This window comes from Protopterus annectens, chromosome 13.part0 (genome assembly GCF_019279795.1).
Source record: "Protopterus annectens isolate FY-2018-M chromosome 13.part0, PAN1.0, whole genome shotgun sequence".
In the NCBI taxonomy this organism is placed as follows: Eukaryota; Metazoa; Chordata; order Ceratodontiformes; family Protopteridae; genus Protopterus; species Protopterus annectens.
This window is the reverse complement of record NC_056747.1, coordinates 359,562,021-359,850,378: the sequence shown is the minus strand read 5'-3', so window position 1 is coordinate 359,850,378 and position 288,358 is coordinate 359,562,021.

Here is a 288,358-nt window from a genome sequence, read left to right as displayed (position 1 = left end):
CCTTTCTCTTTCTACCATTGTCCTTCTTCTACAGAATGAACTGTTCACATCTCCCAGACATGATCTTGTGCACCAAGATTATGCCTCCCCTGCATTTTCTGATCTCAACTGAGAATGGATAAGGATTCCCTGCTCTCTGATCATATTCCTTCCCCTGCATCACAGGGATCTTTCTAGTGCATGTCTTCTGAATTTCTTCTAGCTGTCAGATGTCCTTTTACTTAATATGGCTTACCAAATAGCCCATTGTAGCCAAAGTGTAATGTTATGGGGGGACCATGCACTAGCAAAATTTCATGCTTGGTTATTTTGTCTGTCCCCCTGATAAAAATTCACAGCATTTTTTCCAGTACCAGTGCCCTCTCAATGTGGTTTCAGAGGTCCAGGTGAGATACAAGATCCTCCCCCCAATGCACTGTTACCAGTTTCATTCATCTAAACTGATACTTTACCCCATTGGTATTGTAGCCTAACAGTAGTAATCTGTTCTTGGTTGTAAAATGCACTGAACAACATATCACACTTCTTAGGCCCTTTTAGATCAGTTGGTAGGCTGTTTGTACCATATTTCCATTCTGTTTTAATGCTTATGTCATTAGCAAAGCAGTTCATGTGGTTTCTATTCCATGGGGTATGTCAGATACAAACACATTCAGGGCTGTTGGACCCAGGATAGACACCAGAGGTACAACAATAATCACTTTGCTATTTACTTGCTTTTCCCTCTCATCACAACCTTCTTTGTTGTACTTGTGAACATACATATTAACATATCTGGTTAAAAGGAAGCTAATTTTGTGCAGAACCACATTATGGTTACTGTAATGCACATGGTTGTTGTCCCACCCAAATTGCACCAGCCATCCCATGATGATTCTCTTCAGAATTTCCCCTTCCAGTAGTCTCAAGGTAATATGCCTGTATTTCAGTTCATTTTGGGCTTCATTCTTGTGCAATGGTGACACTATTGTTTTCTTCCAGTCTTGTGTCACTTATGCAGCTCACAGTGTTCTGCCAAAGATGTGTGACATAGGGTCTATCAACATATAGGGCAAATTTTTGAGGAGTCCCAGAGACTTCCCATACTGTGGAACAGACTACCTATCTTTAAAAAGAGCTCCTCATTAGCACTCCAAGAAAAATCTTGATGATTGGATGGGTAATAGGAAATTCACCCTGGGGATTACTTCTATGGTTCTGCACGACAAGGGCACAAGAAAATAATTTTCTTGGGTGGCGAAAGCCAGAGTACCTTTTTGGCTAGGCTTGTATAGGCCCTAGGGCCAATAGCCTAGTACCTACCTATGAACCTATGTTGAAGGCCAGTTCATGTGCTTTATCTGCTTTCAGGGCAGGTGCTACCCCAAGAAACTCCTCCTTCTCTATCCTGCTGCATGTGCACTGTGCACCATCAGTCTGTCCTCCCCACAGTTCAAATCACCCCTCCCTTTGTTTGCTTTCTGAAGACTGAAGCTAAGCAGTCATTCAGTATATTGGCTTTTTACCACAGTCTTTTAAGTAAATGTAAATGTATCTTTTGTTCTATCTGGCCTCTGTTTGCCCTCCATTTGTTCTTTTGCTATTGTAACAAAAAAAAAAAATTCCCATCTTAATCCATTTAGCTGACTTCTTTTCAACTTTATCCTTCCCTACCATGCCATCTCTGCTTCTCTTCTCCTTACAACACACCATCCCAAAATATTACACTTGTTGTAAGCCATATTTTATGCTAGCACTGGTAACCTCACTTTGGGAATTTCAGTCATGTAATGCACTTCTGGTAGAATCTCACCAACTATGTTTATTACTGCTCCTCCCCCCTGCAATTTACCAGCCACACTTCTTTATTCTATCCATGCCGTGGTGGTACGGCAGTAGCGTTGTTACCTCACAGCAAGTGGTTCTCCCATTCGATTCTCGGCTTGGCTTGGGAGTGCCTTCTATGTGGAGTCTGCATGTCCTCCCCGCGATTGGGTAGCATTCGAAAGACATGCGTACGTAAATGGGCATGCCTTCGTTGAAGGTTGGGCGTCAAGCTGGCACCTCGGTGTTTTGTAAAAATCTACTGCCAATCATTAGCGGACCGGAGTTCTGCTGTGGCGACCCCTTACCGGGAAAAGCCGAAAGACAAACAACAACATCTTTATTCTATCCAGCAATCACCATCATCTTCTGCTACCTGTAGTGTACCACATTCTAATTCTTATGACTAAAAGAACCTCACTGTGAGTAATCAGTCACTACTTGATTTCCAGTTATAACATCAGCATGCCCACAGCCCATTAATGACTATCACTAATGGGAAGAAATACGCACATACTTACACAGTTTAGTAAAAACACTGACTCCTTTCAGACTTCTAGATGCTTTTTTATCCCTGGTGTCAGCACTGACTGACACTAAGCTATTATACAAAGGAAAAATGCTGTGTTTTAGGTGTTGTATGGATGGCAGGGTATGCCTCTCTTGGATGCTGTGAGACTTCATGTACCACAGGCTTTCATCACCCATGAAGTGTATTTTTCTTTGCACACATTCTTGGTGTCAATATTCAGCTATGCAGCTGTACTGATTAATACATGTGATCTCATTTTACAAACACTGTACCTACACATGAAAACTACCAAGAGTAGCATTATACAGGCAGATAACTTTTTTGCATAATTTTCAGTTCTTTATCCATATATGTATACACATGAGAGTAGTCATAGACAAACAGCACAGTATATTAAGCAAAATAGCATGACGAGTAGAGACCCACAGGGAGGGGGACAATTTACAGACATGTGTGGCATGACCTTACTAGCTGAAAAAATATGGTATGCACTGCATGCAAGTGACCATATAATGACATCCAGATGAGTATCTACATGCTAATGAAAGCCATTGTATTGACAAAATCAGATATGTCAGAATAGTTCAGACATGCATAAATAAAGCACACCAAGAAGCAGTGATCAGCTATTTTGATCACCATCATTTTTCAGTGTATAGTGGTACCACTCATGCCAAAATGCTAGGAGTAGCATCTGCAGTAGTTGGACAACATATCTTATTGCTGCATTGGAAACCAGTGTCTGCAATTTTGCATGCTGTTGTCCTCCACATTGTAAAAGAGTCCACCAGTGGCTAACATATCACGTCCACAGCCCGGTCTGCTTCTGTTGTGTGGACAGAGATAGTACTAGAAATGTGCTGTTTTCATATGGAAGCAAAGCCTACCCCACTAGATACAAAGGTTTGTGTAGCATTCACCATCTTTTGCTACAGGGATCTTTCAGTATCTGACAGGGGATATGGTATAGTTACATACATTGGCTTTGCAAACATTACACCAGTTCCCTGGCATGATGTTGCAGTATGTAGGGGAGCACATTTGGTTTCTATAGTCAGTAAATAAAAGACCACTGCTCTGCGGGCATTCCAGTTATTGTTCATAGGATGATACTAGGCTATTGGCCTGGAGGCCCTTATAAGCCTAGCCAAGAATTTCACCCATGTTCCCACAAAGTCAGCACCTGTTTCCCCTGTCCAGCAGGGACACAGGTGGGATCTCAGGGGTGTATTTTCTGTTTCCCATCCAGTTGTCCAGGTTCCTCCTAAAGAGGGTTAGTGAGGTACTCTGTTTGTCATGGAGAGGGAGTCTATTCAACAGATGGGGGAGTTTTTGGGACACAAATTTATCCTGCCAACAAGTTCTATTAATGCCACTGACCAGGTTAAGGCCTTGAGTGTGGGTTGCAGGAGTGGAGTTTGCCTTACAGATATGCAGTAACTCCATCAAGGCTGGGTCTGAGATGGCCTTGTATGCCAGATACAGGTCACCTCTGAGCAGTCTGTATAAGACTGAATAGAGGGACAGGGCTTTTAGCCTATCTGTATAGGATAGGTGTTTTTGACCCTGGATTTTCCTGGTCAGGAACCTCTGTGGTCTCTCCAGCTGCTGCATGTGCTTGGCAAGGTGCATGCTAAAGGGGGCACTGTACTCAATAATGGGTCTGATAAAAGAGGAGTACATGGATGTTATTACCCCCTTGTTCCCAGATGAAATACCCTTACTTATGAGATGGGCCATGTAGAAAGCCATCCGTACAATGGAGGCAACGTTGTGGTCAAAAGTCAGGTTGCTATCAACCTGGGTGCCCAAATCCCTCACAACTGACTGCATGCTTAGTACATTGTTATTAATGTGATAATTAGTGGGGACACCATTTTCCCCAAAGGGGATAATGATGCATTTATTGGCATTCAGTTTGAGACCATGCTACTGGCACCAGTCATTAGTTTGGGTAAGGCCCTCTTGGAGGATGTTCACATCACTAGGGGAATTTGAGACAGTGCCCAGCTTGCAGTCATCTGCAAACTTGTTCAGCCACAGACTACTGGTTTTGACTTGCACCTCAGAAAAGAATATCCCAAACAGTAGAGGCCCCAAGTCTGATCCTTGGGGTACACCGCTAATTATGGGTGTACTACTAAAGGTGGCTTTCTCTATTTTCACTGAGTTGGTTCTGTGAGCCAATTAGCTACCCATCTGATAACATAGGGGTTGATGCCTAGCTGGGAGAGTTTACCTATTATGCCTAAATGGGGAATAATGTCAAAGGCTTTGGCTAGGTCAAGGTAGGCAGTGTGCACCGTCTTCCTCTCGTAAATAACTTTGGTGACTGTTTTGAAGAAGTCGACCAAGTTTAACAGGCGTGATCTCCCTTTGAGAAAACCAAACTGTGTGGGGTCAAGCATTTGGAGGTTGCCAATGTCCTTGTTTATAAGGTCCATGAAAATGCATTCCATGGCCTTGCAGATCAGGCTAATTTGGCTATTGAGCCAGGTCTATATCATAATATTGAAGTATTAAAAGTTCGAATCACTAAAGTTCGAACTTTAATGATCAAACTTTTAATACTTCGAATGTCAAAAAAAAAACATTTTAAGCCCAAAACAAAAAAAAAAAAGCTCTATGCAGGGGAGCAAGCCCCCCTGTGCCCCCACACCCCGCTACTTAAGTATATCAACTCTGAGATCGCACTACAGTGCAGTAAACAGAAATCTTCCCTTCCCGCACTCTACGGCAATCTCCGTTATATGATTCAAGGTTTTAAAACTTCCATCATTAAAGGTCGACCTTTACTGATTCAATGTTTTAAACCTTCGAACATATGATAGGAACCCGGTGAGGCTATAATTGCCTGGGTCAGTGGACACTCCACCTTTGTGTACAGGGATGACAGTGGCAGTCCTCCATTTGACTGGGATGAAGCTGGTGCTCAGGTTTTGGTTTAATATGGTGCCTAATGGAGGTATGAGCTCATGCCTGAGTCCATGTAGGACACAGCCAGGGATTTTGTCAGGTCCCATGGAGACTGTATTTTTTGCCTTTGAGAGGGCATTAAAGATCTGCTCACTGGTGATGAGAGGAGGGGGGCAGGTACTGGGGATGTCCTGGTTTACTGATGGGGGGTGAAGTTTTCACTGAACCTATCCACCAGCAAGTTGGCTATATCTACAGCTTTTGTGTATGTGGTGTTCTTGGCAACCAGTTCAGAGCAGATTTGGGTGTCACATTTGAGACTGTGGATGTATGTGAAGAAGGCCTTGTGATTATCCTTAGTGGATGTGGGCAATTTGGACTTGAACTTAGCCTTAGAGGATTTCATGAGTGAGCTTATTTGCTTGTTCAGACAAAGGAGAGACTGCTTCCAACTTGGCATCTGCTCCTTCTTGGTCATGGACAGCAATTTTCCCTTTTATTATAGAGTTTTATTGCTACTGTCTACCAGACAGGTTTACTCTTTCTTGAAGAAGATGATTTGGTCCTGCCAGGTATTGGTGAGTCCATACAGCTATGTACATGCTCATATAGTTTTTTGGTGTAGGCTTGGACATTAGTGCTAGTTCCAACTGGGGGGATGGTGGCTGCGAAGCTGTTTATACCTGCTCTCAGGAGACTGTAGTCAGCTTTGGAAAAGTTTTTTTGTTTGATCCTGGCAAGGGGGGGGGGGGGGTCAGGAGAGATGGTGATTTCAGGAGTGATCACTTTATGGTCAGATCTTGCCAAGGAGGATGACACTGTAGAGGTGCTACAGTGGCTACTCATGTTGGTTAGCACCAGGTCCAGGATATTTTCACCTCTTGTGGGGGTGTCGCCCAGCTGATCCAATGCATTGGCATTGACGAAGTGGAGGAATCTCTGGGCATTCATGTTTGGGCTACAATAGGTCTTCCACTCTGTGGTTGGGTAGTTAAAGTCACCCAGGATCACGGTAGAGGGTTGAATCTTGATGGATTAAAGTAAGTCTGGATAGGTGGTGTGGGGGTCCTGAGTCATGGTTGGGGGTCTGTCACTAGTTATGATTTTAACAGGTGTTTTGTCAACAGTTAGCTGCACTTGGAGTGTCTCCTGTGCATCATACTGTCTGACCAGCCCAGAGGTGTGTATGTCTTTGATAAATATTGAAACTCCACCTCCTTTGGCTTTGTAGCCCTCTTTTTGTGGTCTTAAAGTATGGTAGGATGAGTAACTTGGCAAGTCTGGGGTGCTCTCCACATCTTTGAGCCAGGTTTCATTGACTGCACAAATATCAGCATCCTTTTGAGTGAGGAATGATTGCAATGACTGCAGTTTCATGCCAAGACTCCTAGGATTTAGCAGCATGACCTTTAAATTTCATTTAGAAGAATTTTTCACATTGGTAATTTTATGCTCAAGACTTTGCCTAAAAAGGCACTATGGGGGAGGCAAGAGCCTTTGCCAGAAGCCTGAAGCCCAAGGGAGACAGATGAAGGCAATCTCTGGCAAATCATTGTGGTCTGTCAATCATGTCCCCACAGACTGTCAGGTACTGGGATCCCCTTGGAATGACAGCAGAAACTCATACAATTGTTAAGTCAATAATTGTCTGTTTGTATTGAGGCATCATTCTGGATGATGGTAGGATGCTGCTTAAGGCTTGGGACATACCTGCCTGGGACACATATTCAGGGAGCTCAATCATGTTTCTCTTCATATAGTCCAGAGAGGTGCATCTCAAGTCATTCACATCAACATAAACTATGACAGAGTCATAACAGTACCTGTTGTTAAGAGACTTGAGTGAGTGCATGATATGGTGGATTCTAGCACCAGACAAGCAACTTACCATGACTTTCTCTTTGTCTAGCCTAGTGAGGGGCACATTTCACAATAGAGTCTCCTATGACTAGTATGTTGGGTTTGTGGCTGGGTCTTAGAGGCTGTGAGACACAGGAGTGTGTATGATGTGTGGTGCTTGGTCTGTGGGTTGTGATCTGTGTGTGTGTTTTTGCTTCGGAGGTCTCTTTTGTTTAGGTGTGTTTTTGTTGAGACCTTTGCATATGTAGGAGTGTGTTCTACAGGTGTGGGTGGTGTTAGAGGTGTGGTGTTTGCAGTGTTTGAACAGACAACCTTCTCACTACCAGATGTACTAGTTTGTGACTAATACAGTAAGGATCCTAGGTTCTTAATGTAATTGCATCTCTCACATATTGTGTTCCTAGGTGTTATTAGTAGAGGGTTGCAGTTGCTACACTGTCTTAGGATGCCCATATCAACTAGACTAGCAGGAAAAACCATAGAAAATTGTTATCCATGGTTGTCAGAATCTGTGGAAGAGAGGTCAGGGATAGTAGATTGGGTACTATCTGAGGAGAGTACCTATTGGTGTGAGTATGGCTGGACAAAATCAATACAGTAGCTGCAAGGGAGGGCCTCCCTTACACAGGAGTGCTGGTAAGGGAAAAATGCAGTTGATATACCTCACAAAGAGTTAAAACAATGCAGTGGTGGTGCATGACCTGCAAACAAGCACAAACCCATGCAAACATGAGGTTTAAGTACCACAAAAATGAAAGTAAAATAGAAACACTGGAACTGACCAATCAACCCTTGTCCCTGAGCTCTTAGCTAAACACGCTATGCCAGACCAGTTCCAACCAGTTCACTTAATCCCACTAAGTGCAGGTAGGCCCCAGCCAACTCAAGATGGTGTAGCAGGAAACACAGAAATCACACAAACAGATCCGGATACAGCAAAAACAAACTATGCTAAAGATATTTAAATTCTGTTTAGCTCGATTTAACTTAGGAGAACAGATACCCGCTTAAATATAACAGTAGCAAACAAGAGCAAACTGATGTAAACAAATTAACCAATTAACGAATAAAAAAGCTCAAAACTGAGCCAGCAACCTTCAGTCAGATGAGTTCTAACTGCACTCTCCTGGCACTAGGGTGCAGGGGAACCCTCTCCAACAAAAGATGGCCTGGTTTAGTGCTCAAGTTATACAAACAGAGCTAGATTCAGATCTGAATCTAGTCTATACTACAGCAAACAAGGTGCACCAATTTCAGAAAGAAACAGTTCAAATAAGTGGCACAATAAGCATTCAACCAGTAATTCCCAGCTCAGAAGGGCAGAATCTACTCTCTCATCCCACAAGAGTGTAGGTCACAAACTTTCTTAATGTAAAATAACTGGCCTGAAGCCCAAATGCTTAAACCAAATGGCTTAGAACAGTTACAATTTAATCAGGCTACTAAAAAGCAGTAATACATGCAGCAGAATAAATGCAATTGAATACTTTTAAGAACAAGTAGCAAAAGCAAAATAAAGTAATAAAGTAGGAAGACACACTAATACAGTAAAAGCAGATGAATAAAGTGCAATTTTTTTTCCTTTTTTTAAGGTTAAGTGGGAAGAGAGGAAATAAGATAATTCAAGGTTGAGAAACTAAGGGGGTGGGCCTTCCCAAATGATCTCTTTGTACTCAGCAGAATGAGCTGATGAGATGGAGTTGGGAGGTGTCCAAATCAGATGTATAGTAGGAGTAGGTAACTCAAAAGCCCCCAAAATTAAAAACACAACAAGAACATGGTGAGTGGCAGGGAAAAATGCAGCCAGAGATCAGCAATATTCAAAGCAAGCAGGACAATGAGCAGGCCAAACAAACACTTCAGCTAAATAGAGATATTTTTAAATAAAGGACCAATGCTATTTCTCAGCTCCCCCCCCCCCCACTAATTAACTGGTGTTATTCACAGTCTGCAAAGGAATTCTTTAGTAACTTTTTTAACTGACAATAACCAAGAACTCTTAAAACTCAAACAGAACAGAAAAACTAAAACAAAACAAAGGTAATACCAGAGTAAGGTGCAAGCCAGAAGTGATCAAACCTTAAATGAGGAGCTTCAATTCAAAATAAAATGCAGCCAGATATCAGTAATATTCAGAGCAAGCAGGCCAAACAAACACTTCAGCTAAATAGATATATTTCTAAATAAAAGAGCAATTATGTTTCTCAGCTGTCCCATTAATTAACTGGTGTTATTCACAATTTGCAAAAAAATCTTTAGTAACTTTTTTAAATGACCCTGGCCAAGAACTCTTAAAAATTCCAACAGAACAGAACTAAAATAAAACAAAGGCAGTACTAGAATAAGATGCAAAATAGAAGTGATCAAACTTTAAATGAAGATCTTTGATTCAAATTAAGATGCAGCCAGAGATCAACAATATTCAGAGCAAGAAGGCCAGCAATCAAACCAACAAGCAGGCCAAGGAAATGCTGTTTCTCAACTTCCCCCACTAATTAACTGGTGTTATTTGCAGTTTGCAAAGGAATTCTTTCGTAACTTTTTTAACAGATCCTAGCCAAGGACTCTTAAAACTCCAACATAATGGAATAACTAAAACAAAAGAAAGGTAATGCTAGAATAAGGTACTAAATATAAGTGATCAAAACTTAAATGAAGAGCTTCCATCAATTCAAAATAAAATGCAGCCAGAGATCAGCAATATTATCAGCAAGCAAGCCAACAAGCAGGCCAAGCAAACACTTCAGCTAAATAGAGATAATTCTAAATAAAACACCAATGCTGTTTCTCAGCCCCCCACCCCACCCCACTAATTAACTGGTGTTATTCACGGTTTGCAAAGAAATTCTTTGGTAACGTTTTTTAACTGACCCTAGCCAATAACTCTTAAAACTCCAGTAGAAGAGAAAACTTTAAACAAATGTAATACTAGAATAAGATACAAAATAGAAGTGATCAAACCTTAAATGAAGAGCTTCAATTCAAAATAAAATGCAGCCAGAAATCAACAATATTCAGAGCAAGCAGGCCAACAAGCAGGCCAAACAAACACATAAGCTAAGTAGAGCTATTTCTAAATAAAAGAGCAATGCTGTTTCCCAGCTACCCCCACTAATTTACTGTTGTCATGCACAGTTTGCAAACAAATTCTTTGGTAACTTTTTTTTTAATGACCCTAGCCAAGAACTCATAAAATTCCAACAGAACAGGAAACTTAAAACAAAAGAAATGCAATACTAGAATAAGATGCAAAATAGAAGTGATCGAACCTTAAATGAAGAGCTTCTATTCAAAATAAAATGCAGCCAGAGATCAGCAATATTCAGAGCAAGCAAGCCAAACAAATACATCAGTTAAATAGAGATATTACTAAAGAAAAGAGCAAATCTGTTTCTGAACTCCCCCCAATAATTAACTGGTGTTATTCACAATTTGCAAACAAATTCTTTGGTAAGTTTTTTAACTGCCCCTAGCCAAGAACTCCTAAACCTCCAACAGAACAGAAAACTGAAAACAAAACAAACATAATACTAGAATAAGATACAAAATAGAATGATCAAACCTTAAATGAAAAGCTTCAATTCAAAATAAAATGTAGCCAGAGATCAGCAGTATTCAGAGCAAGCAGGCCAGCAATCAGGCCAACAAGCAGCCCAAACACTTCAGCTAAATAGAGATATTTCTAAATAAAAGAAAAAAAGAGTAATGCTGTTTCTCAACTCCCCCACTAATTAACTGGTGTTATTCACAGTTTGCCACAGAATTCTTTGGTAACTTTTTTTAAATGACCCTAGCCAAGAACTCTTAAAACTCCAACAGAACAAAAAAAAACTAAAAGAAAACAAAGGTAATACTAGAATAAGATACAAAATAGAAGTGATCAAACCTTAAATGAAGAGCTTCAATTCAAAAGAAAATGCAGCCAGAGATCAGCAATATTCAGAGCAAGCAGGCCAGTAAGCAGGCCAAACAAACAGTTCAGCTAAACAGATACATTTCTAAATAAAAGAGCAATGCTGTTTCTCATCTCCCCCTACTAATTTACTGATGTTATTCACAGTTTGCAAATATTGCTTATGAATATTAACATCATCATTATTTTCTTTTACTGTCCTCCTTTCTGTTCCCATATTTACATTTAGTATAATCAGTAACTTTTTCTGGTCAGATGCTTTGAGTTTTGGGGTACTAGAGGTGGGAAAATATAATTTATTTTATTTTTATATATCAATAGCCCCTGAGACGCCAGTGCACTGGCTCAGTAATCAAGGAGCCTCAATCCTCACCACTAGCACCAGTGAGGGGCGTGCACATTGGGGGGATAACAAGTACATTCACAGTAAAGTACAATTTCCCTTAAGAGCACAAAGAGATTACAGTCAGTTTGGGGCTAGTTTCTCCCTTTCTGTCCACATCCCCAGACTCTAAGGGTTCAGATCTCAGCCGAGTAGTCAAGCCAAAACCTCCAGTACCCTCTCTGTCCCACCAGTGCTTCGTGTCCCTGCCCAAGTAGCTGACACACACACACTCTTTGCGATTTGGTTTATATACAAACACGCAGACAGACACTCCTGAGGAAGGCTGGCACAGGTTCTCCAGCTATGCCCCCTCCTGCCAGGCTATAAGGTATTAATCACTGCCACCAACTACCTTATAGCCTGTAGACAGGAGGGGGCATAGCTAGAGAACCTGCAGCTATGCCCCCTCCTGCCAGGCTATAAGGTAGTAATCACTGCCACCAACTACTCTTATCAGCTACTAATAAGGCCCTTCCCAAAGGTTGACCAGTTTCACTGTGTAATATTACTGTTATCCAAATAGTAAGTGTGACTGAGCAGCAAGACTATTGGAGTGGCTTGGACAGTAGCACCAAATACATGCAAGTACTCTCTAAGAGCTCAAATTATCTCTACACAAAGCAGCCACAGTTGAAAGGTTTAACAATATTGAATAATAAATAATAAAAACACAAGACAAATCTCATCAATTCAACACAGTGCTATTTAAGAGTTCAAAAATCACAGGAACTTTAAAACAATATTGTAGGATAGTCTGACATAAATATAGAAAACATATAGACTAATCTGGCTAAATTCCTATCTAACTCTAAGAGAAATCACGGTTCTAAATATTACTTACATACAGAGCAAGCAGGTGCTGGTGAGTGTCGTCAGCTTCAGACAAAATCCAAAATGCTCAATCTTTCTATCTGAGAAATTCTTAAATTGATAATACCCATTACTGCTGAGTCATTTCACATTACATCATTTTTATCACTTCTCCTTTAGTTCCCAGGCTAACAGAAACTGAAAATTTACATTTCTTTGTAAGCTGCACCTGGCCAGGAAGCTACAGCAATAAAAGACACCTTTACATGTAAATTCTAGTAATTATCTCCATCTTAATAACAACAGAAAGAATTTGCTAGCCCAGACATCCCGTCTCCAAACTTGAGATCAAACACAGTTGTAATTCTGACTGTGTGTAACTGCATTAATACATGGTACTGCCTCATCAAAATCCTTCCCTATCAGGACATCTGCAGGATGTTAGTTTGGTACCTCTGTTGTCTCAAGACAACCTACTATTGGCATTTTGTCTTTCCCACTTACTGGCTCTCCCACCTTTTGTTCCTCACCTTGCCTCCATGGACATCTATATGCCACATGGCCCAACTGATTGCATTCAAAACATTTAACCCTAGGGTCCTAGATGTGTTCCTGGACTAGTGGCTTCCCCTGCTACTGGCAGATTTTGTTGGGGCATTCTGGGCTGCCCACCATGGGTTCCTTTAGAGCCATGATCAGCACTGGGTGTCCCTTTCCTGTGCAGTGATGCCCTGCTTGCTAGGTATAGATCTCCCTTCTTCCCCAAATCATCTGAAGTAGCACATTGTCTATCAGATAACCAGATCCTCATGTCCTCAGCTAAAGTGCTAAGGGCTTGTTCCCTCACCAAAAGGTCTGCCAGCCTTTCAAAAGTGGCGACCTGACATCCACTCACCCACCTATGAAAATAAGTGCTTAGTTCAGCAACATATTCACACACACTTTCATCTGCCTTGCGTCTATGCTCATGAAACTTTTTCCTATAAGCTTGAGGTGTTAGCTTAAAAAATTCTAGCAATTCTTAACAGCAGTATAATCAAAAAAATCATGATTAGATAATTTAGATGGCACAGTTACAGCTTTACCGTGGAGTAAGGGGGGTTATGAACTGTACCCAGAGCCTTTGGCCAACATAATAATGTTTACATACCCTCTCAAACATGTGAATGAAACTATGAAAACTATCCCCCTTTGTAAACTGCAGAAGAAATTTACTGACCTTTTGTGCTTCTGAGGTCCAGTTACTCCCTTCCCCATTACCTCCATGACTCTGGCCAAGAGTCAGCATCTCCTTTTTGTGCTGCCTCTGCCTTGCCTTCTCCTCAGCTTCCAGGTGTAGCAGTTTCTCATTCTTCTCAGCCTGTGGATATCTCAGTCTCTCTTCTGCTTCTGTTTCCAAATGCATGGCCTCCAACTCAAGTCTCTTTAGCTCCAGATGGAGTTTTAAGTCCTCTGCAGAAAGGTTGAGCTGTCCATTCTCTGAGTGTTGTACATCTCCACGGCCAGTCTGACCATCCTCCTGGTTGCTATTCTCTGATGCAGCTGTGACCAAAGCTGCAATCATGTCTGCTTTAGTCAGGTTTCCATGCACCAGTCCTTTACCCTGGTACATCTCAGCCAACTGGTTCCTTGTCAGCTTACCATACTCCTCTGCTGACATGCTTGCCTGCTCTCCCTGACTAACTAAGCTAACAAAAGCAATAAAACAATTGTGATCTGAACTCTGAATATTCACTGTGTCACTGATTTAGAGTACAAAAACACCTTCAGTGATCACTGTACACAAGCTACAGGAATTCACTATCTACACCACTACAAGCCAATTAGTATGTGATGTGGCTAACTCATCACTATCAAACAATTAATATTTGATGTGGATATCCCACCACTGCCAAACAATTAATAAGTGATGCCCGTGCACTGGCACAGTAATCAAGGAGCCTCAATCTTCACCACTAGCACCAGTGAGGGGCATGCACATTGGGAGGATAACAAGTATACACACAGTAAAGTACAATTTCCCTTAAGAGCACACAGAGCACAGTCAGTCTGGAGCTGGTTTCTCCCTTTCTCTCCAGAACCCAATAAGACTCCCCACTGACACAGCTATAGGGTTCAGATCTCAGCTGAGTAGTCAAGCCAAAAACTCCAGTTCCCTCTCTGTCCCACCAGTGCTTCATGTCCCTGCCAAAGTAGCTGACACACACACACTTCACACAGACACTCCTGGGAAGGCTGGCACAGGTTCTCCAGCTATGCCCCTCCTGCCAGACTATAAGGTAGTAATCACTGCCACCAACTACCCTTATCAGCTACTAATAAGGCCCTTCCCAAAGGGTGACCAATTCCACTGTGTAATATTACTGTTATCCAAATAGTAAGTGTGACTGAGCAGCAAGACTATCAGAGTGGCTTGGACAGTATCACCAAATGCATGCAAGTACTCTCTAAGAGCTCAACTTATCTCTACACAAAACAGCCACGATTGAAAAGTTTAAAAATGTTTAATAATAAATAATAAAAACACATGACAAATCTCATCAATTCAACATAGTGGTAATCAATATTTCAGAAATCACAGGAAATTTAAAACAATATTACAATATTGATTTGACATCTGATTTGTTAATTGTTAACTATGGTTAGCTAGGATTGGTTTGTGAATTTTTAAATGTATATAAAAGTGTAAAATGGATATGTAACCAGTGTTTAATCTGATGAAGTCTACATACAGACGAAAACGCGGATTTATCAATAAAGCGTTCATTTGGTGGAATATATTTTATTTTCTCCTCATTACTTCTTGTTTTGAGTTTTATTAATATTACAATATTACAATAAAACAGTATTGTCTGACATAAATACAGAAAACAGCTAGACTAATCTGGCTAAATTCCTAACTATAACAGAAATCGCTGTTCTAAATACTACTTACATACAGAGCAAGCAATTGCTGGTGAGTATTGTCAGCTTCACACAAAATCCAAAATATACAGTCTTTCTCTCCAAGAAAGTCTTAAATTGATGATACCCAGTACTGCTGAGTCATTTCACATTACATCATTTTTATCACTTCTCCTGTAGTTCCCAGGCTAACAGAAACTCAAAATTTACATTTCTTTGTAAGCTGCATCTGGCCAGGAAGCCACAGCAATAAAAGACACTTTTACATGTAAAATCTAGTAATTATCTCCATCTTAATAACAACAGAAATAATTTTCTAGCCAATAAATCCTGTCTCCGAGCTTGAGATCAAACACAGTTGTAATTCTTTACTTAGTTTTCTTCCAACAGGGTGCACTGTGGTTACACTTTTGAAGTTCATCATATAACACAGTTTTCTTACATTTAGTTTTCTTTAGATTTGTAAAACAAGACTGTGGATTATATTAATATTTACAATGACATATAATTATTTACAAAATTCAAGCTAGCTAGCTAGGCTGGCAGCCTTCACAGCCCCTTATTTGTCTTTTATGTGTGTACTTACTGGGTTAGTCTAATTATGCATAAAAGAAAACATATGCTTTCTTTATAAAGCCTGCATTGTACTAGAAGGGCTTAAATTGTTTCTTTACATCCTTATTTTTAATTGTTTTCTTCCTTTGTGTTGAGCTCATTTAGCTATAACTACTATTTCTTTGGTTATAACTGTATAAAGCAGGCTACTTGCATATAATTTTATTGTACCCCATCAACAGTTTTGAGAATTGACTAAGTGATAGTACATTATTTATGTATGTTTTTAATGGTTTGTGATATTTTATGTGATATTTTAATTCTTGATTAGTTTGGAGAGACGTGCTTAATAACTGATGTAGGAAAACATTATAGTTTTCTCCTCTTTACTTTTCTTAAACCTTCTCAGCAGCTATTCCCAGGATTTATTTTAGATATAGGACAAAGGGAATTGGCTAGGAGGGCTGAGGTTCATAATTTCCCTGCATATTCTGTCTTTTATTGCTCATTTTTAAGTATTGGTGAAAAGATTTATATGTTCTTTCTTTGGATATCAATATTAACTTTATAAAGATGGCCAACTATACGAACAAGCAAAAAGTGGATATCTGCTGTCGATATGAGTTTCATTTAAAGTTTTCATTTTTAGACTAGAAAAAGAAGAAACAAAATCCATGTTTTTTATTCTAACATCAAATAAGGAAAAACAAACAAACTGGCTCCTGTGCTAGATATAAATAATAACATTCATGTAATAATCATTATAAAGACTTGGAGGGAACAAATATAATTATTAATTTTCAGCGAAGATCAAAATATTATGCCTTAAGTTCAATATATGCTCCAGTCATGTTTTAATCATATTTTCTGGACAATATACAGAAAGGTATTGAATTCTATTTATATGTAATACAATACTGACTGGGGATTTTAATATTATAATGTACCTTGCAAGGTCCAGAAAAAGCAGGTGTGTAGCATCTTACTCACTTTTTTCAGCAAAGTTACCCTCTTTTATTAGTACATTTACTAGGCATACATTTGCCGGTTCCAAAACTCAGATAACAAAAAGTATACTGGTGATGTTAAAATCAAAGCCTATTCCAGGACTGATGTCTTCCTTTTTTATTAACAGACATTATGCTTCATCAGCTAAACAACTGTGAAATAGGCTATAGCCTAATCATGATGAATTAAGATGGTTATGGTACCTGTAGTAGCTATTAAATTTTTTTATATTCAAAATAAGTGTGTGTGTGTGTGTGTGTGTGTGAATGTATGTGTATATATATATATATATATATATATATATATATATATATATATATATTTATATTTATATATATATATATATATATATATATATATATATATATATATATATATATACACATTAACAGATTTTCTTTTTTGGAGAAGAGAAATATACAGCCTGTGTCTTTTCTGATACGTATTATGAACAATCTTCAAGGCCTCCATTGCTTCAAAAATGTGCAGTTATATTTTAAAAGCATTAAGGTAATAAAGCAGATTAAACTTCAAATGTACAATTCTGTCTTGCAGGTTAACATTCAGAAGTATTAGACCAAATACTTCAATGTAACAAAAACATGTACCGTTCATTTAAGATTGTTAGAATAATTCTACCACAAAGCTTAGTATCACAACGAGAATTCCTCAGATATGTTTATAAAGCAAATTAATTATAAGATTAGTTCTAAAATTAATTAGATAAATAGGCAAACAGCCACTGGGCTCTAAAGCAGAATACATTTCTAATATTTATGTATTTCAGTCAACTGTTAATTATCAAAACTTTTGCCTCAGATTAAACCTTCTCTACAATAATTGATGCCATAGGTCTAAAGAAGGCACAGTTGGCTTCCATATATGTTTCTAGAATCAGTCACTCACTCTCTCTAACTAATGTGAAGGAAGAAATAATTGTCTGAGACTGATGTGAGCTATTTAGAAATTCTCTCATTTCCCCAGTGTTGTATAACCCTGAATATGACATACAAGTTCAAGGGTGTGGGGGCTCTCCCCACCCTAGAGTTTGCAGGAGAGATTGCCCTTGACAAATATGTTTCAAACACCATTACTTTGCACTTAGCAGGCAGGCTTCTAAACTGTTGGATAGAGGATGTCCAAATCAACTAATTAGGAGACAAGATTTCATAATAGAAACAGTACTCCTGAACTCACATCTATTCTTCATCAAGCCACAATGCTAATGATAAATTAAAAATCTAAAAATGTACCTAGTCCATGTATGCATGCTATAGAGTTTTATTAATGCTTCAAAATATAAATGGACACCTCTAATTCCTAAAGCATAGGAGTTGTGAAGTATCATAAGATGGCCTCCAGTGACTTAGCATACATGATTAAGACCATTTTTCTTCAAGCACCTTTACTGAATTGTCACTTGTGACATATGCAAATTTACATTCATACAAAAGTAATCAGACTATATTAACATAAAACATTATACTTCACATATATTGCTATATATCATATAACCTAAGCAGTATTACATAAATTATTAAATTTCTGCCTTTTTTAAACAAGAAACATCTTTATTAAATCATCACTTACTACACAGGCAATCATACATTTATATAAATGAAAACAAACCACACAGACACAATCCTGGTTGCAAGCTTTTTACATCACAAACCATACTGACACACTCCCAGTTGCAAACATTATACATCACTTATAATCTACCCAATTTTTCCTCACTCAAACATTACATAACTCATTTAAGTCCTGCTTCCTTTTAAACCTCATTCCTGCCTTGTATATATTGTTCCTACAATTCCCATTTCTTCCTATATAGTTTGCTCCTACCCCTTTCTAAAGATCTCGGTTCCAGTTGTTTTATCTCTATTATATTCACTACTCCCAGTAGAGCTGGTTTAGATTTTGATTTCCATGTTCTAGTAACTGCTTTTTTTGACAGCCACCATTATTAGACACAGCAAGACCTTACCATGTCTAGGCAATTCCAATTCTGTATCATAGCTCAAAAAAATTGCCTGCTTCATCAGACCAATCTGCCCATCCAGCATCTCCAACAGTGCATCCCGCAGGGAATCCTTAAAAGTCTGCCAGCTCACTGCACTCCCAGAAAATATGTTCCAATTACGCCTTTCTCCCCCTTCACACCTCCAACACTTACTGTCTGGCTGAAGAAAGATTGTCTGGAGTCTACTTGGAGTATTAAAATATCTATGCAAATATTTCCAGGCAAAAATATGAAATCTTTTAGATTTTGTTGCATTTTTGGGAGACATGCATATATGAGCCCATTGTTTTTTGTGAATTTTTTGCAATCTCTAACCTACAGTCCAAGTAAATTCTTAGTGTCTTCCCATTCAATCATTTTATTTGCTCCCAATACCTTGGTTTCTTTTACAATTTTTTTGCAATAAATTCCGGCCCCCTATTGTCTGTATCCCTAATTGCAGTCATCACTATATGCAGAATCTCCTTTCTCCATTCCTGTGTTGGTTTAGTTCTTAGAATACTTTCTGCTACTTTATGGATATAATATTCTGCATGATTATTGTTATTCTCCTTAAAGGCTTTATTTTTTATTTATTTATTTATTTTACAGTTGTTGACCGGGAAATTCCAACTGGATACATGTCAATTTTCAGCAGAGGCCCGGGTAGAAAAGTTCCAACTCACATATGAATAATATTGTACAGTATATCTTAGTATAATATGCTTCATTGATACATACAGAATATTGTAATAAAAGCTCCAATCATACAGATAATAAACAGAGTAGACATAACTTCATATATTAACAAATAGTCAACTATTAATAACAATTCATATGTTGGTATTAGACTATCGGCCCTAGGGCCTATACAAGCCTAGCCATAACAATTCCCTGGCTATTTCTTCCCATAAAATTTACTTCCCTGAACCCCTATCTAGCAGGGTGATTGACGTGATCTCTGGGGTGAATTTCCTATCTCCCATCCAATCATCAAGGTTCCTTTTGAAGAGGGCCAAAGAGGCACTGTGATGGATCCACACAGTCTACCAGTTTTTGTTATGCCTCAAGCCACATATCACTGTGTATGTTTAATTAATGCTAGATTGATTATTGCTAGATATGACATGCCACTACCTCACTATATGCTGCTAATATTGTAACAATACAATATGCTTAAGAGCAGGCCTTGCTCACTGATTACTGGTATTACTGAATGAGAAGTTATGTACCTACCATAACGTTCCATGTTAGTTGTCTTCTTCTCGCCTTCTTTCTTGTTGGATGGGTTCAGAGCCAATCCTCGGCTCCGACTCGGCTTATACTAAAGCTCGAGAGCTAATTTTACTGGCTCGAGGCAACCCTATATCCCATGATGCTAGGCACTAACTACCCAGATCTCATTTGGTAGCTGAGAACATAGCAATTTTAGCCTCCCAACCCAAGGGAGAGAAGAAAAGGGGGAAAAACTCCCATGTGCCACTACCTGAAGGTATACTTACCCAAGGATAACCTGTTTAGACTTCAAATTATGAAGGGTGAAGACCCTGATAAAAAAGGGAAATCCTTTCGGTCTATCCAGGCTAGGGGGATGGTGGGTGGGACGCAAGAAAGAAGGCGAGAAGAAGACAACTAACATGGAACGTTATGGTAGGTACATAACTTCTCAATGTTAAGTTGTCAATCTCGCCTTCATTCTTGCTGGATGGGACCGCGTCCCTAGCACCTTCATCCCGGGTGGCTCATTGGAACAGGCTCTTGAGAACAGTGGAACCAAAATTTGCCCTGTTTCTGGAGGCCATGTCTAATTTGTAGTGTGTAATAAAGGTATGAGGAGAAGCCCATGTGGCTGCTGAACAAATAGTATCCATTGGCAATCTAGCTTGAAAGGTTGTTGATGTAGCTAAAGCTCTGGTTGAATGGGCTCTTGGCTTAGAAGGTAATTCTTTATCTCTGAGTTGATAGATATAGGTAATCACAGAAGACAGCCATCTAGACAAGGTTACTTTGGAAACCGGAAGGCCCTTTTTACCTTCCACATAGGACAGAAAAAGCTGTTCAGATTTCCTAGTTTGTTTAGTTCTGTCCAGATAATAACGGAGCTGACGATGAACGTCGAGATAATGCAGTTTTTGCTCTGCCCTGTTAGAATAATTGGGAAAGAAAACTGGAAGATCGATAGATTGATTTAAATTTGCCTGAGAAGCCACCTTGGGCAAAAAAGACGGATTAGTTCTGAGAGAAAACCTGTCTTTGTGGAAAACTAGATAAGGAGGACGAATGCAAAGGGCATGGAGTTCTGATACTCTCCTAGCAGAAGTTATGGCAACTAGGAAGACAGTTTTCCAAGAGAGCAACTTTAAAGAACAGGAAGACGCAGGTTCAAAGGGAGGAAGAATCAAGGATGTTAAAATCAAATTTAAATCCCACTGTGGTGGGGGGGTCTTTGATTGGGGGTTTGAGCAAAAAGATACCCTTAAGGAAGGCTTTACAAAGCTTGTGGGACATGATGCTAGAATCCAATAGGCCTATGTGAAAATTTGAAATGGCCGCTAACTGAACCTTTACAGTAGAGGATGAAGAGCCTGAATGAAAAATTTCCACTAGGAAATCTAGGACTGACTGTATAGGAGCAGTGAAGGGATCTATATTCCTAGCCTTTGCCCAGAAGGAAAAACGCTTCCATTTACTAGCATAAATCCTTCTGGTAGAGAACTTAAGGGTAGCTACAATAATATCATGGACAGAATTGGAAATCAGGGGAAGCCTGGCTAAGGATGGAAGTGGAGCAACCAATCTGTGAGGTTGAGAGATTGGAGGGATTGGTGCAGCTGCCCTGACTGGTTGGCCAAAAGATCTGGCACTGGGTCCAGATGCCAAGGCTGTTCCAAAAGGTAACGATGCAGGAACGGGAACCATATCTGTTGAGGCCAATAAGGGGTAATGAGGATCATTCTGGCTCTCAAGGCGGTAGTTTTCTGAATCAACTGAGTGATTAATGGAAAGGGGGGAAAAGCGTATAGAAGTCCCCGAGGCCAATCGTGGACTAGAGCATCTCTGGGGGGATGGCCTGGAAGGGGAAAGAGGGTGAAGAAGTTGAGGCACTTGCTGTTTTGAGGTGTTGCAAAAAGATCGCAGCAAGGAGGACCCCACTTCTGAAAAATCAAAAAATTGAGAGACCACTCGTGTGGCTTGAGAATAGCTCTGCTCAACCTGTCCGCTATGATGTTGGACTTCCCGGGGATATGCGTTGCTATCAGAAACCGCTGAGAAGAGATCGCCCATTGCCAAAGTCTGAGTGCCTCTCGACACAGGGGATAGGACTTGGTTCCGCCTTGCTTGTTGATATACCACACTACGGACATATTGTTCATCTGAATTGCAATAGTCCCTAAAGGAAGAGAGTCTTGGAGGGCCTGCAAGGCCAAAAGCACTGCTCTCATCTCCAGGACATTTATGTGCAGGTGGCATTCGAAAGGTTGCCATGTGCCCTGGACTGTCCTGCCCTGAAAATGCCCCCCCACCCGATCAGGGAGGCATCCATTGTGACAGTGGTGACCGGAGGGGAAGGAACGAATGGTCTGCCCTGAAGAACTTGAGGGGAGACCATCCACCAAGACAGATGTTTCTTGCAAGATAGTGTTATTATGATTTTGTGTGTCAAAGGAAGCTGTTGGAAGGACCACTGGGAGAAGAGCATCCACTGAAGGAGCCACATGTGAAAACGAGCAAGGGAATGTAGCGTGATGGCTGCCGCCATGAGACCTAACACTTTTAGGACAAACCTGGCCTGGATTCTTTTGCTCTGAAGTAGGATATGAACATGATTTTGAATATCTAAAACTCTTTGCTCGGTTAAGTTTGCTGAAAGCTGTATGGTGTCTAAGGTGGTGCCTATGAAGGTAATAGACTGACAAGGCGACAAGGTAGACTTTTCGAAATTTATGGAAATACCTAGCCCTTTGCAAGTTTGAATGGTGTAATCTCTGGCAAGAAGAAGCTAATGCCTGGTGGTGGCAGTAAGGAGCCAGTCGTCTAAATACGGAAACACTTGGAATCCTTGACGTCTCAGATGAGCCGTGACCACTGCCATGCATTTGGTGAACACTCGGGGGGCTGTAGTGAGACCAAAGGGCAGGGCCTTGAACTGGTAGTGACTGGCCCCCAGCCAGAAGTGGAGAAACCTTCTGGAGGGCCTGTGCATCTTGATGTGATAGTACGCATCCTGAAGGTCCACTGAGCACATCCAATTGTCCTGACCCAGAAAGGGTAGAATGGACTGTAGCATGACCATCCGGAACTTTGTTCTTTTTACAGACTTGTTTAGTCTGCTGAGATCCAATATTGGCCTCCAGTCCCCTGTCTTTTTTGGTACCAAAAAGAACTTGGAGTAGATTCCGGATCCTAGTTGGTCTGCTGGGACTGGCTGGATGGCTCTTTTTGTTAGCAGTTTTGAAACCTAGTACTGCTTGTTCCCTTAGACTGGGTGGAACATCTGTTAGGGGCCCTTTTGACTGAGTTGGGGTGGGGATAAAGGGAATTTTTAACCCTTGGATATAATCGACTGTAGTCATTTGTCATGTGAGAGAAGGCCAGGCTTCTGGGTACAGCGATAACCTTCCCTCGACTGCCTCCGAAGGTGGACAGTCAGGCAGCTTCTCAGGAATGCTGGAAGGTTTTATCAGAGAGAGACTCTCTGTTACCCTGATTCTGCGGACCTCCTCTGCCTCTAGGGTGGGGTCTGTTGTTGCCCCTCCCCCTGCCTCTCGGGGGAAACTGCATCAGGTGTGACTCCCTGAGATTTGCGGAACCATATTTTCCCACCCTTTTGACCCTTACGATAGGGTCTGGACGGGGTAGAAAGACAGACCCCTACGGCAGAAAGAGTATTGCCATCTTGTTCGCATCTGGTCAACGTATCCTTCACTTGAGGTCCAAACAACGCCAAACCATCAAAGGGGGAGTTAGTGAAGGATGCCTTGAAGGGGTCTGCAAAGTTGCAAAGCCGCATCCAGGCATGACGCCTTAAAGCCACGCCTGTGCCTGCGGCTCTACTCGCTCCATTGGCTGCATAGGAAATAAGCCGCATGCAGGAGTTGACAATGGAATTTAGGGTTTCTAGCTGGGAGTTAATTTTGTCCTGAGACCCCACAGCTGTTGGATCCTGTAGAGTATCACCCATTTCTTTGAGAATGTCTCTTTGAAGGCGGGTGAAATGGCACAAGTAATTCAGTGACCGCATGGCGAAGATCGCTGAAGAGAACATCCGCTTGCCGTACCTATCCATAGTACTAGATTCCTTATTAGGAGGATGGATAGGCACTGAAGGATCGGTCAGTTCCTTCTTAGTGGCTGCAGCCACCACCATGGCATCAACTGGGACACCCTTAGTTTAGAATTGTTTATCTGATGGGGCTGTGATAAATCTGGAGGGCCTCCGTGGGGTGGGTTCCATTGTATCAGGGGCCGTCCATGCCTTCTGTGCCACCACTTCCATGAGGGGGTCAAAAGGTGGAGACACCCAGGAGGTGGAAGGGCGAGAACCAAACGCCTCCAGGTAAACCGACTCGTCCTCGGAAGGATTGAGGGTAGACCAGTTCCCCCTCTACTTAAGGATTTCAAGGATGTCAGAAAAGGAGACATCCTCAGAGGGGGACCATGGGGACCCTTCCAACTCATCCAAGTCGGTATCAGATGTGATGGACTGAGGGGAGTCCACCTGCTTCCTCTTACATGTCCTCTTTCGAGGGGGTTCACCTGACGGAGCAGGGGAAACCTGAGGTGTTGGGTCTCTACGGTCGGGAATGAGAGAGTGGGTAGAGACCACAGCAGGCACTACAGTGGGAGGAGCTGATGGAGCTGACCGTGGGGCAGGAACAGGGGCCAGAACGCTCCTCATGACCTCAAAGGCGCCCCTATCCGGCAGGACAGAAGGCTCCCGTTCCAAAGAAATAGGAACCCCAGCCGGCACCGAGAGGGACAGCTCCGAAGCCGATGTTGGGGCCGAACTCATCAGCGCTGAAGCTCCGAGAGGGAGAATGGGGTCGGACAAGGGTCCGAATCCACTCACCCCCTTGGAGCCGACGAGGGAGTCCAAGCACCCGGATCCCTCCATGGATGGGACCATGGAAGAGATTGGAGCAGATGACAGAGCCAAAGGGGGAAGTATAGGCTCCGATGTCACGACAGTCACGGCTCCAAGGAGCTCCGGCTCCGAACTCAGGGGCAGAGTCGGAGGAGGAATCGTAGATGGTATGGGTAAAGCCACTGTCTGTTGAGACGGGCTGTGAAGCATTTGGGCCAGTGCCTGAGACTTTAGGAGTCTACTAACCACCCTCTCAAGATCATGGTCAGAAAGCCTGCTCCAATGGCTCCACTCCGAGAGCAAAGGCGATCTCAGAGCCGAGTGAATGGACTCCAGGGATGGAGACCTAAATCTTTTGTGGGTGGAAGATGGCACCGAGACTAGTGGTGCCAATGGAGCCAAAGACACGTCGGCTCCAACCGGAGCCGACTTAGGAGACAGAGTCTTTAAGGCATCGGCTCCGGCCGGAGCCGATGCAGAAGACTGCGACATAACCATATCGGCTCCAGCCAGAGCCGATCGTGACGCAGTAGGTGAGCCACCAGCCGAAGGCTTGGAACACGGAGCCGACGGTTTGGATGGCTTCGAAGGTTTACCCGGCAAGGACTTAACCGGGGAACCCTTGGGCTTTAATAAGCCCCTCAAAATTAACTTATTCCTGTGCTCCTGCAGGACTCTTGGACTTAACGCATGACAAACAGAACAAGAGTCCTGCAGGTGCAGGGGTCCCAGGCAATAAACGCAAGAAGTGTGACCGTCTGTCAGCAACATTTTCTGACAGCACGAGTCACACTTCTTGAAGCCTGAGACTTTAATGTCTTTAGACATTAAGGCTGTTAAAGAAGAGAAAAACTTCCTTAGAAGCTAAAACACACACACACACACACACACACACACACACACAAGGTAAAAATAAAGGTTAATAAAACCACGCACACCTAACTGTCCCAATACAAGGGAACAGGAAAAAAACGGAAGGGCCTAAGGCCTAACCTTAACAGGGGAGGGATAAAACTTTGGGATTTAGGGATAAGACCAAAAAAGGGACTCAACGGGGTAGGTATAAGTACTATACTATCTGATTACAAAATAAAGGGGAAAAAAAATCCCTAAGAGAAGAGAAGAAAAATATTAATTTTTTACTGACCTGTGGAGCCGGTAAAAAAAGCACCTCGCTAGCGAAAGTGGCAAACGAGATCTGGGTAGTTAGCGCCTGGCATCATGGGATATAGGGTTGCCTCGAGCCTGTAAAATGAGCTCTCGAGCTTTAGTATAGGCCGAGTCGGAGCCGAGGATCGGCTCCGAACCCATCCAGCAAGAAAGAAGGCAAGAAGAAGACAACTAACATGGAACGTTATGGTAGGTACATAACTTCTCATTCAGTAATACCAGTAATCAGTGAGCAAGGCCTGCTCTTAAGCATATTGTATTGTTACAATATTAGCAGCATATAGTGAGGTAGTGGCATGTCATATCTAGCAATAATCAATCTAGCAATAATTAAACATACACAGTGATATGTGGCTCGAGGCATAACAAAAACTGGTAGACTGTGTGGATCCGTCACAGTGCCTCTTTGGCCCTCTTTAAAAGGAACCTTGATGATTGGATGGGAGATAGGAAATTCACCCCAGAGATCACGTCAATCGCCCTGCTAGACAGGGGTTCAGGGAAGTAAATTTTGTGGGAAGAAATAGCCAGGGAATTGTTATGGCTAGGCTTGTATAGGCCCTAGGGCCGATAGCCTAATACCAACATATGAATTGTTATTAATAGTTGACTATTTGTTAATATATGAAGTTATGTCTACTCTGTTTATTATCTGTATGACCCATCCAGCAAGAATGAAGGCGAGATTGACAACTTAACATCTTTTGTTAACCTATAAGTTGTTTATCAGCTTAAAATATGTTTATCAGAATATGGGGATTTCAAGGAGGAACTATATCACAAGTGTGTGTGCTAACTGTTCTTTGAAAAAGGTAAGTAAGGCACAAGTCCAGACATTATGAGACTTGTTTACAACTTAGGAAATGATCTGTAATTTTCTAAAATATTCCATCAACTCATGATGATCTTGTAATGTCATATTTTCTACAATATTCCATCAACTCATGATGAGCTTGTGATCAATATGTCATTAGTTGAACCTGTTGTTTGTTCAAGACTATAAAAAGCTCAAAGGCTAAAATGGAAATCATCATCATCCAGATTTGATCACAGCACTAGCCTGAACTGAGCTTAGAGCCATTTTGCCAGTGTCGGCCTTGCCTTGACTGAACAGATAGCTGCACTGGATAGGATCAAAGTCTCCCTATCAGTGGCAAAGATGATTTTGTTTATGCATATGCTTGTAAGTACATGATCTATTAGTTTTTCTGTTTATTTAGTATTAGTTTTACTGTTTATTTAGTAAGTTTTTGTTTAATAAATTGTTAAGTTTGAGCCTTTGTGTCTTGTGTCATTTCTAATCCTGTATTAACCTCAGACTTTAAAGTAACGGACTAGTCCAGGCACACTGCTTGACATGTATGGGCAGTCTATTCCAGAGTCTGGGGAGTCTTTGGGTCAGGAACCTATCCCTCCAGCATGTTTTGTTCATTAAGATGACAAGGTTTAGATCCCTGAAGCGTGTGACTCTGAGGGATTGGGATTTCTTTAAGTGTAGCATGTCCAACAGCTGTGGGTTTGACATGGCCTTGTATGTTAAGCAGAGATCACCTCTGAGTAGACGATATGCGACAGAGTATAGCTGGAGTTCTTTTAGACAGTCAGCATACGGCATCTGCTTTAGGCCTGTGATTCTTTTAGTGAGGTATTTCTGTGGCCTTTCCAGTTGTTGCAGATGTCTTGAGAGGTACATACCAAATGGGGCATTGTATTCTATAATGGGTCTAATGAGGGATGAGTACAGTGGGACAATGACATCCTTTTTTCTGGATGAAAAGCCCTTAGTGATGAGGTGTGCCACATAGAAGGATTTTCTGACTGTTGTGGTGATGTGGTTATCGAAGGTGAGACCACTGTCCACCTGTGTCCCTAAGTCTCTTTATCACACTTTCAGTGTTTAGTGTACTGCCACCTATGTAGTAATTCAAGTGTACATATTTTTTCCCAAAGGGGATAACTATACATTTCTTGGCACTGAGCTTGAGCCCATGGCTCTAGCACCAAGCATCTGTTTCTGTAAGGCCCTTTTGTAGAATATCCACATAATTTGGGGATTCAGTAATGGCTCCCAGTTTGCAGTCGTCTGCAAACTTTGTTAGCCAGAGTCCCTTAGTGTTGGCCTGTGATTCCAGAGTGGGGGATGGTGTCGAAGGCCTTGACAAGGTCTAGATAGATAGGCTGTGTGGACCACCTTACCCTCGTCCACAGCTCCGGAGACTGATTTGAAGAAGTCAATCAGGTTCAGGAGACAAGATCGGCCCTTCATGAACCCAAACTGGGTGGGGTCTAGTGTTTGAAGGTTGCCAATGTCTTTGTGTACAACTTCCATGATAATACGTTCTATAGCCTTGCAGAGCAGGCTTGTCAGACTGATGGGGCGGTAGTTCCCAGGATCCAAGTTGGACCCTCCCCCCTTGTGGAGTTGGATAACTGTAGCTGTGTGCCACTCAGTGGGCATGAAGCCTGAGGTGAGGCTATGATTAAACATGACACTTAGATGAGGTGCCAGTTCATGTAGTACACAGCCTGGGATATCGTCTGGTCCCATGGATGCTGTATTCTTAGCTTTGGAGAGTTCAAATAGGCATTAATAGACTTGGAGGTTATAAGGCATTAGGAAAAGTTCTAGTTAGTCCAGTAAAGAGGAAAAGGTATGGAAAACCGAGAATTAGTATAGGATATCTCCTGATTAAATTTGAATTAGTGTAGGAAATCCCCTGATTAAATTTGAATTAGCAATAGTTGTATGGCAGTGCGAAAGTATAGAAAAGGAATAAGAAATATATGAGCAAGGAGGTTGAGTGGGAGGTGAAGATATAAAGCATGACAAGGTGAAAAGTCATGAGTTACATATGTTTCTGTTAGAGAGAGGTTCTTGACTGGGTAGCTAAGAGTTATTCTGGATTGGTACTTGGACATAGCCAGTGTGCCATAAGATGCTGTTTGAGGCTTTTTTTGAATAGAGTGTGTGAGGTCAGCTGGAAGTGAGTTCCAGACTTTACCTACATAATTAGAAAATAGGGAGTCACCGACTGAGTTATTAGGTTTGTTTGAACAAGCAGTTTGTTTGATGAACAAAGTGGCCTGGGTGTACAATAGGTGTGGATCAGATTTTTAAGACCAGGAGTGTTTTCTGGGTGGTAGATAACATTATTTGTAACTATAAGTTGATTATAATGAAGTAAATTGGGAAGTTCTAGCCACCCTAGGAGTTTGTGGTTTTGGCAATGATGTGTCCATGGTTTCGACCCTGTGGCAAACCTGGCAATATGGTTATAACAGTTTGAGAGTTTACCAAGTACTGACTTATTCATGTTAATAAGGACAGGTGAGGCACACAGGAGGGTAGAGAGTAGGTGTGTGGGGACGATTTCAGACCTAACTAATGGGGTAAGGAAAAGTTTATTTCTATAAAGAGAACCTATTTTTTTTTATTTTGATAGTATGATTGGCATGGATATCAAATTTGAGGATATTATCAACAATTACCCTTAAGAGTTTTGTGTGTGTATCTGGTGAAATATTGGTACCATTGTTGGAAGTTATTGTGAAGGTGTAAGGAGTGGACATATAGGTGAGGGAGAAAAGCAATAGTTTGGTTTTATTAGGGTTCAGAATCAGACAGTTATTATAGAGCCAGTTTTCTACTATGTTGAACATTTGTTGAGTTAATGACAGAAGATTTGCTGGAGAGGAGGCAGAGGAGATCAGTGTACATTCATCAGCATATTGAATACAAGTAGCGTCTGGGATGGCAGTAGGAAGGTTATTGATAAAGATAGAAAATAAAAGGGGTCCAAGAATAGAGCCTTGTGGGACTCCTAGAGAGAGAGGAAGTAGAGTAGATAGTTTATCCTGCCATAGGACTGCTTGTTGTCTACCGCTCAGGCTGGACTTGAACCACTGAATAGCATTGCTATCCTGGGATAAAGTGGTCAAAGTTGGTGGTTAACCATATCAAAGGCTTTGGAGAGGTCAAGAAAAAAGGCTGAGGTAAGTAAGTTGTTATTTCTGTTAAGGTTGATGGTATTGGTAAAAGAAAGGAGGGCAGAGGTAGTTCTGTGATGTGGTCTAAAGCCATGTTGCGTGTCAGCCAAGAGATTGTTCTGAATGAGGAAGTGCAGCAGTTGTTTATGAATGCACTTTTCCATAATTTTAGCCAGGTGGGATAGGATGGCAATAGGTCTATAATTTGACATTTCTGTGGAACTACCACCTTTGTGAAGTGGAATGACATGGGATGTTTACCAGATTGTGGGAACAGTTTTTCAGTAATGGTTCTGTTAATTAAGATGCAAACCGGGTAGGCTATAACATCTGCAGCTTTTTCTAGGTATTCTGCAGGGAGGAGGTCTGCAGATAGGGTGGCTGGCTTTAGCTTGTTAATAAGGGACCTAATAAGTGAGGTTGGGACTGGTTGGAAGCTAAAGGGTAGTTGTGTAGTAGACATATTAATGAGGCTGTTAGAACCCTTCGGTGATTGTTGTCTAACAAGGGATTGAATAGTTTAGGTAAAAAAGTTATTAAAAATGTTAGCAATTTCGTCTAGGGATTTTTCTGTGGCTGTGGAGGGAGTTGGAGTGGTAGTTTTCCCTGGGTAGAGAAGTTGATTTATACCTGCCCAGAATTTTGGGGGGTTATTTTGATGTTTTTGTTGAAGATTATGGTAATAGTTTTTTTTTTTTGTCTAACAGAATAGATTTTTTTGTGTCATTTCTAAGTTGACAATATCTGATCTGGTCTGGTCTGAAGGGGCTTTTGTTGTTCTGCAGGTGGTCCAGGCTTTATTTATGGTTTTAAATTTTAATTCGTTATCCTTAGTGAGCCATGGGGCAATTCTTGTTTTAGTTCAAATAGTGCAAGTAGGGGCATGGGATTCAAAGATGCTAAGGAATTTAGTATTAAAGTATTTGACAGCTTCCTCTAGTGGCAAGTGTTTGAAGTTTGACCAGTTACATGTTTTCAGTTCATTTTGGAAGCTGATAGGGTTGAATTTTTTGTTGTTCCCAATTGTCCTAAAAGTGGACTGGCAGGAGTTACTGGTATTGTTTTTGATAATACAGCTTGGTAGCTGGTCATCTGGGAGAGTGCCTGTTTTATATGTGTTAGGGTGACGGTTAATAAAAATCCAATCTAGTATGCTTTCTTTATTGGAGGATTTACTGATCCTGGTGGGAGAGGACCTGGTTTGTGTAAACCCATATAGATTAATATGGGAAGTGGAGGAGCAGGTGTACCAGTCTATATTGAAGTCGCCAAGGACAATGGTTTCTTGAGGGTTTGTATTAGCTAGCCAGTAAAGAAAATCTTCTAAGGTGTTTGTGTTTTTACTTGGGGGAATATAGACACATAATGGCATCCAAAATTCCCCATGTTTCATCATCATCCCTTTCCACTTTGAATTATAGTTTTCTGCTTGTGCTATGTAAGTCTTCACTGTGTAGCACTGAAATACCCCTTCAAATTGAGTAATCCCAATCTGCCCTGTTCTACTGGAAGAATCATCTTATCCCACTTGACTCTTGCAATCTTCCCCTACCAGATAAAGTCCTTCAGCTCCTTATTAATTGCTATCCACAACTTTTCCTCTGGTTAATAAAAATATGCCTGACCTGTGTATAAGACTAAAGGGACTAAAAACATGTTAACTGCTTGTATCTTACTATCCATATCCATACAACAAAGTTTCCATTTTTCTCAGTTTTTGTATCATCTGTTGTTTAGTCTCTTCCCACATATCCATAGCTGCCACACTAGAATAATTTTTAATCCATACGCCAAAATATTTCATTTGATCATGTCCCCATAAATATGGGTATTCCTGAATCAGTTCATGCGTGGGTACATAATTTACTGTTATTGCCTTTGTTTTAGCTTCATTAATTTTATATCCCGAAAAAAATTTGAAACTGTCTCAAAATGTTCCACAACACAGTAATGTCTTTTTCTGGTTTTGTCAGGTACAAAATATTATCACCTGCAAATAAAGCCAGCTTTTCTTGACTAACATACCAATTATATCCTTAAATTTCTGATTCTCTTATTTTCTTTGCCAACGGTTCCAAATATAATGCAAATAATAAAGGGGAAAGCAGATACCTCTGGTTCCTCTGCTGAAGCAGAAATTATCAGAGGACCTCACCCAATTCTCCTAATCAGAGTTATATTTTTTTCAGCAAATGCTTCCATTGCCTTGCTCATAAACTCCAAGCATACTCTGTCAAATGCTTTCTCATCAAGAGCCACCAACAACAATAGTATGTTCTTACATTCTGCTTCCCTCTGGAGCATCAATGTTCTGTTAATGTCAAATGTTTGCCTCCCCTCTACAAAATCACATTGATCCATATCTATCAGTTGTTGCATTACTTTTGGCATTATAGACATGTGAACACTTTATAATCATGGTTTAGTATTGAAATGGGCCTTTATGAAGCTGGAGCTGATGGATCCTTACCCTCTTTAGGTATTACAGCTACCACTGCTTTCTTGTAGGACAATAGTACTTTTCCTCCTAAGATACTGTTAAAACCTTGCAGATCTTAATCAGTTTTTTCTTCCTAGCTTCCAAACTGCCACAGGAATACCACCTATTCCTGGGGACTTTCCTGTATATTGGTTACACATCACAATTTAATGTTTGCTTTGTGTCTTGTCTGGAAATCTGCATGTCACACACTGACTGTGTTTATGTCTATATCTGCAATACTACAACTTAACTCTGTATCTTGAATTACATGTACTGTACCATTTGCAATGATTTCTGAATACTGTAAACAAGAATTTGTGTTATTTATGTCTGAAACCATACTGATAGAAGCTGACTGATTCAAAGAATCTAATGCAGTCTGCATCTGAGATTTAATCCTTTTGCATCTAGAAAGATTTAACATTCCTGATCTAATAATCTTGACATTTGTATTTACATTTCTGGAACACAGTTTTTTAGACTGCTTTACCCAATTTTTAACTTTAAGGCTTTAAACCACACATTTACTGGTGCCCTTACTGTAGAAGTACTGTTTGACACATTTATATAATCTACATTTACTGATGTTTCTAAACCTTTGTGAAATTTACTGTCTGACTTACCTAGAAAATGCATTGTAACAAAAATGAATGCTTACATATGGAAAGTTGAAGTTGTTTTAAAAGGTGGCCTGGTGTTTCACAGCTTTTTTTCTCCATTTTTTTAAACTTTTTCTAGTAAGATTTTTTTATTGGATGTGTGATATCACCCTGGAAACATGAACGCCTGTCGTCTGGCTTTTGAGATGGGAAGTTTTCTGATACGTTGCTGTTAACTGGATAATGTCTTTTAAACTGGTATCTTGGAGAATCTGAAGTTCTTTGAGACTTTAGAGTTTCTGAAGTACTGCTGCTCTGTTGAAGTTCTTTGAGACTTTACTGTAAAATTTCTGAAGTAATGTTCTGAATGAACACTGCTGCTCTGTGGGATGCATATAGTTTGACCACTGATAAGGTTGCTATGGGGTTTTAGGACTTACTTTAACTACTGTCTCCCCATCAATGGTGGCTTGCCATTGTAAGGACTGATATTACTGCATGATATTGGTATGAGCTGGATTTAACTGGAAGAAACTAGAAAGAGACAAGAATGATTGTCTTTATCTGTTAATTACCCAAACTATACTGAACAGGTGCCAGTCTCTCCTTTATGTGCCAAGTCTTCTTGTACCGTTCACAATAAAGTCTGCAAACACTATAGTTTGGTTAAGAATGCTTTATTGCTTACAGTGGAGATAGATGTCAACAATATCCAAATACTGTCTCCATCAATAGTGCTGATAAACTGAAATAGTCTGTATATTCTTCATTTTCCTTTCCTCCTAAATAATATAATTAATATTCTGGGATGCTAGATATTTGACCTGACTTCTGTACTCATACTTGAGTGTCTGTACAGCAATGACTTTCTGCATATCAGTCCAAATGAAGCTAACTTAACCGTGTCTGAAGTATTTCATAGTAATACCAAAATTGTGCAAATCTCTACACTCCTCTTTATCCATGGATCCCAAGCCTTGTACCATACAAACAAAACATGTTTATACTCAATGTACAGCTACCTCTTTTATCAGTATTCTTGACTGAAGGTTATTTTCATTGATTGAAAGTGCATTAATTAAAAAAGTGTGCACGCTATGAAATTCTAGTTTAATATGGTTACAGTTCTAGATGTATGCAAGTGAAATACTGTATTTTTGTACATTTGAATGATACCTGATCATACAGTTATTTTATGAGAAACAAACTGTCTCTATTAGGTGCTACAAAAGACTTGCATGCAAATGCCACTCCTTGTACCAAAATGCTCTGCTTAACAGTTATCATTTTTTTAATTGTCATAATCACTACTGTCATATACAATATATTGCTATAAATTTGCTTCCATGGCAATAATAAGCAGCATATGAGAATGTTTATGTATATATGCATGTTTCAGTAATCTGTGCAGCTTAGAAATCTAATTATGATCATCTACATAGTTTTCCTAGATTTCTACCTCCAATACACAAAGAACTGCTTGAGCCTCTACCCAGATGTTATGATTTGCTGTTACCATGATTCTTCAAACAGGAGATGGTATAGATGTTTTTAACCATATTTACCATAACAGTAGGTCTACTTGTAATTCCTGGCCATTCTTTTCAGTAGAGGAGAGAATTTCTAGCTTCCTCTGTTTCTGCATTTAGGGAAGCTTATCTGATAGTTCTTTCATTTCACTGCTTTGATGAAAAAGTTACTTTACTTCTGTTATGGTGCTTAACATATAATTATTGCATTTCTGCCATATAACACTGTTTTTTTGTGGCCAAAGGATCAGAATGTTGGAAAATGTTTAAACTGTAATACTGCCTGTCTAGCATAGGCACTTTATTATTATGGGTTTGCTATAGAAAGGATTAGTTGCTTATTGTTTTGAATATTTTCACAATACAATTATGCCTATGTGTGTATATATATATATATATATATATATATATATATATATGGCATTTCTAGAAATGCCTCAGAATAGATTGCTAGTATTGCACTTCTATTTCAGCCTAATAGTCAACTCATGAATTATTCAAAGATTTGGATTGTACCTAGCATATCTATTGGCTGGGTAATAATATAAGTATACCATTGGAATGCTGGTAGCAATTTTTGCTTTTTTCCTCTCACTGAAGAAGGCGATAGCCGAAACTAGTCTGAGAGATTTGATTTAAGTAAATTTTGGACATTATTATGTCCTAGTTTAATAATTCTTCCTAATAAAACTACGTGGAACTTATTATGCTGGCCTCTATTGTTTGATTTGGAGTGGTTTGGCCGAGCATGCTGTACGTGTGAGGCGTGCTGTTTTTGTATCTGTTACTTCACCTCGCTGTTGGCGTCTAGCTCCACGTGTCGGTAGGAGAGGACTCCTTCCCTGCTGTTAAGTTTTGTTTACCCAGTGGTGCGATACCTGGACTGTACCAGCACAACATTTTATTCTGTTTTGGAATATCTACTTTTCGTTGATTATTTAGGCATATGGGCGAAATTTGTGAAATACAACAACATCCAATTATGTGGCCATGGGATATGTTCGTGTAGGAATTAATCGCGATACCAGGATTGTACCAGCATATTTGGATTTTTATCTTATTTTGGAACATTTAAAAGATTTTTTCCATGAATGTTTTGGGCTTATGGGCAGATTCACATCTATAAAACAATATCTCGTTGTTTGATCAACGGAGAGTGTTTCGCGCAGTAACCCAGGTACTTTATTAATAACATTATACCATCTTTTTCTCTGTTTTTGGTGCTTTTGGGACAATTAGAAAGTATTTGAACACATCTACGATTGGTTTATGGATTACGAACGAGCATATACGTAATTTTTTTCTTTGGATAACCTATGGTGGATTTATTTGGACTATTTGGGCCTGTGGGTAAACTTATATACAAGCGCGAATATTTTTCTATACGATTGCAGGCTAACATTCATGAAAGAATTCAAGTACTGAATACTTTATATAAATACACCTTTTTGGACATTTGAGTTGGTCTACACATTAGACTTGCAATACCTTTGTGGGGCTGTGAATTACTGAATATTAGCATTGGAACTATATTATTTTTTGTATGTACGCCACGTATTCCTATGAGGAACAATGTTTGATCTATCCTGATTTTCAAACTTGAGCTACAAATAACTCATGGACATTTACGTTTTATGGACAATGACATGTGTTGAAATTGTTGGATCATGCTTTACAGTGTATATTGTTTATGAAAGCTATCTGATGTAAATGTCACGAAATATGGTAGTCTTTTCACAATTTTGAAGAAATTTACTGTTGTAGTTATCACTTTAGGAATACTAGTATATACATAAGGGATATATATTTTTGTTAATAGTCCCCCCCCCTTTTTTGTGATTATTAATAGGTGGTGATATTCCAATATTGTGATAGATATATTAATATATTTGAAAGCAGCCTCTATCAACACCACAACATTATATGATGAAGTTCACATGAATATATAATATTGATCTCCATTATATATATTGGACATCACAGTTTTCCATTAAAACAAGGGGTGAATTACACATACTAAAAATATTTTTGACCCTTGGATCATTTAGGTAACAGCACAGACACATCTTATTGCCAATACAGGTTTCTTAGGGAAAGTTATATAGGTGTATATTAATATCTTACTTTATGTTTTGGAACATTTGTAATATACAGCTTGCATCGCTATAGGGTTGAATTATCATCATAAATGGTTCATTTATTTTGTTATACTTAGTTCTATTTACCCAAACTTTGCTTTCTATTTTTGTATAGTAATTTAGAACTCTTTACGGATTCTACCTCTGGTCGCTCTATCTATATAAATTCGGAACCATTAGATATTGAGTTCTTTGACACCTATATTATTATTTAATATGAATTTGGACAAAATGTTAGATGGGTTGTGTACTGACAGGGAAGATATTGGTGTTTTTGGACTGGACCAAATCCCAAGCAACAACCCAAATCAACCCAATTCTAACACTATTGATGGTTGTGAATTGGCCTTTCGTAATTTGGAAAGAGGTTTGAAAGGATTAAGGGCTAATATATGGCATTTGAGACTCTTTAGAGCCTATCTACACAAAAATATGGCCCCTGGAGGCCTACGTATAAAATTACGGCCATTAGTCACCAGATCTGAACAGAGGCTGACGGAGGAATGTGAAAGGCATTACAGGATGGCTCTATGGTATTTGTCAGAATATTAGCCTCATACTATGAAAGGACCATTGATACATGTGTTTCTAAGGTTAAAGACTTGAGCACTGAATGTAAAAAATTTCAATCCAGTGCCAATTATCATGAGTTACTTGATAGGTTGTCGAAAGAACTCACCATATATGACAAAACGATTAAGGACAGGAAAATTAAGAAATTTAAAAGGGATGTCATAGATTATGACAAGGGACACCCTTTTCAAACTCAGAGGACTGTCAGATTTCAAGATACAGTCCCAGGAACGACCGGGGGTAGGACCAAAAAGAGACCCAGATCCATTCTTAAACATAGGGACTCATCCTATACTAGTACATCGGGGAGGAGTCTTCATATACCGACAGTGAGGGTGGAAGATTAGTTGGTTCACCATTAAAGAAAAAAATCAATACTAATTTCCCTTTAGGGGACGTAAGAAACCCAGAGGAGGTAGGAAACATACCAACAGGAATAGGAACAGATTCAATGACAGGATTGATACAATCCCTACTGGAACAATGATTAAGAATTTTGATAATGTTCTCAATCTATCGGATTATGTACTGACGGATGAACAATATACAATATTGAACAAAGGATTGGGTTTTGTTCCAAGTTTCTTTTCTGATCAATACCAAATTGCATTGGATGTTATAGATTACTATCGTAAACTTAACCTAAAAATATTTTTTTCAGAACAAGACACATCCCATACTCAAAGATCTTCTGATTTCACTTTTCATAAATCTACTTTTCAACCACCCATGAATAAGAATGTGGCTATCTTCCAACAGGCTGTACTCAAAGATCTACATTTTCCACATTTGGAATGTCACATTTTACCAGATAATATGACCTCTGCAGAGAAAGAAGCACTCTCCGAACTCAGATCTAATCATAACATTGCTATACTCCAAGCTGATAAAGGAGGTGCGGTGGTGATCCTAAATATGGATTATTATGTTCAGGAGGGTCTCAGACAATTATCTGATTCCAAATGTTATATGCACATGGGCACTGACCCCACATATCACTTTAAGCAAGAGATTGATACATTTCTTGAATCAGCTTTGGAAGAAGGCATCATAACTATGAAAACAGTACAACATCTAAAGGTTAAGGATCCTTCCAAACAAATCCTATACCTCCTCCCTAAAATACATAAATCAATAACCCATCCTCCAGGCAGGCCCATTGTATCAGGCATAGGTTCACTCACAGAACCCTTATCAGCATTCCTAACCCAACATCTCAAACCACTCTTGACACATGTCAGGGCTAGAATCCAGGATACTATGGAATTTTTGAAAATAATTGAAGACACACAATTAGAACCTGAATGGATTATGTGCACACTTGATGTCAAGTCCTTATATACGAGTATACCACACTGGGCAGGGTTACAGGCTCTACAATATTGGTTAAACAGGGTTGAATTGTATCCACCGGGATTCAACACTTTGCTCATCTGTATGTCAGAGCATGTGCTTAATAAAAATGTATTCTATTTCCAAGGGGAGTGTTACTGGCAACTGCAAGGCACGGCAATGGGGGCTTCTTTTGCCCCCATATATGCCGATTTGTTTATGGCCTATCTGGAAGAATGCCTTATTTACAACCCCCTACATAATATTTATCAGGTGGAAATAGACATCTGGTGGAGATACTTAGATGATTGTTGGATGGTGTGGCGTGCAGATTCTACCTACCTTATTGAATTTGTGGAATATCTTAACAGCAACTTGTGGGGTATTGAGTTTTCTATTACATCTCACAAAAATCAAATTGATTTCTTGGATGTTACAGTATATCGAAATGAAGATAATACACTCAATACCAAGATTTATCGCAAATATTCACAATTCAGTTCTTTATTACATGCATCTAATATGCATCCACGCCACACCATCCGCAATATCCCCAAATCTCAGTACCTTAGATTCAAACATATTAATTCTTCTATTTTGGACTATGAAAATGCCAAAATAGATTTGAACAACAGATTTCAGGATAGGGGATACTCTATCTTCGATATTACATCCGCCAGGGCATATACAGATAAACAAGACAGGAAAACCCTGCTACAATATAAGGACCGTACCAACAACTCAAAGGATGACACTATCAGGTTTATCACTACCTTTGGTAAGAATCATCAGGTAGTCAGGAGTGTTCTAAATAACAATTGGAACATTTTGTTAGCCAATGACTATTTGCGCAGTATCCTGGGTAATCAGTGTCCCTTTTCATACAGGAGAGGAAAAACTTTGGGTTCATTATTTTCACATTACAAACAGAGAGAGAGTGGTGGAGCTAAGTTTAAACAACTGACCATAACAGGGGATGAACTCTTAGGAACTTTTCCCTGTGCTCACTGCACCTCTTGTAGTCAAGTTAACAAGATCAAACAATTCTCTAGTTCCAACACAAGTAAGATTTATGATGTCAGGATTTTTGGTAATTGTTCTACTAGTTGGGTGATATACCTGGCTACCTGTCACTGTTCTGCATTTTACATAGGTAAAACTTCAAGATCATTGAGAATAAGAATAGGGGAACACCGCAGTGACATTCGTACCAAAAAGCTGACAAATGCTTTATACCAACACACTATCAAACACCCCACGGCCAAATTCATGTTCACCATCGACAAAATCACTGGCAATAGGCATAATCAGTTAGGGTGGCAAAGCATACTCAGTCATAAAGAAAAATATTGGATTATCCATCTTGGGGCATTATTCCCACCGGGTCTTAATGACCATTTATAAGATTTATAATTATATGGAGTATCTCATATTTCCCATGAATAACATTATTAAAATATGATTATCTTATATAAGAAATTCTCTATGCCACATAAGGTACTATTGCTGCATGATAATTCTGATTTTTATTTCCATTTATATTCTATGTCAATGGTGGTTTACAAATTCAAGTATTAGTTGCTTATTGTTTTGAATATTTTCACAATACAATTATGCCTATGTGTGCGTGTGTATGTATGTATGTATGTATATATATATATATATATATATATATATATATATATATATGGCATTTCTAGATATGCCTCAGAATAGATTGCTAGTATTGCACTTCTATTTCAGCCTAATAGTCAACTCATGAATTATTCAAAGATATGGATTGTACCTAGCATATCTATTGGCTGGGTAATAATATAAGTATACCATTGGAATGCTGGTAGCAATTTTTGCTTTTTTCCTCTCACTGAAGAAGGCGATAGCCGAAACTAGTCTGAGAGATTTGATTTAAATAAATTTTGGACATTATTATGTCCTAGTTTAATAATTCTTCCTAATAAAACTATGTGGAACTTATTATGCTGGCCTCTATTGTTTGATTTGGAGTGGTTTGGCCGAGCATGCTGTACGAACAAGGCGTGCTGTTTTTGTATTTGCTATAGAAAGGTCTGTTTATTTTTTATTGATATATGTATGCAGTACTGTTTTATTCCTGTTGTGATGTTAAAATGGTTATGAACTGCCTTTGGACATTGTGGTCTTTATTGCTGTAGAGTAATTAAAACCAGTCCTAATTGGAACTGCAAAGTAATTTGTTAGTTTCTAGGTTTGCTTATTTTGACATGATTACTCTATCCTGTCACTTAGGATTACACTTTATTTCATGATGTTGTTACTATTCTGTGAGGATAGTAGCATTGTTTTGGGTATGTTGATACCATTTTAGGACATTTATATGTCCAGTCTAGTGGGTAGGTTTTTTCAAAGTTTTACTGTCTTTAGTATTGCTAAGTAGATTTTTCTCTGTTTTAAATAATGTTGCCATTTTGTGTATGTGTGTGAGAATAATTCTTTGCTAAGCTTTTGGCAACTGTAGTAATCTTTGAAGACATCTGTGATAAAACTGGTTTGATGTTTGTGTTAATGATTCTATTTTTTACTAGAACATTAATTATTTGTTGTATTTTGATGTGACAGCTCACGTAAACACTTATTTTAATTATGTTGGATATGATTACATATACCTTGGCCTAGCCTACCCAGGGTTGTTTGCCTACAACAGCCATACACTCCTGTGGAGAATATGGAATGCAGTGCAATGTGAGATATAAGGAAGCCTCACACCACTGTTCCTCCACAGGGAAGGTACTACATCTTTTTGAGCTTCTGGCTGAAGAGGGGACTTTAATAAAGTGAGTAAACACAAGTGTTATGATTTACTGTTGCAATGATGGCAACTCATATTTACTGTTGGTGTACATATACTTAAATGTGTATTTTGGTTTTTATTATTGTTTTATTTTTGACAAAAAAATGCTTGAAAATGTGCAGTCCAACTTGCAATGCATTATTTTGTATTTTTTACTGAATATTAAATTAGATGGTGCACCAAATATTTAAAGTAACATTTAAAACAACAGACCTCCCCACAAGGTTAGGAATTATTCCCAGTAATCACCAATGTGTTCATTTGTCACTGTATCCATAAAAGAGTGCCACCACTCCCTTTCAGGAAAGTAACTTAATGGCTGATTTTAGTAAGATAAAATTAACCTCCTTGTAGTCATACATTTGTATTGTAAGATCTCCTCCAGTAGGGTGATGAGAACTCCAAGAAGGAGAAAATAAAGTAATATTAACTATTTTGCATGTTTATATATGTTGAGATTTTAGCCTCCAGAGTTTGATAGCAGAGCAACCTCACCACAGCTTTAGCCAAGTTCAAGTCTCCCCACCTCTGAGATTGTATAAAGTACTAGTTGAGGGATTCCTCTTAAAGTATAGAGAATTAAATTATGCCTACAAAAAGTTAATTTGAGTAGCCTGACATTTAGTCAATGCTACATTTTAAAAGTGGCAGTACAGGAAAAAGTTTAGATCCCATGCAAGAAAGGGTGCAGCATAAATATGTGTCATTACAGCCACATGTTCAAATCTCATGTTGAAGAAACTTCACATACTTGTATAAAGGATAGACAAAGTTCCATAATCAGATCAGTTCAAATATAGTAATAAATGTGTATATATAAACAGTTCAAGATTTTATATATTTTATGCAAAAATTACAGTTTACCAAGCACACCAGAGGCATGGACTTATGCAACTGAGTTATCAGATTACAGGCCAGCTCAGCGAGCTGAATTAAAAATATGACTGTATGCCATAAAACAGTATGGTAAAGATCAGTTTAATACTATTAATGAAAGTTTTGTGCAGTAAAATTTCTTGATATTTATCCAAGAAATTTGTTCACAGTCATGATAAATCCTTGCAGCATTCAGTAATACTAAAAAAGTTACATGACATTAGCAAAGGAAAGAGCAGCATGTAAAGCAGTGGGCAGTGACTTGCATACTGAAAAAATTCTTTTGTAAACTATAACCTGAAGGTCACAGAGTAAACATAGAAAATTCAGCAGTTAATATTAATTTTATAAAGGTACAGAAATGCAAAAAATGTGAACATATTAATGCAGTGTCAGACTAATTTCATTTGAAGTCCTGAAAGGGAAAAACAATGCCAACGAGGCTTCTGTTTGATTTAATAATGAAGTTACAGCCTTTCCATTTCACTGTAGTACATTATCAGTTCAGTTACAGACTTGCAAGAATGTATTTATTAGTAACACTGGTCTAGTTCACTATAGCACATTATCAGCTTGCTTACAGACTTACAAGAGTTATTAGCAGCATATGTTTATTTCATGCAGAAAAATGTATATAAAGTCAGGCAGCAAGCAATGCTATCAGTTTATAATTGTTAAAGCTGCAAATGTTATTTTAAGGACCTACTACGGCTTTTTTGCTCTTTGCGGATGTTGCTCCAAAAAACATGCTGTCAGTTTGGATATTTAAATAATTTCCAGGTTGATTTTCCATAATGCAAGTAAATACAGTCTGGATATTTAAATAATTTCCAGGTTGATTTTTCATAATGCAAGTAAATACAGTCAAGAAAAATATTACATCAGCCACCCAGCCTTGCACAGGAGATGGGAAAGAGGAGGTTTGAAAGGCCTAACTCTACAAGAGAAAGGACACTAGGACTCTAGGGAGGCCTTTCCAATACCTCAGCAGTGACTAGGACAATGCAGAGTAAGGCCTAAACTCGGCAACAGCTGTGGTGCACAACTCAATTATCTACAGAAAGACAAGATTAAATGTTTCAATTATCTAAATGAAAGTATTCTTTAAAGTTAAAATGTGTATATAACAGATGTGCATTTATTAATAACAGTTAAAGTATGCAAATGTTTTGTTTTCAAACAACTGCAGAACAGTACTAATTAAATACATATGTTGCAGTTATCTAAACAAAAGTATTCTTGTTCAAAAGTTTTTATTAATTTTTTCAAGTGTAACAAACATGTTATTAATGTTATATAATGATATAATGAAATAAGCAAAATAACATTATTTACAATATTTACATAGGTCTGAAAAAAATTATAGAATGAACCAGTCTGATCCAATTTGAAAGACATTTATACAATTTTTTCAACTGCTTTCCCCTTTAAGTAAGGGCTGGAACTGTTCTAAATGTCTCAATAAGTGATAGTGCCTTCTTCCATGGGTTGTTGGACCATGTTTTTTGGAGTGATTCTCCGTTGTTGCAGTTTCTTTCGCTAACTTTAAGAATTCTTCCAAAGTAGGTTCAGAAGTTGAGCTTTTGACTTTCTAGTGATACATTTCCTTGCAACTGCTAATATGGTCCATAATAAATATAGGTCTTTTTTGTTCAATTCAGATCTTTCATTAATTTTCAAAAAAAAAATAAAGATTTTGCTAATAAAAAAATCACCAACATCATTCCAGTACTTTTTAAGTTTAATACAATCATGAAATATGTGTATCCAATCTGCATTGCATATTAATTGACATCTCCAACATATAACATTATTTGAAGAGTCAAATTTGGCTAATTTATTGGGGGTATAGAATGATCTATGTAGAAATTTCCACGTGAAAATTCTCCAATATTGTATGTTAGATGTTAATTTGACAGAATATAATAAGTTTGTTTTGTTTTCCAAAGATAAATTTAATAAATGACATTTGGTGATAAAGTCCCAACATTTTTGTTTAACTTCAGTTTTATAATTATTAATTTATATAATTTTGAAGTTATATTTTTCCAATTATTTTTGTTATATATAATATCTAGAAATTGTATAAATTTAGGTCTATTTTTAAAAGGGGAATTGTTTATTATTCTATATAAATCTTGTGTAGGAGTCAAACACTTTGGAGAATTAGCCAATCTGCTGATTAGATTTCATAAGTAGTAGTTATTTGTTGGCTATCTGCTATTTTTTGATTAATAATACATTGTTGCCAGCAAGTAAAGTTGTTATATTCCCACGTATTAAAGATATATTTATGCATCTTATTATGAAAGTTTTTGTGGAACTGAAATGGATTATTGAATCTATCCATGTTCTTATTTCTGTGTTGGCGTTAATGAATTTCCTGAATGTATTAAAATGTAATTTATGAAGTTTAGTAGGCTTTGTTAAATTATATTGAATTCCTATACATAAGATATGCCATGGTTTATTAGTATGATTTCCTATCTTATGGTTTTTTGTTATAGAATTTTCATTTAAATAGATAATGGTATGTAAAGTTTTCCAGATGGAGGAATAATTTGGGTCTGTCCAATTTATGATTACTTTAAATATAGAAGCTTTTATATAAGTCTCTAAGTCTGGAAAGTTAATCCCCCCTCTGTCCCATGGTCTGACATGTTGAGTGAGAGCTACTCTATTTTTGTTAGGGTACCAAAGACATTTTAATAATATTGAATTTATTTCTTTTAGAATAAGTGTTTCTGGAATCACAGGAATGGATTGAGCTATGTATAGAATTTTTGGTAGTAATATTTGTGTTATTTGTAATCTATCTTCAAAAGTTAAATATATTTTATTCCAACTGACTATATGGCTTTTTATACTTTTTTAAGATATTATTATAGTTTGTAATAAGAGTTTCTTCTATATTTTTACATAAAACAATGCCTAAATAATTAAGGGTTGACACTTGCTTACCTATTATTTGGTTCCCTTCTAATATACACTTATTATACCTGTTCAGTATTAGAAATTGTGACTTTGCTTTATTGAAATAAAGTCCAGACACTGAAGAGAAATTTTATACTATTTCTTCTAATTCCTTTATACTTTCTTTTGAGTTGGATAATGTGAGAATAATGTCATCTGCAAATAACATAATTTTGGACTCATACTGGCCATATACATCAATATCCTTTACTTTCTTATTGGAGCGTATTGTAGAGGCAAATAATTCAGTCACTAGTGCAAATAGGATGGGTGACATTGGGTAGCCCTGTTTAGTTCCTTTTGTTAGAGTTATAGAATCAGAAGTAAATGGACCTAGTTTAACATATGCTAAGTTATTTTTATATATGTTTTCCATTAATGAAATAAAGGGACGCAGAAAATCATAATATGCTAATATCTTAAATAAATATTCCCATTTTAGCGAATCAAAAGCTTTTTCTATATCCACTGTTATTAGAGTTTCCAATATGTCTATAAGAGTTACTACTCTTTGAATGTTATCATATGTGTGTCTATTGTAAATAAAACCTGTTTGGTCCTCATTTATAATGCAGGTCAAATATTTTTTAATTCTGTTAACTAAGATGGACATAAAAAAATTATAATCAATGTCGAGTAGAAATATTGGTCTGTAAGATTTGCATTGTGCGGGATTACCTTCTTTCATAATGGGTGTAATCTGAGAATATTTCCATGAGGGTGTTATAATACTTTGTGATTGGATTTCTAATAAAGTTTTCTGAAATACTGAGATTGTGGATGTTGGAAAAACTTTATATAGATTAATTATAATACCATCTAATCCTGGTGCTTTGTTGCATTTGCTTTCCCTTATAACATCTGTAATTTCTTTGTGTGTAATTTGTTTTTAGATATCTAATTTTAGTTTTTCTGGGATTTTTTTGACTGTGTGAACGTTAATTTCTGTATTTGGAGAAATGGTTTGAGATTTATTACTCCCAAAATGTTCCGTATAATGATATTTGAAAGCCTCCAGAATTTCACTTATATCTGAAACTAATTTATTTCCTCTTCCTTCATGAATAATATTAGTAATATTATTTTGTTTTTATTGTCTCTTAATTCTAGCTGCTAAATTATGCATGTGTCTTGGTGATGTAGCACAAGAGTTTAGTTTCAGTTTTTCCAATGATATGTTTGTTTTATGGGTTAAAATTTCATTATATTTTTTGTTTAATTCATCTATTTCTTTCTTATTAGCTGAGATATTTGATGAGGATTTATTGTTGATTTTGTATATTGCTTAATTCAGACTCCCATTCTTTTGTTTTGTTTTCGAACCATGTATGACTTCTTCCATATATATATATATATATGCTTTCAAAGTATCCCACATCATTACTATATTTATCTCTTCAGAGTAGTTAGTTTCCATATAATATTGCAGTTCCACGTTTAATCAGGGCTTGAATTATTTTAATTTTGTAATAAAAGCTGGTATTCTAGTTACAAAATTTAATCTTTTAAAGTCTATTTGAATATGAATACTAAGAGAATTATGATCTGATAAGGGACAGGGGTTTATTAGAAATTTGTTTATTTTTGTGTTTAGATCTTGTGATATATATATATATATATATTATCTATTCTTGTGTGGGTATTAAATCTAAAGTCTTGATAGGAAAATAGTAACAAATTATTTTCTTTAAATTTGAATGTATCAATTAGTTTCTGACTTCCAATCCAGTTTGTAAGTAGTTTAGCTATGGGTTTAAGATGTAATTTTCTTTTGTTGGTAGTCTCTGAATTATCTAAGATGCAATTAAAATCACCTCTTATTATTACATTACCTTTATACGTTCTATTAATTAAATCTAGTTATTTTTTAACAGTTTATTTGCCTATGCCAGGGAACTACTATAGATTTAGCAGTGTCCAAAGCCTATTATTAAACTTTAGGATAAGTGTTAGAAAACCATCTTTATCTTCATATTTGCAAATGATCTGGGGATTGACAGTTTCCTTTTTCCATAAAATTATTACTCCTCTTTTTGTTTTATATGTGGAATGAGCTAATGTTAGGTATTCTTGTGGATTCCATGTGTGCTTATTTTTTTTTTTTTAATGTGATTTTTGTAAGAAGACTATCTGAGCTTTATTTAATTTTAGATATCTTAATAGAGTTGATCTCTTCTTAGGATTGTTTAAACCATTGACATTTAGAGAAAGCATAGTTAGATCCATAAGCTTTTCTTGTGTTATATTTTAAATAATACTTCTAATTTGGTCAAACCTATACATTTTTTTTGATATTTTACTAGTTTGAGTTTCTTGCCACTATTAATTTTTATTATCAAATTGAATTCTACTAACAAAGGATATGTTGTAAATTTAGTTCAGACCTGCAAAAATAAAAACAAATGATATAGTAACAACAATTAAACATGAAAAAATAATCCAACAATTTAAAATGTCCCTCTTTATACATGGAATAATATACATTCCCAATCCAATAGATAAAAAAATAATCTATCAAATTATCCGCCATACCTTATCATTAAAAGAACCTTTTGAGCTCCTTAATTAGTTATTGGAGATCAACTGAATTATTAATAAAATAGATTCTAATTTATGTACAAGTTATTTATAATTAACTTATGACTTTTATCAAAGAGAAACAAACTGATGGAACACTAGCTTAACTCAAATAATGGCTAATTATAAGATACATGTGTTTCAATTATTTCTTGTTAAAAGAAGATTAGGTAAGAAATTAAATTCTAAGTACATTTTCAATGTATTTCTATGAACACAATCTAGTCCTCAATTTCAAATCAGATTACTCTTTCCAGAGTTTGTTTTTTACTAGATAATTGAGAGAAGAGAGACCAGTAGTTCACAAACAGAGTGCAAGACTCTGTATTTTCCAGAATGTCCATATCTACACATCACCTTTTTATTTGATGTAATATTCTGTCAGAGTAAGTAATATTTGAAACCCATCACCATTTGTTACTCCATTGGAGAAATCTTTATCCATACTCTATATTCTTTAGTATAGAGATATGTAATCTTATCTCCTATGTTTACCTTATAGAAGTTTGTCTATTCCTGTAAATCTACATATCTTATTTAAATAACATTTAAAATCAAAATCATTAGAAGATGGATAATAAAGGTTTATGTGAATTGTATATTAAATGTAGAGATGTGTTCTTAAAGATTATTAGCCTAAATGTTTATAGATTACATGTTGAATTCTTTTGTTAAAGATTTCTACATTCACTGTTTCACTGTTTTAAATCATACATACTTCAAAATAAAGGCATGTTATCATTCAGTGTATTTCAAAGCTGCCTGATATGTGAGTGGGTTGATTACTACAGAGAGTGTACTGTTATTTATCTCCCAATAAAACTTGATCATTGTTATTATTTTCCCTTTTCCCCCTTTTTTCGTCCTTTCTTCTCACCCTTCCTCTCATTTCCCTTTCACTTCTTTTTCTTTCTTTTCCTCTTCCTATTCTCCCCATCACATCTGTTAAAAAAGGTCACTCTTGTCTACTAAGTTCTTTCTTTATATCTTAAATTAAAATCAGCAGTGGTGTATACCTTTGTTAGACTCTCTCTAGTATTATTAGAATTCTAATAATTCTGAATATGTTGTCTTATGTCTGCTTCTCTCCATAACCCCACACTGTTCTGCATAAATGACATGTTATCAGTTTAGCTTCTCTTTAGGCTGACGATATTATAAATATTTCCTGAGTTCTCTTTGATTAACACTATGCTGACTAATTCCTTTCATAATAATAAAATAGTCCTTTCTAATCAAACTTTTTTGTCAACTAGTGTTCTGTCCTAATTTATTACCCCTTTCTCTATTTCCAAAGTTTCAGAGTGCTCAAGTGATCCTATTATATCAAGGTCATTTGAATGCTCATTTAATAGTTTATATTTGTTCTCCATAATTAGTGTTGTAACAACTTTAGTTTATATAGGAGATATTTTATTGATAGGACGTTTAATGGGAATGGAGCTGATACCACAGTATCAACCATGTAAATGAAAGTGCATGTGTTTATATATCAAAAACAACATATGTTGGGTAATGCTATGAAGTTGATGTAATATAAGTGAATCCTTAATTATTTTTTCTTAATATCACATTTTAACATGTTTAATGTAGGCTTAGTATTTGCATTAGAGTAGTGATATAGCAAATAGTCGCATCATATCTGTGTTCAATTTAAATGATGCCTATTTCTTTAAGAGAGTAAGGAAGTGTTTGAGTATGTGCAAATGGGCTTATATATATCTCCTCTGTTTCTTTGCTTGCAATCTCCAACTCTCAGTAGCAAAACAATGATAAAATAGAAAAAAAAATTATTAAGCAAGAAAATCTCTACGAGCTCTATTCCTTCAGTACCCTACTCATACAACACCAGAGTACATCAGCGTTGACTGTCACAAGTGAGCAGCTCTGCCATAGACTTGTGTCATTCAACTATATGATTTTATTTCAGAAATTCCACTTTTTTCCTTCCTCTCTTTATCTTAGACAAAGCCAAAAAAATTGAATATAGCCTGTGTTTGACAGGCTCTCAGCTAGAACACAATCTTGAATGTCTGCAATGTATTTTGGTACTCAAAGAAGCTCAATCTGTACTCGTAGAGGCTTTTAGTTAACAAACAGCTTCTCTGAATGCCGTACATTTAAAAAGCAAATTTGCAACTGTTTATCTATGTCAATTATTGCAATGATATACATTTGCAAACACCAATCCTGTTAACCATACTGTTTTATTACATAATGTTTTATTGCATGACCCTTCGCTGTTTCAAGCATATTACTCGAAATCAATACAGCCAGATCAAACAGCTTACACCAAAGATGGACCTACATCATACTAACAAGACAATGTAAATTTCCCTTCTGCTTGTTTATTTAATCTAATGATTAAACTGAGAAGTTTATTTTGATGTATGTGCCTACGATTCTCCAGAATATGTTATTCAGTTCTTTACATATATTTCAAGTGTATTGCTTTCTTTCCACTGTTTGTACTAAATAAAGATAGTATCTGAATATATCTAGTGTGTGACATCCACTCAGAGTGTTTGCGATGTACCTTGATGTCCTGAGAAGCTCGAGCTTACTTGAGTTTGTGATTAACAGACAGCTTCTCAGAATACCATTTTTTTCAAAAAGCAACGTGTTCAATGGAATCTGTCTATGCCAAATATTATGTGATTACATACAAATATGAACATTAATTCAGTTACATTGAGTGTTGTATTGCACAATGTTTTAAATGACCTTTCTACATTTTAAACATTTCACACGTTAATTCTAGCAGAGAGATGAAGCAGCTTATATCAGAAATGAGACTGCATTACAGTGAAAGCATCAAGGCTCACCACAAGCCCACAACAGATTTCTCCCCTCTATTTGTTAATCTAAACCAGTGAAAAAACTAAAGAAATCATATATAAAATGCAGAATATGAAGTAAACTCTGTTCAGACTGTTTACATGACTATCACCTTCGTAGCTGTTTATTATAGTAAGCTATTCTGGTGAGTTAAGTCTCTGTAAAACGAATAAATAAATAAAAGAGAGGCGAGCTATATAATGCAATAAACACATTGTAACAGATAAGTTAAAAAATAAAAAGATGAATATACATACTTTTGTTTAGGATAATTCAGTTCTTAGTAGATTCTTTGAGAGTATTTATGAATGCTGTGTTTTAGAGTCAGTCCTTTGTTTCTTTTTTTTTTTTTTTACATCAGTCCAGGCATTTTTTTTCCAGAGACCTTTTCAGTGTTAAGGATGAAGATCAGTCCATTTCTCCTGGAATAGATATGATTTTATTGTTCTTGATGAAAGTGAAGGTTTCCTCTGGATCATTAAAATTTCTCATTTCATTTGAGTAGAAAAATCTTGTTTTTGCAGGATATATCAGTTGTGTTTTTATTTTATTTTGCTTCAGTAGTTTCACAAGTAGCCATGCTTTTTTTTTCTCATTTCTAAAACTCTAGTGAAATAATCATTGTCAAACCTAATTTGACTTTCTTTGTATTTCAATGGACTTTTTCTCCATGCTGTTTTGAGTACTAGTTCTTTGTCAGTATAGGACAAAAATGTTACTACTATAGATCTCGGTGCTTTCGAAGGTGAGGAAGAAATAGGTTTTCCTATAGCTCTATGTGCCCTCTCTATGCCATATGATAAACCTTCTTTCAAGTCTAGAATTTTAGGTATCCAAGAATTAAAAAAACAAGATAATATGCTCACCTTCAGACTTCTCTGGTAATACAAAAATCCTTATATTTGTTTTCCTCTCTTTGTTCTCTGTGTCATCCACCTTACTGATAAGCCAGTTGTTATGCTGTAATAAAGTTTCAGTTTGATTTTCTTCTACTTTGAGTCTCCCTTCTATGTCATTCAGTGAAGTTTCAATATCTGTTATTTTTGATTGCTGCTGTTGTAGTAGTTCTCTTAAGACATCAGTTTGTTTTTGACAGCTTTCCTTAAGGTTTTCTAGGTTGTCTTTAAATCCATTCATTTTTAGAGACAGTTCATGTAGAGTGGAAGACATCAGTTGGATTTCTTTCTTCAGAGTGCTTTCTGAGTGAGTGTTCTTTGAGTTGCTCATTTTCTTAAAGTGAGATTTGTCTCCAGTAAGTTTGACAGGAAAATTTCTATAGAAATACTTCAAATTTGCTGACAAGTTGGTTCAGAAGTTACTCTGCAATATTTAGTAGTTCTTGCATGAAAAAAAAATTATATTTTCCTGGTTTTTTTTAGACTGATTTATGGAGCTCTAAAAAGTGCTGCTTTCAGATGGCCATCTAGGCTCCGCCACAAAAGTATTCTTTAGAGTTACAATGTGTATAGAACAGATGTGCATTTATGCAGATTAGAGTTAAAGCAAGTATGTAAATATGTTTAAGTTTTCAGACAATTGTGTAACAGTACTAATGTTCAGTTTATGCTTTTATCTGTATTCAAATAATACCAATAGAAAAAAAAGTATTCTTCTAGTAATAGTTTAATTTCCAGAACAGAATATTTACTAGATTTCAGTTTATGTTTTTATCTGTGTTCAGGCAATACAGATAGAAATAAAGATATTCCTCTACTAATAGTTTAGTTTCCAGAATATAACATTTATCACATTTCACTTTATCTGTGTTCAGGTAATACTGGCAGAAAAGATATTCCATTAGTATTAGTTAGTTTCCAGAATATAACATTTATACACAATTTTAGATGTTCTGTATAAATATGTATTCCTTTAGTGTAGATTTCAATCAAGTTTCAGAATATGACACTCATACTCAGTTATGACTTCAGTATAGTACATTTCAGTCAGATTTCAGATCATAACATTCATACTCAGTTAATCCTTTCGAACAGCATTACTAGACAGTTTACATCACACTTCACATTATTCAGTCATTAGTTTTAAGGATAAAGTGACAATTATTTGTAACAGGATTATTAAGATAAGTTATCTAATGAATAAGGCATTTGTAACAGGATTATTAAGATAAGTTATCTAATGAATAAGTAGTAATAGTTATTTAATATACTCAAAGCATAACAGGTCAGGCTTAATTTGTTAATTTACAGAATACAGCATACCTTGCATATTTATTTATTTTACATTAGACAAAGTTAAAAAGCCAACGACAGAGTATGCAAATGTATAGATTTGAAATGCAGGAAGCATTGGTTTTAGTAAAAGGTCTTCTACTATTACAGCATATAAATATTTACAGGATATTTAAGACACAAATTTAAAAGGAAAATACCCATTACAGCATACAGAAATTAAAAAGATATATAGACAGAATTATTAGTAATAAATCAGGCTGAAGATTTACAGACACGTTAATACAGTAAATTATTATGTTTCAATAAATGTATATTATGGGTGTGAAAAGAGTTTACCAGTTATAACACATTAAAGAATTGCTCAGTTATAATTAAATCATAAAGTTAAGAGACTTCAATCGAAACAGGCCTTAAATACTCAAGTGACACCTAGCTGTCAAAATTAAAATTGCAAGTGTATTTACTGGATAAAGAAAACTTATATTAGTTCTAGTGATCATTATAGTATTCTTTGCAGACCATACTAATAGATTCATAAAGTAATTACAGAAGTAAATCCCATTTCAGTAATTTCAGAGCCAACTATTACAGAATAAATCCTACATAAATACAATTAGTAAAATAGACCTTGCAAAGGCCTGAAAACGTAAAGTTAGGCCTGTGTCTTCATTTTATATTTCGTATTTTAAGGTAACTACAGAAATAGATACCCTTGTGTGTTCAAGTATTTCAGGAGGAGTTGTAAGATCAGGTATCATTTAAATATACAGAAATACAGTATCCTCTTGCATAAGTCTAGAAATGCAGCCATATTAAAGCATGATTTCACAGTGTGCACAAAATTTCAGTGAATGCACTTTCAATCAGTGAAAATAACCTTTAGCCAAAAATACTGATAAGAATAGAATGTGCAGTACATGGAGTACAAATACCTTTTGATTGTATGGTGCAAGGTTCGGGAACAAAGGCTAAAGAGGTGTGCATAGATTTGCCAGGCTTTGGTATTATTAGGAAATACTTCAGACCCGATTAAGTTAGTTTCATTTGGACTGATATGCAGAAAGTCACTGCTGTACAGACACTTAAGTACAAGTACAGAAGTCAGGTCAAATATCCAGTATTCCAGATTAATTACACTATTCAGGAGAAAAGGCATATGCAGACTATTTCAGCTTATCAGCACTGTTGATGGAGACAGTATTCGGATATTGTTGACATCTACCTCCACTGTATATAATAAAGAATTCTTAAGCAAACTACAGTGTTTGCAGACTTTATTGTGAAAGGTACAAGATGACTTGACACATAAAGGAGAGACTGACATGTTCAGGACAATTTGAGTAATTTACAGATAAAGACGATCATTCCAGTTTCTTCCAGTTAATTCCAGCTCATAACAGCATCCCAGTTCTTACAACTATATAAATTACAGTAGTGATTTCATGATGAAATGGCTCACAAGTGAGCCAAAATAATTATTCAGTTAAAAGAAGAGGCATGCAGTGAAAACTCTGTAGGATGAACCAAATATGTCTGCAGTTGAGGACAAGGAGGAACATACCCTTCTAACACACTCTTCCTCTTTCAAAAATGATCTCTCTCATGGTGGGAAGACAGTGCATTGCAGAAGGAACCAAGACAAAGATTGCAGAAAACTGGTCCTGCAGACCAGAGTCTCAGGCAGCAAACAGTTCTTTAGAGGTGAGAAACATAACTGTGAGAAGCAAAACTGCAAAGGAGATTTAAACTATATCAGACCTAGCCTTCTGGAAAAAGTAAGTCTAACAGACTACAGAGCTTTGTGATTTAAACAATTTTGTTTGCTACTAAAAAAATCAGCTTGTGGTCAAAACTGCGTTTTTTTCTGTTATGAATATTTTAACACACAGCTGTACAATAATTAATTCTTTGCTGCAATTGTCATTAATAAAAACTTCAGTAAGTCACAGATATCTCTACTTTAAGAACTAAGCGTGTTGAAACTTTTATGTCCATATTTGTAAACACATTGGAATTGATGAATGCTGATAATTTGGAACATATGGTGAAAAGCACAGAAGGTGATACCCATGTGGATTCTGAGATAATTACACTCTAACAAAGTAAAAAAATTCCACTACATATTTACAAAAAATATATCAATGTAGGGCTTTGTGCATGCGCAATGCAAATGTGAATGCTTAAGAACTTATGTAAAAACTTTCATTCAAAAGAACAAAACAATATACTTAGCATCTAATACAAACTATACACAGTTATATTTTATGACTCTTGTAAAGGTTAATATCTTGCTTTAAGCATATTAATAAATGGAGGTGGTGAATGTCTCAAAAAAGAAGTTTTGTCTTACCATAACGTTCCATCTGTATTGTTGATCCTCGTTCAGTCATTACATGTGGGTATCGGTTCCGACCTTGGAACTGAGCTGGCCATCTTCCAAGCTCGCGTCAGCTACAAACCCTCGAGCTAAAACTGTTACCCAGAATTCCCCTCTCCCTGTTACTTCAGATTGAGTTTGCAAGTCAAAAGAAGGTAGAGGCTACCTCTGGTCAAATGACCTAATAGAACCAGATGGTGAGATCCACTAGAAGCCACAGGAGGAGGAAGGAGGGAGGGAGGGTCGTAATGACTGAACAAGGATCAACAATTCAGATGAAACGTTATGGTAACACAACTTCTTTTTTGAGACATTCACCACCTCCATTTATTAATATGTTTAAAGCAAGATATTAACATTTACAAGAGTCATAAAATATAATTCTGTATAGTTTGTATTAGATGCTAAGTATATTGTTTTGTTCTTTTGAATGAAAGTTTTTACATAAGTTCTTAAGCATTCACATTTGCATTGCACATGCACAAAGCCCTACTTTGATATATTTTTTGTAAATATGTAGTGGAATTTTTTGACTTTGTTAGAGTGTAATTATCTCAGAATCCACATGGGTATCACCTTCTGTGCTCTCCACCATATGTTCCAAATTTCTTTATCTGATATTGTTAATCCTCGTTCATTCCTTACGTGTGGGACAGAGTCCCCAGCTACCTTTATTCCTGGGAGGCTCTCATGGAAGGACATTCCTGAGCACCAGAGAACCAAAAGATGCTCTTCCCCTGGAGACCAAATCCAATTTTTAATGATTGATGAAGGTATGAGGGGTAGCCCAAATTGCTGCTGCACAAATGTCATGTAAAGAAGCTCTAGCATGGAAGGCAGCAGAAGTTGCCACCGACCTTGTAGAATGAGCCTTTATGGTAGTAGGTAATGGAATATTATGTTGTCTACAAATGAAGGTCATACAGTCTTTCAACCATTTAGCCAATGTGACCTTAGCAACAGCACATCTTAATCTAGGTCCAGAATAGGCCAAAAATAACTGGTCTGATTTACGAGAGGCCTTACTCCTGTTCAAGTAGAAGCGAATTTGCCTGTGAATATCTAGGGTAGTAGGCAATACTCTCCTTTGTTTGAATAGTTGGGGAAGAAAACTGGTAATTCAATAGTTTGATTAATGGACATTTCAGAGATCACTTTTGGCCAAAAGGAAGGATTAGTTCTCAATGACACTCTATTTCTATGAAAAATCAAATATGGACTATTGATGCATAAGGCTTGAAGCTAAGAAATACATCTGGCAGAAGTAATGGCGACCAAAAACAAGGTTTTCCATGACAAGTATTTGAGGTCACACTTGTAGAACTAATGACAGGTCCCATGGTTGAGTAGGTTCTCTAAAATGGGGGTTTTAGATGATTCACACCTTTTATGAAAGTCTTGCATAATTTGTGTGACATGAGAGGAGTCTTGGACACCATCATGGAAATTAGATATTGCAGCCAAATGAACTCTAATGGTAGAGGCAGATGGACCAGATTGAAAAAGGGTGGCTAGATACTCCAGTACTATCGGCACTGGTGCTGAAAAGGATCTATCTGTTTTTTTTTTCAGCCAAAAAGTAAATCTTTTCCACTTGCTTAGATAAGTAATTCTGTTGGAAGACTTACGAGATGCAATAAGAATGTCATGTACTGGCAAAGAAAGATCATTCTGCCTGGCAATCAAGGGAATTGGAGGAGCCAAGCTGTGAGCTTCAGGCTGTCCAAGTTGGGGTGAATCAGATTCTGTGGATGGGAGATCAACCCCGGGGTTGGATGGAGAATCCACGGTTGATCTAGCAGGTGAGGCCAAAGGAAGAGGAACCAAATCTGACGAGGCCAATATGGTGCTATGAGGATCACTTTGTTCTTCAACTGATGGGCTTTCTTCAGAAACTGGGGAATGAGGGGGAGAGGTGGAAATGCATAAAGTAGACCAGAGGGCCAATCATGGACTACAGTATCCCTGGGTGACTGTCCCGGAGGGAAAATCAGAGCGAAATAGTTGCTGCATTTGTAGTTGGTCGGGGATGCAAAGAGGTTGCAGCAAGGAAGACCCCAGCAGTTAAAAATCTCCGCTGCTATCAAGGGATTCAGGGACCACTTGTGAGGTTGTAGAATACACCTGCTGAGTCTGTCTGCTATCACGTTGGAACTCCCGGGAGTGTGCGTTGCTAGAAGAAAATGGTTGGTAGCCATCGCCCATTGCCATATCCTCATGGCCTCTCAACAGAGTGGGTAAGATTTGGTTCCACCCTGTTTATTGATGTAGAAGACCACCGCCATGTTGTCTGATTGTATCTCAATAGGCCCAGATGGCAGCAGGGGATGGAATGCTTGCAACGCCAGAAGCACCGCCCTCAGCTCTAGAACATTTATATGCAGATGGGCCTCCATTTCGGACCAAGTACCTTGGACTGTCTGTCCCTGACATAGCCCCCCACCCCATCAGGGAGGTGTCCGTGGTCACTGTAGCCTTGGGCTATTGGGGGAAGAAGGGGTGAGACCACTGTGACGGGTTGTGGGTCATCCACCAATTTAAATCCTGTTTGCACCTGTGAATTACCCGAATCTTGGCTGAAAGAGGGTACTGAAAGGGATACCATTGGGTGAGCAGTATCCATTGTAGAAGCCTCATGTGAAACCTGGCCAGGGGGACAATGGTGATGGAGGCTGCCATGGAACCCAACAACTGTTGAACAGAGTGAGATGTGGATTTCTCCCTTGAAAGGACTGTGATCAGTTGTTGCTTTATCCTTAGAATTCTGTGCTCTGGAATGGATGCTCTGCAATTCTTTGTATTCAAGATGACCCCTATGAATTCTGTGGACTGAGATTGGATTTTTGCCAGTTTATGGTTATGCCTAGCCTTTCTGCAGAGAGGAGAGAGTATGCCAGGGCTTCTTCCAATAGATGTCTGGTGGGGGCAGAGATGAGACAGTCGTCTAGGTATGGAAACACCTGGAATCCTTGTAGTCACAAGTGAGCTGTGATGACTGCCATGCACTTTGTGAATACTCTGGGGGCTGTAGAGAGTCTGAAGGGCAGTACTCTGAACTGGTAGTGACTAGCTCCTGCATGGAAGTGAAGGAATCGTCTTGATGACCTGTCCACTTTTATGCGGTAGTACGCATCTTGAAGATCAATCGAGCACATCCAATTGGGTAAGTTTGTTGGGGGAGCGGGACAAAGATCGAAGGGAATATGATAACCTCTGGTTATTCTCCTTTGTACCCAAGAATCGGTGGTGATGGTTAGCCAGGCAGAAGGGTACAAAGAGAAATGACCCCCAACCACTTCCAGAGGAAAGCAGTTGGGCCGCTCTTCAGGAGCACTGGTAGGAGTGGCCAGGGAAAGAGTCCCTGGAACCCTGGTTACGTGGACCCCCCCTGCCCCGAAAAGGGCATCTTCCCTGTGAGTTCCCCCCCCCCCTGCCTCCAGGGGAGAACTCTGTCAGTGTGCCATGGAAAGGACCCTGAGACTTTTTGTACCATATCTTCCCACTCTTCTGGTTTCTGGAGAAAACCCTTGAGGGGAAGAATAACGGATACCCATGGCAGAAAGCGTCTTACCGTCCTGTTCACATCTGGCCAGTGTGCTTTTAACCTTGTGTCCAAACAATGAAGAGGCTTTGATGGGAGCATTGAGAAAGGAAGCCTTGAAGGGTTCTGCGAAATTACACAAGCGCATCCAGCCGTGTCGTCTCAGAATAATGCCTGAGCTCTCCACTCTAGCTGCTCCTTCGGATGCATGAGATATCAGGTGCATGGATGAGTTAGAAATCGATTCAATGGTGGCTAGCTGAGAGGCCACCTTGTCACGGACCTCATCAGACACAGTACCAGCCAAAGTTTCAGAGAGCTCAGAAATTAAATCTCTTTGAAGCCTGGTAAAGTGTACCATATAGTTCAGGGACCCGATTGCAAAGGTCGCTGATGCAAAAGTTGTTGTTTGTCTTTCGGCTTTCTCCCAGTAAGGGGTCACCACAGCGGAACTCCGGTCTGCTAATGATTGACAGTAGATCTTTACGAAACGCCAAGGTGCCAGCTCGATGCCCAACCTTCAACGAAGGCACGCCCATTTACGCACGCATGTCTTTCGAATGCTACCCAACCGCTGGGATGCAAAAGTATGCTTCCCTATTCTGTCCAGAGCCTGGGACTCTTTGTTGGGTGGATGGACAGTCTGGCTTTCTTCTTCCACCAGGTCCTTTTTAGTTGTGGCCGCCACCACCAAAGCATCTACAGGAAGACCTTTGGACCAATGGAGGTCAGTAGCAGGAGGGGACAAAATTTTATCTGGCCTCCGGGGAATGGCCTCAACAGTGTCAGGAGCCTTCCACACATGCTGCACGATGAGCCGGACCAGTTCATCAGCAGGAGGAGTAACCCAGGAGTTAGGGGGCCGGGCGCGAAAGGCCTGCAGGAACACAGACTCTTCAGAAGTCAGGTTCGAGGGTTGCCAGTCACCTCTCTGTTTAAGAATTTCAAGAATATCACCAAAGGATACCTCAGAGGGTGAGCGAGGGGACCCTTCCCCATCATCAAAGTCTGTGTCTTCAGTATGGGACTCCTCTGTGGAGAACATGTACTTCCTCTTGCATGAGCTTTTTTGATGAACTTCCTCAGAGGGAGAAGTTGGGGAAGACAGCGCAAAAGGAGTTTCCTTTGGGAGTATATCCTGAGGCCCTTGCGCCCAGTGTCTGCCAGGAGCGACTTGTGTACATAGCAGTCCAGAGGAGGGCGGGGAAAGTGATAGCACAGGATCACCAGTCAACACCAGAGCCTTCTCCATTAGCTGGAAGGCTGGTCCACCTGAAGAGGGGTGAGTGTCCAGGACAGGGGTCACCCCTCTCCTAAGTGTCTCAGCCTGCTGACTCAGAGCCCCTGGATGGCTGTGAAACACCAAATTACGTATGCCACAGTGGACATCCTGGGTTGTAGCAAAAGTCTCCTGCCATGAAGGCAACTGCGGCTATTTAGTGAGGTCCATAAAGGGAACCATAGAGTGGGGAAGTCTGTGCTATATCAAGGGGCTTCAAAGGCAATGAAGGAGGAGAATAAGTAAGGGTCTTTGGCAAAGGGTGATCACCTCCCAAGGAAGGATAGGTCCTGGGGGGTGAGATACCTCTGGCCAAAAGCACTTGATCCACAAGACACAACACGTCGTGTTCAGAGAGACTTCTAGTGGATTTCAAGGACACGGCTGAGGGGGAGTCAGGTCTATCCAAAGATGGAGCAAGCTTGGTGCCCACCTTGCAGGTCTGCACTGAAAACAATGGGGCTGTAAAGGACTGAACTACAAGTGTCTGCACTGAGGAAATCATCGGTGCCGAAGTCATGGTCTGCACCGATAAGGTCAGTACCGAAGTGGTTGTCGGCGTAAGGAGATAACTGAACTGTCAGTGCTGAGACAGTAGTTGGTGGCGGGAAAGTTGTCGGAGCTGAAAGGGCAACATGGCAGAAAAATTAATCGACGTCGTAACAGTCAGCATCGACTGGACAGTTGGCGCTGGTAAAGAAGTCTGAACCAAGGATCCCCTCAGTACCGATACAGTAAAGGGCACGCTAGTCAGTGCTGAAGTCACAGATGACACCGAAGGTCTAGGCACCGAAAGTGCTGGAGCCAAAGAAGTCAAATCCAAAGTGGAAAGCTTAGCTTTCTTAGGTCTTGGTTCGTGGGAGTCCCCAGCAGGGGACCAAGAAAGAGACTTGGCCTTTAAATGTTCATCACTCTTTTTCTTATGGGATCTTGGAGGGGTTGAAGCCTCCGACCCAGAAATAGCCTCTGAAAAAAGGAGATTTAAGTAGCCCCTTCAATATCAATTTATTTTTTCTCTCAATCATCATCCTGTTAGAGAAATTCTTACAAATCCCGCAGGACGGGTCAACTGTTAAATGAGGCACACCCAAGCAACAGACACACAGGGAATGTGCATCTGAAGTAGGTAATTTATGGCCACAATCTGAACATCTTTTAAATCCTGGACTACCTTTTTTATCTGCCATGTTAGAAAGAAAGAAGGAAAAAACAGAAAAAAATACCAGCAATGGTACAAGAATTACCCGAAGGTAAGAAAGAAAGGGGGTTTACCAACAATGATAAAAAAAGAAATTACCTCGCAGTATAGAGGAGGAAAGGTATTGAAAAGATTCAAGAAAGGATAGTTGCTAAATGTGATAAGGTAACAGAAAACTATCTAAACTTTTCTGAGAGAAAAGGTTGTTTTAGAATTTAGTATGACGAAAAATATTGTACTTAGCTCAAGAGAAGTAGCTTGACATGACCAAATGGTGATGCGGCAAATGAAATCTGGGGTAAGAGGGAGATGGGAATTCTGGGTAAGAGTTTTAGCTCGAGAGTTTGTAGCTGACATGAGCTTGGAAGATGGCAGGCTCGGTTCCGAGGTCGGAACCAATACCCACACGTAAGGAATGAATGAGGATTAACAATATCAGATCTATAGTTTCCCCCAAACACAAGTAACAGCACCGTATATTATAAACAAAAACATGCTTTCCTGCAAACAGAACAGAACATGAATTGAGGATTTCCAAAATGCTGTTTGGTTGAGAAGCACATCAACTAGAGCTTTTCTCAGTAAGAAAACTGAGATAATCTTAAAAATCTGTTTAAAGTTAGAAATTTAGGAGAAATTCAGCTATTGACTAGCAGATACTGTCTGAATATCTACAAAGGAAAAATCTGGGGGAAAGTCAACTGGAAAAAAAGAGAAAAAAAAGTTGTGGTTGAGAACCACCTCAAGGCTGATCAGAAGGAAAACGTTTTATGTACAGCATCAAAGCACTGGGCAACTTCTAATAAACTTTAAGAAAAATAGATCAAATGCACTCAGAATTGTTTAGAATACGGAAGACTCGGACTATGCAACAAATGAAAAAGGTCTTGAGAAGATAGTATTAAATAGTCTATCTGATAAACTTTTAAGTTTGACTAGGGTAGAAACAGAAATGACAAGAATGACACAGACTTGGTCATTAAATGACAATTTTTCAAATAAAAGGTAGATCTAGAGGATTAAATAAAGAGAGAAATGAGGGAGTGGACTGTATTAACTTTATGAAGGTATGAAAGTCACTGGATTGGTGTTCCACAGGACAATCTGTAAAGTGAGAGGGTACATTGCATATATTCTCCTAATATAACCCCCAGAAAGAACCAAAGATCCATACTGGTTAAAATGCAGACATAGCAGCAAATGTTTCTTTCAAAACAGTAGCAAAAGGGGAAATGACTGAACAATTGGTGATGCCAGGGTACTTGAGGAAAACGACTATTGACTTTACACTAGACAGAAAAGGAGTAAGATTATTCCAGTCATTTGTCATGAAGCTGGGATGAGATTCAAACTGCTATACCCAGCAGTATTTACAGTATTTTTTCCAAGTAGGTCAAAAACATACAGAGACTATGGGGGGGGGGGAGATAAAGTACAGAAAACAGATCTCCATCCAGCAAGGTGAAGAGGACTATTTCTGGATTCTACACATGTAAGAGGATCCAAGCGAGAGACTGCCAGTAAAACATTGTTTTGATTGTTTCAAAAGGAAATGCTTGAGTGAAAGAGAGGCTCAGAAGCAGACCCAAAGACTTAAGAGTAACTTAGATTTAAATTGGTTGCCAGTACTGCAAGAAGGAGAGAAATGGGAAGAAGACAAAAATTAAAACAAACATCTGGATCAGTTGCAAAAATAGAAAACATTATTTTGATTGTGATTTGTATGAACAAATAGAAAAGACTGAAGAACAAATTTTTTTTTTGCATCAGTCAAAACAAGCTAGGATTTGAACTAGAGGCTGATATGATGAGAGGGTGAGGATTATGCAGAGAAGTAATAACAAACAGAACATAGTAAATAGTGGAGGAAAAATGTCACTATGCAAAATAGAAGGGAAGAAACAAAAAAGTAAAGCAGGTTTTCACTTACATATTTTGACTTGAATCTTTAATCACTGTTACAAAAGGCAATGTATATTTTATGTTGAATGTATCTGCATTATTGTGATATGCACTACTGTAATAGTGTGTTTTTAAATGCAAGTAGGCCCGAGTACAGTGATGCATGTCATACATGGGGCAAATAACTGTTTTCTTGAGTGCAGCTGACTATATCAACAGTAAGCCAATTTAAAATGTGACTTATTTCCTGCACTGCAGCATGACAGAAAAAAAATGAAACTGGAAGAGTATAGTCAAATATTGTTTATAGGCATTTTTTATGTTACAAAAATAGCCTAAGGGTAACATTTCTCATCAGTTCTGAAAAATACACATTTTCTTGTCAAATACTCACAGTAAATTGAAGACTGTGATGACTTTCCATAACCAGATGTCTTGGCAGACTGTAGGTGTACTGCTTGTTTAAATGACAATTGACAAGAGCTGATCTGATGCACTCAAGATAAGAACAACATTAATTAAGAGACATTCGGGACTTCCAAGATGGCTACACACTACATAACAGCTTAATTTCAGCTATCCCAGTGTAAAAACAGAAATTCAGTGAATTTATTTTTGGGGTAAATTCCAATTGCTGGATAATAAGTGCACTGCCTGAATGCCAAAGAAGAAATTTAGAGAATTTGAAAGAAATTCAATCACAAAGGGTAAGTATAATACACTGGCTGGGAAGAATCCTACTGATATTCAGCAATAAGCAGTTCAAACACCAGCTTTGGTGCAAGACATGACTTCCAGTAATCTAGAAGAAAAAAATAACTGAAATATGTTCAGAGCTAATTAAAGTAAATGAAACTTTGTAAGAGTATATCAACTCAAACAAAAGGCTGGAGAAAAATGAATAAGCTTTAAACAGATAATTCAGATGAGGTGATAAAACTGAAAAAAAAAAAACAACAGAGGTCAACATGAAGAAAAGGCTGGCTGAGATTGCTCATAAAAAGATATTTCAAAAATGGTAGAATTACAGGGCAGAGTATGTAGGGGAAACCTGACATTTTGCGCCATACCAGAGAAACTGAAAGGAACAGATTGTATTAATTTTATGAAAGCACAAATAAGCAACTGGACTGGTACTGAAAGGGTATATGCTACAAACCTGGTCATGAGAAAGCAGCAAAGAACTCTAATACTAAAGCTACAATCCCACCATCAGAAAGCATTTATTCTGACAAAACTGTGGCAGAAGGACAAAGTACTAAAAGTTGGAGACAATAGAGTGTTTGTGGAAAATGATTGCTTGCTGTACACCAGGCAGAGAAGAGTAAATGTACTCTAGCAATCAGGGAATGTTGATAACCAGTTGTGAGATTCAAGCTGCTATAACCAGTTGTGAGATTCAAGCTGCTATATCCAGCTACAGCTACCCTCAGAATATTCTTCATGGAGGGCCAAAGTAATTTTTTTGATGGAGAATATGCTAAGGAGGAAATACAAAAGTTTAATCAACAAAAACGTGAGCTATCAAACAGAATGGGATTCTGCTTCTTATTCCTCAAGTTCAGACGGAGATTATGGTAATGAAACCTTTTTCCAGGGTTCCAAAGGAAAATGCTTGGGGGGGGGGGCACAGGAGGTGACTAGAAGAACCAGGAGTATGTTGGAAATGTATCAGAGACCAGATTTGGGAGATGAAGATCATTACAAAGAAAACCAGCAACTCAGAAATTAATTAATAAAAATGTGGGATTACAATGGCTCAATCACATTTGTGAAACATAGTGGAATGAGAAAACCTGGAAATATTGAACTTTTTTGACATTGTTGAACTTTTAGGGGACTAAAACATATTCCTTACTTCATGTCATTAATGTTTGGAAGAACATTAAGGAGATGGGGAAGAAGGAGGAAAGAGGTAATTAAGTAAAACAGTGTTTTTGTTCTTAACAGTATTTTTACAAAACATGATATATACTGCAAGTTCTAAAGTAAAGCTTTACAGTTATTTTTGTGTGTAATAGGGGTATTAAAGTAAACCGGTGCCCTTTTTTCCTTTATTTCTTGTTCACTTTTAAGAAATGCAGGCACTGCAATATAAAAAGAGAAGAAAGCCTGAAAAAAACACATTATATAAATAAAATTAATATGTTTTTTCTTAACTTTTGCATAGGTGAATGACTGGATTAAGGCCCTTGACTTGATATAGTAAGTTTTATGGGGAAGCAAGTAAATAAAAGAAAACTGAACATAATGTAATGAAAAGTGTTCCACTAACAAATAAATGTTCACAGTGCAACATGAGAAGCTTGTAGCTGAAGGCAACTGTGTATTTGGTTTTCATGCTTCTATGGAGACAAGCTGATAAGGGTTTTAAAAACAGAATACTCTTTTCTGTCCATGGCTGGAAGATAATGTTTTCTGAAATCATTTAAGTTGTTTTCTACATATGGGAGAGGAATAAAGATAAGATAAAAACAGAGAACACTCACTGAAAGTAGAAGCACAGACTGTACCATGCATCTTAGCATGGATAACCTTCATTATTGGTCAATTCAAACTTATGAGTGTAGCTGTCAGCTTGGGAAATTGTTTATACTAAGAGGGTTAAACTTCATTATTTGAAGATGTACATAGATTTGTGTGTTTGCATTAAGTTAATAGGTTATCAGGGTGTTCTGTGGTGCGTTTTTTTTTTGTCTGAGGGTTTTAATTAAAACAAAAAGTCTTGTGAAATGTGACATAGGTTCAAATGGATATGACAAGAAATACATGTATAAAAACAACCTGTAAATGTTGGTGTATGCATGTAACACAAAAGATGAAATTAGACATTAAAAAAGCTGTTCTACGTAATAGGTGGGAATAATAACTTCTTATCACAGTGACAACACTATCCATATTATCTTTAAACTTTGAGTGCTCTCACCTGTAAATATGCAAAAAAAGAAAGAGTAGTGAACTATATTAAAAAATGCAGAGTCCGAATAGCTATGCTACATGAGATGCATTTTGAAAGAACTGAGCTTGTGAATTTGATAAAGGATGCCAGGATGGTTATTCAGCAGAATATCTAGGACAAAGGAAAAGGGGAGTACTTACATTAATTGCTTCAGAAGCACCAATAGTGATAGAAGAGGGACAAAGGATAATACTGGTAGATTTGTAGTAGTAAGGGGGGTACTGGCAAGTATTTATATTCCACCTCAAACTGCTACAATGGAGCTTAAGAAAATTCTAATAGTCAGGATGAATCTGGAGTGCCTAGATGGGAAAATATAACAAAAGGGGTAGACTTTTTAAGAAATTTATGAAAATATTTGGTAAGGATGTGAATTCAGTAGTAGTAACTTAGAGAGAATTTACATATTATTTCCAAGATACAAAAACTGGGCTAGGCAAGACAGAAATTATATTTCAGAGGAACATGTACATTTAATTGAAAGTTTTCATACACATCCAATAACTATTTAAAATCATGTACCAATTCTCTCTCTTTCGGCTTTTCCCAGTTAGGGGTCGCCACAGCAGATCACCTTCTCCACTCATGATTGGCAGTGGAGCTTTTACGGTGTCGAGTTGCCAGCCCAGCGCCCAACCTTCCATGGAAGGCACACACACGCACGCACTCACACCTAGGGCCAATTTTAGGGTGTCCAATTCATTTGCAGCATGTCTTTGGGGATGTGGGAGGAAACTGGAGAACCCGGAGAAAACCCACACAACCACAGGGAGGACATGCAGACTCTACACAGAAGACACCCCAGCTGAAGATAGAACCGGAGAGCCTCTTGCTGTGAGGCTACAAAGCTAACTGCTGCACCACCGCAGCCATCCCCAAATCATGTACCAATAATACCTAAAATAAAATGCAAGGTGATGAAATAAAAATGAGATGCTGGTGCTTCTGTTAAACAGAAAGGAATTTAAGGAATGGATAGTGGAAATTTTGGGGGGAGTTATTTGGGAAGACAGAAATTTCTTCATCAAATATAGCTATGGAGTGGGATAAAATGAAACTGGAGCTTAAGAATGGGAAATAAATAAAAGAAAAAGGGTATGGTTAAAGAAGTAAAAATAATTATTTAGAGGGACTGATAAAGGTAAACGTATTGCAGAACAGGGGGAATCTCACAGGACAAAAAGGTGCAACTGCATAGTGCTAAAAAGAAAATACAGGAGTACCATGATGATATATATGAGTTTAGAAAGATTGCTGGTCCTCTCTGAAAAGTTTTGTTTGAGCAAAGGAATGAGGCAGGGGTGTCCTCTTTCCCCTTTATTTGTGTTATATTTAGAACCACTGGCAAATAAAATAAAGGAACAGAAATTTGAGGAAATAATTGCTATGATAATCAAGAAAAGTTGGCTTTATTTGCTGATATTTTCTAACTGATAAAACCAGAAAATTACATCTCAGTGTTGTAGAACATTCCGAGACAGTTTCAAGTCTTTTCAGGATACAGAATTAATAAAGATAAAACAAAGGCAATAGCTGTAAACTATCTACCCACGCACAAATTGGTTCAGCAATACCCATATTTATGGGGACATGACTAAATGAAGTACTTAGGAGTATGAATTAAAAATGATGCTGTTATGGCAGTTAAGAATATGTGGGATGTGACTAAAAAGATAATACAAAACATGAGAAACTGGAAGCTCTGTTTTATGGATATGGATAGTAAGATGCACAGGTCAGGCATATTTTTATCAACCAGAGGATAAATTGTGAATAGCAATTAATAAAGAGTTGAAGGATTTTATCTAGGAGTGGAAGGGGGCCAGAGTCCTATGGGATAAGTTGATCCTTCTAATAGAACAAGGTGATTTGGGATTAATCAATCTGAAGCTGTATTCCAGAGCTACACAGTTAAAGCTCCTATACAGAGAACAAGCAGAAACTTATAATTCAAAGTGCAAAGGGATGATGATGAAATGAGGAAGGTAAAAAAATAAGGAGAGGCTGGGATTTTGGATGCAGATCCTAAATAAGAATAACAATAACCAAACTGAATATTACATTCATAAAGTAGCAGAAAATATTTTAAGAACTAACCCAACAAGTAAATAGAGAAAGGAGATTCTGTAGCTAGGGATGACTGCAATTAGGAGTACAGACAACGGACAAGAGGGAGCTGGAATTTACTGGAGAAAACTGGCAAAGAAACCAAGGTATTTGGGAACAAATAATTAGAGAGGAACATATGACAGAAGGGGAAGAGGCCAAGAATTCATTTGGACTGCAGGCTAGATATTGCTTTCCCTGTCAAGAATTGCTATCAGAGTATAAGCAAAGAGAAAAAATAGGGGGATCATGAGTGAAATACCAGCACTGGTTGGGGTTTTAGTAGAACCTTGGACAGAAGCTGCTGTTAAAGGGATAATTAGTAGGGCATATAAAGCATTGAATGGTAACTATAGGAATTAATCAAGGAGGTTAGAAAGGATTGGGAAGGTGAGAAAAGAGATTGGATAACCATTTCAGAAAGAAGCAATGGGATGAGAGGAGATATTTATATATGGCTCCCAAACATGCAACAAAGTCTAGATGATTTAGGGTCTTTGCTTGGAAGTGTTAACAAAGGTACTTTTATACCCTAAGCAGACTTTTTCTTCAAATAGATTGCAAATGTTGGACATGTGATGGGGAAGAAAGAGATAATTGAGAACATATGTTTTGGCAGTGAAAGGAGTTGGCAGACTTTAAAAAATCCATGCAGACTACTCTGTCAGAAATACTAGTGAGCAAATTGGTGTAACTAAGGAAATCATTATTTATTAGCTGTGATACAGAATCCGAATTGCCTAGACACAGTAAGTCCTTACAAAACTGAATTCTGGTGGCTGCCAAAAAAATTAAAAATTAAAAAAAAAAAAAGGTTCAGATTGCATATAAAAAATGGAAATTGTGGAACAATAATGTTTTGGATGAGAAATTAGGTTTATGAGAATACAAGAATTGAAAAATGCATGCAATGTTGGACTGAATTACTATATAGAAGATTATTTCATATATAATGTTTTCAAATGAAAATGTCAATATGGTTTGCTTTCATTTATATTAATGTATTATTACCCATGCCATACGTGTTAATTCAATAAAGATGTATCTTGTTTAGAAAACAATTGTGAGATATTGCACTGTGACCACATTGGTGGATTTGTTTAAAGGATACTGAATGTCAGTAATAATAACTTTTGAGTGAACTGTTGTTCAAAAATATAAATTATGGGGAAGATGAAGGCAAGAAAAGGTGGGTCTTGAAAATGAATATCTCACCAGTAGCTATGGGATATAATAAGTACAGTATTAGGGCTATTTTTCTTTAACAAGGTTGGACAGAGATTTTGTTTTTAAAGACCCAAGTTGAAAATAAATTCTTTTCTACAAATTAGAGGGGAAAACACATAACTTTTGAAGAAATTGTGTTGTGTTTGTTTGCTAGACCTGTCAGAGTGCATCGCAACACAAATATAGTTATTTTTAGGGTGGATCACAATGCAGTCTGTGCCTACCATAGAGAAACTGTGGTTTCTGCTTTTTCCATTGTGTGCATATGTTATACACACACACATATATATATATATATATATATATATATATATATATATATATATATATATATATATATATATATATATGTGTGTGTGTGTGTGTGTATGCATATAGGATTTGGAGAAGAGTATAGTGAACTGAACTGTTCAGAAAGAGGTGACATGAGCTCAAACAAGTGCCTGAAATTCCAAGTAAAACTCATCAAAGTGTCACAAAACATACATAATATGTTACTAGAAACAACATATATCAGAAGTGAATCTTCTTCTTCTTTCGGCTTTTCCCAGTTAGGGGTCAGCACAGCGGAACCTCGGTCCGTTAATGATTGGCAGTCAATTTTTATGGTGCCGAGGTGCCTGCCCGACACCCAACCTTCAACGAAGGCATGCCCATTCACGCATGTCTTTCGAACACCACTCAACCACGGGGAGGACATGCAGACTCAACACAGAAGGTGCTCAGGCTGAGAATCCAACGGGAGAACCTTTTGCTATGAGGCAAAAACACTACCGCTGCACCACCGTAGCTTATATATCAGAAGTGATTACAGCTTTAGAAAGGAATGGCTGTTTTTTTAATATTAACATGGAATGTAAATGGACTTATGGGCATAACAAAGGGCAGAGTGGTGAACTACATTAAGAATTGCAGGGTGCAAACCGTTATGTTGCAGGAGCTGAATTTGGATATAAATGAATGTTATGGTTGCAATAAAAATGGATTTCAGTGTGAACATTCAACAGAATACAAGTATCAAAGGAAAGAGGGAATGATTATACCAAAAGGAAGAGGTGCTCCAATTGTGGTAGGGGGGCAACAATGGAAGGTTTGTGGCAGTCAGGATAAACTGACAAGGAAAGAATGCCACTACATTACCTCTAAAAGTGCAGTTAAGGAGCAAAAGAGATTATCAAAGAAATAACCAGTCTCCATTAAATAATTTTATTTCTAGATGGGGACTGGAATTTAATCTATAGAAGGGAAACTAGAGACTGTATCTTTTTAAAATCCTATATGAAAGTATTCAGCATAGAAGTTGATATTTCAGGAGCAGTGGTGCATAATGAATTTATTCCCCAAGATACAATAACTGGGCTAGGCCAGACAGGAATTATATATCACAGCAGCATGTACATCTGGTTGAAACTATGGAGACCCACCCATTAATATCTGGCCATGTATCTATAAAATAGTTAATATAAAGATGCAAGAAAATAAAATAAAAAAGGCATTGTCTCCCCCCCCCCCCCACACACACACACACATTTATTAAAAAAGGGCGTTTTTAAGGAATGGTTAATAAATAAAATTCAAGAGTTAAGACAAACAGAAAACAATTCCAGAGAGAATGACTAGGGCTCACTATAAAATGAAGATGGATTTTAAAAGTATGACATAATTAAGGCAGATAGATGTGGGGGAAATTATTTTGAAGGTTTGTCAAAAGTTAAGATATTGCAGAGGAAGGGGAAGACAAACAACTTTTTCTCCTCTTGGTCTGTAGACTACTAATAGCAAAATAAGGGAACTATTTGGGCAATATGCATGAATTCAGGAATACTATAGTTAAACATTGTTTTTCCACCAATCCTAGAGCATAGAAATATTTAACACAAAAAGTTCAGCAACAGAAATCGGAAAGACCTGTAGCAAAATTAATAAACCCTATCTCAAGGTTAGCTAGGAATCCTGAAGAGATACCTCAGTAATTTTATGACAATCTATATAGAGCAGAGAAGTAAGGAAAATCAAGAAGAGACATTTGAAAGCTTTTCTGGAAACATTAAGCACAAATCTTAAAGTAGAAGCTCAAAACAGTAGCAAAAAATAAATGACAAATTAAAAAAAGGTATAATCAAGCAACATGGAAATCACTAACAATGGAGATAATCCTCAGAGAAATTTGGAAACTAGAAGGAAGGAGGCTTTTCAAGATTTGTAAGGCACATTTATTTTTTTTTAATTGAGTCTATATGCATCATGGAATAAGGCAGTAGCGATAGTATTACTACAAGAGGGCAAGGATCCTGAATACCCTGCCTTATAAAGACCAGTTTTGATCTTAAACCATAATTTCAAAGTGTTTATATTCATGTTAGTTCAGAGAATTCCAAAACTGTTATCAAATTGAATTATATGGATCAGTGTGGTTTTGTGGGAGAGACAGAGACAAATATTTGATAATATTCACAGAACAATAAAGAAGATTCTGAGGGACTCAAAATTTAAAACAAAAACTCTTACTGTTGATTAGTTATGAAGCAGAGAATGTGTTTGATAGGGTTTGCTGGGAATTCTTGAGTAGAGTAATGTTTGCTTGAGCATTCTCAAACAGATAACCTGACTATGAATAGAGTGGACTAGGTAAGTATGCTCCCCTTTTACTCTCTTATTTGCTAAGTACTTGGAACCTTTAACTAAAAGGATAAGGGACTCACAAATTCATGAATTAACTGGTGTGGCAGTCAAGAAAAACTAGTTTTGTTTGCAGAGAATATCTTGTACTTCATAGTACTGAATTCGAGATTAGGATGTTGGTTTGTCTGTGTGACCTTTTTACCCTTTGGTCTGGACATTATTTGGGATATTTTGCAGGCACCGTAATGTTTCTTAAACATAGGTAAACAATCCACTTATGCTGCACCGATAAAGGCAAAAAATAGAAACATGCATGTTTACAGACAGTGGGGTTTGGATTTATTGAACTGAATGTACCCATAAAGACTTAAAAAGTCAAGGATATTCAGAAACCATATAGATGAAACACAGTCAAGTCCTTAAAGGGGTCATTTGTATATAAGCGAACACAGTTCCACGAAAGTACGGAAAGGTGCAATGACCAAACTACCAACTAAACCAAACAAAAGACAGCCAGCACCATTCTTCAGCTTTCCAACAGTAATTTAATACATTAAATCCTCACATAAAAACACATCCTGCATACCAGTTTCAGCTATAAGCCTTCATCAGTGCATAATTAACACTCATTACATCATATTTAAATATCCAAATCCCAACCCCCATTGTTTATTACAACTGCACATTAAGCCCTGGTACAAAGCACCTAATTTAATAATCCACATTTGTTCTTTGTAATTCAAACTTTGATGCCCTCCAATTTTGTTTGTATGAAAATATACTCTATCAATAACAGTAAACATAAATCTGGCTGAAGCATGTTTTAAAGTGCGTTTATACAAGGCACTAGTTGACTTAGCACAACGAATGTCACTCAAATGTTCCGACATCCTTAATTTTAAAGGAAGCAATGTTTGCCCCACATAAAATGCAGAGAACAAACAGGTAGTCAAATATACTACCCAATCTGTGCTGCAATTACCATAAACTAAAATGTCAAAAACTGTAGAACTATTTCCTAGAAGAAAAACATTTATCCTTATTAACAAATTTACAAAAGTTACAATATCCACAAGGGAAACAGGCCACTAGTCTCCATCCATCTAATCCTAACTGATGCGTCTCCCTAACGTCCTTATAACTTTTTTTTATAATGGTTAAATCATCCAGTCATTGTTTTCCCTTTTCTATTAGAAAAAAGACATCTAGAGGGTATAATTTCCCTTAATCTATCTTCCATACCCAAAATAGCCCAATGTTTAGATATAACTTCTTTAATTAAAGCAGTGTTTTCATCAAAACTCGTAATGAATCTAACAGGTTGTATATTCTCCTTCGACCTAATTTTATAGGCTAACGAGGCGGGTCTAAACACCTGACTAGCTGCATCCTGTACTTGACTAATAACATCCAAAGAATATCCCCTTGTATGAAATCAATGAACCAAGTCTTATTCATGACTACTAAGATCTGAGAAAGAAGAACATATCCTCCTAAGGTTTGGTCATTTGTATACCACTCATGGGCCTCCACTGTAGGATATTAAGCTATTACACAGTGAAGATCCTAGTTAGCTGGAACTTTCTTGCAAGTTTTACTGAATGGTTTGTCTGTGACCATTTAACTCTGGTTTGGACATTAGGATGCTGTGGGATATTTTAAGGTAGTTTCGTGTATTTTCATGGTATATAATAAATAAAGGTAAAACAAAGGCTATAGCAGTAAATTATTTGGCAAAACACATGCATTAGTTAAATTAAGTACTTAGGTGGATGAAGTAAAAGGATAATGTTGTGGCAGCTAAGGCTATATGGGAAGAGACAAACCAGCAAATTTCAAAAAATAGACATTAATGGTCATGGACAGTATGATACAGGCTGTGATTTATTTATTTATTTGTGTGTGTGTGTGTGTGTGTGTGTCTTTGGTCATGTATATAGGTCACATATACTTATCAAACAGAAAAGTTGTAGACAATAATAAAGAGCTGAAAGAATTTATTTGGAAGGGGAAAAGGGCAAGAGTAAAGTGGGATAAGTTGATTCCTATCGAACAGCATGGTTTAGGACTACCTTATCTGAATAGATATTTTTACAACTAGATAATTGAGACTTTTGTATATAGCATATGCAGATGGCTGTCAATCTAAGGGGAAAAAGATATCAACAGAGCAAGGTGGAAGTAAGAGGGCTCAAACAGAGAGAGAGAGAGGTGTTTTGTAAGCAAGCCCTTAAGGAGAATAGGAATAATTATATAGAATATCAAGTGGTAGGAAAAAAAAGCCAGTGAGTGGAGAGAAAAAAAGAGTTTGCCACTTACAATAAGTACAACTAAGGGTCCATGAACTATAAAGAAACTTCACAAACATATCAAATCCTCCACTTATGTAAACTTCTACAGAACTATAAACGTGAACTTTATGCTATAACAACATATGTGAACAAGCAGATACATCAGGAAGTAACTAGATGAAACTAAAGCAGGTATTACAGTACTGGGATAAGAAAGGATATAGTGGGAAGAAGCCAAGAAGACATTTGAATTTGAGGACAAAAACTGCCTTCCATATCAGGAATTGCTTTTCTTTTTTTTTTTTTTTTTTAACACCGTTATTTAATTATCACTTGTGACATAAGCAGATTTACATTTATATAAAAGTAATCAAAACTGTATTAAGTTAAAATTAAAATTATTCAATTCCTGCCCCTTTTTGTTAAACAAGAAACATCTTTATTAACCGTCACTTATGACATAAGCAATCATACATTTATATAAATAAAAATAAACCACACCACCACAATCCTAGTTGCAAACATTTTACATCATAAACCATACTGACACATTCCCATTTGCAAACATTATACATCACTCAATCTACACAATCATTTTCAGTCAAACATTATATGACTCATTTAAGTCCTGCCTTCGTTTAAACCTCATTCCTCCCCTGTATGTATTGGTCCCACAACTCTCATTTTTTTACTATGTAGTTTGCTCCTACATTTTTCTAAAGATCTCAGTTCCATTTGTTTCATCTCTGTTACTATATTCGCTGGTTCTAATATAGTTGGTTTAGATTTTGATTTCCATTTTCTAGTAAATGCTTTTCTAGCAGCCACCATAATTAGAAACAACAAGGCCCTAACCATGTCTAGGCAATTCTGATTCTGTATCACAGCTCAGAAAAATCATCTCACTCATCAGACCAATCTGCTCACCCACATCTTCAACAGTGCATCCCGCAGGGCATCGTTAAAGTCTGCCAACTCACTCCACTCCAGAAAATATGTTCACAATTACCTCTTAGTTTCCCCATCACATCTCCAACATTTGCTACCCACCTGAGGAAAAATTCTCTGGAGTATACTTGGGATATAAAAATATCTATGTAAACATTTCCAAGCAAAAATTCAAACTCTTCTACATTTTGTTGCATATTTGGGAGACATACATATATGCTCCCATTGTTTCTTTTGTAAATTGCTTATCCAATCTCTCTTCCCTGTCCTTTCTAACCTCCTCTGATTGATTCTTAAAGTTATCATGCAATATTTTATACGCTCTACTAATTCTTCTTTTTTAATGTTAGAGTCTCTTCTAGATTTTACTAAAAACTCTACCAGTGATGGTCTTTCATTTAAGACCCCCCCCCCACTTCTCTCTCTTTGCCTATACTATATCAATCCTTGATAGGGATGGCAATCTCTAACCTGCAGTCCAAATAAATTCTTGGCATCTTCCCATTCTATCATCTTTACCTCTCTAGTTATTTGCTCCCAATACCTTGGTTCCTTTGCCAGTTTTCTCCAATAAATTTCAGCCCCCTTCTGCCTATTGTCTATATCCCTAATTGCAGTCATCCCTATTGGCAGAATCTCTTTTCTCCATTCCTGTATTGGCTTAGTTCTCTAAATACTTTCTGCTATTTTATGAACATAATATTCTGCGTGATTATTCTCATTCTCCTTAAAGGCCTGCATCCAAAATCCCAGTCTCTCCTTGTTTCTTGACCTTTCCCCCATTTCAGCATCATCATTTCCATTTTGAAATATAGTTTTCTGCTTATGCTATGTATAGGAGCCTTAACTGTGTAGCTCTATACACAGTTGAAATAACCCTTAAAATTGGGTAATCTCAATCCTCCCTATTCTACTAGAAGAATCAGCTTATCTCATTTGACTCTTGACATCTTCACCTCTCAGATAAAGTCCTTCATCTCTTTATTAATTACTATCCACAACTTTGCCTCTGGTTAATAAAAATACGCCTGACCTGTGTTTAAAAACATTTTGACTGCTTGTATCGTACTATCCATATCCATATAACAAAGTCTCCATTTTGCTCAGTTTTTGTATTATCTTTTTAGTCTCTTCCCACATATCCTTAGCTGCCACACCAGAATCATTTTTAATCCATACTCCAGAATGTTTCATTTTATCATGTCCTCATAAAGATATTGCTAAACCAATTAGTGTGTGGGTACATAATTTACCTGTATTGCCTTTGCTTTAGCTTTATTAATTTTGTATCCTGAAAAGATCTGAAACTGTCTCAAAATGTTCCAAAATACTGTAATGTCTCATTCTGGTTTAGTCAGGTATAAAATAATTTTATCTGCAAATAGAGTCAGCTTTTCTTGACTACCATACCAATTATATTCTTGAATTTCTGAGTCCCTTATTTTCTTTGCTAATGGTAATAAATTTAATCCAAATAACAAAGGGGAAAGAGGACACAGGTTGAAGGTGAAAATTAAAGTGGGTGGGGTCCTTTCTGATAATTTCTGCTTGAGCAGAGGAACCTGGCATTACTTTTTTCATCCTTTTAGCCATTATAGACATGAACACTTTATAATCATGGTTTAGTATCGACATGGGCCTGTATAAAGCTGGGTCTGATAGATCTCTACCCTCTTTAGGTATTACAGCTACCACAGCTTTTTTTCCAGGATGTTGGCACTTCTCTTCCTCTTAAAATACTGTTAAACAAAACCTTTCAGATCTTTATCATATTTTTCCCTCCTAACTTCCAAACTTCCACAGGAATACCATGCATTCCTGGGGACTTCCCTGTACAATGGTTATATATCACAATTTTTATTTCATCTCCTTATATGCTAACCATTAGTAATTGAGCCTCATCTGCCTCCAACCCTGGCATATTTAATTCTATAAACATTTCCATTTATATATTTTCTTGATTTCCATATGTCTCTGCTTTATACAGACTTTATAGAATTCCTGAAATATTTCTAACACTTCTACAAGATCTCATTACCTTCCTTGTTATAGGCTCCCTAAGTTTCAAGAATGCCCCTTCTACTTTCTGATACCTGAATTGTTGGGCTAAAGGTTTTTCTGCTCTAGTGTTGTTATAAAAAAGTTGCTTAACAAGAATCTTTCTAAACTTGTGCATATCATCAAGGTAATCTTTTATTTTATGCTTAGCATTCTGCACTTGATCATTTTCTTGTTCTGCGACATTTCCACCATTGTGCAATACCTTAAACACTTGTCAGTCCCTCTAAATAATTCTTTTTACTTCTTAAGCATAGCTCCCTTTCTTTTATTTCCACCATATTTTTAAACTCCACCTTAAGTTTATCCCACTCCATAGCTATAGTTTCAGAAGAAATGTATATCCCCTTCATAGCTACTGAATAATCTCCACTACCCATTCCTTAAATTCTCTTTTCCACAGATACATGGGAAATTGCCAGTGTCTCATTTTTATTTCATTATCCTGTGTTTTATTTTAGTTATTGGCATATGATATGAAATAGTTATTGGGTGAGTATCAAGACCTTCAATTAAATGCACATGTTCTTGTGAAATGAGAATTTTATCTAGCCTTGCCCAGTTTTTATATCTTGGGGTGTAATATGTAAATTCACTTCAAACTCCTATTACTGAATTCATATCTTTCATGCCAAGTATTTTCATAAATTTCTTCAAAAATCTACCCTCCTTTGTTATATTTTTCCTTCTGGGCCCTCCACACATCTTCACTGCTGCAAATCACATTCCAATCCCCAAGTATAAGTAATATTCTTTGCTGAAAACCGATTTCATAAAAGCTGTCTCGTTGATAGGGGCTACCCTTTAACCCTAGTGAATGATTTAACTTTGACTGCACTAGAGACCCCCTCTTATAGGAAAAAAGGAGGCTTTAATCACTACTCTAGAAGGAATAAGATGGTATTACGTTTTGGTATTAAATATACGAATGATGTAGATCACATCATGAATATTATACAAAACAACTGGAAGATCTTGCTTCTTGACTCGAACTTGTCACAAATAGTGGGGAGAAAACCAGTATTTAGGTTTAGTAATAGCTTAAACCTTAAGAGACTACTTTGTAATGAAAAAATGAAATCTCAGCAATTGGACATTAGAGCAAGATATAAGAAGGGTACATACCCTTGTACAAAATGTAATATATGTAAATATATATCCAAGACTCAAATATTTGAGGTCCCGGGTATAAATATAGTTTTTAAGCCGACACTCTATGCTACATGCGATACAAATAATGTCATATACTTAGCCACATGTGACTCATGTGAAGCATACTATGTGGGCATGACTTCACGAAGGCTTAAAGATCGTGTATACAATCATGTATATGACATTAGGAAGGGAAATACTACCAATGCACTGGCTAAACATTGCCAGCAGTTCCCCCAACATGTTTTTAAATTTAGAGTGATCCAAATGGTACATAAGAATAAAAGAGAGGGTGATTTAATGGGTACTCTTGAACTATATGAGTTAAGATGGATATTAAGCTTTAGATCCCATATAGAACCTGGCCTAAATTCAGCACTCAGTATTCGACCGGCTCTACTAGGGAATGGATGAAAAAAATTTTACCTAGCTCCATCTTGTTCTTTACCATGCTTAAAGCTTACATACATAGTGGTCCTGTTTGATACACTGATTCACTTTGTTCTGGTCATCGATTTTATTTTGTTTAATATTTTATTTTATCAATGGATATGAAGTATATAGTACTATATAAGTATTTGATTTAATTTAAATTATTTATTCAACAGCGATGGATTGATATTTGATTAATTTTCTTATATATTGTTTAATCAATGGTTATTTAGTTAGGTGTTATGTAGTGCATCAATATTCCAAATCAGATTAGTGTTTAGACTAACTAAACTAGTGCTTTAGGGTTTGTGTTATGCTATTTATCATGTACATATCTTGTGTATTCAGTACATAATTCCTCATATATTTACTAGTGTTTTGTACCCAGATACACTAAGGTATGGTAATATGTAAGAATTGATGTTTTTATACACGATGCATGATTTATTGTTATTACTCAAACCAAGCACTGTAGGTTTGAATATGAGATTTGTCTAAGTCTTTATATATATATAAAGGTAGGACATGGAATTACAGATGATGTTTAAACCAAATATTACAGGTTTTAATAATAGATTTGTTTATGGTTTTAAATTGATTTTTCATTCTCTGCTTATAGTTTAAATACACTATAATAAGTTACGCATATTTTAGAGACTATATATGCTCAAGAAGTTGCAGCTATATTGAGATGCTGTTTCCCTTTTAAAACAATTCAATTGATTGTCTTAATTGACGCTCTTAATTAAATGATTGGGGAATTACTCTGTATATAAGGGCAGAAGTTTTAAATTTGAATGTAACCTGATGAAGCGCGCCATGGTGGTGCATGAAAGCGCTTGTTCTTTCTGTTAAAATAAATTATCGTTTTTACATCGTGGTGGTTCCTTGCAGTTTTTCTACTTACTCCCTCTAAATAATTCTTTTTACTTCTTAAGCATAGCTCCCTTTCTTTTATTTCCACCATATTTTTAAACTCCACCTTAAGTTTATCCCACTCCATAGCTATAGTTTCAGAAGAAATGTATATCCCCCTTCATAGCTACTGAATAATCTCCACTACCCATTCCTTAAATTCTCTTTTCCACAGATATATGGGAAACTGTCAGTGTCTCATTTTTATTTCATTATCCTATGTTTTATTTTAGTTATTGGCATATGATATGAAATAGTTATTGGGTGAGTATCAAGACCTTCAATTAAATGCACATGTTCTTGTGAAATGAGAATTTTATCTAGCCTTGCCCAGTTTTTATATCTTGGGTGTAATATGTAAATTCACTTCAAACTCCTATTACTGAATTCATATCTTTCATGCCAAGTATTTTCATAAATTTCATCAAAAATCTACCCTCCTTTGTTATATTTTTCCTTCTGGGCCCTCCACACATCTTCACTGCTGCAAATCACATTCCAATCCCCAAGTATAAGTAATATTCCTTGCTGAAAACCGATTTCTCCCAGAATTTTCTTAAGCTTTATTATAGCACTTTTAGGTGGAATATAAATACATACTAGTGTCATCGGGTCTGTTAAATGTTCGAACATCCAAAATGTCAAACATTACATGTTCGAACATAAAAAAAAAAAAAAAAAAAAACACTAAGTGTAGGCAGGGGCAAGCCCCCCTGCACCCCTCACACCCCCCTACTTAAATATACCAACTCCGAGACCGCACTTCAGTACAGAAAACGGAAATTCCCCCTATCTGCACTGTACTGTGACATTGAAAGTCTATCTTCGAGCACTCAAAATTTCGAACATTTGGTATCGAACATGTAACATTCGAAATTTTGAGCGTTCGAAGATTTGACAGGTACCCGTGTAATCCTCTCCCTTGCCAGTAGCCCCTTAGCACTACAAATCTGCCATTATCTTTTATCCTCTTCTATCACTATTGGAACTCCTCTTGTAATTAATCTAAGTACTCCTCTTTTCCTTTGTCCCGGGTATTGTGCTTAAGAACCATCCTGAAAATCTTTCTTTATCAAATTCAAATGTTCAGTTGTAAGTTCATAGGTTCATAGGTTTATACTAGGCTATCTGTCCTAAGGCATTTATAAGCCTAGCCCAAATTTTTGTGGCTTACGCCACCCCTTATATGAAAAAATACTGTGCCCATTAGTTTGTTGTGCCTCTGTCCAGCAGTGACACAGAGATGATTCCCGGGATAAACCTACGATCTCCCATTCACAGGTCAAGATTTCTCTTGAACAGAGCCAGCGAGGTGCTCTGCCTCACATGGATCGGGATTTTATTCCACAGCATAGGGAGTCTCTGAGTGATAAATCTATCCCTCCAGCACGTCCTATTTATATCCGTGCTAAGGTTTAAGTCACTTGCTCTAGTGGTTTTGGTGGATTTGGATTTTTTGAGGTGGAGCATGTCCATTAATTCCGGGTTGGACATGGCCTTGTATGTCAGGCACATGTCACCTCTGAGCAGACGGTATGCAACTGAAGAGAGCTGGAGTTTCTTCAATCTGGCAGCATATGACAGATTTTGGAGTCCCTTTATCCTTTTGGTGAGGAACTTTTGGGGTCTCTCCAATTGCTGCAGATGTTGGGTGAGATACATCCTGAATGGGGCATTGTACTCGATCATTGGTCTGATAAGTGAAGAGTACAGGGGAACAATGACCTCACTAGATGTGGATGTGAATCCCTTCATGATCAGGTGGGCAATGTAGAAGGTCTTTCTAACCACTTTAGCAACGTGAGTGTCAAAAGAAAGGCCACTGTCAACCTGGGTCCCCAGGTCCCTGTTAACCTCTTCTGTGCTTAGTGGATTGCCACCTATATGGTAGCTTGGGGTTACCTTGTTTTTCCCGAAGGGTATGACTATACATTTTTTGGCGTTTAACTTCAGGCCATGGCTCTGGCACCAGCTATCTGTTTCCGTGAGTCCCTTCTGAAGGATATCCGTGTCCGATGCACTTTCCACTATGGCGCCCAGTTTGCAGTCGTCTGCAGACTTTGTCAGCCAAATTCCTCCTATGTTGGCCTGTACTTTTGAGAAGTAGATGCCGAACAATAGGGGGCCAAGGACCGAGCCCTGTGGGACACCACTTGTGACCGGCTTGGAGTCTGACATAGCGCCAGCAACTCCTTCTGTCCTTAAGCCAGTTTGCAACCCATCTTGTGACATATGGGTTTACATTTAAGCTGGTAAGTTTTTCTACAATACCCGAGTAGGGTATTGTGTCGAAGGCCTTTGCAAGGTCAAGGTAGGCTGTATGGACTGCCTTTCCCTCATCAATGGCCTTGGTGACTGCTTCGAAGAAGTCAACCAAGTTCGAAAGGCATGATCTGCCCTTGACGAAGCCAAACTGGGTCGGGTCCAATGTCTGCAAGTCCCCTATATCTTTGTTTATGAGTTCCATTATGATCCTCTCCATAGCTTTGCAGACTAGACTTGTTAAGCTTATGGGGCGGTAATTACCAGGGTCCGTAGAGGCACCGCCTTTGTGGAGTGGGACCACATTTGCCGTACGCCACTCCTTGGGCACGTATCCTATGGTAAGGCTGAGATTAAACAGCTGTCTTATGTGCGGGTTTAATTCCTCATTTAGCTCGTGTAGCACACAGCCGGGGACACCATCCGGTCCCATTGATGCTGTGTTTTTAGCTTTAGAGAGAGCAGCTTTCACCTGCGCATTTGAGATGTCTGGGAGGCTACACTCTGCTGGGATAGTTATCTCTCCTTTGGGGGGGGAGAGGGGGGTGAAGTTTGCACTGAACCTGTCTGCCAGTATGTTGGCAATGTCTGTGGGTTCAGTGATTTTTGCATCATTATGAACTAATTCTGAGCATATCTGGGAGTTTCCACCCAAGTTCCTAACATAGCTGAAAAAGGCCTTATGATTGTCCTTTGAATCCATGGCAATGTTTCTCTCAAAATCGGCCTTAGTTGATTTTATGAGTGCTCGTATTTTTTTACTAATAATGATCAGGGGTGACTTCCCTTTTATGGATTTTGTTCTATCATGTAATAGCTTTCTCCTCTTATTGTAAAGTTTGTTAATGGCTGGGGTCCACCAGACTGGAAGTTTGCCCTTTGTGGAAAGTGTCTCATAACATGGCTAGTTGCACTCTACATTTTTTAATATAGTTTACTCTTTTTTTGTATTTATCTATCTGTGAGACCTTTGACATTAAAGACATTACAGAAAGCATCATTGCATTATAAAGCTATTATTCCCACCTTTTATGTATAACACCTTTTTTTTTGTTAAATGTCTAGTTCCAACTTTTGTATTACATGCATACACTGTTCAGCAGGTTAAACTTTCATACAGCTGTTTCTTGTCATATCCATTTGAGCCTACTTCACATCTTACAAACCTTTTTGTCGTATTGAAAGCCCTCAGAATAAAAAACACATCCCAATACCCTCCTAAAACATATTAACTTAATACTAACAGACAAAACTATGTACATTGTCAAATACTGAAATTGTACCCTCCTAATAGGTACAAAAGTCCCAAACTGACAGTCACACACATAGACTTGAGTTAACCTAAAAGAAAGGTTATGCTTGCTAAAACGCATGGTGCAGCCTGTCCTACTAAGTGTTAATTGGTTTTGTCTTAGCTTTATAGCTCTCCCAGCTGGGAAAATCCCTGAATGCTTTAAGAGAACATTATGCCCTAGCCAATTTCTCTTTTATTTTTTTCCATCAGCCACTCCCTCTCCACTAAACTGTAGCTAGTTTCTCTTTATCAGATTGTCTCCACTGAGGCATGAAAACCAGACAGCTGGTTTCTCTAACAGACTACCATGCAAACATAGAGATCAGCTGCAGAAATGCTACTAAGCAAACATGTATTTGCTAGAAAAAAAGTCTCATAATATTCAATATTCATTTTCATTTACTTGATCTCTCTCACACCATGTTACCAAATCAATCTAAGGTCCTTAAATCCAGTCATTCCCCTATGCAAGAATGAGAGAAAGCTTATTCATTTTCTCTTGTCATGCCTTTTTAACCAGCCTTTTTCTTTTACACTGCAGTGCCTACATTTAATAAAACTGAATAAGGGAGAAAGAAAAGGGGAAAAAAACAGCAGCACTTGTTTACCATCCCCATTACACATGAAAATAACTGAGAAAAGTTTACTTTATAGCATGTAAAGCACACATCACAAAAATAGTACTATAACAAACAAATCTTAACTTACACTAAACTTTCTCAATCCTCTTCCCTCCCCAAAGCAGTTTTCTGAATATTAATGACATGAAGTAGGGCAGACGCTTTAGAGTCCCCCACAAGTCGAACAAATTCTGAAGTCCAATATTTTCAGATTTTCTTCCAGCATATTTCACAAATATAAATTATTGCCCTGTAAACCCACATTAAGTTACTGATTTTATTCCTGTTCATCTCCATCTCCCAAATTTTGTCTCTGCTTCATTTCCAACATACTCTTGATTCTTCTAGCTGATTCTCTTGCTCCCTTCCTTCTCTCCAACATTTTCCATTGAAACATTGGATAAGGTTTCACAGGCATAGTCTTCTCTCTGTTTTTTATCACCAGAAGAACAAGCAGCAGAATCTCCCTCTGTTTTACAGCTTACTTTTTGTTGGCAAACTTTTATATTTCCTCCTTAGTATATACTTCATCAAAAACTGATTTTGTCCCTCTAAGGAAGAATACATTAAAGACAGCTGGGTACAGCAGTTTGAATCTCGTGCATCTCGACATTCCCTGAAAAGTGGAATACATTTGTTCCTCTTCTGCCTGGTGTACAATGAGTAATCATTTTCTACAAACACTCGGTTGCCTCCCACTTTTAGTACTTTGTCCTTCTGCCACAGTTTTGTCAGAATCAACTCCTTCTGCTGGTAGGATTGCATCTTTACTATTAAAGGTCTAAATTGCTTTCTCATAGCCAGGTTTAGAGCATACACACAATGTGCCCTTTCAACTAACAACTCCTGCTGTGGAATACTACCCCACTTGCTTGTTTATGGTTTCATAAAATTAATGCAGTTTGTTCCTTCCAGCTACTCTGGTATAGCTGAAAATTTCAAGTTTTCCCTAAGTGCTCTGTCCTCTAATTCTATTTCTGAAACATCTCTTCCTGAGCAGTGTCATATTCAGCCATCCTCTTCTTCATTTCAACCTCTGAGTTTTACAGCTTTATCACCTCATCTGAATATCTGTTTAAAGCTTCTTCCTTTTTTCCAACCTTTTTTAGTGTTGATATATTCCATCAGTGTTTCATTTATTTTAACCAGATGCGTGTGCAGTTGTCTTGTATCTTCCTGGGGATTAATGGAATAAATGTTTGGAAACTGCATTGCTTTTTTGTTGAATAGCTACAGAACTTTCCCCAGTCAGTGTCTCTTCCTCACTTTTTGTAGGAGGTTTTTTCCAGGTCCTCTATTTCTTTTTTCATGGCATCTAGGCAGTACATTTACTAGCCAGTTACCAAAATTTACCCATAAACATAAGTATACTGGCCTTCTCTGCTGAGTTTGTTTTCATACTGGGAGAGCTAGAATTAAGCTGTTATCTAATGTGCAGCCATCTTGGAAGTCCTCTCCATATCATGGATTGTTGGCAGAACATTGAGAAAAAGAGAGATGGGGGAGTATCAAGTGAACTACCAGCTCTGGTAGGATGTTTAGTAGAACCAACAACAGAAGAGTCTAAGAAAGTCACAATTAGTAAGGCATATACAATGTTAACATAGCAATAATTACACACACACACACACACACACACATATATATGTATATATATATATATATATATATATATATATATATATATATATATATATATGGATTCACTTCAGAAGCTCAAAACACTGAAATATCGAATGTCAGTATTTCGAGCCCAGAAAGCCGAATCCACAAAACCACGAAAACTCAAAACCACGAAATTCAAAATCTTGCACACCAGAGATTTTGAATTTTGTGGTACTACTGCACACACACACACACACACACACACACACACACACACACACACACACACACACACACAACCTCTCTACTGCATGAAAGCAGGGAGGCAAGTGCCCGTGTGCCCCCCCCCCACACCCCCTACTTAAAAATTATCACTCCGAGGTCGCACTACATACAAACACACACAAAACACCATCACACAAGCTACATTCTTCCTCGCACACACATATCACATAAACAAAACTCACTGACACAGCACAGCCCCTACCCAAATCCCTTAACACACACACACACTTACCTGAATACATAACCACAGAGAAAGTTCAGAAACGCAAAATTCAAAACCACCGGTATTCGAGGTTTTGAATTTCACGCTTCTGAACTTTCACTGTTCTTAGGATTTGGCTTTCTGGGCTCGAAATACTGAAATTCGATATTTCTGTATTTCGAGATATATATATATATATATATATATATATATATATATATATATATAAAGTGGACTAAAGCAGACTGGGAGGGAAAATTAGAATGACAAATTACAAGAAAGCAATTGGAGAAAATTTGTAGAATCTCAAGACATCTACAAACTCATAAAGACCTAGGATATTTACACGGAAATGCTAAATTTGGTACATTTGCACCCTGAATAGACCTGTGAATTTTCTAAGTAGAAACTTATTTTCTGGGAATGTGTAGTCATCAGAGTTGAGGGACAACTTAGAGAATGTCCTGACACAATTGTTGGTGGAGCATATTATATTAAAAGGAGACAATGTTGTTGAGTTGGTCCCCAAGTTTGGAAATGTACAGACATAGTAAAAACTTAAGTTTAATGGTAGTACAGGCCAAAAAAAGTAATTAATCAAAGATTATACCAGCTGTAAATGTACTGAAAATGTAAAGGAAATAAATCTAGAGATAGGAACATTAAAAGATGGAAGATCACAATTTTCATAAGAATAAATAGGGGTTTGATAATTATATACAAGATAATGCTTAAATAGAAGACTAAAATAAGTTTTTTTAATTAATTAGAAATGAAAGTATTTAATAGGAGATTTGATGGAAGTATGCATCTCATCTGAGAAAGTCTGATTGCAGACGAAAATGCTGTTTTGTTAACTTTAAGAAGCGTTAATGTTTTATACTTGCCTGTAGTGGTTGGATTTTAGTGTGTGGAGTGTTTAATAAATCTTGAAGTATACACGGAGGAGTTTTGTGGGTTTTTTCCAAGTGCTCTGACTGTATTTTATGGTAGGTTTTGGTTTTGGGCACTATAGTCCATTTTTTGTGGTTAAGTATAATAGCCTTAACTATGCAGCTCTAAAATATTCCTGCAAATCAGGTAATCCTAAACCTCCTCGTTCTGTTGGGGGGAATCAACTTATCCCACGTGATTCTTACCCTCTTCCTTTTCCAAATAAAATCTTTCAACTCTTTATTAATTACTGTCCACAACTTCTCTGGTTGATAAAAATATTGTGTATAAAATGAAAGGGACTAAAACAATTTTATTGCTTGTATCTTTCCATCCATAGCCAGAGGCAAGAACTTACAGTTTCTCAGTTCTTGTATCATCTTTTGCTTAGAGTCTTCCCACATACCCTTACCTGCCTTAACCAAATCCTTCTTTAATCCAAACTCCTAAATACTTAATTTTATCACAACCTCATAAATATGGGTATTGGTGGACCAATTCATATGTAGTTACATAGTTTATAGCTATTGCCCTTGTTTGTCATATTTAATGAGTAATCTCAAAAAGGAACAAAATATCTGCAAATAAAGCCAACTTTTCTTGAATACCATACCAATTTTATCACTGAATTTCTGAATCCCTTATTTTCTTTATTTGCATTATATGAAGAACCACTGACAAAGAGGAAACCCCTATCTTGTTCCTCTGTTCAGACAACGGGAACCCTCCCACTTTGACTTTTGCCTCTGATCGCTCATATATCCTTCTAAATAACCCTGCTGTTGTAGCAGGACGTGCAAAAGCTTCCACTGCCCTATTAAAAATCCCAGCTTTCGCTGTTGAATGCTCTCTAAATCAAGGCCCAGCAATAACAACAGTATTTTCTTAAATGTTTCCTTCTAGTTCATCATTGTACTATTAATATTGTCAAATGCTTGCCCCCCCCCCCTCCAAAAATCACACTGGTCTATAACTATCAATTTTAGCATCATCTTTGGCTTTTTTGGCCATTATAAGGAAAAAACTGCACAAAGTCACAAAATAGGTAAAGGTTAGCACTTTTGTTTACTAAAAATCAGCAAACTTCATCAGACAATATAATCAGTACACCACCAGGTTTAAATAGACAAATTATATGACATCAACCACACAGTCGATTCAAAAAACGCCCCCATTTAAAGAGCCTTATTATTATTTATTCAGTTATAAAAATATATTATCATACACATGTATAAACATTTCTATAAAACATATATATATATATATATATATATATATATATATATATATATATATACACATATATATATACACATATATATATACACATACATATATATATATATATATATATATACACATATATATATATATATATATATATACACATACACACATATATATATATATATATATATATATATATATATATATATATATATATAAAACATAATACAATCTATCTATTAACGGCCCTGATTCTAAGAATACTTTTAATAGAAACACTATCGTTAAGACCCGTTGAGCACTTGGGCATTCAGTCTCAATTGCCAAATCAATTCTTTTTCATCCAGCCTCAAGGATGGTGGTCCCCCCCCTAACATTGTCATCAATTTTATCAATGACAAGAAAGGAAAAATCATGTGTAGGGTTATCCTTTACATGCCTAGCTAGGGCATTATTTAAATTAAGCTAACCAATGTGGTATAAATGTTCATAAATCCTGTTTTTAAGTGGTCTTTCTGTTCTCCCAATGTAAAAGGCAGAACAAACAGAACAGGAACTTAAATAAACTCCTCCTCTTGAATTACAATTAAATCTGCCCCTAATATAATATTTCCGATTATGTATAACAAAAACATTTTTAGTATTAATATATTTGCACCAACGACATGCTCCACATTTGAGCATGCCGCAGTGCGGTAAATAGTAATAAGGCATCCCATTTTCAAGAATAGCTTTCAAACTTTTCCCTTTTCTAAATACAATTTTAGGAAAGTCCCCCACACTATTCCTAACCATACTATCCTCCAATAGGAAACACCAATTCTTAAAAAGAATAAACTTTACCAAAGGCGCATCCAAAGAAAAGGTAGTAATAAAACTTATATTCTCAGGACTTTTATTAAAGGAAAGATTTGAATTGTTAACCGTACCAAATAAATTAATACTATCCATGGTTGGTTCACTCAGGTCCATTCCTGATGAACTAATCAACTAGGTATTTTCATCTATTCCAGTTCCCATGCCATCCAACAATTCGCTCTTACACAATAAAGGTTTAAAAGTCCCCCTCAATCTCTTATGACGGACTTCATGAACTGTCATTCAAGTCGGTTGATAAACATTTCTTTCAAAAGGTTACACTCAACTAGGAAATCAACCTTCAAAGACACCAACCTTGCTGCCCAAACCAATTGGCCTTTGACCACCGCCCTCTTCTGATAATATGGGTGGGAACTTGAAAAATGAAGGAAGGCATTCGAATAGGTTGGTTTTCTAAATATCCTAGAAATAAACCTATTTATTTTGTCTTTAATGAGCTCAACATCCCAGTATGAAATCTTATCCCAAAATTCCCAAGTAAATTTCAAAAAACATGTAAATTGCGTTATATGCTCAATAAAGGAATTAGCTGAAGCCTGATCACCCTTCCAAATAATAAAAATGTCATCCAAATAATGGGTGTACCATGCTACCCTCTGCCGGAAAATATCATCCTTAAAAAGAAATTTCTTCTCCCAGTAGGCCATCACAGTGTTAGCAAAGGTGGCCCCACAGGGAGAACCCATGGCAACACCCGTTTTCTGTAAATAAAATTCCCTATTAAAAATAAAATAATTATTACTGAGGATCAAATCTAAAAGATACATGATGAAATCAATGACAGACCCTTCAACATGTTTGTCAAGCAAAAATTCCCTAATCCAATCACAGCCAGTGTCCTGAGGTATGACTGTATACAAATCACGGACATCAACTGTAAGAAAGTTGAAGTCCTCAGAAAAGGGCAGATTATTTATAGCCTCAAGGAATGCCCAAGAGTCCTTACAAATCTGGGACTCATCCAAACGGACATCTTTCAGTTTGGTGTCTATAAATTTGGCGCAATCATACATAATGGATTGCCTGCCATCCACAATGGGACGAAACGGAGGATTGAGTAAGTCCTTGTGGATTTTCGGCAATCCAAACATAATAGGTGTAAAGGGGTGAGCAATGTTGAGATGATTGTATAAATTAACATCAATAATCCCATCAATAAACAAGTCATTAATAAACCCCCTAAACCGTTGGTAAGCACCATTCATTTCATTCCTGGAAACTTTCACATATGCTTCCCCGGTTAAGAGAATTTTCATTCTCTTAATATAATCATCCTTGTTCATGAAAATCAGCCCTCCCCCTTATCGGGTTTGATAACATGTATGTCAGCAAATTTTAAATCAATGAGGGCATCTCTCTCTGGGGGGGGGGGCAAATTATACAATTGGGAACCATGCAATACTTTGTTATTCAAAAGAGACCTTATTTATTTATTTTATTTTACATTTGTTGAGCGGGCTAGTCTAGCTGGATACATGTCCTTTTTCAGTAGAGGCCCGGGGAGATAAGCTCCAATACAGATAAATGAAAAACTTAGTAATCAATATACAAAATAAGACTAAATAAAAATATTCATATTAAACAAGCAGATTTCAGGTACATCAAGAGAAAAATAAAAGAAAAAAATGACTAAATAGCAGCATTAGTTGTAAACAATGAATATTACAGTTTACAACATAAAATACTGTGAGGACAAAAAAAAAACTTGTAGTGCAAGAATGCTTATACTACACAATATGCAGGTCTAAAATATAGATAAACAGAAAGACTAAGGTCAAAAGAGGAGACAGGTTGATTATATACAAGTATAATGTAAAAGAAAAAGAATATTCTTCAGTAGGAAGTATATATAGTGACTGGGCACAGTGTAGTTTAGGAGGAAATCTATATTTATAGGTAAAATAATATGTATTTGTTTATGAGTAGTGAGGGACAGGCAGAGCTAAGTTTAATCAGGTGGATAGAAGCCATCAGGTTTAGTACAGGGGCACAACCAGTGTGTTCTAAGGTAGAGTTTTAGTCTGTTTTTGAAGAGTGATAGAGAGGGAAGAGAGGAAAGGACGCTGGGGAGAAGATTCCAGATTTTTCCAACAGCATTAGAGAAGAGAGATTCACCAGCCTTGTTGTTAGGTTTAGAGGTATATAGAAGATTTTTGTGTGAGGAACGTAGTGATTTCAGATTTGTGTATGGAGTGATGAGGGTAAATAGAACAGGAGTACAGGAAGGTTTATAAAGAGTTTTATGGGCAATGGTTAGTTGATGGAATTTAATCACGTTTTGTAGTTCAAGCCATCCAAGCTGCTTTATATTTATGCAGTGGTGGGTTCTGTAAGGGTTTCCTGTTGCAAATCTAGCGATGTTATAGGTTCATAGGTTCATACTAGGCTATCTGCCCTAGGGCATTTATAAGCCTAGCCAGAGTGTGTTTGGCTTTCGCCACCCATTTTAAATTAATTTTGCTATGCCCTTTTTCGAGGTTAGTATACTGTGCATCTGTCTAACAGTGACACAGAAGTGATACCCGGGGTAAACCTATGATCTCCCATCCACTCATCAAGATTCCTCTTGAAGAGAGTCAATGAGAGACTCTGCCTAACCTGGACTGGGATTTTATTCCAGAGTGAAGGGAGCCTCTGGGTTATGAATCTGTCCCTCCAGCATGTCCTATTTACTTCAGTGCTGAGGTTCAAGTCTCTCGAGGGCGTAGCTCGACGAGATTTGGATTTTCTGAGGTGCAGCATGTCCATTAATTCCGGGTTGGACATGGCTTTATATGTCAGGCACAGATTGCCTCTGAGCAGGCGGTATGCCACTGAGTAGAGCTGGAGTTTCTTTAACCGGGCAGCATATGGCATCTGTTTGAGCCCTTTGATCCTCTTGGTGAGGTACTTTTGGGGTCTTTCCAGTTGCTGCAGGTGTCTGGTAAGGTACATCCCAAAAGGGGCATTATACTCAATTATGGGCCTGATGAGAGATGAGTAAAGAGGCACGATGACCTCCCCTGATCTAGATGTGAATCCCTTCATGATTAGGTGGGCTATATAAAATGTTTTTCTAACCACTTTGGCCACGTGGTTGTCAAATGAGAGATTGCTATCAACTTGGGTCCCCAGGTCCCTAATTACTTCTTCTGTACTTAATGGATTACCAGCTATGTGGTAATTTGTGAGCACTTTGTTTTTGCCAAAGGGGATGACTATACACTTTTTGGTGTTTAGCTTGAGGCCATGGCTCTGGCACCAGTTGTCTGTTTCTATGAGGCCCTTTTGGAGGATGCTTGTGTTGGCTGGAGAGTCGATTATGGCGCCCAGTTTGCAGTCATCTGCGAACTTGGTCAGCCACAGTCCTTCCGTATTGGCCTGTACCTCCGAGAAATATATACTGAACAAGAGAGGTCCCAGGACTGAGCCTTGTGGGACGCCACTTGTAACTGGTTTGGAGTCTGACATGGCTCCAGCAATTCTAACCATGTGGGTTCTGTCCTTTAGCCAGTTTGCAACCCATCTAGTGACATAGGGGTTTATATTTAAGCTGGTGAGCTTATCTATACTACGAGTGGGGTATTGTATCGAAGGCTTTTGCGAGGTCCAGGTAGGCTGTGTGGACCACCTTCCCCTCGTTAATGGCCTTGGTGACTGTTTCAAAGAAATCGACCAGGTTTAAGAGGCAGGATCTGCCCTTAACAAAGCCGAACTGGGTAGGATCCAGTGTCTGTAGGTCCCCAATATCTTTATTTATGAGGTCCATGATGATTCTTTCCATAGCTTTGCAGACCAAGCTAGTCAGGCTTAGGGGGCGATAGTTTCCAGGATCCATTGAGGCACCACCTTTGTAGAGAGGGACCACTGTTGCTGTACGCTACTCTTTGGGTACATATCCTGTAGTAAGGCTGAGAATGAACAGTAGTTTTATGTTTGGGTTTAGCTCTTCTTGGAGTTCATGTAGGACGCAGCCCGGGACACCGTCTGGTCCCATTGATGCTGTGTTTTTTTGCTTTGGAGAGGGCGGCTCTTACCTGAGTATCTGAGATGTCAGGGGGGGGGCAGCACTCTGCTGGGATAGATATTTGCCCTTTTGCTGTGGGGGGGAGAAGTTTGCACTGAACCTGTCAGCTAGGATGTTGGCAATGTCTGTGGGTTCGATGTACTTTTTGTCATTTTGGACTAATTCTGAGCATATCTGGGAATTCCCACCCAGGTTCCTAACATAACTAAAGAAAGCCTTGTGATTATCCTTCGTGTCCTGTGCAATTTGTCTCTCAAAGCTGGCCTTAGATTATTTTATGAGTGCCCGTAGTTTTTTGCTAATACTGATCAGAGATGCCTTCCCTTTTTGGGATTTTGCTCTATCATGTAAGTAGCTTCCTCCTTCTATTGTATAGTTTGTTTATGGCTGGGGTCCACCAGACAGGACGTCTGCCTTTGGAGGATTGGGTGTTGGTTTTATTTGGAATTGCATGATCCATGCATTCCTGAAGGTGTTCACAGAATGCGTTTATAAAGGATTCTGCGGTCTGGGCCGTATTTTCCACAAGCCCGGGGGCTTTGAAGGATTCCACCTCAGTTTTGAGAAGTGTGAAATTTGCTTTAGAGAAGTTTTTCACTGTGGTTTTCTGGGCAGGGGGTGGGGTCGGGATGTGAATATCCAGTAAGATTAGTTTATGGTCTGATCTTACCAGTGAGGGATACACTTCTAGTCTGGAGCATAGAGTCCCCCATGTTGGTGATGATCAGGTCCAGTATGTTTTCCCCTCTTGTGGGAGTGGTAACAAGTTGTTCCATAGCATTTGAGTTTATAAATTCTAGGAACCTTTGGGCTAGGGTGTTGGAGCTAGAGTAATGCTCCCAGTCTATGTTTGGGTAGTTGAAGTCGCCCAATATAATGGTGTTTGGAGAGACCTTCATATTTTCCAGTGTTCTCAGGAAGGTCGAGTGGGGTTCCTGGATTTGGGAGGGTGGTCTGTAGCAGGCTATAAACTGGAAGGCAGTTTTACCCACTGTTAGTTGCACATGGATAGTCTCTGATGCTTTGTGCTGTGCCACCAACCTGGAGGTGTGGGTATCTTTGACGAATATTGATACTCCCCCTCCTTTTGTGATTCAGTCCAAGTTTTGGGGCCGAAAAGCATGGTATGAGGTATAACCTGGTAGTGCTGGGGTGCTCTCGGAAGCCTTGAACCAGGTTTCTGTTACTGCACAGATATCGATGTTCTCCATACTAAGGAGAGTTTCGAGTGCATGCATCTTGAGGTTTAGATTTCTGGCGTTGAGTAGCATTACTCTTAGTTTCTTATCCCTTGTGATACCTATGGAGGTGGGTTTGTCTTTTGAGCCTTGCCTAAAAAAGTTACTATGGGGGAAGCAAGAGCCTTTGCCAATATCCGAAAGCCCAGGGGTGACAGGTGTAAGCCGTCCCTAGCGAAGCATCGTGGCTTGTCAAGCATGTCATCCCAGGCTGACAGGCATTGGATCCCCTTTGAATGACACCAATACTTAAGCCAATTGTTGAAATTGATCATCTTGTCTTCATATTGTGGCATCATTCTTGGTGAGGGTAAGATACTACTCAAGGTCAGGGTCATACCGGCCTGGGCTACATGCTCAGAGAGCTCCTCTATGTCTCTTTTCATGTAGTCCAGGGAGGTACATCTCAGGTCATTCACACCAGCATGGACAATGACAGAGTCATATTTGTACTTGCCTTGGAGTGACCTGAGTGCTTGTGTTATGTGGCGGATCCTAGCACCCGACGGGCAGCTCACCGTGACCTTCTCCTTGTTCAGCCTGGTGAGCAGGGCGTCAGTGTGCCTGACGATAGAGTCACCTATTACAAGTGTATCAGGTGTGTTGTTTAGCCTTAAGGGCTGTGACTGTTCGGCACACTGGCTTTGTGAGCTATGTGTTGCATGTGTTTTGTTTTGGGGTAGCAGTTGCTTGGGTGTCTGCTTTGGAGGTCTCTGCTGCTTAGGCAGATTTTTATTTAGAGCCTCCAAGTATGTTTTCGTGTGTTTATGTGTTTGGTTTGCTGTCGTGGTAGGTCTATGTGAGACTGGAATTGTAGTGAGTGTGGTTTCCTTCTCCTCCTGACTGGTTACGCCAGTACTAAGTTGAGAGAGCTTAGCCTCCAGTTTGGCTATATGGTTGCATCTCTCACATGTGTTGGAATTTGTTGGGAGGAGGAGAGGGTTGTCTGTGTACATGAGGCAGTTGTAACATTGCCTCAAGATTCCCAGATTCACCAGCTGGACCGGAGAGGAGATTGACAACTGACCTTTGGACATGCTGGAATAGTATTGGGAATTCCTATATAATTGAAAAAAAGGGTCAATGGGGAACAAGGTACTCAAGGGGAGTATGTGAGGGTGTAGTGCTTTTAATTTTTTTAGTGCTGACTTATATAATTGCTTTACTGAGCAAGTGCCAGTTAACTTAAATGCAATGTGTTACAGGTAACTTAAATGCAAAAACAACAAACAGTAACTTTCTTTCAAGTGAAACAAAGAAGTAAGTAAAGTAAGCAATGCAGATATCACTAGGGATCCACAGAAGCACTGAAAAGCCGGGTTTTAGGTGGAATTAGCATTTCAGGGAAACAACAAGCATACAAACAAAGCTAGATTCAGCAGGCCTGAATCTAGTCTATGCTACAGCAAACAAGGTGTACCAATTTCAGTAAGAAACAGTTCAAATATGCAGGCACTATAAGCCTTTAACCAGAAATTCCCAGCTCAGAAGGGCAGAGTCCAGCCTCTCCTCCCACAAGAGTGCAGACCATGAACCTTCTTAATGTAAAATAACTGGCCTGAAGCCCAAGTGCTTAAACCAGAACTAATACACTTTTAGAATAACAGACACTGAGCCCTCAATCAGCAGTTCCCAACTTAGAAGGATGTAAGCTTCCTGTCCTGCCACCACAGTGCAGGCCACAAACCTTCCTAATGTAAAACAACTGGTCTGAAGCCCAAGTGTTTAATCCGAAAGACTTAGAATGATAGCTACACTTTAATCAAGTTACTACCAGGCAGTAATAAATACAATTGAATACTTTAAAGAATGCCTGGATTAGTGCTCAAGTTATACAAACAAAGCTAGATTCAGCAGGCCTGGATCTAGTCTATGCTACAGCAAACAAGTTGTACCAATTTCAGTAAGAAGCAGTTCAAATATGCAGGCACTATAAGCCTTTAGCCAGAAATTCCCAGCTCAGAAGGGCAGAGTCCAGCATCTCCTCCCACAAGAGTGCAGACCACGAACCCTCTTAATGTAAAATAACTGGCCTGAAACCCAAGTGCTTAAACCAGAATTAATACACTTTTAGAATAACAGACACTGAGCCCTCAATCAGCAGTTCCCAACTTAGAAGGATGTAAGCTACCTGTTCTTTGTAGGAAGTTTCCAGTTTGCTGAGGTTATTTTTAGAAAGGTTAGTAAAAATAGCTGAGGCATAGAGGAGGGTAGAGATTAGAGGAGTATGAGCTATGGTTGTTCTAGCTGTGGGAGAAAGGTAAAATTTAATTCTATAGAGGGAGCCAAGTTTTTTGTTGATGTTTTTTATTGTATTGTTGATATTGATGTCAAAGTTCAAATTGTTATCAATGGTGATACCCAATAGTTTGGTGGTTGTGTTGGGGGATATAATTGAGAAATCAAGTGGAGAGGACTTGTGAGTTGGATTAAAGAGGAGGAGTTTAGTTTTTTTAGGGTTCAAAAGAAGGCAACGCTGTGTAAACCATTGTTCAAGTGTGTTAAATGCCTTATGGGTAAGAGAGAAGTTCAGTTGTGGATTTGGCTGGGCATATAAGTGTGGAGACATCAGCATATTGTATGCATGTGGCTTGGGGGATGGCTAAATGAAGGTCATTAATAAATACTGAGAAGAGGAGAGGTCCTAGTATGGACCCTTGAGGGACACTTAGGGTAACTGGTTGGAGGGTAGAAATAGTCTTATGCCAAATTACTGCCTGTTGTCTTTTATCTAGGTAGGACTGGAACCATTTTATAGAAGGTGCATCTAATGCAAGGGAATCTAGTATGTTGATGAGAATCTGATGATTGACCATGTCAAATGCTTTGGACAGGTCAATGAATAGTGCTGAAGAAAGGTTATTAAGGTTAAGTTTGTTGTTTATGCAATCTGTAAAGGAAAGGAGGGCAGCTGGAAAGTAAGTTATTTTGGGTTAAGTGGTCAAGTAATTGCCTATGGATACATTTCTCCATGACCTAAAGTCATTTTCACAATTTTTTTCAAAAAGAAAAATTGTGGTATGCAAAACAGGATTAAAAACACTAGCAATCCTAAACTCATTAGTTAAGCTCGTATTACAGCCTAGGAGAACATTAAGATTCAATTTTCTAGTATAACATTTAAGGTCAATTAATGTCTTGGCTAAATCACTTCTAACAGTAGGCACAAAGGTAAGTCCTTTTGCTAAAGTCTCAATTAAATCGGGTGAAGGTACAAATGTAGAATAATTAAAAATCTTAAAATCATTAGTACTATTAACCAAACCTTCAACCGAAATAAAATGTTCAACAGGACAATCCGAACTAATAACATTAACAGGAGAATTTTCTATCTCCTTCACCTGTTCTGTGATTTCCTTTTCCAATGTTGTTGTTGTGTTCGGGTCTGTTGGGCGCCAGTGTTCCCATTCCTGGCCTCCTGAAAATCCTGAGAGGAACAGGAATTGTTATTATTATTATTGTTATTAGTGTTATTCTGTTTATTAGAAATTCTCTCACTCATCCTAATAGGAGAACCCCCCGAAGCAACAGCATCCCCCAAATCACTAGATGTTCCCATAATGTTATTGGGACCGGAGACACAGTTGCTATTCAAAGAACCTCCACTTTCTGAGGAATTGCTCATAGAATTTGGTGGGGGTGGGGGGTAGGCAAACCCCTTTTCATAAACATTTTTGTCCCTATTCAACTTCTTAACCTTATTGTATCTGAACTTACTCAAAGCACTCTCAATATTAGAAAAAATATGCATAAAATCATACTTGTATCGTAAAAAATCATTGTCCAAACGAATACTAGAGTCAAGGGTAGATAACTCTGTTTTGAGTAAGTCAGTTTGTAAGCAATATTCCTTGACAAGCAGGCTCATAAATTCACAGCCTTGCCAGTCAAAAAGTTTCAACAAATCATTATGAAAAGTAGAATATTAGAAGTCCCATCGGATAACGCCATTGTCTCAGTCCTTTCGGAATCTGTTGCCAATTAATGCATTCAGTAAGATATTGTACTTCAATTTGCAATTTCTTGAAGCAAAACAATTTTAAATCAAAAAGCTTCAAGTTATTAACAATAGTGTTAATTTCTGATATGCCCGCTTGATTGTCCAATGATAGAATTTCAGATGTAAATAAAGCAGGCTCTTTAAACCATTCATTCAAACAAGGAATGGTAGAAGTACTTCTTACAGGCCCTACTTGGGTCCCATCAACCTGCTGCAGTCCATTATGAATGCTACCACTCAAGAGTGATGTCTTCAAGTCTGAACATGGCAATCCAGCCGATGAAACAGAAGCATATGATGGATTTCCTCGATCCGGAGGTACCAGCATGTAAAGTCCTTTGTTCATTCGTACCAGGTGGATAACCCAAAATAGAAGTCCTGAATGACCGAGGCCAAGTCATTGCTACTTGGCTGGCCAAGGTATCCATGCATTGCGTCAAGATTTCAATTAATGCAGTCAATCTCCCAACCGCATCAAAGCCAGATGGTAACACTATGCTCTCATTGGGAAATGAAACTTGTGACTCCTGAGCAATAATTTCCTCCATGAACGAACCACAAACCCAAAAACAAAATAAAAATAAACTACATAACTCCAAATCAAAAGGAAAAAACTGCACAAAGTCAGAAAAATCAAACGATCTAGCAGGTACAAAAGTCAATATAGAAACTGATGTAGCTAATCTATTAGCAAAAGGGATGACTTTTGTACCTGCTAGATTGTTTGATTTTACAAACACAATAATAAATTTAAAGTTATACCTTAGAAAGTTAAAATTTTCTCTTATAAATCATAGCAAAATATACGACTCTCATCAAAATTTATGGAGTATTAGTTCAACTTATAACCCACCCCTCCATCCTACATTAGTCATATGAAAAAATTATGTGAACTTGAATTAAAAAACTTACAGAAGAACAAGAACAAGTTTCACAATTTTAATTTGACAGAGACTGAAATAGCAGCCATGGAGCACTTGCAAGGTAACATTAGAATAATGAAACCAGACAAGGGGGTGGGGTAGTTATTATGTATATAGACAGTTACAATGAAAGGTTACAACTTTTATTAGAAACTGACACATATAATGAAGTGTCTCTAAATGACTTAAATGGGGCATACAGAAAGATTCATGCACAGTTAACCGATATATTCTTAGAGAGAAGAATTGACATTGACCTGTATAACTATCTGAGCATCATTACCCCACGAATGCCAGTATTTTTTGGGATTCCAAAAATACATAAGAGTATTCAAAATCCCCCTATGAGACCTCTAGTTGATGGAAGAGGTTCCATTACTGCTTCATGTGCCCAGTTCTTGGACCATGAGTTAAAGAAAATAATAGTGAAAAACTCATATATGTAAAGACTCGTGGAGCTTTTTAGAACAGATAAATAAAACATCTTATCACGTTAATGCCATTTTCATCACCAGAGATGTAACTGACCTTTATACAGTTATCGCACAACAAACTGGGATAGAATGGGTAAATGAAATGCTTGTAGAATACAAGGTGCCAGACAGTACATTAACCCCTTATTCTAGAATTGATAGAGCTTGTTTTAACTAATAATTATGTCTCTTTTAACCGTAAGTATTATTTGCAAGAGAAAGGAATAGCCATGTGCTCACCATGTGGTAGAGCCTATGCAAACCTAGTTATGGCATACTGGGAAAGACAGTTTGTCTTCCAGTCAAGGTTTAATAACTACATTAAACTATATCAAAGGTTTCAAGATGACATTTGTATTATTTGGAAAGGAACGCAGGCTGAGTTATGTGAATTTTTGTCATATATTAATAAAACTACTAGTTTCTTAAAGTTTACATGGCAATATGATTCAGTCAGCATAGATTATTTACATGTAAATTTGATGAAAGATGATGAAGGTAGCATATATGTGTCCAAAATTCATAGAAAAGCCACATACACTTTCTGCGTTATACAAGTTCACACCCATTTCATCAAAAAAGTCTGTTATGAAAAAGGCCAATTGGTCAGGGCTGCTTGTATGGTTATAACACATGAAGAGTTTCTGAAAGAATGTCAGTTTATATGTGGTATGTTCATGAAAAGAGGTTACCCGGTAAAATTAGTGGAAGAACTAAGTATGGAAGTCATTACCAAGAGACTAAATGGTTATTTTCAACCTGTTTTAGGCACCATTCCACTTACATCAGTTAATGACAAATGTCAGGGAACTTTAAGTACTATAGAATGTAGTACCATGGTAGATCTATGCAATGACACTACACAAAAACCTCCAGACTTTCAAAATGCCTTTTAACTATAACTTTTAGCCAGGGCTCTAAGTTTTTAACTTCTATTTTTGAAGAAAACTGGCCAATTCTGTTAGAGGATGCCAACATCAGGAAGTACTTAGGGGTTAAACCAGCTATTGTATACAGAAGAGGTAATAATTTTAAGGATTTTTTTAATAACAGGCAAGTTCCCTTTCATGTAAATAAACAAGGAACTTTTAGATGTGGAGCTTGCTCATGGTGTCATATGGTAAAAGTAACTGATAATGTAACTATTAGAAAAATTAGACATCAGATAAAAGGGCAATATTCGTGTAATTCCAGAGCAGTGGTTTATATGGCCATGTGCGATTCATGCTCTGGTTTCTACATAGGAAAGACTGAGTGTAAGCGAAGTCAAACAATCTATGAGCATGACTATGCTATTAGGAAAAACAATCTGAATAATGCATTGGCCAAACATATTTCTGACAATGTGAACCACAAATTTTCCTTTGTAGTAATTGACCAAGTCACTATTGATGAAAAGAAGCCTCGAGGTCTACAGTTAGAAAAAAAATTAGCTAAAATGGCAAATCTGCTTTCAAGCAGACAGTTGGCCTGGTATCAATGATCGCACTTCTATCTCGGCCATATTGAAACTAAAAGCACTTGAAAGAAAAAAGGTTTAAATTAACAAAAATAAGGTTGACAACTGGCAACAACATACAGTTTTAGACATTAATTTATGCATTCTTACACATTTAAATATAAATACTTATATACTCTTTTTGAATATTAGTTGTATTAAATTGTTTTTAATGTAGTGTTGACAGTTTTTGGTTTATATGAGGCAACAGCTTTATGTTTAGCTGTTCATCATGATGACTGACACTGTTTTTAACCAACAGAAGTAAATGTTAGGGTATTTAAGGTGAATGCATGTAGAATAGTTTGTCTGATGAAGTTTGAAACTTGTTCAAACGAAAGCACCAACCGTTTCTTTGTTACTGGAATCATTAAATACTTGGTGTTTTTATATTTTTCAACTTGTGATTCCATTTATTTCAACATTTGAACATTGTTCCAGTGGTGCTTGGACTTCAGCATTGTGTGGTTCTCATATTAGTTTGGTGACTTTACATTTTTATTATATTCAGTCTTCTCATATGTACTAGTTTTACATGTAAAATGTGTTCTTAGATTAAGTCAAGGGTCAGTCCATTCACCTCTGCAAAAGTAAGCAAAGACATTTCATCTCTACATATATTATGATCTGTTCACTTTTACACCCCATCTCCCATATAAACAATACAAGATTAGAATCTGTTAACTTAAACCATCTTCCCTAGCTTTTCTTCTCTTTTTGCATCGTAATGCCTACATTTCGTAATACCAGAAAAAGAGGAAGAAAAATGCATCCATTTACTTTAATAATGTTATCACATACAAGAACTAAAATCAGTTTACTGTAAACATGGAATTTAGATTGTGAAAAGTTTCATAAAAGTATTAAGAACATAAATTGTTTTACTTACTTTTTCCTTCCTCCTCAGAGTCCTTCCAAACATTAGTGACATTGAGACAAAAGCCTTTCAGTTCCTCACAACTTTAAGTCAACAAAAAGCCACTCTTTCACTTACTCTTATGCAGCCCTGTTTCACAAATGTGGTTAGTGAATAAATGAGATTGCAAAGCATCAATTTCCATTTGTTCTTGCTTTCTCCCGGTTCACCTCCATCCTCTGACTCCAGGTTCCAGTTCAATTCCACAATGCTCTTGATTCTTCTGGTCAACTCCTCTGCTTTTCTCAGTCTCTCAAGCATTTTCCTTTGGAACAGTGGAAAAGCCTTCACTGGCAATGTCTCTCTGTGTACTTCAATATGAGATGAATGAGAAGCATAGCCCCCTTTTCTTCTTGATGGGTCATTTTTTTTACAAACTTTGCATTTCTTCCTTAGCCTGTTCTGCATAAAAATAACTTTCATCCTTGAGGAAAAAATTCTGAGGACAACGAGATACAGCAACTTGAATCTTACAACTGCCTCTCAACATTCCCTGATGACTGGAATAAGTTTGTTTCCCTTCTACCTGGTATGGAGTGAATGATCATTTTCCACAAACAATCTGCTGTCTCAGACTTTTAATAATTTTTGCTTTTGCTACAGTTTTGTCAAGATTAGCTCTTCTATAGACTTGCATCTTCACTAACAAAGGTCTTGGCTGCTTTCTCATTGCCATATTTGGAGCATACACATGACATGCCCTTTCAATTAACAGTTCCTGCTGTGGAATACCAGTCCAGTTGCTTACTTGTGCCTTCATAAAATAATCAGATCTGTTCCTTCTAGTTTCTCTGGTACAGCAGAAATCTCAGATTTTCCATGTGTGCTCTGTCCTCTACTTTTACCATTTTTTGAAACTTCTCTTCTTGAGCAGTCTCATACTCAGCCAGACTTTTCTGCATTTTGACCTCTGCCATTTTCAGTTTTATCAGCTCATCTGAATATCTCTTTAAAGCTTCTTCCATTTTTTTCCAGCCTTTTATTTGAGATGATATGTTCCTACACGGTTTCATTTATTTTAATCAGCTCTGAGCACATTTGACTTATTTGTGCACTAGATTACTGGAGGCCCTGTCTTGCACCAGAGCTGGAGCTTGAACTGCTTTTTGCTGAACAGCTACAGGATTCTTCCCACTCAGTGTTTTCTCTTCAGCTTTTCTAGTTTATTTTCTTTCAGGCTCCCCATTGTTCTTTGCAGGCATTTATACAGTGTATTTACAAGCCAGTAACTGAATTTTACTCAAACTGACAATATATCTGTCAGCAGTTTTTCACTTTCTGTTTTCAAATTAAGAAAGCTGAAGTTAAGCTGTTGATCATTGTGCGGACATCTTGGAAGTCCTAGTATATCTAAATGTCAAATAATGCCATAATAATGATGTTTATAGTTACCATTTTTGCCATCATTGGTGTAATCTATGTATATGGGATACAAAGGGAGGAAAGTAGGCTACTGGACAGGTTTTAACCTTCTTTGAAGGTATTTTTAGATAGCTTTCTACGGAAAGTAAAAATGCTGGAAGATATTCCTACTTCTGATGCTCTTTACTCTCATTTCTCCTGGAAAGACTTTTAAAGGTCTGAAGTTTAGCCACCAAACAAAAAATTATCTTTAACAGGAACAGCTAGAATTTGGGCCTTAATACTTAAGCAAACATTTTGACAATCATTACAACATTAACAGAATGGTTTGAAGGGGCGGGTACATCTCACAGAGGATACTGATGCTATGGAGCAGACTCCCCATCCACATAAAATATAGTTCATCCCTGCCCATATTCAAGTGCAACTTGCATCTATGGATAGTAAATTAGCCCAGGACTGCCCCCCATACTACTAATGGACAGAGTCAGCTTCTAAATGCTTTAACCCATGCACGTGTCCCCTCAAATTATCTATGGCATTATCCCAATTATTCTTCCTAGGGATAACATGCAACTGACCATGGGATAGGTAGGGTCAATCTCTAACCAAATGAGATAGGTTAATTCAAGCACATAAAGTGAAATTGGCTAGGTTTAAAATGGCCCTCAAGGGCAGATAGCTTAGCACCTACCTATGACTCAAGCATGTCCATATAAAAAAGCCTGTCATAGCTGCCCTAGTAATAGCATCCAACTCACAGGCTCATTGTTTCAGCATTTATGATCACTGTGATTAAATCTCTTTTGGAAGAATATGACATAAATCCAAGATAAAACCAAACAGTATTAGCAAAATGCTGCAAGTACAAATTTTGACATACATAACCTCCCCTCTATTAACTCATTCACTCCAATGGAGGTCAGGAAGTTTGCACTATAAATTCCAATGGGCAGAGTCTAAGCCTTCTGACAGAATCAAATTATGTTCTCACATTTCAAACAAATGTTCATATCTCTGGGATTATAGGGGTTACTAAAGAATTGTAAATGTCAAACTCTTCAGCACAAACTCTTTTTACAGTGGTAGTATTCTTTAGGTTCTAAGTCTTAAACTGAATTTTATAAGTCACAGTAGACATAGTAACCTTTACATTTGTAATATTTTGTAAACTTACAATATCTCAGCAACCACGTAAGTTACACACATACTGCCAGCAGCATTTTATTCATTGAGCTGAGAGCTTTCATATGAGGCTAAGAAGTTCTCTCTGTGTTACTTGGTTGTTGACATATTTAGAAAAATTTGAAAATTGTATCTATATAGGTTCATAGGTTCATACTAGGCTATCTGCCCGAGGGCATTTACAAGCCTAGCCCATAGTTTTGTGGCTTACGCCACCCCTTTAGTATGGGGAACTATACCCATTATTTTGCTGTGCCTCTGTCGAGCAGTGACACTGAGGTAATCCCTGGGGTATATCTGCGATCTCCCATCCATTGGTCAAGATTTCTCTTGAACAAGGCCAGCGAGGTGCTCTGCCTCACATATACCGGGATTTTGTTCCACAGCATAGGGAGTCTTTGGGTGATGAATCTATCCCTCCAGCACGTCCTATTAATAGCCGTGTCGAGGTTTAAGTCTCCCGCCCTTGTGGCTCTGACGGATCTAGATTTTTGAGGTGAAGCATATTCATCAAATCTGGGTTTGACATGGCCTTGTATGTTAGGCAAAGGTCACCTCTGAGCAAGCGGTAGGCGACTGAATAGAGCTGGAGTTCTTTCAGTCGGGCAGCATAGGACAGATGTTTGAGACCCTTTATCCTTTTGGTGAGGAACTTTTGTGGCCTCTCCAGCTGCTGCAGGTGTCGGGTCAGATACATTCCGAATGGGGCATTGTACTCAATCATTGGTCTGATGAGTGATGAGTATAGGGAGACTATGGCCTCCCTTGATCTAGATGAGAATCCCTTCATGATAAGGTGGGCAATGTAGAAGGTCTTCCTAACTACTTTAGCTACATGGGTGTCGAATGACAGACTACTATGAACCTGGGTCCCCAGGTCCCTGATAACTTCTTCTGTACTCAGTGGATTGCCACCTATTTGGTAGCTAGGGGTAACCTTGTTTTTCCCGAAGGGTATGACTATGCATTTTTTGGCATTTAACTTTAGGCCATGGCTCTGGCACCAGTTATCCGTTTCTGTGAGACCCTTCTGAAGGATATCTCTGTCAGATGTGTTTTCTACTATGGCGCCCAGTTTGCAGTCATCTGCAAACTTTGTCAGCCATAACCCTCCTGTGTTTGCTTGCACTTCGGAAAAGTAGATGCCAAACAAGAGTGGGCCCAGGACTGAGCCCTGTGGGACACCACTTGTGACAGGCTTTGAGTCTGACATGGCGCCAGCAACTCTGACACTGTGGGTTCTGTCACTCAGCCAGTTTGCAACCCATCTTGTGATGTAAGGGTTAACATTTAAGCTGATGAGTTTTTCAATGATACCCGAGTGGGGTATTGTATCGAAGGCCTTTGCCAGATCGAGGTAGGCTGTATGGACTGCCTTTCCCACATCAATGGCTTTGGTGACTGTTTCGAAAAACTCAACCAAGTTTAGAAGGCATGATCTGCCTTTGACAAAGCCAAACTGGGATGGATCTAAAGTCTGCAAATTCCCTATGTCTTTATTTATGAGGTCCATTATGATCCTCTCCATGGCTTTGCAGATAAGGCTTGTCAAGCTAATGGGCCGGTAATTTCCAGGGTCGGTGGAGGCACCGCCTTTGTGAAGTGGGACCACAGTTGCAGTGCACCACTCCCTGGGTACGTATCCAGAGGTAAGACTATGATTAAACAGCTGTCCTAGATGTGGGTTTAATTCCTCGTTGAGTTCGTGGAGCACACAGCCGGGGACACCATCAGGTCCCATGGATGCTGTGTTTTTTGCTTTGGAGAGAGCAGTTCTCACTTGGGCGTTGGAGATGTTTGGGGGGCTGCAGTCGCTTGGTATAGATATCTCTCCTTTTGGGGGGGAGGGGAGAAGTTTGCACTGAACCTGTCAGCCAGTATGTTGGCAATGTCTGTAGGATCAATAATCTTCACATCATTTTGAACTAGTTCTGAGCATATCTGGGAGTTTCCTCCCAGGTTTCTAACATAGCTAAAGAAGGCTTTATGATTGTCTTTTGAGTCTTTAGCTATTTTTCTCTCAAAATTTGCTTTGGTTGATTTTATGAGAGCTCTTAGTTTTTTACTTGTAGTGATCAAGGGTGTCTTACCTTTTAAGGATTTTGCTCTATCTTGTAGTAGCTTCCTCCTTTTGTTGTAGAGTTTGTTTATGGCTGGGGTCCACCAGACTGGACGCTTGCCTTTGGTACAAAGAGTCTTTGTTTTGCTTGGGATTGCCTTATCCATGCAGTCCTGCAGGTGCTGGTAGAAGGCATTTGTAAGTGATTCAGCGGCTTGAGTACTGTTTTCCGCCGCTCGGGGCCTTAAAGGAGACCACACTAGTCTTTAGAAGTGTGAAGTCGGCTTCGAGAAGTTCTTTACTGTGGTCTTTTTATTTCAGGTGGGGGTGGGATGAGGACCTCCAGCGAGATTAGTTTGTGATCTGATCTCACCAGTGAGGGGTATACTTCCAGTGTTGAACATTGTGCTCCCATGTTCGTGATGATGAGATCAAGTATGTTTTCTCCTCTTGTGGGGATGGTGACTAGTTGTTCCATGGCATTTGAGTTTATGAATTCCAGGAACTTTTGGGCTAGGGTGTTTGGGCTTGAGTAGTGTTCCCAGTCTATATTAGGGTAATTGAAGTCACCTAGTAAGATGGTGTTTGGTGATACATTTATCCCCTCTAGTGTTTTCAGGAAGGCCATGTGAGGTTCCTGAGTTTGTGAGGGTGGCCTGTAACATGCTACAATTTGCAGAGCAGTCTTGCCTATGGTTAATTGCACCTGGATGGTCTCCGATGCATCGTGCATTGCCACCAGTCTTGAGGTGTGGGTGTCCTTGATGAATATGGATACCCCTCCTCCTTTCTTGGTATTGTCCGGATTTTGGGGCCGGAACGCATGATATGAGGTAAAACCTGATAGTGCTGGGGTGCTCTCAGGAGCCTTGAACCAGGTTTCTGTCACAGCACAGACATTGATGTTCTCCATACTGAGAAGGGCCTCGAGTGCGTGCATTTTGAGATTTAGACTTCTGGCATTGAGCAGCATTACCCTTAGTTTTTTCCTTTTTTGTGTTCTAGGGTGGTAGGTTTAGAATTTGAGCCTTGCCTAAAAAAGGCACTATGGGGGTGGCAAGAGCCTTTGCCAATATCCAGAATCCCAGGGGTGACAGGTGCAAGCCGTCCCTTGCGAAGCAGCGTGGCTTGTCCAGCATGTCATCCCAGGCAGACAGACATTGGATCCCCTTTGAATGACACCAGAGTTTAAGCCAATTGTTAAAGCTGATCATCTTATCTCTGTATTGTGGCATCATTCTTGGTGAAGGTAGGATACTGCTCAAGGTCAGGGTCATACCTGCCTGGGCTACATAATCAGAGAGCTCCTCAATGTTTCTTTTCATGTAGTCCAAGGAGGTATGCCTCAGGTCGTTTACACCAGCGTGGACAATGACTGAGTCGTATTTGTACCTGCTGTTGAGAGACCTGAGTGCTTGTGTTATGTGGCGGATTCTAGCGCCCGACAGGCAGCTTACTGTGACCTTCTCCTTACTCAGTCTGGTGAGCGGGACGTCAGTGTGTCTGACTATGGAGTCACCAATGACTAGTGTGTCTGGCATTGTGTTTGGCCTTAAGGGCTGTGACTGTTTGACACTCTGACTGTGAGGTCTATGTGTTGCAAGTGTTGTGTTCTGAGGTGGTGGTTGTTTGGGTGTCTGCTTTGGTGGCCTCTGCTGTTTTGGTAGATTTTTGATCAGAGCCTCCGAGTATGTCTTTGTGTGTTTATGTGTATGATTTGAGGTTGTGATGGTACAATGTCAGACTGGGTCTATAGTGTGTGTGGTAACCTTCTCCTCCTGACTGGTCTTGCCAGTACTATGTTGAGAGAGCTCAGCCTCCAGTTTGGCCGTATAGTTGCATCTCTCGCATGTATTTGTGTTTTGTGTGAGGAGGAGAGGGTTGTCTGTGTACATGAGGCAATTGTAACATTGCCTCAATATTCCCAGGTTCACCAGCTGAGCAGGAGAGGACACTAGCAACTGATCCCTCGACATGCTAGAAGGACTAGACAATAAAACTTTAAAAGAGATTCCGGGGGACGTGGGTGACTGAGAAATGGGGGTTTGCCTTTTTGGGGTGCTATCTATAAGAGTGCCATATCAAGGTAATAAGTACTGTAGGAGCAAGTGCTAGGTTTAACAGTTAGAGAATAGTCTACTTGGAGTCAAGCAGAGATGATCTTTTTAGTTATAGGATATGCTGATTAGATCAGTAGTATAGTTCGAGGAAGGTAGTTTTAAGGGAAAATTTGAAGAGTGGACTTTAGGTAGCCCGAATAGTTTAAACCTGCTTAACCGGCGCTGCCCTAGTGTGCAACAGTGGCAACTCCGCGCTAAAGCGTGCTTTATAGCAGGGGGTTGGAAAAGACAGGAAATGACCCAAAATGGCCAATAAACTACAAGTTACTGCCTTAAACCACTCCTCTGAAGACAAACAGGCAGCTCAGTACTCCCTACTCCCACTAGTGAGTAAAGAAACTACCCCTTGACCAAACAAGGAAAATGGAGAAACACAGGAACCAAGACAAAGCCCAGGGATCAGCAAATCTGATCACTGGAACAAACTATTAGGAAAGTATGGAAAACAAGAGTATTTTTTTTGTTTTTTTCAAGTTTTTTTCAGATAGGCAGAAAATACAATAAATGCTGTGTTTTTTGACTAATTGCTATCAAAAGCTAGTACACTTGAGTGTATTAGCCTGTTGTTTAACTTTTAAGCAAAACTTAAACAAGCAAGTGCAACAAACAATTCAAGCTATTAAAACAGTAAAAACAGGTAATAACAGAATAAAACAGGCAGAAATAGCAATCGAAAGGCTTAAAAAGTCGAAAATGCAGAAAAAATACTTAGAATCTGGAAAGTTTGTCTTTTCTGGTCTCTGCTGCTCTAGGAACTCTGCTGGACACCACGAGGAGCTGTGCTGAGTTCTCTATAGCCAGAAAAGCCAGCCAAAGCGTGCTTTATAGCAGGGGGCTGGAAAAGACAGGAAATGACCCAAAATGGCCAATAAACTACAAGTTACTGCCTTAAACCACTCCTCTGAGGACAAACAGGCAGCTCAGTACTCCCTACTCCCACTAGTGAGTAAAGAAACTACCCCTTGACCAAACAAGGAAAATGGAGAAACACAGGAACCAAGACAAAGCCCAGGGATCAGCAAATCTGATCACTGGAACAAACTATTAGGAAAGTATGGAAAACAAGAGTATTTTTTTTTGTTTTTTTTCAAGTTTTTTTCAGATAGGCAGAAAATACAATAAATGCTGTGTTTTTCGACTAATTGCTATCAAAAGCTAGTGCACTTGAGTGTATTAGCCTGTTGTTTAACTTTTAAGCAAAACTTAAACAAGCAAGTGCAACAAACAATTCAAGCTATTAAAAACAGTAAAAACAGGTAATAACAGAATAAAACAGGCAGAAATAGCAATCGAAAGGCTTAAAAAGTCGAAAATGCAGAAAAAATACTTAGAATCTGGAAAGTTTGTCTTTTCTGGTCTCTGCTGCTCTAGGAACTCTGCTGGACACCACGAGGAGCTGTGCTGAGTTCTCTATAGCCAGAAAAGCCCGCCAAAGCGTGCTTTATAGCAGGGGGCTGGAAAAGACAGGAAATGACCCAAAATGGCCAATAAACTACAAGTTACTGCCTTAAACCACTCCTCTGAGGACAAACAGGCAGCTCAGTACTCCCTACTCCCACTAGTGAGTAAAGAAACTACCCCTTGACCAAACAAGGAATTAACAAACAATATAAATTAATATCTATTTGCCTGCACTCCACATATGTCAAATATTAATGCAGTTGAGTTTGCTATTGTGTAAGCTTTAAGATGAAACCTTTTAAAACCTTGTACATAGCATGGTTTTGAAATTACTGGTGCAGATATGAACAAGCAATATTTGATGCCTAGAGGCGTCAGTAGGTGTTAACTGCAGATGCACCTGGAGGTGTCACTTGGATGTAATGCGTTAAGTGTAAGAGTTCTTAGAGGTACAGATGAAGTACTGGAAAATCAACAGAAAGAGAAATAACCAAACTGGCAGGAACAGAATTTTGACTGAAGCAAAGATAAATTCACCTTTTAAAATATACATATCAGTAAACAGATGGGGCTATAAAATGTTGCAATATATTCATTTCATAAGCTCTTATAATGCTTTAAAGAAATAAAACTATCCCCCTATAGTCTGGTACATTAAACAGACATCAGTCTCCCTTTCAGATATGACCTATCTTGCATAAAACAGTTATATAAACAACTACAATCCCCCATCTGGTATTACAGGTTTAAATGGAAAAACATATCTTGAGGTGAAAATCAAAGACTGAAAAAGCATCTTTATGGTCTAAGAAGACACACAAAACAGACGACATGTACAGGTTTGCAATTATGAGACTGAATACATATACTCTAATCTCATCAGATCCAAACATAGTGAAAGCTTTAAAGTATGAAGAAAAATCTAAGATGATTCCTTGCTTAGTTTAGCAGGATCAATTAGGAAGAGTGGGAATGGAAACTAAACCAAAGTAGACATGAATTAGAATGTGGTGTTGTCTTTTGGCTTTTCCCGGTTAGGGGTCACCACAGTGGAACTCCGGTCCGCTAATGATTGGCAGTAGATTTTGATGAACGCCGAGGTGCCAGCTCGACATTCAACCTTCAATGAAGGCATGCCCATTTACGTATGTCTTTCAAACGCCCACCCAACTGCGGAGAGGACATGCAGACTCCACACAGAAGGCACTCCCCGCACTCCAGCTGAGGATCGAACGGGAGAACCTCTTGCTGTGAGGCAACAATGTTACCGCTGCACTACCACGGATGTCAGACATGAATTAAAATGAAAGTATCAAAAAACAAAGAATATAAAATAAAAATGAAAAAAAAAACTCGAAAGTCCACAAATACATTAGTACATATAGGAAACTGCTATAACAAATGTTGCTATGTCATGTGACACATGCAGTCAATATACAGCTCTGTAGAGTGTGTAGTATGATAGGGAAGGGTTTGAATCTGGTAATGTCTTGTCTGCCACATAACTGTATTACGCATGAGTGGCTTGGGCAAAGGAAGTATTTATTCACCCTTTGGTACGCACCTAACCTGGTATATCCAATAGGAACATCCACAGAGGTTCCTTACTAAAAGAATACAAGGCATAAGTAACATGTCCTATGCAAACCACCTCAAGGCTCTATCCCTGTATTGTCTTCTACAGGCTGTTGAGGTGAGACGCATCTCCTGCATATCTGCAAAACAAACAGCACCAGAATTACGCATTCTAAAGACTTAAACTTTGCCTGTAATATAAATAGTACCTGCTGGACAGACCGGTATTTATCCCAGAGACTACCCTTCTCTGGAGCAGGCTCCCCATCCATGTGAAGCAGAATTCCTCACTAACCCAATTCAAGTGCAACTTGGACAGTTGGGTGGGGAACATGAAAGTCACCCCATGGTTTGGCACTTACATCTCTAATGGACACAGGCAGACTGCAAATGGTTCATCTTCCAGTTCCCTACTTGTAAGCGTTTCACCTCCAAAGCTCCTGCTTACACTTATCAAGGGTACCAGAACTTCTCAGAGATTTGGTACGCATGGCTAGGCTTAAAAATGCCTTTGTGGTTATTAGCTTAGTAAACACCTATGATCCTATTGACCAAGATTTGATGCAGGAATAGCTAAGAGGAGATGCATTTAATCCAAAAGGTGAAAGGCTAAGAACAGCCAGAGAGAGTAGGTTAATTACACATTGTTATACAAAGTCTAAAGTGGAAGAAGCAGAGAAATGCAGGTACTGTTAAACACAACTGTAAACAGTTGCACATCTCGTTGCTGGGTGTGATATGCTTGTGGCTAACAGACTATATAAAGGCAGGCAAAATAATGTGGCTAAGGGACTATATAAAGGAAGGCAAAACAATGTGGCTAACAGACTACATAAAGGAAGGCAAAATTATGTGGCAAAACTGCTGCATTAAGGATTGCACAAACACTACAAGACAAAAGCAGCTAAGAAGCACTGGAAGCATGAACCATAAAGCATTAGACAATGATGAAGCTCTAATCACATGGGATCATGCATCACCAGCAGTCCAAAATATAGATGTGCAAAAAAGCATAGCAGTCCAAGAAAGAAAGAAAAAAAAAAGATCATTGAAATTGCTACACCCACCAATTATGATGCCATATGTACAGAGAAAGAAAGCCATAAAATACCATTATTTCCAAGCAAAAATTACAGCATGTGGAAGAAAGATAGCCGGGTATGACCAATAGTAGTAGGAGCAACACGATAAACGATTTACAAAACTAGGTATTTGGAAAAATTAAACCAACATACTACAGAAATGAATGCCGATACAGTAAATCATTGTTTACTAAAATCATTGAACAACTTTTACACCCTTTTCTTATCTAGGGTTTTCATTTTTGCTGAAATAGGTGTGGACATTTCCACTTCAAATTCTGACATATGTCAGTCTTAGAAATAGGCTCAACGTATAGTGCTTGATCCCCATACATACTTTTGCAAAACCTTTCACCACTAATTTCTTATAAGCTAAAGCAGGTAGAATAAAAGGAAGGAAACTGTTTTCTAGCGCGTGAAAAAATAAGAGCCCTTGACACTGGAGTTGCAGCATTTTTTGTGCATCACAGAGACCAAGCTAACATGCTTTAACTTTTGAAACATACAGGTATTGATCCAGTATTGGTAGAAACAAAAATATGTCTAGTTTATATTTCACTGTGAATAACACTAACAGCCTCCAAAGGCAGAGTATTAAGTGGATTCAAAACAATTTGGGAGCATGTTGAAAAAAGGACATGACTATGAAAAAGGGCAGATAATCTTTGTTCATACCACAAGATAATGTTTTCATGCTAAAATGCATGCTGCTTATACTGGAATTTTTTTCTCTATTATACTGCCACTGTCTAGGCTGCTTTCAGAATAAGGGTTAAAACTCAAAGGAATATTTTCTGACATGCTTTTTTGAAATTGGGAATTTACTTCTCTCACAGTCCTGACCCTAATACCACAACTTTGTTCAGTTATTCTTTGAGGAACAAGCAAAGGGTTGTACAGAGGGGCATCAGGTAAGTGAGCTCCAACACTCTGAGAAAGGTTGAGACTTAATAGACTGGCTCAAGGATACCACTTAAGGCATAAGAGAAGGATTTAGTTCGCAAAGAAACCGTAACTTTGTGGAAAAAAGGTAGGCTTTACAGACCATAGGCACCTTTAACTTGGACACTCACCTAACATAAGGCAGTACAATGAGTAAAACAGTCTTCCATGTTAAAAACCACAAATTCACCAGAGACTGGTTCAAATGGAATAAAAAAAGGAGCTTTTCAAGAACAAAGTCAAGATCCCAAGGAAGAGCCAACCATTTTCTAAGTGGAAGAATGTGCAAAACCCCTTTTAAAAACTTCTTAAACATATGAAATAGGAAGGATCAAACAGGAGACGAGCAGAAAGTGTCAACATATGAACTTTGATTGAGAAATAAGGCCAGAGTTGAGTAACTCACAAATAATCAAGAACCCAAAGCAGAGAGGCCTGAAGAGGGTCCTGCTTCTTGGGAGCAGCATTAACTAGAAAATCTTTACCGCTTACACAAACCACGATTTCATACTAGCATTTTTAGCCTTCCTGCTGCATGTCTTCTGTTAAAAAAAAAAAGGATACCCAAAAGGTATCACAAGTCTATCATTCAGGCAATCAATTGAAGAGTTTTCAGGTTGGAGGTATATCAAAGCACCTCTGTCTTGTGTGACAGAGTCCAGTTTGGAGGGATGCTTGCAATAACTGTTCTTGTCTAGACTGGAGAGAGAGAACCACTACTGCCTGGGCTAAATTTTTATTTTTTATTTATTTTATTTTTATTTATTTTACATTTGTTAACCGGGTTAGTCTGGCTGAGCTTTTGGCTCATTTTCAGCAGAGACCAGGGAGAAAAAGCTCCTCAGGACTAGAAAACAGTTTATTAAATTTTAGTAACATAGTAGTAACAATCAGCTACAGGATCTTACAAGCAGAGATCTGGAGAGAAAAAAAGCTCCTCAGGCAATTCAATTATACAGAGTATTAACAATTGGCAGACAAGTATGTGAGTTGTTACAAACAAGGTTTTAAACAATTAGCAGAAGAAAATGTGACTAGTTATGATATTATTTAAGCTGCTTAGAGCAAAATTAATTAATAGTTAGGCAGGTGCTTATTTAAAGTGGGTAGGCTCTAGTTGTATAGGAGTTTGGAAACAAGAAAGGAAAGTAAGAATGGCTAGTAGAAGATGTAGGGGAGGTAGAGTATGGGAGACAGACTAGACAGGTAGGTTGCTTTGAGACTGTAAGAATTAAGAGTGGTTGGAGATAGAGGTAGAAGAGGCAGGGGAATAGTGTTAGAGATACATTAAGAGTGAGGTGGTGAAATAGGTGAAAGGATGGTGGTTTTAGGGTGGTAGGCTACAGTGGCAAGACCACTTTGTTTTTAGGTATTTCCTTGTGGCTAATTTGAAACTGTTGCTATGCTGGAGGGATTTTATTTCCAAGGGGAGTTGGTTCCAGGATGTAGCTGGATTATAGTTATAGAGAAGGCAGCCTATTTTGGCTTTGTGTTTGTAGATGTCTAATAATTCTTGATTTAAGCTGCGTAGCGTCCTAGCAGGGGAATATTTGGATATGATAGTGGAGAGGCTGGGGCAGGAGGAGGATAGATAAAGGATAGAGTGGATGATTTGTACTTTTGGTATAGTTGGAGCAGCTGAGAGAATTCTAGCCAGTCTAGTTGCTGTAGTACTAAGCAGTGGTGTGACTTGCAGGTTTGGTTAGCTGCAAATCTGACGATCTTATTATAGGTAGTTTCAAGCTTGGAAATAAGTGTAGAATTTAGATTTGTGAGTATGTGTCAGCTGTACAGGAGTGTTGGGAGTAATAAAGCCTGGGAGAGAGTTATTCAGGTAGTGTTAGTTAAGTATTTCTTGCTACGGAAAAGGTGTCCAAGTTTCTGATGAGTTCTTTTTACCAAGTTAGTAATATGGAGATCAAACTTAAGCTGACCATCTATTGCAACACCTAGCAATTTAGTACTAGATTCAGCTGAGACGAAAGTGTTGCTGCAGGATAAGATGGGTAAATGTACTTTTGAGTGTGGTGATGTTTTTAGGGAGGAAGAGTAGGAGCTTAGTTTTTTTTGGATTAAGTATTAGTTTATTACTAAGCCAATTCTCAATGGTGTGGAAGGATGCCTGGGCAGTTGAGTGGAGGTCAGTTGGGTTGTCAGCAATGGTTATAACAGTTGAGTCATCAGCATATTGCACAAGAAATGACCGGGGACAAGAGGAGTACAACAAGTTGGTGAAAATATTAAAGAGTAGTGGTCCGAGTATGGACCCTTGGGGGACTCCCATTTGTACAGTGAGAGGGGAGGATAGTGCAGAGAGCCATTTAACTGATTGCTGGCGGGTAGAGAGAGAGCTGGAGAACCAGGAGAGCGTAGGGGAAGAGAAATGTAAGTTAGTGAATTTATCTAGAAGGAGTAGGTGAGAGACAGTGTCAAAAGCTTTAGAAAGATTAAAAGGAGTCAACACCATACTTTGGAGAGTCCTGCTAGATATCTCAACCTCTTAGTGCAAAAAATCTGGACAAAGCCTGACAAAAATGTGTGTGTGAGGGGGGGACAAAGGCCCAAAAATAGGAGCATTTTAAATATTGCTCTTAAAAACGTAAGAGTTGCTAGAGTAACAGAGTTTGTTTTAACATATATTTTCTGAAGTATATGAAGTCTGAAACTCAAATGCATGTCATTATTTAGTGATTTAAATCCTCATATCATCACAGTGTGTGTGTCTTTCGGCTTTTCCCGGTTAGGGGTCGCCACAGCGGAACTCCGGTCCGCTAATGATTGGCAGTAGAGTTTTACATGCTGGCTTGCCGGGCCTAACGCACAACCTTCAACGAAGGAACGCCCATTCACGCATGTCGTCACACAGTAGACGCTTTAACTGAGAATCGAACGGGCAACGTCTAACTGTGAGGCGACAACGCTACCGCAGCACCACCACCGCAGTCTCATATCATCACAGTGATTTGCCAAAAAAAAAACACAAACTGTATGAGGAATAGACCAAAAATATAAGCCAAAAATCTGGACAATTGAGAGATTATGATCTTAACCACCATGGACATCAGTGGGAAGTATGAAAGCATAAAGGAATATGCCTATCCACTAGCATGAGAAGGCATCTGCATTCCAGGCTTTTTGCAAGGACTCCTGGAGTAGAATTTCTTTATAGTTGTATGTTCAGAGGAGACAAGCAGGTCTTCTTTATGTGCTCCCCATAGCTGGATCAGTTCTAGAAGGAACCAAGGGTAAGGTTTCCATTCATGAGGGTCTGCTCTGGTCTTGCTTAGCTTGTCTGCCATCGGCTACAGTTTGCTCTGACAAAATATATGAAGCCTGAGATGCACTACCACCTCTCAGGTTATCAACAGCAAGTCTGCAAAGCAAATGAGATGCGGTACATAAAAGGGGGGGGGGGTACAGATTACTGTAGCATTGTCTGAAAACTTGTGAAGGTCCAGGTGATCAGAGATGATTTAGGGCTCACAAAGCATTTATCATTACCATCATCTCTCTGATGTTTATATGCTTGTCTGTTGTGATGTTTCCACAGACTTTTTATAACTTTGGAAACTGCTCCCCACATCACGTCTAATACATCTGTTGTGATAGACTAGTTAAAAGGAAAAAGGAAGATCTGGTCTACCCCACAATACACTTACCCTCCTTACAAACACCAAAACAAGGACTGAAAAGATAAAAAGTGAAGACAGAGCCCAGACTGACCTGAGATATAAATGGATTTTTCTTCTCTTGTGACGTGTGGCCAGGTGAAGCAAGTGAATCATTGATGCCATATATCCCAGAACCTTGAGATATTCCCAAGGAGAAATACTTGATTGGGAAAAAAAATCAGACTTTTAGAACACCTCTACCTTGTCTTCAGGAAAAAAATATCTTCCCACAACAAAATCTAAAAAATAAATCAATTTTTGCCTGTAAAAGCACAATTGAAATTTCTCCAATATCTAGTTGCACACAGAACATCTAGTTTGCAGTGACAAGCACTGTCCACATACAGTGAATATAAAAAGTGTACACACCCCTGTAAAAATGTCAGGTTTTGCGATATAAAAAATGGGACCACAATAAATAACTTCAAAACTTTTCCCACCTTTAATGTGACCTATAACTTGTACAATTCAATTGAAAAATAAATCTGTTACAGGAAACATATACAAAATAAAAAAAAAACATACAATATGCTGGTTGCATAAGTGTGCACACCCTTAAACTAATACTTTGTTGAAGCACCTTTTGATTTAATTACAACATTCAGTCTTTTTGGGTAGGAGTCTATCAGCATGGCACATCCTGATTTGGCAATATTTGCCCATTCTTCCTTGTAAAAGGGCTCCAAATCTGTCAGATTGTGAGGGCATCTCTTGTGCACAGCCCTCTTCAGGTCACCCCACAGATTTTCTATTGGATTTAGGTCTGGGCTCTGGCTGGGCCATTCCAAAACTTTAATTTTCTTCCGGTGAAGCCATTCTTTTGTTGATATGGATGTATGCTGGGGGTCATTGTCGTGCTGAAAGGTGAAATTCCTCTTCATCTAACAGATGCCTGAAGGTTTTGAATCAAAAATGACTGGTATTTGGAACTGTTCATAATTCAATCTACTTTGACTAACGCCCCATTTCCAGCTGAAGAAAAGCTATGAAACTATATATAAGGGGACCTTCATTGTGTCACTACTAGACACAGTATTCTTAATTTATTCTGTACATTTTTGTACCATTTCATGGGGTGGCAAATGCCACATCACTATGGCTAGGCTTACAAATGCCCCAGGGCAGATGGCCTAGTACTATACTATGAAACTATGAAATCCCCAAAGCATGATACTGCCACCACCATGCTTTACTGTGGGGATGGTGTTCTTTTGGTGATGCGAAGCATTGTTTTTCTGGGCCAAATATACCTTTTGGAATTGTGGCCAAAAAGTTCAACCTTGGTGTCATCAGACCATAACATTTTCCCACATGCTTCTGGGAGACTTGAAATTTTAGCTGGGCCTTGATGTTTTTCTGTATAAGAAAAATCTTCCATCTTGCAACCCTACCCCATACTCCAGACATATGAAGAATATGGGAGATTGTTGTCACCTGTAGTACACAACCAATACTTGCCAGAAATTCCTGCAGCTCCTTCAGTGTTGTTATAGGTCTCTTGGCAGCCTCCCTGACCAGTTTTTGTCTCATCTTTTCATCAATTTTGGAGGGATGTCCAGTTCTTTACAATGTCACTGTTGTTCCATATTTTCTCCACTTTTTGATGACTGTAATCACTGTGTTTCATGGTATATCCAATGCTGTGGACATTTTTTTGTACCCTTCTCCTGACTAATACCTTTCAACAATGAGATCTCTTTGATGCTTTGTAAGCTCTCTGCGAACCATGGCTTTTGCTGTAGTAGGCAACTGATGAAATGTCTGGAAAATCCTACTAGGACAGCTGAACATTATTTGGGGTTAATCAGAGTCTCTAATTGATGGTAGGTGTGTACCCAAGAAAACTGAATGCTGTAATTAAATGAATTGTACAAGTTATAGGTCAAATTAAAGGTGGGAAAAGTTTTGAAATGATTTATTGTCGTCTCATTTTTTTATATCACAAAAACCTGGCATTTTAACAGGGGTGTGTAAACTTGTTATATCCACTGTAGTTGCAAACCGACATAGCTGCAAACCAAATACTCCTGACAGTGACTGATATTCTCACTCCAACAGTATAATCAATAAAGAAGGTTCTTTTGCCATGGATATGAACTTTCCTACTGTCTCCATTACTGGCTTGGTGGATATGGTCATCCTGACACAATGTAGAAATTGCCTCATGTTTACTGACAACTAAATTCTCTAACTGATACGGTATTGTGAGAGATGTATTTACATAATGTCAATTGAGGCAAAGCTCTCACACAAAAGTACTCCTAATGTCAATAAGGTTGTCAGTAGTATACATGCTGCACCCAGCACGCACAATTCAAACCAGACATATAGACCCACATATACTGAGGCACTTGCATGTAACTTTCCTAAACCACAAAGACCTCCTTAGACAAAAGAACACACAATAAATACTCTCAGCAGCCCCAAACACACTCTTTCAAAGCAACAGCCACCATCAACACATAGAGCTACATCTCATGGAGCCTCTCCCTCTAAGTCCATAAGGCAAGTCATCATACAATCCAACATTCTAATCATTGGAGACTCCATTGTGAAGCACACTGAAGTCATCTCACCAGGCTGAGTAAGGAGAAAGTTACAGTCAAGTTGGTTATCAGGGGCTAGGATCCACCACATTACACATGCACTCAGGTCACTGGATCACAATTACCAATACAACTCCGTCATAGTCCATGTGGGAGTAAATGACCTGAGACATACCTCCCTAGACTATATGAAGAGAGACATCATAGAGCTCTCAGAATACATGTCCCAGGCTGGTATGAGCCTAGCATTGAGCAGCATTTTGCCTTATCCTTGGATAATGCCACAATACGAACAAAAGATGACTGACTTTAATAATTGGTGCCATTCTAAGGAGGTGCAATATTTGCCAGCATGGAAGGAAACGGTCAGACCATGCTGCTTTGCAAGGGATGGTCTCTGCACCTCTCCCCTCTAGGCTTTTGAATATTAGCTAAAACAATGTCTTCTCCCATAGTGCCTTTTTTAGGCAATGCCAAACTGAAAGTACTTCCAACATAGCAAATCAAAACAAAGAAAATCTAAAGGTATTTCTGCTCAATGCTAGGAGCCTAAATAAAAAACTTCACTCCCTGGAAGCTCTCTCTACCCTAGAGAATGCTGATGTCTGTGTGGTCTCTGACGCATGGTTTAAAGATGTGGACAGTACACCAACAATGCAAGGTTATAATGCCTTCCACACATTTAGACCAGCTATATCACAGGCAGGGACTTAAGGTGAAGGTGTCTCTATTTACATCAAAAATAAATTTACTTCAAGAATGGTCAAACAGGACAATGCACTTGAGCTGCTCCATGATCAAATCACCATAGGCAAAATCCAATACTACTTCCTTGCAAGCTATAGGTCCCCCTCTATGAACCAGGGAACCCATACCATATATTTAAACTCATTAACCATCCAACCCAATACGATAGTCATGGGTGACTTTAATTACCCCATTATTAACTGGGAATCCTATATAACATCAAATGTACATGCACAGAGATCCCTGGATTTTGTAAATGCAAACTCCCTGGACCAGATAGTCAATACACCAACCAGGGGTGCAACCACAATGGATCTGGTCCTTAATAATATGGAAGAGTGCTGCACACCCCCTACTGTAATGCCTTCCCTGGTAAGGTCAGACAACAAAATGGTCTCCTTTGAAGTAAAAAGGAAACCTGGACCCTCAGCTAAACCTGGAATATTCAGGAACTATTCTAAGGCTAACCTCCTGCTATTAAGTGAGAACCTGGCAAAATTTCAAGCCCCTATAAACCCTAAGAACACTTCTGCCTATGCAGTACTGTTAATAGAAACCCTGTACAAGGATGTTAATAGCTGCATAGAGGCAGCTGTACCCACCAGAAAGAAGTACAGAACTAACTCAAAAAACAAGTCACCCTGGTGGAATCACAAAATCAATTAGGTCTGGCTACCTGCAGAAACAGTCCTAAAAAGTCTGAAACATTAACTATCTCACTCAAATGTATTGTAATACTGAATGATATGCTAACTTACTCAGCCTTGTACCACTAAAACTGTTTATGTTCTAACAAGAAAATTAACATTGTAAAGTTAAGTACACATGTATTACAATAATTCTAACTTGTATCTATATGTAGCTGTATAAAAAAAAACCCTGCTACGGTTAACTCTTCCTCTATCCACATGTGGAGCTTTCCTCTCTGGGCCTCCGCTGAAAATTGACCTGTATCCAGTCGGACTATCCCGGTTAACAAATGTAAAATAAAATAAATAAATGTATAACAGGAAGAAGAAAATCATGGCAAACATTAGGAGATGCAGCACCCAACAGGATAAAAGCACTCATTAAATTAAACAACTCAGAGGTCAAGTAAAGTCCACCAAAGCCAAATTTGATGCAAGTTTGGCCTCCCAGGCCAAGGACAACCACAAAGCATTCTTTAGCTATGTCCACAACCTCAAAGGCAATACACAATTGTGTGGAGAGCTCATTGTAAATGGAGACACCTATACTGAGCCGGAAGATATAGCAAATCACCTGGCTGATACATTCAGCTCCAACTTTACTCCTCTCTCACCCTCAACCATCCCTCAGGAAATACCATTAAATATAACTCCCCCTGCTATCACTAGGGAACAGGCCCTTAATGCTCACTCCAAGACCAAAAACATTGCATCAATGGGCCCAGACAATATCCCAGGATATCTTCTAAATAGCATGAAACATGACCTACCACGGCCTCTGGAATTACTACTAACTGTAGCCGCCAAACAGGCTTCGTGCCTCATAAATGGAGAAAGGCAACAGTCATCCCTCTGCACAAAGGTGGGCCATCTACAGACCCTAGAAACTACAGACCCATAAGTCTCACCAGTCTTATATGGAAAGCCATGGAGATGATCAATAGAGATATAGTAAACCTCCAGACACTGGACCCAACCCAGTTTGGTTTCATCAAAGGCAGATCATGCTTATTCAACTTGGTGGACTTCTTTGAGAAGGTCACCAAAGCAATGGATGAGGGCAAAATCGTTCACAATGCCTACCTTGACCTGGCCAAGGCATTTGACAATACCCCACTTGGGCACTGTGGACAAACTCAAGAGGTTAGGTAGAAACCCGTATGTCACCCGGTGGATAGCCAACTGGTTCACAGACAGGACTTGAGAAGTTAGAATTGGGGAGTCCTCCTCTACAAAGAGACCAGTCACAAGTAGAGTCCCTCAGGGATCAGTCCTTGGACCACTCCTTTTTGGCATTAACTTCTCAGAAGTCAAGGCCAATGTCAGTCGTCTTTGGCTGACTAAAGCTGCAGATGATTGCAAATTAGGAGCTGTCATTGAATCTCACATTGACACAAATGTTTCTCCAGGAGGGGCTGACACAGACAAACTGGTGTCAGAGTCATGGACTAAAACTAAATGCCAAGAAAAGCATAATAGTATCCTTTGGGAAGTCATCCATCCCTGGTAACTATCATATTGACAACACACCCGTTAGAGTTGACCCAGCAGTCAGGGACTTAGGGACACACACAGTAATCTAGCATTTGATCATTACGTGTCTACAGTGGTGAGGAAATTATTCTATGTTGCGCAACGTATAAACAAAGGTATGTCATCTAAGTCCAAGGAAGTCATTATTCCACTGTATTCGGAGTTTGGTGCCCCCCTTTGGTATGTACCTAACCAGACATATCCACCAACTGGAACATCCACAGAGGTTTTTCACTAAAAGAATACAGAGTGCAAGTAATATGTCCTATGCAGACTGCCTCAAGGCCCTATCCCTCTATTGTCTTCTACAGGCTTTGAGGGGAGATCTATACCTGGCATACAGGGCATTGTCAGACTCCACTCTGATGGACCTACTGCATATCCACAAAACAAACAACACCAGAATTACCCATTCTAAATACTTAAACCTTGCCTGTGATATAAACAGGACCTGCTGAAGAGATAGATATGTATCCTAGAGACTACCTAGTCTATGGAACAGGCTCCCCATCCATGTGAAGCAGAGTTCCTCCCTAATCCAATTCAAGTGCAACTTGGACAATTTGATGGGAAACCTGAAATTCATCCCTGGTTTGGCACCTATGTCTCTGATGCAAACAGGTAACCTGTAAATGGTTCATCTCCCAAGCCCATGCTTACATTTATCAAGGGTATCAGAACTTGTCAAAGATTTGGGATGCATGACTAGGCTTAATAAGGCCCTTGTGGTCATTAGCCTAGTAAACATCTATGAACCTAAACCAGGGAAACTATTCGGAGAGAATGGATGAGGCGATTTCTATAAGTCTACTTGGAAAACCAGAATGAGCAGATTACTCTGAAGAGTTGCTGGAGACTCTTTTGACAACTGGGGAAGACTCCAAAGATAAGTCATCCCAATACAGTCTGCAATAAGCAATTACTGGAGCCAGACACTTTGTAAACACAGTTCAGGTAGTAGAAAGCCCAGAAGGTAACAGACAATGTTCAATGTAAGACCGCTGCAGAAAATCTTACATACCTGAAACATTTGCCAATTGGAAATATAGTAGGCATATTAAGCATCTTTTTCATTAAGGTTAGCAGAAGGAAACACACTGAACTTTGGGACCTTGACAAAAAGATTTTGAAAGGGGAGGGGCCCTGCTACACCTTCAAGATCCTTCTCTATTTGGACGCAGAAAAATTCTTGAATAAAAACTCTTAGCCCATCTTGCAGGCTGACACTGGTCCCATTACATCTACGAGAACATATGATGCAGAACTGGAAGAAACAGGGAGACTGTTTACTGATCAAGGAGGAATCCCCTGAAAAAGGTGGGAGGGATTCCAAGGTCAACCTTGCTGAATTACTTTTAAATCCAATTTTATTTGGAATGATCTGATGCCACAAAGGAACATGAAGATGTGAAGAGGGAAATATTATGAGGGAAGGAGACTGAAGAAATAGTCATCCTGACAGTGAACTTGTCCCCGATTTTGACAGGCTTTCCCTTCCTTTTTGGTGCCACCTTGCCTTTGCCTTTTCAAAGTTCAGTTTGGAGGCTCCTTGCAACTTGAATTGTTTTTGAAAATGGTAAAAGGCATTTTTTAATTTTAAAAAAAGAGGGATGAAAATTTGAGTAACCCCCTGAATCAGCTTTACCCTCTCACACTTGAGCACCTCAATTGCAGACAAAACAGAACCTGTATCCAAGTGACAATTTAAAATTTCAGTTTTTTTAACATCTTTAGGAAGATTTTTGAGAACACTGTCAAGCCAGTCTTATGACTGTCCCAGAAGCAGTAGCAGCTCTGCAAGTAGTATCAGCAGCATCATAACACTTTCAAACGTGTAACTGCATGATAAGCAGATATTAAAAGACTTTTTCACCTCAGAAGAGGAAAGGTTACCCATCAACTTTCACATACTCCCACAAGACAAAATATAAACTTTTTAACACGCAAGCTTAATAGTTTAAAATTCTGACCGTTAAAGCAGCAAATATACTTCTGTCCCGAATCTGTCAAAGCTTTCCCCATCCTTGTCATGAGAAATGGAATTAGCAGAAGCATTTTTAGATAAGGAAACTACTCCAAGGCCAGCTTTTATAAGTCAGATGTACCCTGTACAACCCTGTCAGCATTCCTAGGGCCAGGAGGCTGGCTGTCAGGCAAACCTATAACCAGTGAAAAAAATGCTAAGCAGGCAAAACAGACAGAAGAACTGCAGATGTGGGTATACCAAACTGTAATAAAGCATAAAACATTTGCTGAGATGGAACATTTTTTGTCATGGACCCCACCTTTTCATCTTAAGATAAAGCATCAGAAAGTAGTGAATCTTCAGGAAGGACATCTGAAGTAACACATTCCTCAGAATCTTCAGGTTGAGAAGATATTCACAAGCTTCAACCACCTTCCTCCAATCCCTGATTTTCTGACTGAAAATAGGAGTCAGGGAGAGGGAATTTCTTGCCCTGCTTGAGAAAGCAGATAAGGAAAAGGCAGCAATAAGCTATTTGACAATTCAACAAATCTTCCTTATCCATAGAAACAAAAGGCAATTTTTTTCCTTTATGTTCACTTTTCGTAGGAAACTCCTTGGGAGGGGAGGCATTTAGTAGGCAAACCTATCCCAGCATCCACCTCACTTCCCAACCCAATGAAGGACCTTCAACTGCCCCTTCCTCTCAGCCTGTCAAAAGTGCTTCTTCCCTTGCCTGCACTGGACACGTCTATCCTCCCAGCCCTGTCCTTAAAGCCTGTTCCTGGTGATGAAATAGGAGCTGACCTGACACCCAAAAATTCCCTAATAACTTTGTTCTTGCAGACAAAGGAAGGAACCAAAGGTGATCCACAAGTTGAGCCAAGAATGAAGCTTCAAAGACAAAGTCTGAACAAGTCAGTAAAAGGGTAAAGCAGAAAGCAAGTGGTTCCAAGGTAGGTACACCACAGTCCCCCATGAAATTCAAATATCAGTGACCAAGCTGTCGTGACAGACAAATTCTCCTTATTCAGAGCAGACAGGCTCTCAGTGGCAAAACTAAAGGTGTAGGAGTCTGTATATACATCAATAGCTGGTGTGAAAACAATGTTACTAGCCATTGCTCGGCTGACACTAAATACATTACAATTAAATGTCATCCATTCTACTTGCACAGTGAGTTTTCAGCTATCTTTATAACTGCAGTTTACATACCTCCAGCTGCAAAAACTAATGAAGCACTCACCAGTCTGTACCAGTTAGCCTGTGATCTGAAAAACAAGAACCCAAAATGTGTCAAAATTTTTGCTGGGGATTTCAAATCAGGCCAAACTGAGAACTGTGCTACCAAACTACCAGCAGTATGTAAACATTGCTACAAGTGGTGATAATACACTTGCTCAAGTGTACTCAGATATCAAACGGGCATTAAAAGGAGACCCCCACCCCCATCTTGGTAGCTCAGATCACATTCTCACCCTGCTTATCCCTACCTACAAACCAGTGATATTAAGGGAAAAACCTTTCCAAGCAGCATATAAGGATCTGGCCTGAAAGGGCTGTTTCAGCTCTGCAAGACTGCTTTGAATGTACTGGCTGGAATCTATTTATAAAGGCTGCCACCACAAATCAATGTATCACTTTGGATGAGTACACTGAAACAGTTGTGGGATACTTCACAAAATGTATTGAAGAAGTCACCACCCTGAAGGATACAACCATAAGAGCCAACAAAAAAACCTGGCTCATCAGTGGGGTATATAAATTACTGAGAGTGTGTAATGCTGCCTTTAAGGCTGGAGACAGATGCTTTGAAATAGGCCAGGGACAACTTGAACAAAAGTGAGAGAGTAGCAAAACATGAGAAGAGACTTTATGCACCACCAAGCTGAAACGCTGTATTGTAATAGTCTCCACAAATAACAGCGTGTTAGGCCTATGTACATATTTCTTGAAACAAATTATAAATTCCAAGATCTTTCAAAAATACAGTGAAACAGCAAGTCTGTTTAGCAATTAAGACGGCACTTACTTCATAGAGTTCTCATCAGCTGTGCTAACTTACTTTCACTCATAAGTTGTAGTCTTGGTTAGTAGTTCCCTTAAAAACTTCAGGATTGATGCCAAGTTAGCAAATGTTTTCAAAGTGTAAACTGAAGCCCTTTTTCATTAGTCCAAGTCTCATTAAAACCACAAAAAAGTTTTATTTCACAGTTTAAAACAATACTTCCACAGGGCTCTCTTCAGCTATGCTGACGCGCTCTCAGTTCACAATAATAAGTTCTGAATAATAGTTTTCTTTAAAAGCTTTAAAATAAATCCCAAACTTAAAAGCTCGCTCTGGTGAGCTTATTTAGTAAAACACACACGAAAAGTGCTTTCGGCTGTTAGCCTTCTTCAGTTTGATGAAATTTCAGTTTCTTAGTTTCAAAATATAAAATAACTACTAGCCATTCAGATACTTCCATCTACACACACCTTTTTGTGAACTAATCATGTTCCTTGTATTGAGTACTTTGGTTTAGCTGAGACACGCCTGTTTCTTAGGATTGGTTTTAAAGAGACTACAGCATTTATCCCAGGTGCCTTGTGTGCCTTTAAGCTCAATATCCATTTAATTTCTTTATTCTCCGTCAAATTTTTAATATCACCTCCCCTGTTGGTTACTGATATTAATTTAATAACCTGAAAAACAAAATTATGTGTGGGATGGGCTATGACATGATTTGTTAAACTATTTTGTTCATCCCGATGAATAATATCCCTTTGGTGCCTTAGAATACATTCCTTAAATCGTTGGTTCGTTTTTCCAATATAAAACACTGTACAGTCCTTACAGGTTGCAATGTAGACTAGATGTTGTGAGGTGCATGTGGCTGACACTTTAAAATTAAAATGTTGGCCTGATACAGGATGGATGAAATTATGTTCAGTGTTAATATATTTACAAGCTTTGCATCGTCCACATTTCTTAGTGTCCATGGCATGCGGAGGTATAGTACACCATAAAGGTGGGTCCATCACATCTTTGTGCACCTTTGGTAGACCACTAATATATGGTATTATGGGATGATCAACCATTAGAAAGTTAAATAACTCTTCATTAATTCTTCTCTCCATTAATAGTCCATACAATTCATCATTTATCTTTGCCACCATCTGTTCCTGAATTGTTCATTCAGGAACAGATGGTAGCAAAGATAAATGATGAATTACTGAATTACATCGGAAAGAGATATGGAGGAACCATTACTTACATCGTAATAGTATGCACCCCGGGCATATATATAAGAATATTATGAACAATTAAGTAACATGTATATCAAGACTATGTACAGAGGAACCTACTTATAGAAAAGAATGTGCCTCACTAGCAAGACATTTACAACAATGGGGCTATAAAAGAAAAGATCTTTGTAATAATGAAGATACTGCTAGCATAAGAGATAATAAGGGATGCCCCTATTATCGGAATACTACAACTGGAACTACTTTACCATATAACAGGAAAGGAACTATAACAAATGAGCTTAGGTGTACTCTGACATATAGTACAGACAATGCCCAGATATGTGAAGTGGTGAAGAAATATTGGCCGGTCCTTATGGAAGACACTAAAATACTGAACATAGTGGGAGATCAACCAAAATTTACATTCAAAAATAGGAAGAATTTAAAACATTTATTATGTAATAAAGGAGGACCGACTACTACTATACCTCCCCATGCAATGGGCACTAAGAAATGTGGATGATGCAAGGCTTGTAAATATATTAACACTGAACCTAATTTCATCCATCCTGTATCAGGCCAACATTTTAATTTTAAAGTCTCAGCCATATGCACCTCACAACAGCTGGTCTACATTGCAACCTGTAAGGACTGTACAGCATTTTATATTGGAAAAACGAACCAATGATTTAAAGAACGTATTCTAAGGCACCAAAGGTATATTATTCATCGGGATCAGCAAAACAGTTTAGTAAATCATGTCATAGCCCATCCCCCACACAATTTTGTTTTTCAGGTTATTGAATTAATATTAGTAACCAACAGGGGAGGTGATATTAAAAAGTTGACGGAGAATAAAGAAATTAAATGGATATTGAACTTAAAGGCACACAAGGCACCTGGGATAAATGCTGTAGTCTCTTTAAAACCAATCCTAAGAAACAGGCGTGTCTCAGCTAAACCAAAGTAAAGTACTCAATAAAAGGAACATGATTAGTTCATAAAAAGGTGTGTGTAGATGGAAGTATCTGAATGGCTAGTAGTTATTTTATATTTTGAAACTAAGAAACTGAAATTTCATGAAACTGAAGAAGGCTAACAGCCAAAAGCGCTTTTCGTGTGTGTTTTACTAAATAAGTTCACCAGAGCAAGCTTTTTAGTTTGGGATTTATTTTAAAGCTTTTAAAGAAAACTATTATTCAGAACTTATTATTGTGAACTGAGAGTGCTTCAGCATAGCTGATGAGAGCCCTGTGGAAGTATTGTTTTAAACTGCGAAATAAAATTTTTTTTGAGGTTTTAATAAGACTTGGACTAATGAAAAAGGGCTTCAGTTTACAGTCTGAAAGCATTTGCTAACTTGGCATCAATCCTGAAGTTTTAAGGGAACTACTAACCAAGACTACAACTTAAGAGTGAAAGTAAGTTAGCACAGCTGATGAGAACTCTATGAAGTAAGTGCTGTCTTAATTGCTAAACAGACTTGCTGTTTCACTATATTTTTTAAATATCTTGGAATTTATAATTTGTTTCAAAAAATATGTACATACGCCTAACATGCTATTTGTGGAGACTATTACAATACAGTGTTTCAGCTTGGTGGTGCATAAATTCTCTTCTCATTCTTTGTTCTTGTTTGATGCACCTTTAGTACTTGGGATTTTTTAATTAGAAGAGAGTAGCAAAACAGGTCTATAGTCTAAAAACAGACACCTTAGTGACCAGAATGATCCCAGGCAGCTGCGGACAGGCAGCCAAAACATCACAAACTATAAGCCATCATCCACACGTGATAACCCAGGCTTTTTAAACAAACTAAACATCTACTTCAGTGATTCGAGGAATCAAACAGGACCTCACCAAAGAGACTATCCACCAATGCAGATGCCATATCACTATGCCTCAACTTGGATGAGGTACACAGGAACCTACAAAGGGTTTTACCCGGGCAAACCAGCTGGTGCAGATATTATCCCATGGAGGCTCCATAAAAACTGTGCTGATCGGGTGGCACCAGTCTTTAAAATTTTCAATAGCTCTCAGCGAAGAAAAAGTGCCCAAATCCTTCAAGGCCACAGACATCTACCCAAGAAACCATCCCCAGCATCATTAAATGATTGCCGGCCAACTGCACTTAACTCAGTACTGAAGTGTTTAGAAAAAATAGTCAAGGATCAACTAACATCCCGCCTACCTGCTACATTTGACACTTTACAATTCGCATACAGGCCAAGTCGCACTACTGCGGATGCCATAGCCTTAACACTTCATCACATCTTGGACCACCTGGAAAATAAGGACGGTTACATATGCATGCTGTTTATAGACTTCAGCTCTGCCTTCAATATGATAATTCCACAACAACTGCTATCTAAACTGAGTAATTCAGGCATAGAAAACAAAATATGCAACTGGATCCTCAACTTCCTGACTGAAAGGCCACAAACAGTTCGAGAAGGAAAACATCACTTAACTCATTCACTCTGCAGCAGCTCAGCAAATGCTGCCTGCTTACTTCCACCATAAGAACAACAGTGCAGTCTGAGCTTATTTTCAGATAATCCATTTGTAATACCATACAGAAGTCAAATGTTCATCTCTTTAACCATAGGAACTAGACAAAAAACGTAAACACAAAAGTTGTTCAGCAGACACTGACTTTTCCAGCAGTGTAAATGTTGATAGTGTGTAAGTCATTATTGAATATCTGCCAATGAATGCTGATATCATGCATATTTTTTACCTTTTTGGTAAAAACAAATCACAATATCTTGGTAAATGTACCATGTAGACCCATACAATTTGTAATCAGTTTGTTTGTATGAATTTCTGCTTTAAAATGATACCTTAACCATTATTGTGTGATGCTCCGTTATGGAAATATTCCCAGAAATATGATTATTATATTTCTCGTAACTGATAAATAATACATATCAGTATACAGGTTGTGTGGCTCAATGTCAGCTTCAAAATGATGCATCATTTGTGTCATCACCATGCTCCCTTGCAAAGATATGGGCATAATAATGAGAAATATTGCAAATGTATAATTGTCATAATCCTACAATACTAAAACTGTGATATTTGTACATGTGTACAACATACAGACAGTTATTTTACCATGTTGTAAGGAGTAATACTGTCTTCAAAATGAGGTATTACTTGGGACATTGACATGCTCCCCTGCAAAGTTATTTACCAAGATATGAAAAAAAACAAACAATTTCCATAATCTAAGTTCTAAAACTTTGATATCTGCACATGTGTACATCATGCAGACACAGTTCTTTTACCATGTTGTAACTATTAATACTGTTTTCAAAATGAGGTATTACTTAGCACATTAACTTTGCAAGGGAGCATGTCAATGTGCTAAGTAATACCTCATTTTGAAGACAGTATTAATAGTTATAACATGGTAAAAGAACTGTGTCTGCATGCTGTACACATGTACAGATATCAAAGTTTGTTTAGAACTTAGATTATGGAAATTATGATTTTTTTTCATATTTTGGTAAATAACTTTGCCAGGGAGCATTGCATGTCATTTACCAAAATAAGAAAAAAATTATAATTGTCATAACCTTAGTCCTAAACAAACTATCTGTACATGTGTACAGCATGCAGACACTGTTCTTTTACCATTTTATACATACTGATACATTCTTCGAAATAAGGGATTACTTAACACACTGACATACTCCCTAACAAAGTTATTTACCAAAAATAGGGAAAGATATAATAATTTTCATAACCTAAGTCCTAAACAAACTGTGATATCTGTACATGTGTACAGCACACAAACAGTTATTTTACCATGTTGTAAGTACTAATACAGTCTTCAAAATGAGTGATTACTTTGCTAGGGAACATGTCAATGTGCCAAGTTATTTACCAGAAATGAAAGAGAGAAACTTGGGGGTGGGGGTTATGCATGACTCCACATAGACAGAAACCAAAATCTGGCATGTACATTCTTCAATGTGATAACGACTTTTAATAATGTGAATAACATGGGCAGCTGCTGAGAGGTTTACCTGACAAGTGATAATGACTCATTGTTATACTCTGCACATATTGTAAATTAATAATGTGATAATTACTTACAATCCATTACTGCAATGTTCTGCATGCTCAGATAAAGGTGATAACTGCTGCACATAACCTGTTGAGTAGACATTCATTACATTCCTGGTTCAGGTGTAATGTAAGACTGAGTCATTGCCATATTTTAGGAAAAAACTGAGTAATTCAATAAAAGTAGCATAACAGTTATATATTATTGAACCCTTTCTCTAACCTGAATTCTACACACAAACACAAGTCAGAAATATTGCCTTATATACTGAGCTGATCAGTGCCAGAACTAGTATAAAATCAGTAATAACATTTATATCACTGAGCCCTTCCTGCCACCTAAACTGTACACACCAATGACAGAGCCTGAAGTATTGCCAGTTTGGTTGATCCATGTCAGAATTACTTCGCTCACAGAGAATGTTACCATGATAAATGCTTACACTCTCTAAGACAGCAGCTAATCTTTCAGTGATAGCATCCCTCTTTTTAGTTTTCATTTTTTTCACTTCATTCATCTCTATAGTTACCACTGAATACAATTGTGTCTTATATAGCCATCATACATTCTACATTCAGTAAACATTTCACACAGACACAGTTTCCTAGAACATATTACTCCAACTTATTTCCCTTGTCTTAGCATGCATTTTTCTGAAGGATATGAAGCCTGAAACAAATGTACCTCTTTATTTTATGACTTCAGTCCTCAGATCATCACAGTAATTTGCGAGAAAGTATCTAATTTATCTTTAAAGTATCTAATAACTTCCCATTGTGTATCCAGTACTTTCACTCATACTGTAAAACTGTCAGTTTGCTTTTTTTCTTTAATCTTGTCCCATGTTAATCCTGAAAATGATTCACGTAGGGTAGCTTTCTTCCCTGCTTATTGAAGAATTAAATAAACTGGTAACATAACTACCCAAATAAACTGAGACATTATGCTGGTTTTTGCCTTTAACAGCCTCCAACAGGTAATGAAAAGTACTGCATCCTAATCTTTTTAGAAAGGGCAGGCTACATTTAGCATTTGGCCTTATTTCCCCATTATCTGTGGGAGCTAGTTTCTAATTGCCTTCTGCATGTTTTGCCCTTGTATTTTTAATCTGCATGACAACTGTATTGCGACTGCAAATCCAGCTTTGCTACTCTAAATGCATGTGCAAGTATTAGCTTCAAAAGAATTGTGCATGTTTAGAAAATGTTCTTGCCTTAGCTGCAAAATAATTGCACCTGTTTAAAAAATGTTCTTGCCTTTCTTGCATTCTCAGCTGGGCTTACTAGATTTGCAACATGCAATAAATGAATTAATATTTAAACTAATTGTTATAGTGACAATCATCTCAAACCAAGGTTTACACTGCTAGGTGGCTAGCCCTGCCATGGTAGCCATGGTAGTTCATCTATACCACTCACATACACACTCACACCTCTATGGCCAATTTAGAGTGTCCAGTCCACCTACTGCGTGTCTTTGGAATGTGATAGGCTCACAGCCCATGCATTTAATAATGAAATAACTGAAGTTGGTAGCTGTACTGCAGTTTCATTTTTTCAACATGTATTCTTTCTGAGATGATGTCCTGCTGCCACCCCCTGCCCCCAAAATAATCTGGCTAGGTTGAAGATTTGGGACCTCATTTCCTTCTGTTTTTCCACTGCTTACACTCCCCCCCTTATCTGTCTTTTTGAGACCGGCAGATGAAACAACATGACAGGTTCTTTTAGAAAAACTGGCTGAGCATGCCATTGTTAAGAGGTTTCTTATGTCCATCATGAAAGACGTTTGAGGAAAAACATTTTCAGAATAGATTGGCAGCAAATCTAAACTAACAACATGGAAGAAATAGAGACATTGAGTACATGGAAGAAAGGTATTCTGGAAAAATCCTTCTGAACGTAATCCACATTCTTGATTAACAGTAGAAATATGCAAGTATTATTCAGAGTCTGCTGATACCGCTACATCTTTGCATATTCTAACATACTCTACACTTTTTCATGACTTCATCCATGCAGCTCACAGACAAAGCTGTATCCATGATAAAAAATGTAGCAAAGACAAGGTCAAACTAGAATATTCCTTTGTTTTATTGGCAATGTCTGAAATCATGCTACTAAAATCCATTTTTACAGTTCTATTTTTGACATTTCAATATTATATCCAACACAATTACCTAGTTAAAGCTAAAAATACATAACTTGTTCTTTCTAGGTTTTGATCCCTGATTTAAGCAGAAAATTATTCAAGTTCCAGCCTCTAGCATTGTGACCTAGTCCATCATAACTTGAAATTAGTTTAACCACACTACAACCTGACATGGTTGTGGTACACACTAGGTTGTCCAAGCCACAATGGGTAAAGTAGTAGTACAAACAACTGGCCACTTCTTTCATAACCTCCACTCACAAAGAATCTCTAACTGATGAGTTTGTGGAACTCCAAATGTCAATAAATCCAATATAATTTGTTAATCCAGCCAAAAGCCTCACGGATGTAGGTGGCCCGGTTTTCTCATAGGTAAATGAGTCAAGTGCAATATTAAAATCCCTTCCTATGATTAATACTGAGTTATATCCTCTCACCTTATTGATTGTTAAAACATGCAGTATTGTCTTTGGTAGGACCATAACATTTCCCAGTATGCTTCCCATTGCTGGAATACATCTTTAAGATTAACCACCTATCCTATCAGTCCTTAGCAGTTTTATAAAAAGTCCCCACTAGCTGTTGGTGAATCAGAGTAAAAACTTTTCTTTTAGCTATTCTAGAGGTACTAACATTTCCCCATCCTTCCCAGTACTAAAGGATTACCTCTGTTTTGCCATCTTTCAAGTTGATTTCCTGAAGAAAAACTACTAATGCTTGCACATGTCTTAATTTGTTCATAACCATGGATATCTTCTGAGGTACATCTAATCCCTTTACATTCCATGTTAGTGTTCTTATCAGACATTATAAGTTAATTATCTAGCACAGCAGTGTTCCTGGTTTGATTTTCAAACATTACAAAGCAACAAACAGTCACTCATAAATGCGAACAGGAAAAACAAAACAGAAAAACTAAGTAATTGAGTTAGGTAAATACTAACTACAAAAGATGTACATTATTGCATAAAATAACTTAGGATTTAAATACTTTTAAATTCCATAAACTCTAATAATACTTGATATGACGACTCCAAGAGGCAAATTACATACACCCGAAGCAGATAGGTATGTTAACTCACATATGTAGAAAAATCCTACAGAAAGCCTATCACTATTACCATGAATGCCAACTTTATTTAAAACAAAAAATTCCAAAAGCTATGGCTATACCACGCTGTACACTCAAGTCTCTGTGCCTTACCAAAACATGAGCCACCCTCGGAGCATGAGCTTTTCTGTCCTTTGTATGAAAGGACATAATAAATGTATTGCCATAAGTAAGTGCATAAAGGATTATGGGGCACGACTGTGACTGAAATGCAGTAGCAGTTAAATGCCAGTATTCTACTTGAGGTTGTTATGAAACTGGTTAGTGCCTAATGGAAACTGTACAAATCTGATTCCTACAAATGCAACAAGCAGAATTCTAAAGGTTTAGAAAAAATAATGCAAGTGTCAGAGGGTTAGGATCACAACACACATCACTTTCACTCTCTTTCAATCTCTAACACAGTCTCTCCTGCTTACATAAATTCATTCACTCACACACACAATTCACTCACACACACAGACAGAAAGATAGACACGCATGCGCATTTTTTTCTCTTACTTTTTTACACTGAAATTTGATAGAATAACAGGTTTAGTATTAGCATGAATTTTCTGAAAGGAATGAAGACTGAAACTGTCTGTCAGTACGATTAATTACTGTAGAGAAAACCATAATTTTATGAAAAATGGACATAAAGGGGAAATAACCTGCAAAAATCTTTACAATTAAGTATGCTGGTGCCCCAGGGTGGCGACTGCCCCATGTCAGTTTTGAAGTGAGGGACAAAAGTTTGAAGAGTGAAGTCCTAGAACAGAGAACAAGTATCATTCAGCTGAGCAGGTCAGTAGGGTAAAAGCTACCCTAAAAATAAAAAAATAATACACGTGCTTACCTAAATTTCCCTTCCTCTGACCTTAGTTCTGTCCGGATGATGAGTCCTTGAGCTGCATGATGCTTCGGTAGGATGTTACTCTAGAGATACGGCTCAATGAATGGTTTACTGTGAAGAGGAATCCTGTAGAAGTCTGTAAAGAAAAAGGGAACAATGCCACTACAGGAACCCCTATTTATTTACTCCAAACAAAAAATTGTGAGGTGAGTAGGCGGAGATGTTACACAAGATGTGACCATGACTACATGAATCTGATTGGCTGCCACTACTTACATGACTTGTGGGACCAGTGAAACAATATGGTCTAAAGTTTTTTTTATTTATTATAAAAGTAACTAAAATTAAGGATTTATAAGATTTTTTATATTTTTTGGGGTGGGAATTAATGCAGCCAAAGGAAGAAATACAGTGATCCTTCATCACTTCGACAGGTATGCCAAATTAAATTACAGTGCAGAGAAAATTGGATAGTTGTGAGTGATAACCACAGAAAGCCGATTTTTCTTTAAAAAATCTTATCTAAACTATAGTTAACTCCACTGCGAAAATAAAGTTGAGAAGGCAGTACCTTTTCAATTTAGTTTTCATCAGTGGAGTTCAACTGTGCTTGTAATCTATGAATAAACAGTCACGTTGCCAGATGACACTCAAGTGTAATGTACAAGAATAGCTGTTGTCTCAGGGAGCACTCGGATGTAACTATAGCTGCGTCCTGTGACAGAACTCAGGAATAATGAGTTAAACAGCATCACCCTAAACACCAGGGAACCACAAGGTTGCATACTTAAGTCCACTTCTTTTCACAATTCTAACGCATGACTGCACAGCTATGCATCAAATAGAAACATCAAATTTGCAGATGACACCACAGTAATTTGGCCTCATCAAGAAGGAAGACGAGGGGGCTTACAGGGAGGAGGTGAACCAACTCGTTCATTAGTGCACTGACAACTTAGGACTAAATGTTGGGAAAACCAAGGAAATCATCATCGATTTTAGGAAGGAGAATAAGCCACACATCCCTATCATCATACATTATACAGCAGTGGAGACAGTAAACAGCACCAAATTCCTAGGGGTACATATCTTGCAAGACCCAAGTTGGACCACAAACACTTCCTACCTTAGAGAGAGCCCAACACTGTCTCCACTTCCTTAGAAGACTTCGTAGAGCTAACCTCCCCCCACAGATCCTACTTACCTTCTACAATTGACAGCGTACTGACAAACATTGAAATTGCTCTCAAGCTGATCAGAAGGCACTGGATAGGATCATTAAACAGGCCAAAAAAATCATTGGCTTCAACCTTCAATTCCTACAGGACATGTATTCAGATACTACAATAGAGTCTGAAAACTATTGAGGGATATACACCATCCGGCTTATGGACTATTCAAACTCCTGCCAACAAGGAAGCGCTACAGAAGCATTAGATGCAGGACATCCACATTCCATAACAGCTTCCTCCCACACACCATCAGACTGCTGAACAAACCCATAGCCTAACGCACTAAATAGGTAAAACATTATGTGCAATATGTCACTGTTATTTACTTAACTCTTTACATAGCTAACTTTGTATGTCTATCTGCACTATGAAAACTGTAAGTTTAAGGCATACATTGGACATTTTTTTTTAACGTGTGCCTCTATTTATTCATAGCATGGTTTGTTATACCATCCTTGTATTGCTAATGAATCTGTTCCTGTTGTATTTGTTTCTGCTGTAAAACGCTTTAAATTTTTTGTATCTTTTTGATTTCTATTTTTAGTATTTTAAATTACTTACTTTAATCTATCTTCCCTCTGTAAATTGTCATTCTTATGGTATGAGCCCGAGTACAGAAATTTCATGCAGTGATGCACACTTTTTGCTCTCTCTTGATCTGTATGACAAAGTTTACTTTGACTAAGTACAAAATCTTGTACCAAACAAAAATTTGCAAAACATACATGAAAGATCTCATCATGACAAAACAGTTTACATAAGCATTTATACAAAAAATATATTCTTTTAAAGGCAATGACAGTTCAAAACACTTAGCTTAATAGTAAACACCAAATTCTAGTTTTCCTCAGAAAAACAAAATTAGTTGAAGGCTTTCCTCAGAGAAATTATTTGCCTAGCCTTGAAAAATCAATTGCCAACGGACAGTTCCATGCGGCCCGCAAGCAGAGTGTACTTCAGCAGCAAGAAAGCTCTGAACTTGTGTTCTTTGTATAGAATTTAACTTCAGCTCCTGATAGAACATGTGGAAGGCACTTTTTAGGTTTAAAACCTGGCTGGTTGCAGTAGAGTAGGACCCAAATAGCTTGTGCTACTGCAACAGTGGCCTACTGATTAACATCTCCAAATGTAAGACTTTTGCAGTATTAGCCAACTTTCAAAACCAAAACTGCTAAGAAACTACACATCCAATGCCCATTTTCCTCCAATATAACTTTCAGGTTGTCTGATCTCATCAGCTCCTTCTAGAGCTCTGGATACAAGGCTCTGACTCCACCCCTACCAAAGTTACCTCCGTACTCATTTGCTGCCTGTATTATCTAGATGTGCTGTCCAAAAGCAGTTAAACTTTCACTTATTGTGATCAGATTGTATTTTTACTGCTAGACTCCTCCCTTTAATATTTCTGTAGTGTTAGTACCAGGTTTAAGCATTTATTCCTCTGTATAGTGTGAATTTTCCATACAGGCTAATACAGTATTTGCCCCCCCCCCCCCACACACACACACACCAATTCCTTGTGTTTGCATTGTTTAGGTGCTGCTCATCTACAGGCATCCTGATATTTGTGCTGCCTTTGCTCTAGAGCTACACAGAGTAGGAGGGGAAAATTAAAGGACCGATTCCCCCACATACACGGTCTTCTACTTCCATAATGTCTTCTGAGTAAAGACCTCCTTCTGCTGCTCCCAGCACTGTGAGGGGAACAGAGAAAGAAAGGAATAAGACTAAAGAAAAATAGAAATCTTTACAGAAAAGGGTTGAAAATTAGAGAGGATTGATAAGTTCAGAAAAGGTCCCTGGTTCCATCCAGGTCTAACAGGTCCAATACAAAAACTTCAACTGGAGCCACTCGTCAGTCTGAACTTCCTCCCCTCAAGCTACTTCACTTCAGATAAGCCCTCTACTTCATTCACCAATCTGCCAAGATAAAACTACCTTCTAGGCCCTTGTCAGTAGCTTCATGGTCGAGGTCGGTCCAATCTACCTGAAGCCCTATGGAGACAGACGTCAACCAATACGAACATTTTTTTGAGGACATAGAACCAACTGGATGCCCTTCTGGTACCATCCTTGATGGGAGATCTGGGAACAGGCCCATCTACCCCGTCACACTTTTCCCATAACTGGTTCAATATTTGGAACGGTCTTCCACAGGTCCTAACCCTTCCAGTGCATCTCTGTTAGATCAAACTGACCAAAAACGTCTGTGTCGACACAGTAAGGGATGAAGTCCAAGCTGATAATATTAGATTGGGAAGAGACCCAGAACCAAAGTATCAGTGTTGGGGTACTGGTGGTGGAGTTGACCCAGAACCTTTCACAGCCATTCCTTCCCCTTGGTGTATTGGCATTCATCAGCTTGGGTCCAAGGTCCTCCTTGTAGCCAACCTCCAACTGAACAGGAAGGCTTCGCGAGTCAGTTGACAGAGGAAGAGCTTCCTCAGCACCAACTGCAGCATCAGATTTTGAGGCTGTAGAAAGGGCCTAGGCTGGACCAAGAAGGCAGGCGCATCCATTGAGTTTGGATCAGTTCCGACAACCAGTGGCACCTGTTCTTTAAGCCTCTCATTTGGATCGATAGGGACAGCAAAAACCCATAGGCTTCAAGAACACCCAACACTAAAATTACCTAATTTTGACCAGAGACATATTCTAAGGAAAAAGATGTGCAAATGGAAGCACAGATGCCTCTCGTAAGTGGGTCACTGAAGACTCAGATTTGAATATTATGGTCTCACTGCAGTTAGTTTGCTACAAGTGTAGCAAACTGGTTTCATTTGGGGTTACTGTTTCACATCTTTGATATTTGATGTTTAACTCTTAGCCTAGAGGGTTTCTCTGTGCTTATAAATGTTAGCCATATATCTGTGTATTTATTTCTGCTCAAGATCTGAGCAGTTTGGCTGGCTGCTATCTACCTGCAATCAACTGTATTACAAGCTGAGTTAAATATACTTTGTTCTGCACACTCAGTGTTACAGATAGCACTGTATTTTATGAGTGGTTTGGCTGGCTGCTATCTATCTGCAAACAACTGTATTACAAGCTGAGTTAAATATACTTTGTTCTGCACACTCAGTGTTACAGATAGCACTGCATTTTATCTGTTTCCTTGAATATTGTGGCTCTCTGAAGTTAGTTTCCCACCCTCCCTCCTCCCTGTTCTTGCTGTGATAGTAATCTTATTGGCTTTGTAATTGCCTGCCCCTCCTGTAAATTTCTGTTTGAACACTCCTCCTGAGCCCATCTCATTTGCTCACTAAACCGAGTACAGTGAGATCATATTTTGATTTCAAACACTTGTACCAGTTCCATCTCTTCAGCTACTGTGTGTGAGAGAGCATTTGGGAAGAACAACCCCTGTAGTCTCTTAATTGTGCTCTATTCCATCCCTCTCAACTAACAAAACAAAAATGTATACTTTATTCAGTTGCTCTTAGTGTAACTGTCTTCTACCTTCTTTATTACCTTAGTTTGCTGTTCTGTGTGCTCTTAAGTGTTCAAGTGCTCTTACTCTGCACTTATTACTGCTTGTTAGTAGCCTGATTAAATTTGTCTGTAATTCTAAGTGTTTTGGTTTTAGCACTTGTGCTTCAAGCCAGTTATTTTACATTTAGGGTTTTTGTGGACAAACCCTCATCAAACCATGCTCTTCCTAAGTCCACCAAGTATTCAGAGCACTATGGACAATTCCCAAGTTTCCCCTGCCATTCTGGTCGACATGGGCATACTGAGACAGTGTATCAACTGCCTCATGTTCACGGACAGTCCCTTTCTCCTAGCACATAATTCTACTTGCGAGAGATTCATCTACATCAGTAAGTTGGAATCCATGCTCTTTCACACCACAGTCAGTACTCCAAACAATAGAGGAGACTGCCAGTACACCACCCACATCAAAGCCATACACACCTACCAATGCAGGGGTCCTCAACAAAAACTTACCTAAACAGAGACCCCCCACAGCACACTCACAAACATTCCACACACAATGCCAATCACATTGCACAAAGTAGTCAACACACCAGTGACTCACAAACACAGCTCAGTAGGCATAACAATAAACCAAACATACTAGCCACTGGCGACTCAATATAGACATAATGATGTCCCCCTCACCAGGCCAAACAAGGAGAAGGTCAGGTGCTAGAATCCACATCATCACGCACACACTTAAGTCTCTCCACAACAGGTACAAATATGACACTGTCATTGTGCATGTTGATGTGAATGACTTGAGACGTACCTCCCAGGACTATATGGAGAGAGACATGATTGAGCTCTCAGAATCCTACCTTCACCAAGAATGATGCCACAATAACAACAAAAAATAGTTGACTTCAACTGGCTTGGTTTCTGGTGTCTTTCCAAAAGGATCCAGTATCTAACTGGGAAGACATGGTTGACAGGCCTCACTGCTTTGCCAGAGATGTCCTCCACCTACCACCCTGGGGTTCCGGATCTTGGCCAAGGCTCTTGCCTCCCCCATTGTGCCTTTTTTTTAGGATACGGCCCAAAACCAAGTCTTCCAACATTTAAGATCTGTCAAAAAGCAAATTGAAGGTCATGCTGCTCAATGCTTGGAGCCTTAATCTGAAAATGCACTCATTGGAAGCTCTCCTCACACTGGAAGATGCAGACGTCTGTGCAATCATGGAAACTTGGTTCAGGGCTGCAGACATCACCCCTGCCTTACCAGGCAATACCTCATTCAACACTTTCTGACCCCAAAATGAGGTTGGAAAGACTAAGGGTGGTGAAGTCTCTATCTTCATTAAAGACAGGGCACACCTGCAGACTGGTTTACCAGCATGATGCACTGGAATTACTCCAGGTGCAACTGACAGTTGGCAAGACACCCACCCAAGTTATAGCCAGATATAGACCCCCCTCCATGTCTCAGCACACCCACTCCTCCTACTAGGACCTACTTGACTCCATCAAGGTACCCCCATAACACCCTGATCCTTGGTGACTTCAACCACCCCACCATATACTGGATGAACTATTCCTGCACTAATGCACTCACCCAATGATTCCTTGGCTTCATCAACTCTAACGCACTAGACCAGCTGGTCTCACCCCCCACAAGGGGAGATAACATACCGAGTTTGGTTCTCACCAACATGGGTGACCACTGCACCACTCCCATAGTATGTTCTTCCCTGGTGAGATCAGATCATCAGTCGGTCTCCTTCAAAATTTCTATCCCACCCAACCCTCCCCAGCCATAACTAGGCTAAAAAGCTGACTACACCCTCCTAAGGGAGGGTATCATCAGCTTCAAACCACCGCCCCCACTCAGAGGTTGCAGACAACTATGCTGAACAGTACACTAATGCAGTATACAAGCACCTGTACACAACTGCATGGACTCAGCTATACCCAACAGAACTAAAACCTGCTCTTCAAGGAAACACAAACCTGTCTGGTGGACATCCTCTATCAACAGGCTTTACAACAAAATGAAGAAACTGTTGTCCAGGGTAAAAAGGAACAAATTCCAAATCAGAAAATCTCCCTCCCCTGCCTCAACAAGCAAATTAGATCACTAGTGAAAAACTTCAAATCCAATTATGAATTGAAACTAGCCTCTGTAACAAGGGGAAACCAAAAGGCCGCCTTCAGTTACGTTAGGAACATCCATGGCAAAGCCAAAGTTTGTTCATAGGTTGGTATTGGGCTATCTGCCAGAAGGCATATATTAGCCCAGCCATGTTGTGCGGTATTCACTGCCCCTTTAGTAGTTCCCTAGACCCTTGTACTAGCATCTAGTACCCTTGGCCCCTATCTAGTTGTGCTGTTGGTGTGATCCCCAGTGTGAACTTTCTGTTACCCATCCACTCATTAAGGTAACTCTTGAAGAGTGATAGTGAGGGGCTCTGTCTTATGTAGATCGGGACCCTGTTCCATAGTAAGGGAAGTCTCTGCGAAGGGAATCTATCCCTCCAGCATGTTCTATTCATTGTTGTGTTGAGGTTTATATCCCTAGAGCGCGTAGCTCGAGTAGATTTGGTTTTGCTAAGATGGAGCATGTTCAACAATTCTGGGTTGGACATGGCTCTGTACGTTAGACAGAGATCGCCTTTGAGAAAGCGGTATGCAACAGAGAACAGTCTTAGCTTATTCAATCGTGCTGCATAAGGCAACTGTTTGAGGTCAGTAATCCTCTTGGTTAGGTACCTCTGTGGTCTCTCCAGCTGCTGGAGATGTCTAGCCAGGTACATTCCAATTGGTGCATTGTACTCAACAATGGGTCTGATGAGGGAAGAGTAGAGGGGCACCATTACATCCTTAGATCTTGATGCAAACCCTTTCGTGATCAGATGGGTCACACAGAAGGATTTTCTAATCACTTAAGCAACATGGTTATCAAAGGAAAGCTGACTATCTACTTGGGTCCCTAGATCCCTTATTTCTTCTTCAGATTTCAGGGGATTACCTCCTATGTTGTAGTTTGCGGGTACTCTGTTTTTTCCAAAGGGGATTACTACGCATATTTTTGCATTTAGCTTGAGACCATGGCTTTGACACCATGCATTAGTTTCATTTAGACCCTTCTGGAGGATCTCCATGTCAGCCGGAGACACTATTATAGCACCCAGTTTGCAGTCGTCCGCAAACTTAGTCAGCCACAGCCCTTCCGTGCTTGCCTGTACTTCTGAGAAGTATATGCCAAACAGGAATTAGTACTTAATGGTACCACTTACACTGACCCTGCCGACTTAGCCAACCTACTAGCTGATAGGTTCAGCACAAGCTTCACCCCCCTACCACCCCCCAAAGACCCAGTCAACATCCCAGATACTTGTCCCACAGCTCAGATCTCCATAGATCAAGTGTTAAAGGCCCTATTCAAGGCAAAGAACACAGCTTCCATAAGACCTGATAATATTCCAGGTTGTATTCTGCACCATCTCCAGCAAGAAAGTACAGTTGTGTACACTTACCGTACATGTAGATGTTCGAGTGTATTCACTGTTGCAGTCATCACACTTGGGGTTATCTGCCTGAAGGTAGCCCCCAGTCAGCCCGAATACCAGAGTCTTAGTATTTCTGCGTCAGATGCTGTCGCTTCTTCCATAACATCAGGTCGTCAGGGGTATAAAAACAGGCAGCTGATGCCATTACATCAGTTTTTCTTGCCCCAAATGTCAGGAGCCCCCAAATAGGGAGCTAGTATATGGTGTGGAAACCATCAGTAAAAAAGTAAATACCAATACCATTAGGAATAGCCATAGAGAGGAGAGATAGAAAGATAAGAGAAAAATGGGGCTGGAGGGAGGGAAACCAGGACTGCAACACTGAATACACTCAAACATCTACATTTATGCTAAGTGTACACAACTGTACTATGTTCTTCATGTTTCACTGTTGCAGTCATCACACTTGGGTTGATTCCCAAAGCTGAGGAAGGGTGGAGGCAGTCAAGAAGAGTTAGGGCTGGCTAGTAGGCCCTACAAGACTGCTGTAGGAAATCCTGCCCTGGATTTGGAAAAAAGATAGGCAAGTGGTAATGCTTGGTGAAGGTGTGTACAGAACTCCAGGTTGCAGCTTCCAGAATGTCCCTGGTAGGGACTCCCCTGAGAAATGCTGCAGAGGTAGAAGTAGCCCTACTGGAATGTGCTCTGACCCCCAGAGGGGTTGGTTTTCCATGGTGCTTGTAGCAGAAATGGATGCAGTGTGCTACCCATTTGGAAATGGTTTAGAAATCGCCTTGCCCTCTGCCCCTGTGGCAAAGCTGACTAGCAGCTGGTCAGATTTTCTGAAAGGCTTAGTCCTATCAAGGTAGAACCTGAGCTGTCTGTGCACATCCAAAGAGTGCAGGATCCTTTCCCCTTTATTCTGAAGGTTAGGGAAGAAGGTTGGCAAATGGATGGATTGGTTTAGGGCCACACTGGACACCAGCTTAGGCATAAAGGACAGGTTAGTCCTGAAGGAAACCCTGTCAGCGTGGAAGATGATAAAGGGTTCCACAGCCATCAGTGCCTGTAGCTCAGACACTCTTCTAGCTGAAGTGATGGCTAGAGGCAAGGCTGTTTTCCAAGAGAAGAATTTTAACTCTGCTAAAGCAGCAGGTTCAAAAGGAGGAAGCGTGAGCTTTTCCAGTACAAAGCTAAGGTCCCGAGCAGGGATGGGTGCTCTACTTGGGGGCCTTAAGTTGTTAGCCCCTCTCAGGAACTGTTTGATGAGAGGGTGAGAAAATAGAGGTGGCTCAGTGTTGTAATGAGCCGAAATGGCAGAGGCATGAATCTTAATGGAGGAGAAGGCTAGGCCTCTGTGGAGTAGCTCTGCTAGGTAATCCAGGATTAGAGGTAAGGAGGGCACAGCTGTGTTCTTTCCTTTAGACTGAATCCAAGAACAATATATTTTCCACATAGGATTTCCTAGTACTAGGTCTTTTGGTTTCAAGAAAGACATCCAGCACCCGTTTACTTGGGAAGTATTAAATAAATAAGCCAGGCTGCAAGATTTAGGGTTTGTAATTGTGGATACAAAATCTGTTCCTCCTGCTGTGACAGTAGGGCAGGGGTCTGGTGTAGGTGCAAGGGTGGCACCGTTGTTGGGCTGCGCAGGAGTTGGTACTAATGCTGGCGTGGCCAGTCCAAGGCAATCAGAACTGTCCTTGGCCTGTCTTCTTTTATCTTGAGTAGTACTCTTGAGAGAAAGGGCTGAGGGGGAAAGGCATAGATTGAGAGGTCTTCCCATTGAAAGTATAGGGCATCCACTTTCCAGACCCTGCTGTGAGAGTTCTTGGTGCAGAATTTGCTTAACTGGTGGTTGTGGGGGGAGGCAAAGAGATCCACCTCTGGATCAGGAGGTTGAAGGTGCTGGGCTCCAATTTCCACTCGTGTGGGTCTAGGAGATTTCTGCTCAAGTTGTCTGTCAGTAAATTTTGTTTGCCTACCAGGAAATGAGCTTGCAGATAGACTTGGTTGTCCAAAGCTGTGCTCCAGAGTCATGGCTAACCTGTAGAGTGGGTAAGAATGGGTTCCCCCCTGCTTGTTTATGTATCACATAACTGTGGTGTTGTCTGTTTTTATCAGCAGTTGTCCTGGAAGGATTAGGTATCTGAAAGCTGTCAGAGCATTCTGTACAGCTAGCATCTTCTTTTTTTGATGTGCAGGAGAATTTGGCTTGGGCTCCAGTGGCCCTGAATGCATTTGCCAGCCATGTGGGCTCCCCGTGCATACTCTGATGAGTCTGTGGTCAGGGTTTGGGCAGCATGGGATAGAGTAAAATGCAGTCCCTTGTTGTGGTTGCATGCTTCTGCCCACCAAAGAACTCTGCCCTCAAACAAGGTATGATAGGAAATAGAAGTTATGTCTTACCATAACGTTCCATCTGTATTGTTGATCCTCGTTCAGTCATTACATGTGGGGTATCGGTTCCGACCTCGGAACTGAGCCAGCCATCTTCCAAGCGTGCGTCAGCTACAAACTCTCAAGCTAAATCTCTTACCCAGAATTCCCCTCTCCCTGTTACCTCAGATTGAGTTTGCAAATCAAAAGAAGGTAGAGGCTACCTCTGGTCAAATGACCTAATAGAACTGGATGGTGAGATCCACTAGAAGCCACAGGAGGGGGAAGGAGGGAGAGTCGTAATGACTGAATGTGGATCAACAATACACATGGAATGTTATGGTGAGTCATAACTTCTTTTTCTGATATTGTTAATCCTCGTTCATTCCTTATGTGTTGGACAGAGTCCCCAGCTACCTTTATTCCTGGTAGGCTCTCATGGAAGGACATTCCTGAGCACCATAGAACCAAAAGATGCTCTTCCCCTGAAGGCCAAATCCAATTTGTAATGATTGATGAAGGTATAAGGAGTAGCCCAAGTTGCAGCTGCACAAATGTCATGTAAAGAAGCTCTGGCATGGAAGGCAGCAGAAGGTGCCACCGACATTGTAGAATGAGCCTTTATGGTAGTAGGTAATGGAATATTACGTTGTCTATAAATGAAGGTCACACAGTCTTTTCAACCATTCAGCCAATGTGACCTTAGCAATAGCACATCATAATCTAGGTCCAGAATAGGCCAAAAATAACTGGTCTGATTTAAGAGAGGCCTTAATCCTGTTCAAGCAGAAGTAGATTTGCCTGTGAATATCTAGGGTATGTAGGCAATACTCTCCTTTGTTTGAATACTTGGGGAAGAAAACTGGCAATTCAATGGTTTGATTAATGGACATTTCAGAGATCACTTTTGGCAGAAAGGAAGGATTAGTTCTCAATGACACTATCTCTATGAAAAATCAAATATGGACTCTTGATGCATAAGGCTTGAAGCTCAGAAATACATCAGGCAGAAGTAATGGCGACCAAAAACGAGGTTTTCTATGACAAGTATTTGAGGTTGCAAGAAAAAGCTGGTTCAAAAGGTGGCATTGTTAAAGCTTGTACAACTAATGACAGGTCCCCATGGTTGAGTAGGTTCTCTAAAAGGGGGGTTTTAGATGATTCACACCTTTTATGAAAGTATTGCATAATTTGTGTGACATAAGAGAGGAGTCTTGGACACCATCATGGAAATGAGATATTGCAGCCAAATGAACTCTAATGGTAGAGGCCGATGGACAGGATTGAAAAAGGGTGGCTAGATACTCCAGTATTATCAACACTGGTGCTGAAAAAGGATCTACCTGATTTTCTTTCAGCCAAAAAGTAAATCTTTTCCACTTGATTAGATAAATAATTCTGGTGGAAGACTTATGACATGCAATAAGAATGTCACGTACTGGCAAAGAAAGATCATTCTACATGGCAATCAAGGGAATTGGAGGAGCCAAGCTGTGAGCTTCAGGCTGTCCAAGTTGGGGTGAATCAGATTCTGTGGATGGGAGCCGGGGTTGGATGGAGAATCCAAGGTTGATCTAGCAGGTGAGGCCAAAGGAAGGGGAAACCAAATCTGACAAGGCCAATATGGTGCTATGAAGATCACTTTTCTCTTCAACCGGCGGGCTTTCTTCAGAAACTGGGGAATGAGGGGGAGAGGTGGAAATGCATAAAGTAGACCTGAGGGCCAATCGTGGACTAGAGCATCCCTGGGTGACAGTCTCGGAGAGGAAATCAGGGAGAAATAGTTGCTGCATCTGTAGTTGGTCAGAGACGCAGAGAGGTCGCAGCAAGGAAGACTCCAGTGGTTGAAAATCTCCGCCGCTATCAAGGGATTCAGGGACCACTCGTTAGGTTGTAGAATACACCTGCTGAGTCTGTCTGCTATCACGTTGGAACTCCCAGGAATGTGCGTTGCTAGAAGAAAACAGTTGGTAGCCATTGCCAATTGCCATATCCTCATGGCCTCTCAACAGAGGGGGTAAGATTTGGTTCTGCCCTGTTTGTTGATGCATCAGACCACTGCCATGTTGTCTGACTGTATCGCAATAGTCCCAGATGGCAGCAGGGGATGGAATGCTTGCAACGACAGAAGCACCGCCCTCAGCTCTAGAACATTTATATGCAGATGGCCTCCATTTTGGGCCAAGTACCTTGGACTGTCTGTCCCTGACATAGCCCCCCACCCTGTCAGGGAGGTGTCTGTGGTCACTGTAGCCTTGGGCTGTTGGGAGGGAGAAGGGGTGAGACCATTGTGACTGGTTGTGAGTCATCCACCAATTTAAATCCTGTTTGCACCTGTGAGTTACCCGAATCTTGGCTGAAAGAGGGTACTTAACGGGATACCATTGGGTGAGCAGTAGCCATTGTAGAAGCCTCATGCAAAACCTGGCCAGGGGGATAATGGTAATGGAGGCTGCCATAGAACTCAACAACTGTAGAACAGAGTGAGTTGTGGATTTCTCCCTTGAAAGGATTGGGATCAGTTGTTGCTTTATCCTTAGAATGCTGTGCTCTGGAATGGATGCTCTGCAATTGTTTGTATTCAAGATGACCCCTATGAATTCTGTGGACTGAGATGGGGTGAGATTGGATTTTTGCCAGTTTATGGTTATGCCTAGCCTTTCTGCAGAGAGGAGAGAGTATGCCAAGGCTTCTTCCAATAGATGTCTGGTGGGGGCAGAGATGAGCCAGTCTAGATGTGGAAACACCAGGAATCCTTGTAGTTGCAAGTGAGCTGTGACGACTGCCATGCACTTTGTGAACACTCTGGGGGCTGTAGAGAGTCCGAAGGGCAGTACTCTGAACTGGTAGTGACTGGCTCCCGCACGGAAGCGAAGGAATCTTCTTGATGGCCTGTCCACTTTTATGTGGTAGCATGCATCTTGAAGATCTATTGAGCACATCCAATCTTTTTCCAAAAGCGGAAGGATAGACTGTATTGTGACCATCCGGAAGGTTTGTACTCTTACAAACTTGTTCAATACGCTGAGATCCAAAATTGGTCTCCAGTCCCCGGTTTTCTTTGGCACCAAAAATAGTCTCGAGTAGAATCCGGATCCTATCTGGTCTGGAGGGACTATTTGGATGAGACTTCTTCTTAGCAGCTTTGATATCTCTAATGCTGCTTCTTCCCTTTGACTGGGTGGAACGTCGGGTAAGTTTGTTGGGGGAGCGGGACAGAGATCGAAGGGAATATGATAACCTCTGGTTATTATCCTTTGTACTCAAGAATCGGTGGTGATGGTTAGTCAGTCAGAAGGGTACAAAGAGAAGCAACCCCCAACCACTTCCAGAAGAAAACAGTTGGGCCGCTCTTCAGGAGCACTGGTGGGACTGGCCAGGGAAAGAGTCCCTTGAACCCTGTTACGCGGACCCCATCTGCCCCGAAAGGGGCGTCTTCCCTGCGAGTTTCCCCCCTCAACCTCTAGGGGAGAACTCGGTCTGTGTGTCACGGAAAGGACCCCCGAGACTTTTTGTACCATATCTTCCCACTCTTCTGATTTCTGGAGAAAGCCTGTTGAGGGGAAGAATAACGGACACCCACGGCAGAAAGGGTCTTACCGTCCTGTTCATATCTGGCCAGTGTGCTTTTAACCTTGGGTCCAAACAATGAAGAGGCTTTGATGGGAGCGTTGAGAAAGGAAGCCTTGAAGGGTTCTGCGAAATAACACAAGCGCATCCAGACATGTCATCTCAGAACAATGCCTGAACTCGCCGCTCTAGCTGCTCCTTCTGATGCATGAGATATCAGGCGCATGGAGGAGTTAGAAATCAATACAGTGGTCGCTAGCTGAGAGGCCACTTTGTCACGGACCTCATCAGACACAGCACCAGCCAAAGTTTCAGAGTACAGAAATGAAATCTCTTTGAAGCCTGGTAAACTGTGCCATACAGTTCAGGGACCTGATTGCAAAGGTCGCTGATACAAAAGTACGCTTCCCTATTCTGTCCAGAGCCCGGGACTCTTTGTCGGGCGGATGGACAGTCTGGCTTTCTTCTTCCGCCAGGTCCTTTTTAGTTGCAGCCGCCACCACCAAAGCATCTACAGGAAGACCTTTGGACCAATGGGGGTCAGTACCAGGAGGGGACAAAATTTTATCTGGCCACTGGGGAATGGCCTCAATGGTGTCAGGAGCCTTCCACACATGCTGCACGATGAGCCAGACCAGTTCGTCGGCAGGTGGAGTAATCCAGGAGGTAGGGGGCCGGGCGGAAAAGGCCTGCAGGAACACAGACTCTTCAGAGGTCGGGTTTGAGGATTGCCAGTCACCTCTCTGTTTAAGAATTTCAAGAATATCACCAAAGGATACCTCAGAGGGTGAGTAAGGGGACCCTTCATCATCAAAGTCTGTTTTTTCAGTAAGGGACTCCTCTGTGGAGTCCATATGCTTCCTCTTGCACGAGTGTTTTTGATGAACTTCCTCAGTGGGAGAAGCTGGGGAAGACAGCGCAAAAGGGGTTTCCTGTGGGAGTATATCCTGAGGCCCTTGCGCCCGGTGTCCACCAGGAGCAACTTGTGTACATAGCGGTCCAGAGGAGGGCAGGGAGAGTGATAGCACAGGATTGCCAGTCGACACTAGAGCCTTCTCCATTAGCTGGAAGGTCGGTCCACCTGAAGAGGGGTGAGTGTCCAGGACAGGGGTCATCCCTCTCCTAAGTGGCTCAGCCTGCCGACTCAGAGTCCCTGGATGGCTGTGAAACACCAAATTACCTATGCCACAACTGACATCCTGGGTCATAGCAAAACTCTCCTGCCACGAAGGCAACTGCGGCTCCTTAGTGAGGTCCACAAAGGGAACCATAGAGGGGGAAGACTGTGCTATATCAAGGGGCTTCAAGGCAATGAAGGAGGAGAATAAGTAGGGGTCTTTGGCAAAGGGTGATCACCTCCCCAGGAAGGATAGGTCCGGGGGGGTGGGATACCTCTGGCCAAAAGCACTTGATCCACAAGATGCAACACGTCGTGTTTAGAGACGCTTCTAGTGGCTTTCAAGGACACGGCTGAGGGGGAGTCAGGTCTATCCAAAGATGGAGCAGGATTGGTGCCCACCTCGGTCTGCACTGAAAACAACAGGGCTGTAAAGAACTGAACTACAGGTGTCTGAAACAAGGAAATCATCAGTGCCGAAGTCATGGTCTGCAATGACGATAAGGTTGATACTGAAGTGGTTGTCGGCATAAGTCTGGAACCGAAAATATCGGTGCCAATAACTGAGCTGTCCGCGCTGAGAGGGTAGTCAGTGCCGGGTAAGTTGTCGGTGCCGAAAGGGCAATGGGCGTTGAAAAATCCAACGTCATAACAGTCTGCATCGACTGGACAGTCGGTGCTGGTAAAGAAGTCTGAACCGAGGAGCCCCTCGGTACCAATACGATAAAGGGCGCGCTACTCAGTACCGAAGTCACAGACGGCACCAATGGCCTCGGTGCCAAAGGTCTAGGCACCGAAAGCACTGGAGCCAAAGAAGTCAAATCCGAAGTGGAAAGCTTAGCTTTCTTGGGTCTTGGTCCATGGGAGTTCCCAGCAGGTAACGAAGGAAGAGACTTGGCCTTTAAATGTTCATCACTCTTTTTCTTATGGGATCTTGGAGGGGTTGAAGCCTTCGACCCAGAAATAGTCTCTGAAAATGGAGATTTAAGTAGCCCCTTCAATATCAATTTATTTTCTCTCTCAATCAACGTCCTGTTAGAGAAATTCTTACAAATCCCGCAGGGTGGGTCAACTGTTAAATGAGGCACACCCAAGCAATAGACACACAGGGAATGTGCATCTGAAGTAGGTAATATAAACAATCTGAACATCTTTTAAATCCTGGACTACCTTTTGTTATCTCTCATGTTAGAAAGAAAGAAGGAAAAACCAGAAAAAATACCAGCAATGGTACAAGAATTACCCGAAGGTAAGAAGTAAAGGGGTTTTTTACCAACAATGGTAAAAAAAGAAATTACCTCACGGTAAAGAGGAGGAAAGGAATTGAAAAGATTCAAGAAAGGATAGTCGCTAAATGTGATAAAGTAAGAGAAAACTATCCAATAACTTTTCTGTGAGAAAAGGTTGTTTTAGAATTTAGTATGACGAAAAATATTGCACTTAGCTCAAGAGAAGTAGCTTGACATGACCAAATGGCGATGCGGCAAACAAAATCTGAGGTAACAGGGAAAGGGGAATTCTGGGTAAGAGTTTTAGCTCAAGAGTTTGTAGCTGATGCGAGCTTGGAAGATGGCCGGCTCAGTTCCGAGGTCGGAACTGATACCCCACACGTAAGGAATGAACGAGGATTAACAATATCAGATTGCCTGTTTCCAGGTCCTGAGAATGTTGGCACCAAAGACTTTTTAAATACCACTGAAGTTTCCTCATATGCAGTCTTGCATATGGAATTAGCAGAATACATGAGGCCATGAACCCTAGGGCTTGCAGTATTTTTCTTGCAGTTAGCTGGGTACTGGTGGCCATTTGCTTGAAGTCTGTCAGACAGACTTGTTTTTCTGAAGTGAGAAATACCATCTGGGAAGTTGTGTCCAAGCTTGCTCCCAGGAATACAATCTTGTGACTGGGCACCAGTTGTGATTTCTTTTCGTTGATGGTGTTCCCCAAAGAAGTGAGAAGGCTTTTTAAAAATGCAAGGTGCTGAAGCAGCAAATTCCTTGCTGTCCACCTGAATTAGGCAGTCGTCCCAGTACAGGTACATATGGATATTTCTCTGCCTGCAGTATGCAATGGCTGGAGCCAGGCATTTTGTGAATACCCTGGGCACAGTCGATAAGCCAAATGGAAGTACATATAACTGATAATGCATAGATCCTACCCTGAAACTTAGATATTTCCTGCATGATTCCCTGATGGGGATGTGCAGATAAGCTTCTTTTTAGTCTAGGGTGATTAACCAGGCAACCTTGGCTAGCATAGGGAGAATCTGTTGCAGGGTAACCATCTTGAATTTTGGGATCACCAGGGAGGTGTTGAAAATTGAAAGATCCAGGATTGGGTGCCAACAGCCCTCTTTGCTGGGTACCAGGAATAGTCTGGAGTAGAAACTCTGACCCCTTTTGTTCTATTGGAACTGGCTGAATAGCTCTGATGTTGAGCAAGGAAAAAACTTGGTTTTGTGCCTCTGCCCACTGGTTTGGAGGAAGGTCTGGAAACCTGCTTGGAGTTGGCAGGGAATGGAAATGAAATTTGTACCCCTGGGATATAATGTTGAGAACCCATCAGTCCTGAGTGATGGACATCCAGCTTTTTGCATGAAGGGCAAGTTTTCCTCCTAGGGCCACAAGCAATTGGGCAGGGCTGGGAGGTAGAGTTGAGAAGTCATTGTGAACTTTTTCCAAAGGGAGGTGGATTACCACTCCATTTTAGGGGTGAGAGCACTCCATTGCTTAGATCTCTGCATAACCTGAGACTGTAGTCTGGGTGGTGTTTCCCCTGGGTCTTGTTTGGGAAGCCCTGGAGGGGGCTGGAAAGGACCAGTGTTTTAAAGAGCAATGCCTACTGAATCAAGGTGATTGCACTTGTAGGAATTATTTTAACAGTTTGCATAGATTTCACTTTTTCTTCCATCTTAAGAACTTACTCTGCTTTGATGCCAAACAAAACAACCTTATTTAAAGGAGTGTCTAGTAATTTAGATTTGACGTGATCTGGAAAGGTCTGCTCCTTCAGCCAAGCATGTCTTCTCAGTACACAGCCAGTGACTGCAGCCCTGCAAGATGCTTCTAGGGCATCAAAACCACACTGCAAAGTATGCTTACTAACTTGGTTTGCAGAATGCATAAGTTTTGGCGAATTTTTATTTTCTGCACAATCGGGAAATATGACCTTTTTTTGTTTAATGAGATCCATAAGATGTCGCTGGTACTTTAGCATGTGAAACTGGCAATTCAATGCCTTGATAGCAAGAGTTGCAGAGGTATATACCTTCTTACCCCATCTGTCTAAATCCCTGGAATCCCTGTCTGAAGGGGTAGCATTTTTGGCTGTAGTAGCCTTAATACCTTTAGGTCCCTGGGAAATGATCTCTGTATCAGCAGTAGGATTCTTGAAAAGAAACTTGTGGGAATCAGGTACTCAGTAGTACCTTTCCGGTTTCCTAGGGGCCTGAGGTAAGGTGTCTGGAAGTAAGACTGGATTCCATGAAAACATCATCCACATCTAGGACTGGGGGAATAGCTAAAGGCCTGTGCTGAGGTAGCTCTAAAAATTCTGAGTCTCTTTTTGGACTGAGGATAGTCTTGGCATTCCCAATGGAAATGCTATCTTAAAGTATGCAAGGTTTCACCAAAAGAGAAATCCTCTGAAGGGGAAGCAGAGGGAATGGATTCCTCTGCATCTGAATCCTCATAAGCTGACAAGGGAATGTCCTGATAATCAAAGGTCAGAGTCATCGGACTCCTGGTCTGTAGAATCTGAAGGCAACTGAATTCTTTCTCCCTTAGCAGGGGAAGGCTGTCTTCCTCTAATTAGCATTATAAGGTCTTTAGCCATTCTAAGCATTTATTTTTGTGGCATGAGGGCCTGAGCATGCGCTCTGGTAGTCTGTTTTCTAGGCGTAGTGCGTACTCTGGGCCTAAGAAATTCGGTAGTTTTGGCTAAAAAAGAAGTCTGATTTGAACATCGGTAGGTCGGAAAACACCCTCAGAAGCCGGTGCCTGCACAGTGGCTCTGGACTCATCTAAGGTAGAGACATCTGCTGGTTCCATAATCGAAGCATTTCGCGGCATACCGGACTCTGAATGGGTCTCAACAGAGGCCTGCAAATCCATAGAAATGGGCATCAGGGGCTGCAAAGGTGCCTCACTGAGTACTGGCGACTAGTTTAACTGAAGTGTCGTCAGCAGTTTTGGACCTATGCTGTTTGTCTTTATCCTTACCTTTTTTCAGATCAGTAATCGGATGGCTTACCGAAGCCATTTCGGAATACGGAGATAGAGAGCAAAAGAATTTAGCAACAAAAATAGCCAGATGACGAATGGTTCGGGCATTAAACAAGGCTCAAAACAGACAGCGAGGGACGTTGTGGTCTGTGCCTAAACTGGTGACGCAGTAAGAATGAAAATCTCTGAGTTGTTTGCTTTCCACAGGCAAGACAATTGTTAACTTTTTCTGACAACGGTTAAAGCAAGAAAAAAGGATCCCCAATGGGGTACTTAGCTTTAGAAGGCTTCAGGATTATCGAAAAACAAAAATTTCAGGTAGCGGCCAACTGGCTCTTGCAAACTGCTTCTGGTTCAGGCTCCTCCTCGGCAAGAAAGACTGATGTAATGCCATCGGCTGCATGTTTTTATATCCCTGACGACCTGACGTCATGGAAGAGGAGACAGCATCCAACGTAGAAATACTAAGACTCTGGTATACTGGCCAACTGAGGGCTACCTGCAGGCAGATAACCCCAAGTGTGATAACTGCAACAGTGATACGAAGAACATCTAGCTTTGCCACTGATCACCCTATTCAACCACAGCCTAATTATAGGTTTCATTCCGGCAGATTGGAGAACAGCCATTGTCATCCCCTTGCAGAAAAGTGGTCCCACTACTGACCCGGGAAACTATCGACCCATTAGCTTGACAAGTCTAATCAGTAAAACCATGGAGTACATTATTATGCATCTTATAAACGACATAGGCAATCTCCAAACACTCAACCCCACCCAATTCGGCTTAGTCGGGGGCAGATTTGCCTACTGAACCTAGATGACAACTTTGAGACTGTCATTAAGGCCCTAGATGAGGGAAAGTCAGTACATACAGCTTGCCTTGACCTGGCCAAGGCCTTTGACACAATTTCCCATTTGGGCATCATTGAAAAGCTAACTCAACTTAGTGTTAATCCCTATCTCATCAGATGGGTGACCAACTGGCTCATAGGACCCCACAAGGTTAAAATAGACAGCATCATCTTGGACTGTAGACCTGTCACTAGCAGTTTTCCCCAAGGATCTGTCCTGGGACCCCTATTGTTTGGCATCTACTTCTCGGAGGTCCAGGCAAAGACCAAGCCTGTGGCTGACCAAGTTTGCGGATGCCTAAGTTGGGTGCAGTCACTGACTCCCCAAATGACATTAACATACTACAACAGGATCTCATAGCTACAAATAACTGGCACCAAAGTTATGGCCTTAAGTTAAAGGCAAAAAAGTATTATACCATTCAGCAAAAACATGGTCATACTGATTAGATCAACAGCAACCCCCTAAGCACACAACCCGTGGTGAGAGACTTGTGTACTCAGGTTGACCATCTCACATTCGACCATCATGTGGCAGCAGTGGTCAGAAAAGCCTTTTACTTGGCTCATCTCATAAGTAAAGGGATTGCATCCAGACAAAATGAGTTTATTACCTCTCTGTACTCCTTCCTCATTAGACCTACAATTGAGTATAATGCCCAGTTTGGTATGCACCTCTCCAAACACCTCCACCAACTGGAAAGGCACATACCTCACAAAGAGAATCCATAGCTTCCAAAACCTGTGTTATGTGGACAGGCTTAAATCACCATTACTTTACTCTGTATCATACAGATTGCTCAGAGGTGATCTGTCTCTTGCCTACAAGGCAAGATCAGACCCTGAACTACTAGAGATGCTCCATATCCATAAGTCTAACTCCTCACGCATTACCCGCTGGATAGGCCTAAATCTAATATGAGACATCAACAAAACCTGCTGGAGAGACAGGTTTGTCTCCCAGAAGCTGCCCAGTCTCTGGAATAGACTTCCCATACCTGTCAACAGAGTACCTCACTGACCCTCTTCAAGTGCAACCTTGATAACCGGATGGGAAACCACAAATTTTTCCCAGGGGTTCCACCATTGTCCCTCATTGACAGGGGTGACAGGTGCTGATTAAGGTTTCTTTTTTTGGGATAAACTTTTAGCTAGGCTTGTAAGGGCCCCAGGGCCATTAGCTTAGCAACCTCCTATTATCTTATGATCCTATTTGGAGACATCCTGGACTGATGAAGCAGAAGGGAGGATGGTCTGCTGAAACTCTATTAGATGAGTGTTTCTTGAAGACTGGGTCTGGCTCATCTGCATCCTAGGTGGTTTCCCCTCTGGATGCACTTGGATATCATGCCAAAGACATCATGGAAGAACCATATAATAATAAAGCCATTTCCTAAAAACACTTTAGCAGCCCCAAAAAGAAAGGAAGCACTGGCCAAAAGGACTCCCACTAGAGGCCATGGTGGTAGCAGCAGCCACAAAGAATGAACTTGCCGAGGAGAGTTCTTCTGTCCATCCCCCTTAAAGACGGTCAAGAAAGTACAGTTGTGTACCTACCACAAATGTAGATGTTAGAGTGTATTCACGGTTGCAGTCATTACAATTGGGTTATCCTGCTGGCAGGCTACCTGCAGTTGGCTCGAGTTCCAAAGTCTAGGTCCGGTGTCGGTTGCTGTTGCCTCCTCCCTGACGTCAGTGCGCCAGGGGTATAAAAGATGCAGCCGACGCCATTTTCTTCAGTTTTTCTTGCCCCAGATGTCAGGTGCCCCTAGAAAGGTAGGCTAAATTATGTCAATATGCACGTATGCACAAAAAACAACTTTTCCTTCATCTACAAGCAAATACACCACATAGGTTGTATAGAATAGAGAAGTACAGATAAGTCCCAGCAAAGGAAAAGGGGGATGGTGGGAGGGTAACCTGGACTGTAAGAGTGAATACACTCAAACATCTACATTTATGGTAGATACACAACTGTACTATATTCATCGTGTTTCACTGTTGCAGTCATTACAATTGGGTTGAATCCCAAAGCTAAGGTTGGGAGGCTGGTGCTAAATAGGATTAGGAGAGGCTATCAGGCTCTGCAGAACTGCAGTGGCAAAGCTTGCCATGGATTTAGAGTAGAGAGGTAAATTATAGTGTTTTGTAAAAGTATGCACTGAACTCCAAGTTGCAGCCTCTAAGATGTCTTTGGTTGGTACTCCTCTGAGGAAGGCTGCTGAAGTGGCTGCTGCCTGATGCCCTTAAGCACTGATTTGCCATGCTGTGAATAGCAGAAATGAATGCAGTGGCCTATCCACTTTGAAATAGTCTGCTTTGAGATAGGCTTTCCTTGTGATCCTGCAGCATATGCCACTAGATGTTGTTCAGTCTTTCTGAAAGCTTTGGTTCTGTCCAAGTAGAAGCATAGCTGCCTGTGAATGTCCAAAGAATGCAGAAGTCTCTCACCCTTATTCTGTGGGTACGGATAAAAGGTAGGCAAATGAATTGTTTGGTTAAGGGCCACACTGGACACTACCTTAGGCATAAATGTAGGGTTTGTCCTCAGAGAAACCCTGTCAGGATGGAAAATGATAAAAGGTTCCACAGCCATGAGTGCCTGTAACTCTGAGACTCGTCTAGTGGAGGTTATTGCTAGGAGCAGAGCTGTTTTCCAGGATAAGAATTTTATATCAGCTGCAGAGGGCTGGCTCAAATGGAGGCAGTGTGAGTTTTTCCAAGACATAGTTGAGGTCCCATGCAGGTATTGGTGCTCTCCTTGGAGGTCTTATGTTTTTGGCCCCTCTGAGGTACTGCCATAGTAATGGATGAGAAAAAAGAGGTGGTTCTGTACTGTAATGAGCTGAGATGGCAGAGGCATGAATTTTAATTGATGAAAAGGAAAGGCCTTTATCCAGCATCTCAGTTAAGTACTACAAAATCTGAGGAATATTTGGAACAATCGTGTCAATACCTTGTGCCTGGTTCCAAGCACAGAATCTCTTCCATTTCTCTGCATAAGATTTTCTGGTGCTTGGCCTCCTGGCCTCCAAAATAACATCCATCACTGCTTTAGAGAGAGGTGTGTCTTGAATGGCTACATTATCCGCCATGCTGCCAGGTTTAAGGTCCTGAGTTGGCTGTGCAGTATCGGACTGTCTTGTTGGGTCAATAAGTGAGGAATTTGAGGTAATGTCCAAGCTGGGCATTGAGACAAGCTCTTCAGGATTGGGTACCAGTGCTGGCGGGGCCAGTATGGGGCAATCAGTATCACTTTTGGCTTCTCTTGTCTGACCTTGAGGAATACCTTGGGGAGAAGAGGCAGAGGAGGAAAGGCATATACTGTTAGTTTTTTCCAGCTGAAAGATGGAGCATCCACTTTCCATGCTTGCTTGCGATAAGTCCTTGAGCAGAATCTCTGCAGTTGGCAGTTGTGAGGGGAGGCAAATAGGTCTATGTCTGGGCATCCCCAGTTCCTTGTTATCATGCTGAAGACTTATGGATCCAATTTCCACTCGTGGGGATCCATTAGGTTTCTGCTTAGTTCGTCTGCCAGAGTATTTGTCCTTCCTGACAGGAATTGTGCTTGCAGATGTACTTGGACGTCAATGCTGTTTCCCGCAAGTTCATGGCTAGTCTGCAGAGGGGGTAGGAATGTGCGTCTCCCTGCTTGTTTATGTACCACATGACTGTAGTATTGTCTGTCTTTATCAGTAGTTGTCCTGGATGAAGTAGATCCTTGAAGGCTGTCAGGGCATTCTGAACAGCTAGCATCTCTTTTTGATTGATATGTAGATGCATTTGACTTGCGGACCATGTGCCCTGAATACATCTTCCTGCCATATGGGCCAACCCAGGCATAATCTGATGCATCTGTTATCAATGTCTGCCTGGCTGTGGGTAAGGTGAATGGCTGTCCCGTGTTCTGGTGACAGGCTTTTGCCCACCATCTAAACTCTTGTTGCAGGTAGGGAATGAGGGTAATTATGGTTTCCAGACTGTGGTAATGTTGAGTCCAAACACTTTTTAGATACCACTGAAGTTTCCTGATATGCAGTCTTGCATATGGAATTAGCAGAATGCAGGATGCCATGAAGCCCAAAGCTTGCAGAATTTTTCTTGCAGATAACTGGGTCTTTGTTGCCAACATTTTGAAATAAGTAGTCAGTTGTCTGTTTGTCTGGGGTGAGATAAGCCATCTGGGCAGTTGTATTTAAGCTTGCACCCAGGAATATTATCTCTTGAGAGGGTACGAGTTTTGATTTCTTTTCGTTTACTTTGTACCCTAGACCTGTTAGTAATCTTTTTACAAATGCCAGATGCTGTAGTAGAATGTCCTTGTTCTCTGCTTGAATAAGGCAGTCGTCCAAGTAAAGATATATTTGTATTTCTCTTTGTCTGCAAAATGCAATTACTGGTGCCAGGCATTTTGTGAAGACCCTGGGTACAGTAGATAAGTCAAAGGGCAGTGCAGAGAATTGGTAGTGCATTGAGCCAGCTATAAATCTGAGGTATCTTCTGCATGACTGTCTGATTGAGACATGCAGGTATGCCTCTTATAGGTCTAACGTAACAAGCCAAGCCTTCTTGCCCAGCATGGGCAGAAGCTGTTGCAAAGTTAGCATTTTGAATTTTGGAACATCCAGGAATGTGTTTAGGATAGACAGGTCCAGTATTGGTCTCCAGGCTTTGTCCTTTCTGGGCACTAAGAATAGCCTTGTGTAAAATCCCAGTCCCTGCTCTTGCTGTGGTACTTGCTGAATAGCTCTCATGTCCATGAGGGATGAAACTTGTTTTTGTGACTCTGCCCATTGATTGCGTGGCAGGACTGGCATACCATTTGGCCTTGGCAGAGTGTTAAAGTGGAACCTGTAGCCTTGTGATACGATATTTAAGACCCATTTGTCCTGGGTGATCATGTGCCAATTTTGTGAAAAAAGTGCTAGTTTTCCCCCCAAAGGAGCTGCCAGAAGACAAGTGCTTGGTGCTGGCAGGGGAAAGTCATTGAGACTGTTTCCTGTATGGCTGTGATTTTTCCTCTTTGCTTTTGGTGGTAGAAGCACCCCATTGTTTAGGCCTGTATGAGCCTTGGAGCTGTGATCTGCCTCTGGGGCGTCTTTATCTGCCTCTTTGTGGCCTGACACTGGAAAGGACCAATTCTTTGTAGGCCAGTTCCTGCTAAATCTGGGAGGCTGTACCTGCAAGAAATCCTTGACGGTTTGCATAGATTTAAGCTTTGTCCTCCATTTTCTTCAACACCTCTTCTGCTTTAACACCAAACAAGGTATCATGCTGTAATGGATCATCTAATAGTTTTGCTTTAACATGATCGGGCAGATTCTGTTCTTTTAACCAAGCATGCCTCCTAATGACAGAATCTGTAACAGCTGCCCTGCAGGAGGCCTCTAGAGAATCGAAACCACACTGCAAATTATGCTTTCCCACTTGTTCAGCTGCATGCAATAAATCCTGCATTTCTTTGTTTTCTGCATATTCTGAATTTAGCATTTTCTGTTTAAGCAGTGACAGAAGATATTGCTGATATTTAAGCATATGAAACTGGCAATTTAAAGGTCTTACAGCCAAGGTAGCAGAAGTATAAATCTTTTCTCCCCCATCTGTCTAGGGCCCTTGAATCCCTATCAGAGGGGATAGGGTTTTTTGCAGTGGAAGCTTTGACCCCTTTGGGACCCTGAGAGATAGTTTCTGGGTCAGCAACAGGGTTTTTATAAAGAAATGTATGTGAATCAGGAACCCTGTAGTATCTGTCTGGCTTAACAGGAGCTGGTGGTAAAGAGTCAGGAGACAGACCGGACTCTGAAAATACATCTACAACAACAGGAGGAATAGCAAGGGGGTTGTGCTGAGGTAATAAAAGGAAGTCTCTGAGCCTTTTCTTGGATTCTGAGTAATCTTGGCTCTCCCAGTGGAAATGCTCCCTCATAGTATGTAGGGTCTCCCCAAAAGAATAATCCTCCGGAGGAGAGGCTGAAGGGATAGATTCTTCAGCATCAGAATCCTCATAGGGAGGGAGAGAATATTCCTGTTCAGAAGAGGAATCAGAGGAAATGGAAACCTGATCTGAAGATTCATATTCTATCTCTTGCCTAGGCCTCTTACCGGGAGGGTGGATGGGAACCCCTGATCAAAGTAATTAGGTCTTTGGCCATTTTAAGCATCTGTTTTTTAGGCATGGTGGCCTGGTCCAGGAGAAAGCTGTACTTGTTTCTTTGTCTTTAGAGCTGCTTTAGTCTTTGCCTTTGAAGCTGAAGTTGATTTCACATATAACTGTGTAGGCCTGAAAACACCCTCAGAAGCAGATGCTTGCTCAGCGGCTCCGTACCCATCTGAGGGAATAGTTTCCGAGTGTCCAATACCTTGAGTTTTCAGCGGCCTAGTCAGCTCCACGTGGGAGTTGGAAGCAGCCTATGGCTCTGAGGTAGTGGGCGTCAGGGGCTGCCAAACCTCCTCACTGAGAACCAGCGAACCGGCAACAGGCCTAGCGGAAGCCTCTTCGTCGTTTTTGGACCTCGGATGCCTGTCCTTTTCTTTTCCTTTGCATTTTTTATAAACTCCGGTAGTCGGCTGTTCCGACGGCATTATATAATTGAATCTTCTGCCAAAGTAATGAAATGCAAAATTGTACCGAGGCTTAACAGTGCGTTGGTTGAATCTAGCACAAAACTGACAACTAACAACATCGTGGTCAGGGCCTAGGCAAGGAATACAGTAAGAATGAAAATCCTTATGAGGTATTTGCTTCCCACAAGAAATACAATTAAGTTTTTCCAACATCGGTCTGGAGCAAGAAAAAAGTTTCCTCAACAGGGTACTTAACTTTAATGAAGACTTCGGATCTGAAATTCGAATTTGAAAATCTCAGGAGTCGGCCGACTGGCACTTGCTAACTGCTTTTGCTTCGGGCACCGCGCGGCAAGAAAGACTGAAGAAAATGGTGTCGGCTGCATCTTTTATACCCCTGGCGCACTGACGTCAGGAAGGAGGTGACGGCAACCGACGCTGGACCTAGACTTTGGAACTCGGGCCGACTGCGGGTAGCCTGCCAGCAGGATAACCCAATTGTAATAACTGCAACAGTGAAACACGAACATCTTTGGACAGGTTATGAGAAATGGGCTTATGCTACAATGACCTTTACTCTCACAGCACTGAATTATCTCGCACACTTGACACTCTCAGAGGGACTTTATCAAGGAGTTTTACAACTCTTTATGGTAACTTGTCTTTGGACGTCCAAAAAAAAAAAAAAAAGAGGACACCCAAACATCTACCCTGCAATCCACCTATAATGCGGCCATGCACCTTGCTATCCAATGTGCAGCAGATGACATGGCAAGAACAGCTAGTACAGGCATTATCATGCATCACCATGCCTGTATGCAGCTATGTAATTTCACAGAAAGTTTCAAGGCATCTTTTATTAATGCAGTTTTTGATAGTTCCACTATTAATGGACTCAAAATTAAACAGATGATTAAAGAAATGCTTATTAGGTGGAAGCAAGACGGTAAGACCATGTCTGCCATATGAATCCTTTTCACCACCCCACAAGATCCTATTCCAAGAATCAAAGGGGAGGTGAGAAAATGTGGTGCAGGAAATTGCAGGGTTTTCACCATCACACTCCCAGGGATACAGCCCCCCCCAAATCAGTGGAGGTAGCAACTCGAATGGACTTCACCTCAGAGCCAGAGGTGGACCACAAATTCAGGGTTCCCATGGTCCACTCATTGAGAAACCCTAACATTAGCCCTGAAGGGTAACCAGCTACTGCATTGAGGAGGTAGTTGGGGGGGGGGAGCTTAACCTTACACTCAAGTTTGGCAAATAATTACTTCAGATTTCTGGGTGTTGAGGATAATCATAAGAGCCTATACCATTCCTTTTTCTCATTATGCAAAGAAAAGAATAAAGATTTTAACAGAACCCCCAGACCAGTTATAATCCAGAGTCTATTCCAGGTTCCTTTTAGTTCCAAAGATGACAGGGGAACCTTAGGCCAATATTAGACCTCAACCACCTTAATTAAAAAGTTATGTACCCACCATAACTAGGTATATCTGTGTTGTCCATTTTCATTCCTCCTCCTTAATGGGTCTTGGATCCAATATCGGATCAGACTCTGCTGCTTTCCAAGACTTAGGATCAGAGTCTCAAGCTCCTCCCTCTACCCATAATGCACCATACTTTCAACTCCCCAGATCGAGTCTCCTTGTCCTGTAACTAAGAGGTTGCTACAACTATAGAGAAAGTAGTATCTGAGGCTCGGACCTGGAACCCATGGATTCCAAATTCTTCCAAGCATTTCACAAAGGCACCAGGCTGAAGGATGGATGGGAGGGACATCATGAGGAATAAAAATGGACAACACAGATACCTAGTTATGGGGAGTACATAACTTTTCAATCCGATGTTGTCCTTTTCATTCCTTTTCACTAATGGGTCATAGTCCCCAGCTATGTAATCCCTGGATGACTCTAAAGGAGGGATGTGCCGGAACATGTTCGAACCAAAGGATGCCCTGCTTGTAGAAACGATATCCAACTTCTAATGTGCAAAGGGAAGACTTTTAGACAGAGTGGCTGCAGCACAAACTTGACCAATTGAGGCTCTGGAACAAAGCAGATGAAGTAAGCATAGCCCTAGAGGAATGAGCCTTGGGAGACTGGGGGCAAGTCTATACCTTTTCTCAGAGTAAATGAATGAAATGCAGTCTATTATCCATTTAGCTAAAACGATTTTCAAAACTGCCCGTCCTGACTGGCTTTCGGAGGAGGGCACAAACACCTGATCAGACTTACTATGACATTTTCTGTGGAGGAAGAAATGTAATCGTCTGTGAACATCCAGGAAACGTAAAAGATATTCAACCTTTGTTTAAAAAGTTGGGGAAGAAAAGTGGCAACTGAACTGATTGGTTAATTCTGAACTCTGTGGCTATGTTAAGCATGAGAGGAGGACTTGTTCTTAAGGATACTCTACCTTTGTGAAAAATAATTTAAGGACATTTGGCTGACTAAGCTTGAAGCTCCAATATTCTCTTAACGGAAGTAATTTTATGTCACAAGAATCTGCTGTTTCAAAAGGCTTCTGAATAAGGCCTTGCAGTACCACCATGAGATCCCAAGGGGGGTCCACTTTGCAATCTTGAAATACTGAAATACAGAATGTCAGTATTTCGAGACAAAAATAACAAAAGTGCAGTTATGCAAAACTGCATATTCCCAAATGTTAGGTTTTCAAATTTGCAGTAGTCGTGGTGTGCTGTTGTAGCCGATAGTATATTCTGGGGTTTAGATATGGTGGCTAATGTGTGCTTATGTCCGGGAATAGGCAAGTATGTGTTTTTTATTTGTTTTAATGTTTTTTTTTTTTTAATCTTTGTGGAAGTGTTAGGGGTGTGGTTGGGTTAGGTAGGCGCACATGTGTGTCGGGAAGTGTTGATTTTTGTACATGTAGTGTGTGTGCTTTTCATGGGTGTACGTGTGAAAGAGTGCAGTGGACTGTAGAGTGTGTAGTGGTGGGATTGCTATGTTGTTTAGGGTAGTGCAACCTTGGAATTGGTATATATAAGTAGTGGGGTGTGGGGGGGTGCAAGGGGGCTTGCCTCCTGCTTATACATTGATGTGTTGGGTTTTGTGGTGTATGCATTCTGTAGGTTGCTTTTGTTGTAGGGTGGATTGTCGTGTGTCTGTTTTTGTTTGTGTGGTGGATATTATGTTAAGAAAGTGCACCGCATACTGAAACTTCGGTATTATGAAGTTTCAGTATTTTGACATTTTTTTTAGTTTTTCGTTGTAGTGGGTTTTCAACTTTTTAGTCAAGATATACTGAAATTCGGTATTTCGAGATTTGAAAGTGAACCCCTCCAAGGGGTAGAAGGATCTTTTACTGAGGTCTAAAATGAAACGCTCCCTTCATGAAAGCCTTACATAGTTTGGAAAATAAAAAGGGATGAATTTCTCTTCCCAGCATGAAAACTGGATATGGCAGCCAGTTGGAGTTTGACGGTGGAGAAACTAGCTCCTTGAAACACAGTGCTAAGAAAAAGGAAAACAGATGGTGTGGATGCTGAGGAAGAATCAATATTTTCCCTTGAATCCCAAATAGAGAACCTCTTCCACTTGCTATTGTAGGCCTTTCTGGTGGAAGCCCTCTGAGGCGACCAGGATAATGTCACATATGGAGGTGGTGAGCCTGGACTTACAAGTACTGTAATTGGAGAAACCATGCAGTCAGCTTGAGGGCATGAGGATTCGGAAGCTGTCTTTCTGACGGGTGAGATAGTAGATCCTATATGAGATCCAGAATTCAAGGCAGATAATTGAGGTGAGACCAAAGAAAGGAGAACCACACCTGATGAGGCCAGAAAGGGGCACTGAGGATTAGGGAACTCTTCACCTGCTGGCTTTTTGTAGAACTTTTGGGATAAACGGTAATGGGGGGTAAAGCATAAAAGAGACCTGGGGGCCAATAGCGACTACAGCATCCCTTGGTGATTTCCCTTCCGGGGGGATCATAGCAAAATACTTGTTACACCTGAAGTTCAGAGGAGAGGCAAAGAGGTCATAATAAAGGTTAGCCCCAATAGTTGAATATCTTGTTCTCTACTGTTTGAGGGACCACTCATGAGGGGTCAAAAATTGACCTGACAAATGTCTGCTAGAACGTTGGTTACCCCAGGAATGTGTGTTGCACTCAGAAAATGGTCTGAAGATGGTGCCCATTCCCAAACTCTCATGCCCTCCCTGCACAAAGTACAGTTGCGTACACTTACCATAAATGTAGATGTTCAAATGTATTCACTGTTGCAGTCATTACATTTGGGTAATCTGCTGGCAGGGTGCCCTCAGTTGGCCTGATTAATAAAGTCTTGGGTCCTGCGTCAGTTGCTGTCCCTTCTTCCATGATGTCAGGTCGTCAGAGGTATAAAACATGCAGCCGATGCCATTACATCCAGTTTTTCTTGCCCCAGATGTCAGGTGCTCCCCAAATGGGGAGCAAAATAAAATTAAAAACAGAAATATATACCTCCAACCAAAAACAAATACACCAAAAAGGCTTTTAAGCAAAGAAAAAGAAAGTAGAGATATAGTCAGAGAAAAACGGGGCTGGAGGGAGGGTAACCAGGACTGCAACAGTGAATACACTCGGACATCTACATTTATGGCAAGTGTACACAACTGTACTATGTTCTTCGTGTTTCACTGTTGCAGTCATTACATTTTGGTAGATTCCAAAAGCTATGGTTGGGAGGAGGAATTTATACAGCATTAGGACTAGCTATAAGGCCCTGCAAGACAGCAGTGGCAAAGCCAACTCTGGATTTATAGAAAATTGGTAAATGATAATGCTTGGTAAAAGTAGGTACAGAAATCCAGGTAGCAGCTTCTAGAATATCTCTGGTAGGAACACCTCTGAGAAAGGCTGCAGAAGTAGATGCAGCCCTGGTGGAATGAGATCTTATCTCCCGGGGGATAGGTTTTCCATGGTGCTTATTAGCAGAAATGAATGCAATGGCTTATCCATTTAGAAATATCCTTCCCCTCTGCCCCAGCAGCAAATGCTACTACCAATTGTTAAGATTTTCTTTGAAATTTAGTTCTGTCCAAGTTGAATCTAAGTTGTCTGTGCACGTCCAATGAATGCAGAATCCGTTCCCCTTTGTTCTGTGGATTGTGATAGAAGGCTGGCAAATAAATGGACTGATTAAGGAGGACACTGGAAACCACCTTGGGCATGAAGGATGGATTGGTCCTCAGAGATGCCCTGTCCGCATGAAAGATGATGAAAGGCTCCACTGCCATAAGGGCCTGTAATTCAGATATACTTCTAGCTGAAGTGATTGCTAAGAGGAGGGCTGTTTTCCAAGAAAGAAATTTTAAGTCTGCAGTAGCAGCTGGCTCGAAAGGAGGTAGAGTGAGCTTCTCCAAAACAAAGTTAAGGTCCCAGGCAGGGGATAGGGACTTCTCCTGTGTGGTCTGAAGTTCTTTGCTCCTCTGAGATGCTGCTTGAGCAGGTGATGAGAAAAGAGGGGTGGTTGTGTGTTATAGTGAGCTGAAATAGCTTGTGTGTGGATTTTAATAGAGGAAAGACAGGCCCTTGTGAAGCATCTCAGTTAAGTATTGCAAAATCTGAGGTAAATTGGGCGCTGCTGTGTTCATCTTAAAAGATTGGTTCCAGGTACAGAATCTTTTCCATTTGTCAGCATAAGATTTTGTAGTACTAGGTTGTCTCGCCTCCAAGATGACATCTATCACAGGTTTGCTGAGGGATGCTAAGGGTGAATTTAAGTGATTAGCCAAAGCTGCAAGGATCAATGTTGGGAGCGGAGGGTGCAGAATTTGGTTCTCCTGCTGAAACAGCAAGGAAGGTGTCCGAGACAGGTGCCATGGAGATATTTGTGACACACTGAGCAAGAGTGGGTACCAGTGTTGGCGTGGCCAGTCTGGATCAATCAAAATCATTCTTGGTTTGTCCTGTTTGACTTTTAGCAAGACTTTGGAGAGCAGAGGCAGAGGGGGAAAGGCGCAGACTGATAGGTTTTTCCAGCTGAAGGACAGAGCATCCACTTTCCAGGCTGTTTTGTGGGGAGTCCTTGTGCAAAATTTGTCCAACTGGTAGTTTTGGGGGGAGGCAAATAGATCTGTGTCTGGGCTCCCCCATTTGCTTGTCAACATGTTGAAAATCCATGGGTCCAGTTTTCACTCATGTGGGTCCATGAGATTTCTGCTTAGTCCATCTGCCAGTGTATTCAATTTTCCCGACAGGAATTGAGGTTGTAGGTGCACTTGGTAGCTCAAGGCAGTGCTCCACAATGCCATGGCTAGTCTGTAGAGGGGGCAGGAATGTGTACCCCCCTGCTTGTTAATGTACCACATAACCGTGGTGTTGTCAGCCTTTACCATTAGTTGTCCTGGAAGAATGTAGTCCTTGAAGGCTTTCTGAGCATTCTGTACAGCTAACATTTCTTTTTGATTGATATGTAGGTGCATTTAATTTGGATTCCATTAGCCCTAAATGCACTTCCCTGCCAGGTGAGCCCCCCATGCATAGTCTGATGCATCTGTAGTTAGGGTTTGGACGGCAAGGGGTAGTGTGAATGGCAGTCCCTTGTTTTGGTGGCAGGCCTCTGCCCACTATAGGAACTCCAGGTATAGGCAAGGTATGATAGGAATCATTGTTTCCAGGCTGTGACAATGTTGACTCCATAGACCTTTTAAGTACCACTGAAGTTTCCTCATATGCAGTCTTGCATATGGAATTAGAAGAATGCAGGAGGCCATGAACCCCAAGGCTTGCAGATATAGCATGGTTTTTGTGGCCATTTGTTTGAAGTAAGTTACCAAATGAATTTGCTTTTCTGGCATGAGGAAAGCCATCTGGGCAGTTGTATTCAAGCTTGCACCCAGGAATGTAATCTGTTGAGAGGGTACCAGTTGTAATTTCTTTTTGTTTATGGTGTACCCCAGACAAGTTAGAACCCTTTTTACAAACACCAGATGATTTAGAAGTGTGGCCTGGTTTTCTGCCTGAATTAGGCAATCGTCCAGGTATGGATATATTTGAATATTTCTTTGCCTGCAAAATGCAATTACTGGAGCCAGGCACTTTGTGAATACCCTGGGCGCAGTAGACAAGCCAAAGGGCAGTGCAGAGAACTGATGATGCAAGTAGCCTGCATTGAAGCGTAGGTATCTTCTGCAAGATTCCCTGATTGGGATATGCAGGTAAGTTTCTTTTAAATCTAGAGTTGCCAACCAGGCATCTTTGCCTAGCATAGGGAGGAATTGGTGAAGAGTCAACATCTTGAATTTTGGAATATCCAGAAATGTGTTTAGAGTAGACAGGTTCAGAATTGAATGCCATGATTTGTCTTTTCTGGGTACCAGGAAAAGCCTGGAAGAGAAACCATGTCCCTTTTCCTCTTCTGGTACCGGCTGAATAGCCCATATGTTTAAGAGAGAAAGTGCTTGTTTTTGAGCCTCTGCCCATTGATTTGGGGGCAGGTCTGGCCACTCATTTGGTGTTGGCAACATGTGGAAATGAAATCTGTAACCCTGAGACACTACATTTAAAACACATTTGTCCTGGGTTATGAGTTCCCAGTTTTTTGCATGAAGAGCAATCCCCCCCCCCCCAAAGGGGTGGCTAAAAGGTAAGTGCTTAGTAATTTTAAAGGAATGTCATTGAGACCGTTTACCATAGGGGGTGTCTTGTTATTTCCAGATTTGGAAGTGAAGGCCCCCCATTGCTTAGTTCTGAGAGTCCCCCTGGGACTGAAACCTGGTGCTTTTGGTGTGACTGGGTTTGGCTTGAGAGGATCTGGAAGGAGCTGGAAAGGATCAATTCTTAGTAGGGCACTGCCTACTAAATCTAGGAGGTTGCACTTGCAAGAAATCTTTTACAGTTTGCATAGATTTTGCTTTATCTTACATCTTTTTTAGAACTTCTTCAGCCTTATTGCCAAACAGGCAGTCCTGATTTAAAGGAGTATACAACAATTTCACTTTAACTGGCCAGGCAAAGATTGCTCCTTAAGCCAAGCAGCACAGACCCAGTAACAGCAGCCCTGCAAGAGGCCTCTAAAGAATCAAAACCACATTGCAAAGTATGTTTTTCAACTTGTTCAGCAGAACGCAATAAATCCTGTAAATCTTTATTTTCCACACAGAGATCAACATCATTTTCTGTTTAATCAGTCCAATAATATGCTGTTGATATTTTAACATATGAAATTGGCAGTTTAAAGCCCTGATTGCCAAGGCTGCAGAAGTATAAACCTTTTTACCCCATCTATCCAGCACCCTGAAAGGATTTTTAGCAGTAGAAGCCTTAATGCCCTTGGGCCCCTGCAAAATGGTTTCTGGATCTGCAAAAGGATTTTTGAAAAGGAACTTGTGGGAGTCAGGAACCCTGTAGTATCTGGCAGGTTTACTAGGAGCCTGGAGGCAGGGAATCGGGGGCCATACTGGATTCCGAAAACACATCAGCAATGTCTAGTACAGGAGGTATAGCCAAAGATCTATGCTGAGGTAGAAGAAGGAAATCCCCAAGCCTCTTTTTTGATTCAGAAAATTCCTGACTTTCCCACTGGAAATGCTCCCTTAAGGTATGTAAAGTTTCCCCAAAAGAAAAGTCCTCGGGGGGGAAGCAGAGGGAATGGAATCCTCTGCATCAGAATCCTCATAAGTAGGTATGGACAAATCCAGGTCATTAGAAGACTCAGAAGAAACAGAGTCCTGATCAGAAGATTCATAGTAAAGCGCAGCCCTAGGCCTCTTAGAAGGTGTGTGTGTGTGTGTGTGTGGGGGGGTTGACTACCCCTGATTAGAGTAACAAGATCTTAAGCCATTTTGATCATTTGTTTTTTAGGCATAGGGGCCTGAACATGTGGCCTGGGCGTCGTTTTTTAGACATACATCGAGATTTAGGCCTTAGTACAGTAGGTGGAGTCCGTTTAATATGCAAGTCTGTAGGCCTGAATACATCCATAGAAGCCGGTGCCTGCACAGCGGCTCCAGTCCCATCCAAGGTAGAGACATCAGTGGGTTCCATAGGTGAAGTATCTCGCGGCATACCGGACTCCGAATAGGTCTCAGTAGAGGTCTGCGAGTCAGAAGTAGCCGGTATCAGTGGCTGCGAAAGCGCCTCACTGAGTACTGGCAACTGGCTTAGAAGCGTCGTTGGCAGTGTTGGACCTAGACGGCCTGTCTTTATCTTTGCGTTTTTAGTCGGACGGCTAACAGATGTCATTTCTGGATAATTAAACCAAGAACCAAAATATTTAGAGGCAAAAATGTACCTATAACGGATAGTGCACTGATTAAATAAAGCACAAAACCAACAGCAAGGTACGTCATGGTCAGGGCCTAGGCAAGGAATACAGTACAAATGAAAATCTTTATGAGGTATTTGCTTTTCACAAGTAATGCAATTATTAACTTTTACTGACATCGGTAAGGAGCAAGAAAAGTTTCCCCAATGGGGTAATTAGCTTTAAGTTTAAGACTTCGGTTCTGAAACTCGAAAACGAAAATTTCAGGAGTCGGCCGACCGGCACTTGAACTGCTTCTGCTTCGGGCACCGCACGGCAAAAAAGACTGATGTAATGGTGTCAGCTGCATATTTTATACCCCTGACGACCTGACGTCATGGAAGAAAGGACAGCAACCGACGCAGGACCCAAGACTTTGTTAATCAGGCCGACTGAGTGTAACCTGCCAGCAGATTACCCAAATGTAATGACTGCAACAGTGAAACACGAAGAACATCGGGTAAGAATGGGTTCCTCCTTGTCTGTTGATGTACCAGACTATAGACGCATCTGTGTGAACTGCAATCGTCCCCAGAGGGAGAATGTCCTGGAAGGTTTGCAATGTAAGGACAACTGCTCTCATCTCTAGGACACTGAGATGGAGTTTGGTGTCTGCAGGCGACCGCATGGCTTCTGTCATCTTCCCTAGGAAGTGCCCCCCCCCACAGTAGGATGAGTGCATTGTCACTGTGGCTCTGGAGGGCAAGGGGGGGGGGGTCTGTCCAGAGAAAGATCATGCAATTCCAGCAGATCTGAAACAGCTTTACGGGAAGTGGCAGACTAACATTGAACCACTATGGTCCACTGGAGAACTCTCAAAGAATCTCGCTAAGGGGACTAGAACAATTGCAGCTGTCATTGACCCTAGGGCCCAGGCAATCTAGTACATCTTGCATCTTGAATGTGTTGCCTCATGAGATGAAATGCGCTGTATTGTCAAGGACACGTGTCATTAAATCCAGTTGCATTCCTATTAACTCGAAATTTTGAAAAGGTGTAAAGCTTGATTTTGCTAGGTTTATCGTAATGCCCAGGTGGTTGAAGATTCTCAATAGAGATAGTCCCCTGATTGTATCAGAAGATGTCTTGTCAGTGCAGTAAGGAGCCAATCATTCCGATATGGAACACACCTGGAATCCCTTTAGCCTCAGGTGAGCAGCTTCGACTGCTAAACATTTGGTAAATATCCAGGGGGGGGGTGACACTATGGCGAGTCCAAAGGGCAGCACTCTGAAATGTTAAATTACTGGCTCCCAGCCAAAACTGTAAACGACTTTTGGAGCACCTGTTGATCTAGATGACGGTACGCATCCTGAAGATTCACAGATCACATCCAATCATTCTTGCATAAAAGAGGCAGGATGGACTAAACCATAACCATTAGCAACTTTGACTTCTTGACGAAATGACTCACGTTGCGGAGATACAGAACAGGTCTCAGGCCCCCTGTCTTTTTTGGCATTAAAAAGCAAGAATAAGCTCTAAATCCTCTTTATTCAGTCCTTTTTTGTAGATGTTTTTGAACTTCTTGTAGTGTGTACTCTCTCTGACTGGGTGGAAAGTCAAGGAGTCTCCTCCTTGGGCCTGGAGCAGTTAGTGAAAAGGGAATAGCCTATAATGTTAAGCACCCAGGAACTTTGTGTTTGTTATACATGTCCAGGCATCCAGGTGTAGGGACAGACAACCCCCCACATGGACATCTGGGCAGTGCTTCAGAAGCACTGGAAGGGCCCATCATAGAAGTGCTCCCTGGAGCCCTGATTCTGTGCCCCCTCCAGACTCTGGGGCAGCATCTACCACTGAAACCTCCTCCTCTGCCTCTGGAGAAAGTATCCCTGTGTGGGTCCTGAAAAGAGCTTTGAGACTTCCTGAATCAAGTTTCCTTACCTCCTCATTGGTTCCTGAAGAAGGTCCTCTGAGGAGTAGAAAACCTGATCCCCACTGCAGATAAGGTATTTCCTTCTTGCTCACCATGGTAGTGTCTCTTTCACAGAAAGCCCAAATAAAGAGGACCCATCGAAGGGGGCATTAATGAGGGATGCCTTGAAAGGTTCCACAAAGTCACAAAGCCGCATCCAGGCACATCTCCTGATGGCTATGCCTGCACTGGCTACTTGAGAGATGCCTTCCACATCATGCAAAATATATCTCAAGGAATTAGCAAGGAAGAAAAAGGAACCAGTTGGGGAGAAACCTTTTTCAGGTTCTCCTCAGACACTGTCTCAGCAAAAAAGTCAGAATTCCTTAACCAGCTCTCTCTGCAGACAGTTCAAGTGCACCAAGTAGTTCAACAACCTCAGTGAGAAGGTAGTTGAGGCATAAAAACCGCGTTCCATGTCTGTCCAGCACTCTAGACTCCTTGGTAGGCAGATGAACAGTGGAGATGTGTTCTGCTAGCTCCTTCTTAGTGGCTGCTGCAATTACATCGGCACCTATAAGAACACCTTTACTCCAAAGCATACGATTCAATGGCAGACTCTGGAACCAATTGAGGTGCTTGGGGATAGGCTCAACTGTGTCTGGTTCCCTCCAGGCCCATGGGAGACCAGCTCATCCACCGGAGTCACCTAGAACGTAGACGGGCCCGTCCTGAAACACTCCAGGAAAGAAAAGTGGTGTAAAATCTTACCATAACCATAGATTCCTTCTCTTCCATATTACAGTATTCCAGATGTGGCTTTACTGCTCTTGCTTTGCGCATGTCCAGCCAATATGCAAAAGTTTTCAGTCCCTATATGGCGTGTGACACATCTGACGCGTCTCAGGAACGTGGGCCATAAAAGTGACATCCACCTGCACCAGCCCTCAGAACTGAAAGCCCCAGTCGGAGCCAGTCCTAGAAGGGCAATGCCCATCCTGAGCCATCCAGAAAGGGAAATGCAATGTAACAGGCGGGGAAGGAGGGCGGGAAGGAATACTGCAACATGGAAGAGAAGGACATCTATGGTTATGGTAAGATTTTATGCAACTTTTCTGTGTCCTATTCCAATGTTGCAGTATTCCACATGTGGGCGAGTGCCAAAGCTCACTGTGAATGGGGATGTGGTCAAAAGCCGTCTCCAGCAATTCGTGAAGGATAGCCCTGGCCAACCCCACCCTGGCTCTACAAATATGGTAGAGTTTAATGCTTGGTAAAGGTATGTACTGATGACCAAGTAGTTGCTTCAAGAATAGAGATATCCAGGCCTTTGAACAAGGCTCCTGAAGAGGCCATAGGTTCATAGGTTGGTACTAGGCTATCAGCCCTAGGGCCTATACAAGCCTAGCCATAACAATTCCCTGGCTATTTCTTCCCACATTATTTACTTTCCTGGACCCCTGTCTAGCAGGGCGACTGATGTGATCCCTGGGGTGAATTTCCTTTCTCCCATCCAATCGTCAAGGTTCCTCTTGAAGAGATCCAAAGAGGCACTCTGCTTGACATGTATGGGCAATCTATTCCAGAGTCTGGGGAGTCTCTGGGTCAGGAACCTATCCCTCCAGCATGTTTTGTTTATTGTGATGACAAGGTTTAGATCCCTGGGCGTAGCTCTGAGGGATTGGGATTTCTTTAAGTGTAGCATGTCCAACAGCTCTGGGTTTGACATGGCCTTGTATGTTAAGCAGAGATCGCCTCTGAGTAGACGATATGTGACAGAGTATAGCTGGAGTTTTTTAAGGCGGTCAGCGTAGGGCATCTGCTTTAGGCCTGTGATTCTTTTAGTGAGGTATTTCTGAGGCCTTTCCAGTTGTTGCAGATGTCTTGAGAGGTACATACCAAATGGGGCATTGTATTCTATAATGGGTCTAATGAGGGATGAGTACAGTGGGACAATGACCTCCTTTTTTCTGGATGAAAAGCCCTTCGTGATGAGGTGTGCCACATAGAAGGATTTCCTGACTGTTGTGGCGATGTGGTTATCGAAGGTGAGACCATTGTCCACCTGTGTCCCTAAGTCTCTTATCACACTTTCTGTGTTTAGTATACTGCCACCTATATGATAATTCATGGATACATGTTTTTTCCCAAAGGGGATAACAATACATTTCTTGGCATTGAGCTTGAGCCCATGGCTCTGGCACCAAGCATCTGTTTCTGTAAGGCCCTTTTGTAGAGTATCCACATCATTTGGGGATTCAATAATGGCTCCCAGATTGCAGTCATCTGCAAACTTTGTTAGCCAGAGTCCCTTAGTGTTGACCTGTACTTCAGAGAAGTAGATGCCAAACAAGAGCGGCCCCAAGACTGAACCCTGAGGTACTCCACTTGTCACTTGTCTGGAGCTGGATTTGGAGTCGGCTACTTTTACAGTGTGGGTTCTATCAGTAAGCCATTTAGCAACCCATTGGGTGACATAGGGATTAATACCCAACTTAGTAAGTTTATCTATGATTCCAGAGTGGGGGATGGTGTCAAAGGCCTTGGCAAGGTCTAGATAGGCTGTGTGGACCACCTTACCCTTTTGTCCATGGCTCTGGAGACTGATTCAAAGAAGTCAATCAGGTTCAGTACGCTTGGCAGTGCCTTGCAGCGATTTTCCATGGTATTGGTATCAAAAGGTGATGGCTTTGGAAATCCAGACCATAGTAGTCTGTTTGGTTATTGCCTTTCCCAAGGCGCTGGGATGGAAGGAGACAAAATGTTGGTCTGCTTGTCTGTCTGATTAACCTGGGTTTTATGCAAATAAAACCAGAGTTGTCTGTGAACGTCCAGGGAGTGAAGTACTCTCAGTCTCCCCTGTGGTTTAAAGAAGGTAGGTAAGATGGATGACCTGATTTAGGGATAACACCTTGGGCATGAAGGACAGTGCAGTTTTGTACCTACCATAAATGTAGATGTTAGAGTGTAAACACTGCTGCAGTCATTACACTTGGGTTATCCTGCAGTCAGGCAGTTCCCCAGTCGGCCTGATTTCCAAAGTCTTGGTCTGGCGTCGGTTGCTGTCGCCTCCTCCCTGACGTCAGTGTGACAGGAGTATATAAGATGCAGCCGATGCAATTTTCTTCAGTTTTTCTTGCCCCAGATGTCAGGTGCCCCCAAATAGGTAGGCAATTCAAATTGCTAGTAAAATATACAAACGAAAAGCAAACAACCATTTTTAGTTACCAGCAAATACTCCCCATAGGTTATAAAGGGTAGATGACCTAGGTAAGTACCAGAAAGTAAGAGGGGAAGGAGGGAGGGTAACCTGGACTGCAGCAGTGTTTACACTCAAACATCTACATTTACGGTAGGTACAAAACTGTACTATGTTCATCGTGTTACACTGCTGCAGTCATTACACTTGGGTGGAATCCCAAAGCTGAGGTAGGGAGGCTGGATCTATAAGGCATTAGGGGTGGCTATAAGGCCCTGCAGGACAGCAGTGGCGAAGCCAGCTCTGGATTTGGAGTATAAAGGCAAATACTAATGTTTGGTGAAGGTATGCACAGAACTCCATGTTGCTGCTTCCAAAATATCCTTGGTAGGTACTCCTCTGAGGTAGGCAGTTGAAGTGGCTGTTGCCCTGGTGGAGTGAGATCTAATGCTGCTAGGTACAGGTTTCCCATGGTGGGTATAGCAGAAACGCATACAGTGTCCTATCCATTTTGAAATAGTCTGCTTTGAAATGGCTTTTCCCTGTGCTCCTGCAGCGTATGCTACCAATAATTGCTCAGATTTTCTGAAAGCTTTGGTTTTGTCCAAGTAGAAGCGTAACTGTCTGTGAATGTCCAAAGAATATAGTAGTCTCTCCCCTTTGTTCTGTGGTTTTGGATAAAAAGTTGGCAAGTGAATAGTTTGGTTTAGAGCCACACTTGATACCACCTTTGGCATAAACGTAGGGTTAGTTCTTAAAGACACCCTGTCCTGGTGGAAGATGAGGAAAGGTTCCACTGCCATTAGTGCCTGTAATTATGAAACTCTTCATGCTGATGTTATTGCCAGTAGCAGAGCAGTTTTCCAAGAGATGTATTTTAATTCTGCTGTGTAAGCTCATAGGTTCCCATAGGTTGATACTAGGCTATCTGCCCTAGGGCATTTACAAGCCTAGGCAGAGTGTGTTTGGCTTTCACCACCCTTCTTAGATTAATTGACTGTGCCTCTGTATAGTAGGTCACAGAAGATAGCCCATTTAAGGTTAGTTTACCGTGCCTCTGTCTAGCAGTGATACACAAAAGATCCCAGGGGTCAATTTACGATCTCACATCCAAACGTCAAGATTCTTCTTGAAGAGGGTCATTGAGGGGCTCTGTGACATGGACTGGGATTTTGTTCCAGAGTGAGGGAAGCCTCTGTGATATGAATCTGTCCCTCCAGCATGTTCTATTTATTTCTGTGCTGAGGTTTAAGTCACTGGAGCGTGTAGTTCTGATGGATTTGGATGTCTTGAGGTGGAGCATGTCCATTAATTCTGGGTTGGACATGGCTTTATACGTCAGGCACAGATCGCCTCTGAGTAGGCGGTAAGCAACTGAGTAGAGCTGGAGTTTCTTTAGCCTAACTGCGTAGGGCATCTGTTAGAGTCCCTTGATCCTCTTGGTGAGGTACTGTTGGGGTCTTTCTAGTTGTAGCAGGTGTCCCGTAAGGTACATCCCAAATGGGGCACTGTATTCAATTATGGGTCTGATGAGTAGAGCGGCACAATGACCTCTCGATCTAGATGTGAACCCCTTCGTGATAAGGTGGGCTATATAGAATGTCTTTCTAACCACTTTGGCAATGTGATTGTCAAAGGAGAGATTGCAATCTACTTGGGTCCCCAAATCCCTAATTACTTCTTCTGTACTTAATGGATTACCACCTATGTGGTAATTTGTGGGCACTTTGTTTTTCCCAAAGGGGATGACTATGCACTTTTTGGCATTTAGCTTTAGGCCATGGCTCTGGCACCAGTTATACATCTCTGTGAGACCTTTTTGGAGGATGCTTGTGTCAGCCGGCGAGTCGATAATGGCCCCCAGCTTGCAGTCATCTGCAAACTTTGTCAGCCATAGTCCTCCTGTGTTAGCCTGTACCTCAGAGAAATACATACCGAACAAGAGAGGTCCCAGGACTGAGCCTTGTGGGACGCCACTTTTATCTGGTTTAGAGTCTGACATGGCACCTGCAATTCTGACCATGTGGGTTCTATCCCTAAGCCAGTTTGCAACCCATCTTGTGACATGGGTTGATATTTAAGCTGGTGAGCTTATTTATGATGCCCGAGTGGGGTATTGTGTCGAAGGCTTTTGCAAGGTCAAGGTAGGCTGTGTGGACTACCTTCCCTTGGTCTATGGCCTTGGTGACTGTTTCAAAGAAATCGACCAGGTTCAAGAGGCAAGATCTGCCCTTAAAGCCGAATTGGGTAGGATCCAGTGTTTGGAGGTTCCCAATGTCTTTGTTTATGAGTTCCATGATGATACGCTCCATAGCTTTGCAGACCAGGCTAGTTAGGCTTATAGGGCGATAGTTTCCGGGGTCCGTTGTGGCACCACCTTTATGGAGTGGGACCACTGTTGCTGTACGCCATTCTTTGGGTACATATCCTGTTGTAAGGCTGAGACTGAACAGTGATTGTAAGTGAGGGTTCAGTTCTTCTTGCTCAAAAGGAGGTAAAGTTAATTTTTCCAAAACAAAGTTGAGGTCCCAAGTTGGTGTAGGTGCTCTACGGGGCGGTCTTATGTTTTTAGCCCCTCTGAGGTACTGTTTGAGCAAAGGATTAGAAAAAATTGGTGGATCAGTATTGCAATGAGCAGAGATAGCGGAGGCGTGGATCTTGATGGATGAAAAAGAGAGGCCCTTGTCTAGCATCTCAGTTAAGTATTGAAGTATCTGAGGAATGTTTGGGACAAGAGGGTCAAGGCTGTGTGCTTGGTTCCAGGCACAGAATCTCTTCCATTTATCACAGTATGCTTTCCTGGTGCTAGGCCTTCTGGCATCCAGAATGACATCCATAATAGCTTTGGAAAGAGGCATTGCTTGCTTGACCAAGGAATTTTCCATGCAACTAGATTTAAGGTCTTTAGCTGGCTGTGAAGTATCTGATTGTTGTGCTGTGTCAGCAACTGTGGGATTTGAGTCAAAATCCAGTGTTGTTTCTTGTGCCAAGTTCTTTAAGATTGGGTACCAGTGCTGGCGTGGCCAGTCTGGTACAATCAGGATCATCTTTGGCTCTTCCTGCCTGGCTTTTATGAGTACCTTTGGAAGGGGAGGTAAAGGAGGGAAAGCGTATACTTCTAGTTTTTTCCAGCTGAATGAGAGGGCATCCACTTTCCATGCTTGTGGATGGTAGCTCCTTGTGCAGAATTTCTGTAATTGGCAGTTCTTTGGGAAAGCAAACAGATCTATGTCCGGGCTCCACCATTTTTGTGTTATCATTCTGAATATATTTGTGGGTTCAGGTCCCATTCGTGTGGGTCCATGATGTTTCTGCTTAGGTCGTCTGCCAGTGTGTTTTTCTCTCCTGGCAGGAATTGTGCTTGCAGATGAACTTGGTAGTTTAGAGCTGTGTTCCACAAGGTCATGGCTTGTCTGCAGAGGGGGTAGGAGTGTTCATGTACCACATAACTGTGATGTTGTCTGTCTTTAGTGGTAATTGTCCTGGATGCAGCAGGCCCTTGAAAGCTATAATAGCATTTTGTACAGCTAGTATCGCTTTTGGATTGATGTGGAGATGTCTTTGCTCTGTGGGCCACTCACCTTGGATACCTTTTCCTGCCATGTGTGCTCCCCAGGCGTAATCCGATGCATCTGTTGTCAGTGTTTGCCTGGCTGTGGGTTGAGTGAAAGGCTGCCCCTTGTTGAGGTGACAAGTTTGTGCCCACCATCAAAACTCCTGTTGTAGCCAAGGAATTAGTGGTATAACTGTTTCCAAACAGTGACAGTGTTGAGACCATACACTCTTTAGGCACCATTGTAGTTTCCTCATATGCAGTCTGGCACATGGAATTAGTAGTATGCAAGATGCCATGTAGCCCAAGGCCTGCAGAATTTTTCTTGCAGGGAGTTGGGCCTCTGTTACCATTAAATGAAAATATTGAGTCAGTTGTCCTTGCTTGTCTGGCGTGAGATAAGCCACCTGGGCAGTTGTGTTTAAGCTGGCACCCAGGAATATTATCTGTTGTGAGAGCACTAGTTTTGATTTCTTTTCGTTTACTGTGTACCCCAGGCAACTTAACTTTTTTTTACGTACTCCAGATGCTTTAGTAGAATGTCCTTGCTCTCTGCTTGAATCAGGCAGTCATCCAGGTATGGATAAATTTGAATTCCTTTTTGCCTGCAAAATACAATTACTGGTGCCAGGCACTTTGTGAAGACCCTGGGCGCAGTAGATAAGCCAAAGGGCAGTGCAGAGAATTGGTAGTGCATTGAACCAGCTAGAAATCTGAGGTATCTTCTGCAGTTTTGTCTAATAGGGACATGCAGGTATGCCTCTAAGGTCCAAAGTCATGAGCCAAGCTTTCTTGCCCAGCATGGGAAGAAGCTGCTGTAGTGTCAACATCTTGAATTTCGGAACATCCAGGTAAGTGTTTAGTGAAGAAAGGTCCAGAATGGGTCTCCAGGCGCTGTCCTTTCTGGGAACCAGAAAGAGTCTCGAGTAAAATCTTTGACCTTGTTCCTGTGGTGGTACCTTTTGAATAGCTCTCATGTCCATGAGTGCTGTAATTTGTTTTTGCGCCTCTGCCCCATTGATTTGGTGGCATATTTGGCATTCCTTTTAGCCTTGGCAGAGTGTGAAAGTGGAACCTGTAACCTTGAGATACAATGTTGAGAAAGTACAGTTTTGTACCTACCATAAATGTAGATGTCCGATAGGTATGCATCTGCAGTCATAACATATGGGTTGTCCTGCCTCAGGCAGCCCTTCGGTCGGCCAGATTCCAAAGTCTGGGTCTGGCCTCGGCTGATGTCGCACTTCACCAGACGTCATAGCTCCTGGGGTATAAAGGCATCAGCCGGCGCCATTTTCCTCAGTGTTTCTTGCCCCAGATGCCAGGTGCCCTCTAGGAAGGCTAAATTTGTATAAAAGTAGAAAATTCCAAACAGTAGAAATCAAAAAGTATATATACATACAAACAAATACACCATAATAGATTCCCCCAGCTAGCTAAGAGAGGGGTAAGTACCCTAGGAATACCACAGAGGGGAAGGAGGGTGGTAATCCTGACTGCAGATGCATACCTATCGGACATCTACATTTATGGTAGGTACAAAACTGTACTATGTCCTTCAAGGATGCATCTGCAGTCATAACATATGGGTAGAATACCATAGCCAAACTGGGGGAGGAGGCACTAAGATAATGATGGTGTAGTTAAGATCCCTTGTAAAACTGCAGTTGCAAAACCTGCTCGGGATCTGGAGTATAAAGGAAGATTGTAATGCTTGGCAAATGTATGCACGGAGCTCCAAGTAGCAGCTTCTAAAATGTCTTTGGTAGCCACTCCTCGTATGAAAGCTGTAGTGGTGGCTGTAGCTCTTGTGGAGTGAGGCACGAGTTGTCTTTCCATGAAATGAGTAGCAGAATCGAATGCAATTTCCTATCCATTTTGAGATTGTCTGTTTTGAAATTGCTTTTCCTTGCACTCCTGTTGCATATGCTACCAGAAGCTGGTCAGTTTTTCTGCTGGCCTTAGTTCTGTCCAGATAGTAGCGCAGTTGTCTGTGTACATCCAAGGTGTGTAGTAGTTTTTCCCCCCTGTTCTGTGGGTTAGGGAAGAATGTAGGTAAATGAATAGCTTGGTTCAAGGATACCCTGGATACCACCTTTGGCATAAAAGTAGGATTGGTTCTCAGAGACACTCTATCCTGGTGAAAGATAAGGAAAGGCTGCACTGCCATTAATGCCTGTAACTCGGATACCCTTCTTGCTGAAGTGATTGCTAGCAGGAAGGCAGTTTTCCAAGATAAGAACTGTAAGTCTGCTGTTGCTGCTGGTTCAAAAGGGGGAAGTGTTAATTTTTCTAGCACAAAATTGAGATCCCATGCAGGCAGAGGTGGTTTCCTTGGAGGTTTTACATTTTTGATCCCTCTCAAAAATTGTCTGAGGAGAGGATGAGAGAAGACAGGAGGATCCATGTTGTACTCTGCTGAAATTGCTGATGCATGAACCTTAATGGAAGAATAGGACAGGCCATTGTGGAACAGTTCTGCTAAGTATTCTAGAATGTGTGCTAGGTTTGCCAGTGTGACATTTGTTCCCTTTGCTGCACTCCAAATGAGGAATCTCTTCCATTTGGCTGAATATGTTTTCCTTGTGGAGGGTCTGCGAGCCTCCAGGATAATGTCCTTAACCCTCTGAGATGAAACAGGTTGGTTTTGTTTTATGCAATTTTCCAAGCAGTTAGCTGCAGTGTTTTTAAGTTTGGATGCAGGGTCTTGTAATTGTTCTGCGTTAGAAGTAAAGGACATAGAGGTAGAGGCCATGAGTTTGTCCGAGACATGCTTCTCAGTAGCGGGTACCAATGCTGCCTTGGCCAGTCTGGAGCTATCAGAATTACCTTTGGCTGTTCCTCTCTGATCTTCAGTAGAACTTTGTACATCAATGGGAGAGGTGGAAAGGCATATACTGTCAGGGCCTTCCAGCTGAAAGAAAGGGAGTCCACCCTCCAGGTTTGTGGGTGGTATACTCTTGAGCAGAATTTCTTCAGTTGGTGGTTGAGTGGGGAGGCGAACAGGTTTATCTCTGGCATTCCCCATTTCTTTGTTATGGTTTTGAAGATGTCTGGATGCAGCATCCATTCATGAGCATCCGTGGTAGTTCTGCTTAAGCTGTCTGCTAGTGAATTCTCTTTTCCTGGTACGAATCTGGCCTGCAGTTGGATGTTGAGATTCAGGCCTAAGTTCCACAGGTCCACTGCCAACCGGCATAGAGGGTATGAATGTGTGCCCCCCTGTTTGTTGATGTACCACATGACTGTGGTATTGTCCATCCTTATCAGCAGGTGTCCTTGCTGGAGGAATGATTTGAATGCCTCGATTGCATGCTTCACTGCCAGCATCTCCTTTAGATTTATGTGTAGATTCAGCTGGTCTTGGGACCATAGGCCTTGGATACACCTGTCTTCCATGTGTGCCCCCCAGCCTAGGTCTGAGGCGTCCGTGGTGATGGTCTGCCTTGGATGTGGTTTGTGGAAAGGCAGTCCTCTGTTGATCTGGCAGGCCTGAGCCCACCACAGGAATTCTTTTTTCAGGCATGGAATGATTGGTATCAGGGCTTCTAGACTGTGTCTGTGTTGAGACCATACATTCCTTAGGTACCATTGTAATTTTCTCATATGCAGCCTGGCATGTGGGATCAAGATTATGCAGGATGCCATGTAACCCAGGGCCTGCAGGACTTTCCTTGCAGTAAGCGGAGTTTGTCTTGTTAATGCCATGAAGTAGACTGGTAGTTGCGTTTGTTTTTCTTCTGTGAGAAAAGCCATCTGAGTTATTGTGTCCAGTTCTGCACCCAAAAATGTTATCCTTTGGGATAGCACTAGTCTTGACTTTTGTATGTTGACAATGTATCCCAAGGCTTGCAGCAGTTGTATGACATAGGCCAAATCCTTTATTATTTTTGTCTTGTTGTCCGCTTGTATTAGGCAGTCGTCCAGGTATGGGTAGATTTGAATTCCCTGAAGCCTGCAATGTGCAATTACTGATGCCAGGCATTTCGTGAATACTCTGGGCGCAGTAGATAAGCCAAAGGGCAATGCTGAGAATTGATAATGCTCTGATCCTACAAGAAATCTGAGGTGTCTTCTGCAATCTGGTCGTATAGGGACGTGCAGGTATGCCTCCTTGAGATCTAGAGTCACCAGCCAAGACTCCTTGCCCAACATGGGAAGAAGTTGCTGTAGGGTCAGCATCTTGAATTTTGGAACAATGAGATATGTGTTCAGTGCGGACAAGTCGAGAATAGGCCTCCATTGATTTTCTTTTCTTGGTACAAGGAATAGTCTGGAGTAAAATCCTTGGCCTTGTTCCATAGATGGTACCTTTTCTATTGCTCTCATCCTTATTAAGCTGATGATTTGTTTTAGAGGCTCTGATTTCTGGCTTGGTGGAAGGTTTGGCATTCCTCTCTTTTTTGGTAGAGTGTGGAAGTGAAATCTGTAGCCTTTGTCTATTGTTTGCAAAGTCCATTTGTCTCCTGTAATGCAATGCCAGTTTTTTGAAAATAAAGCTAGCTTTCCGCCCAAGGGTGCTTCCAGTTGTTCCCTGGTAGGCGGAATCAGAGCCAAGTCATTGTGTCTGTCCTGTGGAAGTGGTTGCAGTCACAGCAGTGGCGGCACTTCTCTGGTTGGCAGGTTGCCACCGACGACCCCTGTAGGCACCCCTTGATTGACCTCTGCCTCTTGGGCGTCTATTTCTGCCTCTCTGTGCTCTGGAGGTGTCTGGAAAGGACCAATTCTTTGAAAGCCAATTTCTGCTGAACCTCGGAGGTTGGACCTGCAGAAAATCCTTGACTGTTTGGACAGATTTTGCTTTTTCTTCCACTTTCTTTAGAACCTCCTGTGCAGGGGAGCCAAATAAACTTTGTTTCTCCATAGGGGCATCTAGGAGTTTAGACTTAACATGGTCTGGCAAGGATTGTTCTTTTAGCCAGGCATGCCTCCGAATCACTGCTCCAGTCATAGCTGATCTAAATGAAGCCTCCAGTGCATCATAGCCACATTTTAAGAAATGATTACTGACCTGCTGAGAGTTGTGTACCAAATCCTGAAGGGACTTACGGTCTAAAGGTTCAGGAGAGGACAGCTTTTTATTCAGCTGATCTAACAAAAATTCCTGGTACTGTATCATGTGAAATTGACAGTTTAAAGCCCTGGCAGAAAGAGTAGCAGATGTATAAACCTTTTTACCCCATCTCTAATGCTCTTGATTCTCTTTCAGAGGGTAGGGTTTTTTTGGCAGAGGCAGCTGCAACACCTTTAGGGCCCTGAGAAATGGTTTCTGGGTCTGCAGTATGGGCCTTATACAAGTGGAAGTGAGAATCCGGGTCCCTGTAGTATCTGTCAGGTTTGGCAGGGGCCGGGGGAAGAGAATCAGGGGCAGTACTGGCATCATTGTATGCATCAACAACTGATAGCACAGGTGGTATGGCTAAAGGCCTATGCTGTGGTAAGTGTAAAAAAGTCCTTAGCCTTTTCCTAGAATCAGAAAAATCCTGACCCTGCCATTGGAAGTGTTCCCTCATTGAGTGTAGAGGAGGGGGTTGTGAGGCCCTGTCTGGGTGAGGTTGGGATCCCCTGATCAGAGAAATAAGGTCCTCAGCAAGGCTGAGAATCTGAGAACTTGAGGTAGGTCTGTGAGAGGGAGCTTTTGTAGGTAAGGCCTTGGAAAGTTTAGCTGCTTTAGCCCTGGAGACGGCCTTGATAGACATAGAAGCAGGGGGTCTAGCTGCCCCACGTGCAGCAGTAGAGATGTCCCAACGGAATGGTGTCGGACAAATCTTGTGTGCCTGCTTCTTCAGTAGGAATTTCTGTAGCCGACTCAGCCGGGGCCTGTGTGGCCTCGGTTGTCGGAGGCATGCTTTCGGCCGAAGGGAGAACAGAGGTCTCGGTTTCAGCCGAAACAGACACACTCGCGGTAGGCCTAACCGTGGTTTCAGCTGAAACCGCGGGCCGCGAGTGTCGGTCCTTTTCCTTGCGTTTTTTAGCTAAATGTGTAGTCGGAGTCGCCGACGGCATTTTATATGCAAAAGCGGAGCCAAACAACTCTTCAGCAAACTCCGACCAACGTCTAAGTGTCCGTCGGTTGAAGGAAGCACAGGCTAAACAAGCTGATACGTCGTGGTCTGGGCCTAAGCAAGGAAGGCAGTAAGAGTGGAAATCCTTATGAGGTATTTGTTTCCCACAAGTTAAACAATTATTTACTTTGTCTGACATCGGCTGAGGCAAGAGAGAGTCCCCAACGGGGTACTTAGCTTTTTCAGAAGTCTTCAGTAGCTGAAATCTCTGGATTTGACCGACCGGCACTTTCGAACAGCTTCTGCTTCAGGCACCGCACGGCAAGAAAGACTGAGGAAAATGGCGTCGGCTGATGCCTTTATACCCCAGGAGCTATGACGTCGGGTGAAGTGCGACATCAGCCAAGGCCAGACCCAGACTTTGGAATCCGGCCGACCGAAGGGCTGCCTGAGGCAGGACAACCCATATGTTATGACTGCAGATGCATCCTTGAAGGACATCCCATTTGTCTTTGGTGATGCAATGCCAGTTGATAGAAAAGTGCCAGTTTTCCTCCTAAGGGGGCTGCCAAGAGAGCTGTTTGGCAGCTGCAGTGGAAAGTCATTGAGGCTGCTTTTTATAAGGTTGAGGCCTGTCTTCCCCTTCTTTCTGGCCTGGTGTACCCCATTGTCGAGGCCTGTAAGGGCCTTGTGCCTGACCTCTACCTCTTGGACGTCTGTATCTGCCCCTTTGAGGTCTATCTGTGACTGGAAAGGACCAATTCTTTGTTGGCCAATTTCTGCTAAAACGAGGAGGCTGAACCTGTAAGAAATCTTTCACCGTTTGCATAGATTTTGCCTTATCCTCCATCTTCTTTAATACCTCCTCTGCCTTAACTCCAAACAGCACATCCCACTGCAAAGGTGCATCCAATAATTTGACCTTAACATGATCTGGTAACGTATGTTCTTTTAACCAAGCATGCCTTCTAATGATAGAGCCTGTAACTGCTGCTCTACAGGAGGCCTCTAAGGAATCAAACCCACATTGCAAAGTATGTTTTTCCACTTGTTCAGCTGCATGCAATACATCCTGCATTTCTTTAAAGTTAGGAGGATCTGAATCTGAAAGCATCTTTTGTTTCAACTGAGACATCAAAAATTGCTGATATTTTAGCATGTGAAACTGGCAATTCAAGTCCCTCATTGCTAAAGTTGCAGACGTATATACCTTCTTTCCCCATCTGTCTAATGCTCTGGAATCTCTGTCAGAGGGAACTGGGTCTTTTGCTGATGAGGCCTTAATCCCTTTGGGTCCCGGAGAAATAGTTTCAGGGTCAGCAACAGGGCTTTTGTACAGAAATTTGTGAGAGTCAGGGACTCAAATATCCATCAGGTTTAACTGGGGCTGGGGGTAAGGAGTCAGGATTTAAACTGGATTCAGTGTACACATCATCCACAATATCTAAAACTGGCGGGATAGCAAGGGGTCTGTGTTGAGGCAATAAAAGGAAGTCTCGGAGCCTTTTCTTGGATTCTGAGTAATCCTGGCCTTCCCAATGGAAATGTTCCCTCATGGTATATAAGGTTTCCCCCAAAGGAGTAATCCTCAGACAGACTGATGGAATTGATTCCTCAGCATCAGAATCCTCGTAAGGGGGTAAAGAATATCCTAGGTCTGAGGAAGAGTCTGAGGAAATGGACACCTGGTCAGAGGATTCATAGTCTGCATCCTGTCTGGACCTTTTATCAGGAGGGGGATGGGACCCCCTGATCAGGGTGATTAGGTCCTCGGACATTTTTAGCATTTGTTTCTTAGGCATGGAAGCCTGTCCTGGAGAGAGTTGTGTCCGTTTCTTTGCTTTTAAGGGGGGCTTAGACTTGGCAAAGGGTTTAACTGTTAACTGGGTAGGTCTGAAAACACTCTCTGTAGCTGTGGATTGCTCAGCTACTTCAGTTCCGTCTGTAGGGTTAGGGTCAGAAAGCTGAAATCCTAGTGCGTCCGAAGGCCCAGCCAGCTCCACACGGGAGTCGGAGACGGTCTGTGGTTCTGCGGGAGTGGTAGTCAGGGGCTGCGTAGGCACCTCGCTGAAAACCAGAGAACCGGTGACCGGCCTAGAAGAAGCCTCGTCAGTTTTGGGCCTCGGATGCCTGTCCTTGTGCTTTTTATGCATTGCGGTCGTCGAAAGTTCCGACTGCATGGTGTAATTGAATTTTCTGCCAAAATAATGTCGGGAAAAATCAAACCGACATTTAATAGTGTGCTTGTTAAACCTGGCACAAAACAGACAACCAGTGACGTCGTGGTCAAGGCCTAGGCATGGAATACAATAGGAGTGGAAATCCTTATGAAGTATTTGCTTCCCACAAGAAATACAAGTATTAACTTTTACTGACATTGGTCTGAGGCAAGAAAAAGTTTCCCCAACGGGGTACTTAGCTTTTTTAGAAGACTTCGTTTCTGGATTTGGAATGAAAATCTCAGGAGTCGGCAGACCGGCATTTGCGAACTGCTTCTGGTTCGGGCACCGCGCGGCAAGAAAGACTGAAGAAAATGGCATCGGCTGCACTGACGTCAGGGAGGAGGCGACAGCAACCAACGCCGGACCAAGACTTTGGAACTCAGGCCGACTGAAAAACCGCCTGACGACAGGATAACCCAAGTGTAATGACTGCAGCAGTGTAACACGATGAACATGGGTTGTTTCTAACAGTAACCTTGTCATTGTGGAAAACTAGGAAGGTTGGGATAGCCATAAGGGCTTGTAGCTGTGATACCCTTCTGGCTGAGGTCAAAGCTACAAGTAGTACAGATCTCCCATGTACAATGTTTTAGAGAGGCTTTGTCTGCTGGCTCGAATGGAGGAAGTGTGAGCTTTTCCAAAACAGTTAATGTCCCATGGAAGAGGACATGATTTTCTGGAAGGCCTGAGGTGAAGAACTCCTTGCAGGGAATCTGGATGCTAAAGGGAGTCCAGAGGAAGGCATGCTGAAATTGCAGAAAAGTGATCTTTAATGGAAGAATAAGCCAAGCCTGACTGCAGTACCTCACACAGGTAAGACAGGATTAAAAGAGTCTCGCTTGCAAGCGGGTTCAATTGTCTATTGTGACACCATACAGTGAACCTTTTCCACTTTGAAAGGTAGGACTCTTGTACTTGGTTTTCAGCCTCCTGCAGGACTAACATGTCCTCGTAAAGGTGACTGAAGAGGATCAGAATCCTATCAATCATAGGGTGAGGTGAAGTAGCTGCCACTGTAGATTTATCTGGGATCCCTTGTGCTGTATGAGAAGGTCCACTCTGAGGGGTAACTTGTGGTGACTGCCCTTGGACAGTTGAAGTAGGAGGAACCAATGCTGTCTTGGCCGGTAAGGAGTCACCAACAAGATTTTTGGTCTGTCATGCTGAATTTTCAGCAGGACCTTCTGAATTAGTGGGAAGGTGGGGGAATGCAAATACAAATTTCCCCTTCCATGAGATTTAGAAGGCATCTGTTTCCAGTGCCTGTGGGTCTGGTCTTCTGGTGCAGAAGCCAAGAAGTTGCCTGTTGATAGAGGTGGCAAACAGGTCTATTTGAGAAATACCCCATTGGTGGATCAGGACCAGGAAGACATCCCTGTGAAGCATCCATTCATGGTGGTTTGTGATGGTTCTGCCGAGATAATCTGCCTGGGAGCTGTGAATAGAGGGAATGTAGACCTCTTGCAGAGTCGCTCCCTGTGAGGTGGCCAGTTCCCATACTAGAAGAGCTAGTCTGCAAAGAAGGTATGACTTGATCCCTCCCTGTTTGTGTTGTCAGAACCATGGTGTTGTCTGTGAAATTCTTCAAAGGACCTTGTTGGAGAGGAGGTAGGAAGGCTCAAAGGGCCAGAAGAATTTCCCTCACCTCTCAAACATTGATATGCTCTAGTGTGTGTGGCTCTGCCACAGGCCCTGCACTTTTTGATGGCCCAGAGTTGCTCCCCAGGCCAAATCTGAGGCATCTGTATGCACGACCTGTGTGGGTAGAGGTGGTCGGAGGGGAAGGCCTGGATTGCAGGTCACTTGTGCCCACCACCACTGGCTTTCTAGTTTGAGGCAAAAGAGGAGGGGGATCCTGTACTCCAGAGGATGGCAATGTTGGGTTCAGACTGACCGAAGATACCACTGTAGCTTTTGCATATGCAGTCTTGCTAATGGCAGCATGGGGATAAATGGCTGCCATGTAGCCCAGGAGCCTGAGGTACTGCCTTGCTGCCAATTCTGTGGCTTGGAGGACCAGAAGCAGATGTTCTGTCAGGCTTTCCACCTTTTTTTGGGGGGGGGGGGCTGTCATGAGGTCTGTGCAAATTCTGCACCAGAGGAAGACAATGTCTTGAGTAGGCTCCAGGTGGGATTTTGGGAAATTTATCTGGAATCCCAGAGACTGTAGGAGGGACACAAGGTGAATGGGTAGCAGGATGGTCTCCTTATTGCCTGCCTGAATCAGCAGGTCATCCAGGTAAGGAAATGTGTATTCCTTTTGTCCTGCAATAAGCAATCACTGGAGCCAAGCATTTGGTGAAAACCCTAGGTGCAGTGAAAGCCCAAAGGGCAAGGCAGAAAACTGAAAATGAAAGAGGCCCACCAAGAATCTCGGGTATTTCCTGCATGTGGGCCTTATGGGGATGTGAAGGTAAGCATTCTTTATATCTAGGGTGCCCATGTACCCTTGGGGAAAAGGGTAGGAAGAGTCAACATCCTGAAGGTTGGGACCTTTAGGAATAAATTGAGATGGGAGAGGTATAGTACAGGCCGGTTTACCTTAACATAGATTACACATGATCGACCGGCCACTTAAATAGACTCATTTAAGCGAACAGAAACAGCAAAAAATTTTAAGTGTCAAAAATGTCGAATTTCTACATTTCCGGCCGCGCCACACCTCCACAGCAGTGCTACCATAGGTCAAAAAGGAGCGAGATTTTGTCGTTCGCATATTCGAAATTCAACGTTTGAGATGTTCATACTTCAGTATTCGCAGAAGCCGTTTTTCCCATATTGGGATCGACGATGTAAAGGTAAACCATATAGGCCTCCAAGGTCTGTCCTTTCTGGGGACCAGGAAAATTCTGGGGTAGAAAAGTCTTCCTTTTCCGACTGTAAGCACTGGTTCAATGGTGCCCTGAGCCAGAAGAGCTTGCAACACAGGCTGCAGAAGGTGCAGTTGCTGTGATAGAGGCTGTGGGATTGCTCTTTCGTTTTGGTGGGTTGAGCCAGGACATGAAGCAACTATTCTAAAGGACTGACAGGAATCATTTGTCTGATGTGATGAGAGTCCACACAGGGAGGCAGTGAGAGAGACGGACTGACAGAAGTAGAGAGGGAGGGGGTGGGGGGACAAGTTAGCAAGTAGTCAGATGCTACCCTGTCCTATCTTGAAAGGGTGGCATCTGGCTAGAGGAGAGTGAAACTAGCTGGAGAGGGGTTCTTTCCTTGTAGGCTTTTTAGGCCTTGTGGGAGCAGCAGGTCAGGAGTGTTTTTTTATGAACTGAGTATTTGCTCGATAGTTTCTTTGAAACTGGTACTGGGGAAATGAGCAGGAGTTTAAGGTCCTGCATTTTTTCCCCTTTTTGCTTAAGTGACTTAAAAAGATCGGCCACTTTAGCCCCAAACAAAGCTGCATTGTCCAAGGGTGCATCAATAAGCTTTGACCTAAAGTCATCAGGGAGTGGTTGTAAACGTAACCAGGAATATCTCCTTAATGCAGAAGCTGATGCTGCTGACCGACCTTACTGAGGCTTCTGCAGCATCATAACTCAACTTGATTGAGTGCCTGGTAACCTGGAAGGCAAGGGCCAGAAGGGAAGACAGTGAAGCTTTGGCAGCAGTCTGGAATATCAGCCAACTCCTTGGTGGCTTTTTCCGGGAGAGATAAGGCATACTTAGTCATGTGTGTCTGGTAATTTGTGGTCCTATGAGACAAGGCAGCAGAGGTGTAAATTTTCTTACCCAGACATTCCATGGTTTTGCTGGCTATCAGCAGGGAGTATGGTGGTTGTGGTTAGGAGCTTAGAAAGCTCTGTCTGTAGAGATATAAATAGTGGCTGGGCCTGCAGGAGGACACTTAAGGAGGTACTTGGCAGCATCAGGAACTTTATATAGTCTGTCAGGTCTCTGTGGAGCAGGAGGTAGAGAGTCTGAAATTAAGGATACTGAGGAAAAGGCATCCAGGAAGGCAGGCAAGATTGGAGGTACGGCAGACGGCTTTGAGGAATCCATCTGAACGAGGTCATAATATCTTTTCTGGGCCTCCGTCATTTCAGAGGATTCCTACTTGAAACTGTCTTTCATCTTGGAGATGGTTTTCCCCAAAGGTTAGATTCTCAAGTGTGGAGTCAGGATACACATATTACTCCTCTGCGGAACCATACCCCAAGGGAGAAGAGATTTGGGAGGATGCAAGAGTGATTTTTCTGAGGAAGAATCGCACAGCTCTTCCTCTCCCCTCATAGTAGGGTCTGAAGGTTGAGGCCTAAGGCTCAAAAGTGGAGGAGGAATGCTAGCACTCCCTGCAGAAGTAGGGCACAGACCCATGAAAGCATTAAATAAACTTCGGCTGAAAGCCTGCCAGTCAGGCATGCTTTCAAAAGGGGAAGAGAGGTGCGATTTTCTTTCTTTTTACTGGGACTAGCCGATGTCTGAAGGGAAAAAGGCCTCGAACCTGGAAACTGTAAAGGACCGAAGTAACGGACAATGAAATCGCCGGTTCCCCCCCAGTGGAGACCGATGTTGGTAAAGCCTCTACGGATGTGCCCTCCACACAGGATTGTGCAGACTCCATGGAGGTACCCACTATATCCAATGCGGCAGAACCAAATTCCTCTACCAGGCCAGCCACAGGCTGAGGGTCAGGGGGGAGAGGCACAGCGGTAGTGGTAAGCCATATGGTATTGGCCTTTCTCAGCAGTTCTGAAGGTATGTCGGATGAGGCCTCCATCCCTAACGTAATCAGTTTTAACCTCTGATTTTCTACGCATAAGTTTAGAGCATGCAAATGACTACACACGGTTTTGGGTACAAATGCTTGACAAATAGAACAGGCCTTGTAGTTGTGCAACTGTCCCAAGCAGAAGAGATGTTGATCGTGGGTGTCTGTGGAATCTGCCAGCCGCACTTACATTTGCCCTTTCCGGATGACATGAACAGGCAATACAGTAAGTAAAAAGGACTGAAATGTCCCCCAACTGAGTACGTATCTGGTATCTCGAATCAGACACCTGGCGTACGACTGGCAGCTGAGAAGTTCTGAGGGCTGGTGCATGTGGACGTCACTTTTATGGTCCACTTTCCTTGAGCCATGTCAGACATTCAACACACCATATACGGACCGAAAAATTTGCATACTGGCTGGACATATGGAAAGCAAGAGGAGTAAACCCATGTGGAATAGGACATCACAGTTTCCTCAGGTGTTTGGCAGACCATCCACCTTTCTGCTTTAGGAGTTCTCGGATGTCTGCAAAGGAGACGTCCTCGGATGGTAATCCGGAAGATCCTTCCCTCAGAGACCAGCATCCTCTGTGAGGGGACTCCATAGTGGAGTCCATGTGCCTCCTTTTATACTTTCTTTCAAGGGACCTCCTCCGTAGGGTGTTCCAGGACATATCGAAAGATGAGGAGGGATTTCCTGAGAGGTGGCAGTCTGGAGGTTCCTTGGGACATGCTGACCTAAGACAGGAAGACTGGAATGATGGGCTCAAAGCTCAGATCCAATGACGGAAATGGTAGGTCCTGGGTGTGAGAAGACTACTCTATAAACATTTAGAGAAAGCTATTTCTGAAACTGGAAGGCTGGTGGGCCCAGGGAAGCCACTCTCACTCCCTCGGAACCAAATTTACCAGAGGGGAGACAGCAGAACCACCCCCAGATCAAAGGCCTCCTGGCAGAACTAAACCTAAGCTGTCAAAGGCTGAAGCGCCAAGGGGAAGCGATGGATCAGACAAAGTCAGAGCTGAGGTCAACCCCATAGAGTAGGCACGTCAACATCTCAGATCCTGGACCTGCTCTCATCTGACAAAAAGGGAGCACTGCTAGTCAGAAGTACAGTGAAAGCCAAGGAAGCATCCTCGGATCAGACAAGCGATTCCCTTGAGTACCCAGGCTCCTGGGATTCTGAAACTTGGGGTCGGATCGGAAAAGGAGTCTGTGGAAGGATGAGCAATCATGTATCTGAGGTAGGACAGATATGGCAATACCCCATCTGGATCTGTGTCTAAGGAACTTCCGCATCATTCTGTCCACCATCAGCCTCAGTGAAACTTTGAGAACACCTGGAAAAAGCAGAGGATGCACATCTTGATTTGGTAGGTGTTTTGAAGTACCTTCGAGGGAAGAGCTGAGGATACCAGTTCCACCTGGAAGGCCAATCAGAGGAGAAAGTGCCGGGAAAGGGGGATCCTGAATTGATAACAGGATCTGAGAACTTAGAAGTGCTTGAAGCAAAGGAAGGAGGATCTGACAGATCTTTTGGATCTGACACTTGCCTCTAGACCTTGGGAGCCAAAACTGTCTGATCAGACGTAGGCTTTAGGTCCAAAGATTTACAGGAGGTGCTCTATAATCAGATGTTGACTCATCTCAGACCTTAGTCTTTTTCCTGCCATTCTCCAACTCCTCAGAGAAAGCTAAGAGGGAGTGTTTGGAGCCCAGCAGGCGTAACAGGGGGGTTGAGCCCCAGAAAGAGGATGTAGGCAAAAAGCCCTTTAAAATGAGCTTGTTTTGGCAGTAAACTAATGCTTGGGGACTGAATGTTGCACACTCCACATCTACATGTTCTGAGCCTAGGCAACAGACACTTGTGGGCATCCAAGTTAGGGATTTTGTGCCCACAAGAAGTGCATCTCTTGAACCCAAATGGTTTCTCTGACATAACACAAACACAACATACAAGGCAATAAACTAGAAGCCCATTACCAAAAGAACAGCAGCAGTTATGGAAAATAATTAGCAAGAAACCCTTAGCAACAAACCTTAACTAAAACTGCCAAAGGCACAAAAGAAAGCAACAACAGAAGAAAGGGAAGTCTAAAATCCTTGACTCTAACTATAAGAAAGGAGGTGAATAAATAATAAGCCACTAAACTAAACAAAAATTTCTCACTCTTCAGACCAATACAACTAGTTTGAGACTGGAGCCACATTTGGACACAACACGCAGCAAATGAGTTCTGGGGAGATGAGGAAGGTATGGTGCATTATGGGTCGAGGAAGGAGCTTGAGACTTTGATCCCAAGACTTGGAAAGTGGCCGAGTTGATCAGACATCAAATTAGACACCATTAGTGAGGAGGAATGAAAAGGACAGCAAATAAATTTGTCAAACAGATGAAGTTCCAGATGGTCACGGTAGAATCCATACTACTGCCACTGAGGAGGTATGACTGGATGTGCTGTATGCATCTCCAAGATGCCTACTGCCATATAAAAATTCAAAGGCAATCCAGGAGATTCCTCAGTTTCCAGCTGAAAGCCAATTACCAACTCAGAGCACTGCCATTCGATCTCACCATAGCTCCCCAGGTGCTCAAAGATTATGGCAGTGCTAAACAGCTCATCTAAGGCTGTAAGGAATTCAAATCTTCCCTTAACTAGACAACTGGTTTCTAACTATTACTTCCAGGGATCTATTTCCACAGCATCAAGCATTTCTACTCAGTCTTTAGACCAGTTAAGAATACCCATCAAGTGAAGAGCAAACTGGTCCCCTGCTCAGCACACACAATTCACAGATGTTAGATCAATAAGTTTCAACAAACTATCAACAACAGTGCTGTCATTAAGACTGGCAGCTTTTTAAAAAAATCAGCATCTCCATTCACAAACAAGATTGATTCTTAGTTTGTTAGGTCTGATTCTACCATCACTGCAGTCCCATTAGCAAGATACCACGTGTGCAACAGTGAACTCTTTCGATCCAGTGGTCAGTTTTCAACCCCTCAATGCCAGAATTATTCTCACTCGCGTATAGAAATATACAAAAAAAAAAAACATACAACTTGGATAGCCTCCTCATCAATTGCAGAGGGGAAACCCTTCCGTTTAACATCCCAGGCCACAGTAACCACAAATGCTTCTTTCTAGGGTTCTAGGGTAGGGGCATTTTGAAGGAAGATGGCTCAAGGTACTTATAGTCACTTACAAAGACTAAATTTCACATCAATATCTTGGAGAGGAAAGCAGTCCTACCACTGTAGGCTTTTCAGTAACATCCACCCAAGGGTGCAATATCCATCACAATGGACAAAACATCAGTGGTGTGGCACATCAAAAATAAGGGGGAAGATGACTGCTCTGTGAGGATGGCATGCAAGTCTGGCAATGGACAAGGTCTTCTCATCGCTTACTGGTAGCAATGCACATTCCCAGGATGTCAAATGTACTAGCAAGCAAGCTGAGCAAGTTTATTCTTTTATCTCTGTGGCCAACTTTGCGGCAACCTCTTTACATCCTACCTTAACAAATGCAGCAGTTGCACTGTACTCATACCTCCACAGGGAGGGTTCACAGATGCTCTAGTCCACACCTGGTCCCTGGGTCTCCTCTATGCATTCTTTCCTATATCTCTCCCGGCAATTCATAGAGAAATCCATGAGGTGCAAGACCAACGTGATGCTCATTGCCCAGTTCTGGCCACTGCAGGTTTGGTCTAATTTGCTACATCTGCCCTAGGTACAGGATTCCTCTCCGATCTTCTGAGTTACCCATATAGGGTGCCTCTACCAGATCTAGAAGCCCTAAAGTTAACCGCATGGTTTCTTCAATTTTAACAGCCAGAAATGCCAGGCTGTTTCCAGTAGTTCACAATTTCTTCTTCTGAAAAGCAATCAACTCAAAAGTCTTATAAAAATAAATGAAGATTTTCTATTTGGGCATTATCAAAAAGAGTGCATCCATTTTCTGCCCCTCTACCATCAATGCAGTAATTTCTTTCAGAAAATTTTCACCAAGGACCTAGTTATTCTACCATCAAAGGTCAAATGGCTATTTCAGATTTTACACAAGGACCATAATGACACTACCATGGCTTTTCTTAGATTATCTAAAGCTTTCTTCAAAGGAGCTATTTTGTTGAGGCCTCCAATTCAAGATCCAGTTCCCCTGTGGAATGTCAAAACTTTACTTCAGTCATTGACTCAAAAAAATCATTGGGCCAGTAGTGTTGATTAACCTTACCTACCCTTCCTGAAAAACTATCTTCCTAATTGTAATTAAAAATTTTTTAGCAGGTGTAATGGCAAGTGCTGTCATGCAAGCCAGCTTTACTCATTTTCTACAAAGACCGTCACTGAAAACAAATCCTACCATTCTCCCATAGGTCTTATCTGAAGTAAATCTTAATCTGGTCATTGATTGTCCAGTCCTTCCCCACCCCATTTACTCTAAAAATTAAAAAAAGAAGGTGAACATGTGCTTTATACTTTAGACGTTCACAGACAGCTCTTTCTAATATCTTTGGTATGGTGCAAGTAGAATATGAGCAAATATTTGTCTCCTTTTCTAAAGCAAAATTGGGAAATCATGTCAAAAGTTACTATTTGCAAGTGACTTTCACACCGCATTGCTTTTCTATTTAAAACTCAAGGTTTGTCTCTGCACTCAAAACCAAAACCTCATTCCATTACAGCAACTGCTGCTACTACTACAGCATTCATGTAGAGTTCCCATTGATGACATTTGTGCAAAAACTTGGTGAATGGTTCATACATTTATATCAATACAGATTTGACGTGCAGTCTACAGCTTGCGCATCCTTTGGCTCTACCATTCTCAGGAATGTCCTTGATACCACCCAGGTTTCTATAGGCAACTTGGCTATCTGTCCCAAAAGTTGAATCAAACGAAAATAGACTGCCATCGGAAAACTTCTGGTGTTCAGACAGGCCTCGACCAAGACCATGCTTTAGGTCACATTAAGCAGCTGGGCTTACTTGGTAAGCTGTTTTTATTCAGACTATTTATACTTACCAAGCTGTTTTTTTTTTCACTACTGTTAGTAAGGGTCAATAAACTCGATCTAAGGTAATTTAATTAGGAAGGAATTGTAGGCAAGGGAGGAGTCTGAGCCCCCAGATCCAAAGCTCTGGAAGAAGGCGCCAAGGCCAGACCAGACAACAGAAATGTTGAACCAGACAAAAATGAGACATGGCTCTATTATGGTAAGTACACAGCTTTCATTTCCAGAAAGTACTTGAAGCAAAATAACTCCTTGCAAAGCATTCAGATTCTAGCAGCATTTTACTATATAAAGATCTGGAGAGGTTAAGGAAGCGATATCCAGCACAGTAAGTAACACTACAAAAATTTTAAAAATAAAATGAAATTTTTAATGGTAGTCATATTCAGAAGTAAAAACAATATTCTTGAATATGCATTTATCATTCACATCGATTTCCCATTAACATTAAAGTCATAGCTGCAACATCCATAGAAGCCCACAGATGACGTTTAAAGAGCCCATGGTGATCGAATTCTGCCAGTGTGAAGACTCTAAACTTAAAATTCCAACTTGACCTCGGAACCTGAAAACAAAGACAAGAAATAGATGAGCATTCTAGAAGCTTTTTAGTACATACAGTAGTTCAGCTCAAACAAAGCTAAACTAATTACCAATGGCCCTGTCAAATGTTCTGATGACATCTACTTAGTTACCTCAGCTATCTTAAAACTTGGTGTTGGGTTACTCTTCATTCTGCTATTCTTGGCACTGGCAAGTTTCAGCAGTTTAAAGTCCAAAACACCAGTCAAACCCAACAATTACCACTCAAAAAATGATATAATTGGTTAATATCGGTGTCTGGTTCCAAAAGATGAGACAAGAGAAATATAAAAAGCTGTATTTAATGAGACATCAGGTTGAGCGCTTTCATCTACTCTCCGTAGACTTCATCAGAACACCATTTAAAAAAAACTTTCAAACTTTAAACACCACCATTCATCCAATCATGTGATACATTAATCTCATTAATATTCATTAATTGATCCTATCTAAATGCATTCTAAGGCATATCATGTAAAAATATACATGAATCCACATTCATAAATGTTATAATAATCCATAATATACACTCAATATACATTCTATTAATATATTAAAAAATTAAAATGATTAAAAAAAGTTAAATGTTTAAAATAGGTGATGATTGGACGCTCTTGCAATGGGAAACTTGTGACAAATTAAATTGTACTACACTAATAACAAACACCTTTACAAGACTTAAATTACTTCTATAATGCCCTATTTATACCCTTAAAAGGGTGGGTTTTTGTAGAAATACAATCATTTAATCCAGGGGGACTGGCTGCATTTAATAATATTTGCCATTTCACTTCTCTTTCCCCCAGTGTACCTTTCATGTCTCCCCCTCTAGGGTTAGTCTTTACATATTCTAATATTGCAAACTTGAAAGTATTACAGGTCTCGCTCTCTTTTATGTGTCTGTATAGGGCATTGTTGGTATCCTGTTTTCTAATACAATAAAGGTGGTCATATATACGGTTTCTTAACCTCCTCTCCATTTTACCTACATAGAAACTCGTACAATTTGTACATATAGCTAGGTAAATCACATACTGGGTATGACAATTACCCTTTTTAAACTTAACTACTGTTCTATTAATATCTATGATACAGGTGTAATCTTCACATATAGCAAAACACTGTTTGCAATGTCCACATTTGCTTGTGTCAACGGTCATTATTTCCCTGTGTTTGTCACTATTTTGGAAATTTTTTTTTAAAATTTGATCCAGTTTTTTATATACAAAAAGGGGTTCTGTTCCTAATATATTATGTACCCCCTCATCACACCGCAAAATGTTCCAATTCTTATGCATAATATTTTTGACTTCCTTAACATAGGGATTAAACCTCACCACGCAGGCTCTATTGTATTTCTTATTGGTTTCCATATCTTTTGCACAATTGGATTTAGTGAACTCATTGCTTGTCTCCATATCTACACCCAATAGGGGTTTATACCTTTCCCCCCACTCTTTTAACATACCCAGTAACATCACTAATAAGTTCATTAGGGTAACCCCTTTCCTTGAACATATTTCCTATATAATCAATTTCAATAACCATCTCAGAATGGTCAGAGGTCATCCAGGCTGCTCTGATACATTGTCCCTTAATTATACTTTTTTTTTTGTTTCCAAGGACGGTTACTTGTACATTCTAAATACTTCTATATATTTTGGACCTAAAGCCCTTACTTGTGGTGTAGATATGTGTCTCCAAGGATGATATATCCGCTCTATTACAATTGTAGGTAAATTTTAAGTATGGGCTAGAGTTATTGAGATGATCTATAAACTTTGCTATTTCATCCATGGTACCTATCCACAAAATGAATATATCATCCAAAAATCTGTTGTAACGACTAATGGACTGGTACCATTGGTTTTGGAACATGTACTCATCCTCCCAGTCTAACAATTCAAGGTTCGCAAACATAGGGGCACATGCTGCCCCCATGGCTACCCCTCGTATCTGTCTGTAATGTTCACCTTCATAATATATAAAGTTATTGTTAAGCACAATACCCATAAATTCTTCCAATAGACTGACTCTTTCCCAGTCAAGTTGTGTACACCTCTGTTTACTGTTTATAAATCGAATCAAGCCATCTTCTTTAGGTATACAGGAGAACAATTCGACCACATCAATTGTTAGAAATATAACACTTTCTAAGTAGAATCAAACCCTATCTATGGAATGAAAGTCCCACGAGTCCTTAACTATATGTGGGACCTCATTATAGATAGTTTTCAACCATCTATTATATTACTTTTCCAAAAGGGATGGTTTTACTTTTACTCCCTGATATAATAGGGCGAAATGGGGGAATCATCCATATTCTTATGAACCTTGGGTATCCCCACTATTGTAGCTAGCACAGGATGTTCTACTCTCAAAAACTGATATGTCTTTGTCTATTCTATTATCTAATAAATATTCTTCAAGATGTAATTCTGGGCAATGTTTATTTGATTAATGGATGAAGTTTCATAATTTCCTGAATTAATTAAAATCTCATACACTTTCTGTGTATACTCACTTGAATCATATAACACAATTCCCCCTCCTTTATCAGGGGTCATCACACGTATATTGTGGTTACTACATATCTCATTTACAATATTTTGTTCTTTTATACACAGATTAAACTTGTGTCTTTTCTTCTCAGCTGTTTCAAAATATCTATACATTTCATCTGTTACCACCTTTTCATATGCTACAAGGGTATTGTGCATGGGGGGTGTAAACTGACTTTTCTTAAGTCATTTTTTCTCTCATTCTTTTTCACTGTGAAAAAATAACTCTAGGTTTAACTTTCTCAGGAATTTTTTGAATTCCACAATATTGTCCACTATATCGAACCCCAGATGAGGTACACACTTAAACCCTTAGCAAATAGTGAAAAAAGTTTCCTTCTCAAGTTTGTATTGTGTATAATTAAATATACTGAAGTCCCCCAGGGTATCTCCTGTTCCATGTTTGTCCTTTGTTTCTCATCCACCCCCCTTGGTATGGTACTTCTCTCCCCTTTTCTGATTGTCGTGTTTCCAATAATCCCCCTTGTGGTCCATCCTCCATTCCTGTTGTTTCCTTAAAAAATGTTGGTTGTGAATCTTACCACCACTGTGCTGCCTTTAAGGTACTCTCACCTTTATTTTCCATCCCTTGGTCCTTCCCGCAATACTTCTCACCTATATTCCATTTGTAGGCTACCCCCAATCTCTATTGTTCCATGTCCCTTCTTCACTTTCTTACATTTTCCATCAAAAATCTTTTTACTACTTTTCTCAGCATCATCAAACTGTTTAATATACAAAGTTTCCCATTGTGTAAATAGTAACTCTTTTACAATTTTCACATTCAGTTCATCTACTTCCTTCACTGTTTTACATAATTTACTGTCATTACAAGTGATGATAAACTCCATAAATTGCATCCCAAAACAATCAAACATTTTATTAGATACATTTCTCATTTTTAGTCATATCTACACCTATGGGTTGCTTGAAAAATCGCAAACCCATCGGTATTATTTTTGACTCTATGCATTTCCGCAAATACACATTATCAAGTTGCAAAGCTGTGATAATTCCCAGCTTTCTGCCAAAATCATGAATAAGGTCTCTCAAAGTCTTATTGTTGTTACTATTCCCTTCATTTTCACTGCCAAATCGTGCTTCCTGAAGGGAAATAGTCATATTTTACCTTTAAAAATGCATCCAAATCTCTATGTGCTACACCCGGTTTAACGGACTCAGAATCAGGCATCAACGGTTTAATAGCAGTAGCTGAGTTAGACTGACCTGCTGCCACTGAATATGTCTTTTTGGGTACTGTTCGTTTGGGCTTAGCTCCCGATAGAACATAGCTGTCCTCCGAATAATTGCCCTTGTTCAACTGAGTTTGCACTCGGTCGTCCGCCTGCGTGTCAAATTCGGCAAGTATCCTATGAGAGGGTCCGCTTCCATCGGTAACAATTACATCTCCTGTACTCTGGCCATTAGGAATGCCTCCAACACTTCCTACGGTCCGTGATGACGTCAGCAGCAGATTTGAACCTTCTTTCCACCTTTTGGTCTGGCTCATCACCTCTATGAGTCGCATTAATTCTCCCTAGATAATTGCGACCTCCGATTGTAATTTGTGCACATTGTCCCTTCTTACTGGGGAGAACATAGAAGGCAGCTCATCTAATGAATCCATGACACCATGACAACACAAAGTCCAAAACACCAGTCAAACCCAACAATTACCACTCAAAAAAAATGATATAACTGGTTAATATCGGTGTCTGGTTCGAAAAGGTGAGACAAGAGAAATATAAAAAGCTGTATTTAATGAGACATCAGGGTGAGCGCTTTCATCTACTCTCCGTAGACTTAATCAGAACTCCATTTAAAAAAAACTTTCAAACTTTAAATAACACCATTCATCCAATCATGTGATGCATTAAATTAATCTCATTAATATTCATTAATTGATCCTATCTAAATGCATTCTAAGGCATATCATGTAAAAATATATAACATGAATTCACATTCATAAATGTTATAATAATCCATAATATATACTCGATATAAATTCTATTAATATAATAAAAAATTAAAATGATTAAAAAATGTTAAATGTTTAAAATATGTGATGAACGCTCTTACAATGGGAAACTTGTGACTAATTAAATTGTAATAGACCAATAACAAACACCTTTACAAGACTTAAATTACTTCTATAATGCCCTATTTATACCCTTAAAAGGGGTTTTGTAGAAATTGATGGTTTTGGGATGCAATTTATGGAGTTTATCATCACTTGTAATGACAGTAAGTTATGTAGAACAGTGAAGGAAGTATATGAACTGAATGTGAAAATTGTAAAAGATTTACTATTTACACAATGGGAAACTTTGTATATTAAACAGTTTGATGATGTGGAGAAAAGTAGTAAAAAGATTTTTGATAGAAAATGTAAGAAAGTGAAGAGGGACATGGAACAATATAGATTGATTGGTGGGTAGCCTACAAATGGAATATAGGTGAGAGGTATTGCGGGAAGGACCAAGGGATGGAAAATAAAGGTGAGAGTACCCTAAGGCAGTACAACGGTGGTAAGATTCACAACCAACATTTTTTAGGGAAACAACAGGAATGGAGGACGGACCACAAGGGGGGTTATTGGAAACATGACAATCAGAAAAGGGGAGAAGTACCATACCAAGGGGGGTGGATGAGAAACAAACAGAAAGGACAGTCATGGAACAGGAGATAGTGCTGTCCCATAGGGTTAAATATACCCTGGGGGGCTTCAGTATATTTAATTATACACAATACAAACTTGAGAAGGAACATTTTTCACTATTTGCTAAGGGTTTGAAGTTTGTACCTAATCAGAGGTTCGATATAGTGGACAATATTGTGGAATTCAAAAAATTCCTGAGAAAATTAAACCTGGAGTTATTTTTTTCACAATGAAAAAGAATATAGGAGAGAAAAAAAATGACTTAAGAAAAGTCAGTTTACACCCCCCCCCCCATGCACAATACCCTTGTAGCATATGAAAAGGTGGTAACAGATGAAATGTACAGATATTTTGAAACAGCTAAGAAGAAAAGACAGAAGTTTAATCTGTGTATAAAAGAACAAATATTGTTAATGAGATATGTAGTAACCACAATATACGTGTAATGACCCCTGATAAAGGAGGGGGAATTGTGTTATATAATTCAAGTGAGTATACACAGAAAATGTATGATATTTTAATTAATTCAGGGAATTATGAAACTTCATCCATTAATCAAATAAGCATTGCCCATAGGAGAATCGATTTATATCTTGAAGAATATTTATTAGATAATAGAAAAGTCAAAGACCTGTATTTTTTTTTTTTTTTTTTTTTTTTTTTTTTTTTTTGAGTAGAACATCCTGTGCTAGCTACAATAGTGGGGATACCCAAGGTTCATAAGAATATGGATGATCCCCCATTTCACCTTATATCAGGGAGTAAAAGTAAAACCTTCCCTTTTGGAAAAGTAATAGACAGATGGTTGAAAACTATCTATAATGAGGTCCCACATATATATAGTTAAGGACTCGTGGGACTTTCTAAGTAGAATCAAACCCCATCTATGGAATGAAAGTGTTATATTTCTAACTGATGTGGTCGACTTGCTCTCCTGTATACCTAAAGAAGATGGCTTGATTCGATTTACAAACAATATACAGAGGTATACACAACCTGACTGGGAAAGTCAGTCTATTGGAAGAATTTATGGGTATTGTGCTTGACAACAACTTTATATATTATGAAGGTGAACATTACAGACAGATACGAGGGGTAGCCATGGGGGCAGCATGTGCCCCTATGTTTGCGAACCTTGTATTGTTAGACTAGGAGGATGAGTACATGTGCCAAAACCAATAGTACCAGTCCATTAGTTGTTAAAACAGATTTTTGGATGATATATTCATTTTGTGGACAGGTACCATGGATGAAATAGCAAAGTTTATAGATTATATCAACAACTCTAGCCCATATTTAAAATTTACCTACAATTGTAATAGTACGGGTATATCATACTTAGACACACATCTACATCACAAGTAAGGGCTTTAGGTCCAAAATATATAGAAAAGAGACTTTTAGTAACACATATTTAGAATTTCCTTGGAAACAAAAGAAAAAGAATAATCAAGGGACAATATTTCAAAGCAGCCCGGATGACCTCGGACCATTCAGAGATGGTTATTGAAATTGATTATATAGGAAATATGTTCAAGGAAAGGGGGTACCCTAATGAACCTATTAGTGATGTTACTGGGTACGTTAAAAGAGAGTGGGGGAAAAAGTATAAACCCCTATTAGGTGTAGATGTCGAGACAAGCAATGGGTCCACTAAATCCAATTGTGTAAAAGATATGGAAACCAATAAGAAATACAATAGAGCTTGCGTGGTGAGGTTTAATCCCCATGTTAAGGAAGTCAAAAATATTATACATAAGAATTGGAACATTTTGCGTTGTCATGAGGGGGGTACATAATATATTAGGAAATGAGGGGGGTACATAATATATTAGGAAAAGAACCCCTTTTTGTATATAAAACTGATCAAATTTAAAAAAGAAATTCCAAAATAGTGAAACACAGGGAAATAATGACCGTTGGCACAAGCAAATGTGGACATTGCAAACAGTGTTTTGCTATATGTGAAGATTACACCTGTGTCATAGGTAATATTAATAGAACAGTAAAGTTTAAAAAGGGTAATTGTCAGACCCAGTATGTGATTTACTTAGCTACATGTACAAATGGTACGAGTTTCTATGTAGGTAAAATGGAGAGGAGGTTAAGAAACCGTATATATGACCACCTTTATTATATTAGAAAACAGGATACCAGCAATGCCCTATACAGACACATAAAAGAGAGAGTGAGACCTGTAATACCTTCAAGTTTGCAATATTAGAATATGTAAAGACTAACCCTAGAGGGGGAGACATGAAAGGTACACTGGGGGAAAGAGAAGTGAAATGGCAAATATTATTAAATGCAGCCAGTACCCACAGATTAAATGATTGTATTTCTACAAACCCCCTTTTAAGGGTATAAATAGGGCATTATAGAAGTAATTTAAGTTTTGTAAAGGTGTTTGTTATTGGTCTAGTACAATTTAATTTGTCACAAGTTTCCCACTGTAAGAGCGTCCAATCATCGCTTATTTTAAACATTTCTTAACATTTTTTAATCATTTTAATTTAATATATTAATAGAATGTATATCGAGTGTATATTATGGATTATTATAACATTTATGAATGTGAATTCATGTTATATGATATTTTTACATGATATGCTTTAGAATGCATTTAGATGAGATCAATTAATGAATATTAATGAGATTAATGTATCACATGATTGGATGAATGGTGTTATTTAAAGTTTGAAAGTTTTTTTAAATGGTGTTCTGATGAAGTCTATGGAGAGTAGATGAAAGCGCTCAACCTGATGTCTAGCAGTTACTATGACTTTTTAAAATACACGTCTCCCTGCTCAATTCCAAGAACAGTTTCTCTCTACTTTTATTTTTCAAATACCCTCGAGAAAAAAAATTCTGGTGCCAAAATAGAAAAATCTAACCAATAAAATTCTCATCAGTAAAACCCTATAGTGATCAGAGCTTCTATAGTACTTGGACAAGCAGGCTGTTTACTTCCCTTCCACTGTTTAGTATCACTTACTCATATAACTACCATTTTATTTAATAGCAATCACAAGGAACCTTTGGACATTTAAAGATGCAAGTTTCAAAGAAATTTATGTTGACTTTTTGTTTTCTCTCATTCACTCCAATGGAGCTCAGGAAGTTTGCACTGCAACTTCCAATGAGCAGAGCTTAAGCATTTTGACAGAATCAATTTCTGTTCTCACATTTCAAACAAATGTTCATATCTCTGGAACCATAGGGGTTATGAAAGTATAAAGGGCAAACTCTTCAGCACAAACTTTTTCATAATGGTAGCATTCTTCAGGTTCTAGATCTTACACTGACTTTTATAAGTCACAGTAAACAGAGTATTACATTTGTAATATTTTGTGAACGCACATCTTAATCACCCAAGTTGCACACATACCGTCAAGCAGCATTTTATTCATACGGCTGACAACTTTCATATGGGGCAAAGGAGTTCTGTGTTACCGGTCTGTTGAGATATTTAGAAAAATGTGAAAATTGTATCTATAGAAATGAATATCATAAAAACAACAGTTAATATCTATTTAACTTCACTAGACAGCAGTCAAACATTAATGCAGTTCAGTTTGCCATTGTGCAAACTTTAAGATGAAATCCTTTAAAAGCATATACATAGCATTGTTTTGTAATTATTGATGCAAATATGAAGCAATATTTGATGCCTAGAGTAGTCAGTAGGAGTTAAATGCACATGCAACTGGAGGTGCCACTCAGATGTAATCAGCTAACCAAATCTAACAGCATTACTGCCAGCAGTACTTGCAACAAATCTGTTAACCACTAAAACATTCAAAGCTGGCTGGCCAATAACAAAAAGAGACGTTTAATAAGGTCATCTTGTAATCAAGGAATGCTCACCCTGAAATTTGTGACTGGAGTGCAATTCCTCCCCCTCGTAAACCAAAACTCAGGCAACTATTGGTCCAAAGCCAGAATACTAGCAGCAAAGTTGGACACTTCATTTTGACAATGGCAGATCTCTCAAATCACTACCTACCTTTACTGTCAGATACATACCTCGCAACCTGGAATCAAAATTCTGGACACTGATCAACAAAATGTTCATGCACAGCTGTGTAAACCCCACCCACACTGATGGAATTGTGGGATACCAACTGACACCTGTGCATTGGCCCAGCAATCAAGGAGCCTCAATCCTTACCACTAACACCAGTGAAGGGCATCCACATAGGGGAAGAAAACAAACACACACACTGTAAAGTACAATTTCTCTTAAGAGCACAGAGATCCCAGTCAGTCTGGGGCTGATTTTCCCCTCTCTCTCTCCAGACCCCCAATAAGACTCCCCACTGGCAAAGCTATAGGGTCCAGATCTCAGCCTAGTGGGCAAGCTAAACCCTCCAGCACACACTCTGTAAAACCGGTGCGTTGTGTCCCTGTCCAAGTAGCTGACACACACACACTTTCAGATAGATGTTCTATATAACCACACAGACACTCCTAGGGGAGGCTGGCACAGGTTCTCCAGCTGTGCCCCTTTTACCCAGACTATAAGGTAGAAATCACTGCCACCACCCACTAATACTTATCAGCTACTAAAAAGGTCCTTACCAAAGGGTGTCCAATTCTACTGTGCAATATTATCCAAATGGCAAGTGCAATTGAACAGTCAAGGGTTATTTGGAGTGACTTGGATAGTATTAATATATACATACAATGTACTCTAGAGCTTAAATTATCTACATAAAACAGCCACAGTTGAAAGGATTAAAAATATTTAATAAAAACACAAGACAATACATCTTACTACACAGTGCTAGTCAAGAGTTCAGACACAGGAAAATGCATAAAATACAGTAGAATAGTTCTGACATCGATACAGAAAACTATCCAATCTTCCTATTTTCCAGCTATTTCTAAGAGAGAGACACTGAAGTCTAAGATCTTTCTTACATACAGAACATGGGCAGATACTGGTGAGTTGGATGTTCAAGACAAAATGCTCAGATTTTCTCTCTTTAAATTGAGAACACACTCCTGCTTCACATTACATCATTCTTAACAATTTTATGTTCTCCCAGACTAACAGAAACTCGGAAGTTAACAGCCCTTTTGATCTTGCAGCTGGTCAGGAAACCACAGCAATAAAAGAAATTATACATGTAAATTCTAGCCATTAACTCTGGCCTGAAAACAAGAATTACTTCATTTAGACATCTCGACTCCAAGGTTTGACATCAAACAGAACAAGCCTGTGGCTTATAATAATTCTACAAAATTCTATCTGGTTAGGATGGCAGCCTTCACATACCCCCCCCCCCGAGAACACAAGCTAGTTTTTCAAGTGACCCTTTAGAAACGTTGCTTGAGGGGGGTTAAGTCTGAGTATATCTTACCCCATTCCCGTCTTGAGAGCCCATCTGCATCTGCATTGCTAAACCCACTGCGGTGCTGCACTGACATATGCTTGCAACCCTAGGTTCCATCTTGGCAACTTGGCGTTTTGCTGGCTGGTTCTTTTTAACCATGTTAGGAGATTGTGATCTGTCACTACAGTTAATTTTTTTCCATACAGGTAAGGCTGAAGTTTTTGCAGTGCCCACACTATGGCTAGACATTACTTTTCTACAGCTGCATAGCATTCCTCCCTGGTTTGGAGCCTACAACCGAGATAAACCATTGGGTGCTCTTCTCCCTCTGAAGAAATCTGGCTAAGTACAGCCCCCAGTCCATGGTTCGAAGCATCCACTTGCACAAATTATTTGCTGCAATCTGGACTGGCTAACACAGGGGAGTCCTACCAAACCTCCTTTACGCTTCTGGAATGCCTGCACACATCCTGGGGTTCAGACCTTATCTGGCCTGTTTTTCCTTGTCAGGTCTGTGAGGGAAGCAGCTATGGTACTACAACTGGGGACAAACTTTCTGTAGTATCCTGCTGTCACTAAGAATGCCCTCACCTGCTTTTTGCTAACAGTTGCAGGCCATGCCTGAATGGCCTCCACTCTGGCAGGTTCTGGCCTGATCCTACCACTCTTATGTCCCAGATAGGAGAACTCCGTCATACCCACCTGCCATTTGCTGGGCTTAAAGGTCAACCCTGCCCTCTGTTAAGTTTGCATAACACCTCCCTGACATATTGAAGTTGCTCTTGGCAGGAATGGCTGTAGATGGCAATATCATCTAGGTAAGCAAAGGCAAACAACCCCCTCTGCTCCTGCTAGGATATGATCTACCAACCTTTGGAAAGTTGCTGGAGCATTTTTCATCCCAAAGGGTGTCTTTGTGAATTCATACAAGCCAAAAGGAGTCAAAAAGGCTGACTTCTCTCTAGCACTGGGAGTCAGGGGCACCTGCAAATAACCACTGGTAATATCAATGGTTGTAAGATACTTGGCCCCACCCAGCTGCTCTTAGGGACTCCTCTATCCTAGGCATGGGATAAGCATCTGACTCTGCGAGACTAATTTCCCATAGTCTACACAGACCTGGTTACTGCCATCCTCCTTTGGCACCACCACCACTGGGGCAGTCCAGGGACTGTTGGACTCTTGAATTACCCCTAGTTCCAACATCTCCTTTTGTCTCCTCCCTCAGAGTATGGCTGACTCTCTCAGGCACCCTATAAGGGGCCTGCCTAATAGGTCTTTGGGGTCCTGTATCCACCTGGTGCTGCACCAGGTGGGTGTACCCTGGTTTCCCAGTGAACATGTCCTGAAACTCATGGAACACTGCTCGGATTTCTCAAAGATGAGCAGGCGATAGCTGCTGGAACACTGCTACCCCTTCCACTGAGGAGTGTGTCCGAGCCTCACTGTGGAGATCAGTCACCAGATCTCCCTCAGACTCCTCCTGCAAGCTACTGCAAATATTCAGCACAAGGGCCTCCCTACCATGGTAAGGTTTCGTCATGTTAACATGGTACAGTTTATAGGTTCATAGGTAGGTACTAGGCTATCTGCCCGAGGGCATTTATAAGCCTAGCCAGGAGTGTGTCAGTTTTCGCCACCCCATTGATTAATTAACTGAACCTCTGTCAAGAAGAGCCAATGAAGTGATCCCAAGGATGTATTTTCTGTTACCCATCCACTCGTCAAGGTTTCTCCTGAAGAATGTTAGCGAGGGGCTCTGCCTAATACAGTTAGGAATTTTGTTCCAAAGCATGGGGAGTCTCTGCGACAGGAATCTATCCCTCCATCCTGTTGTGGCGAGGTTTAGCTCACTAGAGTGAGTGGCTCGCAGTGACTTGGATTTCTTTAGGTGGAGCATGTCCATCATTTCCGAGTTGGACATGGCTCTTTAAGTCAGGCAGAGATCATCTCTGAGTAAGCGATATGCCACTGAGTACAGCCGATGCTTTTCCAGTCAGGCTGCATAGGACATATATTTGAGACCAGTAATCCTCTTGGTGAGGTATTTCTGTGGTCTTTCCAGCTGTTGTAAGTGTCTTGTGAGGTACATCCCAAAAGGGGCACTGTACTCTATGATGGGTCTGATGACAGACTAGTAGAGGGGCACTATAACCCCTTTATTTCATTTCTAGATGAGAACCCTTTAGTAATTAGATGGGCTACATAGAAGGATTTCCTAACTACTCTGGCAATATGATTGTCAAAGGAGAGATCACCATCTACCTGGGTCCCCAGATCTCTTATTACCTCTTCTGTATTAAGGGGGCTGCCACCTATGTGGTAATTCATGGGTGTTTTGTTTTTCCCAAATGGGATGACTATGCATTTTTTGGCATTTAGCTTGAGACCATGACTTTGACACCAGGTGTCCGTCTCAGCAAGGCCCTTTTAGAGAATGTCCATGTCAGCCGGAGAGTCAATTATGGCTCCCAGTTTGCAGTCATCGGCGAACTTGGTTAGCCATAGTCCTCCTGTGTTAGCCTGTACTTCTGAGAAGTATATGCCAAACAGTAGAGGTCCCAGGACAGAGCCTTGTGGGACACCACTTGTGACTGGTTTAGAGTCGGACCTGGAGCCCGCTATTCTTACTGTGCGAGTTTGGTCTGTAAGCGAGTTGGCAACCCATCTCGTGACGTAGGGGTTTACATTCAGGCTGGTGAGTTTTTCTATAATTCCCGAGTGGGGAATGATGTCAAAAGTCTTGCCAAGGTCAAGTGAGGCTGTGTGAACCACCTTCCCCTCATCTATGGCCTTGGTGACTGTCTTAAAGAAGTCAACCAGGTTTAGTAGGCATGATCTGCCCTTAAAGCCGAACTGAGTCGGGTCAAGTGTTTGGAGGGTCACAATGCCTTTGTTAATGAGTTCCATGATGATGCGCTCCATAGCCTTGCAGACCAGGCTAGTCAAGCTTATGGGGCGATAGTTACCAGTGTCAGTTGTGGCCCCTCCTTTGTGGTGCGGAATAACCGTTGCTGTGCGCCATTCTATGAGCATGTAGCCTGTGGAGAGGCTGAGGTTGAACAGTATGTTTAGGTGGGGGGTTAGTTCGTTCTGTAGTTCATGCAAGACGCAACCTGTGACACCATTTGGCCCCACTGACGCTGTGCTTTTGGCTTTTGAAAATGTCCGTTTTCACAAGTGCGTCTGCGATTTCTGGAACACTACACTTTTCCGGTATTGTTGTGGGCCCTTTTGGGGGTGAGAGGGGAGTTAAATTTGCACTGAATCTATCTGCCAGGACGTTGGCAATATCAGTTGGTTCAGTATATTTTGTGCTATTTTGCACTAGCTCAGAGCATATCTGTGAGTTGCCACTTAGATTCTTGACATAGCTAAAGGCTTTGTGATTATCTTTCAAATCCTTGGCTATTTTTCTTTTGAAGTTAGCCTTGGATGATTTTGAGGGACCTTAGTTTCTTACTGATACTGATCATTGATGTCTTTCCTTCTTGGGATTTGCATTTTTTCTGAACTAGTGTCCTCCTCCTACTGTATAACCTGTTTATGGCAGGGCTCCACCAGACTGGCTTCCTTCTCTTAGGGGAGCGAGTCTTGGTTTTGCTAGGGCTGGCACGATCCATCCTTGTAGGTGCTCATAGAGTGCATTTGTAAAGGTTCCTGCATCTTAGAAACTGTTATCCTTTAGTGTGGGGGCTGTGAAACTTACCACCTCTGTCTTAAGTAAGGAGAAGTTTGCTATAGAAAATTTTTTCACTGTGGTTTCCTTGCTTGGGGGTGGTGGTGTGGACATCCAGAGTGATTAGTTTATGGTCTGATCTAACCAGTGACAGGTTGACATCCAGTGCGGAACACCAGTCACCCATGTTGGTGATGACCAGGTCCAATACGTTTTCACCTCTGGTAGGGGGAGTTTACCAGCTGATCCAGGGCATTTGAGTTGATAAATTCCAGGAAGCGCTGGACCTGGGAGTTTGTACTTGAGTAGTTTTCCCAGTTAACGGTAGAGTAATTGAAATTGCCCAATATCAGGGTGTTCGGTAGGACCTTCATGTTTTCCAGTGTCTCCAGAAAGGCGGAATGGTGGTCCTGGGTTATGAAGGGTGATCCGTAGCAGGCCACAATTTGCAATGCAGATTTGCCCGATGTTAGTTACACATGGATGATCTCAGAGGTATCATGCTGTGCCACTAACCTGGAGGTGTAGGTATCCTTGATGAATATGGATACAGCCCCTTTTGTGTTTCGGTCCATGTTCTGTGGCCGAAATGTGTGGTATGACTTGTAGCCCGGTAGTGCTGGGGTGCTCTGTGGAGCCTTGAACCAGGTTTCAGTTACTGCACAGATGTAGACGTTCTCCATACTGAGGAGTGCTTTGAACGCGTGCATTTTGAGATTTAAACTCCTGGTGTTGAATAGCATAACCCTCATTTTGTTATTTGTGCTGTTTACGAAAGTGGGCTTGACTTTTGAGCCTTGCCTTAAAAAGGCACTATGGGGGCAGCAAGAGCCTTGGCCAGTATTCGAAAGCCTAGGGGTAAAGGGTGCAAGCAGTCTCTTGCGAATCAACAAGGCTTGTCAAGCATGTTGTCAAAGGCTGACTGAGACTGGATCCCCTTTGAATGACACCAGAAGCTTAGCCAATTGTTGAAATTGATCATTCTTTCTTTATACTGCGGTATCATTCTTGGTGAGGGCAGGATGCTAATCAGGGTCACACCTGCCTGTGATACATGATCAGAGAGCTCTTCCACATAGTCCAGGGAGGTACGTCTCAGGTCATTCACACCAACATGATTTGTACTTGTTCTTGAGTGACCCGAGTGCTTGTGTTATGTGGCGGATTCTGGCTCCCGAGAGGCAGCTAACCGTAACCTTCTCCTTGTTCAGCCTAGTGAGTGGGACATCAGTGTGCCTGACTATAAAGTCGCCTATTACTAGTGTGTTAGGTATGTTATTTCACCTTAAGGGCTGTGATTGTGCGGCAAACTGATTTTGTGTTTTATGTGTTGTCTGATTTGTGATGGGAGGTGCAGGTTTTTTGGGTGTCTGCTTTGGAGATCTCTGATGCTTTTGCCTGTTTTTATTTAGAGCCTCAGAGTATGACTGTGTATTTATGTGTATTTTTGCCAGTGCTGGTTCAGTACGTCTATGTGAGGCTGGAGGTGTGGTGCAAGTGTTAACCTTCTCCTCATGACAGCCTGTTCCAGTCTTGGGTGCAGAGAGCTTAGCCTCCAATTTAGCTATATAATTGCATCTCTCACATATGTTAATGTTTTGTGTTAGGAGGAGCGGGCTATCTGTGTACATAAGGCAGTTGTAACATTGCCTCAGGATACCCAGGTTCACCAGGTGAGTATACCTGAAATTGCCCTTTGGTCATGCCTGAATAGTAGGGTGAGCTGCTTAGTCGCTTGGTTGGTGAAGGGTGAATAATGAGCCTTGCCCTGCTAGGCAATCAAGTGTCGGGGTATATTAGTGCTTGCTATTAGGTCTGAGCAAGTGCTAGACAGTAGGATGCTTTTTAAGTGCTTAAGTTGAGAGTTGGACTACTTTCAAGGGAAAAACTAAAAAGGAGACTTGGTGGAGCCGGGAATAATTTAGCCCTAGCTAACCGGTGCTGCCTGGATGTGCAAAACCGTGCAAACGCGGTTTTTACAGCAGGGAAATGAAAGAAATAGAAATTAGCCCAAAATGGCCTTTAAACTACTAACTTCTGGGCTGGAACCACTCCTCCAGGAACAGATAGCTGCTGAAAGCTCCCTCTCTCACAGGTGAAGAGAGAGAAACCTCCTTCTATCCAAGTAAGGTATGGGCAACTCAGAAATTTGCAACAGCCCTGAATTCAGCACTAGCCTGAAAACTTGACTATACTAGCTTAGAAAGGTGGAAAACAAGGAAAACATTTTTAAAAGATAAGGCAAAAAGAGTAAAAAAAATACAGTTAAAACAGCTTTAGATGACTACAAGCAATCAGAAAAGGCTTTTAAACAAATTACCCAATTAACCAGTAAAAAAAAATCTCAAAACTGAGCCCTGTTCCTTTAGTCTTCAGACAAGTTCTAACTGCACACTCCTGCCACTGGGGTGCAGGGGAACTTTCTCCAAAAGAGAAGGCCTGGATTAGTGCTTAAGTTATACAAACAACGCTAGATTCAGCAGGCTTGGATCTAGTCTATGCTACAGCAAACAAGGTGCACCAATTTCACTAAGAAACAGTTTACATATGCAGGCACTATACAGCCTTTAACCAGAAATTCCCAGCTCAGAAGGGCATAGTCCAGTCTCTCCTCCCACAAGAGTGCAGACCACAAACCTTCTTAATGTAAAATAACTGGCCTGAAGCCCAGTGCTTAAACCAGAACCGATACACTTTTAGAATAACAGACACTGAGCCTTCAATCAGCAGTTCCCAACTTAGAAGGATGTAAGCTACCTGTCCTGCCACAACAGTGCAGATCACAAACCTTCTTAATGTAAAACAACTGGTCTGAAGCCATAGTGCTTAAACCAAAAGGCTTAGAATGATAGTTACACCAAGCAGTAATAAATAAAAGTCAGTACTTTTAAGATGATGCAAAAGCAAAATAAAGTAGGGAGAAACACATACAGTAAAAGCAGATGAATAAAGTGCAATTTTTTTTTGAGTGAGTGAGCAAATGAAATGGGCTCAGGAGGAGTATCCAAATGCAAATTTACAAGAGGGGCGGGCAGTTTCAAAGCCACCAAGATTAACACAAAAACAAAAGCAGGGAGGGTGGGTAGGGAACTAACTGAAAAAACAGAGCCACAACTTCCAGCTAGATAGTATTCAATGCAACACAAATAAATCAAGTTAAATGCTGCATTGTTTGAATAAAAGTGCAGATTAAGATTTACTTAAATTCACTTATACATCCAGTTGATTGCAGGTAGGTCTTAGCCGGCCAAAACTCAGAGTTTAAGCAGAAAAGAATCCAAAATGTACCTCTTGTATAAGGCAGAAACCGAATATCAATGAAGTGAAACTATCCCCACATATCACTGGCTATGCAGGAATTCTAACCAGCATTAACTGAAAAACAGAGCCACAACTTCCCACTAGATAGTATTCAAAGCAACACAAATATATCAATTTAAATTCTGTATTATTTGAAAAAAGTGCAATAAAGATTTACTTAAACGTCCAGTTGATTGCAGGTAGGTCTTAGCTGGCCAAAGCTCAGGGTTTATGACCCTGCCTTCTACCTAGCAGTTTTACCATGTAGTTAACATCACTTACCTTTCTTACCACTTTGTAGGGTCCCTCCCAAGCTGCTTGCAGCTTGGGTCTGAAAGGAATGAGAACCATTACCTGCTGCCCTACATCATACTCTCTAGCTTGAGCATTTCTGTCGTACCATACCTTTTTCTGTTGTTGGGCTTCTGCCAGGTTCTCCTGGGCCAAGCCCATAAGTTCCCCGAGCCTTGTCATGAGGTTTAGGACATATGCCACAACAGACTCCTTTGTGAGGTTCACACTCAGCTTCCCACTCAACACAAATTAAATGTAGAGGCACCCTCACTCGATTCCCATACAAGTCAAAGGGTGAAAAAACTGTGGATTCCTGGGGAACCTCTCTGTAAGCAAACAGATGGGGCAAACACTTGTCCCACTTCCTCAAACTGGTCTGCAAATGCTTGTAGCATGGACTTGACTGTACAGTTTAACCTCTCCACAAAACCATTAGTCTAGGGATGGTAGGGGGTGGTCTTCCGGAGCTTCACCCCACAGTACCTCCACAGACAAGCCAGCAGGTCTGACATGAAATTGGCACCTCTGTCAGTATTTCTTCTGGGAAACTGACCCTGCTGAAAATCTCTAACAAAAGCATTTGCCACCTTTTCTGCCTCAATGGAGGACAAAGCCACGGTCTCAGGGTATCTTGTAGCATTATCTACTACCACCAGGATATACTTCTTCCCTGTGGCACTTGGGATACTCAGAGGCCCCACAATATCCATAGCTACCCTCTGAAATGGCTCCTCAATAACAGGCAAACGCATCAAAGGAGCTCTCACCTTGTCTCCTGCCTTACCTCCCTTTTGGCACTGCTCACAGGTCCTGCAATACCCCTGTTACATCTCTGGAAACCAAAAGAAACAAAGTAATCACCAAGAACGTAAAATTTAATGAAGCTTTCGGGCACACATCCCTTCATCAGCATATGTAATTACATTTAGTTGTTGTTTATATAGAGGATTCATTAAAACCACATGATCAGAACCAGCCATTAAGAATTTCAGTCAGTAAGGTCATTACATAATTTAAAAACATATATCAATAAAACAAAAACAATGACAATGCATATCTACTTAATAATATACTTCATTCAATAATAACATATCTTACTGACTGAAATTTTATTAAATTAAATTTTACGTTCTTGGTGATTACTTTGTTTCTTTTGGCTTACTTAAGTGCTTTGGAAGTGTTTCTGGACATCTCTCAAAACTCCAGGCCAACAGAAGTTCTGCATAATATGTCCCTTTGTACATTTTAGGCCCATATGACCTGCAAAGGAAATGCCATGAGCTATGGCTAGAAGCGCCAGACTGTAGGCTCTAGGCACTACCAACTGCTGTACCCTCTCACATTCTAGCCCTCCCTTAGGGGTCCACTCGCTACACAGTAACCCTTTGTCCCAGTATACAGATTCCCCCTTTCCTTGAGAATCAAGTGTCCCACTAGCTACCTGCCTCAGGCCTTGCAATGTAGGGTCTGAGAGCAGAGCCTGTCTCAACTCTCTCTATGTAACCCTTCCCAGCTCCCCCTTCCACAGGAAGTCTGGCATCTTCGGACAGTGGTGCCTCGCTGTCAGCCTGGGTACTACTACTACTCATCTCTACCTTTGCAGTCACTCTTGTCCAAGGGAACATCAGTACCCACAAGCAGCTGTGGCTCATCTTCAGTCTCACTGCTACAGCATAGCATCCTCCCTGAAGTAACCACCTCACCAGTCCTGGCTGCAAGTCTGTGGTCTGTCTGGGTCTCCCCCAGGCTACCAGACCCACATGCTTGTCAAAGCCTGACTGCGTGCAACTGCATTAACACATGGTACTGCCCAATCCCAATCCCTCCCCACCACCAGGACATCTGCAGGATGGTAGTTCGGTACGCTTGTTGTCTCGAAACAACCTACTATTGGCATTTGGTCTTTCCCAATTACTGGCTCTCTCATCTTTTGTTCCCCATCTTGCCTGTGTGGACATCTGTATGCCACATGGCCCCACTGGTTGCATTCAAAACATTTAATCCTAGGTCCTAGATGTGTACCTGGACTAGTGGCTTCCTCTGCTATTGGCAGATTCTGTTGGGGCAGTCTGGGCTGCCCACCATGGGTTCCTTTAGACCCATGAGCAGTACTGGGGGTCTCTTTCCTGTGCAGGGATGCCCTCCTTGATAGGTATAGGTCTCCTTTATTCTCTGACTCCTCTGAAATAGCACACTATCAGCTAACCAGATCCTCATGTCCTCAGGCAAAGTGCTAAGGGCTTGCTCCCTCACTAAAAGGTCTTCCAGCCCTTCAAAAGTGGTGACCTGACACCGCTCACCCACCTATGAAAATAAGTGCTCAGTTCAGCAACATATTCACACACACTCATTTGCTTTGCATCTATGCTCACAAAACCTTAAACCTTTTCCTATAAGTTCCAGGTGTTACCTTAAAAAATGCTAACAAACAATTCTTAACATAATTAAAAGTCAACGTCAAACATTTTGGACAAAATAGTAACAGCTTTACCATGGAATAAGGGGGTCAGGAACAGTACCCAGAGCCTTTGGTCAACATCATACTGTTTACATACCCTCTCAAACATATGAATGAAACTATTAAAATTATCCCCCTCTGTAAAATGCAGAAGAAATTTACTGACCTTTTGTGCTTCTGGGGTCCAGTTACTCCCTTCCCCATTACCTCCATGACTCTGACAGAGTCAGCATCTCCTTTTCATGCTGCCTCTGCCAATCCATTTCCACAGCTTCCATTTCCAAATGCCCGGCCTCCAACTCGTCTCTTTAGCTCCAGATGGAATTTTAAGTCCCCTTCACAAAGGTTGAGCTGTCCATTCCCTGAATGTTGTACATATCCACAGCCCGCCTGATAGTTCTCATGGTTGCTGTTTTCTGATACAGCTGTGACCAAAGTTGCAATCATGTCAGCCTTAGTTAGGTTTCCATGGACCAGTCCCCCAGCCTGGCACATCTCAGCCAGCTGACTCCTTGTCAGCTTTCCGTGCTCCTCTGCTGACATGCTTGCCTGCCCCCCCCCCCCCGACTAACTAAGCTAACAAAAGAAATAAAACAATTGCAATCTGAACTCTTGAGTACTTACTGCGTGGCTGATTTAGAGTATAAAAACACCTTCAGTGATCACTGTACACAAGCTATAGGAATTCACACTACACTCACCACTAAAAGTCAATTAGTATTTGTCAACCAGTTAATATGTGGTGTGGATATCCCATCATTGCCAAACAATATGCAACTCCTGTGCACTGGCACAGCAATTAAGGAGCCTCAATCCTCACCACTAACACCAGTGAGAGGCGCCCACATAAGGGAGGATAAACACACACACAGTAAAGTACAATTTCCCTTAAGAGCACACACAGATCACAGTCTGGGGCGGACTGCTCCCTTTCTCTCCAGATCCCCAATAAGACTCCCCACTGGCACAGCAATAGGGTCCAGATCTCAGCCTAGTGGGCAAGCTAAAACCTCCAGCACCCTCTATGTCCAGCCAGTACTTCGTGTCCCTGTCCAAGTAGCTGACACACACTGAGATTAGAGTTGTATACAACTACACAGACACTCCTGGGGAAGGCTGGCACAGGTTCTCCAGCTGTGCCCCTTTTACCCAGACTATAAGGTAGAAATCACTCCCACCACCCACTAATATTCATCAGCTACTAAAAAGGCCCTTATCAAAGGGTGTCCAATTCTACTGTGCAATATTATTATCCAAATAGTAAGTGCAACTGAACAGTCAGGGCTTACTTGGAGTGACTTGGACAGTATCACTATATACATGCAATATACTCTAGAGCTTAAATCATCTCTTTATTAACAGCCATGGTTGAAAGGCTTAAAAATATTTAATAATAAACAAAAACATAAGATAATACATAGTACACAGTGCTAGTCAAGAGTTCAGACACAGGGAAATGCATAAAATAATACAGTAAAATAGTTCTGACATCAGTACAAAAAACTGTCTAATCTTATTACAATTTCCTAGCTATTTCTGAGAGATAGACACTGAAGTCTAAGATCCTACTTACATACAGAAAACAGGCAGACAAAATGCTCTCTGGTTCTCTCTTTAAATTGATAGCACAGTGATGCTTCACACTACATCATTCTTAACAATTTTCAGTTTTCCCAGGCTAACAGAAACTCACGGGTTAATAGCCCTTTTGATCTTGCAGCTGGTCAGGAAGCCAGAGCAAAAAAATAAATTATACATGTAAATTCTAGCCATTAACTCTGGCCTCAAAACAATAGGAAGAATTCCTTCATTTAGACTTCAAGTTTTGACATCAAACAATTACACAATGCTTGACTTATCAGGCTTCCTACAGCAGAGTTCACTGTTACATTTTTGCAGTTCCACATTTAACAGCATTTTCTTCCATTTAAAAGAACAAGCCTGTGGCTTATATTAATATTTACAAATGACAACATTTTCTACAAAATTCTATCTGGCTAGGCTGGCAGCCTTCACCTACCTTCACACCAACATTCAAACAAATTTAAAAAAGCCAAAGTATTGACCACAAAATATAAATCAGAACGTTCACTTGTGTAAAATCTTACCATAAACAGTACATGCCCTTTTTACCACTGCAGTGTTCGGTAGATGAAGGATGTCCCTTCCCAAGCAGCCCACTCTGCCAGTATAGGCAAGCTTAAAAAGATTTTGTTTGCACTGTATGTCACATTTATGCCTCCCTACACAGAACATAAGGCAAAAAAGGGATGTACAGACACAAAGTACAGTTGTGTACACTTACCATTAATGTAGACGTTAGAGTGTATTCACTTGTTGCAGTCATTACATTTAGGTTATCTGCCTGCAGGCAGCCCTCAGCCAGCCTGAACACCAGAGTCTTGGATTCTTGCATCGGATGATCTCTTCTTCCATGACGTCAGGTCGTCAGGGGTATAAAAACATGCAGCTGACTCCATTACATCCAGTTTTTCTTGCCCCAGATGTCAGGTGCCCCCACAAATGGAAGCAATTATATGTTATGTTACACTTCCATCAAAAGCAAATATACCAGAAAGCTTAAAACAAGAAGCAAAGGTACAGTCAAGAGAAATTCGGGGGCTGGAGGGAGGGTAACTAGGACTTCAACAGTGAATACACTCCAACATCTACATTTATGTTAAGTGTACACAACTGTACTATGGTTCTTCGTGTTTCATTGTTGGTCATTTGGGTTGATTCCCAAAGCTAAGGAAGGGAAGAGGCAGTTTAGAGAGCATTAGGACCAGCTATTAAGCCCTGCAAAACTGCAGAGGCAAAACCAGCTCTGGATTTAGAAATAATAGGCATGTGGTAATGCTTGGTGAAGATATGTACAAAGCTCCAAGTAGCAGCTTCTAGGATGTCCCTGTTAGGGACCCTTCTGAGAAAGGCCGTAGAGGTAGATGCAGCCCTGGTAGAAGGTGATCTTATCCCCTGTGGGGTAGGTTTTCCATGGTGCTTATAGCAGAAATGAATGCAATGGGCTATCCATTTAGAAATAGTTTGTTTTTTAAATGGCCTTCCCCTCTGCCCTGCAGCAAAGCCAACTAGCAGCTGTTCAGATTTTCTGAGAGGCTTAGTTCTGACCAAATAAAATCTAAGTCGTCTGTGCACGGCAGAAGCATGAATTTTAATTGAGAAAGATAGGCCTTTGTGGAGCATTTCTGTTCAGTACTGAAGAATATGAGGTAAGCTGGGCATTGTAGTGCCCATACCCTGGGTCTAGCTCCAGGAATAGTATTTTTTCAGCATAGGATTTTCTAGTACTAGGTCTCCTTGCTTCCAGAATGACATCTAGCACCTGTTTACTGAGGGATGCTATTGGAGAGATCAAGGAATTAAGCCAGACTGCAAGGTTCAGGGCTTGAAGTGGAGGGTGCAGAATCTGGCCCGCCTACTACGACAGCAGGGAAGGTGTCTGAGGTAGGTGCCATGGATCCAACAGTATCACGCTGCACAACAGTGGGTACACCAGTGCTGGCGAGGCCAGTCTGGTGCATTAAGTATTGTCCTTGGTTTGCCCTGTGATCTTTAGCAGGATCTTCGAGAGGCAAGAAAGAGGGGGAAAGGTATAAACCGAAAGGCCTTCGCAGGTAAAGGACAGGGCATCCACTTTCCAAGCTTGACTGTGGGGAGTCCTTGCGCAGAATTTGCCCAATTGGTACTTCTGGGGGAAGGCAAACAGGTCTATCTCTGGAGTCCCCCATTTGTTCAAATGGTTGAATATTTTTGGGTCCAGTTTCCATTCATGCGGGTCCATGAGATTTCTGCATAGGACGTCTGCCAGTGAATTTAGCTTGCCTGGCAGGAATTGAGCTTGTAGGTGCACTTGGTAGCGCAAGGCTGTGTTCCACAGAGCCATGGCTAGTCTGAAGAGAGGGTACAAGTGGGTTCCCCCCTGCTTGTTTATGTACCACAGAACTGTGATGTTGTCTGTCTTTACCAATAACTGTCCTGGAAGGATGTGGTCTTTGAAGGCCATCAGGGCATTCTGTACAGCTAACATTTCTTTTTGGTTGATATGCAGGTGCATATGACTCTGTTTCCATTTGCTCTGAATGCACTGCCCTACCAAATGAGCCCAGCATGCATAGTCTGATGCGTCTGTTAGGGTTTAGGAAGCAGGGGGTAGATTGAAAGGAATCCCTTGGGGTGGTAGGCCTCTGGAACTCTGTTCTTACACAAGGAATGATAGGAATCATTGATTCCAGGTCCTGAGAATGTTGACACCATAGGCTTTTTAGATACCATTGTAGTTTCTTCATACGCATTCTTGCATATGGAATTAGTAGAATGCAAGAGGCCATGAACCCCAGGGCTTGTAAAATTTTCCTTGCAGATAGCTGGGTCTTTGTGGCCAGTAGTTAGAAGTAGGTTGTCAAACTTGTTTCTCTAGTGAGCTAAGCCATCTGGGAAGTTGTGTTGAAGCTTGCTCCCAGGAGTACAATCCGTTGGCAGGGTACTAGATGAGATTTCTTTTCGTTTATGGTGTACCCAGCGAGGTTAGAAGTTTCTTTAAGATTGCCAGATGTTTTAATAGCATTTCCTGGCTTTCTGCCTGAATCAGACAATCGTCCAGATATGGGTATATTTGAATATTTCTCTACCTGCAAAATGCAATTGCTGGAGCTAGACACTTTATGAATACCCTGGGCGCAGTAGATAGGCCAAAGGGAAGTGCAGAGAACTGATAGTGCATGGAGCCTGCCCTGAAGCGTAGGTATTTTCTGCAAGATTCCCTTATTGGAATGTGCAGGTAAGCTTCCTTTAAGTCTGAGGTTGCCAACCAGGCATCCTTGCCTAGCATAGGAAGAAACTGTTGAAGTATTAGCATTTTGAATTTTGGAATTACCAAAAAGGTAATTAGAATAGTGAGGTCCAGGATAGGATGCCAGGAGCCATCTTTTCTGGGTACCAGGAAAAGTCTTGAATAAAAACCTTGTCCCCTTTCTTCTGCTGGGACAGGTTGATTGTACCTGATACTTAGAAGGGAGAGAACCTGCTGTTGAGCCTCTGCCCACTGATTTGGGGGTAGGTCTGGCCAACCTTTTGAGGTTGGTAGGGTGTGGAAGTGGAATTTGTATCCTTGGAAAACTATATTTAAAACACATTTGTCCTGGGTAATGAGTTCCTAGTTTTTTGCATGCTAGAACTGAAAACAGTACTCAAAGGACAAAGTAGTCCATGCACATCCAGAAGGAAAAATATTGCACAACAAACAAGAGGGGGTTGGAGGGAAAGAACGAATATTGCAACAGTAAAGAGAAAGACATCTACTGGTATGGTAAGATTTTACACTACTGCAACAGTGATATGGAAGGTCATAGTACAGTTTTAGGTACATAAGGGGGAGCAAAAAAGCTTAAAACATAATGGGAGGTGGAAGGCTGAGAAGAGCCTTCAACAAAACCAAACAAAATGGTTTCAGCAAAACCTGCTTTGGCCCTAGAAACCATATCCAACTTGCAATGCTTAGTAAAGGTAAGCATAGAAGACCAAGTAGCAGCTTCAAGGATATAATTGGTGTTCAACCCCTTGAAGGCACCAGAAGAGGCAACAGCTCTAGTGGAGTGAGCTCAAATAGAAGCAGACAGATTTACCATTAAAACAAAAGGAAATGGCCTTAGATATCCAAGAGGAGATAATTTGCTTAAAAAACAGCCAAACCCAAAGACCTGGGATGAAAGAAACAAAAAGCTGATAAGACTTATGAATAATCCTAGTTTTATCCAAACTGTCTGTGCAAATCCAAGGTATGCAGGACCCTCTCAATAGCAGACTAAGAAGGAAAAAATAAAGAGATTTGTACCAACTGATTCACGGACAACTCAACTACCCTGGGCAAAAAAGATGCGACTTGTACTGAGGGACACCCTGCCCCTATGAAAAAGGGAAGAATAGCCATAAGGGCATGGAGCTTAGAAACCCTCCGAGCAGAAGAGCCAGCAACAAAACAGTCTTCCAGGCACAATGCTGCAAAGAAGCAGAATCGAGTCAATTATTCCAAAACAAAATTAAGGTCTCAAGGAGAAGGAATAGGCTTTCTTGGAGGCCTAATATGCAGGATGCCTTTAAGAAAGTGCCTGACCTCAAAACAAAAAGTCAAAGGCAGACGAGCAGAAATATCCAAGAAATGGGCAGTACAGTTTTGTACCTACCATAAATGTAGATATCCGATAGGTATGCATCTGCAGTCATAACATATGGGTTGTCCTGCCTCAGGCAGCCCTTCGGTCGGCCGGATTCCAAAGTCTGGGTCTGGCCTCGGCAGATGTCGCACTTTCCCCGACGTCAGAGCTTCTGGGGTATAAAGCCATCAGCCGACGCCATTTTCCTCAGTGTTTCTTGCCCCAGATGCCAGTTGCCCTCTAGGAAGGCTAAATTTGGATAAATGTTGAAAATTCCGAACAGTAGAAACAATATATATATATATATATATATATATATATATATATATATATATATATATATAATGTATGTATATACACACACACACACACAGATATACATACAAATACACCATAATAGATTCCCCCAGCTAGCTGAAAGAGGGGTAAGCACCCTAGGAATACCACAGAGGGGAAGGAGGGTGGGTAATCCTGACTGCAGATGCATACCTATCGGACATCTACATTTATGGTAGGTACAAAACTGTAATTTGTCCTTCAAGGATGCATCTGCAGTCATAATATATGGGTAGAATACCATAGCCAAACTGGGGGAGGAGGTACTAAGATAATGATGGTGTAGTTAAGATCCCCTGTAAAACTGCAGTTGCAAAACCTGCTCGGGATCTGGAGTATAAAGGTAGATTGTAATGCTTGGCAAATGTATGCATGGAGCTCCAAGTAGCAGCTTCTAAAATATCCTTGGTAGCCACCCCTCGTAGGAAAGCTGTAGTGGTGGCTGTGGCTCTTGTGGAGTGAGGCCTGATATTTTCAGTTGTTGTCTTTCCATGAAAAGAGTAGCAGAAACGAATGCAATTTCCTATCCATTTAGAAATTGTCTGTTTGGAAATTGCTTTTCCTTGCACTCCAGTTGCATACGCTACCAGAAGTTGGTCAGTTTTTCTGCTGGTTTTAGTTCTGTCCAGATAGTAGCGTACTTGTCTGTGTACATCCAAGGTGTGCAGTAGTTTTTCCCCCTTGTTCTGTGGGTTAGGGAAGAACGTAGGCAAGTGAATAGCTTGGTACAAGGATACCCTGGATACCACCTTTGGCATGAAAGTAGGATTGGTTCTCAGAGACACTCTATCCTGGTGAAAAATAAGGAAAGGCTGCACTGCCATTAGTGCCTGTAACTCGGATAGTCTTCTTGCTGAAGTGATTGCTAGAAGGAAAGCAGTTTTCCAAGATAAGAACTGTAAGTCTGCTGATGCTGCTGGTTCAAAAGGGGGTAGTGTTAAGTTTTCCAGCACGAAATTGAGATCCCATGCAGGCAGAGGGGGTTTCCTTGGAGGTTTTACAATTTTGATCCCGCTTAAAAATTGTCTGAGGAGAGGGTGAGAGAAGATAGGAGGATCCATGTTGTATTCTGCTGAAATTGCTGAAGCATGAATCTTAATGGAAGAATAGGACAGGCCATTGTGGAACAGTTTTGCTAAGTATTCTAGGATGTGTGCTAGGTTTGCCAGTGCGACATTTGTACCCTCTGATGCGCTCCAAATGAGGAATCTCTTCCATTTAGCGGAGTATGTCTTTCTTGTGGTGGGTCTGCGAGCCTCCAGGATAATGTCCTTGACCCTCTGAGATAAGACAGTTTGGTTTTGTTTTAAGCAATTTTCCAGGCAGTCAGCTGCAGTGTTTTCAAGTTTGGATGCAGGGTCTTGAAGTTGTTCTGCGTTAGAAGTAGAGGCCATAGGGGTAGAGGCCATGAGTTCGTCCGAGACATGCTTCTCAGTAGCAGATACCAGTGCTGCCTTGGCCAGTCTGGAGCGATCAGTATCACCTTTGGCTGTTCCTCCCTGATCTTCAGTAGAACTTTGTACATCAATGGGAGTGGTGGAATGGCATACACTGTTAGGGCATTCCAGCTGAAAGAGAGGGAGTCCACCCTCCAGGCTTGTGGGTGGTATACTCTTCAGCAGAATTTTTTCAGTTGGTGGTTGAGTGGGGAGGCGAATATCTCTGGCATTCCCCATTTGTTTATGATTCTGAAGATGTCTGGATGCAGCATCCATTCGTGAGCATCCGTGGTAGTTCTGCTTAAGCTGTCTGCTAGTGAATTCTCTTTTCCTGGTACGAATTTGGCCTGCAGTTGGATGTTGAGATTCAGGCCTAGGTTCCACAGATCCATTGCCATCCGGCATAGAGGGTAGGAATGCGTGCCTCCCTGTTTGTTTATGTACCACATGACTGTGGTACTGTCTGTCCTTAGCAGATGTCCTTGCTGGAGGAATGATTTGAATGCCTCGATTGCATGCTTCACTGCCAGCATCTCCTTTAGGTTTATGTGCAAATTCAGCTGGTCTTGAGACCATAGGCCTTGGATACACTTGTCTTCCATGTGTGCTCCCCATCCTAGGTCTGAGGCGTCCATGGTGATGGTTTGCCTTGGTTGTGGTTTGTTGAAAGGCAACCCTCTGTTGGACTGGCAGGCCTGAGCCCACCACAGGAATTCCTTTTTCAGGCATGGAATGATTGGAATCATGGTTTCTAGACTGTGCCTGTGTTGAGACCATACATTACTTAGGTACCATTGTAATTTCCTCATATGCAGCCTGGCATGTGGGATCAAGATTATGCAGGATGCCATGTAACCCAAGGCCTGCAGGACTTTCCTTGCAGTGAGCTGAGTTTGTCTCGTCAAAGCCATGAAGTAGACTGGGAGTTGCTTTTGTTTTTCTTCTGTGAGAAAAGCCATCTGAGTTAGTGTCCAGATCCGCATCCAAAAATGTTATCATTTGGGATGGCACTAGTCTTGACTTCTGGATGTTGACTGTGTATCCCAAGGCCTGTAACAGGTGTATGACATAGGCCAAATCCTTTATTAGTTTTGTCTTGTTCTCCGCTTGTATTAGGCAGTCGTCCAGGTATGGGTAGATTTGAATTCCCTGAAGCCTGCAATGTGCAATTACTGATGCCAGGCATTTCGTGAATACTCTGGGCGCAGTAGATAAGCCAAAGGGCAATGCTGAGAATTGATAATGCTCTGATCCTGCAAGAAATCTGAGGTGTCTTCTGCAATCTGGTTGTATAGGGACGTGCAGGTATGCCTCCTTGAGATCTAGAGTCACCAGCCAAGACTCCTTGCCCAACATGGGAAGAAGTTACTGTAGGGTCAGCATCTTGAATTTTGGCACAATGAGATATGTGTTTAGTGCGGACAAGTCGAGAATAGGCCTCCATTGGGTTTCTTTTCTTGGTACAAGGAATAGTCTGGAGTAAAATCCATGGCCTTGTTCCATAGATGGTACCCTTTCTATTGCTTTCATCTGACGTAAATTGTTGATTTGTCTTAAAGCCTCTGGCTTCTGGTTTGGTGGAAGGTTTGGCATTTGGCATTCCGCTCCTTCTTGGTAAAGTGTGGAAATGAAACATGTATCCTTTGTCTATTGTTTGCAATGTCCATTTGTCTTTTGTAATGCAATGCCAGTTTTTCGAGAATAAAGCCAACTTTCTGCCCAAGGGTGCTTCCAGTTGTTCCCTGGTAGGCGGAATCAGAGTCAAGTCATTGTGTCTGTCCTGTGGAAGTGGTTGTAGTTGCAGCTGTGGCAGTACTCCTCTGTTTGGCAGGTTGCCACTGACGACCCCTGTAGGCACCCTTTGATTGACCTCTGCCTCTTGGGCGTCTATTCCTGCCCCTCTGTGCTTTGGAGGTGTCTGGAAAGGACCAATTCTTTGAAGGCCAGTTTCTGCTGAACCTCGGAGGTTGGACCTGCAGAAAATCCTTTACTGTTTGCACAGATTTTGCTTTTTCTTCCACTTTCTTTAGAATCTCCTGTGCAGGGGAGCCAAATAAACTTTGTTTCTCCATTGGAGCATCTAGGAGTTTTGCCTTGACATGGTCCGGCAAGGATTGCTCTTTTAGCCAGGCATGCCTTCGAATTACTGCCCCAGTCATAGCTGATCTAAATGAAGCCTCCAGTGCATCATAGCCACATTTTAAGAAATGATTACTGACCTGCTGAGAGTTGTGTACCAAATCCTGAAGGGCCTTACGGTCTTAAAGGTTCAGGAGAAGAAAGCTCTTTATTCAGCTGATCTAACAAATATTCCTGGTACTGTATCATATGGAATTGACAGTTTAAAGCCCTGGCAGAAAGAGTAGCAGATGTATAAACCTTTTTTCCCCATCTCTCTAATGCTCTTGACTCCCTTTCAGAGGGTAGGGGGGTTTTTTGGCAGTGGCAGCTGCAACACCTTTCACCTTTTAGGCCCTGAGAAATAGTTTCTGGGTCTGCAGCATGGGCTTTATACAAGTGGAAGTGAGACTCCGGGACCCTGTAATATCTGTCAGGTTTGGCAGGGGCCGGGGGAAGAGAATCAGGGGCAGAACTGACATCATTATATGCATCAACTACAGTTAGCACAGGTGGTATGGCTAAAGGCCTATGCTTTGGCAAGTGTAAGAAAGTCCTTAGTCTTTTTCTAGAATCAGAGAAATCCTGACCCTGCCATTGAAAGTGTTCCCTCATTGAGTGCAAAGTCTCCCCAAAGGAAAATTCCTCTGGAGGGGAGGCAGAAGGAATAGAGTCTTCTGCATCTGAATCCTCATAAGGTGAGTATGGCCCTTCCTGATGGTCTGATAAATCAGATCCATCCGAGGAGTAATCAGAGGAGAGAGGTTCAGGGGGTTCAGTCCTAGGCCTTTTGTCAGGAGGAGGTTGGGAGGCCCTGTCTGGGTGAGGTTGGGAACCCCTAATCAGAGATATAAGGTCCTCAGCAAGACTGAGAATCTGGGAACTTGAGGAAGGTCTCTGAGAAGTAGATTTTGCAGGTAAAGCTTTTGAAATTTTAGCTGCTTTAGCCCTGGAGAAAGCCTTAATAGACATAGAAGCAGGGGGCCTAGCTGCCCCACGTGCAGGTGTAGAAATGTCCAATGGAATGGTGTCTGACAATTCTTGTGCGCTTGCTTCTTCGGTAGGGATTTCTGTAGCCGACTCAGCCGGGGCCTCTCTGGCCTCGGTTGTCGGAGGTATGATTTCGGTAGAAGTAAGAACCGAGGACTCTGTTTCAGCCGAAACAGAGACACTCGCGGTAGCCCTAACTGTGGTTTCAGCCAAAACCGCGGGCCGCGAGTGTCTGTCCTTTTCCTTGCGTTTTTTGGCTAAATGTGTAGTCGGAGTCTCCGACGGCATTTTATATGCAAAAGCGGATCCAAAAAACTCTTCTGCAAACTCCGACCGACGTCTAAGAGTCGGTCGGTTGAAGGAGGCACAGGCTAAACAAGCTGATACGTCGTGGTCTGGGCCTAAGCAAGGAAGGCAGTAAGAATGGAAATCCTTATGAGGTATTTGTTTCCCACAAGTTAAACAATTATTTACTTTGTCTGACATCGGCTGAGGCAAGAAAGAGTCCCCAACGGGGTACTTAGCTTTTTTAGAAGTCTTCGGTAGCTGAAATCTCTGGATCTGACCGACCGGCACTTGTGAACAGCTTCTGCTTCGGGCACCGCGCGGCAAGAAAGACCGAGGAAAATGGCGTCGGCTGATGCCTTTATACCCCAGAAGCTCTGACGTCGGGGAAAGTGCGACATCAGCCGAGGCCAGACCCAGACTTTGGAATCCGGCCGACCGAAGGGCTGCCTGAGGCAGGACAACCCATATGTTATGACTGCAGATGCATCCTTGAAGGACATCTTCACAGAATAGGTCAAGCTAGACCAGAGATGCTCACACAAATAAGAGGCCCAGAAGGACCCCCACTTAAAAATTGTCCTGGTTACGAGCATGGCACCCGACTGAAAATCTTTTCCACTTGGACATACAAGATTTTCTGGTTGACCGTTTCCTTGCCTCCTGTAAAACCCTGGGCACATCCTCAGAAAAGAGATGCCTGAAAGGGATCAAAACCGCATCACCCACAATGTCAGCTGAGAGTGGACAATTGGGGATGGATGAGAGACTCCTGGTCCTGTGTGAGAAGAGCCCATCAGTGAGGTAAATTGCAATGATGGTCCCTGGCCAGATGCATTAAGAGGGGGAATCAATGCTGTCTCGGCCAAAAGGGGGTCATTAGCAAGATTTTTGGTAAGTCTAACAGAATCTTCTGCAGGACTCTTGGAAGTGGAGAAGAGGAGGGAAAGCATAAAGAAATCTCCGCGTCCATGGAAAGGATAGGGCAATTCATCTTCCATACCAGATGGCATGGCACTCTAACAGGAGAGAGGAAACTGCCTGTTCAGAGGAGATGCAAAAAAAATCTACCCGAGGAATACTCCACTAATAAGACAATGACCAGAAACATGACTCTCTGAGGCATCCATTCACAAGCCAATGTTTTAGACCTGCTCAGTGTGTGCCACAAGATCATGCGCTGAATAGTTAACCTACAACTGAGAGCCACCTCTCATGCCTGAAGCACCATCCTGGAAAGGAGCTAAGAACCCCCCCACACACACACACTGACATAACACATCACTGCATTGTTGCCTGTGTATACCTTCAAAGGGCCCGGAGAGAACACAAGGTGAAAAGCCTGAAGGCCCAGAATCACAGGGCTCATCTCTTAAGATGTTGATATGGTCCGACTTCTGATGGGGAAGCCAAAGACCCTGAACTTTCAAGTGACCAAGAGATGCCCCCTACCCCATGTTGGAGGCATCAGTGAACAGGTCTTGAGAAGAGACTGGAGTCTAAAAGGGCTGGCCTGGGTTAAGAGCGAACTGTCAAATCCACCTCTCAAATTCCTTCTTGAGACAGGGAAGAAGAAGAAGAACAGTTAAATCCAGAGGGTGATGATGTTGCAGGCAAACCAAATTGAGGTAGCACTGAAGCTTCCACGTACTCAGTCTGGCAAGAGTACCAACTGGCAATAGCAGCATATGAACTGGTGGCAAAAGTAGTTTTGAGTAGTTGCTTCTGTACATAACTCTTATACCCTACATTCTGTGCATGGAGCAGAAATGTGATGCACGGCGTAAACAAGATCCTTTTCAAACTCATCTATACTGGCTGAGCAATGGGCTGCCCGGGAAAGGACATCCTCATGTACCAAATGCTGCAGCAGTGATATGGAAGGACATCGATAGTCTTTTATTTATATTAACATTTGAACTCTTACACAGCAACTACACAAACTGACATTACGCAGTAACAATCAAACCATGAATACACATACTATAGGTAAAATATGAAAATTAGCAGCTTACCAAGTTTCAGCTACAAAGCTCACTGGATGATTAAAATGTATTACTTTATACTTATAAAAAGCTCTTTTGATGACTTCATGTAATTCATTATTATTTCCCATGAATATACTTACATTCTTAACAAGGAGTGTGTTATAGACCTTTTTAGTGAAGAACAATGAGCAACATGGAATTTTTAAGTCTCAAAATTAAGAACTTTCATTGTAATGAGGTACATAAACACAGATTGCAATGCACATATTTTATTACTATTTGTTCACTGGGTAAGTGAACTGGTCCTACTGACCCTTTTCAGCCACCAGAACTCAAACTAAAATTTCAAACAGCAGAAAAAAAAGCTTACAGTCTTTCAATCAACAATATTATAAACAAAATGAGCACATAGCAATATTTAATGTATTCTCCAGTTCGATCCTCGGCTGGGGTGCCTTCTATGCGGAGTCTGCATGTCCTCCCTGTGGTCGCGTGGGTTTCCTCTGGGTGGTCCGGTTTCCTCCCACAACCCCAAAGACATGCTGTAGGTGGATTGGACACACTAAATTGGCCTTAGGCATGACTGCGTGTGTGCCTTCTGTGGAAGGTTGGGTGCCAGGCTGGCAACTTGACACCGTAAAAAACTCTGCCAATCATGAGCGAACAGGTGATCTGCTGTGGCGACCCCTAACTGGGAAAAGCCGAAAGAAGTAGTAGTAATACTTAAATAGGCTAACAGAGCACATCAGGAAAACAAGTGCAAAATGCAAGCAAGCCAAGATACAACTGCATAAAATACATGGAGTCCAATCATACAGTACATAAACTCCTACATACATGTAAATTTTATGGAGCTTTTTTCCCTTGGTCTCTGCTGAAAATGGGCTTCTACCCAGTCAGACTTTCCCGGGAATCAAATGTCAATAAATGAATAAATATAGAGGACTGAAGTCACTAAATAATTACACACATTTGGGTTTCAGACATCCTTCAGAAAATCCAACCTAACACAAAACCTGTTACACTAAAGTTTGTAACCAATAAGTTATGATTGTTTGTCATAAGTAATGGTTTAATAAAGACGTTTCCTGCTTAAAAAAAAAGGGGGGGGGGCAGAATTTGAGTAATTTATGTAATGTTGCTTAGGTTACATGATATATAGCAATATATGCCAAGTATAATGTTTGTTAATTCAATAAAGGTGTTGGAAAAAAAAAAAAAAAACATCAGTGACATAGGCAAATTTACATTTGTATGAAAGTTATCACACTAAACAGTTTACTTCACATATATTGTTACATATGCATAGACACAATATAATATAAGCCAATCTATTAAACCACTTACTACACAGGCAATTACGTATCAGAGGTGGTGCAGCAGTAGCGTTGTTGCCTCACAGCAAGAGGTTCTCCCGTTCGATTCTCGGCTGGAGTGCAGGGAGTGCCTTCTGTGTGGAGTCTGCATGTCCTCCCCGTGGTTGGGTGGCGTTCGAAAGACGTGTAAATGGGCGTGCCTTCGTTGAAGGTTGGACATCGAGCTGGCACCTCGGCATTCATGAAAATCTACTGCCAATCATTAGCGGTCCGGAGTTCCGCTGTGGCGACCCCTAACCGGGAAAAGACAAAAGACAAACTACATAGGGAATTACATTTATAAAAATGAAAATGTACCATACCGACACAATCCTAGTTGCAAACATTTTACATCAAGAACCATACTTACACACTCCCAGTTGCAAACATTACACATCACTTACAATCTACCCTTACAATCTACCCAAACTTTTTCAAACACTACATAGCTCATTTAAGTCCCGCCACCTTTTAAACCTCATTCCTCCTCTGTATGCATTGTTCCCACAATTCTCATTTTTCCTATGGCGTTTGTTCCCACCCTTCCTAAAGATCTCAACTGAATGTCATTTCATCTGTTACTGTTTTCACTACTTCTACTATAGTTGGTTTAGATTTTGAGTTCCATTTTCTAGTAATTGTTTTTTCAACAGCCACCATCATTAGACACAGCAAGACCTTACCATGCCTAGGCAATTCCGATTCTATATCGCAGCTCAGAAAAAAATCATCTCCCTTGCCAGACGAATCTGCCCACCCAGTATCTCCCAACAGTGCATCCTGCAGGGAATCCTTAAAATCCGCCAATTCACCACACTTCCAGAAAATGTTCCCAGTTACCTCTTTCTTCCCCCATCACACCAACATTTGATATCTACCTGATGAAAAAAGTTCTCTGGAGTCTACTTGGGGTATAAAAAATATCTATGTAAATATTTCCAAGAAAAAAGTCCAACTCTTCTACATTTTGTTGCATATCTGGGCAACATGCATATATCCTCCCATTGTTTCTTTGTGAATCACTTATCCAATCTCTCTTCCCAATCCTTTCTAACCTCCTCCGATTGATTCTTATAGTCATCATGCAATATTTTACATGCTCTACTAATTATTCCTTTTTAATGGAAGCTTCTGTTAGAGATTCTACTAAAAACTCTTTCGTTTAGGACCCCCCCCCCCATTTCATTCTCTTTTTCTATACTCCGATATCAATCTCGATAGGGAAGGCAATTTATAACCTGCAGTCAAAAACAGAATGGGAAGACGCCAATAATTTATCACCTTTCCCTCTAGTTATTTGCTCCCAATACTTTGGTTCCTTTGCCAGTTTTCTCCAATAAATTCCAACCCCCTCATGCCTATTGTTTATATCCCTAATTGTAGTAGTCTCTATCGGCAGAATCTTTCGCCAATCCTGCGTTAGCTTATTTCTTAGGAGTACTGAGTATGCAGGCAAAGCATTGTCAAAATAACATGTGTAATCATAATTAGAAAATGTGCAAGCCAGCCTGGTAGATATGGCTCTCTGCTAATGCGCTACACTATGCCAACTACCTGGTATTTTCTTCCGTTCCCATCCTGTCCTAGTATAAATTGCATATTATACAAATGACCGGCCAGTAATATTCAAAAAGGAGCACGCTGATTGGTCATTCCACCCAGAATACCCATTGTAAATTAGAGAATATACCAATGGAAAAAGGTCTGGTCATCGACTTTTTTCCATAAGTATATCCCATGAAATGTTTACTTTTTTTTTAAATAAATTTACAAAACCGAAGACCTCAAACGAACAAGGGAGATGGCACAAAGAAAAATAAAAGGATAATCAGGTAAGAAACTAAAGAAATTTTCCAGATTATCCTTTTATTTTCTCGGTCCCGTCTCTCCCGAACGTTAAGAAAAAAGAAGCTGGGAAACTTAATAAAAATGGAGCTCTTCCTTTGTCCATTGCTTCCTTTACACAGCACTGATGTACTGCATAAATGAAGGAATGCAAGTCCCATACACATGCGCAGTACATCAGAAAAGCCCCAGTTACCGGAGAAAATGCGGAAGGGCACTACGGAGCAGTTATACAAAGACATTATTTAAAGGACAACGGGATTCTATTATTAAATGCTCAACTGCTCTGTCCTTTTTCTCCTTATTTATTGTCCCTGCTACATATAAACACGTCATTTAAAATAAAAACCATGGAAATGCACACGCTTAAATACACGGTTGGGAAAAAAATGGGAAAATCACAGAACAAAGCCAACAGAGTTAACACACTGGCTGAAATAGAAACGTATTTATTACCAAACAAATAAAACCTAGTTGTCAAACAAAACTTAAGCACTTTTACTACTTCTTCATCAGACCATAGACACAGAGAATGACCCACAGCAATATATACATAGTTCCAACACACTTAACTCAATGAAGTTAACTAAAAAGCTTATAAAAAAAAGAGAGAGAGCATATAATTAAATAAGATAGACATAAAACAGCAATAAATACATATATAAAATACATATGGAACAATGAGTATATATCAAAAATGAAAATAAAAAAATGTGAAATGAAGCAAGGTCAACTCCTAAGGCTATGTCCATATTTTTCAAACTGGAAACATCAAAAATCTGGACAAGGCCTATGAAAAATAGGTACAAATCTGTATACTGATGAACATCTAATTTGCATACACAATTACATAACCCCACCCACTCCGGTGGAATTGTGGGATACCAACTTTCAAACGCAAACTGAAGAACAGACAACCAAAATATGGCACCATAGTCCCCATGCAGCCATTCCAATGTCCCATTACCTGGCTATTTCGCCCCATTTACCGTAAACACTAATGTATGCATACTGCTTTATTTCTACAAGGATTATTTGGATTTAATTTTTACATTTCACAGCACAGAAATGCAGGAAAGTACAGTTTTGTACCTACCATAAATGTAGATGTCCGATAGACATGCAACTGCAGTCATAACATGTGGGTTGTCCTGCCTCAGGCAACCCTCGGTCGGCCGGATTCCAAAGTCTGGGTCCGATGTCGGCTGATGTCGCATTTCTCTCCGACGTCAGAGTGGCTGGAGTACATAAGCATCAGCCAACTCCATTTTCTTCAGTGTTTCTTGCCCCAGATGCCAGGTGCCCTCCAAGGAAGGCTGCAATCAAATTGGAAGACAAACACAGGATTCCAAAAAAATAAATGAGCAATAAAACAAATACACCATAACAGATATCCCCAGCTAAGAGAAACAGGGATAGGAGTGGACCCTAGACATAGAGGGGTATGGTGGATGGGAAAATCCGACTGCAGTTGCATGTCTATCGGACATTTACATTTATGGTAGGTACAAAACTGTACTATGTCCTTCAAGAATGCAACTGCAGTCATAACATGTGGGTAGAATACCATAGCTTAGCTGGGGGAGGAGGAATGCTCTAGGAAAAAGATGGTGTGGCAATCAAACCCTGCAGGACTGCCGAAGCAAAGCCTGCTCTGGATCTGGAGTATAGAGGGAGATTGTATGGAGAATGTATGCACGGAGCTCCATGTAGCAGCTTCTAGAATGTCCTTAGTAAGCACCCCTCTTAAGAATGCTGTAGAGGTGGCTGTAGCTCTGGTGGAATGTGGTCTGACATTGGCTGGAACAGCCTTTCCATGAAAGGAATAACAGAATCTGATGCAATGTCCAATCCATTTTGAAATAGTCCATTTTGAAATTGCTTTTCCTTGGACTGCAGGGGCGTAAGCTACAAAAAGTTGTTCAGACTTCCTACTGGCCTTGGTTCTGTCCAGGTAGTAACGAAGTTGTCTGTGAATATCCAAGGTATGCAACAGTCTTTCCCCCTTGTTCTCAGGATTGGGGAAGAAAGCAGGCAGATGAATTGCTTGATTTAAAGAAACCCTAGATACCACCTTTGGCATGAAAGTAGGGTTGGTCCTTAATGAAACCCTGTGTCTGTGAAAAATAATAAAGGGTGGTATTGCCATTAGGGCCTGTAGCTCCAAAAACCTTCTTGCTGATGTAATTGCCAACAGGAAAGCTGTTTTCCAAGAGAGAAATTGCAAGTCAACTAAAGCTGCTGGCTCAAACGGAGGTAGAGTCAGTTTTTCTAGGACAAAATTGAGGTCCCAGGCTGGCACTGGGGCCTTTATTGGTGGCTTAATGTTTTTGATTCCCCTGAGGAATTGCCTTAGTAAGGGGTGTGAAAAAACAGGAGGATCAGTGTTGTATCTAGCTGAAATAGCAGATGCATGTATCTTTATGGAGGAATATGAGAGGCCGTTCTTTAACATATCTGCCAAATATTCCAAGATGAGTGGGATGTTCAACAATGATGCATCATGTCCCTTGCTGGTATTCCAATTGCTGAATCTTTTCCACTTTGCTAAGTAAACCTTTCTGGTGGATGGTCTTCGAGCCTCTGTTAGTATCCGCTGTACTTCCTTGGAGAGAGATAGACTGAAGCTATTTATGGGATCTCCCAGGCTGTTAGCTGCAGTGTCTGTAGATTTGGATGCACTGTTTCGAACTTGTGTTGAGTCAGAAGTAGAGGCTATTGGGGAAGGGCCCACCTCCTGGTGTGACATATGCTCCGTAGTAGTGGGTACCAGTGTTGTCTTGGCCAGTCCGGAGCTATTATGATTCCCTTGGGTCTCTCTGCTTTGATCTTTAGTAATACTGAGGTCATCAGTGGCAGAGGTGGGAATGCATAGATTGTTAGCGAGTTCCAGTTGATTGAGAGGGCATCTATTTTCCAAGCTTTTGGATGGTATGTCCTTGTGCAGAATTTTGGTACAAGATGGTTGAGATGAGAGGCAAATAGGTCCACTTCTGGCTTGCCCCATGTCGAAGTGAGTTGTCTGAAGGCCTTCGGATGTAACCTCCACTCGTGTGGGTCTGTGAAATTCCTGCTTAGGCTGTCCGCCAACACATTGTCTTTTCCTGGAACAAACTGGGATTGTAACTGGATGTTTAGACTCAGTGATTTCTCCCAAAGATGCATTGTCAGTCTGCAAAGGGGGTAAGAGTGGGTGCCCCCTTGCTTGTTTATGTACCACATCACAGTGGTGTTGTCTGTCCGTATAAGTAAATGGCCTTGCTGGAGTTGGTGTTGAAAAGCCTCGATGGCATGCATTACTGCCAGCAATTCCTTTTGGTTTATATGCAGATGTGTTTCCTTTGGAGACCATTGTCCTTGTATACACCTGCCTTCCATGTGTGCCCCCCATCCAAGGTCTGAGGCGTCTGTGGTCATGGTCTGTGTTATCTGTGGTTTTTTGAATGACATACCTGTGTTTGCCTGGCTCACCGAGGCCCACCATAGGAATTCCTTTTGTAGGCATGGAATGAGCGGTATGATTGTCTCCAAGTTGTTGCTGTGTTAAGACCAAATGCTTTTTAGGTACCATTGAAGCTTTCTCATGTGTAGTCTTGCTAATGGAACCAGGAGAATGCAAGATGCCATGTAACCCAAGGCCTGTAGGAATCTCCTTGCAGTCATCTGGGTGAGTTTTGCTAAACCTTTGAAGTAATGAGTTAACTTCTCTTGCTTGTCTTCTGTCAGGTACGCCATCTGAGAGGCTGTGTCTAGTTTGGCTCCTAAGAAGATTATTTGCTGGGATGGCTGCAGTCTTGACTTTTGGAAGTTGACTGTGTATCCCAGAGCTTGAAGTAATCGTATGACATAATCTAGGTTTTTTGTCAACATCAATTTGTCGTCCGCTTGTATGAGGCAGTCGTCCAGGTACGGGTAAATTTGTATCCCCTGGAGCCTGCAATGAGCAATTACTGAAGCCAGGCATTTTGTGAATACTCTGGGCGCAGTAGATAAGCCAAATGGCAATGCTGAGAATTGATAATGCTCTGGTCCTGCAAGAAATCTGAGGTATCTTCTGCAGCTGTCTCTGATAGGGACATGCAGGTATGCCTCCTTGAGGTCCAGAGTAATCAGCCAAGACCCCCTGCCCAGCATGGGAAGGAGTTGCTGTAGTCAGCATTTTGAACTTTGGTACTATGAGAAAGGTGTTTAATGCGGACAAGTCCAGTATTGGTCTCCATTGAGATTCTTTACTTGGAACAAGGAACAGTCTTGAGTAAAACCCCTGGTCTTGTTCTTGTTGTGGAACTCTTTCTATTGCTTTCATCCGAGTCAGCAGAGTGATTTGCTGGATAGCCTCTGCCCTCTGGTTTTGTGGTAGGTTTGGCATGCCTTGTTTTCTTGGTAAGGTATGAAAATGAAACCTGTACCCTCGGTCTATAATGTCCAAAATCCATTTGTCCTTTGTCAGTCTGTGCCAATTTTCTGCAAACAGATAATTTCCCGCCCAAGGGAGCTTCTATTTGTTCCCTGGTAGGCGGTAGTAGAGGAAAGTCATTGAGATTGTGGTTGTGGGGCAGGTGAAACCCCTGCGTCACTTCTTTGGTTTCCTGGCTGCCATTGTCATCCCCTGTAAGGGCCTCTGTATTGGCCTCTTCCTCAGCCACGTCTGTTCTTACCCCTTTGAAACTTTTCTGTATTAGGAAAGGACCAGTTTTTAGAAGGCCAATTCCTACTGAATCTGGGGGGTTGAACTTGTAAGAAATCTTTCACAGTCTGAACTGATTTTGCTTTCTCTTCGATGGTCTTTAACACATCCTTAGCATTTGCACCAAAAAGCTTGTTCTTTTCCAAAGGTGCATCCAGAAGTTTTGCTTTTACATGATCTGGTAGAGGTTGATCTTTTAACCAAGCATGTCTACGAATGACTGCCCCTGTCATGGCTGCCCTACATGAAGCTTCCAGTGCATCATATCCACACTGCAGGAAGTGATTGCTTACTTGCTGAGTGTTATGTACAGCTTCCTGCAAAGTCTTCCTGTCTAAAGGATCAGGAGTGGCTAAAGTTTTCTGTAAATCTTCTAAAAGGTAATCCTGATATTGTAACATATGAAAAAGGCAATTTAAAGCTCTCATAGATAAGGTAGTGGATGTGTAAACCTTTTTACCCCATCTCTCTAATGACCTAGCCTCCCTGTTGGAGGGCAATGGATTTTTAGAGGTGGAGGCTAAAACTCCTTTAGGCCCCTGTGAAATAGTTTCCAAATCAGCAGCATGGGCCCTGAATAAATGGGAATGAGTTTCTGGGACCCTGTAATACCCGTCTGGCTTGGCTGGAGCAGGAGGAAGAGAATCAGGGGTAGCACTAGAGTCAGAATAAAGATCATCCAGAACATCAAGTACAGGAGGAATAGCTAAGGGCCTGTGCTGGGGCTTCTTAAGGAAAGTCCTCAGGCGTTTCCTAGAATCAGAATATTCCTGACCTTGCCACTTGAAATGTTCCCTCATGGTGTGCAGAACTTCCCCAAAGGAAATATCCTCAGGAGGGGAGGCCGAGGGGATGGAATCTTCTGCATCCGAGTCCTCATAGGTCTGGAAGAGCTCTTCCTGGCTATCAGAGTGGACAGAGCCCTCAGAGTCTTCATCTGAAGGAATAGGTTCAGAGGGTTCAACCCTGGGCCTTTTATCAGAAGGAGGCTGGGATCCTCTCTCAGGATGGGCCTGTGAACCTCTAATCATGGAAATTAAATCAGCAGCCATGGACATAATTTGTGTCTCTGGAGTAGGCTGAGGTAAGGGTTTAGAAGTAATATGCTTTGTTTTGCTGTTTCGGTATCCGGAGGAAAATCGATAACTGGCGTCTGAGTGATGTCCGGAATCGGAGTCATCGGTAATGCGGTGTCTTCGGTTCGGAGCGGTGGAGAGACCGTCCCAGAGGGAACCGGAGCACTCGCGCTAGGTTTTGGCGTGGAGTCTGTGGTAGACGCGGGCCGAGGATGTCGGTCCCGGTCTTTTCGCTTTTTGGGAGTTTGCGATGTCGGAAGCTCCGACGGCATGGTGTAAGCAAATTTATCGGCAAAAAAGTCTTCAGCGAACTCCGCCCGGCGCCTGAGAGTGCGCTTGTTGAAGCGAGCACAGGCTACACAGGCCGAGACGTCGTGGTCTGGGCCCAGGCAAGGAAGACAGTAACAGTGGAAATCCTTATGAGGTATTTGTTTACCACAAGAAAGACAATTGTTAACTTTTTCAGTTATTTCTGACATCAGCTGAGGCAAGAAAAGGTCCCCAACGGGGTACTTAGCTTTTTTGATTACTTCGGTATCGAAGAATACAGGAGCTGACCGACCGGCACTTGCAAACTACTACTGCTTCGGGCACCGCGCGGCAAGAAAGACTGGAGAAAATGGCGTCAGCTGATGCTTATGTACTCCAGCCGCTCTGACGTCGGAGAGAAATGCGACATCAGCCGACGTCGGACCCAGACTTTGGAATCCGGCCGACCGAGGGCTGCCTGAGGCAGGACAACCCACATGTTATGACTGCAGTTGCATTCTTGAAGGACATCAGTAATAGACATATTCTGGTAAACAAAGCAATACTGTCTCACAATGAAAATAGGTTGACATTAAAACTTCTCTACCCTTGAAACTCACATTCATTGAAACAGCATTGAAACCCACACCACATCCAAAGAAAATGTATCTGGCCAGTAGTGGATAAAGATTATCTTTGGGCAGTTTTCAAATCATTGGCCCCTTGCACACAATACAAGAAAAGTACAGTTTTGTGCCTACCATAAATGTAGATGTTAGAGAGTTCACACTACTGCAGTCATTACACTTGGGTTATCCTGCCGTCAGGCGGTCCCGCAGTTGGCCAGAGTTCCAAAGTCTTGGTCTGGCGTCAGTTGCTGTCGCTTCTTCCCTGACGTCAGTGCGCCAGGGGTATACAAGATGCATCAGACGCCATTTTCTTCAGTTTTTCTTGACCCAGATGTCAGGTGCCCCCAAGTAGGTAGGCAATACATACTGCTAATAAAACATACATAAAAAATAATACCTTCAGTTACAAGCAAATACACCACAAAGGTTGTATAGGATAGAAAGGTATAGATAAGTCTAGCTAGGACAGAGGGGATGGAGGGAGGGTAACCTGGACTGCAGCAGTGTGAACACTCGAACATCTACATGTATGGTAGGTGCATCGTGTTACACTGCTGCAGTCATTACACTTGGGTAGAATCCCAAAGCTAAGGTTGGATGGCTGATCTATAAAGAGAGGACTGGCTATGAGGCCCTGCAGAACTGCAGTGGCAAATCCTGCTCTGGATTTAGAGTAAATAGGCAAGTGGTAATGCTTGGTAAAGGTGTGCACTGAACTCCAAGTTGCAGTCTCCAAACTTTCCTTGGTTGGTACTCCTCTGAGAAAGGCTGTCGAAGTGGCTGTTGCTCTGGTAGAATGTGGACTAATATTATTAGGGACTGATTTTCCATGCTGTGTGTAGCAGTAACAAATACAGTGTCCTATCCATTTGGAAATGGTCTGCTTTGAGATAGCCTTGCCCTGTGATCCTGCAGCATACGCTACAAACAGTTGCTCAGTTTTCATGAAAGCTTTTGTTTTGTCCAAGTAGAAGCGTAGCTGCCTGTGTATGTCCAAAGAGTGCAGAAGTTTCTCCCCTTTATTCTGGGGGTTTGGATAGAAAGTTGGCAAATGGATGGTTTGGTTAGGAGCCACACTAGATACCACCTTTGGCATGAAGGTAGGGTTTGTCCTTAAAGAAACCCTGTCCTGATAAAATATTATAAAAGGTTCCACTGCCATTAATGCCTGTAGCTCTGAGACCCTTCGTGCTGACGTTTCTGCCAGGAGCAGAGCTGTTTTCCATGACAAAAATTTTAGATCGGCTGTATTGGCTGGCTCAAAAAGGTGGCAAGGTCAGTTTTTCCAAAACAAAAGTGAGGTCCCACAGTGGTGTTGGTGCTCTCTGGGGCGGTCTTATGTTTTTAGCCCCTGTGAGGTACTGCTTTAGCAAGGGATGAGAGAATAAAGGAGGATCCGTGTTGTAATGAGCTGAGATGGCAGAGGCGTGGATCTTAATTGATGAGAAGGATAGGCCTTTGTCCAGCATCTCAGTTAAGTATTGTAAAATCTGAGGAATGTTTGGGACAAGAGGTCAAGGCTTTGAGCCTTGTTCCAGGCACAGAATCTCTTCCATTTTTCTGAGTAAGATTTCCTGGTGCTAGGCCTCCTGGCCTCCAAAATGACATCCATAACAGCTTTAGAGAGAGAGATTTTGCCTGTTTGACTAATGAATCTGCCATGCAGCCAGGTTTAGGGTTCTGAGCTGACCGTGCAGGATCCGATTGTTTTGTTGAGTCAGTAGGTGTGAAATTTGAGGCAAAATCCACGGTGGACCTTGAGCCAAGTTCTTTAAGATTGGGTACCAGTGCTGGCGTGGCCAGTCTGGAGCAATCAGGATCATCTGTGTTTTTTCTCGTCTGGCTTTTAGAAGTACCTTTGAAAGGAGAGGCAGTGGTGGGAAGGCATAAACTTTTAGGCTTTTCCAGCTTAACGAAAGAGCATCCACTTTCCATGCTTGTGTGTGGCAAGTCCTTGTGCAGAATTTTTGTAGTTGGCAATTCAGTGGGGAGGCAAAAAGATCTATGTCTGGGCACCCCCATTTTTGCGTTACCATGCTGAAGATTTGTGGATTCAATTTCCATTCGTGAGGGTCCATATTTCTGCTGAGATAGTCTGCCAGAATATTTTTCTTTCCTGGAAGGAATTGTGCTTGCAGATGAACTTGATGAGTTAGAGCGGTGTTCCACAAGGTCATGGCTTGCCTGCATAGGGGATAAGAATAAGTGCCCCCTTGCTTATGTACCACATTACTGTGGTGTTGTCTGTCTTTAATAATAATGGTCCTGGATGCAGAAGGTCCTTGAAAGCTGTTAGGGCATTTTGAACAGCCAACATCTCTTTTTGATTGATGTGAAGATGCATTTGGTCTGTGGTCCACTTGCCCTGAATACATTTTCCTGCCATGTGTGCTCCCCAGGCGTAATCAGACGCATCTGTTGTTAGAGTCTGCCTGGCTGTGGGTAGAATGAAAGGCTGACCCTTGTTGAGGTGACATGTCTGTGCCCACCATCGAAACTCCTGTTGTAGGCAGGGAATTATTGGTATTATTGTTTCTAAACTGTGAGAGAGTGTAGAGTCCAAACACTTTTTAGGTACCATTGTAATTTCCTCATATGCAGTCTGGCATATGGAATTAGTAGTATGCAGGATGCCATGAATCCCAGGGCCTGCAGAATTTTTCTTGCAGGGAGATGGGACTTTTTTCCCAGTAATTGAAAATATTGAGTCAGTTGTCCTTGTTTGTCTGGCGTGAGATAAGCCATCTGGGCCGTTGTGTCCAAGCTGGCACCCAGGAATATTATCTGTTGTGAGGGCACTAGTTTTGACTTCTTTTCATTTACGGTGTACCCTAGAGAAATTAGCAGCCTTTTTACAAACGCCAGATGCTTTAGAAGAATGTCCTTTTTCTCTGCTTGAATGAGACAGTTGTCCACGTATGGATATATTTGAATTCCTTTTTGTCTGCAAAATGCAATTACTGGTGCCAGGCACTTTGTTAAGACCCTGGGCTCAGTAGATAAGCCAAAGGGCAGTGCAGAGAATTGGTAGTGCATTGTACCCGCTTTGAATCTGAGGTATCTTCTGCAATCTTCTCTGATAGGGACATGCAGGTATGCCTCTTTGAGGTCCAGAGTAACAAGCCAAGCCTTCTTGCCCAACATGGGAAGCTGCTGATGTAGTGTCAACATTTTGAATTTCAGAACATCCAGGTAAGTATTTAAGAGTTGAAAGGTCTAGTATGGGTCTCCAGGCTTTGTCCTTTCTGGGGACCAGGAAGAGTCTTGAGTAAAATCCTTGTCCTTGTTCCTGCTGCGGTACTTCTTGAATAGTTCTCATGTCCATGAGGGCTGAAATTTGTTTTTGAGCCTCTGCCCATTGATTTTGTGGCAGGTCTGGCATTCCCTTTAGCCTTGGTAAAGTGTGGAAGTGGAACCTGTAATCCTTGAGGCACAATATTCAGAACCCATTTGTCTTGGGTGATTATTTGCCAATTTTGAGAAAAAAGTGCTAGTTTCCCCCCTAAGTGTGCTGCCAAAAGGGAAGTGCTTGGCATACGAAGGGGGGAGTCATTGGGACTGCTTCCTGTAAGGGTGAGACTTGTCCTCACCTCCTTTTGGGGTTGAGGTATCCCACTGTCGTTGTCTGTAAAAGCCTTGGGGTTGAGATCTGCCTCTTGGGTGTCTGTATCTGCCTCTTTGTGGCCTGTCTGACACTGGAAAGGACCAATTCTTTGTAGGCAGATTTCTGCTAAATCGAGGTGGCTGTACCTGTAAGAAAGCTTTGACTGTTTGCATAGATTTAGCTTTATCCTCCATTTTCTTTAACACCTCTTCTGCCTTAACACCAAACAAGGTATCATGCTGTAAAGGAACATCCAATAATTTTGCCTTAACATGGTCAGGTAAACTCTGTTCTTTTAACCAAGCATGTCTTCGAATCACAGAACCTGTAACTGCGGCTCTACAAGAGGCCTCTAAGGAATCAAAACCACATTGCAGAGTATGTTTCCCACCTGTTCAACTGCATGCAATAAATCCTGCATTTCTTTATAGTCAGGAGCTTCTGAGCTTGTAAGCATTTTCTGTTTTAACTGAGCCATTAAATATTGTTGGTACTTAAGCATGTAAAACTGGCAATTTAAAGCCCTTACTGCTAAAGTTGCAGAAGTGTAAACTTTCTTCCCCCATCTATCCAATGCTCTAGAATCTCAGTCAGAGGGGACTGGATTTTTTGCAATGGAAGCCTTAACCCCTTTGGGACCCTGGGAAATGGTTTCTGGGTCAGCAGAAGGGTTTTTATAAAGAAACTTGTGAGAGTCAGGGACTCCAATACCTATCTGGCTTGGCTGGAGCAGGGGGCAAAGAATCAGGAGATAAGCTGGATTCAGAGAACACATCAACCACAATATCTAACACAGGCGGAATAGCTAGGGACCTGCGCTGAGGCAATAAAAGGAAGTCCCTGAGCCTTTTCTTGGATTCTGAATAATCTTGACATTCCCAATGGAAATGCTCCCTCATGGTACGTAAAGTTACCCCAAAAGAGTAATCCTCAGGAGGAGAGGCTGAATGCATAGATTCTTCAGCATCAGAGTCCTCATGGGGGTAGACAGTATCCCTGGTCTGAAGAAGAATCAGAGGAAATGGAAACCTGATCAGAGGAATCAGTCTGTATCCTGCCTAAGCCTTTTTTCAAGAGGGGGATTGGAACCCCTGATTAGAGTAATGAGGTCTTCGGCCATTTTGAGCATCTGTTTCTTGGGCATGGAGGACTGTCCTGGAGAATGCTGTACTTGCTTCTTTGTCTTTAATGGTGTTTTTGTCTTGACTGTTGCTTTAATGCTAAGTTGTGAAGGTCTGAAAACACCCTCAAAAGCCGATGCCTGCTCAGCGGCTTTGGACCCATCTAAGGGATTAGTTTCCATAGGCCCAATACCTTGAGTTTCCAGTGGCCTAGTTGTCTCCACGTGGGAGTTGGAGGCGGCCTGTGGCTCTGAGATAGTGGGTGTCAGGGGCTGCGAAAGCGGCTCACTGAGAACCGGCGAATGCCTAGAAGAGGCTTCGTCGTCGGTTTTGGACCTCGGATGCTTGTCTTTATCCTTGTCTTTGCGTTTTTTAGAATTGCGGTCGTCGGATGTTCCGACAGCATTGTATAATTGAACCTTTGGCCAAAGTAGTGCAAAGCAAAATCAAAACGTCGTTTTATAGTGCGTTTGTTAAATCTAGCACAAAACCGACAACTAGTGACATCGTGATTAGGGCCTAGGCATGGAATACAGTAAGAGTGGAAGTCCTCATAAGGTATTTGCTTCCCACAAGAAATACAATTATTAACTTTTTCTGACATCGGTCTGAGGCAAGAAAAAAGTTTCCCCAACGGGGTACTTGGCTTTATTGAAGACTTCGAATCTGAAATTCGACTTTGAAAATCTCAGGAGTCGGCCGACCGGCACTTGCGAACTGCTTTTGGTTGGGGCACCGCACGGCAAGAAAGACTGAAGAAAATGGCATTGGATGCATCTTCTATACCCCTGGCACACTGACGTCAGGGAAGAAGTGACAGCAACAGACGCCGGACCAAGTCTTTGGAACTCTGGCCGAATGCGGGACCGACTGACGGCAGGATAACCCAAGTGTAATGACTGCAGCAGTGTAACATGATGAACATCATACATGTGTTCTTTTCTTTATACACCTTCCTGACTTTATTAAATTATATTCCTTGTATAATACAACACACTTGCTAGAGCGCATTTTAAATTTACTGTTCGAACATTTTACCAGTAGGCTGTACTGTAGGCAATGAAAAAAAAACACATGAACCAATAATGAAAAAAAAACTGTCCAATTCAGAACATTTCCATCACTTAAGTCTACTTCCACACCCACACTATAAACAGAAGGTCAGTAATGTAAGCCATAGGCATCTTGCTCAGCAGCTCACACATATTTTCAATTTCATTTTTGGGGGGAGGGGACAAAAGGGCAAAAAAATCTGGACAAAGCTCAGAACATAATTCTCAACTCTTAGCAGGAAAAAAAAAAAGTTCTCACTTCTCATCATAGCTCTCAACTCCTTTTCATCATAGCTCTCAACTCTTAGCACAAAATAAATCTGGACAAAGCTCAGAATGTGATACAGAGTGTGATATATGTTATTTATCTCTACACAGAATAACAATAAATAATCATTATTCATGCTGCCATCTACAAGCATGACTACAAAACTAACTCTAGAGGTGCATGCTTTTTTCATTTAAATCACTTAATAGATCCTAAGAGATAGCGTATCTCAGAACAAGTCTATGTCATGGTTTGCAGGGCCCAAATTACCCTCAGCATAAAAGATGTAGTTATAAATAAAGCCCTGACCAGCACTGTAGTTTGCCCCGAAAAAATGCAATAACAATTTTTGCAGCAGTAAAAAGCTCTACTAGAAGTGTGCAACAAACAACAGATTACTTCTGAAAGTATAAATAAGACCAATGAAGTGGGAAGCCCATACCTACACTCACATTTTTAAACATTAGCAAACAGTTCTCACAGCCACATTTAGTAGCAAACATAAAATATTATCAAAATCAGGACTTTAAACGATATTTGCAGTTTCATGACTTATAGTGTAAGCATGTACATATTTTAAATTTACATCATGACTGCTTTGAGCTGTATTTGGTTAAAAACATAAAAGTTGTATATCAAATGCACTAGTCTGTGTATAGGCATTAGCCGATATTCACAGACATCGGCAATAGCATGACAGATCATAATTCTGTATGAGAAAACTAGTCTGCAGTGTAAAACGTAAATATATTATGTTGCAAAACGTAACAGGCAGCAGGTGGTGAGAGGCACAGAACAAAACTAAGAAATGCAGTACAATAGGGCTTAGCAATTATACATGAAAAGAAGTAAATATGGTAGTATGACAGCGTAACCTATAATGTGTATAACACAGCTTAGAAATGGTGGTGGCTAGAGGGACATTGGGCTCTTTTTTTCCCTGTACCACACACACACACACACAAGTTCAAGCTTACCCTGAAAACGAGTAGTTCCTCTGCCATTATCCCTGCTCGCAAAAAAGTTCCTCTAACGTTCCAGCTTTACAATTCTGCCTGCTAGCGTAGGTAGACGTTTAGTTTAAGTGCCAACTGTATGATACTGCATGTTGTTTACTTAGCCTACTACAGGTACTGCAAAGCACTGCAGGTCAGGAAAACAGATAGGACTGAGAAACAGGATCAGGGAGCACCTTTACAACATGCGATGTGCCTCCATGAACAATGCATTGTCTAAGCATGTGATTAGCACCAACGCTAGTCATACTTTCAGGTTTATGGTTATTGATAGAATCTTTCCCACTACTAGAGGTAGTGACATTTGGAACCTAACTGAAATCAGAGAGGTCAAATGGATGATAAAAACTAAGGGCTGACCAAGGTAGTGGACTTAATGACAAAGTTCCAGTTAGACCTATACTAAAGGGACGCATCTTTAGGAGTTGACCTTGCTTCATTTCAAATGTCTATTTCATATAATTATATGTTCTCTCTATTTTTATAAGCTCTTTAGCTTTTAAAATGTGATTGGCGTAAGGGTATTCAAACTATATATATATATATATATATATATATATATATATATATATATATACACACACACACATATATATATATATATATATATATATATATACACACACACATATATATATATATATATATATATATATATATATATACACACACATTATATATATATATATATACACACACACATATATATATATATATATATATATACACATATATACACACACACATATATATATATATATATATATATATATATATATATATATATATATATATATATATATACACACACACATATATATATATATATATATATATATATATATATATATATACATACATATATATATATATATATATATATATATATATATATATATACACACACATATATATATATATATATATATATATATATATATATACACACACATATATATATATATATATATATATATATATATATATATATATATATATATATATATATATATATATATATATAGATATATACATACATATATATATATATATATATATATATATATATATATATATATATATATATACACACACACATATATATATATATATATATATATATATATATATATATATATACACACACACATATATATATATATATATATATATATATATATACATACACACACACTATATATATATATATATATATACACATACACACACACACTATATATATATATATATATATATATATATATATATATATATATATATATATATATACACACACACACACACATATATATATATATATATATATATATATATAGATATATATATACATATATATATATATATATATATATATATATATACATATATACACACACACACACATATATATATATATATATATATATATATATATATATATATATATCTATATCTATATACACTGCAGTGGCTCACTCACTCTGTCTATGGTCTGATGAAGCAGTAGTGAAAGCACTTACCAAGTTTTATTTGTTTGGTAATAAATACATTTCTACTTCAGCCAGTGTGTTACTCCACTGGCTTTGTTCTGTGATTACAGCATTTAAAATATGGCAGTTTCTCTCCACTGGAACAGTACCTTACTGTACTGTAGTGTTTTCACTTTCAAAAAACTTTGATCCCGCCCTGAAAAAGTCTCCAATTCATTGATGTCATCCAAGGCCAGTGAATACAGGTATTTTTCTGGCCAATTCCCTCCTCAAACTGACATCACCACGTCCATCCTAAAAACCCACCCATGCTGTGATGGCACTGCTTCCTGGTCCTTACCTACCCATACAGAAAGTAAAGGCTAGAACAAGAAAACGGTACACAAGTCAAGTCTCCTGCTGTCAGCTGTCAAACAGTAGGTAACAGCTCAAATTACCCTTAGCAGTTTGACAGCTGGGGAAGTTAGGTGTAAAGGGGATGGGAGATGAGTCAAAGGAGAAGAATTCAAGCTTCACAAAAAGCAGTTTAGCCATTCTAAAAAGAAGCAGCAGTAAAAAGCACTTTGGGAGTCTGTTTTGTGGCATTTGCACTCTGTTTTAAGTAGTCATTGAATGGCATGAAATGTTACTTAAAACTAACTGAATGAAAGAGTGTATGCATGTAAAATCAATGCAGTGACAGGAGCTTTAGGAAGCAAGAGGCCTGTGTGATTTAACTTTTTACAGATTAGCAGTGCATTATGGGATAACTGGAGGCAGGCTAAATGATCACAATTACTTCAAGATGCCAGACCCCATGTAGTCAGAGTCAGAAATTACGTATAAAAATATTTAAAAACCTGTAAATAGTCCCAGAGTGGTGTTAAACTGTAGGAAACACCAAACCATGATGAAATAATCATGTTTTTTGAGTCTGTGTGTATGGTTCTTAACTATTTTTTTCTTAAATAATTTCATTGTATAATAACAATAACTGGCTCCATGGTATGGTATACTAAAGATGGCTTTATTTAATCATTCAGCCTTTGCCCTTGTGATTACACCACACCAACTGTGGGTAAATCTTCAATACACCACACAGATTGGTGGTGGTTATTGCTATATTGTCTATCCAGTAATGCTCTCCTCCTCATGATTTCACGGACGTCTCACAGACAACTTTGATGCAACTCCCTCTTTGGGTTGGCTGCCGCAAGTAGTGGGTGGGTTGTGGCAGTAAACTTTTTTTTTAAGCCAAGTTACTCTTGACAGGCAGTCGGGCACATTGATGACATTGCAGGATACACTGGCAATGCATGATGACTTCAGCATTACATAAAACTGTAAATAAAACTCAAGAATTTGTGGCACCCTATTATTTCGCTCCCCAAAAGGTGAAATATGGCAGAATTTTGTATGGTTGAGAGGTATGACGAGAGGATACATGATTTAATAAGTCAAAGAACTAACTTGGAAAGCAATTGTCACGTAGTACATTTTAGACCATTCAGGACCTCATGAAGGTCAGCTCACATCCAGGTGTGTGATGTTTAGCAATCATCCTGATAAACCCACATGCATCAAAAGGTGTCAAGGGGAAACATATACAGCAGAAATTTGTTTTCAAAATTGTTTGGATGCACAGAATTATTAATTTTAGTGGGGGGAATAGAAAAATGAAAAAGCAACCTGCAGAAATCCTGTAAGAAAACTGAGCAAAAAATCAGAGTGCCTGAATTCAAAAATGTATTCATTCCTCAGAGTGGATGAGCCAATAAGTACATTATGCTACATTTCTGCCTGGTTGTAGGCTAGCATCCTAAAAGGTATGCAATTACTTTTCCAAAAAATAATACACAAGCAATAAAAGTAGAGTACAGTTTTGTACCTACCATAAATGTAGATGTTCAAGTGTATACCCTGCTGCAGTCATCACACTTGGGTTATCCTGCCATCAGGCGGTGCCGCAGTCGGCCCAAATTCCAAAGTCTTGGTCTGGCATTGGTTGCTGTCGCTTCTTCCCTGACGTCAGAGCGCCAGGGGTATATCAGAGGCATCCAACGACATATTCTTCAGTTTTTCTTGCCCCAGACGATATATATATATATATATATATATATATATATATATATATATATATTATACACACATACATATAGCTATATGAAAATAAAACAAAACCCTTAGGCACAAGCAAATACACCACAGAGGTAGTATAGGATAGAGTGGTAGAGATAAGTTGAGCTAGTTCAGAGGGGATGGAGGGTGGGTAACCTGGACTGCAGCAGGGTATACACTCGAACATCTACATTTATGGTAGGTACAAAACTGTACTATGTTCATCGTGTTACCCTGCTGCAGTCATCACACTTGGGTAGAATCCCAAAGCTAAGGATGGGTGGTGGAGTCAAACAGGGTTGGAGGAGGTTAGGAGGCCCTGCAAAACTGCAGTGGTGGAGCCAGCTCTAGTCTTAGAGTAAAGTGGTAAGTGGTAATGTTTGGTGAAGGTGTGTACTGAACTCCAAGTTGCAGCTTCCAGAATATCCTTTGTTGGCACCCCCCCTGAGGTAGGCTGTAGATTAGCTGCTGCCCTGGTAGAGTGGGGCCTTATGCTAGCAGGAACTGGTTTTCCATGGTGGGTGTAGCAAAAAACGTATGCAATGTCCTATCCATTTGGAAATGGTCTGTTTTGAGATAGCCTTTCCTTGTGTTGCTGTAGCATAAGATACAAAAAGCTGGTCAGATTTTCTGAAAACCTTAGTTTTATCCAAGGATGTGAAAATAAGGGAGGATCCGTGTTGTAGTGAGCTGAAATCGCTGAGGGGTGGATTTTAATAGAGGAGAAAGAAAGCCCTTTGTGTAGCATCTCAGTTAAATATTGCAAAATCTGAGGTATGTCAGGCTGAAGGGTATTTTTGCCTTTAGCTTGGTTCCAGGCGCAAAACCTTTTCCATTTGTCTGAGTAGGCTTTCCTGGTGCTGGGCCTCCTGGCCTCCAAAATAACATCCATAACAGCTTGTGACAGAGGAGGTGGCTGGTTGCTTAGGTGATTTGCCATGCAGCCAAGTTTAAGGTTTTGAGTTGGCTGTGTAGAATCTGATTGTCTTCCTGTGTGAGCAGATTTGTAATTTGTGATAGAATCCATGGTGGGCCCTGGGCCATATTCCTTAATAGTGGGTACCAGTGCTGGTGTGGCCAGTCTGGGGCAATGAGTATCATTCGGGGTCTCTCCATCCTGACTTTCCTCCATTACCCCTTCTCACAGAGGTGCTGTGAAAGGCATATACTGTCAGCATTTTCCAACTGAATGAGAGTGCGTCCACTTTCCAAGCTTGATGGTGAAAAGTCCTTGTGCAAAATTTTGTTAGTTGATAGTTTTGGGGGCTGGCAAATAGGTCTATGTCTGGGAGCCCCCATTTTTGAGTCATCATTGCAAATACTTGTGGATCCAGTTTCCACTTGTGGGGATCCATGATGTTTCTGCTTAGGTCGTCTGCCAATGTGTTCTTTTTTCCTGGCAGGAATTGAGCTTGTAATTGAACTTGGTACGCCAGTGCTGTGTTCCACAAGGTCATTGCTTGCCTGCATAGAGGGTAGGAGTGTGTACCCCCTTGCTTATGTACCACATTACTGTGGTGTTGTCTGTTCTTATGATAAGCTGTCCTGGATGCAAGAGGTCCTTGAAGGCTGTCAGAGCATTTTGTACAGCTAGCATTTCGTTTTGCTTAATGTGCAGATTCCTTTGATCTGCAGTCCATATGACTTGAATGCACCGTCCTGCCATGTGTGCCCCCCAGGCATAGTCCGATGCATCTGTTGTCATAGTTTGCCTGGCTGGGGGTAAGGTGAAAGGCTGAACCTTGTTGAGGTGACATACCTGTGACCACCATAGGAACTCCTGTTGAAGGCAGGGAATGAGAGGTATCATGGTTTCCAAGCTGTGGCTGTGTTGAGTCCATACGCTTTTTAGGTACCATTGTAATTTCCTCCTATGCAGTTTTGCAAATGGTATTAGTAGTATGCAAGATGCCATGAAGCCCAAGGCCTGCAGAATTTTTCTTGCAGGGAGTTGGGTCTTTGTTGCCATTGCTCTGAAGTATTGAGTTAATTGTAGTGGTTTGTCTGGCGTCAGATAAGCCATCTGGGCCGTTGTATTCAAGCTGGCACCCAGGAATGTCATATTTTGTGAGGGCACTAGTTTTGATTTATTTTCGTTTACTGTGTACCCTAAGCAACTTAGATGTTTTACAAAAGCCAGGTGCTGTAAGAGAATGTCCTTGCTTTCTGCTTGGATGAGGCAGTCGTCCAGGTATGGGTATATTTGAATTCCTCTTTGTCTGCAGTATGCAATTACTGGTGCCAGGCATTTTTGAAGACCCTGGGCGCAGTAGATAAGCCAAAGGGCAATGCAGAGAATTGGTAATGGGTTGAACCTGCAATGAAACTGAGGTATCTTCTGCAATTTTGTCTGATAGGGACATGCAGGTATGACTCCTTGAGGTCCAACGTTACTAGCCAAGCTTTCTTGCCCAACATGGGAAGAAGCTGCTGTAGTGTTAGAATCTTGAATTTAAGTACTTGCAAGAAGGTGTTTAAAATTGAAAGGTCCAGAATGGGTCTCCAAGCATTGTCCTTTCTGGGGACTAGAAAGAGCCTTGAGTAAAATCATTGGCCTTGCTCCTGTGTAGGTACCAGTTGAATGGCTCTCATGTCCATGAGAGCCGTAATTTGTTTTTGTGCCTCTGCCCATTGATTTTGTGGCAGGTTTGGCATTCCTTTTATCCTTGGCAAGGTGTGGAAATGGAATCTGTATCCTTGTGAGATAATGTCTAGGACCCATTTGTCCTTTGTGACGATGCGCCAGTTGTCTGCAAAAAGTGCTAATTTTCCTCCCAAGGGAGCTGCCAAGAGAGTTTTGCTTGGCAGTTTGAGGTACAAGTCATTGTGCTTGCCTTCTAGTAGTTTGTGGCCTGTCTTCTCCTCCCTTCTGTGTTGCAGTGCCCCATTGGCAGGGTTTGTAAGGGATTTGTGCTTGTCCTCTGCCCCTTGGGCGCCTGTATTTACCCCTCTGTGATCTGTCAGAAGCTGTAAAGGACCAATTTTTTGTTGGCCAATTTCTGCTGAAGCGTGGGGGCTGTACTTGTAAGAAATCTTTAACAGTCTGCATAGATTTTGTCTTATCCTCCATTTTCTTTAAAACCTCCTCTGCTTTAACCCCAAATAAGACTTCCTGCTGTAAGGGTGCATCTAGTAACTTTGCTTTAACATGGTCAGGCAGAGATTGTTCCTTTAACCAAGCATGCCTACGTATAACAGACCCAAGTAACAGCTGCTTTAGAGGAAGCTTCCAAGGCACCAAAACCACATTGTAAAGTATGTTTTCCCACCTGTTCAGCTGCATGCAGCAGATCCTGCATTTCCTTGAATTCAGACGGTTGAGGGTGCGTGCCCATCTTTTGTTTTATTTGAGACATTAGGAAATGCTGGTAGTAGGCATGTGAAATTGACAATTTACTGCTCTCATAGCTAGAGTAGCTGAAGTGTAAATCTTCTTCCCCCACCTATCTAGTGCTCTGGAGTCCCTTTCAGAGGGTATAGGATTTTTAGCCATAGAAGCCTTAGCCCCCTTGGGACCCTGGGAGATTGTCTCTGGATCAGCAACAGGACTTTTGTATAGGAATTTGTGCGAGTCCGGCACTCTATAGTATCTATCTGGTTTGGCTGGAGCAGGAGGCAGAGAATCTGGATTTAGACTAGATTCTAAGAAAACATCATCCACAATGTCCAAAAAGTACAGTTTTGTACCTACCATAAATGTAGATGTTAGAGTGCTAATACAGCTGCAGTCATAACAGATGGGTTCTCCTGCCGTCAGGCGGGTCCTCGGTTGGCCGAATTCCAAAGTCTTGGTCCAGCGTTGGTTGTCGTCACTTCTTCCCTGACGTCAGTGTGACAGGGGTATAAAAGAACCAGCCGACGCCATTTTCTTCAGTTTTTCTTGCCCCAGATGTCAGGTGCCCCCAGAAGGAAGGCAATACATAAATTTGTGTAATAAAGCAATGCCATATAATCAAAATACAGTAGTGCAAGCAAATACATCAAGAATGAATACCCCAATCAGGTTGCATGAGGAGGTGTTAGCCAATAGGCCTGTCCCAAGAGGGGTAGGAGGGAGGGAAACCTGGACTGCAGCTGTATTAGCACTCTAACATCTACATTTATGGTAGGTACAAAAAGTACAGTTTTGTACCTACCATAAATGTAGATGTCCGAGAGGTATGCATCTGCAGTCCTAACAAATGGGTTGTCCTGTCCTCAGGCAGCCCTTCGGTCGGCCGGATTCCAAAGTCTGGGTCTGGCCTCGGCTGATGTCGCACTTCACCCGACGTCATAGCTGCAGTTCTTCGGGTATAAAGGTATCAGCCAACGCCATTTTCCTCTGTTTCTTGCCCCAGATGCCAGGTGCCCTCTAGGAAGGCTAAATTTGGATAAATATAAAAGTTTCCAAATAACAGACAGCAAATAAAAATAAACATGTATATACATATATACCAACAAATACACCATAATGGATTCCCCCAGCTAGCTAGAAGATGGGCAAATACCCTAGGAGTACCACAGAGGGGAAGGAGGGAGGGTAATCCTGACTGCAGATGCATACCTCTCGGACATCTACATTTATGGTAGGTACAAAACTGTACTATGTCCTTCAAGGATGCATCTGCAGTCCTAACAAATGGGTAGAATACCATAGCCAAACTGGGGGAGGAGGTGATAATAAGATTATGGTGTAGCTAAGATCCCTTGCAAAACAGCAGTGGCAAAACCTGCTCGGGATCTGGAGTATAAGGGTAGATTATAATGCTTGGCAAATGTATGCACAGAGCTCCAAGTAGCAGCCTCTAAAATGTCTTTGGTAGCCACTCCTCGTAAAAAAGCTGTAGTAGTGGCTGTAGCCCTTGTGGAGTGAGGTCTGATGTTTTCTGGAGTTGCCTTTCCATGGTAAGAGTAACAAAATCTAATACAATTTCCTATCCACTTAGAGATTGTCTGTTTTGAAATTGCTTTTCTTCCATTCCTGTTGCATATGCTACCAGTAACTGGTCAGTCTTTCTATTGCTCTTGGTTCTGTCCAGGTAGTAGCGCAATTGCATATGTACATCCAAGGTATGTAATAGTCTTTCTCCCCTGTTCTGTGGGTTGGGGAAGAATGTAGGCAGGTGGATAGCATGAAAGTAGGATTAGTTCTCATGGACACTATCTTGATGGAAGATAAGGAAGGGCTGTACTGCCATTAATGCCTGTAATTCAGAAACCCTTCTTGCTGAAGTGATTGCAAGCAGGAAAGCAGTTTTCCATGATAAGAACTGTAATTCTGCTGTTGCTGCTGGCTCAAAAGGAGGGAGTGTCAACTTTTCTAGCACAAAGTTCAAGTCCCATGCGGGCAATGGTGGCTTCCTTGGAGGTTTTACATTTTTAATTCCTCTCAGAAACTGCCTGAGTAGAGGATGTGAGAAGACTGGAGGGTCCATGTTGTATTCTGCTGAAATAGCTGATGCATGAATCTTAATGGAAGAATAGGACAGGCCATTGTGGAAAAGTTCTGCCAAGTATTCCAGGATGTTAGCTATGTTTACCAGTGACACATTTTCTCCTTTTGTTGCACTCCAAATGAGATATCTTTTCCATTTTGCTGAATAAGTTTTCCTTGTTGAGGGTCTGCGAGCCTCCAAGATAATGTCTTTAACCCTTTGAGATAAATCTGGGTTATTTTGTCTTATGCAATGTTCCAGGCAGCTAGCTGCAGCGTTTTTAGGTTTGGATGCAGGGTTTTGAAGTTGTTCTGTGTTAGCAGTAAGGGAACTAGGGGCAAAGGCCATATTTGTTCCCGAGACATACTCCTCAGTAATGGGTACCAATGCTGCCTCGGCCAGTCTGGAGCTATCAGGATGATCCTTGGGAGGTCTTCTTTGATCTTCAATAGCACCTTGTGCATCAAAGGAAGAGGTGGGAATGCATATGCTGTCAGGTTTTTCCAACTGAAAGATAGGGAGTCCACCTTCCAAGCAAGTGGGTGGTATGCCCTTGTGCAGAATTTTTTCACTTGGTGGTTGTGTGGGGATGCGAATAAGTCTACTTCTGGTAGTCCCCATTTCCTTGTAATGGATTTGAAGATGTCTGGGTGCAGCATCCATTCGTGGGCATCCGTGGTAGTTCTGCTTAGGATGTCTGCTAGTATATTTTCTTTTCCTTGTACAAATATTGCCTGTAGCTGAATGTTGAAGCTCAGGGCCACATTCCAGAGGTCCATTGCCATCCGGCATAGAGGGCATGAATGTGTCCCTCCCTGTTTGTTGATGTACCACATAACTGTGGTGTTGTCCGTCCTTATCAGCAATTGACCCTGTCGAAGAAACGGTCTGAATGTCTGAATTGCCAGTTTTACTGCCAGCATCTCCTTTTGATTTATGTGTAGGTTCAGCTGGTCTTGAGTCCATAAGCCTTGTATGCACTTGTCCAGCATGTGTGCCCCCCAACCGAGGTCCGAGGCGTCCGTGGTGATAGTCTGGCTTGGTTGAGGGCTGTGGAAGGGCAGTCCTTTGTTCAATTGACAGGCCTGAGCCCACCATTGGAATTCTTGCTTCAGGCATGGAATTATTGGAATTTGGGTTTCTAGGCTGTGCTTGTGCTGAGACCATAAATTCCTTAGGTACCATTGTAACTTCCTCATATGTAGTCTGGCATGTGGAATCAATATTATGCAGGATGCCATGTAACCCAGGGCTTGCAGGACTTTCCTTGCTGTTAGCTGGTTCTGCGTTGTTAATGCCATGAAATAAAGAGGAAGGTGCTTCTGCTTTTCTGCTGTGAGGGATGCCATTTGATTTGATGTGTCCAGTTCTGCACCCAAGAAAGTTATCGTTTGGGATGGTATCAGCCTTGACTTTTTGATATTGACTGTGTATCCCAGGGCTTGCAGTAGATGAATGACCTTTTTCAAATCTTTTGCTAATTTGTTTTTGTTGTCCGCTTGTAACAGGCAGTCGTCCAGGTAAGGGTAAATTTGAATTCCTGAAGCCTGCAATGAGCAATTACTGATGCCAGGCATTTCGTGAATACTCTGGGCGCAGTAGATAAGCCAAAGGGCAATGCTGAGAATTGATAATGCTCTGATCCTGCAAGAAATCTGAGGTATCTTCTGCAATTTGGTCGTATGGGGACGTGCAGGTATGCCTCCTTGAGATCTAGAGTTACCAGCCAAGACTCCTTGCCCAGCATGGGAAGAAGCTGCTGTAGGGTCAGCATTTTGAATTTTGGAACAATGAGATATGTGTTTAGAGCGGACAGATCGAGAATAGGTCTCCATTGGTTTTCTTTTCTTGGCACCAGGAAAAGTCTGGAGTAAAATCCTTGCCCTTGTTCCATAGACGGTACCTTTTCTATAGCTCTCATCCTTATTAAGTGGTCTATTTGTTCTAGAGCTTTTGTCCTTTGATTTGGAGGTAGATTTGGCATTCCTCGCTTCCTTGGTAGAGTATGGAAGCGAAACCTGTAACCTTGGTCTATTGTCTGTAAAATCCATTTGTCTCCTGTGATGCGATGCCAGTTTACTGAAAATAAGGCTAGCTTTCCGCCTAAGGGTGCTTCTAGTTGTTCCCTGGTAGGCGGTCTCAGAGCCAAGTCACTGTGATTGTCCTGTGGAAGTGGTAGTGGCTGGATCTGTGGTAGTACTTCGCTGGTTGTTAGGATGCCACTGACGTCCCCTGTAGGCACCTCTGGATTGACCCCTGCCTCTTGGGCGCCTATTCCTGCCTCTCTGTGCTCTGGTGGTATCTGGAAAGGACCAATTCTTGGAAGGCCAGTTCCTACTAAACCTTGGAGGCTGGACCTGTAAGAAATCCTTGACTGTCTGGACAGATTTTGCTTTCTCTTCCACCTTCTTCAGCACCTGCTGTGCAGGGGAGCCAAACAAATTGAGCTTATCCATGGGAGCATCTAGGAGCTTTGATTTAACATGGTCTGGTAAGGACTGCTCTTTTAACCATGCATGCCTTCTGATCACTGTACCAGTCATAGCTGATCTAAAGGATGCCTCCAGTGCATCATAGCCGCATTTTAAGGAATGATTACTGACCTGCTGAATGTTATGTACCATTTCCTGAAGAGATTTTTTGTCTAGTGGTTCAAGCGAGGACAGTTTTTTAGTTAACTGATCTAACAAATTCCTGATACTGAATCATGTGGAATTGACAGTTTAAGGCCCTAGCCGAAAGAGTAGCAGAAGTATAAACTTTTTTACCCCATCTCCCTAAGGCCCTAGATTCCCTTTCAGAGGGGAGGGTTTTTTAGGCAGAGGAAGCTGCTACTGCCTTGGGTCCTTGAGAAATAGTTTCAGGATCTGCAAAATGAGCCTTGTACAAATGATAGTGTGTGTCCGGAACCCTGTAGTACCTGTCGGGCTTAGCAGGGGCCGGAGGAAGAGAATCAGGAGCAGTACAAGCATCATTAAATGCATCATCCACAACGGTCAGAACTGGAGGAATGGCTAAAGGCCTATGCTGTGGCAAATGCAAAAAGGTCCTAAGCCTTTTCCTAGTGTCTGAAAAATCCTGGCCCTGCCATTGAAATTGTTCCCTCATAGCATGCAAGGTTTCCCCAAAAGAAAATTTCTCAGGCGGAGAGGCAGAAGGAATGGAATCTTCTGCATCAGAGTCCTCATAAGGAGAACAAGGGCCCTCTGGAGGGTTTGTATTTTCTGAATCATCAGAGGAGTAATCTGAAGAAACTGGCTCAGGAGGCTCTGCTCTAGGCCTCTTCTCTGGAGGTGGGTGAGAGGCCCTGTCAGGGTGAGGTTGGGATCCCCGGATCAAAGAAATGAGATCCTCTGCTAGACTAAGCATTTGAGTACTAGAGCTAGGCCTGTGAGAGGGGGTCTTAGCAGGCACAGTCTTGGTTGATTTTGCTGCTTTAGCCCTGGCAAAAGCCTTAATCGACATGGATGCAGGGGGCCTAGCAGCTCCACATGCAGGAGTAGATATATCTAAAGGAATAGTATCAGATAAATCCTGTGAACCTGCAAGAGCAGGTGGGATTTCAGTAGCAGATTCAGCCATGCTGGATGAGGCCTCGGTAGGAGGCAAGCTTTCGGCCGAAGGAAGAACCGAGGACTCTGTTTCAGCCGAAACAGAGACACTCGCGATTGACTTAACCGCGGTTTCGGCCGAAACTGCGGACCGCGAGTGTCGGTCCTTTTCCTTGCGCTTTTTAGTTAATTGCGAAGTCGGAGTTTCCGACGGCATGTTATAAGCAAAAGCGGAGCCGTAAAACTCCTCAGCAAATTCCGACCGACGTCTAAGAGTCCGTCGGTTGAAAGAAGCACAGGCTAGACAAGCTGCTACGTCGTGGTCTGGGCCTAAACAAGGTAGACAGTAAGAGTGGAAATCTTTATGAGGTATTTGTTTCCCACAAGTTAAACAGTTATTCACTTTTTCTGACATCGGCTGAGGCAAGAAAGAGTCCCCAACGGGGTACTTAGCTTTTTAGAAGTCTTCGGTAGTAGTAATCTCTGGTTCTGACCGACCGGCACTTGCGAACAGCTTCTGTTTCGGGCGCCACGCGGCAAGAAAGACTGGGGAAAATGGCGTCGGCTGATACCTTTATACCCGAAGAACTGCAGCTATGACGTCGGGTGAAGTGCGACATCAGCCGAGGCCAGACACAGACTTTGGAATCCGACCGAAGGGCTGCCCGAGGACAGGACAACCCATTTGTTAGGACTGCAGATGCATCCTTGAAGGACATCTGTACTATGTTCATCGTGCATACAGCTGCAGTCATAACAGATGGGTAGAATCCCAAAGCTAAGAAAGGGGTGGTAGGCACTAGGTGGAGCTAGGAGGAGCCAGAATGCCCTGCAAGACTGCAGTGGCAAATCCCGCTCTAGATTTTGAGTATAATGGAAGGTGGTAGTGCTTGGAGAAAGTATGCACAGAACTCCAAGTGGCTGCTTCCAAAATATCTTTGGTAGGAACTCCTCTGAGAAAAGCTGCAGAGGTAGCCGTGGCCCTTGTGGAGTGAGATCTGATGCCTGTAGGTACAGTTTTGCCATGAAAAGAATAGCAAAAGCGTATGCAGTGGGCTATCCATTTTGAGATTGTCTGTTTGGAAATTGGCTTTCCTTGAGCTCCTATAGCATAGGACACAAAGAGCTGTTCTGATTTTCTGAAAGGCTTTGTTCTGTCCAAATAATAACGCAGTTGTCTGTGGATGTCCAAGGAATGTAGTAATCTCTCCCCTTTGTTTTGAGGATTAGGATAAAAGGTAGGTAAGTGTATAGCCTGATTCAAAGCTACCCTGGATACCACTTTTGGCATAAAGGACGGGTTGGTTCGTAAGGAAACTCTGTCCTGATGGAAGATGATAAATGTCTGCACAGCCATGAGAGCTTGTAGTTCCGATACCATACGAGCTGAGGTAATAGCCAGAAGGAAAGCTGTTTTCCAGGACAAATATTGCAAATCTGATGAGGCAGCTGGCTCAAAAGGAGGCAAGGTCAGCTTTTCTAGAATGAAATTGAGATCCCAAGCAGGTATTGGTTGTTTCCTTGGGGGTTTTAGATTCTTAGCCCCTCTAAGGAAGTGTCTTAAGAGGGGGTGAGAGAATAAGGGTGGATCAGTGTTGTATTCTGCAGAAATGGCTGAGGCATGGATTTTGATGGAGGAGAATGAAAGTCCACTGCTTAGCAGCTCAGCTAGATACTGTAATATTTGAGGTAAATTCAGTTTTCCAGGATCCTGGCCCTTTTTCTCATTCCAGACACAAAACCGTTTCCATTTTGCGGAGTAAGCTTTTCTAGTAGACGGCCTTCTGGCCTTCAAAATGACATCCTGCACCTCCTTGGAGAGTAGGGTCGGTTGTCATGCTAAGGAATCTTCCATGCGGCTAGATTGAGTGTTTTTAGCTGACTGTGAAGAGTTTTGAAGCTGTGCTGAGTCAGAAGAAGAGGCATTAGAGGCAGGGTCCACGGTGGGGAATGCGTCAGGCTCCTCAGGAGTGAGTACCAGTGTTGTCTTGGCCAGTCTGGAGCAATGAGAATCATCTTTGGTCTGTCTGCTCTGGTTTTTAATAGAATTTTGGGCAGCAGAGGAAGAGGTGGGAAGGTATAAACTGTCATTGATGTCCAACTGAAAGAGAAAGCGTCCACTCTCCAGGCCTTTGGATGAAAAATCCTTGAGCAGAATTTTGTCAATTGGTGATTTTTGTGGGAGGCAAAGAGATCTATGCCTGGCCTTCCCCATGCTTGAATTATCTCTGTAAAAACTTGAGGATGCAACTTCCATTCGTGTGGATCTGTCATATTTCTGCTTAGGTTGTCTGCCAGCGTGTTTTCCTTGCCTGGCAAGTACTGTGCTTGTAGTTCGATTTGCAAGTCCAGGACATGTTCCAAAGTGACATGGCCAGTCTGCATAGGGGGTATGAATGGGTTCCTCCCTGTTTATGTACCACATTACTGTGGTGTTGTCCGTCCTTATCAATAGTTGACCTGGTTGCAGAAGGTCTTTGAAAGCTATAATTGCATTTATTACTGCTAGCATTTCCTTTTGATTGATGTGAAGGTGCTTTTCTTTTTGGGACCATTTGCCCTGAATGCACCGATCTGTCATGTGCGCCCCCCAGGCGTAGTCCGAGGCGTCTGTTGTGATGACTTGATTTGCTTGAGGCTTGCTGAATGGGAGACCTGCGTTTGTTTGGCATGCTTGAGCCCACCACAGAAATTCCTTTTGAAGACATGGAATTAGTGGTATTATTGTTTCCAAACTGTGGCTGTGTCGAGACCATAGGTTTTTCAGGTACCATTGAAGTTTCCTCATATGCAGCTTTGCACATGGGATTAGTAAGATGCAAGATGCCATGAATCCCAGAGCCTGCAGGATTTTCCTTGCAGTCAGCCTGGTGCAATTTGCTAGTGTTCTGAAGTATTGAGTTAGTTGCCCCTGCTTCTCTGGCGTGAGGTAGGCCATCTGGGTGTTTGTGTCCAAGTTGGCACCCAGGAAAATTATTTTCCGAGAGGGTAATAGCCTTGATTTCTTTTTGTTGACTGTGTATCCCAGAGAATTCAACATTATTACATAAGCCAGATGTTTCAGAAGAATGTGCTTGCTGTCCGCTTGGATCAGGCAGTCGTCTAAATAGGGGTATATTTGTATCCCTTGAAGTCTGCAGTAGGCAATTACTGATGCCAGGCATTTCGTGAATACTCTGGGCACAGTAGATAAGCCAAAGGGCAATGCAGAGAATTGATAATGGGTTGAACCTGCAAGAAATCTGAGGTATCTTCTGCAATTTTGTCTGATTGGGACATGCAGGTATGCCTCCTTGAGGTCCAATGTTACCAGCCAAGACTCCTTGCCCAGCATGGGAAGAAGCTGCTGTAGAGTGAGCATCTTGAATTTTGGTACGAGTAGAAATGTGTTTAGGATGGATAGTCCAAAATAGGTCTCCAATCTTTTCCCTTCCTTGGTACCAGGAATAGTCTGGAATAAAAACCTTGACCTTGTTCGTGCGTAGGTACCTCTTGAATAGCTTTCATGTCTATGAGATCTGAAATTTGTCTTTGTGCCTCTGCCCTTTGATTGTGTGGCAGGTTTGGCATGCCTCTCATTTTTGGAAGGGTGTGAAAATGGAATCTGTAGCCTCTGTTTATAATGTCCAGGATCCATTTGTCTTTGTGACAATATGCCAATTTTTGAAAATAATGCCAGTTTTCCTAAGGGTGCTGCCATTTGAGTCTTGCTTGGCATGCAAAGGGGAAGTCATTGGGCTTGCTTTCTGAATGGTTGCGAGTTATCCTCACCACCTCTTTGTGTAGGAGCTTGCCATGGTCTGCCTCTAAACGATCCTTGGGATTGCCCTCTGCCCCTCGAGCGCCTGTATCTACCTCTTTGGGGTCTGTCCGTGGCTGGAAAGGACCAATTTTTGGAAGGCCAATTTCTACTGAAACGTGGGGGTTGTACCTGTAGAAAATCTTTCACTGTTTGCATTGATTTAGCCTTTTCCTCCATTTTCCTTAATACCTCCTCAGCATTAGCACCAAATAATACATCCTTTTGCAGAGGAGCATCTAGTAATTTAGCTTTGACATGATCTGGTAAGGTTTGTTCCTTGAGCCAGGCATGTCTACGTATGACTGATCCTGTAACAGCAGCTCTACATGAGGCCTCTAGAGCATCAAAACCACATTGTAAGGTATGTTTACCCACTTGTTCTGCACTATGCATCAAATCCTGCAACTCCAAGTCTGGTTGTTCAGGTTGTGACATTTTACTTCTCAGTTGTGATAACAAAAACTGTTGGTACTTTAGCATATGGAACTGACAGTTTAAAGCCCTCATGGTTAAGGTGGCAGAGGTATATACTTTTTTTCCCCACCTTTCTAAGGATCTGGAATCTCTCTCGGAAGCTAATGGATTTTTAGCAGTGGAGGCCTTAATTCCCTTGGGGCCCTGTGAGATGTTTCTGGGTCAGCAGCATGGCTTTTGTATAGAAATTGGTGCGAGTCAGGAACCCTGCAGTACCGGTCAGGCTCGACTGCGGCTGGAGGTAGAGAATCTGGGTTAAGGCAGGCCTCCGAGTACACATCATCTAGTAAGTCCAAGACAGGAGGTATAGCCAGAGGCCTGTGCTGAGGTAGCAAGAGAAATTCCCTAAGCCTTTTCTTGGAATCAGAATAATCTTGGCCTTCCCAGTGGAAGTGTTCCCTTAAGGTATGCAAAGTTTCCCCAAATGAGTAATCCTCTGGGGGATACAGAGGGAATAGACTCCTCTGCATCAGAGTCTTCAAAAGGGGAGTAAGAATGTTCCTGTTCAGAGTGCTCTGATATAATGGAGCCCTGATCAGAGGAGGGGGATTCTTCCTCCACTCTGGGCATTTTGTCCGGGGTTGAGAACCCCTGATAAGAGTAATTAAATCCTCAGCCATTTTAAGCATCTGTTTTTTAGGCATGGGGCCTGGAGATGGGCCCTGTGTAGCTTGTCTCTTGGGATGCATGGCTGCTTTAGACTTCGTGAAAGCCTTGATGGAAAAAGAAGAGGAAGGTCTGAAGACACCTTGAGAGGAGGTAGACCTGTCTACATTTTGAGATTCACCGCCAAAAGTGGCTTCGGTATCTGTAGTCGGGGTGTGGGCCGAGGAGCCTGCGACCTCGGGCACAGGAGACACCGCCAAGGAAGCGGCATCGGTAGTCAGGGGCTGCGTAGGCACCTCGCTGAGAACCACACCACGTGCAGTCTGCTTTGGCGTGGTCGGAAGAGGCCGCGGACCTCGTGTGTCGGTCCTTATCTTTGCGCTTTTTAGACAAAACTGGAGTCTGAGTATCCGACGACATAATATAATTAAAGTTTTTGCCAAAATAATGCTGGGCGAACTCCGTCCGACACTTAATGGTGCGTTTGTTGAATGTAGCACAAAAACGACAGACCAAGACGTCGTGGTCTGGGCCTAAACAAGGAATACAGAGGGAATGGAAATCCTTATGCGGTATTTGCTTCCCACATGAAATACAATTATTAACTTTGTCTGACATCAGTCTGAGGCAAGAAAAGTTTCCCCAACTGAGTACTTAGCTTTCAAGATGACTTCGGTTGCAAAATTTTCGTAATTTCAGGAGCTGGCCGACCGGCACTTGCAAACTGCTTCTGCTTCGGGCACCGCGCGGCAAGAAAGACTGAAGAAAATGGCGTCGGCTGGTTCTTTTATACCTCTGTCGCACTGACGTCAGGGAAGAAGCGACGACCACCGACGCCGAACCAAGACTTTGGAATTCGGCCGACCGAGAACCCACCTGACGGCAGGAGAACCCATCTGTTATGACTGCAGCTGTATGCACAATGAACATCTGGCGGGGATAGCAAGGGGTCTGTGCTGGGGGAGTAAAAGAAACTCTCGGAGCCTTTTCTTTGAGTCGGAGTAGTCCTGACCTTCCCAGTGGAAATGTTCCCTCATGGTATGTAAGGTTTCCCCAAAGGAATAATTTTCAGGGGGAGAAGCTGAGGGAATGGAGTCTTCAGCATCAGAATCTTCATAAGGTGGAATGGAGTAATCCTGTTCCTCAGAGGAGCCTGAGGAAACAGACACTTGATCAGAGGAGACACATTCTCCTCTTGTCTAGGCCTTTTGTCAGGGGGGGGGGTTGGGTTGGGAACCCCTGATCAAAGAAATTAAATCTTCAGCCATTTTAAACATCTGTTTCTTAGGCATAGGGCCTTGACCTGGAGACTGAAGAGTAGTCTTTTTTGGTTTTAGAGAAGTCTTAATCTTAGCATAAGATTTAATGGTGACAGTAGTCGGTCTGAAGACACCTTCAGAAACCGAAGGTGTTTCTACAGCTTCTCCTACTGCAATGTCGTCGGTAGGGCCTAAAGAAAATGGCTGCATCGGCCTAGAACTCTCTGTTGGAGAGGCCGAAGCGGTCTGGGGATCCAATTCAGCGGTAGCCAGGGGCTGCGTAGGCGTCTCACTGAAAACCGGAGAACCGGCGACCTGCCCAGCCGAGGCCTCGGAGTCTGGCTTGGATCTAGGCTGCCTTTCTTTATCTTTACATTTATGCACTCCGGTAGTCGTTTGCTCCAACGGCATAGTGTAATTAAATTTCCTACCGAAATAGTGTCATACGAAATCAAAGCGTCGCTTAATAGTTCGCTTATTGAACCTAGCACAAAACCGACAACCAGTGACGTTGTGGTCTGGGCCTAGGCAAGGTATACAAAAAGAATGAAAGTCCTTATGAGGTATTTGCTTCCCACAAGAAATGCAATTGTTAATTTTTTCTGACATCGGACTGAGGCAAGAAAAGGTTCCCCAACGGGGTACTTAGCTTTGAAGACTTCGGACTGAAACTCTATTCGAAAATCTCAGGTGTCAGCCGACCGGCACTTGCGAACTGCTTCTGCTTCGGGCACCGCGCGGCAAGAAAGACGGAAGAAAATGGTGTTGGATGCCTCTGATATACCCCTGGCGCTCTGACGTCAGGGAAGAAGCGACAGCAACCGACACTGGACCAAGACTTTGGAATTCGGGCCAACTGCGGGACCGCCTGACGGCAGGATAACCCAAGTGTGATGACTGCAGCAGGGTAACACGAACATCAGTTCAGGACTTACAATAAGCCTAGAAAAAAATAGTACAGTTGTGTTGTGTACACTTACCATAAATGTACATGTTTATAGTGTATTCACTGCTGTAAGTCCTGACTTGTGGAATTTCTTGCAGTGTAAGCCCTTGGCCAGCCCAGCTAGCAGAGTAAAGACTTCCCTCCTCTTTATGCTGGTGGACATCCTATCAGACGCTGGTACGCTTGGGTATATAGGGAGCCAGTCAACGCCATATCAGTATTCTCTTGCCCCCTAGAAGATAGCAGCCCCCAGGATGAATAAGCAAGGGTCTGACAGAAACTAGGCCAGGCAGGGGGAACACCCGGGGGGGGGGGGTCCATTGTCTTAGGAAGAAGAGAAAAGTACAGTTTTGTACCTACCATAAATGTAGATGTCCGATAGATATGCAACTGCAGTCATAACATATGGGTTGTCCTGCCTCAGGCAGCCCTCAGTCGGCCGGATTCCAAAGTCTGGGTCCGGCGGCTGATGTCGCATTTCTCTCCGACGTCAGAGCGGCTGGAGTATATAAGCATCAGCCGACGCCATCTTCTTCAGTGTTTCTTGCCCCAGATGCCAGGTGCCCTCCAAGGAAGGCTGTAATCAAATTGGAAGACAATAATAGGTTTCCAGACAATAAATAAGCCATAAACAGATACACCATAACACATATCCCCAGCTAAGGATAACAGGGAGAGGAGTGGACCCAAGGCATAGAGGGGAAGGAGGGAGGGAAAACCCGACTGCAGTTGCATATCTATCGGACATCTACATTTATGGTAGGTACAAAACTGTACTATGTCCTTCAAGAATGCAACTGCAGTCATAACATATGGGTTGAATACCATAGCTTAGCTGGGGGAGGTGGAATGCTCCAAGAAAAGGATGGTGTAGCTATCAATCCCTGCAGGACTGCCGAAGCAAAGCCTGCTCTGGATCTGGAGTATAAAGGGAGGTTGTAGTGTTTGGAAAATGTATGCATGGAGCTCCATGTAGCAGCTTCTAGAATGTCTTTTGTAAGCACCCCCTTAAGAATGCTGTAGAGGTGGCTGTAGCTCTGGTGGAGTGTGGTCTGACATTGGCTGGCGCACACTTTCCATGGAAGGAATTAACAGAATCTGATGCAATGTCCAATCCATTTTGAAATAGTCTGTTTGGAAATTGCTTTTCCTTGTACTCCAGGGGCGTAAGCTACAAAAAGCTGATCAGACTTCCTACTGGTCTTGGTTCTGTCCAGGTAGTAGCGAAGTTGTCTGTCAATGTCCAAGGTATGCAACAGTCTTTCCCCTTTGTTCTCAGGATTGGGAAAGAAAGTAGGCAGGTGAATTGCTTGATTTAAAGAAACCCTAGATACCACTTTTGGCAGAAAGGTAGGGTTGGTTCTTAAGGAGACCCTGTCTCTGTGAAAGGTTATGAAAGTACAGTTTTGTACCTACCATAAATGTAGATGTCCGAAATGGATAGCATCTGCAGTCATAACAAATGGGTTGTCCTGTCGTCAGGCAGCCCTTCGGTCGGCCGGATTCCAAAGTCTGGGTCCTGCTTCGGCTGATGTCGCACTTCACCCGACGTCATCTCTGCTGGTCTTCGGGTATAAAGGCATCAGCCGACACCATTTTCCTCTGTTTCTTGCCCCAGATGCCAGTTGCCCTCTTGGAAGGCTAAATTTTGGATAAATGCCAATGTTTCCAAAAGGTAGAAGGCAAACACAAAAAATAAGCATGTATGTACATATATACAAACAAATACACCATAAGAGACTCCCCCCCCAGCTAGCTATTAGGAGGGTAAATACCCTAGGAGTACCACAGAGGGGAAGGAGGGAGGGTAATCCTGACTGCAGATGCTATCCAGTTCGGACATCTACATTTATGGTAGGTACAAAACTGTACTATGTCCTTCATGGATGCATCTGCAGTCATAACAAATGGGTAGAATACCATAGCCAAACTAGGGGAGGAGGAATAAAAATTATGGTGTAGTTAGGATCCCTTGCAGTACAGCAGTGGCAAACCCTGCTCGGGATCTAGAATATAGAGGTAAATTATAATGCTTGGCAAATGTATGCACGGAGGTCCAAGTAGTCGCCTCAATAATGTCCTTGGTTGCCACTCCTCGTAAGAAAGCTGTGGTAGTGGCTGTAGCCCTTGTAGAATGAGGTCTTATGTTCTGTGGAATTGGTTTTCCATGGTAGGAGTAACAGAATCTTATGCAATTTCCTATCCATTTGGAGATTGTCTGTTTGGAAATTGCTTTTCCTTCCCTTCCTGTTGCATAGGCTACAAAAAGCTGGTCAGTTTTTCTGTTACTTTTGGTTCTGTCCAGGTAGTAGCGTAACTGTCTATGTACATCCAAGGTATGCAGCATTCTTTCACCTCTGTTTTGTGGATTGGGAAAGAAGGTAGGTAGGTGGATTGCCTGGTTTAAAGACACTCTGGATACCACCTTAGGCATAAATGTAGGATTAGTTCTCATGGACACCCTATCTTGATGGAAGATTAGGAAGGGTTGCACTGCCATTAAGGCCTGTAGTTCCGAAACCCTCCTTGCTGAGGTAATAGCCAGTAGGAAAGCAGTTTTCCATGACAGGTGTTGTAGATCTGCTGTTGCTGCTGGTTCAAACGGAGGGAGTGTCAACTTTTCTAGCACAAAGTTCAAGTCCCATGCTGGTAATGGAGGCTTCCTAGGAGGTTTTACATTCTTGATCCCTCTGAGGAACTGCCTGAGTAGAGGATGTGAAAAGACAGGAGGATCAAAGCTGTATTCTGCTGAAATAGCTGATGCATGTATCTTGATGGAGGAATAGGACAGGCCTGTATGTAGAAGCTCTGCCAAGTACTCCAGAATGTTAGCAATATCTATGTTCGACACATCTTTTCCTCTTTCAGTACTCCAAATGACAAACCTTTTCCATTTTCCTGCATAGTTCCTTCTTGTTGAAGGTCTGCGAGCTTCAAGGATAATGTCTTTAACCCTTTGGGAAAGGTCTGGGTTAGTTGCTGCTATGTGATGTTCCAGGCAGTCAGTTGCAAGGTTTTTAGGTTTGGATGCATGATGTTGTAGTTGTTCTGAGTTAACATCAAAGGCATCAGGGGTATTGACCACATTTTCTCCCGAGACATGCTCCTCAGCAATGGGTACCAGTGTTGTCTTGGCCAGTTCGGAGCTATCAGAATTATCCTTGGACGTTCCTCTTTGATTTTCAGTAGTACCTTGTGCATCAAGGGAAGAGGTGGAAATGCATATGCTGTCAGGCCTTTCCAGCTGAAGGATAGAGTCTCCACCTTCCATGCAAGTGGGTGGAATGTCCTTGTGCAGAATTTTTTGAGCTGGTGATTGAGTGGGGAAGCGAATAGATCTATTTGTGGCATTCCCCATTTCTTTGTGATGGCCTTGAAGATGTCCGGGTGTAGCATCCATTCGTGAGCATCCGAGGTGGTTCTGCTTAAAATGTCTGCTAGGGTGTTCTCTTTTCCCGGTACAAATATTGCCTGCAACTGGATGTTGTAGCTGAGAGCCAGATTCCAAAGGTCCAAAGTCATTCTGCATAGGGGGTATGAATGAGTGCCTCCCTGTTTGTTGATGTACCACATGACTGTGGTGTTGTCTGTCCTTACCATCAAATGGCCTTCTTTGAGGAATGCTCTGAATTTTTGGATTGCCAGTTTTACTGCCAGCATTTCTTTTTGGTTTATGTGTAGGTGCAGCTGGTCCTGAGTCCACAGTCCTTGTACGCATTTGTCCAGCATGTGCGCCCCCCATCCTAGGTCTGAGGCGTCCGTTGTGATGGTTTGGCTTGCTCGAAAGTTGTGGATGGGTAAGCCTGGGTTTGACTGGCATACTTGAGCCCACCATAGGAACTCCTGTTTTAGGCATGGGATTAGTGGTATTTCTGTTTCTAAGCTGTGCCTGTGTTGAGACCATAAATTCTTTAGGTACCACTGTAGCTTTCTCATATGCAGTCTGGCATGTGGGACCAAGATTATGCATGATGCCATGAAGCCCAAGGCCTGCAGAACTTTTCTTGCTGTTAGTTTGTTCTGCTTTGTTAATGCCAAGAAGTAAAGGGAGCTCTTTTGTTTTTCTGCAGTTAGGAATGCCATTTGTTTTACTGTGTCCAATTCCGCCCAAGAATGTTCTTGTTTGGGATGGTATCAGCCTTGACTTTTGTAAATTGACTGTGTATCCCAGGGCTTGTAGCAAGTAAATGACCCTTTGTAAATCTGTTGTCAGCTTGCTTTTGTTGTCCGCTTGTAACAGGCAGTCGTCCAGGTATGGATAAATTTGGATTCCCTGTAGTCTGCAGTGAGCGATTACTGATGCCAGGCATTTTGTGAATACTCTGGTCGCAGTAGATAAGCCAAAGGGCAATGCTGAGAATTGATAATGCTCTGATCCTGCAAGAAATCTGAGGTATCTTCTGCAATTTGGTCGAATGGGGACGTGCAGGTATGCCTCCTTGAGATCTAGAGTTACCAGCCAACACTCCTTGCCCAGCATGGGAAGAAGTTGCTGTAGGGTCAGCATTTTGAATCTTAGGACAATGATGTATGTGTTTAAGGTGGACAGGTCGAGAATAGGTCTCCAGCTTTTCTCTTTTCTTGGCACTAGGAAGAGTCTGGAGTAGAATCCTTTGCCCTGTTATGTTATTGATACTCTTTCCACAGCTCTCATCTTTGTTAATTCCGCTATCTGCTGCAGAGCTTCTATTTTTTGATTTGGAGGCAGGTTTGGCATTCCTCTTTTTACTGGTAAGGTGTGGAAGTGGAACCGGTAGCCTTGGTCTATGGTTTGCAAAATCCACTTGTCTTTTGTGATATAGTGCCAATTTTTCGAAAATAAGGCTAACTTTCCGCCTAATGGTGCAGCTATTTGCTCCCTGGTAGGCGGAGTCAGAGCCAAGTCACTGTGATTGTCCTGTTGCAGTGGCAGTGGTTGTGTCTGTGCCTCGGTTATTGCCTTGCCACTGTCGTCCTCTGTAGGCACCTCCTCTGGATTGATTTCTGCCCCTAGAGCGTCTATTCCTGCCCCTTTGGGATCTTGTGGAGTCAGGAAAGGACCAATTATTGGCAGGCCAGTTCCTGCTAAACCTTGGGGGCTGAACCTGTAAGAAATCTTTAACTGTTTGTACAGATTTTGCCTTTTCTTCCATTTTCTTCATTATCTGCTGGGCAGGTTCCCCAAATAGACTGGCCTTATCCATAGGAGCATCTAATAGCTTTGCTTTAACATGATCCGGTAAGACCTGTTCTTTCAACCATGCATGCCTTCTTATCACTGTGCCAGTCATGGCTGATCTAAATGAAGCCTCCAGTGCATCATAGCCACATTTTAAGGAATGGTTACTAACCTGTTGGATGTTATTTACCATTTCTAATACATATTTCTTATCTAAAGATTCATCAGAGGACAGTTTTTTAGTTAACTGATCAAGCATAAACTCTTGGTATTGGATCATGTGAAACTGACAGTTTAAAGCTCTAGCTGAGAGAGTAGCAGAGGTGAAAACTTTTTTCCCCATCTCTCTAAGGATCTTGATTCCCTTTCAGAGGGAATAGGGTTTTTTGCTGTGGTCGAGGCTACTGCCTTAGGCCCCTGGGATATAGTTTCGGGGTCTGCAAGTGGGGCCTTGTATAGGTGGTGATGAGTGTCTGGCACCCTGTAAAATCTATCTGGTTTGGCAGGGGCTGGAGGTAAGGAATCAGGTGCAGTGCAGACATCATTAAATGCATCGTCCACGACAGGCAGAACAGGAGGTATAGCTAAGGGCCTATGTTGTGGCAAGTGCAGAAAAGTCCTAAGCCTTTTTCTTGAGTCTGAGAAATCTTGTCTCTGCCATTGGAATTGTTCTCTCATGGCATGTAAGGTTTCCCCAAAGGAAAATTCCTCTGGTGGAGAGGCAGCTGGAATGGATTCTTCAGCATCAGAATCTTCATAAGTGGAAAAAGGAGCCTCTGGCTGGTCTGTAATGTCTGAGTCATCCGCAGAATCGTCAGAGGACACTGGCTCGGGGGGCTCTGCTCTAGGTCCCTTTTCTGGGGGCCGAGAGGCCCTGTCTGGGTGAGATTGGGATCCCCTAATTAAGGATATTAAATCTTCTGCCAGAGTAAGCATTTGTGAACTAGAAGTGGGCCTGTGAGAGGGGGGTTTAACAGGCACTGATTTAGCAGATTTGGCTGCTTTAGCCCTGGCAAAGGCCTTAATAGACATGGCTGCAGGAGGCCTAGCAGCACCACGTGCTGGGGTAGAGACATCCAAAGGGATGGTGTCTGATAAATCACTAGGAACCACAGTTGTAGGCAAAATTTCTGAGGCCGATTCAGGTAAGGTAGCAGGAGCCTCAGTAGTAGTCATGGATTCGGCTGAAATTTGACCAGTTTTCTCGGTTTCGGCCGAAACCGAGACACTCGCGGCTTGCTTAACCGTGGTTTCGGCCGAAACTGCGGACCGCGAGTGTCTTTTTCTTTGCGTTTTTTAACAATTTGGGTAGTCGGAGGTTCCGACGGCATAATGTACACAAAATCTGAGCCGAAAAACTGTTCAGCAAACTCCGACCGACGCCTAAGCGTTCGTCGGTTGAAGGAAGCACAGGCCGAACAGGCTGCTACGTCGTGGTCTGGGCCTAAGCAAGGCAAACAGTAAGAGTGGAAATCTTTATGAGGTATTTGTTTCCCACAAGTTAAACAGTTATTGACTTTTTCTGACATCGGCTGAGGCAAGAAAGAGTCCCCAACGGGTACTTAGCTTTTAGAAGTCTTCGAAGTAGTATTCGGTAGTAGTAATCTCTGGATCTGACCGACCGGCACTTGCGAACAGCTTCTGCTTCGGGCGCCACGCGGCAAGAAAGACTGAGGAAAATGGCGTCGGCTGATGCCTTTATACCCTAAGACCAGCAGAGATGACGTCGGGTGAAGTGCGACATCAGCCGAAGCCGGACCCAGACTTTGGAATCCGGCCGACCGAAGGGCTGCCTGACGACAGGACAACCCATTTGTTATGACTGCAGATGCATCCATGAAGGACATCGGTGGTATTGCCATTAGGGCCTGTAATTCCGAAACCCTTCTTGCTGAGGTAATCGCCAACAGGAAAGCTGTCTTCCACGAGAGAAATTGTAAGTCCACAGAAGCTGCTGGCTCAAAGGGAGGTAGAGTCAGTTTTTCTAGGACAAAGTTGAGGACCCAAGCTGGTACTGGTGCCTTTCTTGGGGGCTTTATATTCTAGATTCCCCTAAGGAATTGCCTTAACAAAGGATGTGAAAACACAGGTGGATCAGTGTTGTATCTAGCTGAAATAGCTGAATCATGTATTTTTATGGAAGAATATGAGAGTCCATTCTGTAGCATATCTGCCAAATATTCCAGAATGAGTGGAATGTTCAATAATGATGCATCATGACCCTTGCTGGTATTCCAAATGCTGAATCTCTTCCATTTGGCTGAGTAAACCTTTCTGGTGGATGGTCTCTGGGCTTCTGTTAGTATCCGCTGAACTTCCTTGGAGAGAGATAGATTGAGGTTATTCATGGGATCTCCCAAGCTGTTAGCTGTACCGTCTGGATGGTGGGATGAAAGTCAAAAGTTGGGGCCATTGGGGAAGGGCCCACTTTTTGTTGTGACATATGCTCCGTAGTAGTGGGTACCAGTGTCGTCTTGGCCAGTCTGGAGCTATTAGGATCCCCTTGGGCTGCTCTGCTTTGATCTTTAGTAATACTGTGGTCATCAGTGGCAGAGGTGGGAATGCATAGATTTTTAGGAAGTTCCAGTTGAATGAGAGAGCGTCTATTTTCCATGCTTGTGGATGATATGTCCTTGAACAGAACTTTTGCAGATGATGATTGAGGTGGGAGGCAAATAGGTCTACTTCTGGCCTGCCCCATGTCGAGGTGAGTTGTATGAAGACTTCTGGATGTAACCTCCATTCGTGGGGGTCTAGGAAATTCCTGCTTAGACTGTCCGCCAGCACATTGTCTTTGCCTGGAACAAACTGGAATTGCAACTGTATGTTTAGGTTCAGTGATTTTTCCCAAAGATTCATTGTCAGTCTGCAAAGGTGGGGTAAGAATGGGTGCCCCCCCTGCTTATGTACCACATCACAGTGGTGTTGTCTGTCCGTATTAGCAGGTGGCCTTGTTGAAGTTGTTGTCCAAAGGCCTCGATGGCATGCATTACTGCCAGCATTTCTTTTTGGTTGATATGCAGATGTGTTTCCTTTGGAGACCATTGTCCTTGAATACATCTGCCCTCCATGTGCGCCCCCCATCCAAGGTCTGAGGCGTCTGTGGTTATGGTCTGTGTTATCTGGGGTTTTTTGAATGACATACCTGTGTTTGACTGGCTTACCGAGGCCCACCATAGAAATTCCTTTTGAAGGCATGGAATGAGCGGTATGGTTGCCTCTAGGTTGTTGCTGTGTTGAGACCATAAGCTTTTTAGGTACCACTGAAGCTTTCTCATGTGTAGTCTTGCTAGTGGAACCAGGAGAATGCAGGATGCCATGTAACCCAGGGCCTGTAGGAATCTCCTTGCAGTCATCTGGGTGAGCTTTGCTAAACCTTTGAAGTAATGAGTTAACTTCTTTTGCTTGTCTTCTGTCAGGTAAGCCATTTGAGAGGCTGTGTCTAGTTTGGCTCCTAAGAAGGTTATTTGCTGGGATGGCTGAAGTCTTGACTTTTGGAAGTTGACTGTGTATCCCAGAGCCTGTAGCAATTGTATGACATAATTCAAGTTTTTTTGTCAAAATCAGTTTGTCGTCCGCTTGTATGAGGCAGTCGTCCAGGTACGGGTAAATTTGAATCCCCTGGAGCCTGCAATGAGCAATTACTGAAGCCAGGTATTTCATAAATACTCTGGGCGCAGTAGATAAGCCAAATGGCAATGCTGAGAATTGATAATGCTCTGGCCCTGCAAGAAATCTGAGGTATCTTCTGCAGCTGTGTCTGATAGGGACATGCAGGTATGCCTCCTTGAGGTCCAGAGTAAATCAGCCAAGACCCCTTGCCCAGCATGGGAAGGAGTTGCTGTAGAGTCAGCATTTTGAACTTTGGTACTATGAGAAAAGTGTTTAATGCAGACAAATCCAGTATTGGTCTCCACTGAGTTTCTTTTCTTGGAACAAGGAACAGTCTTGAATAAAACCCCTGGCCTTGTTCTTGTTGTGAAACTTTTTCTATTGCTTTGATCTGAGCAAGCAGAGAAATTTGCTTGATAGCCTCTGCCCTCTGGTTTTGTGGTAGGTTTGGCATGCCTTGTTTTCTTGGCAAGGTATGAAAATGGAAACTGTAACCGTGGTCTATAATGTCCAAAATCCATTTGTCCTTTGTCAGTCTGTGCCAATTGTCTGAAAACAGAGATAATTTTCCGCCCAAAGGAGCTTCTGCTTGCTCCTTGGTCAGCGGAACTAGAGGAAAGTCATTGAGATTGTCCCTGTGGGGCTGGAGAAACACCTGTGTCACTTCTTTGGTTTGCTGGTTGCCATTGTCGTCCCCTGTAGGAACCTCTGTATTGTCCTCTTCCTCGGGCAAGCCTGTTTTTGCCCCTTTGAAATCTTTCAGGATTAGGAAAGGACCAGTTTTCAGAAGGCCAATTCCTGCTGAATCTGGGTGGCTGAACCTGGAGGAAATCTTTGACTGTCTGAACTGACTTGGCTTTTTCCTCAATGGACTTTAACACATCTTTAGCATTAGCACCAAAAAGCTTGTTCTTTTCCAAGGGTGCATCAAGAAGTTTTGCCTTGACATGATCTGGTAAAGGTTGTTCTTTTAACCATGCATGTCTACGAATGACCGCCCCTGTCATAGCTGCCCTACATGAAGCTTCCAATGCATCATATCCACACTGAAGAAAGTGATTGCTAACTTGCTGAGAATTATGTACAGCCTCCTGCAAAGACTTCCTAGGTTCAGGAGAGGCCAATATTTTCTGTAAATCATCTAACAGGTAATCCTGATATTGAAACATATGAAAAAGAGACAACTGAGAGCTCTCATAGATAAAGTAGTGGAGGCGTAAACCTTCTTTCCCCATCTCTCTAATGACCTAGCTTCCCTGTTGGAAGGGATTTTTGGAGGTGGTAGCGGAAACCCCTTCCGGTCCCTGTGAAATTGTTTCTAAATCAACAACATGGGCCCTAAAGAAATGAGAATGGGTTTCTGGGACCCTATAGTATCTGTCAGGCTTGACAGGAGCAGGAGGAAGAGTATCAGGGGTAACACTGGAGTCAGAGTATAAATGATCCAAAACATCAAGCACAGGAGGTATAGCTAAGGGTCTGTGTTGGGGCTTTTTAAGGAAGGTTCGAAGGCGCTTTCTGGAATCAGAATATTCCTGGCCTTTCCACTTAAAATGTTCCCTCATGGAATGCAGAACTTCCCCAAAAGAAATATCCTCAGGAGGAGAGACCGAGGGGGTGGAGTCCTCTGCATCTGAGTCCTCATAGGTCTGGAAGGGCTCTTCCTGGCTTTCGGAGTGAACAGAGTCCTCAGAATCTTCATCTGAAGGGAGAGGGTCAGAGGGTTCAACCCTGGGCCTCTTATCAGGAGGAGGCTGGGATCCTCTCTCAGGATGGGCCTGGGAACCTCTGATCATGGAAATTACGTCTGCGGCCATAGTCATGATTTGTGTTTCAGGAGTAGGCTGAGGTAAGGCTTTAGCAGTAAGGTGCTTGGACTTGCTGGCTGCCTTAGCACGTGTGTAGGCCTCGATAGACATGGACATGGGAGGCCTAGCAGCTCCACGTGCAGGAGTGACCTTAACAGCAATGGTCTCGGGCATTTCCTTGGTTTCAGTATCCGGAGGAGAATCAATAACTGGCGTCGGTGTGGTCTCCGGTATCGGTAATGTGGTGTCTTCGGTTCGGAGCGGTGAAATAACCGCCTCAGAGGAAACCGGGGCACTTGCGGTTGGTTTTGGCGTGGTGTCGGTGGAAGACACGGGCCGAGGATGTCGGTCCCGGTCTTTTCGTTTCTTAGGCGTCTGCGATGTCTGTAGTTCCGACGGCATTGTATAATCGAATTTTTCGCCGAAAAAGTCTTCAGCGAACTCCGCCCGGCGCCTGAGAGTGCGCTTACTGAAGCGAGCACAGGCGGCACAGGCCGAGACGTCGTGGTCTGGGCCAAGGCAAATCCTTATGAGGTATTTGTTTACCACAAGACAAACAATTATTTACTTTTTCAGTAATTTCTGACATCAGCTGAGGCAAGAAAAGGTCCCCAACGGGGTACTTTGCTTTTTTGATGACTTCGGTTTCGAAGAATACAGGAGCTGACCGACCGGCACTTGCGAACTGCTTCTGCTTCGGGCACCGCGCGGCAAGAAAGACTGAAGAAGATGGCGTCGGCTGATGCTTATATACTCCAGCCTCTCTGACGTCTGAGAGAAATGCGACATCAGCCGACGTCGGACCCAGACTTTGGAATCCGGCCGACCGAGGGCTGCCTGAGGCAGGACAACCCATATGTTATGACTGCAGTTGCATTCTTGAAGGACATCAGACTACTACTGAAGGAACAGGGGGGAAGGAGGGAGGGAAAGAAGACTGCAACAGTGAATATACTAACATATACATTTATGGTAACTGTACACAACTATATTATGTTCTTCATGTTTCACTGCTGCAGTCTAGACTTGTGGGATGATTCCCAAAGCTGAGATGTGGGTGGAAGGAAGACTGTGGAAAGGAGAGGATACCCTGTAGGATGGCAGTGGCAAGTCCTGCTCTATACCTGGAAAAGGCTAATAAGTTTTAGTGTTTGGTAAAGGTATGCACAGACGACCAGTTAGCAGCTTCCAAAATGTCTTTGGTAGGGGCTCCCTTTAGGAAGGCAGCAGAGGTAAGCAGTGACCCTAGTAGAGTCCCGACAGCTTCAGGAGGCTTTTTACCATGAAGGCTGAAGCAAAAGGAAATGCAGTAAGATATCCACTTGGAAATAATCCGTTTGGAAACTGGCTTCCCCTCACAGCCAGAGGCAAAGGGCACAAAGAGTTGGTCCGAATTTCTGAAATATTTAGTTGTCAAGGTAGTAGCAGAGATGTCTATGTACATCCAAGGAATGAAGGATTCTCTCCCCCTGGTTCTGAGGATTGGGGAAAAAGGTGGACAGGTGAATGGCTAGATTCAAGGAAGTGTCCTTGACCACCTTGGGCATAAAGGATTGGTTAGTCTACAGAGATGCTCTGTCTGGGTGGAATATGAGAAAAGGTTCTGCTGCCATGACAGCTTGGAATTCAGAGACCCTCCTAGCTGAGGTGATTAGCCACTAAAAGGGCAGTCTTCCAAGTTAAAAACATTTGGTCAGCAGACGATGCTGGCTCAAAAGGGGGGAGGTTCATTTTTTCCAACAAACTAGGTTCCATGGAGGTGTGGGCCGACTCCTGGGAGGTCTGATGTGGATCACTCCCCTAACAAACGGTTTCAGCAGGGGCTGAAAAGACAGGAAGAACAGAGATGTGGACTGAAATGGCAGACGTGAATTTTGATGGAAGAAAAAGAAAGGCACCTGTCAACCAGGGTAGCCAGGTAATCTAAAATGGCAGTGATATTGGCTGAATTAGGATTGCCCTCTAGCTGACACCAGATGGAAAATCTTTTTCACTTGTCAGAGTAAGATTTCCTAATGCTAGGACTTCTGGCCTCTCTGAGAATGTCTTGAACTTGTTTGCTTAAGGCATGCTCAGGAGGTGGATGCTGGGTTGTTATCCAGGCTGACAGTCAAGTCTACGCAGACTGGGATGCACAGACCTCCCCCCTTGTCCCGAGTTAGAAGGTCCACTCTCTGAACTGCCACGGATTTTCGTTGGTTAAACTTAGTAGCAGAGAATACCAGTGCTGCCTAGGCCAGTCTGGGGCTATCAGAATGACTTTTGGGCCTCTCCCCTAATTTTTAAGTGGGCTCTAGGAAGAAGATGCAGAGAGGAATGCATAAATTAAAAGGTGGGTCCAAAAGGAGAAAGAATCCATCTTTCAGGCTGTGAGCTGTTTGCAGTTGGAACAGAATCTTTTTAGTGAATCATTTTCTTTGGTGGCAAAGAGATCTGTGCAGTTCCCCATTTCTGGACTATGCTGAGAAACGTTTACAGATGCAGATGCCATTCATGAGGATCCATCAAGTTCCCGCTGAAGTGATCTACTAGAGTACCCTAGAAGGTATTATGGCATGAAGTACAAAGTACAGTTTTGTACCTACCATAAATGTAGATGTCCGATAGGTATGCATCTGCAGTCATAACATATGGGTTGTCCTGCCTCAGGCAGCCCTTCGGTCGGCCGGATTCCAAAGTCTGGGTCTGGCCTCGGCTGATGTCGCACTTTCCCCGACGTCAGAGCGTCTGGGGTATAAAAGCATCAGCCGACTCCATTTTCCTCAGTTTTTCTTGCCCCAGATGCCAGGTGTCCTCTAGGAAGGCTAAATTTGGATAAATGCTGAAAATTTCCAAACATTTGCAAATTATATACATGTATAAACAAACAAATACACCATAATAGATTCCCCCAGCTAGCTAAAAGAGGGGTAAGCACCCTAGGACTACCACAGAGGGGAAGGAGGGAGGGTAATCCTGACTGCAGATGCATACCTATCGGACATCTACATTTATGGTAGGTACAAAACTGCACTATGTCCTTCAAGGATGCATCTGCAGTCATAACATATGGGTAGAATACCATAGCCAATCTGGGGGAGGAGGTACTAAGAAAAGGATGGTGTAGTTAAGATCCCCTGCAGGACTGCAGTTGCAAACCCTGCTCTGGATCTAGAGTATAAAGGGAGATTGTAATGCCTGGCAAATGTATGCATGGAGCTCCAAGTAGCAGCTTCTAAAATGTCTTTGGTAGCCACTCCTCGTAGGAAAGCTGTAGTGGTGGCTGTAGCTCTTGTGGAATGAGGCCTGATATTTTCAGGAGTCGTCTTTCCATGAAAAGAGTAGCAGAATCTAATGCAATTTCCTATCCATTTTGAGAGTGTCTGTTTTGAAATTGCTCTTCCTTGCACCCCAGTTGCATATGCTACAAAAAGCTGGTCAGTTTTTCTGCTAGTTTTTGTTCTGTCCAAGTAGTAGCGTAGTTGTCTGTGTATATCCAGGGTGTGCAACAGTTTTTTCCCCTCTATTCTGTGGATTAGGGAAGAACGTAGGCAAGTGAATAGCTTGGTTCAAGGATACCCTAGATACCACCTTTGGCATAAAAGTAGGATTGGTTCTTAGTGACACACTGTCCTGGTGGAAAATAAGAAAAGGCTGCACTGCCATTAATGCTTGTAACTCAGATACTCTTCTTGCTGAAGTGATTGCCAGAAGGAATGCAGTTTTCCAAGATAGAAACTGTAGATCCGCTGATGCTGCTGGTTCAAAAAGGAGGTGGTGTCAGTTTCTCCAGCACAAAGTTGAGATCCCAGGCAGGTAGAGGGGGTCTTCTTGGAGGTTTAATATTTTTTATCCCTCTCAGAAATTGTCTGAGGAGAGGGTATGAGAAGATAGGTGGATCCACATCGTATTCTGCTGAGATTGCTGAAGCATGAATCTTAATGGAAGAATAGGACAGGCCACTGTGGAACAATTCTGCTAAGTATTCCAGGATATGTGTTAGGTTTGCCACTGTGACATCCGTGCCCTTTGATGTGCTCCAAATGAGAAATCTCTTCCATTTAGCTGAGTATGTCTTCCTTGTGAAGGGCCTGCTAGCCTCCAGGATAATGTCCTTCACCCTCTGAGATAAAATAGTTTGATTAGGGTTTAAGGAATTTTCCAGGCAGTTAGCTGCAATGTTTTCAAGTTGGGATGCAGGATCTTGAAATTGTTCTGCGTCAGAAGAAGAGGCCATGATTTTGTCTGAGACATGCTTCTCTATAATGGATACCAGTGTTGTCTTGGCCAGTCCGGAGCTATTAGTATCACTTTTGGCTGTTCCTCCCTGATCTTCAGTAGAACCTTGTACATCAATGGGAGAGGTGGGAAGGCATATACTGTTAGGGCATTCCAGCTGAGAGAGAGAGAGAGGGAGTCCACCCTCCAAGCTTCTGGGTGGTATGTCCTTGAGCAGAATGTCTTCAGTTGGTGGTTGAGTGGGGAGGCGAACAGATCTATCTCCGGCATTCCCCATGTCTTTGTTATGAGTTTGAAGATGTCTGGATGCAGCATCCATTCGTGTGCATCCATGGTAGTTCTGCTTAATCTGTCTGCTAGTGCATTTTCTTTTCCTGGTACGAATTGGGCCTGCAGTTGGATATTGAGATTCAGGCATAGATTCCACAGATTCATAGCCATCCGGCATAGAGGGTAGGAATGTGTGCCTCCCTGTTTGTTTATGTACCACATGACCGTTGTGTTGTCTGTCCTTATTAACAGATGTCCTTGTTGGAGGAAGGGTCTGAATGCCTCGATTGCATGCCTCACTGCCAGCATTTCCTTTTGGTTTATGTGCATGCTTAGCTGCCCTTGAGACCATAGGCCTTGGATACATTTGTCCTCCATGTGTGGTCCCCATCCTCGGTCTGAGGCGTCCGTGGTGATGGTCTGCCTTGTTTTTGGTTTGTTGAAAGGCAACCCTCTGTTGGACTGGCAGGCCTGAGCCCACCACAGGAATTCCTTTTGAAGGCATGGAATGATTGGTATCATGGTTTCTAAACTGTGACTGTGTTGAGACCATACACTCCTTAGGTACCATTGTAATTTCCTCATATGCAGCCTGGCATGTGGGATTAAAATTATGCAAGATGCCATGTAACCCAGGGCCTGCAGGACTTTCCTTGCAGTAAGCTGAGTTTGTCTTGACAGAGTCATGAAGTAATCTGGAAGTTGTTTTTGTTTTTCTTCTGTGAGAAAAGCCATCTGGGTGATTGTGTCCAAATCTGCACCCAGAAAGGTTATCCTTTGGGATGGTAGTAGTCTTGACTTTTGGATGTTGACTGTGTATCCTAAGGTCTGTAGCAGGTGTATGGCATAGGCCAAGTCCCTTAACAATTTTTTCTTGTTGTCCGCTTGTATTAGGCAGTCGTCCATGTATGGATAAATTTGAATTCCCTGAAGTCTGCAATGTGCAATTACTGATGCCAGGCATTTCGTGAATACTCTGGGCGCAGTAGATAAGCCAAAGGGCAATGCTGAGAATTGATAATGCTCTGATCCTGCAAGAAATCTGAGGTGTCTTCTGCATTTTGGTCGGATAGGGACGTGCAGGTATGCCTCCTTGAGATCTAGAGTCACCAGCCAAGACTCCTTGCCAAACATGGGAAGAAGTTGCTGTAGGGTCAGCATTTTGAATTTTGGCACAATGAGGTAAGTGTTCAGTGCGGACAGGTCGAGAATAGGCCTCCATTGGCTTTCTTTTCTTGGTACAAGGAATAGTCTGGAGTAAAATCCTTGGCCTTGTTCTGAACATGGTACCTTTTCTATGGCTTTCATCTGAAGTAAATTGCTGATTTGTCTTAAAGCCTCTGCCTTATGATTTGGTGGAAGGTTAGGCATTCCGCTTCTTTTTGGCAAAGTGTGGAAGTGAAACCTGTATCCTTTGTCTATTATTTGCAATGTCCATGTATCCTTTGTAATGCAATGCCAGTTTTTTTGGGAATAAAGCCAGCTTTCCACCCAAGGGTGCTTCCAGTTGATCCCTGGTAGGCGGAATCAGTCAAGTCATTGGGTCTGTCCTGTAGTAGTGGTTGTAGTTGTAGCAGTTGCACTACTCCTCTGGTTGGCAGGCTGCCACTGACGGCCTCTGTAGGAGCCCTTCGATTGACCTCTGCCTCTAGGGCGCCTGTTCCTGCCTCTCTGGGCGAGTCTGGAAAGGACCAATTCTTTGTAGGCCAGTTTCTGCTGAACCTCGGTGGTTGAACTTGCAGGAAATCTTTAACTGTTTGCACAGATTTTGCTTTTTCTTCAACCTTTTTTAGAATCTCCTGTGCAGGGGAGCCAAATAGATTTTGTTTCTCCATTGGAGCATCGAGGAGTTTAGCTTTGACATGGTCTGGCAAAGATTGCTCCTTCAGCCAGGCATGCCTACGAATAACTGCCCCAGTCATAGCTGATCTAAATGAAGCCTCCAGTGCATCATAGCCACATTTTAAAAAATGATTACTAACCTGTTGTGAGTTATGTACCAAATCCTGAAGGGATTTACGGTCTAAGGGTTCAGGAGAAGAAAGTTTTTTTTCAGTTGATCTAACAAAAACTCTTGGTACTGTATCATATGGAATTGACAGTTTAATGCCCTGGCAGAAAGAGTTGCAGATGTATACACCTTTTTTCCCCCCATATCTCTAAAGCTCTAGACTCTCTTTCAGAGGGTAGGGGATTTTTGGCAGTAGTGGCTGCAACCCCTTTAGGGCCCTGAGAAATAGTTTCTGGGTCTGCAGCATGGGCTTTATACAGATGGAAATGAGAATCCGGGACCCTGTAATATCTGTCAGGTTTGGCAGGGGCCGGAGGAAGAGAATCAGGGGCTTTACTGACATCACTGTACACATCATCAATTACATTTAGAACAGGAGGTATAGCTAAGGGCCTATGCTGAGGCAAATGCAAAAAGGTCCTTAATCTTTTTCTAGAATCAGAGAAATCCTGACCTTGCCATTGAAAGTGCTCTCTCATGGAGTGTAATGTCTCCCCAAAGGAAAATTCTTCAGGAGGGGAGACCGAAGGGATAGATTCCTCTGCATCTGAATCCTCATAAGGGGAGTAAGCCCCTTCCTGGTGGTCTGACAAGTCAGATCCATCGGTGGAGTAATCTGAGGAGTGAGGTTCAGAGGGTTCAGTCCTGGGCCTTTTGTCTGGAGGAGGTTGAGAGGCCCTGTCTGGGTGAGGTTGTGAACCCCTAATTAAGGAGATAAGGTCCTCAGCAAGGCTGAGGATCTGTGAACTAGAGGAAGGCCTCTGAGATGTAGATTTGGCAGGCAAAGCTTTTGAAAGTTTGGCAGCTTTAGCCCTGGAAAAGGCCTTAATAGACATAGAAGCTGGGGGCCTAGCTGCCCCACGTGCAGGGGTAGAAATGTCCAAAGGTATGGTGTCGGACAATTCCTGAACACTAGCTTCGGTAGGGAGTTCTGAAGCTGACTCAGCCGGGGCCTCTCGGGCCTCGGTGGTCGGAAGTATGGTTTCGGTTGAAGGAATCGCCGTGGACTCTGTTTCGGCCGAAACTGAGACACTCGCGGTAGGCCTAGCCGTGGTTTCAGCCGAACCGTGGGCTGCGAGTGTCGGTCCTTTTCCTTGCGTTTTTTGACCATATGCGAAGTCGGAGTCTCCAACGGCATTTTACAAGCAAAAGCGGCTCCAAAAAATTCCTCTGCAAACTCCGACCGACGTCTAAGAGTTCGTCGGTTGAAGGAGGCACAGGCTAAACAGGCTGATACGTCATGGTCTGGGCCTAAGCAAGGAAGGCAGTAAGAATGGAAATCCTTATGAGGTATTTGTTTCCCACAAGTTAAACAATTATTTACTTTGTCTGACATC